Below are 288358 nucleotides of genomic sequence, written 5' to 3'. Positions count from 1 at the left end.
CTGGAATTCTTGCAGACAGGAATGTGTGCAAAACAAAGAAGGGCTTTGTGGAAAATCAGAAGGGTGGGGAATGCAGTTTTATAAATAACTACTTTTTTAGTCTTTAGGTACAAATGACCATCATCTTGGATTCACAGTCCGCCTCCCGTCCTCTCCTCATTCCTTCCTTCCCAGTGGCTGAAAAGACATCTGGAGAGCCACTTAACTCACGCAATGTATTTCACGCATAGTTCATTATTGTAAGTTTTATGTTTATTCCTCTGGAGTACTTATTGTTACGTAATGTTAAAGGTTGTGCATCATCTGTCAAATCATTTCTTCTCTGCTGTATTTACTGCATAGCTGGTTGCAAAAAAGGTTTGCGGCAAAATGGCAGAAGGTGTCCAACAGTTCAAGATCGTTTGTGTCAGTATCTCAGCGAGGAGGCTGGGAGGGACAGGCACATTCACACTTGTCGTGGTGTGTAAGGAAAATCTCATCGATGACCCACCGGACCCTTGCCCTGCGATGGCGCTGGAACAGAGTGGTCTCCGGGGCGTACTTGAGCACCTAGAAGAGACGGGGGACAATGAGCTAAGACAGTGCAGGACTTTCAGAATGTTTCCTGCGTGGCCATAAGCTATGTGGTCCCTGAGGTCTGAACCTCTGTTGTTAGTGATTGGTCACCATTTGAAAGCTTTGGGTGGAAGATTGGGAATCTGCCAGCCACTTTGGCCTCCAAAATAAAAGTGATTTTCTTGAAATTTGCTTCAGGGGTCACTTTTAACGTGTAAACTGAAAGGGAAGAGATTTTTTTTATGTAATTCCCATCAGCTGCAATGAGTAAACACTGGCTGTGATGAATATCGGGGCTTCCCAAGAGTCAAACAATGGGATAGCACACACAATTCTAAACTAAATCCTACTTGTCTGAAGTCTCATTGTAAGACATTACGGAGAGAAAGAGACAGTGGGACTCAAAAATGAAAGAGTGGAAGAACAAAGAGATGGCAGTACAAGAGAGAAAAGTGAGAATGTGTTATAGTAATGGGCAGGGGTGTGCAGAGACCTTTGGAGGGGCAGGTGCTCAACGTTATAAGGGGGCACATGGGACAAGAGTTTGAAACGCCTTAGCATAGCACTGCAGACTATTCATGAAAACATAAGAAGACATTTGCCTTAAGGACGTCAGGAATGGCAGTTTCTAGCAAAGTTGCGCACCATTTGCTTAGTTGTTAAATTGGAATGATAACAAACACACCGATTACTAATTTGTGCGCAAATTATACCGACAGTATTTTGTGGTCATATTTTAGCATTTTGTTTGCATGTTACGACTATATTGTGGCCAAAATGAAACTCCCATGTCATGCCTGGAGCTCTGCATATGTTAGTGGTTTTTAATCTCTAGAACTGTTTTTGTTTCCAATGAAACACAATTGAGAAATTGATTTTAGATGGTCCACCTCACATTCTCCATCCACGGCACAGCATTGCTTCTCTGTTCTCAAGTACTTTGTATTTATATAGATTTAGTTTTTTTACAGTGAAAAATTTGACACATTAAATTAGCGCCTTCTGCAGTACAGTACATAAAATATCTCAACAATACATTCATAACACTCCTGATCTCGACTGAATTTACCAAACCATTCTCATAAAAGGAACATTTGGTAAAATACAATGAAGTAAAATCACAACTGGCCAGATAATTAACTGTCCAATGATGACACAAGATGGAAAGGAAGTGAAAATGAACTGAACCATATTAAGATTTCCTCAGATTTTTAGTCAAATTGGACTACTTTCGGATTTCCTTAGTCGTCTTTCAAAGCAAACAAAGCCCTTTGTTTGCTTGCTTGCTTGTTTGTTTCAAAGCCCTTTGTGTTTTAAGCAAAACAAGACATTTATTACCTATTGATTGCCTATTTTCGGACATGTTTGGAATCAAACACTAACCCAGTCAATATCAACGAATGCCTGGTCTGCCCAGTTTGAAATCCTAAAGCTGACCAAAACCTTAAATCAAAACTTTGATCAACATATGAGGCTAGGATCAATAATTTTCCAAACAATGTTTCATAAACACCCCTGGCACTGGGATAAACTGAGAGTAGGAATTGGGACGAATGGTTTGATGATGGAAACGCACAAAGAAGAACAGATTTTAACATTGTGCAGAAAAGAATTAGAAAAGGAGAGAGATGAAGAGAGCAGGAAAAGCTGAGAGGTTAAGGTGAGTTTTGGGTTAGAGTGCAAAAAAAGTAGCAGTGTAATTGTAAAACTTTTCTAGTGTGTCGCTAATTAATTGCTGATTTGGGAACTATTGAGTACAACCAATCTGACTATTTGGATGTTTTCACTACTTTTAAACAAATTGCTAGAACATCCCTTTTTGTCTGTTAAGTTCTGTAGAGTTGGAAATGTCTCTAGTAACTTTGGTAACTTAGTTCACTTGGAATTAAATGGGCAAGTTAGAGTCTTCAATGAACCTACCACGCACGTGTTTGGAATGTGGGAGGAAGCCAGAATTCTGAAAGGGCTATACAAATAAAATAGTATTTAATTACGAGTTGTATTATTGTAAAAATAATGACGGCAAAATGAGTAAGAAGAAAATAGTGACTAACAAGTGAATGTCTCTCACGTCAAGTCCCTCCTGTTGTATTGAATGTGTGGGAGCCATGTCTTCATGATGTGCGACGCACCTCGTGTAGTTTGAGCGTGGTCTTGGAGGCCTGACAGGTGCAGCCGTTGTTCCAGTTATTAGTGCCGCAGCCACAGTTGCCGCCACAGCGCTTGACCAGCATGCACCGGGGGAAGAAGACGGCGTTGGTGGCCCTAAGCTCCTCACGCAGGTTTACGGAGTAGTTCCGAGGGGTGCAGCTGTACCGCTTGACATCATCGTAGAGGCGATTGAGGTCAACTGGACAGTGAGGGAGAACAGTGGGATGGAAGATGTGAATCTGAACACTTCACAGTTTATGCCCCCCCACCCCCGTCACTTTTTGTAAATTAACTGTAGTAGTCATCCACTGATGAATACTTGTCAGTAAGTCTTCTGACAAGAAGTCCGTAAGCTTTCGGATTTCGGAGAAGTCCTTTTTTTCGGCGTCATTTACTGTGTAGCTATTTTCTTTCGCCAGTGTGCTTTTTTTTTGCCTGGATCTCAAAAATGTGTGTGAGTAATGGCAATACAGTGGAACCTCGGTTCACAGATTTTATTCGCTCTAACTGAGGGTAATGTTTCGCACTGAAATGATGGAAATACAGTTTATGTCCAGAATACAATTATGCTTAGAATAATACAGCAAAGTGTAGAAATAAGTAACAAACACAAACATGACTCTCAGGTTTAGCTATTATTTATTTGCATTTACGCTTCCTAATAACACTATAGCTATCGATTTGCACTTTGTTTGAAGCCATACTGAGGGCTAATTTAGAGCAAAAAAAAAAAACAGATATCTGCAATGTGTGACGTACAGAGTCAGAGTCAAGGAAAAACTGAACCCTGCATAGCTCAAGATTGTTCGTTATCCAAAAATAGTGCAGAAATCGAGGTTATTTTTCTCCGGAAATATAGTTTTTCAACCGACTGCCAGGTCAAGCGTAAACCGAGGTTCCAATGTATGAGTAAAGAGAAAATCCCTGAAGGGGAGCAGCAAGTGGATGGATTTTTGACAGAATCTACTGAATACAGTCATTGTGTGCATAATCACTATTGTATTCACTTTTCTGCACAATTTCCATGGAAAATAATGGATAGTCAACATAGGAAAATAGAAAACCAGAGAACAATAAAGCGTGGCCTTGGACATCGTGCTTTAATTCAACATGACGGCAAACATACGATAGATTTGCAATATGCTTTTATGTAAAAGTGCTAATCTGCGGGAGAGCTAAAATGTATCTTCTGTGAAATAAGGTGACTCGAGGAGCACACGAGTACAACTGTTGTGGAATACAAAAGACAGAGGAGGATAAAAAGCAGCAATCAGGGCTAGATTGTCCTCCTGACAAAGCTGAAAGTAAGCAGGGTAATCATCACCCAAGGGTGGTGATTACACACATGGACTGTTTCTAACCATCGGTTGTGCATTTTGGTTGGTTGCAGTAGCAGTCTAATTATAAAACTCATTATCTTGAGCAAAAAACAAACAAACAAACAAACAAAAACAGCACCTTAGTCCACAATTGTTGTCTTGGCTGTGATGTCATAACACATACTGTACGTATCTTCACTAAACATTTAACATGCAGTATTTGCATTTTTGCCCAAAATATTTTTTGGAACATTAAAAACAGCTGTGCATGTAGAGCCCTAAATGCGCTCACTCTCTGCATCCCTGAATAAATGAAGTCCTATTCAATAGGTTGCGTCTATATGGAAGGGCTTGTTTTATGTTATTGTGACAAACAATAGCCATGTTTACAAAACTTGACATATTGCATAATATCCATTGGTCAGTATGGCTGTCAAAACCCATGATCATTACACATTTGTTCCTCATGTACAATGATAGATTTTTTTCTTAATAGAAATCAAGGTCAAGGACAAGTATTCTCTTTTTGCTTTGCAGCAGTCGTGTGAACAACCGCAGTATACTTTAGTCTAGGTTTCCTTTAGCGAGCTCGATATAACTAAAATCAACAATGGCAGGATGTAAACGCCCAATAGAAATTAGGTAAGAAAGCAGTTAGCGGATTGAGCAAAATTCATGGATTGAACTTCAGATATCTAGCATGAATAGTAGCCGATCACATTCTCCTTGTTTAGAATGAGCCCTTGCTCCAAACAAGTGATATTGAGATGAGTTAATTCAAGCAACAAAACAACAACAGAACTGTCATGGTCTGTGTTTTGGTTTGGGTTGTGTTTAGTTTTGTTCCATGTTTTCCTGTGTTCCATGTTTGTCGTGTGCTCATTAGGTTGTTGTGTCCACCTGTTCTCGTCTACTTTGTGTCGACCAATCAGCTCTCTCCAGCCACTCGTGTCTTGTCCAGGTGTTCCTCGTTGTCTCGTCAATCTGTTTGTATTTAGTTCCCTGGTTTCTTTCAGTTCTTGTCGGTTCATTGTCGTTGTCACGTGTCTTTGCCATGTCATAGTCGCCAGTTGTATTTATCATTGTGATTAAATATTATTATTTTGAGACTCCCGCACTACGGCCTTGCCTCCCTGCTTCCCTGCAATTGGGTCCACCATGTTCTTGCCTTGTGTTCCTCGCCTTCGCCCTAACCACGTACGTGACAAGAACAATATACAAAACAGCACAATAGCGATTTGCTACCAATCCGCTATTAATGTGACACTGGCTCACATTCACTCATTTCCTCTTTGAATTTGGCAGCTCAGACATAAATAAGCTGTACTTAAAACTGCCTTGTAAACATTTGTGCACTGTATTTGTCTCACAGTGATAAAAATATGTTTTGCACATGGACTATTGTGTGGGAGAGAAGAGGCTGACAGGCCTGAGCAAAGCATAATGCTATAGATAATAAATAAGCAATTGTTGACACAAAGAAAAATGTCTGCCATGGAGGTTCCTCTTTATGACAAAAATCATGTCAAGACAACAATGAGTACAAAAAAAAGGCAAAGGAATATCACTGTTAGGTTTACCAATCTATTTCAGGGGTGTCAAACTCATTTTTGTCACGGGCCACATCGTAATTATGACTTACCTCAGAGGGCCGCTACAACTGTGAACCCATATAAATGAAAGATTACCTCCTATCCTGTAATTACATACAGTATACACATCACATTGATGAACAGCCAATTTTGAAATCAGAAGTCTATAAAAAAACGTTTTTCCACTATTACATTTCTTTTCAAAGGGGGATTGGTAACAAAAAAATGCTTGCAAATATCTCAATGGTATTACACCAGAACACAATGAGCAATTTGGATTTGCTTTCGCGGGCCACATAAAATGATGTGGCGGGCCGGATCTGGCCCCCGGGCCACCAGTTTGACACCAGTGTATTAGCTTATATTTAAAAAATACAGAAATAAGCTTTCCCATTTACAAAAATACTGTATACTGATGAACTGGACCAGAGGCCAAATTCTTCACAATGTAATTCCAAATTAGGAGGCCTTCCCATAACCTTCCCATTTTTATCCTTAAATTTAAAGGGGACAAATTATGGAAATTTTACAAAGTTATATTAGCCATTCATTTATTCATTTGCAGTCCGGACACAGCGGGGTACAGTATCAGAAGTCCCATAATACCATAAAAAGTCACTCGATTTAATTGTCGCTTTTTAAAAAAATAGGCAGGTTGGAAACTGTACTCAGCATTTGAGGGATTTCTACCAGAGTGTGACAAGTAGATTTTAAGTGTGGTTTAGAATATCTTTATCGTTGCCAATATACTGTACTGTATAATGTTGTCACACCAACAAGGGTACAAGCTCATTTCAATTAGGTTATTTTATTGTTAGGTTATAGCAGCAATTTCTTTTCTTGGTGTTTACAGCTTGTAGAGTAGGCTATATTTATTGGTTTAGCTTCTTTAGCTTCTGACCTGTCAGTTAACATGCAGTATGCCTACTGCTGTTGATTTCTATTTTTCTAATTGCCAAGGAAACAAAAGTATGATTAGTTAGCAATTACAATATGTATTATTGTGCTTGTAGGTAGGTTACTTGGATTTAAAACTCATGCAATTGTAATTATGATCTGACTTGGTGTCTTTAAGGGAACAAAGGAGGAATGTGAGCTAGTGAGGATGTGTGTTTTAATGAAAACAAAGCGAAGCTGCTGACTGCGGCACATTTCTGCTCCGCTGCACACGCTGAATTTCCAACTAGAGTGAGGTGGTGTGTCGTATCAGCGACCTGCAGCCACTACTACCTCTGAGGAACTGCAACATGGGACAATCATCATCTAACAGCACATACACAGGCCTTGATAATTATGGATTTGCTGTCGAGCTCAAATATTTACCAGAGAACACCGAGAGTGAAATTATGGCAGGAATACTGTATATGGTTGGAGAGATGTGATCAAAATGAATAATATTTGCTACCAGCCTGTAGATTTCTTTGAGTGAAGTGACGACAGTATGTGCCAAATTTACTCTGACATATCTGCTGCTGTATTTTCTGTTCGTCATGAGGAAAGATATATTGCCTCAGTGATCACTTGTTGTTATCGTAGGCCTCACAGCGTGATGAATCTATACAGACTAAATAACAGTAAAGAGGAAACTCCAAATTTGAGCAGACTAGAAATTGTAGAGTTATGAAATCAACTTTTTGGAAAATATTTGCCTGAACTTCCCAAAATCAATAGAGGGCTAAACAATTATCATGAAATGAAAGCTACTGCCACAAAGCGTGGCAACGAAGCATGTCTCTGTCTGGACTGCTTAACACAATATGGTTAAAGTGATGCTAAGTCAACTTAAAAAATAGACGAACAAATAGTACGCCTCATAGTCCACTATTTGTCCTGTGTAAAGAAACAGTAAACAGTCCCTCGGTGCATGTACTGCATAACAGATTGTCATTAAAGTGGTCTTATTTTAAATTTGGCTTCGCTCTTGTTTTGTTTTACAAAACAATAGTTAGCGTTTGTTTTACAAAACAAGAGCGAAGCCAATATATATATATATATATATATATATATATATATTGTGTAATTTTATTTCATTATGCCTTTCAACTAGAATTTGTCCAATACAGTCGAGACGAGTGTTTCTCCTATTAGGGTTTCCTTTACCAATAACAGCTTTAATAAAAGCAGTTAATAAATGTATAACTCTGCAATGAGTCTACAAGCACAACCACTAATCATAACCTGTAAGACATTTAACCCCACGAATGGAAATACGAATTGCTCACTGATGGGTGTCGATCAGTGGTCTTATATGGACTGTATAACATACCTTTATTGTGCCTGCTTCCCAGATGATAAGCCCGGGATCTATAATGAATGTGTGTTTGCGTGTAGATGCTGTCCAGGTCCTGTTTCCAAGTGTCTGGGTTCAACGATCTGAGAAGCTGTTCCACAGTGTCAAAGGCAGCAATGGTTCGATCCAGGTCATCTAATGAGAGAGGAACCTCTGTGACTGCCGCCGGCCCAAAAGGACTGCTATCCTAAGAATCAAAGTCAAAAGACTAAATTATTCCAACAAATTTATTCACTAAGTCAATTAATAATTTGTGTATTCAATGTTTTATGCAAAAAAATGACTGCGACAACCCAAAGATTACACGACAAAACCAAATAATGCAGGACATTTGTATTTTACTGCACTGTTTTTTAAATGTATTTTTTTATCCACGTGTATGAAATAAAGCGTGTTTATCTGTCTCGTCAACTGTAACAGTTCTCAATATTATCTTGACGCACATTGACTATAACAAGATCCCTAGATCAGTTTGAATACTTAAACTGGGACAAAACTTTGCACATGTATCCCTATGTAGTAGTGATAATAACACATTGTGTATACGTCCACACACAGGCATTCCATGCAGAAAATGTGCCATACACAACAACGCACGCTAACTATTATGATTTCACATCAATGACCACAAAGTGCTTACACAGAGACATACAGAAATTGCTGGGATTACAAGCACTTCCAAAAAAACATGAGTCTAAAAAAGCATGACATTTTACATCTCAAGCCCCATGTACAACATACACAGTACGGCGTATGCATGAATCGACTGTGTGCATGTAACATGGGGCTGTGCCTTGGTCCATGCATTATGGGTATTATGTCATCATTATTAGTATGACCATAAACATTTCGTTGCGCTTAAGAATAGCCATACAATGTGGTGGGGGTTGGATGGATGACATATTATATGTTTTAAACCGCATGGTTTGCGCTAACACAGATTTGATGATAAAACAAGAGGTAGGGATTATTTATTTATAAATTATAATACTGAAAATAAAATGAAGGCAATGACACTTTTTCAAATGGACGGAATTAAATTCATGTGTTGCTGACCAGCACCTTCTCTGCTTTACAATTCTAATTACATTCCAATGCAAATGTCCATGAAATTTTATACTCAGGAGTTAAAACCATTCATACAACCTGTGCATGACTCACCGACATGGTGACAGCCTCCCAGTTGGTTTGGGATGCCGGCAAAGGGGTATCAGGCTAGAGGGAAGGAAAGCAGTAATGACTGATCAATTGATTGCTCAAGGTGCTCATTAGTTATTTATCTTCAATACTTTGGGGTGAATCTCTTTACACCCTATTGCAGACATACTCAAATGCAAATCTGAAAGGGCCACAAAAAATTATTCCAATGAGTCAAAAATCCATTTAGTGAGGTTTGGACAGACCATATGCCATAATACTGTACTAATACATAAAACAACAACAAAAAGACAAAATAAAATAAAATGGAGCCCAAAATTCAAATAAGTAGTTGAATAAAGCAAAATATGTCCCTGTCATAAATCTAAAACAAATAGATCAGGAGGTGGTTAGGATTTTTCTTTTTAATGTAAAATATATATTGAGGCTTCACACTTCACATGTGTGTGTGAGAGAGACTTAGCGATGAATGTACAGCAAATTTCATTATTAAAATCATGTAAACCACTCTAATAACGCATTCTGATGCAAGAGGTAATGGCTAATGCTAACAAGGCACTTACAGCATACTTGTGTGCCGCTACTCACTTTGTCATTGACTGACGCACACAGCCGGACAAAACTTGCAATCGGGTACGCACACTCTAAATTCCACCAACTGAGTTGTATCCTCTTCCCCTTTAAGCTCCCATGACGTCACTGCCCATGCAAAAAGACCCATGAACTGGACCACTTGAAGAACAAATACACAAATTAACACGAAAATAACAAATACTTTGCGCACCTGAATTATAGAAATGGACATATTTTCATTAACAATGAAAGACTTTGGCGCATTTTCTACAGTATCTTTGGCATGGAGACAAGTCCTGCTCTACACATGCTGACCTAACCAAAACACATAATAAAGGAAAATATTTGTCATCGTGGCGGGCGCCCACCTTGTGCGCCACCAGCCTCATATTCACAACGAATGGGCTGCTGTGCTGTGCGAAGGGTGGCTCACGGACATACTACTACTCTGAGAATGCCGATCTTGTCTGATCTTGGAAAGGGTCGTAACAGTTCGTGGCCAGCGTTGAATACCCTTGTTCTATTCTATTCTTTGTCACGCACATGTATATTTACAATCCACACAAAAGAATTATATGCGCATGGATGTAAGGAGTAAGTGGTCGGATTGACCGTGTTGGGCTCCCGACCCGTTTGGGACTTCACTTCCTTGCTCAAGGGCTCTATGATAGTCTTCAATTACAATGCCAGTCGTCACAGACAGTCTTTCTGCTTGAAATACAAGGTAGTGTCAGGGAACAGTGAAATGTGACCATGCAGTGCAGCGCCTGACTGTGGCTCCGATTTGCTTGCTAAATTCCTTTTTATTAGTTTGACCAACTAAATAAATGAATGTCAAGGCACTCCATCCCTGATTTTCAAGAAATGTGGCAAACAAATGGGTCCCTATTTGTCCCTTCCGCTAACAACACCCTCGGGCTAACGTGTTGTGGAGCTATTGCATGGCCTCTAAACACATGGACATGTCCTGTCACTACAACCAAGTAGCACAGAGGAGGCATCTTAATCTGATGACCCAACCACCTCACCTCGATTCTGTGCTTCAATTGGATATCTATGCTGTACACCTTACCCTGCAGCTTAACCTGCCCACATAGGAAACCCATTTCTGGTGTTTAATGCCTTATATTTCAATTTTCTTCTTTTCCTTTCAGGTTGTCCCGTTAGCGGGCGCCTCAGCGTGTCATCCTTTTCCATGTAAGCTATCTCCTGCATCCTCCTCTCGAACAGCAACTGCCCTCATGTCTTCCCTCACTACATCTATAAATCTTCTATTTGGTCTTCCTCGAGCTCTCTTGCCTAGCAGCTCCATCCTTACTACCCTTCTACCAATATACTCCCTCTCTCCCCTCTGGACATATCCAAACCATTCAAGTCTGCTCCCTCTAACTTTGTCTCCAAAACATCTAACCTTAGCTGTCCCTCTGATGAGCTCATTTCTAATCCTAGAGCAAACCTCAACATCTTCATTTCCGCCACCTGCAGCTCTGCTTCCTGTTGTCTCTTCAGTGCCACTGTCTCTAATCCGTACATCATGGCTGGCCTCACCACTGTTTTATAAACTTTGCCCTTCATCCTAGCAGAGACTCTTCTGTCACATAACACACCTGACACCTTCCTCCACCCGTTCCAACCTGCTTGGACCCGTTTCTTCACTTCCTTGCCTGTTGGCGCTAAGTATTTAAAGTCCTCCACCCTCGCTATGTCTTCTCCCTGTAGCCTCACTCTCCCGCCCCCCACCCCTCTCATTCATGCACATATGTTCTGCTTTACTTCTTCACTCCTATCCTTTCTAGTGTATGGCTCCACCTTTCTAACCGTTTTTACACCTGCTCGCTGCTTGCACTGCAGATCACAATGTCATCTGCAAACATCATGGTCCACTGGGATTCCAGTCAAACCTCATCTGTCAGCCTATCCATCACCACTGCAAACAGGAATGGGCTCAGGGCTGATCCCTGATTGAGTCCCACCTCCACCTTAAATTCCTCTGTCACACCTACAGCAGATCTCACCACTGTTCTGCTGCTCTCATACATGTGCTGTACTATTCTAACATACGGTATTTTCATGACCATAAGGTGCACTTAAAAGTCTTAAATTTTCTCCAAAATGGACGGGGCGCCTTATAATGTGACACGCCATATGTGTACACAGAGTTCCAAAATCTGTAAATGTTGTGTGACTTTGATGAGCGCTCCGCTTGACTGACTGGGAGCATTTCCTGCCGACACGCTGCTTATATAGAGGAAAGGCGGACGTGACTGAGGACAGCATGCGGACGTTAAAGGGGGAAGGGTGCGCGTGACAGAGGACGCTAAAGGCACGCCCCCAGTAGGTATATATTGGGCACCAGCACACTTTTCCTTCATTCTCAGGCATCTTCTCACCAGCTAGAATTCTGTTGAACCTGGTAAAACTCCACAACCACCCTCCTAGATGGTTCCATACCTCCACAGAAATGTCATCAGGACCAACTTCCTTTTCATTTTTCATCCTCTTTAAAGGTCAGATGACAAATATGTTATGGGGTCAGTTAAAATTCAAATTTTCATTGTTTATATGTTATATATAACTTCCAGCAAGTTTTCAACTGTAGTTTAGCTAAAAATGAGGTTTTTATTACACATATTGAGCCCTCCCCGAACATACCCGAAGCTCAAGACACCGGCGTGTGGTTACTCTATCCACCACAAGGGCTACCGGAAGTGACGTTGCAAATGACAAACACAGCGCGCTACACACTATACGCAATGGTGAGCAACGTGTTGGAATATGTGGAGGAGGAGGATTTCGACATACAGGAGCACCCAACTGTCAAACCGTACGTGTTTGAGCCGATCAGGAGGTCGGAACCTGACAGTGACGACAACGAGCAGCCAAGTAGCAGCTGTACAACAGAAAAAGAGAGTGGCCACTTGGTCGATGTGACGGTATGGCAAAAGCTTCTTTTTTTATACAGTCATGGCTAGAAATAATGGCACCCCAAGGGTGCCAATATTTTTTAGCACAACTCTACATATTATGTATTCATATATTTTTCAGTGACACGGCACAAGCTTTTACATATTATGCAGTATTCCTATATATTGTGTGCCCCTCGCTCGAGTAGCTTTATAACATGCCGCACAGAAAGTCTTTGCCGTGTCTGTTGGCTAGTCATATAGGCAAAAGTACAGACGACAGTACTGAAAAGTACTTGGTGGGTCTTTTTTTCCTCCTGCCCAGTGCATAATAATCATACTAGAGTCGTAGGTTTATCCAAGGAAATCCTCACCCTCTTGTCTGCGCCGCTTCGCTGCTGCACCGTGGCGGCTGCGAGATTTAGTTCTCTTGCTGGTGGTTGAGGTCCCGATGGCCTTAGGAAAAATAGTTGCCATGGCAGCTGGTTTCAGCCTCTGCTTAACTACACCTGTCTATCCAATGCTTTCTGCTAAATGTTACTCAAAACAAGGGGATGACTCTACTTAGCTGTAAAACAGTAAAACAGTACAATCTTGGGCCTAGTGAAGTTTGATGATGTCAGTAGACAGTGTCATTGGCAAAAAATAGTGATCAAGGAGGTATCTGAGGAAGGTCATAGCTTGCATTGTTGTCAATGAAAATATATCAGAATGACTGAAAAGTTATGTAGCAGGTGGTCCACCATTCATCGACACCCTTTGAGGGGGATGTAAATACAAAGATAATATGAGTCGAGATTTTAAGTGTGACCTTTTGTTGTTGAACCTGAGTTTCAAACTTTCATCTTTCTCCTATTTTCAAAAGGCTGATATCATTGGAAAACGTGCTAAACACAGAAACAGACAACATAATAATGATGAACTGATTAACTTAAAGTAATTTATAAAAAGCTAAGGTTTTCCGAAATCGTCACGAGTCGAACAGCGTTTGCAGTTGGCGGTGTGGTTTTATTTGGCTCTCAAACATGCATACAAAAAACAAATTAACAGTTCAGAATAAACACAAACTCAATAAATCTACTTGCTCTAAAGAGAAATTACGGAGTCGTGAGTAAAACTAGGACACGTGGTCTGTGTCATTAGGAGTGGTAAAGTAAATAATGCGTGGTTTTAGTGTATGTTTGATAAATTAAAGTTGAAGAATTTCAAGGTGGCCCTTGCATCTGTTGATTTTTTTTTTTTGGGAGCGGCCCTTTGTGCATCCCTGACTTAGAGAAAGTGGTAAAATGACTTTAATGTGACAAGTATAAAATTTGTCAGGCAAAGACCAATTCAATCCATTTCAGGCCCTCACACATAAAATCACATTTGCTATGATCTGCTTCTTAAGTCTTTATAGCATCTCTGGTGCAGATGGGGAAAGAGCACCTATGACACACCAAAGTCATTTTGTTATTGTGTACATCTGCAAATGTTAACATGAAAGTCTGTTTTAGTATGAAAAAAAATTGTTGAACAAATTCTGGCATGTGGCTTTTTAATGATTGTGTTCATACATGCATCTCGACCAGCTGCATAATTGAGGTCAGAGGCTTTCCTGTAAGAGTGTGCACGCGTGCATCATCTCCTTTTAAGGTTAAATGCATCATGCCATGCACATCTGGTCTACTTCGACAGCTTTTACGAACATTGGTCACAAATATCAAACGGATTGTGGGAAATGTTGGAGTACACAACATTTCCTTTTATACAAACCCCATCACCTGACCCTCAGATGATCGAACCTTCCCTCTTTTTTCCATGTAGTTTGATTGTATGATGTATGAAACAATATTGGCCACTGAAAAAAATATCAGCAAGTACAACGTTATTGCTGGTGGAGAGAGGGCACTCACTTATTTACAGAAGCAGTCGAGTGTGTGTGTGTGTGTGTGTGTGGGGGGGGGGGGGGGGGTTGGGGCACCAGAGAGCTGCCCTTTACAACCTCCATTTGGGACAGTCGGACAGTGAGACAGCAGAGGATAAAGTGTGTCGAAGACGGCCACGAAGGCCCCGGCATTTCACTGTCGACGTCAACCTCACAAAGCCAGTTATCAAGAGGACACTGACGTGAGAAAAAAGACACTCGACCCTCCTAAACCGACTTATTGCCGTCTGTTATTATTTTAGTTGTGTTCATGACACAAACATTGGGATACAATGTGGTGGTTGTCTATTTGACCATTTCAGCTACTTTTTTAAAATCCCGTGATGGAGCTGCCAAAAAGTTGTGACATAGTTTTTTTCTCCACGTCTTTGTGTTGTTCTCCTTTACAACTTATCGTCCTTCCAAGCCCACCATCCAATTATAGCCAATGTAAAGCTGATTATTGATTTTATAAGTGTTACACATCCTGTAAAAACTGTGACAAAGCAATAACGGTACCATATATGTTTTTCTTTCCCAAGCTTTATGTTTCTAACTAAATCCAGTTCAGTCCATGATCTCTGACTACTTCTACACTGTCTCCTTCTGTTTGCCTCTCTCAGTGCAGTCATTTAAGTCTTTAGCTGACTTGCTGATATAATCTCAGACACCTGTTCTCTCTTTTCAGAGATGCATCCTCTCTCCTCCTCCTTCCCACTTGCTGCCTCCACATCTCCTCTTATCAGTGTGACAGCTCTGAAGAGAACAAATTAGACCTGCTAGCCACACAACTTCAGCCCCGCTGACGAGAATGTGTGTACACTATTACACAAACAAGAAATTGTACAAATGGGTACAATTCATCAACAGGGTGATTAGATGACAATTTGACAAGGAGAGCGAGACGATATGGAGAGCGGGAAAAGAGTATTTTTTTTCTTAAATGTGTGCAGAATTAGGTGCAACTATAGCGCTTTGCATGTAAAAATGCCAATGGAAGCGAAAATACCGGCACATACTGTATGTACAGTATGCTCTGCATAGCAGAGCCTTTTAGCACGGATAGTAATGACAGCCAGCTGTGACATCAAAATGAAAGCAAAGGATGTCCTACAAACGCACTATTTCTCTCTGCAACTTGGCCTTGCGTCGTACCATCCATCCATCCATCCATTTTCAACACGGGACGCTGGAGCCTATCCCAGCTGACTTCGGGCGAAAGGCGGACTACACCCTGAACTGGTCGCCAGTCAGTCGCAGGGCACATATAGACACGGACAACCATTCACACTCACATTCACACCGTCACTGAGTGGGAACTGAACCCACGCTGCCTGCACCAAAGTCAGGCGAGTGTACCACTACACCATCAGTGACTGCGTCGTACCATATGCTTTCCTTTTTTTTTTTGCAGATAATGATCAATGTTCAGCCCCATCTGTGACATAAAAGAAGCCAGACAGCATCTTAAAATGACTTTCTGTCTCTCTCTTGCTGTTTCTCTGCTCCTTTTCCCTTTGATTGCAAGATGAACATCAGAGGTCCTTTCTTTCTTCTTTCAGAGCTCTTCCTGACAAAACGATTAAGCTGATCGATCTCCTTATCTGCTCATTTGACAACCCATCCATCCATCCATTTTCTGAGCCGCTTCTCCTCACTAGGGTCGTGGGCGTCCTGGAGCTTATCCCAGCTGTCATCGGGCAGGAGGCGGGGTACACCCTGAACTGGTTGCCAGCCAATCGCAGGGCACATAGAAACAAACAACCATTCGCACTCACAGTCATGCCTGCAGGCAATTTAGAGTCTCCATTTCATGCATGTTTTTGGGATGTGGGAGGAAACCGAAGTGCCCGGAGAAAACCCACGCAGGCACGGGGAGAACATGCAAACTCCACACAGGCGGGGCCGGGGATTGTACCCAGGTCCTCAGAACTGCGAGGCTGACGCTCTAACCAGTCGTCCACCGTGCCGCCCATTTGACAACCATAAAGAGATTTTTTTTCTGTCGTAACCCCTAGAGTACCTTAGCTCCATCCATCCATCTAGCCATCCCTCGAGCCATCCATGTTTTATTGCTTATCCAGCTCAGGGTCATTGTGAAGCAGAAGCCCATCCCAACTCAGTGAGAGGTGCGGTACACATATACCGTGGATTGTTCAGCAACCGATCGCAGGACAGGAAAACGATCATTCTAGTACCCAAACCAGAACATGCAAACTCCCCCCAAGCAGAGATCCAAACCCAGAATCTTTTGCCTCTTCGATAGATGCGCTATCCACATGTTCCACCGGGATTTGCCAAGAAGATGGCGCCTACCAGTGTGGTCGACTCGGTAACGCGCTCTCTAGTATTGTCTTTGTTTTTGTGTTTTTCGTCCGTCTTTGGAGACCTTACACGACTCACTTACACAAGGGGAGACCTGCTAACCATCAAGGAGGCTACTCCGGACTTTCTGTCACCAACTTTCGAAAATCCGCTCAGTTTTTTCCCCGAGTTACTCACCGGAGCGGCGTCCGCGGTTTTCGGCGCATGGATGCGGAAGCGGCGCCACAGAGGAAAACGAGCCGGCATTCAGGTGAAACTCCGCAAGAGAGGACACAGATTGGCGTTCCCGTCGATCCACCTCGCGAATGTACGCTCCCTACCCAACAAAATGGACGAGCTTCATCTTCTGTTAAAGACCAGTAAAGACTTCGGACGTTCCGCGGCCATGTGCTTCACGGAGACCTGGCTTTGCGACGCTGTACCCGATGGCGCCGTCATGCTTCCCGGCTTCAACATTCATCGAGCGGACCGCGACATGGAATCATCGGGGAAAACGAAGGGCGGCGGGATATGCCTCCATACAAACGAAAAATGGTGTACGGACGTCACGGTGCTCAGCACACACTGCAGCCCGCATTTGGAGTCGCTGTTTTTGAACTGTAGACCATTTTACTCGCCACGTGAGTTTGCATCGTTTATACTGGCTGGAGTCTATATTACACCACAAGCTAACACGAACGCCGCATTGCTAACGCTCGCCGAACAAGTCAACGAAATTGAAAAAAAACACCCGGACTCACCCCTCATTATTCTCGGGGACTTTAACAAAGCTAAACTCAACCACGAACTCCCTAAATACAAGCAGCACATCGACTGTCCTACCAGGGAAAATAATACTTTAGACCACTGCTACACTACGGTAAAAAACGCATACCGTGCTATACCTCGTGCAGCCCTGGGCTTGTCTGATCACTGCTTAATTCACTTAATACCGACGTACAAGCAAGAACTTAAATGTGCGAAGCCAACAGTGAAAACAGTCAAAAAGTGGACCAATGAAGCCAAGATGGAACTTCAAAGCTGTTTAGACTGCACAGACTGGAGTGTCTTTGAAAATTCAGCTGGCAGACTGGATGAATATACGGACACTGTCACATCCTATATCAGTTGCTGTGAAGAGGTTTGTGTACCAACAAAATCATTTCGGACATTCAACAACAACAAGCCGTGGTTCACTGCTAAACTTAAGCAGCTTCGCCAAGCTAAGGAAGATGCATATCAGAGCAGGGACAGGGCCCTGTATAATCGCGCTAGAAACCAGCTGACTAAAGAAACTAACATTGCAAAGAGGATCTATGCAGCAAAGTTGGAAAAACAGTTTAGCGCGAACGACTCAAAATCAGTCTGGCATGCATTCCAATCGCTGACTAATTACAAGCGACGATCCCCCCAAGCTGAGAACAATAGCACACTAGGCAACGACTTGAATACCTTCTATTGCAGATTTGAAAAGGACAGTTTCACTTCACACACCCACCCGGCCGCACCCGCGACCACAACCACACCTCTGACTTCTGCGTTAACCATCCATGAACAGGATGTGAGACGCATCTTCAAACAACAGAAGATTAACAAAGCGGCAGGACCGGACCATGTGTCCCCATCCTGCCTCAAAGTCTGCGCGGACCAGCTCGCTCCAGTCTTCACTCAGATCTTTAACAGATCTTTGGAAATGTGCGAAGTTCCATCCTGTTTCAAACGCTCCATCATCATTCCAGTCCCCAAGAAACCTGCAATCTCTGGTCTGAATGACTACAGGCCTGTCGCTTTGACATCTGTGGTCATGAAGTCCTTTGAACGTCTCGTGCTGGACCAGGCGTCACAGGTCTGGACCAGGTGTCACAGGTCCCCTGCTGGACCCCCTGCAGTTTGCCTACCAAGCAAACAGGTCTGCGGATGATGCAGTCAACATGGGACTGCACTTCATCCTAGAACACCTCGACAGTGCAGGGACCTACGCGAGGATCCTGTTCGTGGACTTCAGCTCAGCGTTCAACACCATCATCCCTGAACTCCTTTCAACCAAGCTTCTCCAGCTCAGCGTCTCACCTGCCATCTGCCAGTGGATTTACAGCTTTCTGACGGGCAGGACACAGCAGGTCAGGCTGGGGGAGGCCACCTCATCCACACGCAGCATCAGCCCTGGGGCGCCCCAAGGTTGTGTCCTCTCTCCGCTGCTCTTCTCTCTCTACACGAACGACTGCACCTCAGCGAACCCGACTGTCAAGCTCCTGAAGTTTGCAGATGACACCACTGTCATCGGCCTCATCAAGGACGGTGACGAGTCTGCATATCGACAGGAAGCGGAGCGGCTGGAGCTGTGGTGCAGCCGACACAACCTGGAGCTGAACACGCTCAAGACTGTAGAGATGATCGTGGGCTTCAGGAGGCATCCTTCGCCACAGCTGCCCCTCACGTTGTCCAGCTGCCTTGTGTCAACCGTCGAGACCTTCAAGTTCCTGGGAATTACAGTCTCTCAGGACCTGAAGTGGGTGACCAACATCAACTCCATCCTCAAAAAGGCCCAGCAGAGGATGTACTTCCTGCGGCTTCTGAGTAAGCACGGCCTGCCACCGGAGCTGCTGAGACAGTTCTACACAGCGGTCATCGAATCAGTCCTGTGTCCTTCCATCACAGTCTGGTTTGGTGCTGCTACAAAAAAGGACAAACTCCGACTGCAACGGACAATCAAAACTGCTGAAAGGATTGTCGGTACCCCCCTACCCACCATTGAGGACTTGCACGCTGCCAGAACTAAGACAAGGGCGTGCAAAATCCTCTCGGACCGTCTGCACCCCGGTCACCAGCTCTTCCAGCTCCTTCCCTCAGGTAGGCGCTACCGATCAACGCAAACTAGAACTAGTAGACATTCCAACAGCTTCTTCCCTCTTGCGATCAACTTCTTAAACACCTAACCTATAATTCCATTACAACAAGCTGGAAATTTATTGACTTGAGTTCGTTGTCACATTTCTGTGGGGCCAATTATGTATTACTCGTGCACTCACTGTAGTTGTCTCGCCATGCTGCACTATTTGCATATACTGGCCACTCATGCCAGAGTAGCATCTGCTCCATTTGCACACTGATTGAGGAGTATCTGTAACATTTGCACAACCAACATTGTCCCAGATGATCGCACTACTCGTCACTTTAAACCGCATACACTCCTTGAAGTCTCAGCGCCCTTTGCACAATGGTCATTGCACCGGACTATTGCAATATTAGTCGTTCGAACTGCTCTAAGTGCTAGAGGACTCTGCATCTTTTTGCACAATTGTTTTTTGTCAATGTCTTTATGTCCCCAAAGTGTTCTGTAAATTGACTGTCTGTTGTACTAGAGCGGCTCCAACTACCGGAGACAAATTCCTTGTGTGTTTTGGATATACTTGGCAAATAAAGATGATTCTGATTCTGATTCTGATAATGAACCTGATGTTTTCTCCACTGAAGATGTTCTTATGTTAACCTGTTGGCTACCGTACATCTACACGACACCAATATAGGAAAAATGTGATTTATTTATTTATTTATTTTTTATTTTCATTTTGAAGGGACTAATTTTGCTGTTTGGGCTGCTTCAAAAATGAAAATAGTGTAATATGCAGCAAGGCCAATACCAAGCCTGATCAAGCTCATTATCTTGAGCAGCACAACAGCCTTGTTTGTGTTCCCTATTTTCCATCATTGTTCTTTCTACTGAGTTTTTTCGTTCAAGACAGGAACAATAAAGTATTTTTTTTTTCATTTTTAACTCAAACTGTCACAGAGTGTGTGAGTGTCAGCATGTGATTCGGAAGAGATGTTAATGGGTACTGCAGCAGAGAGTGAATGTCACTGTCACTGCACTCAAAGTCCATTTTGAGGCTACTGCTCCTCAGAGATCTATGAGGCCATCCGTGGCAAATCCAGATGGAAGGACCTTTACCCCTGTACGACTCTGGAGATAATTATTCAAAATTGGGCACTTGTGTGGCATATGGGCCCACTGGTTGAAGGGGCAGATTGTGACGCAGTGTGCCGTCAAAGTACTATTACATACGCAATCTAGCAGCCATGCCAGTGAACCTCTTTTGGGTCAGTGTTTTTTTTCCCCCCCAACCAAATTGAACTGATTCAAATCAATTCAAATTCAAATCTGGTTTGAGGTTACTTCACCACAGAGATCTGTATCTGTGTTCAATATAATTATGAGCAAAAAAAAATAAAAAATACTGTAAAGGACAACACAAGATGCAGTTCTGGCCAGCCAGGACAAAATTGCACAGCCTGTCAGTATCCTATCTAAAATATTCTTTCAGCAGTGTCAAGGAAGTTATTTTAAATGTGTGAAGAAAAAAAAAATAAAAAATTCTTGACACGAGTTTCATTAATGGATTCAATATGCAGTGGAACCTATTAAGTTGTACAGTTCAGAATTCATTGTCAAACGTACTGTAACAGTGGTTAACTTATTTTTCACCGTGGTACTGTATGCGAGTTATTATTTTGAAACATTGCCTGTACAGTTAATTAAGTTTTTATGACTGTTTTTTGACCCAGGTTTCAACCAGGAATGGAGTTTCACAATGTCCATTATTTCCCATGGGAAACATTGCTTTGAATGCCAAACAATGTCCAACAGCATCCTAGAACAGAATTGGCTTTGACTTGTGAGGTTCCACTGTAAACTTTGAAAGCTACCAACGTCTAGTTACGTGTGACAGCAACTAGATAGCAAGCAAATATTAGTTTGACTTTTACAAAGGGCCCTAAAGGATGCCAGTACTTGAGCAAGGCAGCAAACCCTCAGGAGGCTTGCTTGTCTTTCGCCTCCATACACTGACATCTCCTCGTTCATGCGTCTCAATGAGCTCCTCTTTGTTTTTTGTAGCAAAAACACTGAATCCGCATTCAATTTATCCTCAGGGAGGGCTAGTGAAGGGTTGTATACGTTGCAGATGATTTTTTTCTGATCATACATCACTTTTTTTTTTTTTAATTAACGTACGTCTATCTCTCTCTCCCCTGTAGAAAATCGAAGGAAACAGTGTGAAAGTAACAGATCTAGCCAGATGTGACAGTCGTAAGAGAACAACTCAGAAATCATTTGTGTCAGCTGAGTGTGTATGTCGGTGTGTGTGTGTGTGTGTGTTTGTGTCTCACCAGATATGAATAGTAGACTTTGAATCCTGGCTTTGCTACAAAGTAATCATCAGACTTAAAGGTGATTTTGAAGATGTTGGATTTGGAGTTGAGACTCGGCGGTGCTTTCTGGCCACACCAACGACCCCAAATTATTGTGCTGGACACTGATTGGTCCTCCACTTCAACAAAGTCATACCTGGGGTAAATAAAAGGCGGAAGACACCAACAATAACATCAGTAAGTATATGACACAATCTGAAAATCACATTCATGGCTCATGGCTGACAAAAGAAATTCATCAATTACAGTGATAGAATTGTTCAGCTCAAATTAAAGACAATTTTGAGTGAGACCCAAGAAATATTGCAAAATATTTCTGAGAATATTGGATATTATGTTGAACCTTGGCTATTATGTTGAATACAGATGTTAATTTTGGAAATAATGTGCTTACCATGATTTGAAAGTTGACTAGACTCTCTTTAATAAAACCTTGGATGACTCCATTAATTTGAATAATTTCTTTATGAACGTGCTTCAGTCAAAGAAAGGCAATCGATTCTACCCAACTCTTTGGGCATTCTTCAGTTTTTAGAGTGAAGATGCCAATTTTCAGTTTAATATCAATTCTGACCTTTCCTTCAGGCTGTGGAGAGTTGCAACATTCAAGCGTTTTAATTACTTGTTCAATTCCGTCCAAATAATTGGTGGATCCCCCTCTTCGTCAGCAGTAATTGTTTGTTCAATGTCTGTTAATGAGACACCTCAGGTGCTGGCTCACTGATTATATAGCAACATTGCCTCCATCTTTGTGTCACATCATCTGTTTTTAGCATCATTTGCCCTTCTTTGTCTTTCAACAGGTGAGAGTTTGGCTTGCATTCTATTGTACTTAGTTTGTACTGGATCTGTAGTTCCCTTCTGTATCATTGCTGTTATAAGATTTTCCATATATTGACGTATATTTATGCAGAATTCCTTAGCTACTTTAATCTTGTCTTTACATTGTCAATATAATTCAAAATGTCATGTTTATTGAATATTTAGTTTATGTTTTGTAAATGCAGTATTAGCGAAACAAGTATTGGCTGGAATTACAACTTTAATGGAATACAGCAGACATGTTGATAAAAGCACCAGTGGTTGTGAAATCTATCAAAAACACACATATTTAAAATGGAAGTTCTTTCTCCTTTCAAAGCTTTTTTCTCCTACGCCTACCCCCCCGCTGTTGCTCTCCCTTGTTTTTTTTGCAAAGTGCTTACAAAGGCAAGTGTGCTGCATATGGTTATTAAAAAGTTTAGCTCATTTTGTGAACTCTCAAGGACAAGCTTGTTTGCCAAAAAAAGTTAACTACTCTTTGTCTCCCTGCTATGGACATCCATCTGTGTTCTTTTTTTTTTTTTTTTGAACTCCAACAATTGATATTTTGCTCATCTGTTACCTGCACACATTGTTCTCTGCCTCCTCAAGGCCAAAGTGACCATCAAATTCCAAGTGTATCCTGCTTCCCGGCGGCGACACCAGTGTCCATGTCAACAGCAGATTGCGTGGGTATGAGTTGGGGAAACGTGGGCTATTGATGACTCCGCCCAGCGATGTAACGGTGATGTTGTCCCCTTTTCGGTACAAGTCTGTGGTGAGACATTTTGTTGTCCATTAGTTGACATACAAGTAAGCATTCAGTCATGTCGAAGCTGGGCAGAGTTCTTTCTATTCAAGAATTTTAATGTCATATGAACAGAAAAAAAAGGTGTGCCGGTGTTCACTTCACCAGTTTCCCTTCACACAACGCTAAAAACAAGATTTAAATTAAAAAAAGAAAAAAGAAGAACATATGGATATAAGAAGATATATATAAATGTCTAAGCAAACAAAGACATACATGTACATAAATATTGTATCTAGGCATTGAGTAGTAGATGAAGCCTTTATAAGTGCAGGAAACTTCGACGTTCAAGAAGGTTAACTCTTGTTAACAAGGTAAAAGCTAACCCAGCGTTGCAAGTTTTTTTTCATTTTTAACTCAAACTGTCACAGAGTGCGGGAGTTTCAGCATGTGATTCGGAAGAGATGTTAATGGGTACAGCAGCAGAGAGTGAAGGTCACTGTCACTGCACTCAAAGTCCATTTTGAGGCTACTGCTCCTCAGAGGTCTATGAGGCCATCCGTGGCAAGTAAATATAATACAATATTAGTATTAAAAATAAAAGTATTTCCTTGATGATTTGCTATTTATCTATTTAGTTAATTTCAAGTTGTTTCTATGTACTGTTAGCAATGTATATGTATACATATACAACATATATAATCCATCCATCCATTTTCTGAGCCACTTCTCCTCACTAGGGTCACGGGCGTGCTGGAGCCTATCCCAGCTGTCATCGGGCAGGAGGCAGGGCACACCCTGAACTGGTTGCCAGCCAATCACAGGGCACCATTCGCACTCACAGTCATGCCTACGGGCAATTTAGAGTCTCCAATTAATGCATGTTTTTTGGGATGTGGGAGGAAACCGGAGTGCGCGGAGAAAACCCACGCAGGCACGGGGAGAACATGCAAACTCCACACAGGTGGGGACGGGGATTGAACCCCGCACCTCAGAACTGTGAGGCTGACGCTCTAACCAGTCGGCCACCGTGCCGCCGCAACATATATAAGTGCTGTGAAAAGTATTGGCCCCTTTCTCAAATTCTTATATGTTTGCATAGTTTCCCCACTTTAATGTTGAAGGTCATAAAACAAATATAACCCCAGTGAACTTAAAATGCTGTTTTTAAATGATGATTTAATTTATTAAGGGGAAAAAAAACCTTTCAAAGTTACCTGGCCCTGTGTGAAAACGTACTGGCCCCCGAAACTTAATAACTGGTTGGGCCATCCTCAGCACCAACAACTGAAATCAAGCATTTTCTATAACTGGTAATTTGTCTTTCGCATCTCTGTGGAGATATTTTGGTCCACTCTTCATTATGGGATTGTTTGAATTCAGCAAAAATTGAGGGTTTTCGAGCATGAACGACCTTTTTAAGGTCATGTCACTGCATTTCAATCTGAAATAAGTCTGGACTTTGACTAGGCAACTCCAAAACCTTCATTTTGGTTTTTTTAAGCCATTCAGAGGTTTACTTTCTGGTGTGTTTTGGATCATTACCCTGCTGCAGAACCCAAGTGCGCTTCAACTTGAGATCATAAACTGATGCCTAAATATTGTCCTTCATGATTTTCTGATAAAGAGCAAAATTTATGGTTCCATCAATCACAGCAAGTTGTCCAAGTCCTGAAGGAGCTAAGCAGCCCAAGACCATCACACTGCCACCACCATGTTCGACTGTTGCTTTTATGTTCTTTTTCTGAAATTCTGTGCTACATTTACGCCAGATATAACACGACCCAAACCTTCCAAAAAGTTCAACTTTCATCTCGTCAGTCCATATAATATTCTTCCAAAAGTCTTGGGAATCATTCAGATTATGTTTTTGCAAAAATTAGAGGAGCCTTTATGTTCTTTTTGGTCAGCAGTGGTTTTCGCCTTAGACCTCTGCCATGGATGCCATTTTTGCCCAGTCTCTTCCTTACTGTTGTGTCATGGATGGAAGGACTTCTCATAGCTAAATCCAAGAAAGGTAATGCTAAAAATTTAACTTAAATACAGTGAAAGATATAGCCAAAGATATATATTTTACGACTACTACTACAACCACTAATCATGTTTACACTTGCAATCCTACGTACAAACAAATGTATGTGTACTGTATGTAACATACTATATGAAGTGTCCTGTCAACCTTGGTAGAGTCATTTGATTTGCACCTCACAGATGACTCATATTTATTTTCTCATATTTATTCTATCAAAACAATATTGTTCACCACTGCTATTTCCTACTGATATATGTATGCTAAGTTTATTGCTCTTGGTGCAGACAGCACTTTACTATTTGTTTCCCAAAAGAGGAGTGAGTCTGTATAATGCGGCTGCATAAGCAGATTTATACCTTTAATAAACAAGGAATACCGGTTGTACACGCATAAACGCACGCATGCACAGTCTGAAGGTCAAGCAGCATGCTGAAGTGGTCTGGCAGGGCTGGGTTTTTTTCTGGAGTTTTGTGGATTTTGTAAGAGGGAGCTGAATGTACAATCAAAGCAGCACGGTCTGCACCCCAGAATGTTGAAGCTTCGGCCTCCTTCTTCCGCCCAATAACTTCTACTTCTTTCCCATACATTTCCCTGTTAAGAGTTGTTTTATTTTCTTCGCTATGCTATTTCATTGATCAATTCACTCACCACTGCACCCAAAGAATGTTTGTGCCATTAATGACTAAATATCTAGATGCTCGTGTTTGCTTTCGCTTGTTCTTTTCACTCGGTTGAGCAAAAGTCTGACTCTATAGTTCTATTCACTCATAAGAATACTGAGCTGTAAGGAACTTTCACCATCTGAGGTTATTGAGGGACAGATCCCTATGTGTGTGTGTGTATGTGTGTGCGGGTTTTCATATTCACTCTTGACTGCTGCAATGCAGGTTGTAGCAGAATGCTGGCACGCTGAAGTGGACAACATACCGTAAATACAGCAGTGAAAAGCTCAAATTTAAGCCATTCTACATGTCAGGGCATTGAATCGATCACTACTGGACAGTTCTGGTTGTCTTAGAAGACCGTTGGCCTGTCATCCGAGCAGGCTTCATCAGTTCATACAACAAGGCTTCGTTAAGACAGACTAGCCTGAGTTGTTGTGGAGAAACTCAGCTATCTATGCTCCAAGGTGGAGGCACACAACAAAACCACAGATGGTATCATTCTTTTGGGATTGCAAAAAAGACTACTTTCCATCCACAAGAGTCATTAGGTGATTAATATTCCATTCAGTTGTATGAAACATAACAACTTGGTTAAGAGTGACAACGTGTATGGTGATACTTGAGTCTTACTGCTTTTCTGCATTGTTACAACTTTCGGCTGTCTTAACACTTAACACCAAGTTCCCAATTCCGATTTCATGCCTGTATCCGATTGTTTTGACTGTATATTTGCATGTACATTCCAAGTGACACATATCCGATATGACCGTGTATTATATTTTTATTGTAACATATCGTTTCCAAACCTTTTCATCTTATTTGTGTGCCTGGATGCAGGTGGGTTAATTCTCACTAATGAAGCTTGGCTCTCTCATCTCCATTGCTGGGGTGTGATGTTCTTCCTAGCACCGAGATCTATTTCTGATCACACTCTTATCAACAGCTCTGAAGAAAAGTCACCAAAAATGGGAGTGGTGAAGTTAATGTTAAAGTGAAGCTTTAACTAGTTTTTTTTTTGGTTTCTTCCCACCAGTATTGGTAGATGGTTTTAAATTTTGGGGGTTTATATGAATAAAATGTGCTCAGCAGCTCAATGGATGACTGTTAACTTTCGAGCCTCACAGCCAAAAGGTCTGGGTTCAAAACTGAGCTCTGGCATTTCTTTGTAGTATTTCTAGTTTTACTGCTTGACTTTAAATTGTTATGGGTCCTTGTCTCTTAACTGTTTGCTGACCACACGTCAAAGCAACTGACTAATAACTGATCGAGCAGTGACAGGCTGAGAAAGGTTCACCCCATTCCAAACATCCACATTATAAAGAGACATTGGATTATTTATGATTTTTCTTTATCCGAATCAGAATCAGAATCATCTTTATTTGCCAAGTATGTCCAAAACACACAAGGAATTTGTCTCCGGTAGTTGGAGCCGCTCTAGTACAACAAACAGTCAATTTACAGAACACTTTGGGGACATAAAGACATTGACAAAAAACAATTGTGCAAAAAGATGCAGAGTCCTCTAGCACTTAGAGCAGTTCGAACGACTAATATTGCAATAGTCCGGTGCAATGACCATTGTGCAAAGGGCGCTGAGACTTCAAGGAGTGTATGCGGTTTAAAGTGACGAGTAGTGCGATCATCTGGGACAATGTTGGTTGTGCAAATGTTACAGATTTGTTGTTTGTTGTTGTTATTTGTTGCACATGTCCTTGTCTTGTCCTCCACTGTGTTTCATCTGCTTGATTGTCTGTGTTTTCTTTGTATTTTGTTGTGTTATGTGGTATGTGTATGTCTAATTAGCTACATAACTGATGGTATTCGGAACACTGGATAGTTGACTAGATTGGATTTGATACAGTAGATTGAATTGTTTATACACAGACAATAGTTTAGGTTTTTCACTTGTGCAATGTGCGAAAGTCTTCTCTGATGAAAGTTCAATGCCAAATTTATGGCCTCCTCATACAGTATGAAACACTGTGGAAACTCTGCCTTCTGCACTGTGTATATGTGAATGTATGATGTGTTATACTATGGTAATGTGCGTGAGAATATACAATGGGTACATAACGGTATCTTGTTGTCCGCCTCACATGCCATTTTTAAAAACAATTCCTGTATCCACTATTGGTGCTTGAACTATGCAAATTTCCACATTGTGGGACAAATATACGTTATCTTATGTTATCTTATCCACTGTGTGGTACTGTGGGAGGTTGCGCACAGTGGGTTTCTGCCAGAGTAGAAATACTCATGCCAGAGTAGCATCTGCTCCATTGCACACTGATTGAGGAGTATCTGTAACATTTGCACAACCAACATTGTCCCAGATGATCGCACTACTCGTCACTTTAAACCGCATACACTCCTTGAAGTCTCAGCGCCCTTTGCACAATGGTCATTGCACCGGACTATTGCAATATTAGTCGTTCGAACTGCTCTAAGTGCTAGAGGACTCTGCATCTTTTTGCACAATTGTTTTTTGTCAATGTCTTTATGTCCCCAAAGTGTTCTGTAAATTGACTGTTTGTTGTACTAGAGCGGCTCCAACTACCGGAGACAAATTAAAGAGACAAATTCCTTGTGTGTTTTTGGACATACTTGGCAAATAAAGATGATTCTGATTCTGATTCTGATTCTGATTTGTTTGTCGCTCTACATTGTAAATTGCATATTATTGTCCTTGCATGAGATCGTGCGTTTCTACAAAAGTGCGGTTTGATGCGCAATACTGTGCTTGCAGATGCAGACAATTTCTACCAAGAGAGAAATAAATAACTAAGGCCATTTCCATCTGGCTAAATGATAGCTCAAGGGTTGTGTGTGTGCATTGATTAGCGAGGCCTGTGCTGGCTCGACTGTTTTGCCCCTCTCTCATGATATTTAAATATTCGACCTTGCTTCTTCAGTCAAGCTGACACAAGCGCAAAGGCAAGAAGGAGAAACATAGACACGCACCCTTGGGGGAACACACCAATGATGACACCTATAGCATAGGTGTCATCATTGGTCACCATCGGCTCCCTCCCAACAGCTCTTCTTCTCTTTCCTCTATGGTGAGAGGAAACAGAAGATGAAATGTTGTGTTCTTTCTCTTTCTACTCCCTTTTTGATTTGTATCATTCATGACATCTGTACCACTATCTGTGATTTGACTCCCAACATTTGAACATTTCTTAAGGATACAGAAAACACAGTGGGAAGGACTTGATCAAGCTTACGATTACATTAGAAAATACCATTTCATCAATGTCTTGCTTCTCTGATCTGATCTTGTTTTTTTGGTTTTTTTTTTTTTTTTTTCGACAGAGCTTGAAGCAGTTAACATTGACCAAAGCCATTTAGGAGAACAGACTGCATGCGCTGGAAAGGAACACAGCTTGAGGATGGTAGATTGAAGAAAATGTCTCTATAAATGTATCTCTCTCAGCAATGAAAGAATTCCAGAAGCAAAGTGAATGTTGAAAGAAATGTGTTGTGGGAGCGACCAGTGCATTAGGCAGGCTAGCAAACAATTAAATTGTTCAATTGTGACTCACTTGTGTATAAGGGTAGCTGAGGTGTGGATATGTATGATTTACAGAAATGCCAGGACTACTATAGACAGTACATATGATTATAGAAATGTGTATGTGCATCATGGCACTTGAGATGGACACTAGATACAGTAGCTCATGTATTTTCATTTCACTACATTTAATTTAAACTACTGAATTATTGAATGAATGAGAGTTCTGAAAGTGATTATTACAAGTTAATATTGTCGAAGTGAATGTTACAAGCAAATGTACAACAATTGAGACAAATGAGCAATGTAACCAGAACTGAGAGGCTGGCACTAACAATATGTTTGTGAGTAACTGATCAACAATTCTCAATATATTTCTTTCGTCATCAAAAATAACACATTAAATGCTTGTAACATGCACAAAAGCATATGATGTGCATATATTTTCTTTTATTTGATAACAGTAGAGCAACAAATATTAGGACACTTAGGGCCTGATTCACTAAAATCTCAAATAGTGGGTGTTAATTTGCATATTTGTTCTTACAGATTGCACATGCTGGTGGTGGGCATGTTGTGTGCGAGCTACTAAAGATTTTGCTCTTTCACTAAGATCCTATATAGTTAGCATCAAATTGCGTGTGCACTAATTCCAACTTGTTGCGTGTGCTGTTGGCAACAGGTGTGAAAGTGGTGGAGACCACCCTATTTAAAAAAGGGTTTTGTGCTAAAATGGTTTTCAGCATGGAACATTTGGGAGAGCACCGCAAGCACAAAATGAATTTTGAGGTAATGGAAATGGAAGTGTTAGTGGAAGAGGCAAAAATAAATATTACGTAAGAGAAAATACATTGATCGCTCCGATAATTTGGGGGAAGCCAACAACCTCATAAAAGCCATGTTTTGTTTGATTCGAGATTGCATGGCAAATGAATGTACATATTTGCCCATCCCATCTAAAATTGTTCAAATTTGAGACAGCATCCGCTGAGACATCCGCAAAATTGCTTCGGAAGAGGCCAGCACCAATTGCCATTGTGCACTGAAATGACTCAGATGCAAGGAAATGCAGAGTTGAAAGGGTTTGAGTTTGTTATAAATGATATGGCATGACTCCTTCTTGTGACTGGTTCCTGGATCATTCAGAAGTTCCAAAATTGCATTGCTGAACAGACGATACGAATCATAAGAAATGCCAAAAACTATTTAATGTGGTACACATACATCAGCCAAGGAAGGCTGCATTACATTTTTGTTAAGCTTAGGATAAAGGCGCAGAAAAAAAAAGTATCCAACCACCAGAATCATGAACCCATGAACCAGGAAGTAGCCTACTATTTGATGAACAGATGGAAAAACCTCTTTTCTTTTGTGTGAATTTTTTTAATTTGGCCTTGTTGCGGTCTGTCCTTTACTGAGTGACAATCAAGTGATACATTACAGCCATAATAGCAGTGCGGAAACAAATAATTTAAGAGTGGCCATATGTACAATAACATGCATTAATATATGCTCATATTTATTTTGTCCATACAAAAGAACACTATTATTGTAACAGACGTGTATTGTTGAAATGTGACAGAAGACAATGAAAGACATGAAAAGTTATGAATGCCATTATATAATATATGAAAGGGTGTGTGTGTGTGGGTCCATGTCATTGAGCGTTTTATTTTGAATTAGTCAGCAGACATTTGGATTAAAAATAGCCCTAATTTTTTTATTTGAAATGTAACTACTTCATATGCATTACTTGTGCATTTCTGCTCTGTAGTTTCATTGTCACGCGTGTTCAAGATTATACACAGTTTGGTATCAGTGTAAATGTATAACGTACTCACACATCTAACGTAATTTCTCGTGTATAATGTGCATTTTTCCCCCCCAAAGAAATATGATGATAAATCAATAGTGCACATTATACATCAGTATAGGGGAAAATTGAAAAAAAACTTTCACATTTTATGAATGTATGCCGCCATCTAGAGGTTATGAAAAGCTGTACACTTTCATTCCAATATACCACCGCCACCTAGAGGTTATGAGAAAGGTATACACTTTCATTCTAAAATGCCACCGCCACCTAGAGGTTATGAAAAAGGTGTAGCCTACTCTTTCATTCATATATGACAGTGGTACGTATGACTGCATATATGTACAGTTATGCTCATAAGTTTACATATCCTGGCAGAATTTGTGAATTTTTTATTTATTTTTTTATATGACTGATGACTGAACAACAACCATCATTAATTTCTTCATGGTTATGTTTTGTTTAATGAAAATGCTTTTCTGAAATGCTCGACAGTTTAATTTGAATCACATTTAATTTGAATCCCATTAACCGCTTTGGGGGTGCGATTTATACATGGGTGCGCATTATACATGAGAAATTATGGTATACCTGTATGTTTGAAATGCGGTTGCTAGCGTCGTTCAGCCACAGTGTCTCCACTGACCTGTCCACAATGCTCACTTAGCGAGAGTTTTTCCTCTGCATTATTCACTTAGTTTAGCCGAAGTGTTAAACAGGAACAGGTCAAAGCACAGTGCTAAGTACAGAAATGTTGAGATTCAATACAAGATATGTACAGCATTAACCTGTTTGCTTTAAAAAATAAAAAATGTCATGCTGAGAGCATTTGGATCTTATTTAGTTGTGATTAATATTGTGTAAATACTTTATTGGCTCTAATTGGATTGTGCAGTTGTACCAAATGAACTGCTACTTGAGAGAAATGCATAGTTTATTTTGGAGAGGATTACCAGAACTGCATTTTATTGTCATCTACTGGGCCTGAATGATTACCCTATGATTTTTTTTTTGATATTAGTTATAACAGCGGCATAGGAGTAAAAATGAAAAATAACAAAATTGAGAAATACAAAACAGGCAACGCATTTCCAAAAAATACTGGTCCGATATTAGGTTCACGCGTTAAAAAGATAATAACGTGAGCAGTGATAAATATAACAGTTATGACAAAGCAGATATTTTACGTATCAATAAATATAGAATCCAAATTGTATATAGTACATCGAGGTAATAACAGAAAAAAGGAAGAAGGAGGGCGCATCCGTTGAAGATTATACTACAACCCCAATTCCAATGATGTTGGGACGTTGTGTTAAACATAAATAAAAACATCATAGAATGATTTGCAAATCATGTTCAACCTATATTTAATTGAATACACTAAAAAGGCAAGATATGCTGAAACTGATAAACTTTATTGTTTTTAGCAAATAATCATGAACTTAGAATTTTATGGCTGCAACACGTTCCAAAAAAGCTGCCACAGGTGGGAAAAAAGACTGAGAAAGTTGAGGAATGCTCATCAAACACCTGTTTGGAACATTCCACAGGGGAACAGGCTAATTGGGAACAGGTGGGTGCCATAACTGGGTATAAAAGGAGCGTCCCTGAATTGCTCAGTCATTCACAAGCAAAGATGGGGAGAGGTTCAACTCTTTGTGAACAAGGGTGTGAGAAAATAGTCGAACAGTTTAAGGACAATGTTCCTCAATGTACAATTGCAAGGAATTAAGGGATTTCATCATCTACGGTCCATAATATCATCAAAAGGTTTAAAGAATCTGGAGAAATCACTGCATGTAAGTGGCAAGACCGAAAACCAACATTGAATGCCCGTGACCTTCGATCCCTCAGGCGGCACTGCATCAAAAACCGACATCAATGTGAAAAGGATATCACCACATGGGCTCAGGAACACTTCAGAAAACCAATGTCAGTAAATACAGTTCGGCGCTACATAAGAAAGTGCACCTTAAAACTCTATTATGCAAAGCAAAAGCCATTTATCAACAACACCCAGAAACGCCGCCGGCTTCTCTGGGCCGAGCTCATCTAAGATGGACTGATGCAAAGTGGAAAAGTGTTCTGTGGTCCAACGAGTCCACATTTAAAATTGTTTTGGGAAATATGTGGACATCGTGTCCTCCGGGCCAAAGAGGAAAAGAACCATCCGGACTGTTATGGACGCAAAGTTCAAAAGCCAGCATCTGTGATGGTACGGGCTGTGTTAGTGCCAATGGTATGGGTAACTTACACATCTGTTAAAGCTGAAAGGTACATACAGGTTTTGGAGAAACATATGCTGCCATCCAAGCAACATCTTTTTCACGGACGCCCCTGCTTATTTCAGCAAGACAATGCCAAACCACATTCTGCACGTGTTACAACAGCGTGGCTTCATAGTAAAAGAGTGCGGGTACTAGACTGCCCTGCCTGTAGTCCAGACCTGTCTCCCATTGAAAATGTCTGGCGCATTATGAAGCGTAAACTACGACAACGGAGAACCCGGACTGTTGAACAGCTGAAGCTGTACATCAAGCAAGAATGGGAAAGAATTCTACCTACAAAGCTTGAACAATGAGTGTCCTCAGTTCCCAAACGTTTATTGAATGTTGTTAATAGAAAAGGTGGTGTAACACAGTGGTAAACATGACCCTGTCCCAGCTTTTTTGGAACGTGTTGCAGCCATAAAATTCCAAGTTAATGATCATTTGCTAAAAACAATCAAGTTTATCAGTTTGAACATTAAATATCTTGTCTTTGTAGCGTATTTAATTAAATATAGGTTGAACATGATTTGCAAATAATTGTATTCTGTTTATATTTGTTTAACACAACGTCCCAACTTCATTTGTATTGGGTTGTACTTAAATTGTTGATTACCTTAAATAAATTGTTGTACACGGTATTCAATCAAATTAATGGTGCCTGGTTTAATCAAAGATTATTCATATAATGCTAATTAACCTGCGAACTGTTTCCTGAGAAGCTGTTGTAGAAGCCAAGTGGATGCTAATGCTATTCAAGGGACCACTGAGACTCACTCGGGAAGATATGAGGAGCTGATAAAATGCTCCTGAATCATTTAAATGCATTGAGTCACAGCTTTTTAGCAACAGCTCTCCTCTCCCTTTTGACATTGAAATGAACAAAAAACAACCGACAAGGAGTGACACAGCTTCAGAGACACGCACACACGCTCACCAAGCAGATTGTATCATTGCTTATTTATGAGTCTGAGACATGTTCTTTGGTGTGGCTTATCTAATGGTTTGCGCTCTCGTGGGTATTTGTGGACTTTATGTTATTCAGCAGTATACACGCTTCTATTAAGCACGAGTTTTTAAACTTTTTCTTTCACTTAGCACCTCTTATCTCTTATCTTCACACCTCCATCCCTCATCATCTTATTCACTCATCCAACTGACTGTCCTTCACCTCAGCCAGGTCGGATTCCACATCCTTTTTCTCAGTTTTATTTATTTTTTACCCTGTCTATCTGTCACTTTCTCAATTCTGTCGTGTCCTTATCCATCAGTGTGAGGCTGCAATTTGTGTTTGTTCATCATCTGATTGGAAAAGACGGCAGCTCGTTTGTCATGCAGCTCCTGAACTGTGCCAGGGCAAGCCTTCATAGGCAGTTTGCCAGTTAGCTGGGCATAGTTCAGCAGTTTCTGGGACTGCATTGATCTTGCTCGCAAAATACAGTATGTCCTTTGGCTGCAGTTCAAGTTTACTGCATATAACCTCTCAGGCTATTACTCAAAATATCACTGTCTGCTATATCTGGGTGAATGCTAGGGTTTAGATGATAATTTTTTTCTTGGTTTTAAGGAACAACCTTTATTATACTCGGTAGTACCATTTGCAGCAATTACAGTATTAGCTGGTGCAATATGACCCTATGGGCAAAACTCAGGGGTGCTTTGCAGCGATTTGATTTTGACAAAAACATCCTTGAAGTCTTTTCCCATTTTTGCTGGGGCCTCATTACCTCATCTGCCCCAGCGAAAAAAAGGAGAAAGTCGTCAGTAAATCTGTCTTTGAGTGTCCTGAGTCAACAGTCTTTTGATCCGTTATTGTTTGTCTAACTTCCTCTGTCTGTGTCACAGGACATCCCTTTTTCTGCCTGCAGGGAACACACACACACAGACACACAAACGCACACATGTACACACAAATGCAACAGTACTGCACAAATAAGAAAAGCCAAGAGGTATAATGCGGTAAATTCATAAATATCGGTAGCTGTTATGCAAGTACTGTATTTCCTTATTAAGCATTGATGTTTTATTCATTTAGGATACTAAATGTGAGGTGGTGTATACTTGACATTGTGAATGGGGCTAAGCAGCCCTAAAGTTCAGATCACTGCTAGTGATTGTTATCCGTACACACATGCTTACACATTCTTGCGACAAGAGAAAATGTAAGGGGACCAAAGGACAACATCTATTTGATTATATCAAGATGAATATGGTTTCTTGAAAAATGACCAGAAGCGAGAAACCGACAAAGAGAAGAAAATGTGGACATTTTATCAGTAATAGCCATCTCGCTATGTGTATTAAGTACATGTAGCTTATATGTTTATAAATATACAATATATAGACGAAGTTAGCCAGTCTTAATCTTAATTATTGAAGAATCAGGAGTTGGACTACATCCTTTATTTTCCCGGATGTTGTTGTTGTTCCAACATCTGGATGAATGGACAAAAGAAAATTCCAAAATCGTATGGAATGTCAAAGAGGGCAAGATGTTTGCTCTGTTGATAATGGTGTCATTATCATGACATCGCAACTCCTAAATACAACATGTTGATGGTGTTTGTAATGTAGCTCCAAAGCTGCAATGAATAATGCTGGGTGAGGCTCTGGGTGGGGCAATTTCAACAATTAATGTGTGCAGTTTGGGGATTTCTTCAGCTGCATCGTTAATTACCAGCCTTGACATTAGGCGGTATACCAACAAATGAGATTTGAGGAATCTCATACAGCTAAACCCAATAAGAAACATCTCAGTGTGATGCAATTTGGTTGTAACTGCAAACACATTAAAAAAGAATAAATGAAAGTCTCTCTTTGTTTTCAATCAAACTGAGCATTATTTCTTTGTAGTGGTTGAATATTTGTGATAGCTCATGTAAAGCATCTCAATAGATTGTATTACGGAGTGTATATGTGACATCACGTTATTCAGTACATTCCAGTCATTCTGTATTGGTAGGAAAGGTGACATGGGGGCGGGGGGGGGGGTTTAACACGGCCAAGTTGAAAATGATTTGAGTCGTCTAGTGTGAGTATGCCCTAACACTTAATAAACTAGTATCTGAATCCTGCTGACATTTACTGCAGTTTAAACAGTAGCGCTAAGGAGAACAATCAATAATTGTTCCACTGCACACAAACACACACACACACAAAGCTGACATAGAGGTAAATATGTTCACAGAATGGAACACCTAGACCATAAGTGTCAAACTGGTGGCCCTGGGGCCAGATCCGGCCCACCACATCATCTTATGTAGCCCGCAAAAGCAAATCAAAATTGGTCATAGTGTTCTGGCGTAAAACCATTTTTTTTGTTAACAATTCCCCTTTGAAAAGAAATGTAATAGTTGAAAAACATGTTTTTATAGGCTTCTGATTTCAAAACTGGTTATTCATCAATGTTTTCCGTATACTGTATGTAATTACAGGATATGAGGTAATATTTCATTTATACGGGTTGTGTTGGAAAATTTATGTCAGAAAAAGATTTGCCAAAACAGGGCTCACAGTCGTCATGGCTCTCCGAGGGAAGTCATAACTACGACAATTTGTTTTCTGAACATGTATGATGTTGTTTTTCATAACTGACAAATTTATATAAAATAAAAATAAATCTTTAAAACTTTACAAAAGCCCAGTGGGGCCCCCCATGCTTGAGTCCCTGGTATACCATTTTGATTCCCCCCCATTTTGACGCCCCTATGTGTGTGTGTGTAAACTACAGCTAGGGTAGCACACGTTTGTGCAACGTTTGTGTGTGTGTGCCCCATTCTCTCAGGGCAACTTGAATGATGTTTGCTCAATGCATCTTTGCGCTGTTACCGAGCAGATGCTTATGTTTTGACAGAAGTCCCACTCGCTGACTCACATCATAAGTGTGTGTGGGAGGGGGGTGTCAGTGGTCTGACAACCAGTATGTACAGTATCTGACCTCTCCACCACTGGGACCACTTGCAGAAATCTCAACAGTAGCACACATCAACATCTGCTCCTCCCCATCTTCAATTCTAGTTCTGCCTGTCTGTCATCATCTTTCATCCTTTTCCCCTTGACATCACACAACCACACTTTTCCTATGTCTTCCCACATTCCACTTCCTCCATCAGCCTGCATAGTCTATGTACACTCTGCTCGGGTCTGCACTTGCAACGCTCCCATTCTCCCTCTGCTGCACGCCAACTTCAGAGAGCGTTAACGATGAGATGAAACCAGGAGAAAGGAGGCTAATGAAGACCAGAGGAGACAGAGATAGAGAGGAGGGAGGCAGATGGAGGAATGCTGGGATACACAAGTGGGGAATGTGGGAAATATGTGGAGAAACGCTGACATTCGGAGAGGGGAAGATAAAAAGCATTTGACGGGGGAAAGAAAGAATCTCCTTCATTTGTGTCAGAGCATCATTGTCAAAAATAACAAAGACATAGAACTGACAGCACTAGAGGATTTTGTCAAGGTCCTCCTCTTGTGAAAGTGCACACACAGAAGACACACAGCATAAATACACAAAGTATTTATCTCTTTCCTTCAGCAGGGAGCAATCTCCTGGGGTGTGAGTGGCTTCTGCTCTCATTTTTCTGCAGTGTCACTTCTGGCATTTGTCATGTATCTCGCCCTCACTTAGCGCCGCTAGCAGAAACATGACGGAGTCATTCAATTCTTTCTGCTCCATTTTCAGGAGCCAATGAAACCATTTGGTTCCATTGTGCTTCTTGAGAAACCTCTACACACGTACATTCGACACGAGCCCTTTGAGTTTCTTTGGGTGGAGCTACAAATGGAGAGCTCTTTTCCAAAATACGATGAATACATGATTAAAAAAATAAAAACATTAAAATTGCCTTGTTACTCTATGATGTATCTCTATAATGTATATAATGTATCTCCTTGCTACTCTATAATGTATCTCTCTGCCAGTAAAATAAATAAATAATACATATAAAATGGTGACAGTGTGAAAAAAATAAATCAATCAATCAAAATTAAAAAAAATGGCAGATCTGGCTTTTCCAGAAAAAAATAAATAAATAAAACATCAACTCTGCCGTTATTGAGTTAAAAAAAAAAAAAAAAAAAAAAAAGTTACTGGTGGAAACGGGCTTCCTGCCGAGCAATTCTTTTTTTTTTTTTTTTTTTTTTTACTGGCGGGAATTGGTTTCCATACTCACCCTCTATGTCAAGGTTTTATATCAAGCAACAATGTCTGTGTGCCTGTTGAAAATGTGATGTAAAATGCATTTCCATTCCAAATAGGTACAAGCATATTTGGCAGAACGAAACAACTCAATTTCACCCAATCTGTGGTTGATCAACATAAATAAGCCAACATGGACGTCAACCTGAATTAGGGAGCTGTTTCATTTTGGTTTTAAAAACATAGTTCTGAGGACCCGGGTTCCATCCCCGGCCCCACCTGTGTGGAGTTTGCATGTTCTCCCCGTGCCTGCGTGAGTTTTCTCCGGACACTCCGGTTACCTCCCACATCCCAAAAACATGCGTTAATTGGAGACTCTAAATTGCCCATGGGTGTGAATGTGAGTGCGAATCGTTGTTTGTTTCTATGTGCCCTGCGATTGGCTGCCTCCTGTCCGATGACAGCTGCGACCCTCGTGAGGAGAAGCGGCTCAGAAAATGGATGGATGGATGGATACTTTTCCCAGCAAATAGCAAGTTATTTTTTTTCAACAGGCGACAGAAAACGTAGGTTCAGGTGGCAAATGGATTCCTGAGGTGTTGTGTGTGTGTGTGTTTCGGTTATTTTATTTTCTGCAAATATTGCACCTAAAGTAGTGATTTTGTACTTCATTCTCCTTCACCCACACCATTATATGGATTTTTTTGTATTTAGAGCAGGTTGTAATTTCATTGAAGCAGCTAGAGTGTATACTCAACAATAAACGCTCTGTTTTTGTTGCCTTGCTGCCCAGTAAAGTAATTGTTCCTGTCCTGCTCTATATGTAAAGTGCCATGAGACAGCTTTTGTTTTCTTGCACTACATAAATAACATTGACCTGATTTGACTACACCCATAAATGTGTTGCATTTTGATCATGTGGTTTGGCAAATGCAATAAGTTGTTACTATTGCAACAAACACACTGCATTGTTCTTTCATTTAAAAAGAAAGCAGAAAAGTATGCTGTGCATGTGGCAACATTAGCACTATTTTATGGTCACAAGTAACTGTAAAAAAATTATATTCTGGGGTACATTCTGTTCAACAATATAATACAATACCATCCATTTTCTGAGCCGGAGGTACACCCTGAACTGGTCGCCAGCCAATCGCAGGGCACATCAACAAACAACTATCCACATTCACATTCACACCTACGGGCAATTTAGATTTTCCAATCAACCTACCATGCAAGTTTTTGTGATGTGAGAGGAAACCGGAGTACCCGGAGAAAATCCACGCAGGCACGGGGAGAACATGCAAACTCCAACCAGGCGAGTTCCTCAGAACTGTGAGGTAGATGTGCCCATCCACCGTGCCGCCATTTTACAAATATTTCTTCGAATAAAGATTTGATTTATTGTTTTAGATTAATTGATATTGTTCAGAAAATCTGAATTTGCACATTCATATTTTATTTAGTTATTGTTATTTGATTTGACGTTACCCCTTAGTTACGCAGTACTTGAGTAGTTTTTTTTCACTGAGTACTTTCTTACTCTTGCTCAAGGAATTATTTGGAGGACTACTTTTTACTTGAGTCATTATTCTAAGCGGCACGGTGGCCGATTGGTTAGGTTGATTGAAGACTCTAAATTGCCCGTCGGTGTGAATGTGAGTGCGAATATTTGTTTGTTTGTACTTTATGTGCCCTGCGATTGGCTGGCGACCAGTTCAGGGTGTACCTCGCCGCTCGCCCGAAGATAGCTGGGATAGGCTCCAACACGCCCTAGTGTGGATAAGCGGTATGGAAAATGAAAGAATGGATGAATGAATCAATATTATTGTAGAGTAACAGTACTCTTACTTGAGCCAATATTTGGCTACTCTACCCACCGCTGCCAAATCGCCAAGTTGTCAACATTGACTGTGCTTTGTAAAGTAGCTCCTCTCTGTTCACAGTCCTGTCATTTGGGGAATCAGTGAACGAAAGCTAGCGACCTTATATGAATATTGAATTTAAGTCAATCGAATTTGGTTAAGTTCCTATTGAATATTTCATTAATATTTAGGAGGGAAATAAAGCAATAAAAGTACATTTACAGCACAGAGTGGATTACTTGTCATTTCTGTTCTGACTTGTTTGTAACATTTTCTTTTCTAGTTACTGAATAATGAATTGCAAATTAACATTTTTATTTCATTGTGATGCATCACAATAGTTTTTTTCTCCAGTCATTTTATTGAGACGTAATTGTTAAAATATCATGATTCATAATGTGATTCCCACTCCTAATATTCACATCATATAGCCTGCAACATTAGGAAGAGACATTTACCAAAACTATCAGTTTTTTTGTTCCTGTTTCTTGAACTAAATAGAAAGCTGAGATTGTCTGGAACTATCGAGTACGAAATCAAGTACAGCTTAATAGTAATAAGATGGTTCTCTTCTCGGCCAAATGGCTTCACCAAGGATTCCCCCCACCCTTTCCTTTCCCTCCTGCATTCCCCTCAAAGAACTTGTTCCACCTTGCCAGAGGGCTATCAGTGTAATTAACACACCAGCTGCAACTACAGTGGCGATTGTAATGAACCCGTTAGTCCTATGAAACAAAAACATTTGAAAGCCGTTTTGGAATCAAGTTGATGATTTACGGGATCCTTTTCTTTCTTTCTTTCTTTTTTTTTAATCAAGGAAAATATGGTCCATGATAGTGTGGTGGATCGCAATGCTGACTTTCATGCAGGCAGTGTGGGATTGATAGTGGCTCAATGACTGATTGTGTGAACGTGAGTCTGACTGACTGGCAACCAATCACTTGCCGTTGACCCTGAACAGGATACGAAGTAGAATAACCGAAAAAGCTGGCCATTGACGGTGGAGGCAAACCACGCAGGAAGGTGTGACTTCAACCGAAACACAAGTCCAAAGAATTCATGCCGATAATGAGTAAATGAATCTCAGCCGGAAGGGTGCTGTCTGTTCACCGTTACTTTTAACCAATAACTATCTAATATCAAACAACACTTCAACCAACACATACATACCAATAATTTGTATTAGCACAGCATCTTCAAATAAATATAACACACCAAAACTTTAGTCATTGTTACATATTTCCCTAGTAACGTTGAAACAGTTGACACCAAGCTTTAAGAATTAAACCTCTCATTGCTAATTAGACTGCAGCGTATACTTTAATATACAATATGCACAACATTGTGGGTTAAGATCGTATGTTGGGCTGTTTGCATGTTATGTTCCTCCTCTGTGCGCCATTTTCTCGCACAGTTTAAAAACATCTGTTATGTCCACTGAACACGCATAATTGCCCAAAGGTGTGAATGTGAATGGCTGTCTGAAATGCCTGGAACAGACCATTTTTTTTATACACTCTGTCCCTCATTTCTAACCCTAGTCGGCATTTCCTCAAGTAATCAAGTCATTCAATGATTTCCCTTTGCCATCCACCCATCCTTCTTTGCCGTATAGCGCCTTCTCCTTGCTTCTTTTGTCACCACACCATCTTGTCTTTCACCATCTTGGCTTATCGCCTTCTCAATGGCTTCTTGCAACTTCCCCATTCTGTCACTCTTCCCTTATAGCCTTAATCTTCTTTTTCCACATCCAATTCAGCTGTTCCACTCTGTTTTATGCATCTGATGTCAGTCAGGTGCTTTAGCCAAGACTCTACTTGAATAATTAAATGCTTCGTACCGCTTCACCTTTTCAGCTGATACACTGCTCTCACATCATCAACAACAATAAGAATACGTTTCAAGACGAATAAATATAATTAAGGATACACCGATATTACTTTTTTGGGACAGGGTACTTACATTTGAGTACTCACTCACCAATACCAAGAATGGATAGTTGGTAATACCATTACGTCTTTAAAAAACAATTTTAATCACATTTTCTTCAACGTACTGTAATTTTAAAGTTATGTGGTGTCTCATTCTCAACACTTGGGCCAAACCATTCAAAGGGCGGGCCCTCTGAGTTCAATAATTGGCTTAGATCTTTCTGTGTGGTTTTATGACGATGACAACGAAATTGACCAAATAATTTTGTTTTGATTTGTTTTGAAATCCAAACAAATCAGAGGTTGTCACCGATCAACTGTCACAATCTTTGTTGATTATCTGCAAGAAAGCATGTAGTTCCATTACCTGAAGAGTCCATTTCAACTTCAACAAGCCCCTATAATGGGCTAAAGAATATAATGTTTAGAATATCATTTGGATAATTCACTGCTACTTAAAATAATTATGAGTCAAGAGATGAAGGAGTCACTTTGGGGGGCAGGCAACTCTAGACTTTTAATCTGTGACTCTTCTGCTATGACTCATCATCCTTTTTCGTCATATCATAGCCGGTAGGTGAGGAAGGGAAAGGTACCTCACCTTTTTTACTGTCCATTTGGCTTGCTCTGAGTACCCGTTTTTTTTTTTTTTTTTTCATGCTGACAGGACAGAAAAGTGAGGGGACGAGTCCTTTGGCTTCTTCAACTTGGCATATCTCTTCTTAAACACCTTTCCTCTCCAACTCTTGTAATCCCTCTCTACACTTTCAGTGCTCGACTTCCACCCACTACCTCCACGTGACAGCAGCAGGAGTATTAAACACCAGCTTCTACTGCTGCCCTTTCAAAACCTCATCACACGCTTGCCTCTGTCTTGTTGCACAGAAACATGCACACACTCTCCTGTCAAGGCAGTCCAAAAGGTTACCACAATATTTCTTTTTGTAGGGGAGGAAAAAAATGATCTGCCAAACATGTTTAGGTGGGGCTGCTTTGGCTTGTCTTATTTGTGTGGAAAGTGTGTGTATGTGGCAAGTGTTTATTAGGGGATTCCTTAGAAGGGAGATCCTGTAATTGTGTTTGCTTATAAGTATGTCCACTTGGGTGGGAGGGTGTAAAGTAGTTCAATGTCCGGTGTCTTGTGACTCACCAATTCCAATAACCTTAATGACACTCCTCCCTGCTCCCACCCTTGGATTTCATACCGTTGAATGTGGAAACACTTTGCATCTGCTTTTGAAACAATGATGAGTTTGGCGCAAACACGTCATGTCTGTCCGATGGTGCCAAGAGAAAATAGCCCACAGAGCATAGGGACATTACACCATGGACCATTCGTCATATTCAATAGTACTGAGCAATAAAGTCAGAAGTTCTGATAACGTTTCTCATGTTCCTTGAGATGAGATCATGACATTGATTCAAGGGTCAAGAATTAATGTTAAAATCAACATTATCTCACTCTAAGCCATTGTAAAACACTTGTATTGTCGTTAGTGTCACACAACGTTAGAATATATATATATATATATATATATATATATATATATATATATATATATATATATATGCAGATTGGCCAAGAAAAGAAACAAGCCAAAATCATAGCAGTTACAAAATGGACCCTCACATGAGATTGTTTTGTCATATGCAAATATCTATTATGTGCTTTTATGCTTGGATGCCCTTGCGTGAGCATATTTTGATACTAGGCTTTGTTAGAAATGTGAGTGGTGGGTGGGTGTTGTTTATGTGTGTGTGTCTGTGTGTGTGTGGGTGGGGGGGAGTGGAGGTTCTGTCTGTGTGTGTGTGCATGTCCATATTATCAGTTATGGTCAGGGACCATGACGCACACTCTCTGATATTATGGCAAGAAAGTATGACAGCACACATGCTACAGCTGCATGTTTGGATGTACATACATTCAGCGGCATGCCTGTGCACTTTGCAATATAATAAAATATTGTGTTTGAATTAAATAAGACATTTTTGAGATTGTCAATTTGGAAGTTAACATAAATTGACTATTTGTACATTTATCTTTATTAGCTGAATGAGAGTCAGACTATTAAAAACAATCCTTATTATGATTAGGGGCCACACATGCAAACCACACAACAAAGGCTACCCGGAAGAACAACATTCTAAGACAATTCTTTACTTAATTATTCCTTCCTGCGACGAAAGAGCCAATCATGTTGCAGTGGGGCGTGTCCTCCCTAGAAACTATGTGGGAATCGTAATAACGCATCCAGTACACATGGACATGAGTAACCACTGACCAAATCATAAGCATCCAGTGTTTTTTTGTTGTTGCTTCGTTTCCAAATTTCTTCTGCTGCTTTACTTGGTGTTTTAACCTGGCTCACACAATGAATTACTTCATGTAACCTTGATTTCCAGAATAATCCACTATATGCGGAACATCACTTGACCAAACCTGGAAAACAGGTTAGCGGACCTCCTGTGTATGCTGCAACAACGAGCATAACTACGTGTTGATGACATGATGGTTTGAAGCTGAACGTAATGAAACTTCGTTTTCTTTATGGCTGGTGTCTTTGGTCAAAAGTTAAATACAGCTCTTTCATTTATTATACAGATATGTTATATGTAACCACAAATAAAGCCTACACATCGGGTATTGTCATCTTTGGTGGCTCTGTGGGGACATTTTGTGTTAAACAAAATATACTGAAGACGTTTAAAGTTCCTACGGGTGCTTTGTCGCGGTCTCCTGCTATAGGGTTCTGCCGTTTACCCGTGCCGGAAGGAAGTGGTTTGACCTAATTTGCTAAATGCAGAAGTTGGTTGTGCATATACCGGATTCCCCAATGTGTTTATAGGAGGGAAGGATGAGTACTAATACCAGGTATCGTATTGGTCCAATACCGGCCTTATTTCAAGGTATCGTGTACTCGCAATGGCTGCCGATACCTGCGACCGATACTTAAAAAAAAAAATCTGACATTGCGTAAATCTTCCTCGTCAGTAGTTGGCGCTACACTGTGGGAGATTGTTACATTAGCGAATCATCATGTGCATCAGAAAGGGAAAAAAAAGGTCAGTTCGCAATCATTTGTCATTCTGTTCATTGAAATTTTATGTCTCAAAAGTAATAGTGTTATCGGTACTTTGGATCAGTATCGGTAAGTACCATATTTTCACGACCATAAGGTCCGTATTAAAAGGCGCAGTCTCAGTTACGGGGTCTATTTCTGTATTTAACGCATACATAAGGAGCATTGTATTATTGGGCCCAGCCATGGTAAAACATACGGTAGCTTAAAACATACGGTGGCATGCATGCATGCTAAAACAATGTTTTTAAAAAGGCAGCGGGGGCAAAACTGAGTTCGGTTGTACTTTATTGAAGTATTTAACAATGTACTCACGTTATTTTTTGATCAATCCTCATCCACAAATCCATCAAAGTACTCATCTTCTGTATCCGAAATGAAGAGCTGGGCAAGTTCTCCATCAAACACGCCAGGTTCCCTCTCGTCATTGTCAGAGTCAGTCTCGTTGCCGTGCGGCTCCTCAGAAATTATGCCGGCTTTTACGAAAGCTCGAACAGCAGTGCAAGCAGACACGTTAGCCCAAGCATCCACAATCCATTCACAATTTGTGGCGTAAGTCGCCCGGCGCTGCCTCCTAGTAAAGCTGTGTTCGCCATCTGTCATCTATCGCTCCCACACCCTGTTTACACCGATGTCCAGCGGTTGGACTTCCTTCGTCAAGCCTCCAGGAATGATGGAAAGCTCCGAGTTATTGCACTCAGTCGAATGGTGACTGTAGAGACGCTTATCCCGGCTATTCTTTGCTCATTAATCCATTGCTCGACTCGGTCTTCCAGCTCGGGCCACCTCGCCTTGTTTCCACGGAAACTCAACTTCGTCTCCTTGACTTGGCGAAGCTCATTTTCCTGCTTACCTCCACTTGCGAACCATGGATTCGTTGATCTTGAATTCTCTCGCGGCTGCTCGATTCCCATGTTCCTCCGCGTAATTGATAGCTTGCAGTTTAAACTGTGCTTCGTAAGCGTGTTTCTTCGTAGGTGACATTTTCAGGGGTCCTTAGCCAAATCGATGTTGTTTTGCACAATGCACTATATACCTACTGGGGGCATGCCTTTAGCGTCCTTCTTCACGTGCAACCTTCCCCCTTTAACGTCCGCATGCTGTCCTCAGTCACGTCCGCCTTTCCTCTATATAAGCAGCGTGTTGGCAGGAAATGCTCCCAGTCAGTCAAGCGGAGCGCTCATCAAAGTCACACAACAACATTTACAGATTTTGGGAATCGGTGCACACATAAGGCGCATTATAAGGCGCCCCGTCCATTTTGGAGAAAATTTAAGACTTTTAAGTGCGCCTTATGGTCGTGAAAATACGGTACTGAAGACTGAATACTCATACTGGTATTGGTCTGAAAAAAACATCCCTAGTTTATTGACAAAAATATAACATCAGCCCCCAAAATTCGGATGTATGAGACATCACATTTGGCTGGAAAACGTAGTCTAGTTCAGTAGTTTTCACACTACTACTAGAAGTAATTGAATTGTCATACTTTTTAATCAATTTCTTTTGTTTTTATTTTTTTATTTTTTACATTTCTATTGTTACTTTTCATTTTTTTATTTTTTTTTCCTGGCCCAATGACTGACACAAGTCAGCACAGAAAATGAGTTGTTGTGTGAGTGAACTTGTTTTGTGGATGGTCTGGCTGTGCTCTTCTCCTACAACGACTTTAATCTTCAGCATCAGCAAGGTGCAGCTTGCATGCAAGAATTCATCCATAGGTAAGAACTATTCCACATATACAGTACCGTAATTTTTCAAGCTACCCTCACAATGTACATGTGCGCAATAGTCACCTTGCAGGTTCTGCAAAGTACCGTCGTATATTGCATTGAAAATCTGTCTTTTTAATACCATTTCTGTTTTCCCTGAGTGACTGTGAGCAGTGACTGATAACAAACCATTCTCCAAATGAGAGACAAAACGTGCTTGTCCATCCAGTTGTAGTTTGCTGTAAAATTTGACACATTAAAGAGTTAAACAACGAACATCAACTACCTCAATGCTAACATACAGTAATGCAAAAATCCATAGACATGCTTACGGAAATGTTTGTTAATGTTACGAAAAAAAATTTTTGTAAAAAAAAATCCATAGACATGCTTACGGAAATGTAAAAAATGCTTTACGGGAACTGTAAACCGAAACGGAGCAGCCTAAAGTGTTTTATACTTATCTTTATGTATGAGAACAATTAATGAGGACCTGGGAAACAACTGCTCGCCTGCATATTCAGGATGGAACAAATGCATCTCTCAACAGAGAGTGGTAGAAGGAGTTGGGCTACGGCTATTTTAAAGGGACGAATTTAAGCGGAGCACAACAATGTCTGTAGGGTTAACTAATGCATTCAAATATAGAATGCATATTATGTTCAAACATACTGTACCTGTATGTCAATGTAAAACAAGAGATTGATGAAAAACAAATGAGTAGTGTTAAGAATGTGGTAATGGCTTCACAGTACATACTACTGTGTAACTGGGCATATATATATAAATATATTTAATATCTTTGAACCTTTATTTGTCTAGATTGATTGAGAACAGAATCTCATTTGCATGTGAGTAAAACAAAGAGAAATATTTTTAAAAATCTAAAAAAACATTTTACTTTCATCTGGCAGGACTATTAACCTGCTGAATATTAAAGTACATTTAAATAGATATAGACCTTAGTATACCTCTGTGCTCAAACAAGCATAGTTCATTTTCTACTGAAGTTATTAAAACTGTCAAAACAATAAATCTGAGGGACAAAAAATTTAGTTTTTACTGGTTTTCACATGTCCATCCATCCATCCATTTTCTGTACCGCTTATCCTCAGTAGGGTCCCAGGCGTGCTGGAGCCTATCCCAGCTATTTTTGGCCGAGAGGCAGGGGTACACCCTGAACCAGTCAATCGCGGGGCAGATATAAACAAACAACCATTTGCACTCACATTCACATGTACGGGTTAGAATTTAGAGTCTTCAATTAATCTAGCATGCATGTTTTTGGGATGTGGGAGGAAACCGGAGTACCTGGCGAAAACCCACGCAGGCACGGGGAGAACATGCAAACTCCACACAGGCGAGGCTTGGATTTTAACCCCGGGCCTCAGAACTGTGAGGCAGATGTGCTATCCAGTCGTCCACCGTGCCGCCAGTTTTCACGTCTATGTTTTATTTTTTTCCTGTATTCTTTTTCAAAATACAATATACAGTGGGAGGAAAGAGTAAACGAACCCTTAGGAAAATGTGGTCTGACCTTCATCTAAATCACAAGGATAAACGGTCTGCTGAAACTAATGCCACACAAACAATTACAGTGGAACCTCGGTTTACGACCGACCCAGTTTACGAACGATTTTGTAAAAGAAAAATTACCTCAGATTACATGCTATTTTTGGTTTATAAACATTCTTGGCATGGCGGCGGAAGGCTCAGAACTTTGCGCTTTTTTATTCGCCCCGTAAAACATCATTGGCGCCCTTACACATTGACTGGCCATCAGGTTAGCAGTAGGTGGTTGTTGGCCGTAGGGAATGAGTACAGACCAACTGTCAATTCAGCACTTTGCAACGGCCATCCACAAAATGTAATTTGTACATGATGTGTTGTGAAACACGTGTTGACTGGCCTTATTTGGAATATTTTAAATGTTGCCCTTCAAACTGTTAGACATATTTAGACAAATAAATATCTGACAGTCCCTTGGGCCAACAGCAGCCCACTGTTAACATCAATGCCAGTCAAAGTGTACTTACTGTATTAATAGATTGTGACCTGGAAGACATATTTTTGTTGTTGTTTTACTTTTTTTCTCGAAGCTGAGCTGACATAAATCCAGAGAGGGGAACCAAAGCTAGGAATGACAAGGCACCAAGCAAGAAGACTGAATCAACATCTGTCCACTCATCAAGGAGCTTGGTGATTTCAAGTGGGATTTAACGCACACACACAAACACATTCGTTGTGATTTTTTTTTTTTTTTTTTTTTAGTTTACAGTTGTTAAAGTCACGAGTGTTAAGCTTGTCCAACGCTGGGTTAATTTATGTTCATGGGTCCCGTGCATCTGTGTCTGTGACATTGTTTACCCCCTTATAATAGCTCAGAGAGATGGCAGGGTAAACGTTGAAACAGATGGAAGAAGATGGGAGGATAAAGAAAGAAATGAAAACAAGGAAGTTCGAAGGAAGAGACTCTGCAGAGATGGAGTGATATGTAGTCAAGTGCAGACTGATAAGAGGAAAGCTACTGATAAAAGAGAGAATAGAATAGCTTGAAATCAGAAAAGGTACAACAGGACCCTTTATGAAACACATACAGTATTGAAAAAGAAGTTGGATTTGGTAAGCAAAGTCAGTTGCAGTTTTTGGTGATGCTTGCATAACTAAGATTCGACTTGTGTTTTTGTCATGCTTATTGCAACTCACACTAAAAATCACTACACTCTCGTTTTCTTCCCTGTGTTAGGCACATCTGAACAACTTTACTGTAAATTAACAGATATATACTCGATTTAAGACAACAATCTTACAAGACACTTCATTAGTAGGCAGGGAAATTGCTCACCACCTCACTATTCAAGTACAATTCAGACGGCTGGTGTTTGATTTGATTACCGTAATTGATGCTCCTTGAATGGATGCATTTTTTGTTTTACTTACTGTGTGACTGCTAACTATTTTTTTAAATAGTACAGTATTTGTAATGAGCCATTATATAAATAGACTGCATTGATAACAAAAGCATTGCGCTACAGTGCGTTCATGGCCCAGAAAGCTACGGAGCTTACATGACGTAACATCACTGAGATGTGCGGCGAGTACATCACCATTGTCAGAGCCACGGCCACAGACAGACCAAACTCGGATGAATGTCGACATATCGTTTAGCTGATTTGTGTTTTGCAACACACAATGCTGCCGGGGGCCTTAAATATGTATTCATTGTGCTAGCAAGAGGAGCTTTGAGGTGGGGCTGTGTGAAAAAAATAAATATTGCTCATTTTATGAAATTTCCAGTGAGTGTAAAGCTGGAAAGTATGGCAGGCCTAGGTTTGGTAGCTTGGATGGAGACCAAATGGTGAATGTTCATTGACAACAAAGTAATCCTATTTTTCAACAGCTAGCTGAAACATTAAACGACCAGTAAAAAAACTTTTAATATGATTAATTATTCTTGTACCAGCATTGTATAGCGTGTGGTGTTATTATGTCGTCCATAAATAGGCCTGTACAAGGTCTGTGAGAAAAGTTATAGGACTGCTGTCACAAAAGAATAAAACTCAAACTACAAACGAGATGTTTTCCCCTTCAATGTGGCGATCAACTGGCATGTCTACAAAGAGATCATGCGGCGTTTGCTTCATTCAGTGCGCGAGAGTTGTCTCGCAACTCAACTCGCGGCTGCTACACCATGACAAGACGCCTGCTCAAAAAGCCACGTGCATCGGGCAGTTCGTGGCCGAGAAGAACATTGCTGCGCTGGAGAAACCTCCTACCCGACCTTGCGCCGTGTAATTTTTTTCCCCCTCTTTTCCAAGCTCAAGGGGACCCGTTTTGAAGACGTTTATGACATCAAGATGATGACGGAGCTGCAGAGGATCCTGGGAGAATCCTTCCAGGAGTGCACAAAGGCGTGGCAAAGAAGGCTGGAATGTGCATTTCACGAAGGCGGATTACTTCAAAGTGGAAATTTGGCTTTGTGGCAAACTCTTAAATATGTCTGTCAAAGCGTAATTACAGAATGGATACTTTATTTTTCAATGGGCCTGGTGTAGGGTTAATGAGCATATTTAACAACCTCTTTGTTACATCTATCGAAGCTACTCTCAAGGCTGGAGTATAGCCTTGGCACAAGAAAATGTCAAAAAGCGAATTTTTAAAAAAAGCTCTATGCGATTCAATAAATGTGTCACTGGTTAAATGAGCATTTTTAAAACCATACTACACATGTGAGGTAAATTCTATGCAGCCGTCCACTTGGACTAGTGTGATGTTCGCTGTGTCTGAAGACAAAAACAAATGACTCTTTAACGACATCATCACAGGGACTTCCCAATACATGGAGGAGTGTGCATGATGTCGAGTACACACAACGAGACTTTTATTTCTTCTTTCATTCAGCTAATTAAATACAACTGTAGACAAAACAAAAGAGTTAAAGAACCTGATCCATGAATGTGAAACTCTTCTGAACACAGCAGTGCATTCCAAAAAGTATGAGCACCCCTTTACTGCTAGAGTTAAGCAAAAGTGGAATTTAAATTTGTAGAAATAACAATAAATATATCTGACTGGATGAATACAGATAGCAGGATACAATACATTTCCACTGACTTTTTTAAAGGCTGCGGAAAGGGGGAAGGACTAACTCATTACTCTTTGGAGATGCACTAGAGAAAGGTGCAGCACTTTATGCTGAAAAATGTCACTTGTTTAGCCGTGATTTATCCTGGTAACATAATAAGTGATGAGAAAAGGAATGAAGCTAAACAACGTCCGAATACAAAGCATATCAGTTGAAGGTAGTAAATACAGACACCACCTCTTAAAATATTACAGCTTTAACTCCTCACTGGATCTCACAAATGGTACGGTAATTTTCTCGCCACCATTTCACTTTCATATGAATGAATGAAATATTTCGGGGGCACAAATGAAAGGTGCGCTGACTGCAAGCTAGTATGTATTGTTTCAGTCATATTACATGCAACGTGTGAAGTAAAGCGCACAACGCAGTCTTCACATTGTTTACATTTTTGGAGAGCATTAGTCCTTTACCTCCTTACCTGCGAGAAATTCCATTATGCACAAAAGTAAATTAGAAAATGTGAAAATCCATAGCTCGAGGGCTTTTCCTAATGCATGACTAAGCAGAGAGCACTGAGTGCACAGGCCACGCGAATGCGTCCATGTTTCTTCATAAACATGCGAGAGTCTGAGGTGGAACAGGCCTGAGGGCTGTTGTCCAGGTTTGAATCTAAAACAGAGTTATTTTCATGTTTCCCTGCCAAAAGCAAGCCCGCAGCTATCAGTGTGCCTCTCTGTGTGTTTAATAAAAGGTACTACAGCGTAACTGTTGCCCGGGGGTGACATGAAAAATAAGCATGGTGTGCACCTGCAAGAAGTCCGAGTCAGAAGTTTGTTTGAGGTGACAAATGTGTCATTGACCTAATTTTCACTTAATATGTCTGTCTATCACTATTCCTCATGATTCCCCTCATTAAGTCTTGCAATGAGTCAGTCAATCAAACAATCAGAGTTTCAGAATATCCAATGGTCAATTATCATCATTCCTGATTGACAGATAGACACAAACATTTACCATACTGAAAAGTGAGTTGTCGTTCATAATACCTACAGTTACAGGAAATTGTGAATACTTCATTGTCAAAGCTGTAAAACTGCCGGAAAAATGAACAAAAAAAGTGTACCCAGCAAATTCAGGAAACATTGAGGTAGGTGTGGAAATACTAGTACACTTTTGTCCTCACTAGTAATACAATTCAGTGCACTAGTAGAATGACGAGGGCGCACTAGAAGAACGACTGAATAGCAAAACGCAATACACAATTAAACCTCACTAGTAAACTACTGTACTTCCCTAGTAACACTACTACACCCATCAAGTAGACATGTGTCATATTCTGGTAGCGTCCTTAACCTACTTATAGCACCAAAATGCACACTAGTAGTATCTGCCTCCCCAGTAACATGTCGTTGTTCTATGAGAATGGCAAAGTTACTAGTGGGCAGAAATACCACAGAGTATTGGATGGCAGTAGTGGAAAAGTCATTGTACTAGTGCGCTGAGAAGCTTACTGGTGAGGACAAAGCACATACTAGTACATGGATATCAAGGATATTGATGAAATGCTCAAATGGTTTTCCATAAATAGGTCAACAGTGAAGATGCGGATCCAACAGTCAGAAAAAAACATCATAATAGTAATAATCATAATAATGATGAAAGAAGTGATCTTACCATCTCTCCTGATGTTGCCCCTTATGACTTTGACCATGGAGACCTGAGCGCTCACCACTGCTCCTGCGCTCACCAAAACTAAAAGCACCACGCACGTGTGGAAAACTACTGGTCCACTCATGCCGACAAATAAACTCAGGGAAAAAAGACGATGAACTGCCTGAATCTCCACACTTTGCAGTCACCGAGAACTACTTGCTGAAAGGACATGCAAGGAAAGTTTCCATCCACTTGTTGCTCAGTGGCGCGCGCGCGCGAACGCACATGGACGTCCTGGTCCGAAAACGTTTTCAGGCTCGTCGGATGATGGACGCACACAAAGCATACGGATTAAGAGCAGGTGGAGTACAGTCCAGTTCCCGTCATGGTCACACATGCGAGCGAAGGCGCCGGACGTCTTATCACGCTCAAAGCAGTGAATTCAGTCCAGTCTCAGGGGGGAAATCTCCCGCATAGTTTACAGCGCCGTTGCAGCTTCTGTCCGTTTGTCTGCACGCAACCTGCGCGTCAAACTCGAGCCAACTTTCACTTGGTGCGCGCGCACAATTGCATCTTCAGCGTGGCATTGTTTTGTTGAGCGTCTGCACGGGATGTGCTGCTGGGCCGGGAAGTCCTTGACACTGAGGAATGACTCAATTCACTTCTCTCGCTCTGTCTATTTATATATCTGCACCACGATTTACTTGGGACTTTAAAAACAACAACAAAAAAACAATAATAATAATAATAATGTTGTGATTGTTATTGAAATAGAAGTCAGTGTATGGTGGGTAAAAAGAATATATCCAACATTCTTGCTATATGTCTTATCATCATCTACCTGCATTCTTGAGGTCATCAGAGGTGGCAAAGTTGGGTTGAAGTTGGGACATGTGCCGCTTTTCCTGGTTTTAAGACAGGTACTGTACATACAGTACATCATATCACTGGAAGGCAGCATATTATTTTGTGCAGGTCGAGCGCTCAGAGCCCAGTCGGGAGGGGGGGGGGGGTATGTTTCTTGTTTAAATGCTGTGTTTAAACAAAGTACTGTACGGTTTTACATATTTATTGTCTGTTTAAAATGTTTTTACAATATATATATATATATATATATATATATATATATATATATATATATATATATCCACCCCAAAGAATTAGCTAGAAATGGCCATCACGTGAGCTATGGTCCCTGCGTCACTCATGGATAGAATGGAGCTGTTGCTAAATCAGCACAGTATCAGGTTGACTCTCCCTCACTTCTATTGCAGACCTTCCAGGTCTGTGTACACTATTTCCGCACGTTGCACTTTCAAGAGTTCTTTTGAGTTGTGGGATGAACTTGCCAACTTGTGAGTTCTGCTGACCAAGCCAAAAAGACCCCCTATTACACAGCCATTGGCTAATGAATCATGCAGCACCTTTAAGAAATTAGAACCACTTAGGGGATTACAATATATCATTTATTAATAGAGAGAGGAAATGTATTGAGATTAAAAAGTGTGAAGAGCACCCCGTAGGGATTCAGATGCACATCTACCTGAGAAAATAATCGACAGGTGCCTCATTAAGATTACATGGATGTGTCAGAGCTTAAATCTTAAACACACGTTCACATTCATCACTTTTGATTTTTGGTTCCACTTTAATGTGAACCAAGCTAGCAATAGCATTAGCCACACATTATACTCTCTCTCTCTCTCTCTCTCTCTCTCTCTCTCTCTCTCGCTCTCTCTCTCTCTCTCTCTCTCTCTCCCTGACACATTATTAGGATTAGGAAGGTTAGGTTCTACTAAACCTAACCATACCAAACTTCTTTGTTTTTACTTCGTGCAAATGTGATACATGTTTGGGAAGGTCATTTCGTTACATCTGCGTAGCCTGCCCTTCCCGTGACGCAAGAGCCAATCATGTCGCAGTGGGGTGTGTCCTGCCTAGAAACTGTGTGGGAATCCTAATAATGCCTCTCTGACGCACACACTCTCTAATAAGAAATATCAGGAATGGTATCGACCAGGGGAAGCCCATCCCCTTCTCCGGTACGTGCGGCGCGAATGAATCAAATTCATGTTCGGTGTGTGCACAACTGCCGCGGTCTAACTCGGGCGAGTAAAGCAAAGTAAAAAGTACGCGTGATGTCAGGTGTGAAAGCAGCAGAACAAAACTAGATTAAAAAGCAGTTCATTTATAATGTTCCTACTCAGTGTAGGCATGGTTATTCAAAATGACCTTCAAAGTTCCAGCGTTACGCCATTATTGTCTCTCCTGTTTACCAAATTTATTTACTTAGTAGTAAAAGTACTACCGTCACGTTAACAAGTGTTAATACATTACCTACATGAGACAAGTTTTACATTTGTATCATTCTTTTGTCTTCTAGGAAAGTAATATGGCGATGACAGGCAGGTGGTAAGTGGGAGGTGGGGCAACGCCCTAGCGCCCACTATTGACCAGCTGCCACTGGTGTCGCCTGGCAGTTCACAGTCGCTGATTTAGACTGCTCAAGTTGCAGTTCCCTGGCTCCGCCCCTAGTCATCAATGTTACTAAAATCGTTACTCTCTGTTGACCCAGAAGTATAGGGGCTGGAAATAACAGTTGCGCACTTGCATGACAGGGACAGTCGCTCAGAACATGCTCACTTCAACATGACAAACAATATGTGTAGAAAGTTTACACTAACTTTCGACCAAAGGATCTCAGACACCTTTGAATAAGACACCTGGTAGCTGTTTTAAAATTGCCCAAAAAAAACAAACAACAACCCTCCATCCTTCAATGTCAGATGAGGAGGGATTAATTCTGGATGTACCAAACTTGAACGGCGTTTTTTATTTATTTATTTTCTTTTATATATTTTGCAGCAAGTTACAAAATGTGTAACAATTTCAAGGAAGAAGCATCACAAATTACCTTGATGAGATGTTGGCGGTCCATGATTATATTTCTTAGACTATTTACAGTACAAATGCAAATTTTCATAAGATCCAACAGGAGAAGTTGCAAATTCCTACCGATAGATTTTCATATGGTATTACCTAGTTGTTTATTAATGTGGTTGTAGTTTTGTAGTGTACTGAGTAGTGTTTCTAATATTTTGTCCTGAAACACATAAAATAAGAGGGTTTTAATCATTTGGGTTTCCAATTGTGGCATTTTGAGACTGCTAAAACCATTTTCAATTTTTTAAAACTTTAACAATAACTCCAGCAAAGCCACATTTAGAGGCAAGATATGCAGTGTATCTGCACCTTGAAACACAGCATGCATACACACAGAAATGGATTATGTTGCACAAATGTTTCGGGGATGTGGCTTGTGCTTGTTTTGATATTCATATTCAGGAGCGAATGCTTGAGGTTTATAAGTGACCCAAATTCCAGCAACCTACAGAAGAATTCTGTTTGAAGGAAAGAACAGCATGGGGTCGTATCATTCTATTATACACTCACCGGACACTTCATTAGGTACATTTTCGAAATCTAATGACATTCAAGAGCTATATATTTAAAATCTCTGGTTAAAAAAACAAAAAAACAAATTAAAAATTACAGTTACTTTAGTCAGCTGCATGAGCAAGTCAAAATATAGAAAAAAGAAAAACCTCTCACTTCTCTCAAAGTTTATACCCTCCTGCAAACATATTGTTGAAGCAATACCTCTTTAAGAGTTTTAATTATTACGACATACAGATGTTCAATCTCGTAAAGGTATTTGGAGGGGTTTAGGTCAAGTTCTTCAACAACAAACTCATCCAAGCATGTCTTTATAAACCTGGTTTTGTGCACTGGGGGGTTGGAACAGAACATTGCCTCCCCACACGGTTCACAAAGCATCAAATTACCAAAAATTGTTCCGATTCTTATTCTTGATTCTTATGTTTATAATCACAAATGTACATGATTGTCTATTTTCTTTCAGTTCTACTCAGTGACTTTGATTTAAGGGTAAATCATGCCTGTGCAGTACTCACAGTTATATATTCTTTATTTTCTTTGTAGAACAAGTAGTATTAGTGCTGCACTGATGAGCTCAGGAGTTGATGTCGCAATGAAATGTTTTTATGAATCCCGCTTGAGTTCAAGGCAAGACGCGTGTGGAGTTTGCATGTTCTTCCCGTGCTGGAGCCTATCCCAGCTATCTCCGGGCGAACACCCTGAACTGGTCGTGAACACCCTGAACTGGTCGCCAGCCAATCGCAGGGCACATATAAACAAAGAACCATTCGCACACACATTCACACCTACGGCCAATTTAGAGTCTTCAATCAACCTACCGTGCATGTTTTTGGGATGGGGGAGGAAACCGGAGTGCCCGGAGAAAAGCCACGGAGGCACGGGGAGAACATGCAAACTCCACACAGGCGGGGCCAGGATTTGAACCCGGGCCTCAGAACTGTGAGACAGATGTGGTAATCAGTCGTCCTCCGTGCCGCCCCTGCAATATTAATTAAACAAAACAAAAACATGCATGTTATGTTAATTGAAGACTCCAAACTGTGAGTGTGAATGGTTGTTTGTCAACATGCGTCCTGCATTTGGCCGGGAACCAGTCCAGGGTGTGAGCCACTTCTCCCCCAAAGTCAGCTGGGATAGGCTCCAGCTCACCTGTGACCTCAATGAGGCAAGCAATATAGAAAATGGATGGATGCAAATTAAATTTTGAAATAGGGCCACGTCTATCCTCACTTGACGTGTCTCACCCTATTACTTTCTGGGATTGCTGTAAATGAAAATGTCTATTATTTCAATTTATATTCCTGGATGTATAATGTATAAGTATATACCCTCATTTTAAGCAATTATTTGAATTGTGTTATTAAATTCAAGGTAAGATTTAGTCAGATGTCATAGATTGTGTGACCTCATTCTCATTTCAAAACTGCTTTAAACTTCCAGCCTCAATCTCAGCTGCAAAGTTAACTTTATTATTATTAATTTTTTTTTACTCTTCTTAGTTTGTTACGCGAACCCCTCACAGGCAGGTTACAGTTGGTGCGTGTGACAGTGTTTCCTCTAGGCGAGCTCCGCTGATAAATGGCGCTATCCTCAGTGGTCCATAACAGCGTTGGGTAACGATAAATACTTAGGGGAGGGTTGCTCAGGGTGCTGCTTGAGTAGTCACGTGCAGCAGCAAGAGGATGAGCTCCTAGTCTTCAGACTTGGCGGGTTGCTTGAGGGCTTGTTCCATCTGCTCTATAACAAGAGGGGACTTTCCCATGTAGGACATATTGCTTCCGTGTCTCACAATGCAAATAATGATGTGCTTGAAATTCTTCTGAGGCTGGCTTCATGCGCTGTGCTTGTATGAATGCGCAAAGGGGATTTTGAAGGTACGTGTTAGTGTCCTGACATGATTTGCTGAAATGTATTAAATCAGTTAAATATGAGATGACATGCACTGCTCAGAAGGATTGAATCTGTATATAACTGTGGACAAATTCGGTGAAACAGGCAGTGTTATGCAGGCTGTAGATAAACACAACACCATCATGTGTGATTGGATCTGTGCATACAGTCAATGTATTCTCACAAGACAACATTTACGCAGTACGTTCATCAAAAGAAGCATCACTTTGCTTGTGCGAGCGCCGCACATGCACCCACAGCGACGTGTTTACTTGTAATGTTGAGTCCTGCCACAACATCATTTAAAAATGACTTGCTGTCTTGCTGTGTTGAAATAATGATTTTTAAAAAACATGATGCATTTATCCATCCATTTTTCTTTAACGTATGGGGCGAAAGACACGTCCTGGACTGTTTTACAAAAACAGGATCATGGGAAAAAATCTAATTACTAAATGTGCAAAGTCACAGGCAATTAAGTATAAAATAAATACAAAAATTTAGTTAAGGCATACATTTGTATGTATAATTTATGCAAACGAATAAATAAATAAAATAAAAAATTCAAGTATCTTATGGTATGTCATTTTCTTACTGATAAAATTGTGAAATCCACTAAATTCTGGTGCACTCTGCACCTGTAGAAGTCTCATGCACAACTACACGCACACACACACACACACACGCACGCATACACACACACGCGCGGACACACACACACACACACACACACACACGCACACACACACACACGCACACAATCGTTATGCATATACACAACAGCTTTCTAACAGCTTTACAGATATTAAATTAAATGAAATTATTGCACACATTAGCTACCCTCAGTGCTTAACAGACACCCATAACCAATATGAATAGTACACAAACCCCGAAGCACAAGTCCTGCATGAATGACACAAACACAAAATACTGTAATCGGTGCACGTAAGAAGAACTCTCTGACAGAGCTGATAAGGTTTATTTTCATTAGCTCCTTATTATCTAGCATACAGCAGTCATAGAATGTGAAGTAAAATCCTTTATGGCCATAACAAGAATATTATTTCAAAAAGTATTTCAAAAACAACAAACACACAAGGAATTTGTCTCCGAACAAACACTTCAAACCATCATCATACTGTCATCATGCCAGACTTCAACTTATTATGCCGACTGGTTAGAGCGTCAGCCTCACAGTTCTGAGGACCCGGGTTCAATCCCCGGCCCCGCCTGTGTGGAGTTTGCATGTTCTCCCCGTGCCTGCGTGGGTTTTCTCCGGGCACTCCGGTTTCCTCCCACATCCCAAAAACATGCATTAATTGGAGACTCTAAATTGTCCGTAGGTGTGAACGTGAGTACAAACGGTTGTTTGTTTCTATGTGTCCTGCGATTGGCTGGCAACCAGTTCAGGGTGTACCCCGCCTCCTGCCCGATGACAGCTGGGACAGGCTCCAGCACGCCCGCAACCCTAGTGAGGAGAAGCGGCTCAGAAAATGGATGGATGGATGGATGTTTTTTTCTTTTACTTTGTTTTTCTTTGTTTCTTTGGCCCCACAAAGGGATGGCAACAGGAAAATTACCATAGAACTGAACATTGGATTCTTTATGATATAGGAAAGGGTTTGGATGCTCCGTTCAATATGAGAAATACATCCATCCATCCATTTTCTATACCGCTTATCCTCATTAGGGTTATGGCTGTGCTGGAGCCTGTACCAGTTGCAGGGTACATATGGACATCCACACTCACATTCACACCTGAGGACAATTTGGATTTTTCAATTAACCTAATATGCATGAACATGCAAACTCCACACAGGAAGGCCAGAGCCCGGATTTGATTCGACCTCTGAACTGTGAGGCGGATGTGCTAACCAGTTGGTTACCGTGTCAACACATGCACAGCAAGTCTTATTAATTCTCGATTAATTTCAACAATACCTATAAAACTAGCCAGCAGTATCGCTCTGCAAACACTGTCAGGCGTCTTCAAAGGGTGCAAGTAATGTTACTTTATTAATTCTTTTCATTATAAAGTAATCAATACAGCCTTTTATGTGGTTTGTGTGTTATCTAGTTATTAACAGCATCGAAAAGAATTTACAAAATATGGACTACATCCTTTTATTTTTATACTTTTTAATTTCCGAACATGATCTCGTATGCAACCTTTTAAAGACCTTTCTTGCATTATAGCTGTATTCGAATTAGGGTGCTTTTTTTAATGCCCTTTTTGGGGTCAGTGGATTATTTGATTTGTTTGTAAATAATGATTGTGTCCCCCGGGTTCGCTTTGTGTTCACATGATGAAAGATTCAAAATGTGCCAAAATGCATCACAAGAGCCGACGTGTCATTGCTCGTCTGTGCGTGTGTGTGGTCATGCATGAATGCGTGTGTGAGTGTGTGTTCCTGTGCAGGGTCATATTTCTCATTCCCTGCAGAAGAAACAGGCATAAGAAATGTCAAGTAGCTTCTATTGACCTATTAATCCTCATGCCTCACTGGTGGGGTCTTGTAGAGATTATTTTGTACATTACGTGACATGATAGCCCGATCTTTTTACTTTATGTGTGTGCATGACATGTGTAGCCTACATGTTTTTTTAATGCATGTAACATAGTAAATAAATAATACATAAATAATAATAATAATGTTTTTGCTCATTATCTTTTTATGGAATTGTTCACATTATGTCGTTCTTGCATTGTCTGGGGCTTCTCTATTATTGTTGTTTTTATATGATCATGACAGTAGTATCCTACTGTGTTTATATGTGTTGTGTACTACTCAATCTGTCAAAGCACTTTGTAAACGTGTATTTGAAGGTGGTTTATAAATAAAATTATTATTATTATTATTATTATTAGTAGTAGAAGTAGTATTGATGAGTGCAAAAAGAGCATCCAGACTGCAGTCACATCGGATGGATAACAGATTTATTTCCACATATGAAAGAGGCCTGGGTTGGATATTGATAAAATTGGAATTGTCCTGGGTGGCACGGTGAACGACTGGTTACGGCCCAGCCCCGCCTGTGTGGAGTTTGCATGTTCTCCCCGTGCCTGCGTGGGTTTTCTCCGGGTACTCCGGTTTCCTCCCACATCCCAAAAACATGCATGATAGGTTAATTGATGTCTCCAAATTGATATGTGTCTCTAAATGGCAGGAGGCTGGGTACACCCTGAACTGGGTGCACCCTGCCTCCTGCCCAATGATAGCTGGGATAGGCTCCAGCACTCCCGCGACCATTGTGAGGAGAAGCGGCTCAGAAAATGGTTGGATGGATGGATGGAATTGTACTGTTCACATTGACATGGAAAAAAAAACAGATACATGTCACAAAGGGCAAAACAATCTGAATTGACCTGCAGTGTAACATTTTTCACATGCATACCGTAAAAATATGCCTAATTACTAAATACAATAACAGTGGCGGCTGGTCAATAGAGGGCGTAAGGGTGCTACCCCACCGCTGCTGAGTCACCTTGAGGACAAACGTTTAATAATTCATGCATCCATTTTCTTCGGCTTATCCGAGGTTGGGTCACGGGGGCAGTAGCTTTAACAGGGACGCCCAGACTTTCCTCTCCCCAGCCACTTCATCCAACTCTTCTGGGGGGAGCCCGAGACGTTCTGAGGCCAGCTGGGAGACATAGTCTCTCCACCGTGTCCTGGGTCGTCCCCGGTGTCTCCTCCCGGTGGGACGTGCCCGGAACACCTCACCAGGGAGGCGTCCGGGAGACATCCGAATCAGATGCCCCAGCCACCTCATCTGGCTCCTCTCAATGTGGAGGAGCAGCGCCTCTACTCTGAACTCCTCCCGGATGACCGACTTCTCACCCTGCAGAGGAAACTACTTTATGCTGCTTGTATCCGGGATCTTGTTCTTTCAGGTCACGACCCACAGCTCGTGACCATAGGTGTGAGTAGGAACGTGGATCGACCGGTAAATTGAGAGCTTCGCTTTTCGGCTTAGCTCCTTCTTTACCACAACGGAGCGATACAAAGTCCGCATCACTGCAGACGCTGCACCGATCCGTCTGTCGATCTCCCGTTCCATTCTTCCCTCACTCGTGAACAAGACCCCAAGATACTTGAACTCCTTCCTCTACTTTGGGCAGGATCTCATCCCTGACCTGGAGATGGCAAGGCACCCTTTCCAACTAAGGACCATTAAATAATGTTGAATAATGAAAATGAAAATTCCCATGTATTTTTACAAACGTGTTTGTATTAAAATATTATATATTTAAATGTATTTAATTTTTGTCGGAAGACACCAGCCACAAAGAATTTTTTTTTTAGCAACTTCAGCTTCAAACCCTCATGTCATCAACCAGTAGTTATGCTCGTTGTCGCAGCACAACCAGGTAGTCAGCTAACCAGTTTCATTCCGCATATAGCTGATTGATTATTGATTCTATTCAGATTGAAGCACAAAACATTAGCCTGATGAAAGCATGGACATCAATGAAATTATATTCATATGTACATGTAATTTTCTCTTCAATGAACTGGGACTGTGCTGTTCCTTTGACTTGACTATCTTGAATTTTCCCCCAGTATGCTTCGGGTGTCTTATACTGTGTGTGCTTTTCCAAACCACGTCCCACAATATATATTTTTTTATTTACTGTAAGTTAGGTTATATTGATACTTAATTGTGTTAAATGGGCTAAATGTCACATTCTAATATAAAATTTGTTTGAATAAATACATACTGATTGAATATTTATTATTTTATATTCATGAGCAGTAAAATTAGTAAAAGTAGCAACTGTCTCATAGTCACAGCTTCGAATCTCAGTTCAAACTTGTGTGTGGAGTTGTCCCCATGCTTGCGTGGGTTTTCTTTCTACTCCAGCTCCCTTCCACATTCTAAAAACATGCTTGGGTTGATTAGAGACTAAATTGTGCATGTGTCTGTTTTTTCTTTATGCTCTGTGATTGACTGGTGACCAGTCCAGGGTGCACACTGCCCCAAAGTCAGCTGGGCTAGGTTCAGTCTATGAATTGTGATTTCCATCCATCCATCCATTTTCGATACTGCTTATTCTGTTCAGGGTCGCTGGTGAGCTGGGGCCTAGCCCATCTGACTCCGGGTGAAAGGCGGACTACACCCTGAACTGGTCCTCAGTCAATCTCAGGGCACATGCTTTGTAAAGTTAGATGACCATTCATGGTCACACCATGAGTGACCAGTGACCAGTATCACTCCAACATCAGTGACCGAATTGTGAATTCATTTATGATTTGAATACACACTTTCTAATACTAAGTGCTGAGGAGAGATGAAACTTTAAAAGTTTTACTCCAATTAAAATATTCAAAAGCAAAATCTGAATATTTAGATTTTACAGCTTTCATGTGGAAACAGGTCAGTGATGTAATCTTTATTTACTTAAACAAAATCCCCCCAAAATTCAGCTAGCTTGCCCTACTTTGTATTCATGAAGTTGATTTTTGTACATTAACACGTGGGCGCCGCTCATTTGCTCCTTTGAGTTATTGCCTTTACTGCCTTGTTTTGTCTTAGCTGCATTTGCCAATTTAAGGGATCAAATTGGTGAGCCGCTTCCCAAAAGCTTGCTTTTCTCACAACTGGGTCACTGCTACCCAAACTGATAAAAGAACACCAAACTCCACTATATTGAGTCAATGACAATCCCATGCTCTTCTATGTCTTTTTTAAAAGTGATGTAGAATGATCCCCAAAAGGAGCAGTGACTCTGATGACTTGTTTTGGCTGAAGCAGCAGAGCACCTGAGGAGGAATCATCTTTGAAAAACTCTACTGTGAGAAATTCCCCTCAAGAGCACTGTGATCTAACAGTTTCAACCGGTTCTTGCAAAAATAACATTTGGTTCTCCGGGGTGTTAATCTCCACAATTAAAACCGACTATCGTGTCCACAAAAAAATGCAATGCATTAATAAGTGCTGTGCTTATTCCATGTTGTGCACATTATGATCACACATCCATTTGAACCTCTTAAAGGTCCCATATTTTGGCTATTTAGACCTCCATGGAGTGACTCTCTAACATGGACTTACTATAAAAGTGTCAATTTCATTAAAAAAAAAAAAAACACTTTGGTTTTGTCATAGGATTGTCCAGAAAAGGCTCCCATTGACAGCTACTTCAGTTTGACCTAGTTTTGTATCCGCTTTGTCATCACCAAAACCAAAATATGGTTTTGGTGATGTGAGGATTCTGCCTTACGCCAGCAAAAGTGTGAACCCATGAAGATGGACTGTGAAAACAATAGTAATTTCCTGAAAAAAAGAATGATATATAAATGAGCGTCCAGCTCATTGTTGTTTAATGGTTGAAAGATCGCTAGTTTTTTTTTTCACACTCTTGTTAACAAGCCTGTGTGAAGTGGTTGTATTACAATTATTAGCTAATTATTCTTTTCCTGCTAACTTTTACTGTCCCCAAATGTTTAACAATGTTGAGATGGATCTTTGATGCTGATAGTTTAAAGAAAGTAAAGAAAGTATGTATTGCACCAGTTGCGGTTGTTACTGTTGTCTGACTCACTGCACTTTCAGGCACTCAAATAAATACAAAAGCACCCACTTCAACTCGCTTCATTTGTGTTTTATTTTACATCACAACTCTTATACTCACACTCATTGTCATATTAATGTTCTCTTGCCTACCTGCCTGATCTGCTGTTTTGTTTGTTTCCTTGGTGATTGTTGGTAAGCATAGCCTCCTGCATCTTGCCTGCTCTCCATGACAATCAACTGGATAGTTAAAGGTCAGATGACAAAGATGTTATGGGGTCAGTTAAAATTCATATTTGCATTGTTTACATGTTATGTAATACACACACGTAACTTCCAGCGAGTTTGCAAGCATAGTTTAATTAAAAATGAGGTTTTTATGACACATATTGAGTCCTCCCCGAACATACCCGAAGCTCAAGACACCGGGGTATGGTTCCTCTTTGCAATTGCCAAAGACAACGTGCTACACACTATATGCAATGGCGAGCAACGTGTTGGAATATGTGGAGGAGTAGGATTTCGACATACAGGAGCACCCAACTGAACTTGGCGTCGTCAAATCGTACATGTTTGAGCCGATCAGACAGTGACGACGACGAGCAGCCAAGTAGCAGCTGTACAACAGAAAAAGAGAGTGGCCACGGGCTCGATGTGACGGTATGTCAAAAGCATGTCTTTTTATACAGTCATGGCTTGACATAATACCACCCCAGGGGTGCCAATATTTTTTAGCACGACTATACGTATTATATATTCATACATGTTTCAGTGACACGACACAAACTTTTACATAGGATGCAGTATTCCTATATATTGTGTGCCCTTCGCTCGAGTAGCTTTATAACATGCCGCACAGAAAGTCTGTTGGCTTGCCATATAGGCAAAAGTACAGACGTCAGTACTGAAAACTACTGCGTGGGACTTTTTTTTCCAACTGCCCAGTGCATAGTAACCATAATAGAGTCGTAGGTATATACAAGGAAATGCTCACCTCTTGTCTACGCCGCTTCCCTGCTGCATGGTGGCAGCTACGAGATTCAGTTCTCTTGATGGCGGCGGAGGTCCCGATGTCCGTAGGAAAGATAGTTGGCACCGCAGCTGGTTTCAGTCGCTTCCTCTGTATCCAATGCTTTCTGCTAAGTCTTACTCAAAACATGCCGGTTCAAAGAATGGTTTGTAAAGGGGTTCTAGAGTTATTAAGAAACAAATTAAAATCTTTGTCCTCTGACCTTGAAGTGCAGAAGCAGAAAGAAGGTGCCGGATTATTAAACTGTTTACCACCATCAGATGTTGTTAGTTTTTTTTTTTATCAATGCCTGTTTTATGTACTTTGTTGGTCTAGTATCCAGCTGTTTGTGCTTGGAGTTTCTTCATCCATTTGATGTATGTAAGTACTTTCGTTGTTTCTGTTCTTTCGTGTCAAATTATTTTGTAGCAGTGATTCTGTTTGTAAAATTGTTTCGTTGGAGTCCGTCCACCTCTGAGTTTAGTTTCAAGGCCTCAAGGTATAGAACTGTGGGCCCAGAGTCCACTGAATCATGAGTCATATCTGGGTGGATTTCTGTATATTTCATGTTTCATTGCCAGAGAGAGGGGCCATGTGTGTCTGAGCTGGGGGGGAAAACGCACAGACGTGACTGAGTAAGAATGGGGATGTAATACATACAAAGGAATTGCAAACTCTCTGTGTGCCTGTCAAATGTATGTAGGCCTGCCTACATTCAACAAAGGACACTGCTGACTCAGTGGGGATGATCAAACATCAATTTGCACAGATTCTCTCTGTCTTTATCTCCTCCTCTTCTGTCTTTTCATTGATATCTTGTTCCTCATCCCCTTTTGTTGTTCAATCCCTCTCTATGCACACATTGTGTTTTTGGAAGCATGAAAAGCTTAGTGGGGCATAAGACAACATGTACAATTTAAAGTCCTGCTAAGTCAAAGAAAATCAAGGCCTTGTGTATGTTCACTTTTTTTGTTGTTCTTTATTTTGGTACGTTCCAAAGGAAATTTGCTTTATTGCCATGCATTAAGAACAACAATGTATTATTGGAATTATTTATTAGTCCACTGTGCCTTCAGAAACACCATAGATAACTTCAAAAATAAATACATGATTGCCCCAAAGATTCCAAACTTTCCAATGAATACTAATATATTTATTCAAAAATATGAGTCTGCCTGAAATTGTGACAAGCCAGTCATCTTTACTGCTTTCATATAGTACATGTATTGTATTTTCTAGTTGTAGCTCAGGCCTTTGTATCATAATGTAATAATCATTAAGTGAGCCTCATTGCACACATTCTCGCTGAAGATTGGCTTAATGACTGGTATTATTTGGTTTTGCCTCGTGCCAAGACAAACAAACCAGGGCACAGCTGTTAATGTTCATATACCAATTTATTATTGTCGAAATGTCAACATTTTTTGATAATTGTGAGTGTCGCTAGTTGTACTTGCCACAGTCACTTTAAAGGAGACCCCTGCAAAGTATCGTTGAATCCATGTGTATTTTATGTTATGTCAAAACAATGCTGTTTTGCATTGTAAAGTTGCTGGACTGTTTCCATTCCAATAAATTATTGAGGTTGAAGCTCTCAAACTCATCCAAGCACGCCCTTTATGGAGCTTATTTTGTACACTGCGCCACAGAATTGTCCATGTCTTGGAAATGTTAAGAATTAAGATTCATGAGGAATTAATGGCGCGAATCAAACCCTCATTGATTCATTAATTGATGGAGAGCTGTGGCTAATACGTTTGTCGGTACAGTGAACGTCTATTTGTCGGGTTTAGTTTCCTCCTCTATTTAATACCAATCCGCAGTGTGATTCCACTCTTTCTTTCTCAGCCTCCATTGGTCGTCCTCCTCCCTCACCATTGTTACATTTCATTCTCTGTGTCTTCCATCCTCCACTTCTTGGCTTTCTATGCCATCTCTTTCTATTCCTCTCTCCTCAAATCCTTGTTGGAGATTTGGCCCATTTAGTCACGGTTCACTTTTAATAAAGAGAAGACCAATTACGAAGGTGACTTTCTGTCCTGTAAATGATATCCTTGGTCTACTGTTTTCTATCCATCTATTGTCTACTACTTATCCTTTCCGCCAGGGTACATCCAGATTGTGTCAGAGTTTGCAGGTTTTTGTGGTGTTGGAGGTAGTGGACCCAAATACAGGGAAGCAGGTAGGGAAGGCGGTAATGCAGGAGTCTCAAACAAAAAAAATATTTATTTTGAAAAAAAAGGGCAAACAAGACAAGTTGAATAATTTAAAAAAATCATAAAGTAAAAAAAAAAAAAAAAAAAAGATTCAACAAGCAAACACAGGGAATGGACTCACTACAACGAGAAACATAAGACTTGGGGAATGTGACATAAACAACGGCAATGTTTGAACGCAAACTGACAGAAAACAGGTAACTAATTACACACAAACTGACAAGACAAAAAGGCACACCTGGACATGACACAGGTGGTTGGAGGGAGCTGATTGGCAGACACAAAGGACCGGGTTAAAGAGAACAGGTGCAACTGCAGACAACCATGCACAGTCACATTGACACCAATGAACAATTTCTTCAATTAACCAAACTTGCATTCATATGCAACATGCAGCATGTTTTTGGAATGTGGAAGGAAGCTAGAGCACCAGGCGAAAACCCACACAAACACCGAGAAGAAACAAGACCAGGGGCTGAGATAGCAACCCAGAACCTGTTCAACCTCCCCACATGCATCACAGTGTCGCCACACAAAGTTCTAAATGTAAAGGTCATTTCATGGGTTCACATTTGTCTTATTTCATGTGACAACATGCACTGTAGGTATTTTATTATGAGGTAGAAATTGGAGTTAAGCAATTAAATGATCGTTGTTGTTTTTTAGAGGTGTGTGTACGCCAATGTCAGTACCAGAGGGTATTTTTACGTTCCGAAATGTTTTGTCCATATTCACACAAATGGAGACTTAAAGGAAGAATTCTTATTAATCAGCTAAAAAGCCAATGCCGTTTCGAGAACAATGACTCATAGAATGTGGTGTGAAACCGGTATGTAGGAGGATCAGGACCAGTCAAAGCTCCATAACCTCTACATTTAAATGTAAAGTGTGAGCTGCATGTGTCTTGAATAGGCGTAGATATGCAATTTAACTTCTCATTTTGAAAAGAAAATTCACTGGCAGATGCTGATTCTGGCATCGAACAAAAAAAATGGATTGTATGAAAATAATCTTTCAATAAAGCAGCCGCGACATATTGCACAATGGTTTCCACAGGGCTTTTATTTTAACTTGTGCCCCAGGGGGTTATCAAAGCTGACAAGAGAGCCCACTTTCCCCCATGTGGTCTGACTCAAAAGATATTGCAGCTACAGTGAATAAGTAATAAAATCTTTGAATTATAATGCCTTTGAATAACACCTTCAGTTTAGTTTCATATCCACAAAGCCAAAATGATGAAAATTGTCATTGTCAGTGTCATTGTCGATATAATTACCAAGCAAACAGTACCAGTTATCTGACCATGCTCCCCTTTAGTAATTGACGCAATTTAAAGTCCTCATCATGTAATCATCTCGACCTTCCAAATGTGCTCAATGGATCAACGCTGGCTACTGGCAGCCTTCTTAAGCAGTAGCAATGATCAAGACAGAGCGATGAAGGTTGAAACGCCTCTGACACCTGCGTCTAATGGAATCCAAAACAAAAGATGTAATGATTGATTTTATATAAAGATAATAACACAAAGCTTTGATAGACAGGATCTATTATAGTATTAATGTAACAATTGTTTATTACTGTGATTGGAATTTGCCGTAACTTATAATTGCACAGCATCAAACTGGGAGCAGTTTCCAAAGTTTCGGCGCATGCAATTACTGCTGTGTCAATCAAAACTGAATATTATTATCATTATAAAGTTATATATATTTTTTGTATTTAGCTCTTGTAGTGGCTCTCTTTAGATTGCACAGGCGTATTAAACGTTGTGGTCATTGGGTGAATGAATGTACTTCCCTGCGATTCTGTCTACTTTCAAGTATTTTGCAATTATAATAGAGCAATAAAGGTCCAGGATGATGGTCAACTTCCCATTTGTTTGGCTACAACACAGGTTTCCCCATATAATGGAAATGTTACTAATTTATTCAAGGTTAAAACTGGCCAGCATACAACCTTTATTAAAAACACTGGCCAAGTTTCAAATAACATTTTGAGTCTTATACAATGCTCTAATGAGGTTCGCTGAAGTTTAGCGGGTTTTGATGCAATATGCTGATGACCTGCATGACATCATATAGAATGAAGATTTTATGCAACTTTTGAGGCATATTTTCTGAATTGTAGAATCATTGGGACATTTTAATTTTGAAGTTCCACAATAGGGTTTGAACCGACCAGTCGACTAGTCGATGAGTCAACCTTATTGCTCGACATTTTTAAAGCTTGAAGTCAACCAATCCCTAATCAGGTGTTTTTGGCATCTTGTCTTCGAATTGGCCACTGATGTTTATAATGTCCTTAAATCGTCCTCCATTGCATATTTTCTTAGATTATTCTTTTCTTTTTTTCTTTCGCTCAGTTCCTCTGACCCTGTGGTGTACAAATATATTGGAGGGAATTTTGCTTCGGACCTCTGCTGGAGATTTGTGAGCAAGTCTGTATATATTTGTGTATCGGATCCACTTTTGTGTGAAGATGAATTTTGTTTACGTTCATGCTGCTGTGCTTGCTTGCTGATATGCCCCATGAAGCCAATAAAGAACAGCTATTAGCAGCAGTGGATAAAACTTCTCTACACAAGCATTCAAACACACACACACACGCACACACACACACACACACACACACGCACGCACACACACGTGCGTACACACTCAAATTAAGTGCAACTCAAACTTACAACTCATTGTCGTCAGGGTTGTTCTTTCCTTGGATCTATCTTTCAGCCTTGACTCTGACACCGCATATCATTAAGAAACAGATGTGTCTCTGATTCACACTTAGTGTCTCCTTGATGAGCACACTTATTTGATATACTGACAACGATTTAGTTAAGGGTTTTTTTTTTCTCAAAGAATGGCAGAGTAATTAATCTGGAAGACTTGGTGTGCAAGTTCTCTCTCTTTGCCTTCAGTCAGAACCTGACACACAGGCCTGTCTGCCAATTGTGACTTGAATGACAAAGTTAGCATCTTCTCTCTCGAGTGTCGTTTTTCAGCATTGTGAAAATCCATCTATTAAGACACTAGCATGTTGTAGACTATCTTTCCAATAGCACAGTAGCTGTTGTATAAAAAGGGTACCAACTTCATATTATCCTCTAGGTTCCTCTATAAGTGTAACAGTCGTGTAATGATCTGCATTTTTGTTTACTTGGTTTTGATCAGATTTAGTTTTTCATGTTTTGTCAAGTTTTCCTGTGGCCCATGTTCATGTCTTGTCTGCTTGTTTGGTTTTAATGTCCACCTGTTCTTGTCAGCCCTGTACCTTGTATCAACCAATCAGCTCCCTCCAGCTGAAGGTGTCTTGCCCAGGTGTGCCTCGTTGTCTCGTCTACTTGTTTGTATTTACTTCCCTAGGTTTGTTCAAACTGTGTCAGTGTGTTTTGCCTTTTTTCCCCTAAAATGTCCCCCCAAAAATCCTTTATTGAGCTTTATCCTGCCTTACCTCCCTGTTTCCCTGTAATGAGTCCTCCACTTTTGCCATCATCACTCCGAAATCGTAACAGAATGAGCCAACCAAAAAAAGTGCACCCTGCAGAAACGGAAGCATTACACCAAACTATTGTAGTATATTTTAATAGTAACACAATCAGAGTTCCTTTGCACAGGACAAATGGTTGGAGACCTGTATTCACACCAACTATCTTTTCTTTGTAATTCTACATCAAAGAACGTCCTTTTCCTTTTGCATTATCGCAGCAAAGGGCCCCAAGGGGGCAGATTGACCAGACTAAGAGACGACAGCAGATGAGTAGGGATATTTCACGCACCCAAAGAGGCACCAGCAGGCGAGTGCGATTCCAAATATGGTCATGAGGAGCACCATCCTTCCGGGTGCACCCAGGGAGGCACTAAAGCCACTCCCAGAGAAGGAAAGCTTGATAAAGAGAGATCCAGGGTTTTTCGGGGGCTTTTCCGTCATTCTGGCAATGTAAGCAGCTGTTATGACACTAACGCCTGTTCAATAAATTGAATTAGCCCAAACGCCAAGTGTCTCGAAGTCTTCATTCATCCCATGCCCGACGGACGTCGGAGTTCTCCCGGGTGACCTCCGACTCGGAACCACAGGCGAAAAAAATCCACCACACTATACTGTATGTAAAGAAGAAAAGCAGATAGATTGGCGTCTGCAAGGATGAGAAATTATATCATCAACACTACATTATTGGTAAAAAAATAGTTTTTAATAGGTGAAGATTTAACTCTTTTGGATTTTACATTCACAGGAGCTTCAACTTTGATCTAGGTTGGATAAGGAGACAAATAAAATGAAAAAAAAAACAATCACCGTAAACTTGGATTAATGAGGGTGCACGCATGCTCATGCAGCATTTGGCTCTGATACCTGAAATCTAATTTGTTTGTCTTGTGTAAGCCTGTGAGAAAACTCATTCAGGCCTACATGTCGGAAATTTGGAGTAAAAAAAAAAAAAAAAAAAAAAAAAAAAAAAGGAATACTTCTTATTGCACTCAATCTGATAGGTACAATATCTCATTCTGAAATTAATGCCGTAGGCTTTCCAGTCATATGGGGTATAGACTTCTCTCAGAGGGGCCAATTTGAGAACAAAGTATTTAAGAATGTGGCAGATTAATTTAGCAGTGAGTAATACAGGGACCAGAGACTCAGAGCAATCAAATTGACTGACTAGCAGAACTCCCACAGAGTGGTGTTTGTTGAAATTGAACAAAGAGATGATGTGATAAAATGAAGGTGGCAAGAAACAAACTCAACTCAGAAATTACTGTCTTGTGGGATCAAATCGAATCAATCTAATGTTTCCTCTGCTGTGAGCCACTTCATGCACAAATGGAGTGAACTCAACATTATCATTATAACAAATGTCGCAACACTACGCAACAGGCTTATTCGGGTAAAAATTTAAATAAAAACTTCAGAGCTCCATGAGAGAGTAATTATTCAACAGAAGTGATCCAGGTGTTTGATGAGGGTGGAATGACCACAGGCTGTCAGTCTGGACAAAGCTAAGATATCTTTTTGAAATAAGGAGTAAATGAAGGAGAATTCAATGATAAGTTTAGCCAAGGAGGCAAATATTTCAATACTTGGAACAGTAATGCATGTACTGCATATGTGTGCGTATTGATATTAGTGTATACATATTACCTGTACGTCTGTAATATTTACATTGTCTATGGAATATTTGATAGTTGAACGTTATTGTAATGTATTTACAATACCTAAAGTTACCAGGTAAATTTGTTCCACGAGGACACATTTTTCAAGGCTGTGTAAGCCCCAGCCAAGTGAAAGCGCTGCCAAACAGCTAACAAATCAACAGGAGTAGCTTTGTAAAAATTTGCCATTCCTTTCACGCCAGCTTAAGAAATGACCAACAGTGTCAAATTTTTGAATATTGATTTACAAATGCTATACAAATTATATACAGTCCCTTTGACCAGGCTAGATAGATATCATGGCTAACAAGATATCGTATTCACTGTCTGCAATTCCAGCACCAAAACTTCCACTGATTTTTGTACGCAACATATTGTTATGGCAACATGAAGCCAAAATAATTACCACTTTTTCTGGTGATATCGCAATAATTGTTTGACGACCTCTGAACTTGAACGCTGAAAGACATTTTCTGCAACTCTTCTTGGCCTCTAGCTGTAAATTCCTTTGTCCAGATCCACGTTGTGTGAATACAGTTTCATGGTGCACTCCCTCAATGGGAATGCACGGTCTGCAACAATTGAAAAAGGTGTAGGTCTCTTATCACCTGGTGCAAGTTTTGGAGCAAGTAGTTTGGCTGTTTTGTTTCCAAGAGATTGATCCAATGCAAGACAATACAGCCGCTGAAGACAACTTCATCTGAAACAAGACCGCTGCAGCCAACAACAGCATCCAAAAATATGTAGTCTGTATCAATGAGGGCCATCGGAACAACACTTAAAATGTGCTTGTAATTGAAACAAACAGACCCTGAATTCTTTGGCAGTTTACGTGATTACCATTAAAAGTGTCAATGCGGTTTGGAAAATTTCACCGCGAATGAAACTGTTCAACGACAGCAAGCATTTAATTTGGAGTCCTTTGGCACCAGAAATATAAAAGGAAATATATTTGAGGCATTATGATGGATATGAAATGTACTGTAATGATTAACAACATAAATTATTGGGGATATTATTTCACTAGTATGAGCTCCATCTTTAAACCCAGTGACAAGATTGAAAATGCTCCTTTGTCATCATGGAAAAGTATCTGAGGCTTCATCCACCCTCATCGCTTTTTTTTTGGCTGTTTCCTCTCTTTGAATCTTCTGCCGACATACAAATATAGCTAGACTGGATAGGGAAATCAGCATCTCCCATGAAAGTCAATTTTGGGAAATGTGGTGCTATTTTTGTTTTTCATGATAACAACACTTGAGTCGCAATTGTTCTGTTGCGGCAATGTGCGTGGGTTGATCGCCTGATGTGTGGGGAGTCTCCAATTGTATTTTTTTGCACAATTGCCCAGTTCAGTCATTTTGGCTGCATCGCACGGACCTTGAATGAATTCTGACTTTGTTTCTGACCTGGTGACATACACAGAAACTATATTAATCATGGGTGACTTTAATATTAAACTAAACTGAATTGAACTCCCTTTCTGAACCTCTTTGCAGGGCATTTCAAACAGTACCAGTAATTGATACATTTGGTTTCAAGCAGTTAATATATTAACCGACCCATAATAATGGTCACGTCCTCCATTGTGATGCTTCTCCCCTATTGCTTCCTTTCTTTCTCATGTTCATCCGATTAATGACCTGACAGACAATTTTAATGTGGCTGTCTGTAACAACGTCAACAATTTAGCACCTTTAGGAATAAAAATGCGTACTAAGAAACACAGATGGGACCCACGCACTTAAGGAATCCTGTTGGAAGCTTGCGCATAAACGGGGTGCAACTAAACTTGGTCTTCCATCAGGCATAGTGTACTTAATTTAACTTAATGATTACATGGCCTCTAGCAATCTATTTAAACTATTTCCGTACGTATTCAGGGCGAATCACTCTGCTGAGACTCCTCACAAAGGTGGTTGATGATCTTTTACAAGTAATGGACACGGATACCTCATAGTAGTGTTACTTGACCTCAGCGCCACCTTTAAACACAATCATAATGTACTACAAGAGCCCCTTGAAAAGTGTATTGGTATTGAAAGTTTAGCACTCTCCTGATTTAGAACTATCACTCAGAGAGGACACACCATGTAATTTATGGTAATATGACTTCTCAAGTATTGTAAATACCTGCGGAGTCCCAGAGGGATCAGTACTCGGCTCTTTACTGTTCAGTATCTAGAGGCTGCCACTTGGAGATATGGGTAAATATGAAATTATCTTTCACAGTTTTGCTGATGATATTCAATGGTACATGAATTTAGAAATAACTAACTCACGCAATTGCTGTAACGTAGAAGCATGTCATGGTAAAATAAAAACAAAATGGATGTCATGTAACGTCTTACTTTTTAACCTTGGGAAAACTGAAATGCTGGTTATTAGTCCTGCCAGACAGGCACCACTCTGCACTTTGATAAAAGAAGCATTACACGAAGTCACTCAGCAAAAAATCTGGGAGTTATCTTGGACTCAATTTTCTGCCTTCAACTGCCTATTACGGACATTACTAGAATTATTAGTTTTCGTCTTTGCAATATTGCTAAGATACAGCCCATTGAATTCCATGAGTTTCACAGATACCCTAGTTTATGCATTTATTACATCTCATCTTGACGTTTTTCATGGGTAGCTTTCTCGGTATTCCCATATTTAATATCAAAAGCCTTCAGTTAGTGCAAAAATGCTGCAGCAAGACTAATACTATAAATTTTGATCATATTACCAGTATAAAGGCAACCTTGCACCGGCTCCCTGTCCACCTGAGATGTGAGTTTAAGGTCTTGCTATTTACCCATAAAATAATACACGGCACTTTTTTATCATACTGACTTAGCGGTACCTTGTGTTTCATCCCAAACCCGATATAATAAACTTGACATGACTCATTATTATATGAAGATTATGTTTCGGTTTTGTTCTGTTTAAAATGAAGTTCATTATCTTCCTGGGTTGCTTGGCATGTTTGTTTTCTCAGGGAACTCTTCATGCCGCATGTTGTTACCGCGCTTGCCTCAAAGTCAAGAGGATCCGCATAGGTTCTCTCTGTTTTGTTAGGGTCATCAATCCCTTTAAACTTTGAACGTGTACATTGCAGCAGTGTGTACTATTTGGTAAAATGACCATGAATCAGATAGGTTGAATAATAGCTGTGCATATGTACTTGTGTGTACTAATTGGTGTTATATATTGTTGCCTACAAGCCTGTAAAATACAGTAAGAGCAGCAGTAAAACAACCTAATAGCCCTCGTTGCTGGACAGAAGGCAAGAGTGGTGTAGTTAAAAATAAATAAAGAAAGAAAAGTCTTCATCTCACTAATAGAAGCAAAGACCAAATTGCACTGTGCATATAAATGAACCATAAGGAACACTCAAGCTTGGAATTTTTACAACATACTTGAACGAAAAAGACTTTACCAATGAAAATATTTGCTGCTTGACGACCAATAAATAACTAACTGTAGCTTAGAGCATTTTTTGCATCTGCGAATCAATAAAAACTGACGCCCGAGATACACTTTGACTCCTGCAGTTTGGGAAATGCTGACCTCAATGACATAGCTATCAAAAGTATTATTCAAACAAAACAGCAGAACAGACAGGGAGTGAACAGGAACATAATATTGACTTTCTGCATCGACAATGGCCACTCCAGTTTATGTTTACTGTGTTGTAAATAATCAGCAATCATGGATACTTGTTTACTCATATGTCCATGGATGTGCACGTCTGTAGTACGGCATTAGGTATTGTTTGTCTGTGTTTGTACCTCAGAGGTTCCCCTTGACATGCGGTCAGAAATTTGCCCTTGCAGCTCTTTTACAGAACAGCTGCCCTACCTCATCCCATTACTCACCAGACCTTTCTGTCTGTCTGTCTGTTTCACATAGCTCATCTGGTGACATTCACTCAGTCAAGCTCATGTGCTTGTGCTCTAATCTACAAATAAATCTACACGGACTTGCACCTGACCACCTCCCAGACATCATTACGCCACATAAGGCATGCATGACCTCTACATTCTCTACATTTTAATCTCATTCTTCCCAAATTCCAGCCTTAGGGACATTTTCTCCTTCATGACCCCTTTGCCACAATATAGACATGTCGGTTAAAGCGATATCTCATTTGACAAATCCCTTTTGACATGATTTCAGCATTATAAGACATATATCAAGGTACGTGTCTTGACAGCAACTCTTAGCCATTTGTCATTCATATCTAATATGTTAATGAATTTTATTGATGGCAGGATAACAACAGTCCAGTGTTAGTCAAACATTCTCCATTTACTGATTAGCACGAAAGACTAATGTATGTGTCTTAACTCTGACAAGTATGCTCCGGGTTCCTGACAAAACTGATGTCATTACACTTAGTTCAGTTTTATTCACTCTGCACGGAAAGTCAATTTGAAAACAGTAACTCAGACATTTCAACCATGACCACGATAGACTAATCAGGAGTATATAATAATTTGTCATAATGAAACCAATAAAATGTTGTTCCAGGTGAAAATGCACCTTCTTTTCATTGAACTTTTGCTGCCATATATAAATAGATAACTGGTGCTAAAGCAAATCACTAGTGGTATGTGCAATGATCAACATAGAGATTAAAAGCTCCATTGAAGCTGCCCGGTGTCCACGTTTTATCCATAGAAAGCCTTGACCGTACGTGAAAAAAGTGTCCAACCTTGACCAGAACGTGAAAACTGTGGGGGACGCCACAAAACGTACCGGGTCAGCAGGGAATGTACTGGCAATATGATTTTCAATTTTCAGCATCTTTCATCAAAGCCTTTTTAATCCAGTAGCCGTGGCTTTGCCTATGTACTTAAGTTTTTAATTAGGTATAGAATGGAGGTGAAACGTGATAATAGGGCATTTTTATATAGGATGAGAATGGAAGATAATGATAAAATGGCAGGAAAGCTAAGAGCTGAAGTGATGGAAGTGATAAGCTCCTTTCTCCCCTATGCTGCAAAAAAGTCCCTATCACTCACTCTTAAGTCCCTCTAGTTTTTATTATATCGAACACCACTTCCTGCTTCATGTTATGAGTACCCTCTTCTAAATCTCCATTTCCTGTCCTCTCACTCTTGCTGTTTCTGGCAAACTCTTCTCCACATCTACACTCTAACCTCTTCCGCTTTAGATTTTTAATGAGTCTAAATTTAGCTTGATAGGAGGGATGGTTTTTTTTTTCCGAAACCTTTTACCTTTAGCTGTATTCACCTGTCTCCTTGGACATTTCCTCTCATCTGCGCTGTGAAAGTGCTTGATGCATTAAGAAGAACTAAAATGAGCCGGACTTTCTGGTCTTCAAATGATAACACACCTTTTCCATTAGGTACCCTCCACATTTAGTGATTGTGTGAGATTTGGTGCCCGCATTGAGCACCAGTTCAACTACGGTGTGTGCTTTGTGAAATTTACATCATTCGTTACTTAGTTCATTTTCTACCACTTATCCCCTTCAGGGTCACAGGTGAGCAAAACACTTTTACATTTGACTCGAGAGGTACACTCTGGAGTGATCACTAATCATTGGCATTTCTAGCCCATTTTCTGTGCGTGCACTGCTCAAGCACCCCTAAATTGACCCCAGCACCTCTAACTGTTTAAGGGATTTTATTTTGTCACTACATGTTCTTTTCAAGCAAGCTAGAAAAGTGCAAAACCATACAGTACTGGGTTGAAACGTAATATTTTGACACTAGAAATACAGCTCCCCCCACTTGCCGCAAAAATTATTTGTTCCATCCAATTTCTCCCACCTCTCACTGACTGATCTGATCATGCTATCTGCACAGAGGTATAAGTACCTGGTTTGAACAAGGATATGTGGAACATTTCTTAACTTCTACCATGCACTCAATACCAACACACTATTACCATTACTATTCCTCATTTCTGCTGCATTTAATCGTAGCTCTCTATTCGTGTTGTTAGGTAGGAGTTAGTTTGTCGCAAGTTAGGGTGTTCTAGCTAGGACGCGTTTCAGGTAGGTCAGAGACAGCACCATTGTCCTCATTGCAAAAAAAGCCTGTCTGGAAATAAGCAAAAATTCCTCAAATTTTGTTACATTTTCATATTTTGAGCACACACAAAAAAATCTGCCAATGGTGTAGGCGAATGTTGTTTAGCTACAATTCTTAAAATTAACTAATCTAGCTCCTTTAAGACAGTAACAAGTTTTAAAACTAGAAAAAAAAAATATTACAAACAATATTTTTAAAAGAAATGTTTGCTTAAAATAAGTGATATAGTTTCATGATTCAAGAACATTTGACTTCATTTAAAAATGTACATCTCACGTATGAATTTAGTTTGCTTATTACAAGCAAGAAGTAAACGTTATGTAGGAAATGTTTGCTTAAAAGAAGTGGTATATTTTCATAATTAAAGAATTTTGTACTTCATTTAAGAAGCTAAATCTCACTTGTGAATTTTAATTAGTAAAAGAATGCTTACAGTTGGACATATTTTCTTCAAGCAAAATATTTTGTTTCTCCTTTGAGCTGGTGCCAAGAACTTGAACTGTTTTTTTTTCTTTAGCAAAATAAATTTAGAATAAAACAGTTTATTACAAAACTATACTATGCAATTTACACTTCAATCTGGGCTCTTGAAGATTCAAGATATGTGTAATATAATTGTGACTAGTCGAAATGACAGGTGCCGTTCTTGTGTATGATTTTCATCAGTGATATCTACAATTCAGTTGCAGTTATCTTTTAGTGAATTACAGATACCGTATCTGAAACTGGATTGTCGATATCTGTAACTCCAGTTTGCGTTATCTACAACATCATTTTAACTTGTCATAATTCCAGTTCAAGCTATTATGACTAGTCAGAGTTAAATCGCATGGGGTTTGTCATTACAGATATCTACACTTCATTTGCAGATATTTGTTATGTGAATTATGTGTACCTACAATTTGATTACGACGAGTCAGAATTCTAGTTTAACATTAATTCACCTAAATTCAAGCTATGTCCCTTTTCAGATATCTTTAATCAAGTTTTAACTAGGCGAAATGAAGGTGTAAATATCTGTAGATGGAGTTATGACTAGTAAGCGTGACTATTGAGGTATGTCAACCGGAGTTACACATATCTACAGTTCTGTTGCAGAAATTTGCAGCTGAATAGTAGATACCTGTAATGACAAACCCCATAAACGTTCATGTCAAAAGGGATGTCATTTATCATTGCAACTAAAAAAAAATTAAAAACAGAAAAATAATTAAAATAATATTTGAAAAATAATTGCAACCATTAACCCTCAACCTGTTACAAATATCTTTAATGAACATTCCAATTATTCAAATACATCTATAATTACGACTAATCAGATGTTGATATCATGATTATCAAACGTAGCTTTTAAATCTGCTTGCCATTAAATCTGCTTGCCATAAAAGTGATGTAATTTGTCCTAGGTGAAATAATGTTGCAGGTATCTAGAATGCCAGTTGTGGTCAGGAAGAATGTAGTTATGGATATCTCAAATGATAAGGCAAAACTGAATAACAGATATGGCCTTGCAGTAGGGACCACACACATTTGATGTGTGGTCCCAATGGAGGCTATGCTTTATGATGCACCAGAGGCCTGGTGCCATTATGCTTGATGATGCTGATTCAGTGCTTAGTGTCTGATGCTGCTTGTGCATTTTAGTGTGGCACGTAGGAGATGGAGCAGCTTTAGCTTGTTGACGTTCCTGCAGAAACCAATAACCAGTCTTGGAAAAGATGATCATTCTTGGTACAGATGGTCAGAGAGGTCTTTATCATGCATTTTTGTGCATGAGACACATCCATCTATTGAGAGTTCGGAGGTCAAACAAAGCATAATGGTTTGCAGAATTATGAATATTTGACCAGCAATTAAAGAGTGACCTTGCTCCAGAATTAGCATTATATAATGCTTACACACTGTATAATAAAGATGCTAATTCATAACGTTTCTCGCAACCTGTGATTGAAAGGCCCTGGGTTTGATTCCCCAGACGTGCATGGTGATATGGGTAGGGGAGGAAAAGAACAACTCCAAACCCATATCCACTACATTTAATTCTAAGATGTCTTTGAGCATGACAAGTAACACCTGCAGGTGCTGGAAAGCTGCCTACTGAATACTGGGTGGTGCGTGCATGCCGTGTTCACTACCAATCAGTCGATCAGCCAAAGTGCTTACCATTCTATGCACGGGAAGGAAATGTTTCCCATGGTGTCCACAATGAATGACACATAATACGAGGAGAAAGATATTACATTTATTGTTTGAAAATAATAATACATCTAAATACATAATAATCCCTCTAACTTTGTCTCCAAAACATTGAACCTTGGTTGTCCCTCTGATGAGCTCATTTCTAATTTTATCCAACCTGGTCACTCCTAGAGAGAACCTCAACATCTTCCTTTCCACCACCTCGAGCTCTGCTTCCTGTTGTCTCTTCAGTGCCACTGTCTCTAATCTGTACATCATGGCTGGCCTCACCACTGTTTTATAAACTTTGCCCTTCATCCTAGCAGAGATTCTTCTGTCACATAACACACCTGACACCTTCCTCCACCCGTTCCAACCTGCTTGGACCCGTTTCTTCACTTCCTGACCACACTCACCATTGCTCTGGACTGTTGACCCCAAGTATTTTAAAGTCCTCCACCCTCGCTATCTCTTCTCCCTGTAGCCTCACTCTTCCCCCACCAGCCCTCTCATTCATGCACATATATTCTGTCTTACTTCGGCTAGTCTTCATTACTCTGCTTTCCAGTGCATGCCTCCATCTTTCTAACTGTTCCACCTGCTCCCTGCTTTCACTGCAGATCACAATGTCATCTGCAAACATCATGGTCCACGGGGATTCCAGTCTAACCTCATCTGTCAGCCTATCCATCACCACTGCAAACAGGAAGGGGCTCAGGGCTGACCCCTGATGCAGTCCCACCTCCACCTTAAATTCATCTGTCACACCTACAGCACACCTCACCGCTGTTCTGCTGCCGTCGTACATGTCCTGTATTATTCTAACATGCTTCTCTGCCACTGCAGACTTCCGCATGCAGTACCACAGTTCTTCTATGGGTACTCTGTCATAGGAGGAGCTACACACAATGTAGCTCCTTCTGACCTTCTCTGTACTTTTCCATCAACATCCTCAAGGCAAATAATGCATCTGTGGTACTCTTTCTAGGCATGAAACCATACTGTTGCTCGCAAATACTCACTTCTGTCCTGAGTCTCGCCTCCACTACTCTTTCCCATAACTTCATTGTGTGGCTCATCAACTTTATTCCTCTATAGTTCCCACAGCTCTGCACATCACCCTTGTTCTTAAAAATGGGCACCAGCACACTTTTCCTCCATTTCTCAGGCATCTTCTCACACGCTAGAATTCTATTGAACAAGCTGGTCAAGCTCCACAGCCACCTCTGCTTCAATACCTCCACAGGAATGTCATCAGGACCAACTGCCTTTCCATTTTTCATCCTCTTTAATGCCTTTCTAACTTCCCCCTTACTAATCATTGCCACTTCCTGGTCCACCACACTTGCCTCTTCTACTCTCCCTTCTCTCTCATTTTCCTCATTCATCAACTCCTCGAAGTATTCTTTCCATCTAGCACACTACTGGCACCAGTCAACATATTTCCGTCTCTATCCTTAATCACCCTAACCTGCTGCACATCCTTCCCATCTCTATCTCTCTGTCTGGCCAACCTGTATAGATCCTTTTCTCCTTCTTTAGTGTCCAACCTGGCATACATGTCATCATATGCCTCTTGTTTGGCCTTTGCCACCTCTCAATGTATTCCTTTCGCCTCTCCTCGGTCCTCTCAGTGTCCCACTTCTTCTTAGCTAACCTTTTTCCTTGTATGATTTCCTGTACTGTGAGGTTCCACCACCAAGTCTCCTTCTCTCCTTTCCTGCCAGAAGATACACCAAGTACTCTCCTGCCTGCCTCTCTGATCACCTTGGCTGCAGTGGTCCAGTCTTCTGGAAGCCCCTCCTGTCCACCGAGATCCTGTCTAACCTCTTCTCGAAAAACTGCACAACACTCGTCCTGTCTCAGCTTCCACCACATGGTTCTCTGCTCTGCCTTTGTCTTCCTAATCTTCCTCCCCACAACCAGAGTTATCTTACACACCACCATCCTATGCTGTCTAGCCACACTCTCCCCTACCACTACATTACAGTCGGTAACCTCCTTCAGATTGCATCGTCTGCGCAAGATGTAATCAACCTGCGTGCTTCTACCGTCGCTCTTGTAGGTCACCCTATGTTCCTGCCTCTTCTGGAAAAAAGTGTTCACTACAGCCATTTGCCTCCTTTTTGCAAAGTCTACCACCATCTGTCCCTCCAAGTTCCTTTCCTGGATTCCGTACTTACCCATCACTTCTTCATCACCCCTATTTCCTTCTCCAACATGTCCATTACAATCTGCACCAATCACGACTCTCTCTCTGTCTGGGATGCTCAGAACTACTTTGTCTATCTCCTTCCAGAATTTATCTTTCACCTGTAGGTCACATCCTACCTGTGGGGCATAGCCACTAATCACATTATACATAAGACCCTCAATTTCAAGTTTCAGCCTCATCACTCAATCTGATACTTTTTTCACCTCCAAGACATTCTTAGCCAATTCTTCTTTTAAAATAACCCCGACTCCATTTCTCTTCCCATCTACACCATGGAAAAATAATTTAAACCCTGCCCCTAAACTTCTAGCCTTTCTACCTTTCCACCTGGTCTCCTGGACACACAATATATCAACCGTTCCCCTAATCATCATGTCAACCAAATCCTGAGATTTTCCTGTCATAGTCCCAACATTCAAAGTCCCCACATTCAGTTCTAGGATTTATTTTGTATAAATAAACTTGTTTCACAATCTCCTATTTTTGGAGTAATTTCCTCATTTTAAGTCTGTTCTGACTTCCTGTTCTTTCCTGTTCCCTGTGACTGTAAAAGTTAACAGGAATATGCCTCTGCAAATGGCATCTATCACTTTATTGAACAAAGAAAGAAAGATTGATTTGTTCTCAAAAGGTTTACATAGAGGTATTATAAATGTCACGGCTATTGCATTGCACTAGTTAACATGGGATCAATTCCCATTCAACATGCCTTTAAAAATAACCATGTGATTGACTGGCGACAAGTCGAGAGGGCAGTTTCTTCGTATTCTTAAGTTAGCTGCGTTATGCTGCAGTCTGTGCCGTGACCCTGAACAGGATAAGTGGTTAAAAAAAAAAAAAAGATGAATGTCACTGTGACCAATCGAGTGGCAATTGTACAACAACTAGCAAACTTGATGAGCCTGGCTCTTTGATAAAGTGGCCAGTTCACAGAGTTATAAACAAATATAACGACATTCAAGTCCAGGTTGAAAGTACTGACAGTATGTGACTTTGCTACACTCATCTAAAAAAGATTCAGTAATGGTTGGGGTTAATGTTTGATCTATAGTATATATAAATCTATACAAATTGGTCAGCTTAAAGTTCTCCTTTGAACAAGGACCACAGTTTTTAAATATTCCTCAGATCCATTAGACAAGCCATTAGTCCATATATCATTAGTGACCAGTGGCTAGTGATTTTCAATCAAAATTAAAAGAACAGAAAAGTTAATTTATATGTATAATATAAATTAGTAAATTAGTGCTTTGTTTTGGTCTCATTTTTAGCAACACTCATTCAAGATTGTTTTGGGCGTAGAAATGTCTTGTAAATTCAGTGTTAGGCAATCATGATGCAGCAGAAACCTGATGTTTTTCCCTTCAAGGCTGTTTGAATCAATCCCTATTTTTGATGACCTAATACCTCTGTTTATGCCTTTATATTGATGTTGTGATGAAGACAAACAGACCATTATTTGAGATAATGGAGTGAAAACACAGAGAAATCATGTCTACCTAAAAATAAGCTTAAACTGTCAGAATCAAACATTACTTCATTAATGCTGTTGTACTGTGTTTCATACGTAGACGGTCTTCCATTTAACATGACTCATGTTTCTCTGCGCACATGAAGGCAGGAAACAACTCGAAAAACAAGATCCTTCTGAAGATTTATCACAAAGGCATCAATGACCCATGAGAAAATGGCTTGACCCAGTCATGGAAAGTATTTGTACCTAAGATAGGGAAAAATACATTCACATACAAATGAAAGTGAGCTACAATGGCAGGAAACACACTGGCTGTGGAAAAGACGGTTGAAGCATAACAGGCGAAGAGGGACCAAACTGCTGAGGTAAGGAGAGACACATGACACAGATGCACGGACATACACAGAGCTTTTTTCAACTGGTAAAACCGTTACAAAGTGTTTCCAGGGGATCGACTGAATCACATTTTCAGGAGTGGATAATGTAAGGAAGCTTGTACTCAAGTAAGAGTACTGTTACTTTAGAATAATATTCTAAAGTAATGGAATCATCGGGGAAAACAAAGGGCGGCGGGATATGCCTCCATATCAACGAAAAATGGTGTACGGACGTCACTGTGCTCAACAGACACTGCAGCCCGCATTTGGAGTCGCTATTCTTGAAGTGTAAACCATTCTACTCACCACGTGAGTTCGCATCGTTCATACTGGCTGGAGTCTATATTACGCCTCAAGCTAACACGAACGCCGCATTGCTAACGCTCGCGGAACAAGTCAACGAAATTGAAAAAAAACACCCGGACTCACCCCTCATTATTCTCGGGGACTTTAACAAAGCTAAACTCAACCACGAACTCCCTAAATACAAGCAGCACATCGACTGTCCTACCAGGGAAAATAATACTTTAGACCACTGCTACACTACGGTAAAAAACGCATACCGTGCTATACCTCGTGCAGCCCTGGGCTCGTCTGATCACTGCTTAATTCACTTAATACCGACGTACAGGCAAGAACTTAAATGTGCGAAGCCTACAGTGAAAACAGTCAAAAAGTGGACCAATGAAGCCAAGATGGAACTTCAAAGCTGTTTAGACTGCACAGACTGGAGTGTCTTTGAAAATTCAGCTGGCAGCCTGGATGAATATACGGACACTGTCACATCCTATATCAGTTTCTGTGAAGAGGTTTGTGTACCAACAAAATCATTTCGCACATTGAACAACAACAAGACGTGGTTCACTGCTAAACTTAAGCAGCTTCGCCAGCTAAGGAGGACGCATATCAGAGCGGGGACAGGGCCCTGTATAATCGAGCTAGAAACCAGTTGACTAAAGAAATTAACATTGCAAAGAGGATCTATGCAGCAAAGTTGGAAAAACAGTTTAGCGCAAACGACTCTAAATCAGTCTGGCATGCATTCCAATGGCTGACTAATTACAAGCGACGATCCCCCCAAGCTGAGAACAATAGCACACTAGCCAACGACTTGAATACCTTCTACTACAGATTTGAAAAGGACAGTTTCACACCACACACCCACCCGGCCGCACCCGCGACCACAACCACACCTCTGACTTCTGCGTTAACCAGCCATGAACAGGATGTGAGACGCATCTTCAAACAACAGAAGATTAACAAAGCGGCAGGCCCGGACCATGTGTCCCCATCCTGCCTCAAAGTCTGCGCGGACCAGCTCGCTCCAGTCTTCACTCAGATCTTCAATAGATCTTTGGAAATGTGCGAAGTTCCATCCTGTTTCAAACGCTCCACCATCATTCCAGTCCCCAAGAAACCTGCAATCTCGGGTCTGAATGACTACAGGCCTGTCGCTTTGACATCTGTGGTCATGAAGTCCTTTGAACGTCTCGTGCTGGACCACCTCAAGAGTGTCACAGGTCCCCTGCTGGACCCCCTGCAGTTTGCCTACCAAGCGAACAGGTCTGCGGATGATGCAGTCAACATGGGACTGCACTTCATCCTAGAACACCTCGACAGTGCAGGGACCTACGCGAGGATCCTGTTTGTGGACTTCAGCTCAGCGTTCAACGCCATCATCCCTGAACTCCTTTCAACCAAGCTTCTCCAGCTCAGCGTCTCACCTGCCATCTGCCAGTGGATTTACAGCTTTCTGACAGGCAGGATACAGCAGGTCAGGCTGGTGGAGGCCACCTCATCCACACGTAGCATCAGCACTGGGGCGCCCCAAGGTTGTGTCCTCTCTCCGCTGCTCTTCTCTCTCTACACGAACGACTGCACCTCAGGGAACCCGACTGTCGAACTCCTGAAGTTTGCAGATGACACCACTGTCATTGGCCTCATCAAGGATGGTGACGAGTCTGCATATCGACAGGAAGCGGAGCGGCTGGAGCTGTGGTGCGGCCGACACAACCTGGAGCTGAACACGCTCAAGACGGTAGAGATGATCGTGGAATTCAGGAGGCATCCTTCGCCACAGCTGCCCCTCACGTTGTCCAGCTGCCTTGTGTTAACCGTCGAGACCTTCAAGTTCCTAGGAATTACAATCTCTCAGGACTCCTAGGAATTACAATCTCTCAGGACCTGAAGTGGGTGACCAACATCAACTCCGTCCTCAAAAAGGCCCAGCAGAGGATGTACTTCCTGCGGCTTCTGAGAAAAGCACGGCCTGCCACCGGAGCTGCTGAGACAGTTCTACACAGCGGTCATCGAATAAGTCCTGTGTTCTTCCATCACAGTCTGGTTTGGTGCTGCTACAAAAAAGGACAAACTCCGACTGCAACGGACAATCAAAACTGCTGAAAGGATTGTCGGTACCCCCCTACCCACCATTGACGACTTGCATGCTGCCAGAACTAAGACAAGGGCATGCAAAATTCTCTCGGACCCTCCGCACCCCGGTCACCAGCTCTTCCCTCAGGTAGGCGCTACCGATCAATGCAAACTAGAACTAGTAGACATTCCAACAGCTTCTTCCCTCTTGCGATCAACTTCTTAAACACCTAACCTATAATTCCATTACAACAAGCTGGAAATTTTTTGACTTGAGTTCGTTGTCACATTTCTGTGGGGCCAATTATGTATTACTCGTGCACTCACTGTAGTTGTCTCGCCATGCTGCACTATTTGCATATACTGGCCACTCATGCCAGAGTAGTATCTGCTCCATTTGCACACTGATTGAGGAGTATCTGTAACATTTGCACAACCAACATTGTCCCAGATGATCGCACTACTCGTCACTTTAAACCGCATACACTCCTTGAAGTCTCAGCGCCCTTTCCACAATGGTCATTGCACCGGACTATTGCATTAGTCATTCAAACTGCTCTAAGTGCTAGAGGACTCTGCATCTTTTTGCACAATTGTTTTTTGTCAATGTCGTTATGTCTCCAAAGTGTTCTGTAAATTGACTGCCTGTTGTACTAGAGCGGCTCCAACTACCAGAGACAAATTCCTTGTGTGTTTTGGACATACTTGGCAAATAAAGATGATTCTGATTCTGATTCTGATATGACTCAAGTAAATGTAAAACGTAGCCATCCAAATACGTAGATTTAGAAAGTACTCAATGAAAACACCCTGCACAGGATGGGTCCTTTGGACGAGTGATTTCTATTCAGTAACTCAGTAATTTGTTTGTATCTTCCACATTCCACATCTTCTAATTCCATTACTTCAATCTTCATTTTGCGCTTGTGGTGCTCTTCCTAATGTTTGATGGTGAAAAAACATCAGCACTACCCCAAAATTAAAACCCTCTTTTAAATCTGAATCTGATATGTAAGTCTCTACCAGTTTTAATTCTGTTGCCAACAGCGCATAAAATTAGTGAGAGTGAGTGATCACGCAATTTAGCCCCCGCTATTTGGGTAGTGGTAAATCAGGCAAATAGAAGCACACAACCATTCACACTCACATTTACACCTATGAACAATCTAGATGATTAAATCTATCAGTGTGAGAAACTCACACAAGGATTGGGAGAATGTGAACTCCACACACAAAGGCCTGAGTCAGCACAAACTTAACACCAGAATCTTCTAGCTTCAAAGCATCAGTGCAAATTAAACTCTTTGGGTTGGCTCTCTTCAGATTACCTAAGGTTGTAGGTGATGAGTGTGTAACCACATTATAACAGAATCAGAACACAAACAAAAGAGTACTACTAATCCAAACAAGCAGTAAAACTACAAAATACCAGTCGCTTCATCGCACATGTAGCTTCCAACTCATTGCAGTTTCTCCACGTTTTTAGCCCACTATGGAGATATTAATCTAATCTTTCACATAATTAAATTATACTTAATAGCATTCATTAGGATGCAGGAGTGACCTACTTTTCTTTTCTCTTCTTAATCCTCTGCAGTCATTCTCATGTTTTTCATGACTTCCTTTCCTGTTGGCTGAAAGGTAATGAAGGGTTATCACGTACAGAGCGGTGGTGTGGTGCAGTGTGTGCACGCACAGACACACACACACACGCACCTTTATCCAGGAAAGGGATGGGTTCCTTTAATAATATATCACTGTACTACAGCTATGTGTAAGCGTGCACGTGTGTGTGTGTATGTGTACGGTGAGGATGTTACCTGATGATTAAAAAAACTGCTGAACCGAAGCAAGCTGTTGAAAGGTGTTTCTGAGTGTAGGTTTATTGTATTAGTGATTAAGTTGTGGTGTTTTTGTGTGTAAGGACAGAGACATTTTTAGTCCAGGTTTGTCACTGATGTGATCCAATTTCAAAGCGTCTGTTTGAATGATCATGTCTTATGTTTCAACGCTCTATGATATCAGTCACAGTAATACAATATGTATTATATACTGCACTTATGATCTTGAGTTAAAATGAGTTATTGAGCTATGATGTCAGGTTGGGGGTGCTGAACGTGGGACAGACAGGAGTGATGAGACTGAAACAAATGATCTGTGCCAAGGACACAAAGGGAGAAAGATGGCCAGCTTGGAGCTGATGACAGAAAGCAGGGGCGGCAATGGTCCTGGTGAAAGGGAGATAAATGGTATAAGAAAGTTAATAACAAGCATTGTGGTTCCTCAACGCTGAGTGGTGTAGGGAGTAGATGTTAGGAGAAATGTGACGAGAGGGGAGACCGATTATTTATGAATTGCCTCAAAGCAATTATTTTTATTCATTCTCAAAAGAAATCAAATTAATGCACCTCCCAAATGTAGAAGCCTTTAAGTGGGGGGGGGGGGGAGTGCAACAATCTGCCGACCTGTACCTCCTCCACATGCCAACACTAAGGCATAAAAGAAGATTCAGTCAGAAAGACATTTGTGAGGTCAGAAGTCACTGGTGTTGGACAAGATGCTCTCGCTCACAAGCTTTGTTCTAGTTCAGCCCTAAGGTGTTTAATTAGGTTGAAGTCAAAGTTCTTCCTTACCAAACTTATCAAGCTTTATGGACTTTCCTTAATGGATTGGGCACAGCCATCCTGCAACACAATAGGGTCTCCCGCTGTTCCCACGTCATTGGAAAACAAAATACATAAAATGCTCTTGGTATGCTAACGTTAGATCACAAATCCATCCATCGGAGTCAGAGTTGTATTCTTCTCATGGTTCAAATGTTAGCCAGCCAGTGTCACCCACAGTGACGCTCAACTATGAGCTGTCCCAACTATGAGGAGAAAATGTTACAATTGCAGATCTTTCATATACAGTCCCATCTGGCATAAACATTGTTTCCACAAGGGCTTAAAATTGTATTTGAAATAAAAATTTGAGTTTTCAAGGTTTGAAAAATGTTGGAATTTCACATCTTATCCTTGAAAAATTACATCCACACGCTGTATAGTATTATTAATGTTTCCTTCCACCCTTCGATTGATTAGCGATCAGTCCATGCTATACTCCACCACCATGACTCAAATGAGGATATGTGGTATTATGAAATTACTGTTGTAATCATTATTGAAGCCGTTATATTGTTTGTGACATATTGGGAAACTCGTTTATAAGTTGTTTTGGTTGGGAGAAAGAAATGAAATATTTGGAGAAAAGAGAAAATGAGAAGGTGCTCTAGCTGTCACAATATAAATGGAGCAAAAGCTTGAGAACCCAAATGTAAGAGCTGAGAAGCATGAGATGGTCACAGAGGAACACCGTGTGATTTCTACAACATGCAATGCTACACAAACTGTAAGCTGTAACTCGTTTGACAACCTCCACTAAGCAAGTGGGAGCAGGCGACGATAAGGGAGGCAATTAGTGAGAGGGAGTGAAAGATCGAAAGTGACACTGGGGATGAGGGGCCGGGGTTGAAGGTATGGAGCAAACGCTTGAAACAGAGTGAAAAAGAAAATCAGGAAAACAGATGGAACAGGCGCTTATGCGTTAAACTCAAGGCCAGATCCGCCACATCATTTTATGTGGCCCGCGAAAGCGAATCATTTGTGTCAACGTCCGTAAAATCTGTACACACTCATTATAAACAGTCATCAGAATCAGAATCATCTTTATCTGCCAAGTATGTCCGAAAAAACACACAAGGAATTTGGCTCCCGTAGTTGGAGCCCTTTTTTGAAATTGGTAAAATGCTTTTTTTTTTTTTTTGCTAGTAAATCCTTTGCAAAATAGTGTGAATTATCATAAACAGTACTTTTATATAGTTGTGGTACACTGAGGCAATTGTGTTTAAATGTATGTCAACCATACGGTTGTGGTAATGCTCAAAATTAAGTGATTTTCCCAGGGGAAGATGTTTAGGAGCCCTCACTATAAGAACTGGACCCTCTGAGTCGAACAAATGATTAAATAAAAGTAACGCCTTTGTTTTTTCTTAAATTGACTTGTTTCGTCTGCTACTGCTTGTTGCTGACAAACATATTGTTCTTTACTTCATACTAAACTATGGCATGTGCTGTACCTCCTCAAAAAATGGTGCGACCAAATCATGTGCTGGTGCCAGTGCTACTAGTGCAAAGATTAGTGTAGTGCACTGAATAGGGTAATAAGGTACAGGTTAAAAAAAAAACACACGCACACAAAAAAAACCCAACAACCAAACATTTTCAATAAAAAATAACATCTTTCAATTTTCTATACGGCTTGTCCTTACTATGGTGGAGGGTGAGCATTTTGAATAAAAAATAATATCCATCAATTTTTCTTTAGCGCTTGTTCTCAGAGAGTTTGCCAGCCAAACGCTATGCACAGAGAAAAACAACCATTTCCACTAAAATGTAAACCTTTGGGCAATTTAGAGTATTCAATAAACCTAACATGCATGTTTTGGGAATTTGGGAGGAAACCAGAGCACTCGCAGTAAACCCATGCAAGCGCGGGGAGAACATGCAAGTTCTACAGAGCCAGAGAGATAGACAGCCAAGACTCAAGCCAAGACAATCAGAACCACTAGTCTACCATTCTACCTCCAAAAATGTGTATACTGTACACAAAAATAGTACTGTATAATACAAAGACACCATACATTTTAAAAAGACTTCATCAATTCAGTGTTCCGTTAAGTCACATGGCCTTCAGCTCTGAAATTGTTGTAAATTCAGCTTTTTAAGTCCATCACACTTATATTCTATCCATGCCATCCTTTCCTCTTTTGTGTGTTTATTTTTAAGACCTTTTTTCTTCTCTTTTATAAAGAGTATGTCCCCTCATTTTGCGTGTGGCAAGAAGCTGCTCAATGGCCACCCTGCTGCAATGCCTGAGCCCCTCGGGGTTAATGTCTGAGAGAGAGGGAGTGACTGCAGCAGTTACATAAAAGGATATTTAAAAAGAGCGCCTGCAATAGAAAGAGCTAAAGAGAAGACTGGACATTGTGCTCTGAAGATGAGGTTAAGACTACCAAGGAACATGGAGGGAATTGAGTGAGATATACACCACTGCTGTGCGCCGTAAAATACAAGACTTTCTAAATGATTTGGGGTGGGGGAAAAAAAACAAAAACAAAAATCAACTAATATGACAATTGAAGTATTCTTTAAAAAAAATGTATGTGAGAAATAAAAAATAAAAACAGGAGGAAGCGAGCAAGTCATAAAAGTCACGGTGACAAAAGGTTTGAATGGAAACAAGTAAATAAAGTGTTCTCTACCTATGTCTTCTGTTAATCTGGTTGTACTTATTGTTTGTTCATCATCTGGGAAATGCAAAGTATTTCTATGACATTTGTTCTCTAATCTTGTGTATACTTATTTCTCTTCTTGGCATCGTCCTTCCACTGTGGAATAATTTAAAAAGTTATTTCTCGTCAACATTTTGTTGTTGTTGTTGTGACATGCTACCTTGATTTCATAACTTTAGTTTGATTGCTCAATTTTTGTCAAGTCCGCTTTGGGCTGCAACATTCGGCCTTTACACCCCGCTACAGAAAGCAAAATGCCATAACAACAAAAAAACTAAACGTCCAGTTCAGCTCAAAACGTTAGTGAGGGATGCATGTTAGCTACTGTATGATTATAATTACATATAGAGAATACTTTGTCCTTAATTCACTTTGATAAATGTAGCCTTGGCCAGGGGTTAGTTTTGTCTAGTGGTACCCGTTGTTCATTAAGTGTTTTCGACCCTTAACTGCTTTATGTGGATCGGCAGCAGTAGCCAAATCAAAGCCCATCTCCTCCTCTGTTTTCCAGCTTAACTCCTCTCTGATGGTCCATAACCAGAAGCACGTTCTGCTTAGCTGTCAAGTTATTGCAAAATATATGCATCTTCCCCACTTGAAAGAGACTGTTTCATTGACAGACGATTTCATTTGGATTTTACTCAATGACCAAGCAACATTTTCCTTTGGTCACGTTTTATTTTAGCATTCAGTAGTTTGGCAGTGGCGGCACGGTGAGCGACTGGTTAGAGCGTCAGCCTCACAGTTCTGAGGACCCGGGTTCAATCCCCGGCCCCACCTGTGTGGAGTTGGCATGTTCTCCCCGTGCCTGTGTGGGTTTTCTCCGGGCACTCCGGTTTCCTCCCACATCCCAAAAACATGCATTAATTGGAGACTCTAAATTGCCCGTAGGCGTGACTGTGAGTGCAAATGGTTGTTTGTTTCTATGTGCCCTGCAATTGGATGGCAACCAGTTCAGGATGTACCTCGCCTCCTGCCCGATGATAGCTGGGATAGGCTCCAGCACACCCGTGACCTAGTGAGGAGAAGCGGCTCAGAAAATGGATGGATGGATGGATAGGTTGGCAGTACATCAAGAACTTTCATTCCTTACATTTGTCTCAAGCAATGAGGTGCTTTAAGTGCATTTTCATTTGCATTTAAATTGGATTTCGGATTTTGAGAAAAATCCACAAAAATGACAGGAGAAGATGTTATTGTAAGTAGTAGGACAAAGTAGTAAGAGAAAGATAATACACAAATTTGTAATTCTATGGTATAAAACTCCAGATTCTAGATTTGTTCATATTACACATTCATCCACAACAAATGTGGCTGTCAAAGTTGTTTTGACTTTTAAGTTTAACATTAACTCATTCACTGCCAGTCCTTCCCAGTTAACATGGAAATTTGACTTCTAAAGCCGTCAATGGCAGTGAATGTGTTAAACAATTAATTTATGTACATGTTCTTATTGTGGTTTAAAATGAATTATTTTACAAAAATATTTGATTATTTCTAATCGATTACTCAACCATGGAATAATTTTATTTTCACATACCATTTATTGTAACTCCCACCGTCATAAATGTAAAAATACAGTAGACCGCAACCAATAGACCGTTAGTTCAATACAGGCGACGCACAGTGCGGAAGTGTCTTACTTCGGGCTTGTGTAGATTATTCAGTCCTGCATTATGTGTTCCGTTGCAGCAGTACCTTTATAAAAGCGTCTTTGTCCCAGTCTGAACTCGTAGTGTTGTTTGTTTACTTCCCGTTTGCTTTCAGCTGTGAATGGGTATGTCACTTTTCATGCCCCGGGCAGGAATGCTGATTTCAAAGTATGTAGTTCAACTTGCTCCTCTTCTGCGTGTACATTAATTTACTCTTCTTTCCGTTCCTTACAGTAGAAACATATTGACTTGAAATTGAGTAATTAATTCAATAATTCTATTGAAGGTGTATTTTCACCCAACTTTTGGCCACCCCTCAGAGTCCATGCTGCATGTATATTAGCGTGTGCTTATCTCGACTAATGGGCGAGTCGGCCCTGACCGGGGGAAACTGCATTCTTCCACCCATTCTACCTTCATGTGGTAGCACGTTGCGCCGTTTCGTTGCAGTGATTGCTTTGTCCTTCTCTTACAAATGTAATCAATGGTGTTATTTTCTTGTGCGAGTGGCATTTTTTGCACCCGTATGTTCATGTTGTTGGCGAGTGTCTTGGGCCACTTCACGTGGCGTCACCTTTGCTTTTTTGCGTTTGCGTTTTCCATCCTGATAGGATGTCTACCGTGATGATCCCTCTTGCCACGAAGCTTGCACACTGGATCCTCTTTCAAGCCCCACTTGTGCAAGGTTGTTGGAATTGGTATTCGGTCATACACTGAGCAAAAAGGAGATGTGGATAGGTTTTGCTCTCTATCGCGCTCCCCATGTGATCTTCCTCGTGGGAGGTCTCATTTTGTCCAAGCTCCCTGGGTCGTTAATTCCATTCCCTTGCCCTTTGTCTTCTTTCTCTGGGTTCCGTACCTCTTCTTTGACCTTGGCTCTTTCTCCGTCCTTGACTCCTGCTTTCCCCACTGTTAGAAATGGGAGTTTCAAAGACCATGCTTCTCTGTGTATGGAACTGCAATTATGTCACATATAGTAGCTTCAATCTGATTTCTGCCCGTGCAACAGATGCGTCAGCTGTCAATTTGTGTCATGTCCTGATCTTGTGGCGATGCCTAAATGTCTGTCTCTATATGTCATGACAACTTTGCACTTGGCTACCTTAAATTCCTTCTCCACAAATGAATGGAAGTTGGAGCTTTTTATAAATTATAATCTCTGAGAAAGATACACACAATGATCATAGCTAGTTGATAGAAATTTGGAAATGGCAGATCAGAGATGCAGAGAAGACACTATTTTGAGGATTAAAAGCATGTAAGAGATGTAGTTATGAATGTTACTATTGAAGAAAACACTTATCAGCAGAAGAAGAGGAAGAATCATCATCTTTATTGTCATGAACATGCATACATGGTCACAAAATTTGCTCTCTGCATTTTACCCATCACAGTGAACACGGCCAACACACAAGAAATAGAGTCAATGTGATGCAATCTGCATTCTACGATTGTAGCCTATCAACATGTCTGGCTTGCATGTGCGCGCCCTCAGGCTAAAAACAGATTAGAAGTGGAGCAGTTGTGGAACAGTCTGTACTATTGCAGAGTAAACTATTTGAGTCTCATCAAAAATGACAAGGCAGAGAGGGGATGTATTTTATATGTCATTCACGGGACACAATTTCGGTTTCAATTTCACCAGTGTGACAGGCATAATTAATCTTGTCAATGCAGACCATTTCCCCACAAAACAGATACCCTTGCTGTTGGTGAAAAGTCGGAATCAGTATGTGCCTGCCAACTTCCGATTACACGATTGAAATGTATTTACTGCAATCAATATGAGGCAGTACAGTGAAAGAGTGGTCAGCAGTGCTGCCTCACACCAAGAGGGTTGCAAGTTTGAATCTGGAAACGAGCCTTTCTGTGTGGATGTTCTATGAATGTCCTCTAGGTTCGCCCCACAGTTCAAAAATATTTACAGTTAGGTCCAGTAGCATTTAAACAGGTGTAGAAGTAGCATTTATCTGGTGTAGAAAAAGCAAGAAAAGAGACACATTATGCAATTTTCCCCCCACAATTAATAACTAATGTCTGTGACATGCTTCCCGAGGAATAAAGAATTAAGGACAGAGTACCACTCTGTCCTAACAGCACTTCAAATCACTATTGGATGGCTGTCCTGTGTCATGCAAATGAGCACCGCTCACCTTGCTTTACTTCGACTGTGGGCTGTGCCAGTGCCCCGTGGCGGAGCTTTTTTAAGCCTTGTATCAATATTTTACTTTGGAATAAAAACATATAGTGAGAAGCACACTTGTAACGACAGTAAATACATCGATTGGAATTTCATTCATGGAGGCACAGCTTCATCACACCCAAACTACGTGATGTGCAGATCTGTGCATGTGGCGCATGCAGCAGACACATTGACCAACACAATTAATGTGATCTAAGAGCTGGACCATGATCCAAATGGTTGCTTTCAGACACATTTTCAGAAATAGACAGCTCACAAGAAATAATAGCCTGTACATTTATTATATTGAATATACTGTACTGAAAAATATATGGAATTGAATAATAAACCAAAATTCAACAATTACAAAGTCAGGTGTTCATAATATGTCTCCTTAAGGGTTTACCAGGGCTTTACTGGGGCTGCCTTCACCTTGTTTGTGGGTCTTACTGCTTTAATTGTTGTCATCTGACATGTTGCTGTGCTATTCAAAGCTTTCTGCTATGACTAAATTAGCGACTGGATAGTAGCTAAAGATTGAGTTCCTCCACTTTGTTTGAGACACCAAACGGGTCAAATTCACTTTTCCAGCCAGGGCTCAAAGCTAGTGAGATCGGTGGAAACATACAGTATGTATCTCTTTGTAATGGCAGATCGTAAGAAACAACTCGTTGTGTGCAGGTGTAGCTCATGCTAATTGCTGACGAGTCTTGTATGATGTCAAACACTGTAAAACAAGTTAACATATGCTACATAGTGATAGAGACACACGCTTGCAATATTTGGTCGATAAACAACCGATGTGAAGAAGCTTTTCAACAGCATCTATCGATTAGACCACAAATGTTCAGGAATTTTCACATTAATAACTCCCCACACGCCTCTCTTCTGTACATTACACAGATACAATTTACTCTGACACTGCTGTCACATTGATAATGAATGTAAGCGTGTGTGTGCGTGCGTGCCATGCGTGTGGTCGTGTGCTGTACATGCCCACTGATAAGATTTTGAGCCTTGTTTTCACAGATAAACGATCAAGTTGGAATCCCAACTCTGGGATTATCAACATCAACATAAAAACACCTACAATATTATGAGCCATTCCTGTTAATTCACTATCTGAATGTGAAATGATCACCCATCCTTACGTTAAAAATTAAAGGATGGGAATGGAAGTATAGGACATATTCGCAGATAAATAGAACCATTCCTTCCAGGTAGTTACATACTAATGTAAAGGCTTATGAATATTATATCACATATCTGCTAGTGGTCCTACGAACATACACAGTGTGCCTTAAAAAAAAAAAAAAAAAAAGAAGAAACCAGAATATTAATACTTTTTTACATATACTGTACATGTCCACTCTCACCCACTTAAAATGGAATTTCTGTGTTCTGGGATTTAGTCTAGTCTAGTTGGCTCTAGTGCTGATAGGATTAAATATGCAAGAATCACCTTGAAATACAAAGAACATGGTTAATGCATTAGAGTGCCAACCCATGACAATGTCTATGTTTAGCAGTACAGAAAGTGGATATGCAATGCACAGAAGTTCTCACTACAGATGCCTTTCTTTAGTAAATTATTGATAAATTATTGAAGTGTGTCCTATAATATTGTCTGTTCAAGAGTAGCATACACATAGTCTCGAACATGCATCATATTTATATGGCAATGTTCACTTTTAGTGATGGGACATTTTCATATGTGACAGGATTCAAATAACTACAATTAACTTATGCTCCATTTGTTCTGATCCGGACTGAATTATTACTCTAAGTGTTGGCAAAGAACATAGAAAAAAAAGACTGCTTGTTTAAGATAGATGATTTGTATTGACAACACCCGCCCTTGTGTGGGAGCAATCTCATATTGTCTAGTTTGTTTACACAGCAAATACTGTAACATAACAACCTCTAATTGCTAATAACTTGCTGGCATCTGATAACACATGCTACTGCAAATACAGTATCACAAAATACCCATAAAGCTATATCATTTCCCTTTAACATTTAACAGCAACAACACATTCATTGCGTCTGTTTGCATGATCATAAGGGACAAGTGGCCAATGTAACTGACACAGTTATGATATGTACTGTGATTGCATCAAAAGAGCATTTCATAACACTTATGGTCGAATGTTTATATATATAATCAATTAGTAAAAGAAAAAAAAATAAAGCCACGAACGAACAACACGACACCGTCCACTGGCTTGTTTCAAGTTTAAAATGTATTGCTCAACAATTGATATGTGAGTGTACATTATTAGTTGTATTGTCATCTAAAATTTAAGACAATGAGTATGTCAGTGTAAATCGGCATTGTCCTTTCTTAAAGTCCGTATATGGTTGTGGGTTGTTTGTAGAAACATTTGGCCGGGATTGGATTGGTCAAAATAAAGTGAGTGAAAGGTGGGAATAGTTGTGTCAGGTTTAGCATCATCTAATCTAGATTATTCAAACTGCTTCAATTTCAATGCTATCTATGTTTACACAATCCCACTGACATAAATCCTGAACAGTGTTGGGAAGTAGATTTTAAATATTTTATTCTTTATTGATGTATTCATTAAATTTGCATATCAGCACAGTTACTTCTGGGCATTGTTTTGGTCACAGGATTTATGTGACAATAAGAAATTGATCCATGAAGGCTTTAAACTCATGCTCTTTTAAGAAACAACTTGTTTTTGTGTTCCAATTTTCCTCATTAGTATTTCAATGTGTTGCCTTTTTTCTTGTTTTCAGCAGCGCATGAATACATTCTGATTTGAAACCTTTAGCTGAACTCTGCAATTGTATTTCCAACGGCAGTCTTTAGCAGCATTGACTTAGAAGAACCCCCCCCCCCCCCCCCTGCACTAGCTTTGGATGAAAGAAAAAAAAAAAAGGAATCTCATCTCACTCCCTAAGATCTTGTATACTACAAACAAAAAACAAGTGACCCAAAAATTATATTGCTGAATATGATCCTTTATCCCACAAGTGGAACAGCATCGCAACAAATAGTCCTGCCATTATATTATTGTACGTTTCCAATTCCAAAACTATAAGCATTCTAAATGTAGCTATACAGTAGTTATAATCTGTTATGATTGTGACAGTGATGTTTCACACTGAGAAGCATTGTAACCAATCAGTTTTTTTGTTTTTGTTTTTTAACATGAGCAAAATAGAGTAGACTGTCCAAATTATCTTGCAATATCAATGTTGTGAATAGTACAGGAAACAAAAAAATATAATTCATTATTGCACTTCACAGCTGAAATAAAATGTATCTTATATAGCAAAAACTAATTAATCTAATATGTTTTTAATGGGCCATCCATCAATCGATTTTCTATACTGTTTATCCTCATTAGGATCGCAGGTATCCCAGCTGATAATAGATGAATGGCCGGATGTACCCTACATTGGTTGCCAGGCAATTGACATTTTTTTTTGGTCATGCCACATTTTTGCTTGACCACTTATTGCATTTCGCCACATAGGGAAATGAAAAACATCGTCAAATGGCAGTTATGTCACAGTGTCTATTACGCTAGACTGAATGACAAACTCGAGGCTGATGACACTGTCCCCCTGGACAGACAGTTGGCAGGAAAAGGAAGTCCGACAGACACATACTAAAGGGAATTACCTCAAACTAGTAATTTTATGATTGAATGCCAGCTTTAATTCATATAAAATAGGAAAACTGCTGCTTACTTCACACTTACGAGCGTTATGTGCGTAACTCTGCTAGTTAAACCACAGGTAGCACAATTAGACACATGCAGTATGATTGAAATTACACCCCTATTAATATGCAGTACTGACCTTTGCAGTGTTTCCTTGTGTCTGTAAACTACATATTCTTAATTGATTCAGTGTTGTCTTGTTTGATGAACTGGACATATTTTCAAAGATTGTTTTGTTTTGTTTATTCTGCTTTCCTGTAAATGTGACTTTATGGAGGAAGCCTTGGAAATGTATAATCCTGGACACACATACTCATGTTCACGGGAACCAAGAGACAACCATCTCAGTCTTAATTGAAAGATGTAATCTTGTAAATGGAAGCTAGGAAACATCCAGAATGTGTGTGCGTGCATGCATTCCTGTGAGTAAGTCTCAAGCGATTCATTCAGAAACTATTCTGTCTGAATGAATTTTTAAAAAAACTTATAAACTTTTTTTTCCTCCCTTTCCCTCCCCCCTCAAATTCCCATATTGCACAACGTCTTTCCCGCTCTTCCAAGAGTCCACTTCCTATGTCTGTCGTGTCATTTGTGACATTTCCCATCACTGCCCCTCATACACGTGTACCATCAGTGTTGGGAATGTGTGAATGTGTGTTTGTGTGATCATTTTCAGTTCACACAAACTAGTTCAAAGTCAAGTTCACCCTTCCACAAATGAACGAGTTCAGTCCATAAGTCAAATTTTGTACAAAGTTCACCATTCCAAAAATGAACTAATTCATAGTCCTTTTTTCCCCTTAATGTTATGTTATGTTGCTGATGGGCTATTCCCCTTAAAATACTTGCATTTCAGTTTCCCATTGTTGCCACCCATTCAGTCCGCACTTGTAGCCAGCTGCAGCTTGCACCCTAAAATCTCAAATACATGAGGAAAAATGTGTTGTTTGAATGGTTTTTTTTAAAATGGCGAATTAAAACAACAACAGGACTTTTGTCCTGAATGTGCAAACAAAAACACGTAACGCAGTATGACAGGAACGATTGTGAAAGGACATTGATAACTTTGCATTCCTCGCAGATCTGGCTAACTATATTAACAAAATATTTCATTTGATCTATTCTTATATTACAAAACAAAATAAATTCCATATCATGACAGTGTGATTGTACAGAGTTTCATCTCAAGCATTCTGATATAAAGAATAATCTTCCCGTGGCCGCACTGAATCGGTTGCCAAATGCAGCGTTTATCTGCCGACATCTGAAGGCTCGTATGTAGCTTTCAGACGGGTTTGTCCTGAAAGTCCCTAACAAAACCTGGCACTCTTGAATCAAAATGAACTTTCATTCGAATTCGAAAAACGGTTTTTGACACCAGAATGAGCGCATTCTCATCCCTCCATCCATCCAATTTCTGAGCCGCTTCTCCTCACTAGGGTCGCGGGCGTGCTGGAGCCTATCCCAGCTGTCATCGGGCAGGAGGCGGGGTACACCCTGAACTGGTTGCCAGCCAATCGCAGGGCACATAGGAACAAACAACCATTCGCACTCACAGTCATGCCTACGGGCAATTTAGAGTCTCCAATTAATGCATGTTTTTGGGATGTGGGAGGAAACTGGAGTGCCCGGAGAAAACCCACGCAGGCACGGGGAGAACATGCAAACTCCACACAGCTCCTCAGAACTGTGAGGCTGACGCTCTAACCAGTCGACCACCGTGCCGCCAGCGCATTCTCAATTACGTTGAAATGAAATAAGTTCAGAACGAGTTCATGAACTTTTTCGTTCATTGAACTCATTCACGTACAACACTGTGTACCATCCCGGCCCTTCTTAATTCCCGTGGCTCAAATCTAACTCTTTTCTATTCCCATCCCTCTCTTCCATCACAATCGCTGTAATTTCTGCTCCCTCCATTCACCATGTTGCTAATAGTTAGCTGTGTGTGTCTCCTAGGACCTGCTCATGTGCTTTTGTGGAACTTTTCATGATCTCTTGTGCCCCAAATATATTTTGCAACATAGTAATAATTTATATTTTGTGGACTACGGTATTTGCATTGTGAAATTCTAACAAATGTACAGTTGATCCATTTTTCATTATAATAAACCAGGAACAATTTTGCCTTTGAGTGTCTTTACTACATGAATAAAAAAAATAATCCAAAGATCCCACAAAAGAACTGTAGTATCTGTGATATTATTTCTCCGTTTGACACATAATTTTTTTAGGTATTTTTTGGTGGTTGTACTTTCATAGTCGTATCAATCAAATTGATAAGTACAACCGTTGTGAAACTAAATTCTAGTGATTTTTTTTGTGTTTGTGGTTGATCTCATTAAAATATGTAGGTTATACCGATTGAACAGGCCTAATATCTTTGGTAAACAATGAAAAACATTGGCCTAAATATTTATATTTAAATGTCATAATTCTTTGTTTACCAACAAAATCAGAATCAGATCATCTTTATTTTGCCAAGTATGTCCAAAACAACACACAGGGAATTTGTCTCCGGTAGTTGGAGCTGCTCTAGTGCGACAGACAGACACTCAATTGACAGAGAATACTTTTGAGACATAAAGACATTGAGAAAAACAGTCGCTGAGCAATAAAAGGTTGCTAGTAATCTGGTAATGCCGGTACAATTTTTTTTTTTGTGACAATTCTGCAAAAAGATGCTGAGTCCACTAGTAATTAGAGCAGTTTGAATGACTAATATAGCAATGACCATTGTGCAAAGGGCACCGAGACGTCAAATGCCATGATTGATAGGAATACATGGTGAACCTATACAGTACATTTCATACAATACTGTCAAACGTTCAGTTGATTCTTTTCAATTTGACAGAATGAATTGAATCAGATGTCTGGCATGTTTTGATGAACTGAAGTGAAGGCCCATCAGGAGCTATACAATGTGTGAACACTGGGTGTGTTGATCTATTCATTTGATTCGCTCGTCGCTCTTATCACTCTTTGTGGCCAAATTACATTTCGATCTACTGAGGCTTGTGCTGGAGATTGGTGTCATCGCCTTGTCTGAAGCTTGTGCTTCATGTCAAGAACATTCAAGGAGATGATTGACGCATTCTTTTCACACAAACAATTGTTGCTCAAAACAGCAGAGTGTTTCTTTGAAGTGGCAACCGAACTATAATGATATGCTAGATCTCCTACCATATACTGTGCAGTCATACTTGGAAAGTACTTGCTCATTTACACACTGATGTTGCAGCACCAGCTCCTTTGGAGATTCAGTAAATTTCTCTAGAATATTTGATGTGGTCACAGGGGAGCTGGGAATGGAACACACAACCACCCCACCACTCAAGGCTTGGCTATAAAATGAGGCTCCAAAATCGTGAACAATAGAGGCGTCCTCCCAGCTGTTGCATGTTGTGGGCGTGTCCGCCGAATGCAGTGAAATCACGCCCCCGCTCGACCTTCACCTGTCACACATAAACATTCGTACGTACACATATGCCTGAACATTCTTGCATGTTCGAGCCATAAAAATATATCTGCTTCAAGACGCCGGTGGCCGAAATATATCCCACCGAGTCGTCGCCAGGCTTTTCCATGCCATTACGAGAGCTGAGAACTGTTAGCCTGTGACTAGCTCATGGGCTTCGTGGACCACCTTGCTCGGTGTGTTGGTCCACATAACAGAGACACTTCAGGGAAAGTTAACCATTTATTAAACACAGCAGTACACATTATTGAGCCTGTGGCTCACACTACAGATGTTTGTACATATACTCCCTGATAGTTATAAACCCACAATGCTTTGTGCATATTACGTATTACGGTAGTCCAAATAACACAAAATATGTAACACATTCAAATACGAATTTGAACAACGACACCAAGCTGTTCAGTAAATTGTGGCATCCAGGGAAGACACATTTTCCGGGTTGTGGGCATAGCTAGTAAGATAACTGCTCTCTGAATGCACTTTACACGGTCTTATCCGCTCCAATATTACATGGCAACAGAGGAGGATGACAGCATGTTAAAAGAGAGGAGAGCATCATAAAGGTGCAACAAAGTATGACACAAAGTGTAAAACCTGTGAGACATGGTGAAAATAACTGAATGTAGGTACTTGCTTAATTTTGACATCTGCACTTCCAACCACGTTCTCAATTGTTTATTTTTGACTCACCCTCTCTGAAAGTTTTTTTTTTTTTTTTCAGTTGAGTTACAGGAACAACTTATAGGTTAAATAATTGTGGAAAAAAAGTTTTAAATCATTTATCTTGGTATCATTTTTGTATATCACATAAACCTGCCATTTGAACAGGGGTGTGTAGACTTTCTCTCCACTGTAGCTTCCCCTCACCTCCTCTAGTAACTGGTGTATTACTGACTCTGTTGATTGTGTGAACAGAAATAATTATACATGTTTAAGTATCAGATGTCCATTCTTTTTGGAAGTTTGAGCTGAACTGTTTCAATTATTCTAATTTGTTCAAATCATACGGGAGTGACTTTTCTTATTTTAAGGGGGGAAAGTAAATGTATCAAAAATCTTAACTTAAGAAAGGATATTGTTACTAACTGAAAACCTTTTTTGCTTAAGAGAAGTGTAAAATGACCAACTTCGATATATGTACTAAATCAGAACAAAAAGTGATATTTATTTAAAATAAATGTATTAATCTTACACAGTAATCTGTTCATTTGTATTTAACATGCAAAACAAAATGGAAAAGAAAATTTGACTAGATTCAAGACAATAAATCTTGTTAGGCTGAAATAAAATAACGGGACACAAAGGCACAACCGTCTGTGTTGGCTCATGTTTTGGGTTTAGGTCTATTGTATTGTATCACCATTTACATATTTCTAACAAAAGCAGTACAGATGAACGTGGGCTCAATGTTTGACAAGCGATGGATCACGTTTGCTTTTCCACTAATATTAGTATTTTAATAAGTCATAAGAAAGTCTTAAGAAAGGGTAATGAAATAAGCAATATACAGTGTAGTAACCCCGCGACCCTAGTGAGGAGAAGCGGCTCAGAAAATGGATGGATGGATGGACAATGTAGTAACCTTTTATAAAATGTTACTAAGGTCAGCAGGATTTTAAAGTGTTTGTTTTAATGGTCATTCGATTTACGAGCTTACTGTGAGTTAGTGTTGTTCAGGTTTGAACACGATAAAGACAACAATTGTTCGTACACATTGCCACACTCCACGACAACGGCCGGCACATTTTCCTCCACCTCTTATTAAGTCTCTAAAGACTGCGGATTTATGTGTGAAGAACACGACATTAAATTGAAAAACAAAAAAAGTTCGATTCACCTGAGAGAACAGTCAGGTGGAGGAATGGGCACATAGAGGAGACATAGTGAGCAGAAACTCTGCGTTCACTCACATGGGATAAAAAGGAATAGTCCACAAAGAAATTTTGCGGGAAATCATTTTTGGTGTGCTAAAGAGAGAGAATGTGTGTTGTCTGCCTGAAAAATAACGAACATTTAAAGCTCAAACTTGGGGAGGGGGGGGAGTAAATATAAACATCAGATGGCATGTGAGCTTATTGAAAGAGTCCAGACAGAGCACAAGTGAAAGTTAGTGGGATCAAGCAAGAGACAGGGAAGGAGCGGAGGATACGGCTGCGTAAAGACGATTTCCAAATGGGGGGGGGGGTCATCTTCCGCTCAGCTGTGCATCTTGGCCGGCTGTGAAAAGCCGCTCTCTTCCTGTCAACACAGGAAGCCCACAGGGCGCGTTTGTACTTGACTGAGAAGGAGCGCCGAGCATTGAATAATTTAGTCAAATTATCGATTAATTGAAGCTTCCGGTTAGTATCTGATTGTCATTCAAGTCACTGTTATGTCTCTTTGCCTGTGTATTTTAAAACTCCTTTTGCCTATCAACATGATCAGCACCAGACCACAAGCCCAATAACAGGCACATTTATCTTGGTTAGATTGTTACACAGTCCAAATCAAGATAAATAAATGGCTAACGACTAACTTCTCGCAGTTGTTTCAGTTACTAGCAAAAGATTATTTTTGGAAAAGTACTTGAGCTTTTAGTCTGTTCTACTATTGGTCACACTTGGCGCTAATGTACTTGTAAAAAAAGAGATGGACTGCCTCTAGTCTCCAGTGCTGACTGGTCCCCTTCCAGGAAGATGCCTCTTCAAGGATAACAGTATTTCATTTCCACCTCACTTGCTTTTATAAGTGAGCAGATCATATCTTTTGGAGTGTCTAAAGTAGTTGTGCACAGATGCGGCTGCACTCACATTGGCCCACATTGCATATAATCATCTCAAGTCTAGATTTGTCCTAGTTACTTGGCAGTAATGCTGTTTGTCAAAGAATGATTCAACGAATTGCAGTTTTTCAGTACCTTATGGTACAGTATGGTATTTTATTTCCATCCATCCATCCATTTTCTTTCCCGCCCGGTGTGAGCTGGAGCATAATCCCTGCTGGCTTTGGGTGAGAGGTGTTGTTACACCCTAGACTGGTTGGACAAACAACCATTTACACACATTTACATTCACACCAACATGTCATTTAGAGTCTTCAATTACTTTTGGAATGTGGGAGGAAGACAAGGTACCCGGAGAAAACTCACACAAGAACAGGGAAGGTATGCAAACGCCACACAGGTAGACCAGAGACGAGATTTTTTTCAACTCAGTGAGGCAGATGTGCTAACCACTAGTCTATTGTACTACTGCCAGGACACGTTTCTGTCCAAATTGTCTTTCAATGTTATTGTTGTGTTATAAGTAAATAAATACAATTTCAATGATCTAGGAGGAAAACATAGCTGCTCAAGTACTTTTGATTTTTTTTTTTTTGCCATGCCACATATTTGCTTGACCACTTGTTGCATTTTGCCTCAAAAAAAAAAATGCACATGTGCCAGTGACATCCACTAGACAGAAAGACAAACTTGGGGCTGAGGGCAGAACTGGCAGATGTGCAAACCACTACTGCTTTGTGCTGCTGGTGTTATCAGTTTTTTTTAATGAAATCCTTTTCATTTTTTTCACCAGGACTTTGTCTATTAGAGTCTATTCACGCATTTCAAATGATTTGCACGTGGGATGATGTGTCACTACGTAAAAGCACACACAGTTGCGGCAATATTCTGCCTTCACAATTCTTCCTTTAAAAATCAATGGTGGTGGCTCTTCTGTTACACCTCTAATGCGGCTCATTTCCATGCACTCTCTTAAAAGAGGCAGCAGTGAGTGGCTGCAAAGTGAGTGAAGGGGCAACAACGAAATACAATGGCTCAGGATGGGTTACTAAGCGTAAAAAGGACATTATAGAGGACAAAATGAAGTCGCCCCTGAACCTGTAAGCAACCCTGGGACCAATAACAGATGTTGGGGAGAAAGAGAGCACAGGAGGGGGGGAGGTCATAGATTGGATGAATTAAATATAGGTGTGCAGAGGAAGCAGTCCTCACAAAGATCGAGGGACATCTGTCATTTTTGCTCTTTCTCTCAATCGATCTCTCTTTCGCTCGCTCTGATTTCCTTCATGCTGGGACTTTTCTCTTTAGATTTTACTGTTTGATGATTTGTAGGAGTGCTCTTTGCCACAATCCAATAATTTCTCACAGTGATGTTGCCAAGTATGTACAGAATATATATATATATATATATATATATATATATATATACTGTATCCTTATTGATTTTCCTTTTCAGCTGATCTGGCCCTGCTCGGGTTCTTCCTCGACTTACAGAAAGTGACAATGTTCAACGCTAACGCTTCAAGGCCACAGTTGATGAAGTTTCTACACTTCCTTTTCAAAGTACTAACCAGCGTTTTTTTTTTTTAATTATTATTATTATAACTGTTCACTCACCAGTCACAATTATATGTAAACCTGTATCTAAACAAAAACAAAAAAAACCCTGATTCTTCAAAGATAATAATACTCAGTTTTTATTGACACAATCAGAAACAAATCAATTTATGGTTATATTTATTATTGTCACTGCATGGCAGTTAAGAGCACAGTCCTGCGTTCTGAGAGGCGTTTCTACTATTTTGGCTTACTCAATCAGCGACATCACTCTATCCATTTGCTGTGCTGCTTATCCTCACTTGGGTCGCAGGTGACTTTGGGCGAGAGGCGCGGTACACTCGCAACTGGCCCGCCAAACATAGCATTTCGCTACACCAGAGTCCAAAGCGTCATGCTCTTGTTTGTCTCCATGCATGTCTGCCGTTTTGTTTTGTTACCCCGATCTCCTTGGTGAGTGTTAATGGGCGGAGATCCTTGTGCGATAACTGCTGACAATGATAATCAGCTGACTTTTTCGGTGCAGCAGAGGCGGAAACAAACCGTCGGATTATTGGATTGTTTTTCACCATTATCTATCTCATAGTTGTGTGTTATTGTTTGTTCATCGTGTGTTGTGAGTCTTGTATCTGTACTGTTTGTTCACCTGTTGATTCATGTAAGTACTTCTGTCATTTAAGCTTTCTAGTGTTTCTATTTTTGTGTTGTTTGGATTCTGTGAATATATGTCTGCTATTAGAATCTTCTCTCTGCAGTGTTTCTGTCCGCTTCTCGCGTTTCATTTTGTATTCTAATAGTTGTTTTTTCACTTTCACCTATTGTTGTTATTTTACTATATTTTTACTATATTTCCCCTATTGTTGTTATTTTACTATGAGTTATATATATACTATAATACTAACTTGTTAGTATTGTTCGTCACCTTTATTTTGCTCCCTTGGTTTAATAAATCCGGTTTTGACTTCTTCAATTTTGCTGAGTCTGCTTTGGGGTCAAAGATGATGCATTTATGCCAACCTGACAAAATTTTTATTGAATCGAAATAGTTCATGCAGAGTTTAAATTCATGCCTGAAATTTACACAAACCAATCATGTATTGCCATAACATTAACATTTACATACATGTAAATTAAAGAAGTGCACAATTTATATTAATTTCACTACTATAAACAAGAACATATAAACAATAAACAAGAGCTACTGCCCCCGCGACCCGACCTCGGATAAACTGTAGAAGATGGATGGATGGATGGATGGATGGATAAACAAGAAATGGACACTAAAACAGCTTCCAGCTCTTTACTTTGGCAGTCAGCGACCCAATAGAAACTGAACATGGGACACTTTTGGGCTCCAACATTAAGTTTGGCAAAGGCTGTTCTATTGTTTTGAGGTACAGGTAATCTGGATTTGGGTAGAGATTTAATTTAATAGTTCCCTTTTCGTCCAATTTATTCTTTTCTTTTCATCACATTCCTTTCTACAGCTCTGTAAGTAACCATTCTCTACCTTCAAAACTCCCTCTTCAACATTGTGCTCCATTGTTTTGTTCTCTACATTCTGTCTTTCTATTATATATATGTTTTCTCCTCAACGGTCTTCCGCCTCTTTAAGACAACCTCCTTATTTTTATTCAGATCACATTTTGTCTGTTTCATTCCCTCATTTACAATGTTGGTCTCATTGCGACTGCTCTTCTCCTCTGTACTATAATTTCTTTCTTTTCCATTTGCTTGCTTCCATCCTCATTTGTATAAATAGATTTTTATTTTGTATCTCGTCCCTTGCCTTTTACCACAACTACCATGACTCCACCCACCCCACAAAGGTCACAGTGGATTACTTGCCTCTACATTCACTTTGATGTTTTAATACTGCACTGCACGATTAAACATAACATAATGCTTTACTCACTGATAGGGCAAGGGTCCATATTAGGTAACATAAGCCAAAATGGATGGCACATGCTTAAATATAAGGTAGTACAATCGTGTCACTAAAGGTTTCAATGAAATATGTATTTATAATTATACAAATATTTTTAAAATAAAATAAAAAAAGGGGGACAGTTGTAATGGAGAAGCATTTCAGTGATAAGATTATGAGGAAAAAAAGGTAAAGTTTGTCATGTTTTCCAGGGGGAGAAAAAGCTGAAGTCTTGCAACAAGTCTAGTTTTATCGTGAATGCAAAAATTGAACGCACAAACTTAAGGTAGAGAGCTTAAATCTATTCAGTGGCAAAATATAATTGTTTGATTCAAACATGTCTGGTTAAATTTAACAATCCCAGGAAAGAGGTGATTTCTGTCTGTGTAGTGCTTTGCACATTAAATTACTGAATAAATATTGACACTTTCGTTGTTTGTGAAATTTAGACTACCACTTATAGAATATATAAGCAATAATCCTCAAAACAGGTTTATGCTCATAATACTACGGCTTTATTGATGCTATCCATCCATCCATTTTATGAGCCGCTTCTCCTCACTAGGGTCGCGGGCGTGCTGGAGCCTATCCCAGCTGTCATTGGGCAGGAGGCGGGGTACACCCTGAACTGGTTGCCAGCCAATCGCAGGGCACATAGGAACAAACAACCATTCGCACTCACATTCACACCTACTGGCAATTTAGAGTCTTCAATTAACCTACCATGCATGTTTTTGGGATGTGGGAGGAAACCGGAGAGCCCGGAGAAAACCCACGCAGGCACGGGGAGAACATGCAAACTCCACACAGGAGGGGCCAGGGATTGAACCCGGGTCCTCAGAACTGTGAGGCTGACGCTCTAACCAGTCGGCCACCGTGCCGCCTTTATTGATGCTAATTTGTATTATTTTTTTCTGCTCCAATTAAGATCGGATAATTGGAGCCATCCATCAATTTTCCAAACCAACTGACTTCATTTGGGTCACAGGTAACTGGAGCCTAAGCCAGTTGACTTCAGGCATAAGGTGGAGTAATAATAATAATAATAATAATAAAACATTTATATTATAGAGAACTTTTAAAGGGTACTCAAAGACACTTTACAAATAAAATAAAAATATAATTACTTGTACATTTAAAAAAAAAAAATTACACCTTGAAGTGGTCACCAGTCACTTCCATGTATTGTATATTGTTAAGTATAAGTTACAAAAATGTGATTTAACAAAATGAAACATTATGTAAATCAATAGCTTTCTGGGGTGAAATTGCATGAGTCCAATAAGGTTTTGTTGCATAAAAAAAAAAAAAAAAAAAAAAAGGAAAATATTCCCCCCAAAAAATGAGTCCTTCTGAGAATGCATTAGACCTATTGTGATATGCAGTCATGGCAATGCTTCTGTGCATTTTTCATATGGACACCGCAAATAATTCTCATTGTTCAGTTCTATTTACAAAAGGGAATCACCCAACTGACCTCCCTTAAGTGTGACATTCTCCTCCATCGAATGGACTTGGCGCTCATCGTGTAGTTTGGACAGTGAGCTTGGAAAGAAAACATTTGGGTTGTGGCTTCACATAAATTCCTCAGTGTGAAAAATCTTGGCCCTTTAATCCATTTCAATGTTGTAATCACGTGAAATGAACAATCTTGACATGCTGTGATGGATTCAACTTTAGCCAAGATGAACCAGGAGTGTAACACCAATATTACACACTCCTCCACTGCTTCAGTGTTCATCTTTGAAAGACAAACTGTTGTACTGCTGGTAGGTTGGCTGTGCAACAAAAATGACAAGTCTTATAGCATTTAAACGAATTTAAAGAATTTCCACAGTCGCTGCACATTGTATTTTGTGGTATTCACCGTCATTAATTTATGGTGTCATGTGTAAAATCTTGTGTGTTACTGTAACAAGGCTGGGGAATGTGTTCATGTGGTGTTGATAAACTGAGTATACACACACACTCACGCAAGCATGTAAATCCAGACAGCATACATCCACACGCTACTCCTTATCACCCTGCGTTATCACCGTGATCATTTATTAAATGTGGCTTCCGCCAGAACGAGTGAGACTAAGGAGTGCGCTCAGGGGAAGGAGGGATTGCTTTCTTAATTAAACGAGGAGGGAAAAAAAGCGACGCAACATCGCCACAGGCTGAGTTCCTTTGAAGAAAAAGAATTTCTCTCATTCAATGCATTCCCATGCTCTTCATCTCTCTCTCTCTGTCTCTCCCCCTCCGAGTTGGCACATATATACTGTGGCACACAGCAGCATCTCATGTCTCATTTACCTGTTTCACAAAACAAGAGTATGAAAACAAGCACAGCCCTTCAGCAAGCTATACAGGCGAGGCCTACAGTAAATGTAATGAAGCAGCGACCACTGCAAATCTTGGCTGAATCACTTATTTTCCCAGCACACAAACAATTACTTTCTCACTGTGTGCCAGCACAAAAAATAAACCAAAAAACACACCAACTTCTATCTTGGACTAAAAAAAAAAAAAAAAAAAAAAAAAAACACTTGGTGGCGCTTGATCTGATCGATGGATTAGAGTAAAAAAAACACATGAAATTTGGAAGTTAATCGCTTCTCAGGGCATTGTAGGATAATAGACAGAAAGAAATGGTTGAAGGACATAGGAGGGCAAAATGGACAGGCTATATTTCGACATACAGGTATTTACAATATGTAACCCCCCCCCCACACACTTTTTTCCCTCTCTCTATGATAACTGTTGTTTGCGAATGATCCACTGTTGGCAGGTGGGCATAAATTGGGAAAGGACACTTAAACTTACCCCATAACAAGTTAAAAAAAAAAAAAAAAAGCCTATTAATTAAATACAATTGATTCATAGCCTTAAACAAGACAAAAAGAAATCAATTAAAGTAAGGAAGTAATTTTAATCAAGCTACGTTCAATTGAACCAATCAATAATTTATTTTTCTGGCCACTAATTAGAATGACAAAAAGCCACTTGCCATAAATAAATAACAACAAATCCACACTGCTACTTACTTACTGCTCCGTTCATCCATGAGTTCACATTTGCGTTATGGCATACTTCTTTGAGTAAGGATTGACATGGAGATACACCAACAACTGTTTAAAAAATAATAATTTTAAAGACCATGTGAGAAGTCATAGCTTAAAGAGAAACAAGAGAACACATTAACTCACTCAGAATTCATGCCAAATGAAAATTTTGCTTAGCTTCTTCTATTTGTCTTCTACTAATCTTTCTTCTTCTTTGTATTTTCAGACACCATGCTGCCTCCAACAGGTCAGTCTTGGTACGATGCCTGATATCTGTTGGGGGAGGAGACTCACGATTGTTGCTGGAGATATTGCTATGCGCGCGGTGTGCTTTGTTTATCATCTTGAGTACACCACACACCGTGAAAGCACTATGAACACATGCCGATTTCGCTCACATTTGAAAGACTATGTTAAAACATAATAATAATAATCTATGTGTGTGCCCTGCTTTATAAATGTGCATGCGCAGCATACCTGTAGCTGTAGTCCGCAAAAACAAATGTAGTCCGCAAAAACAAAAACAAACAAAAAAAAACATTACTGTCCTGTGAAAATAGTCACTGTGGTCATCATTTAATTATTACTATTCTTTTGTCCATTCTAGGTATTTTTTGCCTTTTATAAGTCACTATCTGTCAAAACAAGGACAGAAAATACTGAATGAAATAAAGAGGTGTGAATTGTGTGAGACTAAAACTGTGTTTATTGGATTCCAGAGCCTGCTTGGAGCTCCACTGGCTTGGCTCCAGTACAGCACATCCTTTAGTTTATTCCCGATGGACAACATGTTAATTTAACAACAATTAAATACTCAAGTGAAGAACAAAGGCTTTTGAAAATGTACAAATTGGAGTGAAGCGATGTTAAAAAAAAAAACTGGGATAACCCTATTTCATCAAACTCTTTCATTCAGAGCCCGTTAAAAATGTCATTTTTCAGTAAGACATCTGGCCCATTTGTCTTTTCAGAAAACGCTCCCCAGAGCTTTAAGGCTGGAAATTGTGCCAGGACAAAAGCATCATTAGAGCAGCCACTTTTGTCACATGGTTGCCCCTCACCAACTACTCCTTGCTGATCCTGCAGGGAGAGATCAGTTGTGGCACGGCCAAAGGGGCCAAGATCGATTGTTCCATTAATTCAGACGCGAACTTCGGTGGAAGACCGAGTCCTCGGCCGTGATGCAAATGGGGCCTCTGCCGCCCAGCTCTCGAGATGCCAAGGATTAAACAGCAAGTCATTTGTCTTGTGACAGGCCCAGCTGTGGTGTGCTGCGGGAGCCACATCAGTGCCAGCAGGATCAATAAACTGATCTACCGGGCCGGAACCACCGTCAGCCTGAATCTGGAGAGTGAGTGAGAAACAGGAGCTCACTCAACCATATTAAGCATTTCAAAGGCACTCTTTCAGCTCTGCTTTCAACATGTGTGTACTATTCAATTCATGTGTGCACCTAATACCCCTTTTCATATAATACTGTGTGTGCACAGTATCGATATTTTTTATGTACAACTCAGTTGACTAATAATTTAAAAAAATATTTTCAAGAAAAGTAAAAATAAAAAACTGGGATAAACCCTTCATAACCATAATTAAATCACTCAAACATGTGTGAAAATGTGTTTTGGCATGATGAACCCAAGGTTGAACCTTGGCCATAATTCCAAAAGTTGTGTTTGGCAGAAACACAACACTGCTTATTACCAAAAGAACACCATACCTACTGTGAAGCATCATGCTTTGGGGATTTTTATTTTCAGCTGTAACTAGGGTTTTAGTCAACGTGGAGGGAATTATTAACAGTTCCAAAATAGCAGTCAGTGTTAGCACAAAACCTTCATTCTTCTGCTGGAAAGCAAAAAAAAAAAAGTCAGAAAATCCTACTAGAACGACTGAAGTGTTTGGGGGGGTGGGTCAAAGGCACTTTAAATGGTGGTAGGTGTGTACTGACTCCCATTTAACATGAGTTTGAATGTGATTTGTTCATTCTGAACACAGCCACATCTGCAGTGACAGTATAAGAGGGTATGCATACTTGTGCAACCCCTACATTTCAGTTGTTTATTTTTACTTCTCGAAAAGATGAAATCCATTTCAGTTGAGTTGTCAAACTATAGGTCACGTTAGTGATGGAAAATGTTTTGAAATTAATTATCTTGGGCTCGTTTTTTTTATATCGCAAAAACCTGGAATTGGAAAAGCGGTGTGTAAACTTTGTATATCGCCTATAGAGCAATAACCATTCACAGTGGCATTTTCACCTTTTTTCTAACCCATGCTGCCTGCATGACAGTCAGGTGAATGAACAACTACACTATCAATGAATTTTATATACAGTAGATATGTAAAAAAAAAAAAAATATATATATATATATATATATATAAAGCTACCAGAAATATGCCAATTGTTTTTTTCAGATTAAAGAAAAGTATGGGCCATTTCCTGTTTGTCTAATTTATTTATGAGGATAAATAGGTGCATCATTCATTCATATGCCCCCACACATAGTGCTGCTAGCAAAGGTCAGGAAAGATTATTGACGTCTCCCACAGCTCACCGTCGTCGCTCTGTCAGAGCGATTGAGAAGCCGAGATGACTGAAATGTCAGAAATGAAGATGCATGGCGAGTGATTCTGTAAAAAAAAGAAGAAATTGTGTTAACGTGAGAGAGAGTTCAACAAAAAGAGGATTCAGGTAAGAAAAAAAGAATTTAATAATGAGACGAGAGTGGAGGTGGGAGGGTGTGAAGAGACTGGAAGTGGACCACTGACTGATGGTTGGCATTTAGCTCCCCATTAGATCTAATTAAGCACAGTTGGATATGACCGCTATATATATATAGCGGCGGCCGACTGGTTAGAGCATCTGCCTCACAGTTCTGAGGACCGGGGTTCGATTCCCGGCCCCACCTGTGTGGAGTTTGCATGTTCTCCCCGTGCCTGTGTGGCTTTTCTCCGGGTACTCCGGTTTCCTCCCACATCCCAAAAACATGCACGCTAGGTTCATTGAAGACTCTGAATTGCCCGTAGGTGTGAATGCGAGTTTGAATGTTTGTTTATGTGTGCCCTGCGATTGGCAGGCAACCAGTTCAGGGTGTACCCCGCCTCTTGCCCGAAGATAGCTGGGATAGGCTCCAGCACTCCCGCGACCCTTGTGAGTATAAGCGGCTCAGAAAATGGATGGAGGGATACTGTATAGCGATAGATAGATTGTGGATAATGATCTCACTCCTCACCTGAAAGCTTTGATGAGGATTTGATATCACATCACCAAACTCATAAACAGTCTTCTAATAGGAAAGGAATGGAGAACAACACCCCTGTTACATTTGTACTAAATTCAAAATAATAACAAATAAAACACAGGAGTGGGTCTACTTTGACTGGCTGCAGAGGTTATGAAACAAATAAGACAAATAAAACATTTCAAATTACTCTGCGACATAGTTTGCTCCAGGGCAACAAACAACCACTTCGTTATAACGATGATTTAAAAAAAAAAAGAAAAAAAAAGGTTGTGATTAAAGCAAAGCAAAGCAAATTTATTTATATAGCGCATTTCATAGACACAGTAACTCAATGTGCTTTACATGCTTAAACGCATTTAAAAACAAAGAAGAAACACACATTATTAGATCATATTTCATTATTGTGTATTATTTTGTATTTTATTATATATTATCATTTATTTATTTATTGTTTTCATTGATTTCTTGATTAGGCATTGCCAGGACATTCTTTCTATATTGGTTTTTCCTCGATGGTACCATGCTTACATAAAAATTCTCATATTTAGGATTTGGCATGATAACAGTAATTGCTACATTTGTTCTTTGATTGACTTTGCATCCGTTGAGGATACTCTTACATGCTCCTATATAGCTTGATAAAAGTGAGTGGAAGAACAATAAAAGGAGAAAAAAGAAAATAATATTTTGTATGGCCAACATCGTTATTATCATCCTGATTATGAAAAAAAAGTGGACACACAATAGCATTGCAATATTTTCTCTTCACATTCACACATTTGTAGAGTATTTACTGTATGTCATTGTTCTCGAAGAGTATAAAAATGTTGAAATTGTAGTGAAGATAAAGTGTAAGGCTGTAGCAGCAAGCTAAAAAATGTCATTTGTTCTAGCTGCTGCAGATTGTGTATGTTATATATAAATAATTTCACCGCTATTTGATGGGAAATGCCTGCAGTATATCACATTTCACACGTCACATGTTTCTCCCCCCAAAAAATAAACACAGTTTTACAGTGAAGGATTTCACATCAATTCAGCAACAAGGATTATTAACCAATACATTACTCTCACAAAGATAACATCATGTCCTCAAAATATTGTATTGATATTTTCAATCACAATTGTCATTTATTTATTGAACAACTTAGCTCAAAACATATTCACAAGCGAAGGTTGTCAACACAAGGTTTATTAAACAAAAAGAGAAAGCAGCACTTGTCTTTACTTTGTTGTGAGCTTTTGTTCATCTTTAAGTGGATGAGGGAAGTGTGGTCTGAGGCAGAAGTATGTGTTCTAACACTAAATGGCGTTACGCATAAGCACGGAATTTTAAAACACGTACGAATTTTTAACCAAACACTGTAAAAAGTACATGCAGGAGAACACAGCGACTCCTGTGTTAAAAAAAGCCAAAATCCCAAAGTGGATGTAAGAGAAAATCATTGGACACTACTCATATGATTTAGACCAATTATATCTGAATCAAATGTATTTGCGGAACCTCTCTGCCTGCAATTGCTGTACTAAAATCTGCATGTATTTCTAGTTGTCCCCAATGAACTTCTTTGGCGTGATCCCATGTAGAGAATGTAGTGACCCTGAAGGCAAATAATGACTGAAATGGGCTGGTTGCCAAAATGATTCGATGCCACCCTGGTTCCCTGTTGGATAATGATTACACTGTTATACAGTGCTTCCACCTTGGCACGTTGGCTAAACACTCAGCCTGGGCTCCAGCAATGTACACTTAGTTGAGACTGTTTGACAAATCGTAGACAGCAGCATCTCCACAGGCTAGCAGATGGCTGTGCGCTGCCTTGATAACATAAGGCTAATGGGCACATGCACGCACACACACACTCTATGCTTACCTAACATCCAACAATGCCATGGGGTGGAGGTGGGTTACTCTATGGTTTTCAAGCAGGAAGATTATGCCATCCATCCATCAGGGTTAAAGGTGAGCTTGAGCCTGACCCAGCTGACTTTGGCCTGGTCACCAGCCAATCGCAGGTACCCTGGATGATATTTGCCAGTTAAGGTGTCTGAAAGGTACAGCATACGCATCATGATCCTCTGGAAGGGATCATTTGGGTCATCAGCTGACTGACTTTGTGTTAGGAAAAGCAGGCTTGAGATCAGGGATTGGCTGAACAAACTCTCTGCTCTGTTTTTGTGTCAACTTCTCACCAAGCCTGCCAGGCAGAGTCCAACATCTGTGAGCTCAGATGTTTGGTAATGATATAGTAATGGTGCTGGAAGGGGACAAGCACAGACCTCTGCCTGGATCCATCTTTATGTCGACGTCCCCCCCGCTCTTTAATATTGTGACAATCATATGGTCTCTCTCCCACACAACTCAAGTTTGCTTTTGTCATTGAAAGGTCTCTGGACGGTAAACAAAAAGACTGATATTGCGATATATATCATTATCTTTCACATTATACAGTACAACAGACTGATATTGTAGCTGTCCAATATGAGGTATTCGTCCTCAAGTTTGATTAACATTTTGCAGCAATAAAAACATGTTGCGTTATAATATCGAACACCAACTGTTTTGATTAAGTATCTCCGTTGATAGATGGACATGTCTGTCAAACGTACTTGTATTTGTTGCGTGCTTTCTATTTATTGTTACAAGCATGCCCAAACTGATGAGCTGTGTCAAGAAATCCTACAAACACAAGATGAAGTTTGACAATGACAAGTCAAAACAATTTCACCAAAACATTTTGACTGTGGCGGCACGGTGGACGACTGGTTAGAGCGTCAGCCTCACAGTTCTGAGGAGCGGTGTTTAATTCCCCGGCCCCGCCTGTGTGGAGTTTGCATGTTCTCCCCGTGCCTGCGTGGGTTTTCTCCGGCCACTCCGGTTTCCTCCCACATCCCAAAAACATGCATTAATTGGAGACTTTAAATTGCCCTTAGGCATGACTGTGAGTGCGAGTGGTTGTTTGTTTCTATGTGCCCTGCGATTGGCTGGCTACCAGTTCAGGGTGTACCCCGCCTCCTGCCCGATGACAGCTGGGATAGGCTCCAGCACGCCCGCGACCCTAGTGAGGAGAAGCGGCTCAGAAAATGGATGGATGGATGGATTTTGACTGTTGTCTACGATTGGCTGGCGATCAGACCAGGGTGTACCCTGCCTCACACCCGAAATCAGGCCGAGATAGGTTCCAGCACTCCTGTGACCCGAATGAGGAGAAGCAGTATAGAAGATGGATGAATGGATTTAGATTGCTGTTGTGATAGTAATTAATATGCTGAGATTTCCAGATATTTACAACCCAGTTAATATTTTTTTGTTCATATTGTCAGGGGTAAAAAAAATTTTTTTTATCAAATCTGAAACATCTGAAAAAATCTGAAACAAGTTTAGATTTATATTAATTTGTGATAATGTTATTAATTTTATTATTGCTACATTTTAAGTTGCAATGTATAAACATTTAAAGTTGTGTAAATTTGTACCATAGCGCTTCTAGATATCTATTCTTTTTCTTACATCAATACCAACATTACACTATATTGATATCAATGGGATACCATAATTAACAAATGATGATGGATGCTCTTAAACTCCTGCCTAGGTTACATAAAATTGTGCTTTAAACATTTTTACATTTAAAAAATGTATTTGACAGTCAACCATCTAAATTATTGCAGAGCACCTGAATTGGCAGTCTATCAAGATGGTGTAGGTGGCAGTGGTCAGGTGTGTTGATAACTAATGAAAACCGGGCCAATGAGACACAATCATTTCAGAAAATGTGCACTGTATGTGAATAAACCCATAAATGCAGCATATTATGCACATGTAATCATTTAATTGATGATTCAGGCCCTGGGCCTCTTTTTCTGTGACACCGATAAAACTTGGCCATCTTTGAATATGATAACATTTGTAATTTTCTAGAATTGTTTTAAATAATGATAGCAGGGCATATGTTTCAGCTCCATAAAATCATCAAGGGTCACCTTTGATGCAAAATGAGGTCAATCATCCGGCAGAAAAGAAAGACAGTTGTTGGTGCACTGCTGGTGGCAGCACTGTGGCCGACGAAGTGCTTATTTCTGGGTATTTACATTCTACATTGAACATATGCTTTTGAGGCAGCACAGTGGGCGACTGGTAATCACATCCGCTTCACAGTTCTGAGGTTGTGGGTTCAAATGCAGGCTCTGGCCTTCCTGTGTGGAGTTTGCATTTGTTCTCACCACGCCTCAGAGTACTGTGGTTTCCTCCCACAATCCAAAAACATGCATCCTAGGTTAATTGAAGAGTAGTTAGCTGAGTTATAGAGTTTGGGTTAATGAAGAAGTGAAATATTGAACGTGCATCCTAGGTTGGAGTTGCCTTTTATTTGGAAAATAACATTATATTGTCAGGCATGCACCAGCATTTGCTTTTACAGCTATTACTTTGGGTGTAAACACCACTTACACAAATAGCCTCTTAATAAAAGCTGCCAGCTGACTTTATAGCATAATAACCCAGAGTGTTAAAACTGTTATGGTCGGTTTGGTTTGCATCCTTTGTTTCCTCAAAAGAAGACGAAATATTGATGTCGCACTTTCCTTAAAAAAAAAGAGAGAGATCAGTGCCAAGATATTCCTTTTTGTTCATGTAGTTGTCGTATTTTTATCATCAGTGCCTCTGAAAGGTACTCAGAACATGTAAGAATCCATCCATCCATCCGTTTTCTGAGCCGCTTCTCCTCACTAGGGTCGCCGGCGTGCTGGAGCCTATCCCAGCTGTCATCGGGCAGGAGGCGGGGTACACCCTGAACTGGTTGCCAGACATGTAAGAATGTGTAATTAAAATATGATATACATGTTTTTAAAGGCTATTTTTGAACAATACATTCTTTTTGTTGTTGTTAATATCTATTAAAGTGGGTCACAACTTTGCGACATTTGGAGAATGTGACAATTGGAAACCAGTGGTTTAAAGCGACCATTTGTCAAGTCATACTGTACACTCATCTGAATAATAAAACAAAATTGTATTCATCCAATACTATTATTCCATTTATTGCACACATAAGTATAACAACATAGCGAGATATATAGTCCTGTGGTAGAGATATGATTGAAAGCAGGCAGGTGTTCATGAATACTCAACATAGGGGAGATCCACATGTCTGCTTTTTCTAACTAATAAACATGTGCACGTGTGTGGACAGGAAGTATTTAATGGAGTCTATTACAGCATGTCCATGTTTTCACGCCAACCATCATAAATCAAAGCCACCCTCGAGGTTCTTAACATTGTGCAGGCTGTAGTCGGAGTCATTCACAACAACGTTGAAGGTTATTTGTGCCAAAATTGTGACTCAGGGTTGATTCAAAGGTTTTGTCTTTGAGGAATAGAATGAGTTCCTGAAATGTGTGAAAGTGTCCTATTTTTTTGTGTAAGTCCTTGAGCTCCTTGTATTACAGCGTGTATTGCATTGTGTATAAAAGAACACTATGTGTGCGCTTTGTTACGATGAACACTAATGCATTTTTATTTGCTGACTCACAAGTACATTAAGTGTGAAAGTCACCTTTAAAAATAAATGCAAGCACTGCATCTAAATGCTCCAGTACGAGGTGATTTAAAAAGGGGAATGAAGATACTAACCTCATGAACTACGAATAGATGTTTTTATCATATGAAATATTATTTTTTCCTTTTGCTTGAGTCCAAGATGATAGATTTTAGGCTTTCCATATGAATGATGATGATGATGAATCTAAATCCAAACTGTCAGTGAGAGGACACTTCATTAGGTACACCTGTCGTGCACAATCTGCATCAAGATAGCTGCTTCAATAAACTCAGTTTTAATTAAACTTTGATTAACTACATGAATTTTTAGATGCCTTTCTAATCTTCTGGTCTAATCTAATCTTCTGTTCAAAAGTCTTCAGTCACCATTACAATTTTTGTGTTATGGTATATGATATAATGACCACTGCAGGTCCAAGTGTCCAATTCCAATTTAAATGCATTTGTGATTTTTTAGTCATTTTACATGTACAGTACCATTCAAGTGACACACATCCAATATGGCTGTGCATACACGAACAGAAAATATGAAAACATCCGTATGCACAGAAAGAGGCAAGACGGAAGAGTGACAACACAGAACCAAACAATCATACATGAATAATACAAGTGGCCTGGGCTGACTCTTGCCTCCATTGATTTAAAAGAGGGTTACCACCACATCTCTCGACTGACTATTTTCTTATTCCATGATGGACATAATCTATGTACCATACATATTTAAACTCATTCACTGCCAGCAAAATGGATATTTGACTTCTATAGCCGTCAATGGCAGTGAATAATAGTCTATGCTTTCACTGTGTTTTCAACTTACAGTAGGTGTTTTTTAAATGTCTTTGAGTTGTTTGGACAGACAAGTATGTACACATTACAGAAGGGGTGTGTTTTAATGATGTCAAATTGGCATTGACATGGTTTATCTGATCTATCCATTTACACTCCATTTGCTTTGGCAGATACACAACACACAGTATTGGATTTTTATCCACATATGGAAGAGGCCTTATTTGAATGTTAGGATACGATATCTCCTTCCATATGCTTTTTTTTCCTGCATGTTTTTGGAATGACAGAGGAAACAATAGTATCAACACCCACGCAATCATGGGGAGAATATGCTTTCAGGGAGGACCCGAGTGCAGCAACAATATTGGACAACAGGTGGTGGAAGGGTCGATGCTGGTCAGGGAACAGATCTGAGAGCTGAATCTGGAGAGTGCAGAAACAATGACGAACAATAAGGGTAAGAGGACAGAGGTTTATTGCACAACAGAAGAACCATGCAATGCAAATCCAGCCCTAGAGTGAATGCATGTAAAGCAAAGACCAAGGTCAAACTTTTGGCAAAAATCTGCTCGTTAGTTAGCAGGCTACTTACTGCAGATCCTGATTTATGGAGGATGACAGCTCCATGATGGTTCTGGGGGTGGACTCTTCCATTGAAGTCATTGTAAAATAGTCACACATTTATCCAGATCCTTACCAAAATGAAATCAATTTCATATTTTATGGAGAATGCTTTTATGTACTGTGTTACTATGTCCAAAGGATTGCTGAAAAAAGTCATTAAACCGCACAGCAACTGCTTTTCCTACTGCTATAAGTTTACTCATAATACTATGTACGAAACAATCTATTGTAAAAGACAACTACTTCATACTAGTGCAATCATTGAATTACAAGCTACAGTACTTTACGGTGGTCTCTGTCTGTAATTTAGCCTGACGTTAATTCTTACTGCCAGTCATACAGATGCTGCACGCTGCCACTTTGTTGCTGAATCAAACCACAATAGCATTTATTTACAAGTCACACTCTATCAACACTCAATGCCCTAATTTGATAGGTCCGCCAGAGACTGAGAGGACTTCAGGACTCTAATGAAAGTGCTTGTTCAGTTCATCATGTTCCAAAAAGCCTTCCAAAACTCTTTGAAGGTTTGTGAAACTACAGTATGTGATGCGTGGGATTAGACTGCTGCAATCTGAGCTGCTTTGGGATTTTAAGATTAATAGAAAACCCACATGAACACTTATTAATGTTTTCAACAGATAAAGATGATTTTCCTTTGGTAGTAAATTTTATGTTTCCATAAACTTTCATATTAAAGTACAATGAAAACTTGTCTTCAACCACCCAAATTTATCCGTAATCAGAGTTCAAGTGAATTTCTATTTTGAATGTTTTTTATTCAGATGGAAATGACAAGAACGTAACCTAATTGAGTTAGTTTTTATCTTTTACCTCCAAGAACTCCAAAAAGGGTGGGTACGCTGAACTGCTGTTTGGTGCATAGGCACAAACAACAGTTAGGACCCGTCCCCCCACCCGAAGGCGGAGGGAGGCTACCCTCTCGTCCACCGGGGTAAAACCCAACGTACAGGCGCCGAGCCGGGGAGCAATCAGTATACCCACACCTGCTCGGCGCCTCTCACCGTGGGCAACTCCAGAGTGGAAGAAAGTCTAACCCCTCTCGAGAGGACTGGTACCAGAGCCCAAGCTGTGCGTGGAGGCGAGTCCGACTATATCTTGTCGGAACTTCTCGACCTCACACACCAGCTCAGGCTGCTTCCCTGCCAGAGAGGTGACAGTCCACGTCCCGAGAGCCAGCTTCTGTAGCCAGGGATCGGATCGCCAAGGTCCCCGCCTTCGGCCACCGCCACTGTTTTTTTGTTTTTTTTTAATTATTATTATTACTACTTTCATAAAGCCCTCAACTGCAAATAACTTGTTGTAAACCATGAGAAAAACTGCAATCCAACAATCAAATGACAAAATCACCTTAATATCTCAAGAGCTGAACAACTGCTGGCCTATGTTATAAATGCACTTTTCACCAGCTGCTATTGACTCTCATTGATTCTCGTAGCTTACTTAGAGTAATGCAATGAGTCCCCAGCTGCAACCTCACACTGCTGCACCATCGCTTGATTTGTATCTGCTAAGGTTCTTTTTCTCTTTCCAATAGCCTCTGGAGTTGTGAGGAGGCAGGGACGTGAACAATAGACAGAAAATATAGTCATTAGCAAACAAGAAAGGGTGCAGAAAGGAGTAAAATAAATGTTCTGCAGCAGGAATAAATGAAAAGATATAATTTTGCTTGGCGCAGTCTTTCAAAGGCTTTAGTGGGCGAAAAAAAAAGATAATGGTGATGACGAGACAAGAAAGGGTCACTGGAAACATGGACATTACTTAAATGATGGATTGTGGGAAATGCAGAAAAAGATATGTGGATGAATGGAAATACAGTTAAGTGGATAAGTCACAGGGCAGATGGCTCAAGTGGATGATAAGGCAGAGGTGATATGGAGACGGTTGTAAACGGAGAGGTGGGGAACGGGGAGGACATTTAGATTGATGAGTCATCACACAGGCGGGAAAGAGAAGCATGGATGTAAAGATGGATGAAAAACCACAGATGAAAGTGGAGGGCGAGAGGGTTATTTTTGTCACCTTTCAAGCAGGAGGGGTAACAAGTCGGCTGGATGACACAATTAGCTTTAGAAGACTAAGTCATCTTTAATATTCTTAGGATGGGGGCAGACATTGGGTTTCAAATTTTTACATATCTGCTTGTTGCAAACAATTACAAAAGCATAGGAAACAAAGGTATTCTCTGTGTTAATGTGTTGCTCTTGTGTACAAATGAAGACCAAAAGTTATGAGCACGAGGAATAGGGAGGATGGGAGATAGAGAGCGAGAGAGATGATAGACAAAGGGAGAAGAAGCAAGTGGAATGGATTCTGCACACTGACAATGCCACTATTCTCTTCATGCGAGAATGGCACAAAGCAGCCAAGTCAGCGTCGTCTGTCGCCTGCTTAATGCTGCGTAAATAAATTATTTGTGGAAGAAAAGAAATATTGAGACAAACCTCAAACTCCATTAACTAATCAATCAGGTCACAAAAGAGCTTAAGTCGTCATCTCACCAAGGCATTTTGGATTTAAATCTATGTTAGGTGACAGCATGTTTGTGTCCCAGTACACAAAGCAAAGTCCATAAAGACGAGCTTGGAAGAACGTTTATCGCTCGAGAGCATATATGTCAAACTTAGGCCCGGGGGCCAAATTATATTTGGCCCACAAGACCATATTAAATGTGTATTAGAGCTGGCCCGCCAGTATATAGCACATGCGTCAGTAATATTACAAATCCCAGAATGCTTTGCTAGTGTGTTGGCCCATCAGTCTAGACCCGCGAGCGCCCCTTTCCTTTCTGTTGCAGTCATTAGCAACTATGCTACCAGTCTCCTTGAGCAAATTTACACTGCCCCTTCCCAAAAATGGCCAAACAAAAGAAGGAAAACGTTTAACTTCCAAGACAGGTGGGCGGCAGATTGTCTGTTCACTAAAGTAAAAGACAGTTTGACATGTGTGGAGCAACGTGGCTGTAACAAAGAATATAACATAATTGAAGTATTTGGAAACAGATTCAGGAATTTTTACAAATGTAACCAGTGTGACAGTGAAATAAATACTTGGATACTTGACGACTGGTTAGAGCGTCAGCCTCACAGTTCTGAGGACCCGGGTTCAATCCCCGGTCCCGCCTGTGTGGAGTTTGCATGTTCTCCCCGTGCCTGCGTGGGGTTGCTCCGGGCACTCCGGTTTCCTCCCACATCCCAAAAACATGCATTAATTGGAGACTCTAAATTACCCGTAGGTGTGACTGTGAGTGCGAATGGTTGTTTGTTTGTATGTGCCCTGCTATTGGCTGGCAACCAGTTCAGGGTGTACCCCGCCTCCTGCCCAATGACAGCTGGGATAGGCTCCAGCACGCCCGCGACCCTAGTGAGGAGAAGCGGCTCAGATAATGGATGGATGAATTAATTTTTTTTAATGCCCTTTATCAACTCCTAGCCAGGGACTGTTAATAGTTTAAAGTTTGGATTTTTATTGAAGGACATTGTTTATTTTTGGGTTTTTTGTTGTTGTTGGCCTTTGAAAAAAATATTTACATAAAAAAGAAAAATAGTTGGAGATAAATAGATGATAGAGATACAGAAGAATTCATGTTATCTATTTAAATACAAAACAACAAACATGAATTTCTATTTTGAATGTTTTTTCTTCAGCTGGAAATGACAAGAACATAACCTAATTGAGTTAGTTTTTATCTTAAGAGCTACTGTACCTAGTTAGTTTTTTTTTTCATCCATCCATCCATCCATCCATTTTCTACCGCTTATCTGAGGTCGGGTCGCGGGGGCAGTAGCTTTAGTAGGGACGCCCAGACTTCTCTCTCCCCAGCCACTTCATCCATCTCTTCCGGGGGGATCCGAGGCGTTCCCAGGCCAGCCGAAGGATGTAGTCTCTCCAGCGTGTCCTGGGTCGTTCCCGGGGTCTCCTCTCGGTGGGACGTGCCCGGAACACCTCCGAATCAGATGCCCCAGCCACCTCATCTGGCTCCTCGCAATGTGGAGGAGCAGCACCTCTACTCTGAGATCCTCCCGGATGACCGAGCTTCTCACCCCATCTCTAAGGGAGAACCTGGACACCCTGCGCAGGAAATTCATGTTATCGATTTAAATACAAAACAACAAACATGATGTCTTTTATCGCAAATTTGATTTCTCGTGTTTATAATATTCAAGTTTTTTTATTCCAGATTCAGTGTTTAAGCAAAATTTAAGTTTGTTGTCAATTTTAAACTTTAACGCTACATTTCTGCAGAAAAGGGAAACGTGCACATCGCAGTGATTTTTCATTAAATATTGAGTTTGACGTCGACGTTGTCCCAATTTTTTATTTTGGCACACCGTGAATTTGAGTTTCACACCCCTGCTCTAGAGTGATAAACACCGTCATATTTTCTTCCATACCTGTAGGCATTCCAATATTCCAGTAGTATATAGTATACGTGTGAGTCCAAATAAACAAACATATTCTCACAGAGGCAGCACGGTGAATGACTGGCTAGCACATCTGCCACACATTTCTTAGGGCTGGGGTTCAAATCCGGCCTCACCTGTGTGGAGTTCGCATGTATTGCCTGCATGGATTTTCCCCGGGTAATCCACTTTCCTCCCACATCCCGAAAACATGCATGGTAGATTAACTGAAAACTCTATATTGCCCGTAGGTGGGAATTGTTGTTTATTTGTATGTACCCTGCAATTTGCTGGCGACCAGTTCAAAGTGTACCCCGCCTCTCGCTCAGAGTCGGCACCCAAGGTTTCAGGCTAGCGTCTGTGACAAGGACTTGAAGGTTTGGAAATGATGAGCACAGATGAGCAACAACAGAGGTGCTGCTGTGGTCCATCTATCCATTTTCTATACTGCTTATCTTGTTCAGGGTCACAGGGAGCCAGAGTCGATCCCAGCTGACTTTGAGTGAAAGTCTGACGACACTCAGGACTGGATTCCAGTCAATCAGAGAGCACACACATTCACATCATTACTAAGTTGGAACTGAACCCATGCTGTCTGGCGAGTGAACCCCTCACTAGTCCATTAGTGACATGCTGCTGTGATTTTAATGTAATCTAGAAGTGTTGGCCTTTGTGGCAAGCTAGAATTAGATGAAAAATACAAGTAGGTACATATTAAGAACAAGATGGAGCTACATAAACACCAGAATTTTACTTTACTATTTGATCTGTTAAATAACTAAATATTGTTAGCGAAAAATAAATACATAAAAAATAAATAAAACAAGCTAGCAGTAAAGCCTAGCTGTTAGGCTGCACAGTGAGCAAAACGCTCCACCAAAGAATACTCAAATGAAAAGTAACACTTTTGACTCCACTACTATTGTGTTGATTTACACTCAATAGGGTTTGAGTCACAGCACAAAGCAAAACATCAGGGTGTCAATTACCACAGCCTGTAAGACAGTGCTGACGGGTCTTTATTACCAAGGTGCTATATTGACTCTGAACCACATAATCGACTTGGTCGACTTGGTCAATCTGCCAGGCCAGGAGAATGAATTCCTGGGAGGCAATCATCCTGGATTGCATTCAAACAGCCTGGCTACACGGTAGAGATATAATATATGTATACTGTATATACAGCAAACACAAGAGAGCAACATTATATTGTAAATTTAGGACATTATCCATATTGATACATAATAGCAGAAACTATGTAGGCTATGATAATAAAATGTCCTTATTAGAATATGGTGTTTAGTGCAGTAATTACTAGAATCCGTTATTTGTGTTGTTTTATTTTAAAAGAGCAGTTCTGTTACATATTTTTGAGTGATCCCCATTGAAAACAACAAAAACCCTTGCTCGTTTTAGAGACCTGCTGGCTTAAATAAAACTATTTTTGCCAAAACCTTTTTGAAATTCTATGCATTACAAATGCGTCCCTGGGTCATGATCAATTTGCAGCATTTCGAAAGCTATGAAAAATCATCACTGTCACAAAAATAGAGAAGTGGCTCTTGTACCCAATCACTGAATGCATTCGGAATGTTTGTAAAGGAGTTGTGATTGTTTGTTAAATGGTTTTCAGCACCTTTCTGTATGTGCACGTATTCACTGAGGCATTATGAAAACAATGACATTGACAAGCACTTATCAAGTATTCATTTATAAGTAATGCAAGTGAGAACCATGGACTCTTGCTGGGTATGTGGAAATTAATGAGCACTTTCCATCACCACATCACTTTAGTAAAATGATTTGTTTTTTGTTGATGATAAAATAGTTAGGCCATCATAGCTGTGGTTCAGTCAGATGATGTGTCATTTTTGAAAATGATTTATTATTGTATTTTAAAGGGGCGGCACGGTGAAGGACTGGTTAGAGCGTCTGCCTCACAGTTCTGAGGACCAGGGTTCAATCCCCGGCCCCGCCTGTGTGGAGTTTGCATGTTCTCCCTGTGCCTGTGTGGGTTTTCTCCGGGCACTCCGGTTTCCTCCCACATCCCAAAAACATGCATTGTTGCATTAACATAGGTTAATTGAAGTCTCTAAATTGCCCCTAGGTGGGAACATGAGTGCGGATGGTTGTTTGTTTGTATGTGCCCTGCGATTGGCTGGCAACCAGTCCAGGGTGTACCCCGCCTCCTGCCCGATGATAGCTGGGATAGGCTCCAGCACTCCCGCGACCCTTGTGAGGATAAGTGGCTCAGAAAATGGATGGATGGATGGATATATTTTAAAGGTCATACAACCCCTTCTGCGATGATTTGTTTGGATTACAAAAGGGACATTTCCAATAGGAAATAATGCACATTTAATTAATGGCTTCCAGTGTCCAACTGCATGCAGAAAGTATAGTCATGTCCTGCAAGATTCGCTGAAATCATAACATTTCAAAACATACATTTTGAAGTACAGACACGTGGTGTTTTAAATTCTTAATTTTTCCATCAGTTCGAACCTAGGACAAGGCATGATTTCATAATGGTAATAATACAAAATGTATTAATTAATTTCGGTATTATCTTGGTATACTTTGTATATGTTTTTTTTATTATTATTATTGGTTATCCATCCATTTTCTTTACCACTTGCCCTCCCTAGGCTCGCAAAGTGAGCTGTAGCCTACCCCAGCTGACTTTGGGCAAGAGGTGACGTGCACCCTGGTCTGGTCACCAGCCAATCACAGTGCACATACTCTATAGACAAACAAATCTCACACTCACATACAAACCTATTGACAATTTAGATTCTCCAATTAACTAATATGCATTTTTTTTTACCTGGGAGGAAGCCAGGGTACTTGGAGAAAACCCACACAAACACACAGAGAACGTGCAAACTCCACGCAGATTCAAGGAGCCAAGATTCAAACCCATGATTTCTCGACTGCTGTGATGCCGACGTGCTAACCAGAGATCCGCATCATTATAAGGGAAATCTAATTAGCACATATAATCTAATTGATTGATTTGCGAGTGTTTAGTAGAATACATGCAGACTCTCAGACACAGTGGGAGAGCAGTGAGCAACCACTCTTCCGAATCCTGCATCCAACCTGATGCACAGTTGGCTATCAGCACCATGGACAGCTTATGTCAGTTACAAAAGAGTGTGGGAACAGTGCAGGACATTACTAGCCTCCATCCATCCATCCATTTTCTGAGCCGCTTATCCTCACTCGGGTCGCGGGCGTGCTGGAGCCTATCCCAGCTGTCATCGGGCAGGAGGCAGGGTACACCCTGAACTGGTTGCCAGCCAATTGCAGGGCACATACAAACAGACAACCATTCGCACTCACAGTCACACCTACGGGCAATTTAGAGTCTCCAATTTATGCATGTTTTTGGGATGTGGGAGGAAACCGGAGTGCCCGGAGAAAACCCACGCAGGCACGGGGAGAACATGCAAACTCCACACAGTCAGTGCTGGGGATTGAACCCGGGTCCTCAGAACTGTGAGGCTGACGCTCTAACCAGTCATCCACCGTGCCGCCCATTACTAGCCTACAAAACAAAACAAAATGTGCACACATGCACCATCCATCCATCCATTTTCTTGACCGATTATCCTCACTCGGGTCGCCGGCTGCTATCCCAGCTATCTTCGGGCGCGAGGCGGGGTACACCCTGAAGCGGTCGCCAGCCAATCGCAGGGCACATAGAAACAAACAACCATTCGCACTCACCATTCACACCTAATTTAAAGTCTTCAATCAACCTACCCAATCAACCCAAGAAAATCCATGCAGGCACGGGGAGAACATGCAAACTCCACACAGGCGGGGCCGGGATTTGAACCCTGGTCCTCAGAACTGTGAGGCAGACGCTCTAACCAGTCCTTCATGTGCTAACCGTGCCGCCGCACATGCACCAATGTCTTTAAAATGAATGCAACTGGTTGGGCTGTCTGTTTGAGGCTGTCATATGGGAGAATATTGATATACACATGGGCACTGTAGAGGAAGAAAAGATGATGTTTGTATGTTGTTGTTTTTGTAAACATAGTATTTATTTCCAGGTGTATCGCTCTCGAAAGGGCAGCTCGTGAAACAGTGGCACATGTGCCTCACAGTTAGTCCGTCACGTGAGTCCAAATAGTTGTTTGTGTAGAATGTAAGCGATTGCCTGACGACCAGTCCACGATGTACCTCTTGCCCAAATTCAGCTGGCATATGTGAGCTCCAGGTCAGCCACGTCCCTAATAAGGCCAAGCGCTACAGAAAATAGATGGGTCTGGAAAACATCTGCAACGTCAGGAGCTAAAGTGGTCAGTCGGAACAGTAATTACACTTGTACATTTGGATGTCATCCAGTAAAAGACCTGCTTTACAATTCTGCCCTGACAAAGATAATAGTTGCCAGTTTTGATGATTCCACTGCTTTATACTGAGAGATGTGTCTTTTACATTCCCTGTTTAGTTAAAACCGCAGTCAAAAGAATATATATATATATATATATATATATATATATATATATATATATATATATATATATATATATATAGAAAAGCACCTTATTGACACCGCGTCAAATGATGTCACTTTAGTCTGTTTTTCAGTGGCCATATATTTGCGCTCGTCCTGCTTGGCATATACATTGCGGCTGCAGTGCAAAACCTAAACTGAACTAAACCTGGGAAACACAGAATAGTTTGGGCCAATGCGTCAGGATGGATTGCGTTTGACGCAGGAGAAATCGTTCATTTGCAACTTCTTAAGGGAAACAAACGAACGTGTCCTTTCTTCTTTGACATGCGCAGCGACGATAAACTAGATAAGACATTTGGCGTCAGTGTGTGATAAATGCCCGAAGATTACGCGTGTGGGGAAAGTGCGTAAACGTGGCGCATGTAATCCACGCCTCCCCCTACGAGCACTGAATCAATAGTGTAGAGGGATGGAGAAAGTATATGATGTAGAGGGATGTGGAAAGAGAGAGAGCGAGAATGTGTGTGTGAGACTGAAAGAGAGAGAGAGAGAGAGAGAGAGGGGGGGGGGGGGCGGGTCGCGCATGTCCAGTTGCTCCATGCAGTCTGGTCTCCAAACTCGCCAATCTTGCAACGACTTTCCCCACTCCTTCTTCCTATAGCGCCTCTGTCTTTCCATGTGAACCGCACACACATCTCTCTCCTCTCCTGAGCGGACTGTGCATGCACGGGGGGAATATGCGCGAGAAGCCCATCATGGAATAGGAACACTACCTTGGACAAAATATACTCTAGACGGGGAAAACCTTCCTCTCTCTTTTTTTTCCTGACGTCTTTCCCCTCCTTCATCTCTGTCAATGTATCGCAACACTTTTTGAGGGGACTCAAGTGAAGAAATGATGAGGATTAATATTTTCACTTGGCACTTTTGGGGCTTGTGTTCCGTCTTCTGGGGGTTGGCGACGGGAGCGTTCCCCAGCTCAGTGCAAATTGGTGAGCTTTTTTTTTTTTTTTTTTTTAAATCATTAGCTACAGATGTGGATTGTGAAAGTCTCCAAGAAAAAGCAGCAACAAATATATTATATATATATATATATATATATATATATATATATATATATATATATATATATATATATATATATATATATATATATATAAAAGAAACAAAATCATTGCATGGAAACATTTTGGTCCATTTTCTTTACTTTAACTCATTCATAAATGGTCTTCAAATACATTCAGTGTTTGATTTTGTCTGTGTGTGAATATTTTAAAAGCTTTTTCAGTCTTTATCTTTCTTCAGACACTGCAGTATTCCCTCTCTCTCTCCTGCCTTCTCGCTCTCTTTTGCTGTCTCTGCCTCTTTCCCCCTTCTTGTGAAAGAAAAACCTTCCTTTTGAAGCACTTTAACAAAAAAAAAGTCATAAAGTTTGCAAAATAGAGATCGCTACTGCAAACGAACCCACGTGCATGCGAGCTTGCACGGCGCGCACACGCCACAGGCACGCAGTCAAATGTGTGATAATGAATTCACTGCATCACTCCTTGTAGGGGGCAGTTGGGAGGTCCTATAATGAGATTCATCTCCTTGAATCTGTCTACCTATAGCTGCCAATAAACTTAATATGCTAAATATTTTTTTGCAAACTGGCATCGACATGCACGTCTGAATACAAACAGCACATAAATGTCCAATGTGGTATGGAGTGTTCTCACACAGCCAAGGGTGCCATAAATAGGGCGGCTGGTAGATGATTATTGAGGGTCATAACTTACAGGGGACCTTTAATCACAGAGTATTACATGGTTCATGCTGCTTCATATAATGCCTTTTTGTATCGAACTGCCATTGCATTGCACGCCCACGCAAATGGCATGTATACAAACGGCAGTTCACGTGTGGAATTTCATGCAGACACTGTTGGTAGGAGGTAAAGCTGCTGTACACACATACATGACCTTCCTGTTTGCCCGTCTTGTCGTTCACTTGAAGAGTTGGATACATACGTCTGCAGTGTAATTTCACAGAAAGCTTTGCTCTGCGTTTGACTTGGCAAACATTACTTTTATCTGAGGGAACTGATTTCTACAATGATTCAGATTGTTTGATGGCCGCTGTTCACATATATATGAAGGAAATACATCTGACATCCACCACACATATCCGCAAAACCCGATCAAATTCAACATAATCGCGTTAGACGGGCAGACTACCTACTAAACAAGAGCAAAAGTTTCGACTAACTTTCTGCAACCAAATTGTCAAAGGACATACCTTCATTGTACCGGTACGCCCCCTTGTCGCATAGCGGTCTGCCAAATTGGCAAGCACGCACAGTGAGCCTTGCGCTTGCACGAAAATCAAGTTACGGCAGTTTCTGCGCTCAGTATAAATAAAGCCCTCTGTCTTAACCTTTTCGACAAGTTACAATGCGTATGCTGGACAAAAGTGACATGTACTGTGTGCTTCTTGCTTCACCTCTGATGGAGAATCTTCTCTTCTCATGTTATTCCCCATGTTTTCGAATGAGTCTGGCAAAAGCCACGATAAGACAAAGAAAAAGGTAAGAGTCATTTGATGCTGGGTTAACAGAGATTTCTTGAAGTAGACAAGAGATTTGGTGCAATATGCTGACATCTTCCATGATGTCAATGCATGACGGTCATCCATCTTTTTGAGTAAGCCCAGGACAGAGCAAAACACATAGATTTTGCCCTGTGATGCTCATTGAATGGAGGTTGCGTGAGGTTTTTCATGATATGCTCATGTTCCACACATTATCAAATGCGGCATCAATCTTTTGGAATAAGTGCTGCAAAAAAGCCGCAAAAAGTTAAAGAAAAAGCAAAACATATGCCCAGTATCATTTCATGTTTACTAGCTCAGACCTCCTGGCATTAGCTGGCATCTCGGTTTGAACTGTGAAATTGTGTGCCTTGCACTTGACAGGCGTACCTTTTCCAGAATATTTTTGTCAAATTTTAAATTGTACAGGTACGATTTAAGGTACGTTTGATTTTCAAGGTTCCACTACTACTGAGCGCCGTCCAAAAGCGACTACAATTCAGAAACAGAACATTTCCAAACACCAATAGTATCTGCTCACTTTTTGATTTACAATAATTAAAATCATATCAAGTTGTCATATTTCTTGCCGCTCCACAGATCTGTTTTCTGTGAACATGTGAGTTCCCTGTCTTGTTTTAATGATCGTGCTTGATCATTTTGAGTTAATTATCTGATACACACATCGAAAGAAAAAAGCGGGATGAACAACTAGTGTGACAAAGACACACTCACACAAAGGTAGCTGGCACCTTGTCATAATAATGGCTCCGTTCATTATGCGCTGTCTCCCGACTCCTCCCTTGTCATCTTTTCTCTTCCCCTCCCATCTCTTTCACTCTTTTACTGTGAAAAAAGAAACTCAATCACTTTGTTTCCAAACAGTTAAGCCCATGAAGCATTGAATAAATGTTAGGGGTTGATTTAAATACAGTGAAAATATACAGTGCATTGACAAAAGTATTGAGACACAATGATTTATTAATTGATCAGTGTAGTGGTAGGACGAGCAATGTGACAAGTAGCCGTCATGAAATTTTCTAAAAAAAAAACAAAAACAAAAAAAAACATGGAATAAGCCCTTCAAACAACTGTAAAAAACATCCATAACCAATAAATTCAAGGGGGTAAAATGGATTACTCAAGTACATGACTTATTTGACTGTCCAGACTGGTCTTCTCACGAATAATATTTTATTTGACCGACTTAAGTGGCATTTTTAGGGCAAGTTATGCCATTTGAAATGTCACGATAATTTTTACTTGATTTGACTTTGAGAAGCCCTCTGAATTTCAGCCCGTGCAAGCTTATTGGTGGATATTTTTAACTGAAACTTGTCAGCCAACTGGAGAAGGGGTTCCCCGAGTAGCATGGTGAAACAGAACGGCCAAAGAAATATGTTGAGAAATAATGAAGTTATACTGTTTAGTACGAAATAGAAGGTTTTTTTTATTTATTTTTAACCAGAATTTCTATAGGCGATAGCACACAAAAAACCTTCCCCAAAAAGGTCTTTTTTTTCTGACACAAAAAACTCACTTTCTCCTCAACCCATCATCCCAATTGGCCCCATTAGTTGGTCCTGAATCTATGTGGGAACAGTTTATGGAGGCCTCATTTTTGTTTCAACATTACAAAGGAGTATAAGGGCCACAGTGAACAGAAAAAAAGAATGTACTAAGACAAAATCGTAATCTTACAAGAATACACTGTGGTGGCTGTGGCTCAGTCAGTAGAGTGGGTTGTCCAGTGACCAAAGGGTTGACGGTTAGAATCCTGGCTCCGACTGTCCGCTGTCCCCACCACCACTGCCTTATGGTTGCTTCGGGAGAAACAAAGGCTAGGGGGGCCAAACCCGACAGAAAATAAAACAAGAGTGGACCCCTACAGGCGGTTGATCAAGCAACGTGACTCCTTGCGGCAATTCTGCAGCTGCCTTTGGAGTCTGCCAGCCAGGCCGAGAAGAGGGGTCCTGGCCACCGGGCACAACATGACTTCCATAATATTCATCCAGGGCTGCATCTGGAGAGGTCTGCCAGCCAGGCCGAGAAGAGGGGTCCTGGCCACCGGGCACAACATGACTTCCATAATATTCATCCAGGCCTGCATCTGGAGAGGTCACTCCAGTGCCACTGTTCCAGCCCAATGTGGCAGTCCCTCCCGTGTTGCCTCGTGCATATATATATATATATATATATTATATAAAACTTTTTTTTTTAAATACACTCACAATAACTAACATTGCTGGTTGATGACTGAGAACATTTGTGCATATTTCTCCAGAACAGACACAATTGTTGACAAGAACATCTACATTGTTCAAATTTATGCAGGTAACAGAATGCTCGGCTGATATTCGTCAGTCACTTCCCCTCAGAAAATTACAACTTTATTCGCCTGTGCAGCACAGCCAGCGATATAGGCAAATGCTACGAGTGCCATGGCCTCCAGGGGCTACCACAAAATCTGGGGTCAAAAAAAAAAAAATCACCTTCAATGTTGTTATATAAAAAAATTATGACTCTTTAGTCTTGAAATGGAAAAGCTAAAATAGATGAAAATGTAAAGCAATGCAAAGGCTAATCTATTGATGCGACCCCAGAGAACTTTGCAAACATGTCACAACTACCTCAACTGTTCGAAGCTCAGGGGAGACACAACAAGAAAACAAATGGGGGGGTTTAAGAGGACAAAGAAATAGGTAAAGCTTGAGGAAAAAAACTGACGTATCTCATCAGTTATACTGCATCAGTCATTTAGTAGAATATACTGTTAGAATCGTATCTAGCTGCTTTGCGATTAGCCTCATCATGGTATGCTAATGAGTAAATAACCAGTTTTATATTTCTGTAGCAGGGGTCTCCATGCATGTAGAAATGGAGATTGTCACTTTCATCATCTTTATGAAAGATGTCGTTACATTTTTATGCCAGCAGAATCCACAGATATCTCAATATGATTTGTGTTAAAGTGTGTTGACAGAGAGGCTAGTCAAAAGGATTTGAGAGAAGTGGATGAATATGTGTTCTACAACAACACTGTTTCTTGAATTTAACACAAAAGAAAAAGTGACTTGATTCTCTTAAGAATATGACTTTAATCTGGTAACATTTGGCCTGCAAAGACTCTTTCGTACATCTTGACTGTGCCCCAGCGCACATAGCATGGTCCATAAAGGCATGCTTGGATGAGTTTGGTGTGGAAGAATTTGACTGGCGCCTGACCTCCAGCCCATCAAACACCTTTAGGATGTACTGGAACAAAGATTGTGAGTCATGGTCTCTCATCCAACAGCAGAGACCTCACAAATGTCCTTTTGGATGGACTCAAATTCTTCGGAGAAAGAGGTGAAAATTTCATGGCACCATTTATACGCCTTGTTAATGTAACTGCCTGGTTTGCCAATACTTTTGTCCATGTCTTACTTTACAATGTACAATTTATTGATTTTGGTTTTTTTGGTTGTTATTCTATCTAGCCTGCAAGGTCCCATCTTCTTATACCAGGGTGTTTGGACATAGCGTCCAAGTCAGCTATGTTTGTTTATTTTGTGTTTCTGTGTGCATGTGTAAATTCCCCTATTGAATTTGTACTAACGATACAAGTCATATTTTATTCATTTTCACTTCATTAGCATAGTTGCTGGAGTTAGATTATCATGTCTCTGGCTTAGTTAATAAAAGGAGTTCCTCTGGGACTTCTTGTGAATTTGTACAACCCCAATTCCAATGAAGTTGGGACGTTGTGTTAAACATAAATAAAAACAGAATACAATGATTTGCAAATGATGTTCAACATATATTTAATTGAATACACTACAAAGACAAGATAGTTAATGTTCAAACTGATAAACTTTATTGTTTTTCGCAAATAATCATTAACTTATAATTTTATGGCTGGAACATGTTCCAAAAAAGCTGGGACATGTGGCAAAAAAGACTGAGAAAGTTGAGGAATAATCATCAAACACCTGTTTGGAACATCCCACAGGTGAACAGGCTAATTGGGAACAGGTGGGTGCCATGATTGGGTATAAAAGGAGCTTCCCTGAATTCCTCAGTCATTCACAAGCAAAGATAGGGCAAGGTTCACCTCAAGTGCATGAGAAAATAGTCGAGCAGGACAATGTTCCTCAACGTACAATTTCAAGGAATTGAGGGATTTCATTATCTAGGGTCCATAATATCAAATGGTTCAGATAATCTCGAGAAATCTCTACATGTAAACGGCAAGGCCGAAAACCAACATTGAATGCCCGTGACCTTCGATTCCTCAGGCGGCACTGCATCAAAAACCGACATCAATGTTTAAAGGATATCACCACATGGGCTCAGGAACACTTCAGAAAACCAATGTCAGTAAATACAGTTTGGTGCTACAGCCGTAAGTGCAACTTGAAACTCTACTATGCCAAGCAAAAGCCATTTATCAACAACACCCAGAAACGCCGCCGGCTTCTCTGGGCCCGAGCTCATCTAAGATGGACTGAAGTGGAAAAGTGTTCTGTGGTCCGACGAGTCCACATTTCAAATTTTTGGAAATTGTGGACGTCGTGTCCTCCGGGCCAAAGAGGAAAAGAACCATCCGGACTGTTATGGACGCAAAGTTCAAAAGCCAGCATCTGTGATGGTATGGGGCTGTGTTAGTGCCAATCGCATGGGTAACTTACACATCTGTGAATGTACCATTAATGCTGAAAGGTACATACATGTTTTGGAGAAGCATATGCTGCCATCCAAGCAACGTCTTTTTCATGGATGCCCCTGCTTATTTCAGCAAGACAATGCCAAACTACACTCTGCATGTGTTACAACAGCGTGGCTTCGTAGTAAAAGAGTGCGGGTACTAGGCTAGCCTGCCTGCAGTCCAGACCTGTCTCCCATTGAAAATGTGTGGCGCATTATGAAGCTTAAAATACTGTTGAACAGTTGAAGCTGTACATCAATACAGAATGGGAAAGAATTCCACCTATAAAGCTTCAACAATTCGTGTCCTCAGTTCCCAAACGTTTATTGAATGTTGTTAAAAGAAAAGGTCATGTAACACAGTGGTAAACATGACCCTGTCCCAGCATTTTTGGAACGTGTTGCAGCCAAAAAAACTCTAAGTTAATGATTATTTGCTATAAACAATAAATTATATCATTTTGAACATTAAATATCTTGTCTTTGTAGTGTATTCAATTAAAAATAGGTTGAACATGATTTGCAAATCATTGTATTTTGTTTTTATTTATGTTCAACACAACGTCCCAACTTCATTGGAATTGGGGTTGTAAAAGGTTTTCTTTGCATTTTATCAATGAAATGTGCAGCACTGGATTTTCTTTCATGGTTATGTGTGTGTGTTGAAAGACAAATACATTTTTTTTTTTTTTTTTTTTTTTTTTTAACAAATGGTAACGATGATCTTAGTTTTCTTCTCTCTCTCTCACACTCCCTCAATTTTTGTTATCTGCCCTCCCTCCTTTCTTGGCACACATTCGTCTCTTTCTCCTCTTCATCACCTTGTCCTTTGTCTCCCTCCCTAGGCGGCTTGTTCATTAGGAATACTGATCAGGAGTACACAGCGTTTCGACTAGCTATCTTCCTTCACAACACCAGCCCTAATGCTACGGAAGCCCCCTTCAACCTGGTCCCACATGTCGACAATATAGAGACAGCCAACAGCTTTGCTGTCACCAATGCATGTAAGTATCTACACTGTATGGCTTCTCTATAATCTTTATTGTATTTTTTGCTGAGTAATGCTCAATATTTGGAACCTGAGTAGTTTAAATGTTATTTTAAAAGTATTTTTTTTGTTTTTGGAGTTCTTATATTTAATATGGTGGAGTGAAGTGTATAAGTACTTATATTGTCTTATTTTAAAGGTAATTTACTTGCTGCTGGCCCCTAAAAACTGTTACAAAACAATAATTGAATCTAAATGTACATTTGATTAAAAAATAAATTTATTGGATAGTGTGGCAAGTTCACTGTCATTCAAAACAGCCTAGTTTCACTGATTGTGCTCCATGAATTGTGCCTGGCAACAATTGGCCCTGCAGAAGTAATAATAATCGAGATTTAAGTGTCTGATAGATTTTATTTCACTAGTAACATTTAATCACAAATCTTGACTGTTTTTGTAGTTTGTGTGATTCATAACATTAATCTGAAGAAGAAAAAAACACTACAGACAGCAATAGAGAATACAGAAGCCTATATATGTTGTCGGTTACCCGCCGGTCTGTCCTCTTAAAGAATCCAATTACTCTACTTGTATTACTGTATGTATGTATATATATATATGTATATATGCAATATATAATATAATATATGCACTATTACTGTAGTGCTTGTATGGTCTTCAGTAAATAGCAAGAATGCAAGCAAAGTTATGCAAAAACTATGGACTCAATTCCACAAAACTTTGTAGACAGGTGGAACATGAGCCCAGACATAAAAAAAATAAATAAAGAAAGAAAAACAACAACAAAAACCTAACATTTTGTTACAAATCTGCATAGAGATGGAGTCCAGCATTGTGATGGTTCTTGTGTGATGACTCTGTCAGTTTGACCATGGTGTTATTTTTCATATATCCTGAATGCAAGCATCCATATTGTGTACGTCTTTTCAAGATCGTTTTGTTGCTATGCTATTGATGGGATGTTGAATGTGCTTGTGTGCTTGTGTTTGTCCCAAGTGCATTGATGCTACCACTACAGCATTACCAAATGCTGTATCTTTGTACCAACATACAAGAAGTCTGTGTGTAGTGGCAGAAAAATGGCTCCTGTGTATTGATTTCCTCCCTCATTATTTGAAGCTAATCTTTTAATATCATCTTTTGACCGGGTGCTTAAATGAATCTTGACTCGGAGACACAGTTTGGTGTGCTTGTATTGGCGTGTCAACAATTTCTCGGGGTCAGGTCTCTCGGTATGGCAGATGTGCGTGTGCTTTCCACTGTCTAAAAAGCAAGAGCTGATGACTGTTTACTCTTGTGCGAATGTCACTTTTCTTGTGAAAGAACTGCGATGGGGGTCCTGTTGTTTGAGCACGTTTGCTACATTTGTCTTTACCAAGAAAAAAAAGATGTCTAAGTAGTAGTAGTACAAATAATAGAAGGCAGAGTGTGATATTTAGATATTTTTGAAATTACAAATGTGATGAAAGGCAATTTTTAAGAGATACTTTTCCTTAAAATGTGGGTTTAGGTTTATGACGATCGAAGTGAGTGTTCAAATGTTAAGATATATGCACACCTAAAAAAAAACTGCTTCAAAGTCTGAAAAAAATATTACCAACTAGGCTTAAAATCGTGCTGTGATATGAATACTACCACTCTAGACAAAAATATGTACACACACAATACAAGTTGTATGAATGTATAAATCTGTACTGTGTCCTGCCCAATTATTTGATTTGACTAAATTTGCCGTTTGTGTCGTACTCATGACATGAATGTACTGTACGAGTCAAACCAGCCAATAACATTTTGAAAATTAATCGTCCATTTATTTCCTCTATCCCACAAAAATGCCTTATCTAGTATCAGCTCCCTGCGAGGACATGCGGGTGGGAACGAACACAGTGAATAAATATCAAATTGCATCCCTTTGTGTAATGAGTAGCATTAATTGCATTGCAGTTGCATTAAATGAGTGTAAAGCGTTCTGAGAGAACAAAACAAATCCAACAGTCATTTTATGATCCATGTGTGCAGTACCGTGACAGTCCATGAATAAAATAACTAGCAATCTATTTTGGTGTTATAATGACAAATGACTGAAGCTGCAGAAACATTTTATACGGTTCAAGCAAACATATATCTATGGCTGCCAAAAAAAATTTTTTTCAAATTTAATAAGCATATTTAATAAAAAAAAATAAAATAAAAACATTTAGTTCTGTTGGCTTGTTTCAGTATTTTTCATTTCTCTGCTCTGCTGAGGGGGCTTGAAAGATAACACTGAATAGGTGGGGTCAGAACATTTAAATGTATGTAGTCAGAGGAGAAATTAAAAGTTAAAGAATATGAATAATATTGTCTCACTCTCTTTGCGAATGTATCTACAGGGACAAATTGATTTATTGTGACTTTTAAGAAGAAGAACTTCATATTATTATTAGTGTCAATTCTATAAAACTCAATGTCAATCTTTTACAGGGCTGAAACTGTCTCCCTTAAGAGAAAATCACTATTCCACATCATCAAGCAAAATGCAGAGGATGCCTCTCTTCATTTCTCCAAAAATCCAATTTTTGTGCAGACTTTTAACACAGAAAATAACCTGAAATATCAGTCTAACGAGGAAACTTCACTCCCTGAGGCATAAGTATATATTAGCACTGAGCAAAAGTGGATGAAAATGGTATTGAGCAGAAAAAAACGAACCAGTATCACCTTTGACATTTACCTCAAGCTTCTTAGAATTGGATCTCAAATAAAACCTATGCTCATAGGCCGCTTTATTTGGTACAGCCAAATGTTCTCTCTGATTGCGAACTGATCATTAAATGGATGGACATGGTCAGCAACACTACAACTTACAGTGTGACTAAAGGCCGCCACGCACCAAGCGATGCGGCTGAATTCAACTTGACTCCCGTTGCAGCGTGCGGGGTTCCGCAACTATTTTCATGAGTGGCCGATCAGTCGATCACTGGTTTTCCGGCGATTTAAAATTTGACTCGCTGGTGCACGGCATCGCAACGTCGTAGACTACAGCCAACGAAAATGCACATCAGCTTTCACTCATGCTAAAAATACATTTATGCGTTTAAAGCGAGCTGGAGACAAAACAGCCGCCCCGCCACTCCCAAGCCATACAAATATAGTATATAAATTACTATTACTTGTTTTACAACAATACCTAAGTACATTTAAATTTTATTTTTATTATTGTGTTTTTTTTAACCTTAACTATTGCTCTATCTTGTTATGGTTTAATAAAAGTGATAAAATATGATATAATGTATGTGCAGCATCAAAAGCCTATACAGGCTCTCTGTTCAGGGTGTCCATATCCAACTGCATTGTTCAACTACATCGCACAGTGTTTCCAAGGGCCGGACATCACAACTATCAAGTCTGAACTATTGATACAAGGCAGGATATGATCACCATGTTGCAGATTAAATGGACACTCATCAGATCAGGCGTCACGTAACAAGCTTGTGGGAATTGTAGTATCAATTTCCTGTTCTTTTGTTCAACAGAGCGATAGCAGCTTTCGTCTAAGCCCATCTTCTATTTCACTCCCAGTTCTAACGAGCTGTTATTTGCTTCATCGTCACTTTTGTATCATTTCCAACCAGTCGATTCAGTCTCTCCTTTGATCTCTACAACTAATAAGGTATTTTTCCCGGAGAACCGCTGCTCACTGGAGGGATTGCTTTTATTTATTTATTTATTTATTAAGACCAATTCTACACAAATAATTAGCCTCTTGCTGGCGTGTGTACGCTGCGGCCGACTTGCAGGAGCAGAGCCCTGAGTGTGGAAAAAAAACATTTCAACTCATGGCTCCTTAACTCGCTAGCTCATTAGCTCGCAGGCTAGCTCGTTAGCTCACAGGATATCTCGCTGGCTAGCAAACACAATAAACAGTTAACTTTCTCTTAAGTGTCTCTGTTGTGCGAATCTACGTGCTGCACATGAAGCAAGGTCCACTTGGTCCACTCTTGCCGGAGCCAACTCCGGCAAGAGTGGACCAGTCCCCCGGTGTTCCATGAGCCCACTAGCGGAAATGACACAGCCATCCAATTCTGTCGGCTCACTGTGTGATTTAAAGGGGGTTGAATTGCTTTGTGTTTACCAATCTATCCATTTTCGATACCGCTTATCCTGGCAAGCCCAGCTACCTTTGGTACACTCTCTACACTCATTTCCATGCAGTCACAGGACAAACAACCATTCAGAATCACGTTCACACCTATGGACAATTTAGAGTAGTCAACCTAAGAAACATGTTCTGGGAATGTGGGAGGAAGCTAGAGTACCTGGGGAAAACCTACACAAGCACATGGAGAACAGGCATACAGTACACCACACAGTAAGGCCAGAGCCGGGTTTCAAACCCTCAACCTCACAACCGTGAGACAGATGTGCCAACCACTCAGTCACTGTTTTTTTTTTTATGTTTTCCTAAATTTACTCAGCATTGTGTGCTGTCTTTCATGTTTTTTTTTTATTTTCTGGCGCTTGTGTTGTCAGCGGTTCTCTCAGACAGACACACACATACACACAAACATACACGATTGCTGCCAGTTGGCCATAAGGGGAGGAGTGTCTGTAAAGTGGAGCTCTTCTAAGTGAAGAGTCTCACACTCAACAAGCAGAAACACTTCTTGTCTCTTGGTTCCAAGTCTCTCATCCTCTTCCTCCTCCTCACTTTTGTCCTCCCCTTTTCCACCTCATTTCTTTCCCTTTTTATACTCGTTTAGTCCTCATCACGTTTAGCCGCCTCTCCCTGAGCACGGGCGTGGTGAATGGATCTCTAAATTAATCCATGGCTCTTGTGCCGGGTGGTGAGCAATGCCTCTGAATTAGAATAGGGAATTCTCTCACTGACCTTGGCCAGTTCCTCTTTTCTAGTATTCAGGGAGCGTGAAGAGATCATTTTAAATAAATCACATTTCCTACTTGCATTGTCACATAGATATACTGTATATCCTCTGCTTCTGACTATCTTTTCCACTTATTTACTGTTTGTAGATGTATTCATACGGTATGTAGTATGTATTTGTTGTAGTATTTTAGTGTGACATATGTGTCCTGCCATTGGCTGGCGACCAGCCTCTCGCCGAAAGTCAGCTGGAAAGTCAACTCACCCATGACCCTAATGAGGACAAGACTATAAAGAAAATGGCTGGATTCATGCACGGTATACAACTAAATCAGAATAATCTTTATTTGCCAAGTATGTCCAAAAAACACACAAGGAATTTGTCTCCTGTAGTTGGAGCCGCTCTAGTACGACAACAGACAAAGAACACTTTTGAGACATAAAGACATTGACAAAAACAGTCATTGAGCAATAAAGGGTTGCTAGTTAACTGGTAATGCCGGTACTTTATTTTTTTATAAATAAAGTACGGAGGGTCCAAGAGGATTTTGCACGCCCTTGTCTTAGTTCTGGCAGCGTGCAAGTCCTCAATGGTGGGTAGGGGGGTACCGACAATGCTTTCAGCAGTTTTGATTGTCCGTTGCAGTCGGAGTTTGTCCTTTTTTGTAGCAGCACCAAACCAGACTGTGATGGAAGAACACAGGACTGATTCGATGACCGCTGTGTAGAACTGTCTCAGCAGCTCCGGTGGCAGGCCGTGCTTTCTCAGAAGCCGCAGGAAGTACATCCTCTGCTGGGCCTTTTTGAGGATGGAGTTGATGTTGGTCACCCACTTCAGGTCCTGAGAGACTGTAATTCCCAGGAACTTGAAGGTCTCGACGGTTGACACAAGGCAGCTGGACAACGTGAGGGGCAGCTGTGGCGAAGGATGCCTCCTGAAGCCCACGATCATCTCTACAGTCTTGAGCGTGTTCAGCTGCAGGTTGTGTCGGCCGCACCACAGCTCCAGCCGCTCCGTTTCCTGTCGATATGCAGAGTCGTCACCGTCCTTGATAAGGCCGATGACAGTGGTGTCATCTGCAAACTTCAGGAGTTTGACAGTCGGGTTCGCTGAGGTGCAGTCGTTCGTGTAGAGAGAGAAGAGCGTTTGAAACAGGATGGAACTTCGCACAGTTCCAGAGATCTATTGAAGATCTGAGTGAAGACTGGAGCGAGTGTTGGATCTCCATTCTAGAAAATAATACCTTTTTGGAATGTGTGTGTGTCTCACATGGAATGTATGTGTGCAAACGTGTTGAGACGCAGTAGTATAATCAAGTGAGAGCGTTAATAATGTACGAGTGGAGAAAAAAGGGATCAGTTTGGACGGAAAGCAATGAGGTGAATTAGGGACAGAGGAGAAAGAGCCGAAGAGGATTTGCAACAAGGAAGTGCTTATGTGTGGTTTATTCAACCATGGATGCACTGAACTTTGGTAGACGTAATCCTTAATACGGTCGGGGATTCTTCGATTTTCACTCATTTGTGGTTCAAAACTAAGATTATAAATATTCTATTCTGGGTTAGAGTTAGGTGTGCATGTGAATCGACAAGACAGTTGTGCGATGTGACAATTACAGAATTAACTTGTACAGTACTGATGTGCCCATGATTTATTCTGTTGTTACTATTTTGTTTTTTGTGAAAAGAGGGAAAAGGATGAACAAAACATGTGACTATTAGCTTCGGTTTTCTATATTCCCTATCAACTATGTGCTTTATTTTAACACAGCTACTACTGTACATTGATGCATTGACAAACTATCACTGACACAATTAACAATTCACACAATTACATTCTTCACTTTTCTGCAAAGATGATCTACAAGATGTTGGAGATTTCTGTTCGATTTTTGCCAATTCCCGAAGGAGGCCATTTGTGAGGTCAGGCCTCACTGATGTTGGACCTGAAAAAGGGCTTCACAGCCCACAATCTCTGGTTTAGTTCAACCCAAAGGTGTGTTTGAGGTTAAATTCTTCTAGACCAAACTCCTCCAAGAATGTTTTTATGGACCTTTTTTGTGCACTGGGATACAGTTATGCCATAAGAGAAAACAGACATCGCCAAACTGTTCCCACAAATTTAGATCCATACTAACATCCATCTTCATATGATAATGAATTAAGATTCACTGTAAAATAGGTAATCTAGAATAATTCATCATTAAGAAGTGTGTCAATACAGGTTTGTGTATGTGATGTACAACATTGGAATTTAGCCTTCTGTAAAATCACTTACAGTAAATGTCTGTCTATTATACTCCACTTGGCTCGCTTTGTTTGCTTTGCTATATATTAGCTTTAAAGGGTGAAAAGGTGGCACTTTGAGTCTTAGAGAGCATGATTCCTGCTCTCACACTGGACAAAAAAAAATCCAGTCACCAGGGAAAAACAACCCTAGAAATGTCTTAGGTACATGTCATCATATTATTCCATTTCATTTAAATTAAATCATTTTTGCTCACCTTATAGTGAGCCTATGAAGTACTAATGGTAGCCTGTGTATTTTTAAAGCTATGTCATGCCTGGCTGTGTGATTGACTGGCAACCAGTCGAGGATGTAGTCTGTCTTTCGCCCATTGACAGCTGGCATAAGCTCTGGCTTCCCACGACCCTGAACAGGATAAGAGGTCTAGAAAATGGATGGACGGACGTCATTTCTAAATCCTTACCATATATTTGCAACACACCATTTTTAGTATTCCAACTCAGCCCTGTCATCTGTGTACATGATGTCAGACACTCTATAAATGCACTGTACAATTATCTTTATTTTTATTTATTATTTTCTGTCTTAATAGAATGAAATAATATCTGAAAACCAGGCAGAGCAAGGAGATTTATTTTGTAGCAAACATGCTTTTCATCATGTTACTTACATAGAGAAGTGGCTGGTTGAATGAGTTAGCAAATACTTAATGAGTTTCCTGTCATCAGGATATTTTGTCAAATTTAGCGTGGCCACGATTAATTCGTTTCACAGTTACAGTTTGAGAGCACCACTAGTTTCACTGAAAGTCTTCAGTTTAAAGGTTACATAACATGTTTAAAATGTTATGTTCTTGCAAAACAGTGGTTGGCATTGTCACAGTGAGCGGTGCAGCAATATTCTCCAGATAATCACAGTTGATATGCATTTGTACCTACTGTATATCTTGTACATCTTTAGTCCATTCGGTCATCCATTGTCTATATTGCTTTTGCTGTTCAAGGTCAAGGGAAATAGAGTCCATACCTGGCCACATCTGAGTTGGGGTACACTCTGGATTGATCAACTGTCAATAACAGCACTGACATGTATGACTGTATAAAGACAGGCAACTATTCATTCTCACATTCACAAAAACTTTTGAGTTTTATGGGGGATATCTCTTTTGTGTATTCCCTGCGCTGTTTTTTTTGTTTTCATTTTTGTATTTTTTTTTACTCCCACTTTACACTTTACTTTCCGCCTTGTTATAAATTCTCTTGACTATCACCATTATTCATCATCCTAAACTGTAAGCTAGTTTACTTGCATCAACAATCATGAGCTGCTTCGCATGGTAATTTAGGGTGTGCGTGTGATAGGTGGGCTATGGAGCTAATCAACAGGAAAACATTTCCAAGACGACCATGATCAAGTCAGTTTTTTTTCATTCAGAATATTTTTTAGCGTGTGCCGTTGTGAGACACATTCCTTCATGCTAAAATGTGTTAGCACTTGTTAGTGCATCCATTCAGCCATCCATTTTCTATACCACTTATCCTCTGTAGGGCCATGGGTGAGCTGGAGTCTATTTTAGCTTTTTCATAGGGTACACCCATTGGTCACTCGCCAACTGCTGGTTACTAGCCTACTGGAACAAATATATGGACAAATGACCTTTCATAAATGCATATAAACAAAACACACTCACATTCGCACCTTTTGACAATTTGGAGTCTTTTATTAACCTATTATTCACGTTTGTGTAATGTGTGAGAAAGCTGGAGTACTCTGAGAAAACCCAGGAACGTACAGGGCACGGAAACTCCAAACGGGAAGATGAGATTCAAACCCAGAAGCTCTCAACTGTGACGGAGACGTGTTGAACCACTGCCTACAATGCTGCCCGCATCCTAAGCAATAATCATGAAGAAATGCATAACAACAAGACAAAATAACCTCCAAAGAAATGCAGTATTATAGGGTCGAGAAGTGTCTCTCCATGGTCTGAGGAATTTAACAACTCAACATCAGTCTAACATGACAGCAGCAGCCAAACTAAAAATTATGGAACAACAAAAGACTTACAGCAATTTCTAATCAATGAAGTCAGTCACCCTCTCTGCTTAGCACAAAATGTTTAGTACGCAAACACACACGCGCACACACACATACACACACACACACACACACACACACTGTATCTCAACAAGGTGTCAGTGAGAAATTCACCTCATTCTTTTAATTAGTGATAACAACTCCACACTTAATGGCGTTCTCTGTTATTTGTATGCACGCATATGCAAGGTGGCTCACTGGCGGTGTGTTAAGTGTTCCCTGAAGAATCACTTTGCCAAATCAAGTTATTGCAGCCTAAGCACAATTGAGCAACCAGGAAGTAATATTATTAGAACAAATATTGTGCTGCAGAGAAGCTGTACATTTGCTCCAGTTTATCTGATTTCAATTAGCAGTCCAATGAAAAAAAGTCTGTTGACTCAACTTTTTCATTATCATCTACTGCCAGGGAATGATGCAAAACATTCACAGTGAAAAAGTTGTTTGATAGTAAGTAATGAAATGCAAAGAGGATACGAAGCTGTATTACACTATCTGCATTTTAAGCTAGTTTCAGTGAAATCTGGAGGCAAGTGCCCAATTCTGATGAGGTGCCACCGAACACATGAAGCAACCATCAAAATACACATTAAAAACTCCAACACTAGAGGCCTGATTCCAATCTGAGGATATCCGATTTCATGCGCTTTTTATTTTTTTCTTCTTTACAGGTGCCATGACACATACTATGCCTGTAGGATTGTGGCACTCGGAATAAATTGCATGCCTCTCAAGTTAGAGAGACCACACTTGGATGGTCTGGACACATCCAGAGGAGACCTCGTACATACACTGATTGAAGGATGCTGAGGTTGGAAATGCCAAGCAACCGAGCTTGAACCAGACCAAAGAGAAGATTGATAGATGTTGTGACGGAAGGCAAGAGGGCAGGTTGGTGTCAGAGAGGAGGATGTAGATGATAGGATGGAAAAGGATGACGCGCTGTGACAATCCCTAACCGGACAAGCTAAAAGGAAAAAAAGAAGACTTGATGTTGGTAGTTATGACAAACAGTGGTACCCAAAAATTTGAATGCCCAAAGTATCATAATTGGAATTTGACCATATATTTTTTTTAGCTATAGCAAGTACAGTCTCAAATCTTTAAACATGCATATTTTGGTTTATTTTCTTTGTTTTTGTGGATTTTCGTGACCCATTTTAGGTGATCAATCAAATAGTTTGGTCATATAATCGACAGATCTTTGTGAGAATTATTTTGCTTTTGACACAGCTATTTGTCAGCATGCATACTGTGCTGCTAATTAGAGCAGTAACAGTACTCGTAGACTTGCAATAGTGGACTCAGTCCAGAGAATGAAAGACAAGATTGATGATGGGATGATGTTTTGCACTGATATCACATATTGAGTATAAGATTGTAAAATTAATCTATAATGGCTAAAAAGCTTTGTAGCAGCTTTGAGGAAATTATTCTGGTGCTTACAGCTGCACAGAAACTGAATGACATTTTTGTTTGTCAGGCTTCATTCCGGTGGCACGGTGGCCGACTGGTTAGAGCGTCAGCCTCATGGTTCTGAGGACCCGGGTTCAATCCCTGGCCCCGCCTGTGTGGAGTTTGCATGTTCTCTCCATACCTGCGTGGGTTTTCTCCGGGCACTCCGGCTTCCTCCCACATCCCAAAAACATGCATTAATTGAAGACTCTAAATTGCCCATAGGTGTGACTGTGCGTGCAAATGGTTGTTAGTTTGTATGTGCCCTGCGATTGGCTGGCAACCAGTTCAGGGTGTACCCTGCCTCCTGCCCGATGACAGCTGGGATAGGCTCCAGCACACCCGCGACCCTAGTTAGGAGAAGCGGCTCAGAAAATGGATGGATGAAGGCTTCATTCCTTGTGGCAAGAAAAGAAGTAGAATGATGATGAGTCTTAATGCAGTGTTTTACAGACTCCCAAGCCTGAAGCTTCTTGATGAAATCCTCCCACAACACTCAGTAAAGACCTGTCTGGGTCAACCCAATGAAACTTTTCATTAGCTTGTTTTGGTCAGGTGGGGGACATCTTGCAGACAGGGGGAGGAGGTGGAGAGTTATTGAGTAAATGCTGAGAATGAGCTCAATAATACCACTATGCTATATCTATATGTTTGCCAACTACAAGAGCTGATAGTTTGATGATCACTTGTGAAATATTGGTCTTTTCGTGCAAAACATAAAGGTGAGATAAAGGACAAAAAAGCAAATATACCATGGCATGAACATTTTCATTCATTTGTGTAGCACAATGGAACACAATGCAATCCAAGATGATGGTCGACCAATCCGATTTTTTGGGTATAGGAAATATGTAAAGTAGTGCTTTGAGATATGGGTGACCTGACTTTTTCGAGATACAAGCCATCGTTTTTGTGAGCAAAAATTTGAGATACGAGCGCCATATGGTGGCATTAAACTCAACTCACTTCACAAGCACCAGTTTAGCAAATAGTGAACAATTCTTCAAAAAGAAAGATTTAAGAGAGTCTTTTTAGCCTAAAGCTAACAAATACAATGGTGCAATACACCAAAGACAGGCTAATGGATAGCAACACTAACCCTTTAAGCAACAAATATTTAGACAGAAACGGTGGCTCAAAACATGTGGACAGACAATATGACAATACTCACAGGCATATATTCTTCATCCTGTGTGAAAAATGACAAACATTACTGCAGCTTACTGAGTCAGTTGTTTAACTCTTATTTGTGTGTGTCTCTGTCTGTATTGTACTGCTCCCAAGTTGCCAAGGCGCACACATCATAAGGAGCAGCACAATGTCCATTGAATTGAAACAAAAAACGTGGCAAAAACTGCTTCACGTTTTTCATTCTATTTACCGTAATTTCTAATGTATAATCCAAATTTCTCCCCCATAAAATTGTCAAAAGTCAATAGTGCGCATTATATATAGGTATAGAGGAAAATGGGAATAAATGTATTCTGCCATCGAGAGGTTATGCAAAAGCTATACACTTTCATTCCAATATGCCACCGCCACCTAGAGGTTATGAGAAAGGTGAACACTTTTATTTTAATATGCCACCGTCACCTAGTGGTTATGAAAAAGGTGTTGCCTCCACTTTCATTCCAATATGACAGAGGTACGTGTGACTGCATAATATGAATTTATGTGCTCATAAATTTACATACTCTGTCAGAATTTGTGAACTATTTATTTAGTTATTTATTATTATTTTTTAAATGGGACTGATGACTGAAGAACAACCATCATTCATTTCTTCACGGTTATGTGTTGTTTAATGATAATGCTTTTCTGAACTGCTTGACAGTTTAATTTGAATCGCATTAAAATAAAATTAAATGTGTTTCGCCTGGCCCTTCATGTTTTCTTTAAAGAATTGTACCCATCTTACAAATTCTGCCTGGGTAATCAATCATATGCGCACAACTGTGTTTTCTCATTTACTAAATAAAAGTAGGGCTGTGAATTTCAAAATAAGACCAAGTAATTAAAGTAAAAGTATTACGTGTTCAAATAAAGTGTTTAAGAATAATTATTTGAAAAAAATAACAAAATACAGATAATACTTCATGTTTTTATCGTATGGGTAGAAGCAAAATCATGCATTATAAAAATGCATTACACATAGGTTCAAGGGTTTTCCAGAATTTTGAGGTCAACTTTGGGGGTGCGTATTATACATGGGTGCGCATTACACACGAGAATTTACAGTAGTTATGTCATTACTGTAGGGTTTTCTATATCAACCCTATGATCCAGTGCTACCTTTCTTATATATAAAAAAAAAACACATTACAAAAATTGTTGTTGCTGGATCATAACATTTCAATGGCATTTCCATTAATTTCAAAGAAATACAATTTGAGATATGAGTGTTTTAAGTTACGAGCTTGGTCACAGAATGCATAAAACTCATATCTCAAGGCACCACTGTATTGGAAGCTGAAATAATGTGTCACCATCATAAAACTTTATTAAATATAGTTTTCTTGAAGGTCACACAAGTGTCACAGACACAAGGGGCATTGTCATCGTTTTTCCTAGTAGGGGAAGAATTCTAGTCCTGTAGTAGGGGATGAATTCTAGTCCTGTACAATGCTATCGTCTTGCCTGTTGGTCCAAGGTTTGGTTGTAGCAACGAGCAGTAACGAGTGAATAATGTCATTATAGCACGCACCCACAGAGAATATGTTCCCTCCAGGTAATCTGACTTCATTGGAATAAGAAGCAGACTGGGTCTCTCGGACCCATAACTGTACACATAGACAGACGCACAGTTTCCTGTACCATCGGTAAAGTCTCTTCATGAAATATATTTCCCAGTGGGCAAGCTAGCATAAATGTAAACATGATAATGTATACAATTATTATTATTATTTTTTACACAGTCGCTTTTGCAAGATGAAAAACATAAGAGATGACAGTAGATTTTAAGTGTTACACGCTGGTTCAGTCTGAACACAGGTTTAGACCGAATGGAGTCATGTTCACTATAATGGCCTACAAAATCTTTTTGTTGTCCCTCACTCACGCATCTCGCTGCTCTTGTTTTCATTTGCATTTACTGCACTTCTTCTTGTCGCTTTTATTCCTCCCAGTTTGTGTTTTGACGCTGTGAGGCATAAACGTTCACGCGCATGTAATCGCAAACACAAGTGTTGCATATTTCAGCATTTTACCGCTTTTCGTTCTCATCTTTTATTGTATCCGGTTTTGATAAAGTAGTTGCAGTTCTGAAACACATTTCTGGTCGACAGAGCACTCACATTACAATACAATTACATTCATATATGATATGGAAAATTATTCCATGTAAGGTGACAATCTACTCACAAGGAACAGATCAGAGCTTTGATTTGCTCAAGGACACTTAAAGTCCAGACTCTTTTGTTGTTCTCTAGCTCTGTCTTATTCACACTGGATTCATTCACTGATTGCATTGAACAAGAAAATGCATCCTTGTGATCAAACATGATGTCAGTAAGCAATGTACAATCAGCAGCCACTATACTGTACAGTATATTGTCAGAAGAAGCATACAAATTTCACCTCTGCATATACAGTTTGTGTGCGCGTGTGTGTGTGTGTGTGTGTGTGTGCGCGTGTGTGTGTGGAAAGCTTTCCAGACCAAATCTTGGGTCCTTTGTCTACGGGTCCCGACTCCCAGTAAATAAACAATTAAACCCACTACAGCAGCTGTATCAAAAAGATTCACCCGTTCAAATCAGAATCAGAATCATCTTTATTTACCAAGTATGTCCAAAAAACACACAAGGAATTTGTCTCCGGTAATTGCAGCCGCTCTCGTACGACAACAGACAGAGAACACTTTTGAGACATAAAGACATTGACAAAAACAGTCATTGAGCAATAAAGGGTTGCTAGTTAACTGGTAATGCCGGTACTTTTTTTTTTGTTTTTTTTTTGGACAATTGTGCAAAAGATGCAGAGTCCTCTAGCACTTAGAGCAGTTCAAATGACGAATATTACAATAGTCCGGTGCAATGACCATTGTGCAAAGGGCGCCGAGACTTCAAGCGAGTAGTACGACAATGTTTATTGTGCAAATGTTGCAGATACTCCTCAGTCAGTGTGTAAATGGAGCAGATGCTACTCTGGCATGAGTGGCCAGTATTGGTCAACAACAGATATGCAAATAGTGCAGCGTGGCAAGACTACTACAGTGAGTGCACGAGCAATATATAATTGAGACAAGAAATGAGACAACAAACTCAAGACAAAAAATTGCCAGCATGTTGCAATGGAATTGTAGGTTAGGTGTTTAAGAAGTTAATCGCAAGAGGGAAGAAGCTGTTGGAATGTCTCCTAGTTCTAGTTTGGATTGATCGGTAGCACCTACCTGAGGGAAGGAGCTGGAATAGCTGGTGACCGGGATGTGGAGGGTCCAAGAGAATTTTGCACGCTCTTGTCTTAGTTCTGGCAGCGTGCAAGTCCTCAAGGGTGGGTAGGGGGGTACCGACAATCCTTTCAGCAGTTTTGATTGTCCGTTGCAGTCGGAGTTTGTCCTTTTTTGTAGCAGCACCAAACCAGACTGTGATGGAAGAACACAGGACTTATTCGATGACCGCTGTGTAGAACTGTCTCAGCAGCTCCGGTGGCAGGCCGTGCTTTCTCAGAAGCCGCAGGAAGTACATCCTCTGCTGGGCCTTTTTTAGGACGGAGTTAATGTTGATCGCCCACTTCCGGTCCTGAGAGACTGTAATTCCCAGGAACTTGAAGGTCTCGACGGTTGACACAATCTTTTGTTGTTTGAAGATGCGTCTCAAATCCTGTTCGCGGATGGTTAACGCAGAAGTCGGTGGTGTGATAGTGGTCGGTGGTGCGGCCGGGTGGGTGTGTGGAGTGAAACTGTCCTTTTCAAATCTGCAGTAGAAGGTATTCAAGTCGTTGGGTAGTGTGCTATTGTTCTCATCTTGGGAGGATCGTCGCTTGTAATTTGTCAGTGATTGGAATGCATGCCAGACTGATTTAGAGTCGTTAGCGCTAAACTGTTTTTCCAACTTTGCTGCACAGTTCCTCTTTGCAATGTTAATTTCTTTAGTCAGCTGGTTTCTAGCTCGATTATAGAGGGCCCTGTCCCCGCTCTGATATGCGTCCTCCTTAGCTTGGCGAAGCTGCTTAAGTTTGGCAGTGAACCACGGCTTGTTGTTGAATGTGCGAAATTACTTTGTTGGTACACACACATCTTCACAGAAACTGATATAGAATGTGACAGTGTCTGTATATTCATCCAGGCTGCCAGCTGAATTTTCAAAGACACTCCAGTCTGTGCAGTCTAAACAGCTTTGAAGTTCCATCTTTTCTTCATTGGTTCACTTTTTCACTGTTTTCACTGTAGGCTTCGCGCATTTAAGTTCTTGCCTGTACGTCGGTATTAAGTGAATTAAGCAGTGATCAGACGAGCCCAGCGGTGCACGAAGTTTGGCACGGTATGCGTTTTTTAGCGTAGTATAGCAGTGGTCTAAAATGTTATTTTCCCTGGTAGGACAGTCGATGTGCTGCTTGTGTTTGGGGAGTTTGTGGTTGAGTTTAGCTTTGTTAAAGTCCCCGAGCTATTGTTTGGAGTGTGCTTTGTGTTAATATAGCTCTATTGGCGCTCAATGGAGTAGGTTTGTGGAATGTGTTCCTAATGAAGTGTCTGTGTGTTTGTAACCCATAGATTTATGATGTGGATGAAAGTAAGGGCATTAGTTAATATTGATAAGTGCCACATGGAACCACACATTTCGAGATGAAAAGCATGACCTTTACCACATGCACACACAGGTGCACACACCACACGCACACACAGGTGCACGCAACCCCCCCCCCCCCCTCCCCCCACCACCACACATATACACAAAACCTAAATTGCTATGCAAAACAGCTTAGGAACCTATTTATAGTTCATATACCATAAATATGCAGGGGGACATAGTTGATGCTTTGTTGTATCATTAAAGTCTCGTAACGCAGTTGTACTTACTGTTCACGTTCTGTTTTCAGGACATGCACAGGCATACAAGTACACCCCACAACACTTCAATGTGTATGCATTGATAGCATGACAACACAACCCTCAAAGCCAGAGTCAGCCTTTAAGCAATGCATCCCTAATGGCCCATTGCTATTCCGCAGGGGTAATAGATTCTTTGGTAACCACCAGGTAATTCATCATACTTACAAACACAGCGAGACAGAGTAGGAAGCAAAAAGCTAATAAATCTATCAGAGAAGGGCCAGCGCTCTTATGACGAGAGGAATGCTTTCATGGAAATAGAAAGAAAACAATTAATTATGCAATCTCTGGTGATTACCACAGGGGGCAGATGCCCGGAGAGGCAGGAGGAGAATGAGTGCACATGAGCACAGATGCATGCACTTGTCTTCTTATGTGTATGTGAGACAGGGAGATGGCTGCTGAGTGGCTCTGGACATGTTTGTGTGTTTGATTATAGGTCAGCGTCTGTTGGACAGCATTGGTATTTATCTCTTTAAACCCGTTGTTTCACCCGTCTGTGTTTGTGCGTTTGCAATTTGCCTACTCACACTCTAACCTCTTCTCGCTGTGGAAGTAGAGTGTGTCCAAGAGTGTGTGTACGGACACGGACACGGACACGCACACACACACACACACACACACACACACACACACCCATGTGATTGCACGTGCCATAATCAATTGGGCCCTTCAGACAGTGATGGATGGACACTCCCTTGCTTCTATTTTTACCCTTGAGCTTAGTTTGTGTCTGTCTTCTTTATCTTAACAAGAAACACACTCTTGTATCAAAACACATACTGTAGCAGCCTTGCCTGATCTATCTCGGGGATATTTATTATTGTATGCATTCCTGATACATCTGAATAATTGATGTGTTGTGTGTGTTTTTTTGCCTCGGCGGTAGCCCAGTGGGTTTCGCCTAGCCTCCTTGAAGCAGCAGTAAGGCAAAGCAACACGTTACAAATGGCGGCCCCATGAGGAGACTCCAAGCTCTTTTTCTAATCTTTCTGAAATGTGTCAAGGCAAAACAAGATCAAATATGAAAATAAGTACAGTCAACTCTCCTCAATATGTCTCATTGGGCCTCTACTTTAACTTGATTTGTTATCTCGGGAGAAAAAAAAGAGAGAGACAAAAATGAATGGCGACACCTGGTTCAGTTGATGAATTGTGGAGAATCATATTCATATGCTAAAAATTCTGAGCACATTGTCCACAAGCAAACATACATACAGCTGCAGCATCACATACTGTGTGAAACAAACTGTTTTTGAGGCACAGGCGGTATTGCATTTATGTTGCTATATTTGAACTAAGTACTCTATTATTACACATTTTTCTAGCTTGTTTAATAAGGAAATACATGTTTTTTAAACTCAAATTTTAGGGGTGGTGAGAGTCAATTCAGGGATGCTTGAGCACACCCAAAAGTGGACTGGAAAGACCTATGCAACTCTCAATGGCAGGGTATATCCAATCTATCAGATTACACTGCAGTCACATTAGCTGATGTCTGATCTTTATCTACATATGAACCAGCCCCGATTGGAATTTTGTCCTTTGAACCATGTAGTGTACAAACAGATTAAGTCAAAGATTCTTGTGATCAAACAGTTCAAATGTTGTTCTGGCATGCTTAAAGACACCTTTCACAGAGTAGAGCAGCCTTGCAGAGATTGAGCCACATTTTTACTCAAATGTATTCTGCAGTCAAAATGTATGGCTCAAACTGTCCTACATTCCAGTACCCCTTCATTGGGGTGCTGGTTGCAGAAATACGGTATGTTTTGCTTAAGTAGAGTGGCGTTACAAAAACTGCATTGATTGGTCAACAGAGAATTTCTGAAGCAATGCAATTTAATAGTGTAACAAGAAGAAATACATTTGCTTGCTTAACACGAGAGGTATCCAGGCCCGTCCACCAATATTACATATGATGAAAGAAAATTATTGTATGAATGTAATGGCAGTACAGAGTTCCTGTCCTCCTTTCTATAAGCCAGTACACCATCAGTAAAATTTTGAAGTTATTATTTTAGGATTACTGTGCATTGTATTAAGCAACCCTTGTGTCTGCCTACCAAATAGTTGCCGGGGTATTAAAGTCCAGTATCTCCAACATTGCCTGCATCAGCCCTCCACTTCGAGAGGTTTTACGTTGGTAAATGAAAAGTAGCTGAGCATCCACATTACCGCTTGGCAGTGTGGAAATAGTTCAAAACAAGGTCAAATTTCATCCCATCTGGGGCCCTTTTAGTTGGAGGAGTCACTAGAGGCTGCTCACTAAATGGGTTCACCAAGTGCCTAAAGGAGCCCACTGCTGTTGTTTTTCATGCAGCCTCTAATTTTCTCCAACTGACACAGAGGTCACTGATTAGGGTAGTCTATGTTTACAAAAAAATAAAATTAAATAAAAAAATCAGCATGTCTGGCAGCAAATGCTCTTCCTAATGATATTGTATTTCAAGAAGCCCTCCTTTAGCAGCAATTACACAGTATTAAGCAGGCCCGCCACTCCAAAAAGCTTCTTTGCAAGTAGTCAGAAATAAGAAAGAAATACATGGTCATATTGTACTTGTACTACACTTGTACTACACTTCATTAGATAAGACCAGCCTTGGGGAGTAACTAAGTACATGTAACTAGATTAAGTAATTCAATAACAGAATGTAGGTAATTGTTATCCATTACATTATTGGGAGAAAATGTGTACTTAAATTGCAGTTGCTTTTAGAAATTTCCATGATTACAATTTTAGTTACATTTGAAAAATAGCCGCAAAAGATTGGACTTTTTCATAGCTTCCTCCTTCTGAAACTGATGTTTGTGATTGGCCCTCTCTGGTCATGGGACATTCTGCTGTAGTCTCAAACATGACATATTTTTCCAAATATGACCTCAAAGCACCACCTTGTGGTGCAATGTTTTAGTTGGTATGAGAGTTTGAAAAGGTTAGACCCATAATTAAACTTTTGAACACATAAAAGAACATTGACAATTTGTGGTGACAGCCTTGTAACTCATTTTCACAACTTTTTTCACCTTTAATATAACAAATAACCTTAGAAGTAGAAATAATCAACCGATAAAATGTGGTTGTTTACGTGTGTACATGCTCTCATAACTAGGGATGTGGCTGTGTTCAGAATTAAGCTCATTTAGAAGCACTGACTGGACAATTGACAATTGTCATTATATTAAAGGTCACGTTTCAGATACTATGGTCTCAATTTTAATAACATAGTGCAGACAGCTTTATCACAGAGCCGACAAAAGATGACATTTTAATGGTGACACTTCAATAAACTCATTCAGTATTATGCAAATAAAAATTACATTCACACATAGCTAGTCGCAATTTTTACTGTACTTACTAATAGTGGAATGCACTTTTGTAAAAAAAATAATAATAAAAATTATCGTTGTGATCGTAATGCAAACTGATCCGATATGGCACCTGGCATCTCCTAGCGCCGATTCTTTCGTCATGCCCGCAGACTTCATTGACAACATAATCCTTGAATCCAAATTTGATTATCTTTGGAGCTCTTTCCATCGTTGTTCATGCAGTTGCGTACGTCACAATGGCAAGTGCGCAACATTGCAGACTGTGTCGCCAAGTTGGCGCGAATGACCCCCCCAAAACGTTTCTCTCTTTCAAAAAAAGGAAAACTGTCTAAATTAAAATGCAGATTTACACCTTTAAACGAGATGACTTGTCAAGTCATGTAATTCAAGTCAAGTCAAGTTTCCCTTCCTTGGTTTAGGTCAAAACAAGCAAGACACACTTTGCATTACTAATTTCTGGAAAGATTGCAGTTACATAAACATTGCATCTTTATTGACTCGCGATCATCTATTCAGTTACCTGGTGAGAAAGTTAATCCTCGATCCATTTGAACTCTTAGTGTTGTCTGATTGATATTGTGTTGTGTACAGCATTTTCTAACAGGGATGATTGTGTTTTTGAGAGAGTGACAGAGTCTCTTTCAAAGATCATCCAGCAGACTGATGACAAGGTGGAGATTATTATAGTGTCCTATCATAGCCGTGATACAGGGATTTGGAATTATACACACAGTTAAATTCTATCTGACTCACACACTCAATCACACACTTATTGACACACACGCTGTCTAGTTCCTTCACCCATCCTCCCACACGCGCTCTCGCACACACACTCCCGCACACATGGTCACACGCCGGAGGGAATGATGGGATGATAGTACAGATGGCTTACTAGAGTAATATTCTCCATATGGGAAGGTAATATCATCAGAACAGTCGTCTGGGGAGAGAGTGTGGCTGATTAGATCTGGAGAGGAGAGATGTTGCATGATTCGACTGGACTGCTTTTAGTCGTATAGAATAGGTTTGGATTGTTGGTGAAGTTGGAGTTTAAAAAAAAAAAGTAAAAGAGAGAAAGTGTCCCATGTTTGACTTTAGAGGTTCTATTGCAGTCTGCATAATAGTCACTATATACATGCCAATCAGGTATACACTAATTGGTTCAAGTGACAGACACAACATGATTACCTGTTGGTGTCTACCGCTTAAAGGGAGTTAGCAGTTTAAAAAAAATAATAATAAAAAAAAAAAAAACTTTTTGTCATTTATTTTAAAACTGTCTGTATGACCAGACAGTAGACTATTATTTAAATGATTTTTTGAAAAATCACATCTCTTCGGCACCACAATGTCCATCTGGACGGCTGCACTGGAATTCAGCATCAGCAAAAGATTCAGCAGATGCTTTGGAGAATGACAAAGCTTGACCGACTTCAGGTTGTTCAAAGGCTTCAAGCGGAGGATTATGTCGCTCAACAACCCGACGTCGGTGCAGCCCGAGTGTTCGGTGCCAGGCCATAATTTTGCAACGCTGCTGCAATATCATTTGGAAGAAAGGAAAGAATGAAATGAAAGGAAAATAAAATGGTGACGAAAAGTGCAAAGCCTAAGATGTCAAATGCTGACTGCCTTACATCTGTCTAAATAATACCTGAAACAAAAAAAGAAGGTGCATAGTGACTTTTGGGACACCATGTAAATTGTCTATACGTGTGAATGTGAGTGTAAAACTCAGCAATTGGCTGGCAACAATTCCAGGGTGTGTCCCGCCTCTCACCCAGTCAGCTGGGATAGGCTCCAGCTCACCTGTGACCCTACTGCGGACAGGCAGTGTAGAAAATGGAAACATGGATAAAGAGAAACATTACAAACCAAGACAGGTGGTCGCAAATATACAGTATAACCCTTGTACCGTTTTCATACTGAGCCAACCAATAAATATCAATCACCAGCTAAACAAATAATATGATATCTTTTTGAGTCATATCCAGTAACATCAGTCTATAATTCATTTTAACGGTACACCACTGGGTAAATATTGCAGGCTCGTTTTTAATGATGATGTTTATTTCATAAAAAAAAATAAAGTAGCATTACCATTTGTACGCTTCAGGTAGCGTTTGCTGTGGATTTTACGTAGATACAAAGCTTCCAGCTGAGAGAAAATGGAAGATTGGAGAAACGATACTGGATAAACACAGTACACTAACCACACATTAAGCTGGGAAGCATGTCTTTTTTTATTAATTCTCCCAGCATGGGGTATTGTCTTCCTTTCTTTGTATAGAGAGAATGCGGTGTGCAATGGATAATAGTTATGTGTTCCTGCGTGTCTGTCTCCAACCATGTGTCAAAGAATTTGTTATCATCCTGCATCTGTTGACATAGTATTATGGATGGATTTGTGGATGCAATTATCTGCTGTTTGTTTGTGATTGTTTGTATGCAGAAATCGCAGCCCCAAGAGCGACATAAAATATGTCATAATGGAGCCAAAGTCTTTGAAATATGGCCAAGCATATGAACGTGCATGTGATCTTTTTATTTATAAGCTTGGTGATGAACACGCTAACATTTGTAAGTTATACACATTCTGATAAACATTTAAAAAACGGCAATGTAATATGTAACTATGAGTCAATCATCCAAACAGTTGGGGAGGTGAGAAGTTTGAAAGATCAGGAAGACTTCAGTAAAGTGAAGTACTACTACTTTTCTTTCTTTATGAATTTTTGCTATTGTGAATTCATGCAGCTGACATTCATTCGCTTGTGGCTTTTCTGCACAGCCTCCGCTGTCATTTTTTCCACTGGTCTGAGCAAACCAATAAAACATTGAGTGCCGTGTTCAAGGACATCTCAAAAGTGGCTGTTATATAGGGAAGTTGAGTTGGAGCATGACTGATTGCAACCCTCCAACCCACTCTCATACTAGCTGCCCTCTGCAGTCACGATCTGGTCTAATGTTGGTCTTATAATGTGCCGCTACCGTTTCTGGCTTTACTTGACATTTAAATATGCTGTAAAAGTTAATTCACAAATGTAACTGTAATATTGCTGGCGTCGTGCCGAAACGTCCCATGTTGAAATTTGGTCAGTTTTCATAATTTCTTTCACAAAACAATTATATTGGTCAGTCCCCACACAGTACTCTCTTACTCTCTTTGACAGTGCAATCTTAATGGCTCAACAAATATGCTGTTCTTTTTGAGTTCTTAAAAAGTGATGGTTTTCGCCCAACGCCAACGAACGATATTAGGAGCGAATGTGGTTTGCAGTGGTGAAGAACATTATAATGAAATCATATTTTGACCTTTAACCTAATTACAAACATATCAGTTTGATGCCGTGTAGTTCCGTGGAGGGAAGTAACTAAGGAAACTTTATTACTGTACTTGAGTAGATTTTTCAGGTGTCTGTACTTTACTTGAGTATTTATTTTTTCTGACGAATTTTACATTGCACTCCCTACATTTAAAAAAAGAAAATCTGTACTTTCTACTTATTGCTTTGTCAAAATAGCCTTGTTACTTTTTTCAAGCTCCACGGTTGACGACACGACGTAAAAAATACGATAAAGTCAAACGCGTTTCTGGTCTTGCTTGGTTGAGATTTGGGATACTTGTAAAGCAGAAAAAGTACGAACAGCTGAGACAATGGGGAACCTGTACCAGAAAGCATTAACGATGACCGTAACAGATTTGGAGAAGCAAGATTTGCCCCATCCATGCCTTTAGTTGAGAGAATTGTTCAGTGCTGTGTGCTACAAGAATGATTCATGCCGAATGTGTTGTGTTTTGTGCCAGCCTGAAGACCAACAGCTTCAGGTGTCTAATCTGAAAAAAAACACATAAAATTGTCCTTTTTTTTTTTACAGTTTTAATCATTACCTAATTTAGGATTTTTATTTATTTGTATTTTTTTTAATTTTAAGTTCACGACGTTAGAAAAGCTACAGGAACAGGATGCTTTGATATCATAAAGGCCGTGCCAATGCTAGCAAGCAAAGCTAAACACAAGTGATATAACGATTTTTTTTTCTTCATTAAGTACAAGCACTTATTATAGTTAATAAAAGACGAACTATTTTTTTTTAGAAGTTATAATACAAGTCTTACAAAATATTATCTAGTAAATTGTCTAACATTTACTGTACTTACGTTTCAAAAGTACCTTTCTGATATTAAGTAATAGAAGTATTTAGTATAAAATTTTGAATATATTTTCATTTATTAAAATTTTACTTCTTTGGTCTACTTCTGCGTAACGGTGGAGGAATGCTTAGCACATCCGCCTCACAGTTTTGAGGTTGGTAGTTGGAATCTGGGCTTCCTGACGACCTACGTGTCATCATCATGACCTTCCCCTGCTGGTATCACTACCACCTCAGTACACCTAGCCTAACGCGGTTCAGGCATTACGTCAGCAAACAATTTCGTCTGATTTCATTTTGTAGTAACGACCTACGAAAATGGTTAGGGGAAATGTCTCGGTGTAAGGGTATTTATTTAATTTAGGAAATGCAGGGAGTAACAGGAAAGCTTACCAGAAATATAACCAAGTCAAGTACAAATACATGAAAATTTTATGGGTCTGTGGGATCAGGATAGAATAACCAGTACATGTGTTTTTATTTACTCTTGCAAGTCGGCAAACTGAGGGGATTGCATTTTCATATGGAATTGCACCTGACAGCATTAGTTGGGAAGAATTAATTGGAACGTGATTAGCATGCATCAGCAGTGGCTGACTCTGTGCTTAGGGGCAAGTACAGACTGTTCAATGTGCTGCTGCCCTGCAGCGTTTGCGTGTGCGTGTGCGTGTGTGTAGATTCCCATGGGCGCAGAAAGTAACTCCACTCGCGGGAGCGGAGAGTGGAGGAGTGTGGACCAACTTTGATGAATATCGGAAAACTATGACAGGAGAGCTCTTGCCTTCTCACAGAAATTCTACTGCAGGTCCCTTGTCAAACCCCGAGATCACCAACTAAACTTGAGTGTAAGTATGGTTGTTGTGTGAACTCTTGGGCACAAGCAACTATTGCTTTTCTCAGATGAAACACACAATATTGGACTGCGAGATGATCGACAGAAAAGCAATGACATGCCTATGATGTCTAGAGCATACCTGTATACTGTATGTATGGCTCTTTCTCAATTCATTTCTGGTTTGGGCATTTCTGCTCAGTGACAACATCTCTCGGTATTCACACGTAGTTACGTATAAACTGCAATGCCTAGTTATTTCCTTTTCACTTCTATTATACATAATTATTACCTAGTTATCAAGTCAATATGCTCTCAGTGGCCACTACCTTTAGGTACAACTAAAATAGATTCAGTGAGATCCAATATGAGCATTGTATTAAAAAAAAGGATGCCTTTAAAAGGATAATAATGCTCAGTGTCATGGAATAATAAAGTAAGAATGTTTAGTACAGTAGGCCCCTGCTATTTAAGGAGGATAGGAACTGACCCCTGCCGCCATAGTAATTTGCCCCACCCCTAAAAATGTTCCGAATCAAACTGTAAGTATACCACAAGTTATGATCCCGAAGACTCTCCGTTACCAGGCTAAACTTAGTTCCTGCCTGTTCCTATTTTTACTAAAACAGAAGGGCAGAGCTCTTTCACTTAACTCCGGTATATTCCGACAGAATAATAAAGCATAAACACAGGCAGAACCTTGTCACTGAAGGATATTTGGAATCTTGCTCAAGAACAAGTACACAAGCCTTGGTGATCAAACCACCATTTGTGCATTCACAACTGCCTCTGCCTCACAGCAGTCACAGCAGCCTCTGTCTTCCGTTGAGCAGAACTGAATTTGAGGTGACTAAATCAAAACATGTCAAAAGAAATTGAATTGTATAGAAGAACAAGCATTGGGTTAAGAGGTCAAAGGATAGTACACATTGCATTGGACAGAACAATAAGAAGAGTGGAAAAATAAGGACTTAACGGATGAGTCGAGGAATGAGACCGCAGGTTAAATGAGTGTTGGGATGTCATTCCCTCTGTTAAATTACTTGCCTGTGTATCTAGCGCATTCAATCACTGTGGATCTACTCAGCTGAAAGGGATTGCACACAAACACCATTTTTAATACAATTAGGAAATACCTTTTGAAAATATAAAAAACGGCTGCATGCATATTCACACGACACGCCCAAACAGGAGAGCATCAGGTTTTGATGTATGGATACATCGCATAACTTACAAGTTTTGACGAAAGATGACTGTTTTACGGAGGAAGTGGAAGCAGTGACCTTGAGTCTCTCTGATTTACGTCTTTGGTTTTCAGTGAGCCGAGTGCGATAAACTGATAAGCTATTTTGTTTGCCATGAAAGGGGCACCAGCTGCAACACCACCTCTGGCAATGGACACTATCCAAGCCCACACTGCTGCATTCAAATCTGAAATTAGTTGAAAAGCGGCCAAATTTGCACCGCCTCTGTTTGCTTGTTTGTCACGCATTCATCAAAAAAGACACTGATACATATTTTATAGTCTCTACTGTTCTTTTACATTATGCTCATGTCATGCATTATTATAAGCACAAACCCATGAGATGTTGCGGAGGGGGAAAAAAAAAAAGGCTTGCTGTGCCCAGAGGCGGTCAGGCAATATGGATTTGACAAGATGATAATACTTAAAGGTTTATGCAAGATGACAAAACTGCTAGCTAAATGAAAAAGCATGCCACAGGAGAGGCGCGCATGCCAAGTCTACCAAGTCCGTGTGAATGTGTGATTGTCCCTTCGGAGGAAGACCAAACCTAACTACCTACACATAGTGTATGAGTCTACTGGGCAACCTACTCTCTTTACTCCCCATCTATCTGCCTGCAGTGATGAATGGTTTTGATATCAGCAGGGCATGTGTGTGTGATGAATGACCGTTCATACAGGAAAGGCCTGCTAGGCCTGAGCTGTTAGTAGCACTTAAAGTTGACTGGGTTACAAGAATAAAAGCTTCTGTGTCAAATTAGAGTTTTTGGTCTCAGTTTCACACACCCACGCACGCATGCACGGATCTTGAAACCATTTTTCCTATGATAATGATGAAATTAAAACCATTCTCAACTAACATTTTAACCACCATATAGCCATACAAGTGTAAAAATATCAATTAATTGTCAAATGTAAAAACAATAAAACACCACTGAACACAAACACACACAAGCCATGTATAAGGTAAAGGTCTTCAGGGTATGACAACATTGTCCTTCCACCTGCTCTCTCATTTAGCTTTATCTCTATGGCTGCAGACCTCATTGATGAAGCAGAGTTGCAGCACAAGGTTCATAGGGAATGTGTGCATATGTTCGCATCTGTTAAAGTGCTGTCATGCAGATGTCACAGCAGTTTTGCCACAAGGTTCTTTTTGTCAACGTCAGTATTAAAAGATTTAGAACATACCCCATTGAACATGTGTCCTGGTGACATTTTAAAGAGACAGAGCGCCTTGGTCTTGTTTGCACGTTTTGCTTGTTATTCTTAATCAATATTCATTGTTGACGAATTAAGAGAACTCCCACCAAGTAACTGGTGAAAGGTAAAGACTGCATCACTGATATGCTGTGTTTTACAGCATCACACAGCAGGATATTAAAAGCGGAAGAATTGATTTTTGTAAAAGGTCAATTTCAAAGTCTGCCATTTGCCATTTGTTATTTCTGAAGATAACCATATTTTCTGCGACACCCATCTTGTTTGGAACATATTTTTGACCAAAAATAGACAGGTTGCCTTTTGTGAACGCATTTGTCAAAACAAGGCTTACAACAAAGGGCAGTTCAGAGTCACATGGCTATAGCAATGTTTTAGATTACTGGAGGGATAAAGGACAGCATACAAATTCTCCACAAAGTATTTCTGTACACCAGAGGGACTTTTTCCAATCTGCATTCTTGTCACTACCCACAATTAAAATATCACCGGAACAAGACATCGTGCTATCCCAAGGGTCATTTAGTACGGTTCAGTTGGGTGAGACAACCTTTTTTGCGTTTCCATTTTCAAAGTGTGACGGGTACCAAAACAGATGTGCTCCGTTTGATGTGCGTCCTACGTCTGAGATGCACACAAATTAGCTGGGATGCATAAAGTACGAGCAATCTGCATCTTCAGATGCAGAGCTATGGCTTAGTACTCTGGCATGGTGGTAGAAATCCGGCACATGATTTTTTTTTTTGGGACGAGACAGGACTCTAGAGTGTGACTAATTTGGTCGCATATGCGCTCTGATTTCTGAATGGCGCAGCAAAAATCAGAGGGTGCGTACAGGTGCCCAGTAATTAGAGCAAGAAAAAAACATTTCCGTGAATTGAAAGCAGATTCACGGTGGGTTTCATCATCGTGGTCCCTAGACCAATCAGAGATAGTGCAGAGCAGGGACCCTCCGTCTGATTGGCCATGTGCGTGTCCGTGGGCGTGCGTGCATTCGTTTGAAATGTGGGCGCTCGCGTACTGAAAGCTAAGTTTTCTGACGGCGAGCCCATTTCTGCAGTTACAAAAAAATTGAGTGACATACAGTCAGTGGAATTAGTTTCAAAGCCTACAGACACCTCGACAATGTAGGAACATTTTGGATACAAGCCAGATGAACGCAGCCATCCCGCTAACACCAACAAGCTGGTATGTCGAATTTGTATGAAGTCGCAACAAATAAAAAACGATTTAAAACCTCAAAGTGACAAAATCCATTTTAAACAACCATCCGACCCAATTTCTTCAGCTGGGAACAGAAACACAGTGGGACATTTCCCGTTTCCCATCAGCTTGCAATTTTGGAACCCTTTGCCCAACAATGCAACTACAAATGTCAATTTGGTGCACGTATGCTCACATTATGTACAATATAGTGTTGCTATTGTAAGAGATGTAGGCATTGTAGCGATTATGTATGAAATAAGAATTGTGATTAATTTAGGATAAAGTAATAAGCCGGGGACGACGTTGTTTAATTTAATTGTTAAAAATCAAATTAATGTCTCGAAAAGAGCACCACGTCAATTTTTTCAAGTTTAACTTTAGGCGAAATGACGTCAAACCTTTTAAAATCTCATGATCTGTAGGTTGCTACACTCTACGTACGACATTTTGAGTCCTAGGTTACAGAGGTTTACTTAAATTCAGAACACACACAAAATACGACCACGAGTGGAATTTTATGGTATATTTAATGGAACACACAACTGCAACTACAAAAAGAAAATAACACTAAGGATAAACGAAAGAAAGAAAATAAGGCGTACGAAAATGGAAATTAGGACATGGTGTGTGGTCGCTGGGCTAAACTAAATATAATTTAATGCATTGAGTCAGAGCGAGAGAATGCAAAGTTGGGATTTCGTATGAAGCTCGTCATTTCCCCACAATTATTACGCACTGATGTTGTACATCATAGTAAGGATTGCAGTGTCGACTCACGAACGCTGATCAGCTGGTCTTTGGGGTGGTCTTCCTCCGGACCTCAGGCGGGAAAGAAGCAGGTTCGGTTGAAGAAAAACCAGATGCACAAAACTGGTGGCGAGCCAAGCTCTAGCCCTCACAGTTCTGAGGACCCGGTTTCAATCCCCGGCCCCGCCTGTGTGGAGTTTGCATGTTCTCCCCGTGCCTGCGTGGGTTTTCTCCGGGCACTCCGGTTTCCTCCCACATCCCAAAAACATGCATAAATTGGAGACTCTAAGTTGCCCGTAGGTGTGAATGTGAGTGCGAATGGTTGTTTGTTTGTATGTGCCCTGCGATTGGCTGGCAACCAGTTCAGGGTGTACCCTGCCTCCTGCCCGATGACAGCTGGGATAGGTTGCAGCACGCCCGTGACCCTAGTGAGGAGAAGCGGCTCAGAAAATGGATGGATGGATAGAAAAACTGTACTCCAGAGTAAGTTGTTAACATAAGTTACTTATAAAATAATTGATTTTGTCCTTGTCCTTAGGAAAATTAACGTAACCTAAAATATTACTTAAAAAATAGCATGCACAGTATTTATATGTCATGTCTTGGCATGACCATGAGAATTAATTCATTGTATTTCCATTATTTCTTTTAATTTGAATATCTAAAATTGAAAAAACTTGAAGGTCAATAAGCCTGCTGGACTCGATCTGCTTAGTATTTTATTAAAATCAAAACTTTTGCAATAACCATATCCTTTTCTATGTTTAACTGTCCCTCAGTCTACACTGGGGAAAGGGCCATATTTCAGCAACTATTAGCATATTCACTAACTGCGACAACACTCGACTATAAAGATAGCTGCCCTCATATCTTTGGCCCTCATTTTCCCAAATCAGTACTTTTATTCTTAGACTGTGTATTCATGTTGCCGGCGGGAGCTTGCCTGCAGAAGAAGGTGGCAGTACAGAAAGCTTGCAGGAACGGGTGCAGGGGGGTGGAAAGATATAATCAAAATGAATAAAGAAGTGAACAGGCAGTTTTACCCAAGAGCTTTTTCTCTAGCTGTCCCTCACCTCCATGACCTCAAATTCAGCCCTGCATTTGTATACACGTACCAAAGGAGAGACCAATTCGGAGTGACCTTTGAGGCAACAATTCTGCTGGTGTATGGTTGTGTTTGCGTGTTTAGAAATTAAGGAGTATTCGCCAATAGTTTCAGTCCCATAATTCACTTCCTGGGCTGTAGTTTTGCCCTTTTTATTGTTTTGATCTCTGGGGGCTTCTGAAAGTTCCATTGGTGGGTGCTATTTCATTAGTAGCAAAGATCAGAAATAACCTTGAATTCATCAGTTTCCAGTAAACAGCGTTGTACCTTAACAAGTTCATGAACTAGTTCATATATTGGGAAAACATGAACTGAACTTAGTTCATTTCTGCCTGATTAACGTTATTGAGAATGTGTTCTTTCTGACGTCTGTGAACGGTTTCCGAATGAATGTTCATTTTCATTCAAGAGTAATTACTTGTTCATTAAGTGCCAGGTAACTTTGAATAGTTTTTTCCTTAACAAATGAAATCACCATTTAAAAACAGCATTTTAAGGTTACTTGGGTTATATTTGTCTGATATTTACATTTGTTTGATGATCTTAGACATTAAAGTCGGGAAACTATCCAACAATATAAGAATTTTAAATCCACAAAGATAGCTTTTTGTAGTGTCTATTGTGCAGTGCCACAGAACTAACACAGTTCTTCCTGTGTGTGATTTAGTAAGTGACTGGAGTGATAACTACCTCACAAGATCCCGACCCAGTGTGCTGCGATGCTGAGCCACAAAGATGCCAGTGTCAGAGCTCCTTTTCAGGAATGTCTATGCATCACTTTCTCTTTCACAAAGAATAAGTAGGGCCTCCGTGTTCTTTGTGCTGGTGGCAAACAGTGATTGTGGAGAAACAAGCAGCTAAGGTAGACAAAAGAGATACAGAACGTTGGATGGCCTAAAATACACTCCATGTAAAACAACAAATAAACCTTCACTCCCTGTTTATGAAGACATTGCTTCTCACTGACCAAGTAACTTTGCTCCATTCATGAAGATTAAATATGAAATCCATAAGGTCGCTGAACTCCTCGGCTTGCTTATTGATTGCCACACTTTTACTGTATATTTTCTGCATAGTGCTGCTGATGCGAACACTTGTATAAGTGATTATTGTGTGATTAAATATGCATTGGAGTACCTGATTCTTTGTGACTCCATGTTGTGCAGGAAAAACTATTTCAAATCTGTGTGTTAAGCTACTCATATAGGCCACTATTAAACAACAAACCTTGGTCTGGGGCTGGGTGGGTGGGTGGTTGAGTGGGGTTGATGGGTGATGATGACATTAAGTTAGAATAGAATCCAGGCTGCCTTGACTGAAGTCAGGAGAGTGAATCCCTACACTATCAGTTATAATATGTGTTGCTACAGATTGGTCCGATCATGATCATCATGCTCACTGGTTATTAAATAATATCATTAACCTACAAAGGAATACTTGGGCAACACTGAAAAGAAAAACATGGAAAATCTCGACACTTCTGAGAGCTTATTGAAACTATCAAACTATAATAACTAATACTCATTGCTACTCAAGCACTATACAGCTAACAACTACGCCAATAAAATCTCTGAGTGGCGGAGTGCTCACAATCCTTCCTTATTAAATGCTAAATAAAATAAGGCTACCAAGAAAATCAGGCCACCAAGAGGTATGGATTACTTCAGAAAATGTCCAGGGAAAGCTTTATTGCAACACACTCTGATAATAATACTGTCAGAGATGGAAGTGTGTGGGCGCAGAGTGCCAGATGTTTTAGCATAATAATTTTAAGCTTCTATTGCATCACTGGAGGACTCTGACTTTGCACAATGTGCATCATATCAGTCTTAATTTCAATGCTAATTACAATCTACAGTTTGTAGATGGCATTACTGCCGTTTTAACTTTTGCTACATTTTTATTTCCCCTGCGGTTGACTGGCACATTGTCCAGTATGGAAGGATGGATGGATGTATCGTGTATTTTCCCAAGCATAGTTTATACATTTGTGCTCTTGGGTGTGGTACTCAGCTGTGTAAGATTATTTTATTTTTTTTCCCTCCCCAGATTCCTCTTAAGACAGTTGACTAGGGACCGGAAAGTTGATGGGTTAAGGTTTACTGATTGACTGTACTTGTTAGCTTTGGATAGAACATGCTAGATTGATGAGAAAATTGTGTTTTCACAGGGATTGTACCATTGGAGTATTTGAAACCAAACATCAATGTTCAGGGTTGTTAAAAAAGGTAAATATGTGTGACCAATACCCGAACAAAATGGGAAGGATTCATTTCATTTCTCAAACATTGCAAGAAATACATATAATTTATTACAGTATATCTGTGGGCAGCACGGTGACAGAGGGGTTTGCACGTCTCCCTCACAGTTAAGCTCTGGGTTCGAATATCACTTGTGGCCTTTCTGTGTGGCCATTCCAAAATGTTCGGTTCAGTGAAGACTCTTTCTTGTCCATTGGTATGAATGTGAGCGTGAGTGCACCAGCTCCTCGCCCAAAGTCAGCTGTGATAGCCTCCAGCTCAACCGCACACCTATTGAGCACAAGCGCGATAGGAAATAGATGAATATTACTACTCAAAATTACTATTATATACTTGCTGCACAAATGCACTTTTGGTATGCACTTGACTTTCATGCAGTCATCTGTTTACTCACGTGAAATATACAGAAATTTCCCAGATATTGCTTTGTAATTTAAATTGTGCAGTAAATTTTGACCCTGGGGAAGTTGGCTTTTGTGGGTTTTGTCTGTTGATAAATTGTAGTAGCAGGTACAGTAAATAATTATTCGGTTTATCTATGAGTCCTTGCTGTTGAATAAAATTTAATTAGTCACCTGAAAAAATAAATACTGAGCTGTTAAACATGGCTTCCTGAATAAACAAAAAAAGGGGACTGCACTGCAGAGCAACAGCTGCAGAAGCAGAGATAGCTGCAAAGTACATTTCAAGGCTGACTATACTGTATGTCCCATGGAATAGAGACTTATACAATGAGAAAGACAAATGAAGGCGTAAAGTCATAACAAAGCAGGCAAAGACATGGCAACAAGAGAGGTGTAAAATTAATGAATGCTAGTCTTGAGAGAACCAGTGAGATCCCAGGAGACCTATTGTGTTTAACGTGTGCTGATGCACCACCAATAGTCCTCTCCTGTCATTAAAGCTCAAGGGGCAAGTTTGCTGCATGTTTTACGGCCATGAGGCCCCTGTCTGGCACATTGCAGTCTTACGCTGGTTTAAAGGCTTGTGCTGCGAGCAAGACAATGGTGATTTGTATCAGAGGAGGGACCATGAGGGAAACAAAAACGGGATTGCAGCATCAGTGAGCAAAGACAGGTGAGATGTGTACATTTTGGGCAGCTGTGGTTATTAAAATGTCTTTTCAAAATGTTTTATTTTTTCCTTTTGGGTGAAGTCAAAGAAACATATGAGCAGTGTGGAAAAATATAATTAAAAACTCCATCTAGGCGAGTAGTTTTTGTAAAATTTCCATAAAATGGCATAATCTGGTTTGGGAGCAGTAGTCAAGAGAAAGACTCACTTTTATTTGGTTCAAATGCTCTGCCAATTCATCAAAGAGCAAGAAAATGTAATTTTCCGCAACAACGCTACCAAAGAAGTGCTATTGTATGTGGATCGTCGTTTGCACACAAAGAGTGTGAGGACATCATTTTTCTCCACAGAGAAGCATCTTTTATCAGCCAACAGCCTTTATGAATGAATGGCAGGCATTTTCCTTTTCTGTCAAATATGAATATTCTCACAACCAGCCTGTCTGCTGGCTCTTTGCTTGCTGATATGAGGTTTGAAGGGAGTTTGGATAAGTAAAATCTCTGAGTCCGAGGTCCACGTGTTCAGAGGCGAAGGCACCAAGCCATTCTAGCCAGTCTGTAGGCTGAAAAAAAGTCCATCCATCCATTTTCTGAGCCGCTTCTCCTCACTAGGGTCGCGGGCGTGCTGGAGCTTATCCCAGCTGTCATCGGGCAGGAGGCGGGGTACACCCTGAACTGGTTGCCAGCCAATCGCAGGGCACATAGAAACAAACAACCATTCGCACTCACAGTCATGCCTACGGGCAATTTAGAGTCTCCAATTAATGCATGTTTTTGGGATGTGGGAGGAAACCAGAGTGGCCAGAGAAAACCCAAGCAGGCACGGGGAGAACATGCAAACTCCACACAGGCGGGGCTGGGGATTGAACCCGGGTCCTCAGAACTGTGAGGCTGACGCTCTAACCAGTCGTCCACCTGTGCCGCCCTGCAAAAAAGTCATTCCTGTAAAATGTAGAATAACCCAGGAACAGGGGAATAATTCATGCATGACTGTAGCTGGACCGTTTTGAACTCAAAGCAACAGAATTAGTTTTGGCCTTTTGTTTACAACAGCCCTTTTGTAGTAGGTAAAAATAAAAACTTTTAAAAGTAGTCTAAACGTGGAAGTTTTATAAAATGACTATGCTATCATTCCTGTGTTTTGGAAGCACTTGCACATACTGTATGCTCGTATGTCATATTCATTCATGAACGTTCAGAACACTGGGCTGTTGTGTGTCTGTCACTGAAGATAATGAGCTTAATAAGACAACTCTAGCGAAATATGCATTTATTGTGACCTCCCGAGAGACATTACCCATAAATGTAATTTTCAACCCAAAAAGTTGAAAATTACATCGAATAACTAAAATACATCTGCCTGTTACTAGCCGTTATCCAATTACAGTGTTTGCAATTTCGTGGTACATTGTTGTCTTTACGTGAAACTTGAAACTTGATGTTCTACGTGAAACTTGAACTTGAAAACGCAAAACTGTGAATGAAATCGCTCACATACAGTAAGTACATTATACAACCCCAATTCCAATGAAGTTGGGATGTTGTGTTAAACATAAATAAAAACAGAATACAATGATTTACAAATCATGTTCATCCTGTATTTAATTGAATACACTACAAAGACAAGATATTTAATGTTCAAACTGATCAACTATTGTTTTTAGCAAATAATCATGAAGTTATAATTTTATGGCTGTAACACGTTCCAAAAAAGCTGGGACAGGGTCTGGACTGCAGACCGGCCAGTCTAGTACCCGCATTCTTTTACTACGAAGCCAGGCTGTAACACGTGCAGAATGCAATTGTCTTGCTGAAATAAGCAGGGGCGTCCATGAAAAAGATGTTGCAACTTTCTCAGTCTTTTTTGCCACCTGTCCCAGCTTTTTTGGAATGTGTTACAGCCATAAAATTCTAAGTTAATGATCATTTGCTAAAAACAATAAAGTTTATCAGTTTCTTTGTAGTGTATTCAATTAAATATAGGTTGAACATGATTTGCAAATCATTGTATTCTGTTTTTATTTATGTTTAACACAACGTCCCAACTTGATTGGAATTGGGGGTGTACTATGATGTCAAACTAAAGAAAAACATAAAATACGTAACATACTGTACTTAATTTAGAGGACACTATGACTCAGCTTGCACTGAATAACTCATTCCGAGTTCTCTAAATTGGCGACATTTAGCTCATGTCATAATCAAAGACTAAATCCCCGCCTTATCGTCTGCTGGGTGCAGAGGTTTCAGCTTTGTCTAATTGCCACAAGGCGGAGCGTCAAAGCTGCATGTCCCTCACTGTTTACCCCCACTGAGGCTTAGAGCTGATAATGGAATTACTCTGAGTCCCAGGAGGAGGGAGTGAAGGAAGAGTAAAGACGAGGAAAGCGTGCAGCAACATTCATGGTGCAAACAGAGACAGAGAAAGTGAGAGAGAGATAGACCGATACAGAGAGACAGAGACAGAGAGGATGGATGGAACATCTGACAGATGTGAGAAGAAAAGAAAGATGAAGTACCCAGTGATAGCCGCTTGTTGCCAAAAGCAAAGTCTGCAGACTCACTGTTTACTCTAAAGTGATGTATCATAAGGTGGGGACTGAGTTATGATGCTGGATGCAGCTCAAGTTCAAAGCTCAGACCATAAAAACATAAGCACAAAAAAAACACATTCTGTGACTTTCCTCAGTGAATTCTTGAAAAATGATGTAGTACCTGCTCGTATTTTTCTCTCTGGTTGCAAAGCCACAATGTACAGCATCTTCAAGCATCAAACACAAAATATCATTTTGATAAATCCACACGCACTCGCTAGAAATTGAAGTGTCGGAGAGATTGGATTGAATGTTGAAAGATGGCTCAGTTCTGAACAGTGAGGTTCAGTGTGACATCGTTGATTCATTTTTCAGTTCAAAGCCAAACAAATATAAACCAAGTGGTTTATATTTGTTTTTTTATTTGACTGTAACCTCCCAAACCTTTCTGATAGTTATACTTTATTCAGAAATATATATATATTTAGAAAGACTGACCTTCCCCTAAATATATGCAAGACAATGGATTATACTCTCTGGCCGCATTGTATGTCAACAGATTTTGAATTAAAAAAAAGAAAACAAAAACGTTTTGAATTTCTTGTTGGAACGCCTGTTTATTTCCCCTTTAATGATGCCTTTTTTAAAAGGATTATTCAATTGTGTAGTGAACGGCACAACTGAGTGTGCTTGCGTGCACCCATACTGTATGAAATGTGCCAAGTCTTCACTGCCTGTTCCAGACAGCCTATTCTGCCGTTGCGATTGACTCTCGTTGACTCTCATGTTTGGATACTTATTAATCAGTTTAAATAAATATAAACTTGGTACACCTGCATGTTTTAATGGTATGCCATACTGTATGCTGCATGAATGGGGTTTTAGAAGCATAGCCAGATGTAATTACATGTAAAGGAACAATATTTTTCATAGTTATGTATGATTTTTGTATACTTTCACAAATAATGTCAATTTTTGTGCTTCTTAAGTGTTTCTAATTATTCTTCCTCCATTCTCAACTCGCTCCCAGTCTGTTCTCAGTATTCAAGGGGTGTCTTCACCATATTCGGTCTTTATGACAAACGCTCAGTCAACACACTGACATCATTCTGTGGGGCCCTGCACATCAGCCTGGTGACACCCAGCTTCCCCACCGAAGGAGAAGCCCAGTTCACCCTGCAACTGCGACCATCCATCAGAGGGGCTTTGCTGTCCCTTTTGGACCACTACGACTGGAGCCGATTTGTCTTTCTCTACGATACGGACAGAGGTAAAAAGAGAAGCCACACACACACAGAATGCAAACAAATACAGCACTGTGACAACGTCCTCGGCCATCATTAGATTCATAGAACCAAAGATGTGCAGGAGAGTCCTTGCATTACACTGACCAATAAAAAGATCTGCAATGAATCTGCAATTCGTGAACCGTGATACATTGAGGGATTACTGTATTTTATATTGAGTACTGTGCTGTTTTAGGCCACCGTTAGATTAATCTTTTCATCAATTCTATAATGACCATTTACTAGAATATCAGTTGAGTGCAGACCACAGACTTGGTTTGTGGAGGAGGAGGAACAGACTGATTCTCAGGGGTGGACTGTTTCATTGATTCAATAGTGACTTAGATGGTCAAAATAAATACATTATGTCAAATACAACAATAGTGAAAAGAGTTCAAAGAACTTCAAAGCCAGTGGTGGCATAAAGCTTTTGGATGGTATCGTATTTAGAAAAAAAAATACAATCCTTTGCTGGGTTGGTTCTTTAATTCGATATATCATTTATTAATTCTTTTATCAATTCTCTTTCATCAAGTTTAGCTAGTGCATGTTGTCAAGATGAAACAACGACAGACTAGGCTCATTATTTGCACTGACACTCATAGGGCCTGATTTACTAACCTCCCAAATAGCAAGCGTTAAATTGCATTCACTCTAATAGACTGCACGTTCTGTTTGCAGGCGTGTCATGTGTGCTCTACTATGATTGCGATCTTTTACTAAAAACCCAAGCCGTGGGTGCTAAATTCCATGTTCATTCACTTAACAGATTGCAAACGCAGTTGCGAGAGGTGTAAAAGTGAAGAAGAGGGTTTTGCGCTTCAGGTAGCTTTGATCGTTTTCACCATGGAAATTTTGGGAGAGCATGGCATTATGGAGTTTGAAAGAAGGACATAACACACAAACAACACAAATTATTGAGTTACAGAAACCAAATCTGTCGCCTCGATAATTTGGGAAAGCCAGCAACTGCATAAATCCCATGTTTCGATCAATTTAACCCATCCCAAGTGCGTGTAACTTGACTGTAACTGCCCATCCTATGGAATATTGCAATTAAAAACTGGGACAGTACATGAGTTTTGTCATCAATAATAAGGCCTCCTTTTTGTGACTGGTTCCAAGTGAGTCATTCGATTATTCAGAGCTCCAAAATTGCATTGCTGAATAAACGATTTGTCGCGCTAATGTTTGTTTTTGTTTATTGAAAATTTTTTACACAAGCAGAAAAGTTCCCCCCAACTGCCTCTCATGCCTGTGCTACACTGTATAAAATGATACGGGAACGGATGTTGACTCCCACTCCCTCCCATTCCCACTGAGGTTGATCCCACTCCCTCCCAATACCGAGTGTTAAAGAAAATCCTGCCAAATCCCAACTATTTAAAAAAAAAAAAAAATCCTGCCCATTTTTTTGAAAAAGATAATTCCCATTCCCACAGAGATTGATCCTCATCCTGAGCCAAAATTTTACAGAATTCCCCAGAATTTTTTGTTTTTACTCCCAGCTTTGATAAATCACGTTGCACATGCTAAAATTAATCTATTTACATATGCTCCACCCAGAACATGCAAAACAAACTTTGCTACAATTTTGCCTGTTTGTCGGACATAATCCTGGGTGTGCCCGGTTAATAGATCAGATTCTACATCTGTTTGCAATCAAGTTTTCACCTGTTTAGCGCAAACCTTTCATCAATCAGGCTCATAGTGGTCACCTGGCCATAATTAAACCATCGCATCATGCACATAGGCAAAGCATTAGCTTTTTTTCTCCGAAAAAACTAGAGCAATTCCCAAACACAGAGGAAATAAAGGTCAGATGTGATCCACTGTCCCATGGTATGGAGGCAAGTTGAGGCTGTCTCGATTCGTATCCTGGGTGATGACAGATGAAAGTGAAGAGAGGCGGAACACAAGAGTCAGTCAAGTTGGCTACGCAGCCAGAAAGAGAGGAAGCATAAAGGACAGGTGTAAAATGAGGGGAGCAGGGGACAAACAAGTTGATAGGAAAGAGACAGGTATGGTACTTTGTCAGAAACGCAAGGAGGCGGGGGTAGGAGAGATGCAAGAAAAGAGGGTAACAAATAGGATCACAAGCATCTATTGATATCCAGTGGCATGCAGCAGGAGTTGGAGGAGATTATATTGAGAAAAAGAGGGGGAAATGAAGGAGAAATGCAGCAAAGGATGGATGTGTAGACTTTTGGCCGTGCTCACTTGGCCAAGGAAGGGGACCTCGTTATAGGCTCCCATTATGCTCTGCTGCTGGTAATGTGCTGGAAAATGGGCAGCAACACTGTGTTCTGTTTCACACTCACTACTGTATTAGACTCACCACTGTGCTCCACACACACATAAATATGTATATGTTTACTATACAGTATATACATATATACACACACTGGACTTCGTTTGGTGCAGCACAATCTAATTATGAGCCAACACTGGCCTGTCTTTTTAAAGATAACTCTAAATATATCGTCGTAAACAAGCACAACTCTATAAAAGTTGTGCCCTTTTAATATTATGACTATGCCTGTCACGATAAAAAGATTTCTAAGACGATATAATATACTCAACAATATATATATTATTGAATATATTTTATTTTTTGCTTTTAAATCATTCTTTTCTTGTTTCTCTATTAAATTGCTATTTTTTATTCAGTGATATAGGATCACCATGGGTCTGAAATAAAGAATTAAGAGCAGCAAAACAAGCCTGGTTTACATGGAGCCTTTTTTTATGATAATCATCGGTTTAGAAGCCCAAACCGAATGAAAATGCGCCATATAAACTCCTCAATTGGAATAAACAGGCCGAATCCGAATGGAATTTCATTTGGCTTCACAGGGGTGGACTATTCCTTTTGCCAAACTGATCAGAAGTAAATTTGCACCATGTATACCATCATTCAGAATACAGCTGGGAAAAGCTGTCTGCGCATTCTTTGTCTCGATGTAAATGCACAGTGACATCATCCTTTACACGCACAGCGTAAATATGGCGGCCCGTATGCGACGGAATTGTCTTTTTTTTAACTACTTTGAAATTGTTTTTAATCAAGCGTTTTTTTTTTTTTTTTTTTAAATAAACGGACCTCCATCTTGATTAATGACGTGACGTTCACGACGACTTGCTTATGTCTCACGGCTGTTCCTATTAAATGTACTGCACATGTGTACACCCGATCAGAATAGATCAAGTCACATGTAAAGAGTTGACCAGAGATCTTCAAACAGAATGATTTAAATCGGAATGAAGAAAAAGTCTCCATGTAAACCCGGCTTCTGTGTGGTCGGTCCGCTGAAGATGAGCCCTTCACCTGTCAATGAAGTATACGTTGACGCTCGCTGTAGCCAACTACTGCCTGAATAACACGTGCCGCTGAGGTTATGCTCTACAAACAGTTAACGTTCCCGTGTTAATGTCAATTGGGGACTAACACACACAACAACGCAGAGCGAAGCGCTGATGTTTTAAATTACATTGCCGCGGCTGAGCAAGCTGTTAAGCTCAAATCGGTTGTTAGTTAGCTCACAGTCTAGCTTGTTAGCTCGCAAGCTAGTGAGCTAGCTCAACAAATGGTTAACTTTCCCTTAAGTATCTCTGTTGTGTGAATCTACGTGCTGCACAAAGAGCAAGGCTGTGGAGTATTGGAAGGAGTCAACACCGGCAAGAGTGGGCTCACCACAAGAAGTCCGGAGTCGAGTCCGGAAAAACTATCGTTGTCCATTTTATTTAGTGAACCATAAGTCGATATAGTAATTATCGTGATTATGACTTAATTGTGACTATTGTGAAGCATTGTTGCCCAAAATGTTAGAAACACATTTCAAGATGTTGCAGGGCACAACTGCAGATGACAACTGCTAATGTAATTTATTATACATATTGATAAATTAATACTTGTTTGACAACATCAATCTCACAGGATTGACTTTACACACAGTAAACATTAACACATGCTACACTCTTATCAATGTGTAAAGGAATTAAATAATACAAATATATGATATCATTTATGTCATTAATATTATATATGTATATAATAATATAATATGATAATGCAAAAGATGTTTCTACATATTGCTGTGAGATATTGCTGTACAAAATGGACAAAATGTTATAGCCCAATAACCATACTGTATATATCCTGATAGTATTTTTTAAGTATTATTCCGTAAAATTACATGAAAATTAATGGCCATTTTCTCTGATATTTTATCCATTTATTTATAAAACCAAATTTACATACAAAAACAAGTGTATGCAAAATAAAAATACCATTCACGATATCTGGTAAATTGTAAATGGACTGCACTTACAGTATATAGAGCTTTATCTACACCATCACAGTGCCTAAAGCGCTTTACAAAGCCTCACATTCACTCATTCACACACACATTCATACACCAATGGGCGACTGCTGCCATGCAAGGCGCTGCCAGGCCCACAGGGAGCAAATTAGGGTTCAGTGTCTTGCCCAAGGACACTTGCAGACAGTTGGAGCCGGGATTCAAACCAGCTACCCTTCAGTCACTGGACAACCCGCTCGACCTACTGAGCCACAGCCGCCCAGGTAGGTACGTATAACCAGTTTTGAAGGAATGTACACTGTTTACACTGTTATGTGCACTAATATAGTGTAATGTACAATGTACATCCGTGCTACTCAGGTAGTGCTGTAAACGAGTATTTGTAGTTGATGTAGTACCATTGCCACAGTTGCATTAACCTTAATTCATTTTTCATTCAATGATAGTGTAGCGTGTGTAAAGTCAATATTCTATTCAATTCTACCTTCTACCATGTGTGACGCTGGTCATCTGGCGTGGTCCTGCCCGAGACTCGCAGCCACGTTACCAGTGTTACCAGTGTCCCCAGAGTTGCGAGGTGAGTGCGCTAAAGGAATTCTGGGCTGCTAACCCGCAGGTTGCAACAACTCTTAAAGCTCTTGAGGAGTGAGGTTTCACTGGCATACTTTGAACAGAATTAACTTTAATATGCACACCACACAAACTCTGTTTATCAAACTCATCTAACAAATGAACAGTGTAACAATAACAGTCACCCAGCTCTTGATTTACGCTCAATCCAACTGTTACACGAATGGAGGGTTGTTGGATCATGCCTGAAGAGTGAGGCACAAGGATGACATCTCGGTTGCTACATTAATGTAGCAACTGAGCTAACACAATACCCCACGCATCAAAATAATGATATAAATGATAGAGAGTTATATCTTATGGTCGCGCTATGCTGGAAAGGTTCAGAAGCAAAATACACTTCCTGCGTGTGCTAGTCAGCACTCAATTTCGACCTAAGAGGAATCAAAAAGCAGAATCGTCAAGCAAGCGAACAAACGATTTCTAGGAAATGAATTATTGGTAACTGGTTCTCAAATGTAAGCAGTTTTTGATTCCCTTCCGTATAAATGGTTGTTTTTTTTCTCAAGGGCACATTTTCTTCCTCTGAACTCAAAGCAGTTACAGACATGGAGTCCACAGAACAAATGCTATATCTCAAAATATGTGAATTGTTTGAACTTTTCTTACTTTACTGTAATTAAATTCAGAGTGTACCACATTGTGTTTACTGAATTGCAGCAGAAACAAAAAAACTCTCTTGAAAACCAGGGTTCTATTTTCATGAACAGCGTGAATCCTGGGCAGCAGACGGCGCAGCTCTACGCCAGAAGTGAGTCAGACCAATGTTGGTAATTTGGTAAACCAGCGCAGGCCGGCAGATCTAAGAGTAGTTGGGCTGCACCACTGTGAGAGTGTTTACAGCCGACTTCAGTCGCCGCCAATCGCAGCGGCTCCTCTCATTCCCTTTATAAATGTCTGACAGTCTTGATGTAGATAATGGCACCATTCTTTGTGTGTAAGAGGACAATGCGCAATCACAGCAATGCGTGCGTGAGTAGTAGAGCATTGTCAATGTTCTGGCCATGGTGTGGCAACAGACAATGTGAGCCTTATTAAATGCAGAATGAGTAGTATCTCAGTATCTGTTTGCCTGCGCTCCAATCAAATTCACCAAAGTCGCGTCAGACGAGCCATCTACCTTGCACTAGGACTTAGACGTGTTCTGAGCAGTCATAGGTTTAGATCGACTTTCTGCCACCAAATTGTCACTCCATCAGGCGCATCTCCAAGGACACTGGTCTGCCAAATTGGTAAAAATGTGCAGCCCTGCGCTTGCGTAAAAATCTGAATCCACCAGCATTTGGGCACCGCCACAGATGCGCTGTCTACGAAAAAAGGAACACCTAGTGTTGACTCATAGTCAAATAGTGTGTGGTACATCATTAGTGATGTACTTGATGCGTTGGACAAGAGAGGATTGTTGCTAGGAATGCAACGTTAAGTGCTTTACCCTCCTCATTGGAAGACAAGACATTAGGATATTGCTTCAGTAAATGAGATGGGCTGATGAGTCTGCTGGATTTTAATGCACACCTGCAAGCACTTTGCTGATATTGCCCATATGCGCACACACTGAGGTAATTGTGATAAAATCAAACGTTTTCTGAACACTGGTGGGAATATTAAGCATTAAAAAATTTTTGTAAAATCGGCAAATCATAATTGCTCAACATCTCAAGCAGCTCTTACATTGTTCATGCTCCTATTTTCCCTTCTCTGTTTTCTCACTTGCCTAGGTTATGCCATCCTGCAGGCAATCATGGAGAGAGCAGGTCAAAACGGCTGGCAGGTAAGCAGACAAACACACACACACAAAACCCTAGAAATGGACCAAAATAAACACATCATGCAGCATGCATAAAAAGTGGTTCTGCACTCTGTATTGGTTCTACAATATTATTATCAGATTACATGCCATTTGTTTCTGCCTAATTTGGATATAATTTTAATTTAGGTGAGTGCGATCTGTGTGGAGAGTTTCAACGAGGCTGGATATCGTCGACTTTTAGAAGACCTGGACCGACGTCAAGAAAGGAAGTTTGTCATTGACTTGGAGCCAGAGCGACTACTGAGCATGCTAGAACAGGTACTGTCAATGTACTACAATGTACTATTTACACAAAGCAGACAATAATGTTCTTGAGTCAATATACTGCTTTATACTGCGACTCCAGGATTTTTTTTCCCATTAGGTTCTATTCAGCCAACCATTTTCTATACCACTTCTACTTCTACTCCATGTTAGTACAGTCAGTGGTGCCTTGAGCAGCGATCCGTGTGTAAGTGGAGCATTGTCACTGCTCTTGGCCAGTGTGGCAACAGCAATGTCCAATAAAAAAACGATTTGGAGATATTATACAATTGAACCCAATCGAAAAGCCCTTAACACATAATAAAAAGCTTTAAAAATTGACAACACAGTAAACTGTCACAAGAAAATGATTAATTACAGTCATTAATGGAGGAATGGCACGTTTCCATTTTGATATTTCCATTGTATCACTATTGTCTGCCAGCTGTCAACTTCAAGCAACTTCTGACAGCATGCCTTATATGAATGAAACAAAACAGAAATTTCCCCCATGTAATTAATGGAGAAATATGAACTTAAATAGCAACTGAACATCACAGGTTTATTCACAGGGAGCATTGTTCGTCCCATCTGAATGGGTTAGACCTGTAAACATGCACCAGTGCTGGTGGAAGGGGAGGGTCATCATTGTTAGACATTGATGCTGCCTGACCTTGATTTAAAACAAGTTCTACTAAGATAATTTTTATTTTTTCTACTTTAGTAGGTGTAATGCATGTGTGGTTGTTGGGGTCATGTTCCTTTCCTTGGCTTGTGAGGGATGAAAAAGTTGCATATAGAATTTACAGGACTTGAAACCTGCGTGTGTATGCACATGCGTGAGTGTGTGCGCACGTGTCACTAAATAAAATTGACACAAATCTGAAACAGAGCTCTGACATATAAGGGGCCGTTAGGGAAATTATTCAGAATTAGCTCTCACACTTACTATTCAAATGCTTTCACACATACACACAAACTACTGAAAGGCTCTCATAAGGACTACTCAAACACTCTCATACACACGAGTCTTGCTCTCATTAACACTAGTTAAATGCTCTCATTTACACTACTCAAATGCTCTCATCGACACTAGTCAAATGCGTTCACGCGAGCACGTCAATCACATTCTCGCACACATCACTGGCATTCACGAGTTCATGTCAATCATGCTCACATGTGAATAGTGTAAATCTTTTATTAGGTAGTTAAATTCAAGAAGTGAAATTATAGAGATGAACTGCACACACTCAGAGTGAAGTATTTCATATTTAAAATATGTATTATTTTGATGATAGTAGCACATGGCAAATAAAAACAAAATTCCCCATATTGAGAAACTAAAATAGAACGTCAAACGAAATACTCAATTAATTCAAGAAATAAAGTGATTTTTAATGTAGAAATTAGGCTGGAATTTGCCCTCTGAAAAAAAAGTGTTTAATCACTCTCTGAGTACTGAAGAAAAACTTTTCAACTATATTCTAATTTATTGAGATGTACCATTGTTAGATATATTTTAGAAGTTATCATTTATTTGCTTAGCTTGTATTAGTATTTTGCATTAGTAGCTTGCATTAGTATTATGGACAATATTTAGATAGAAAGATGTCTCGCCTTCAAGAAGATGACTCAGCAACATTTGATGGAAGGGCGCCTTGACCAAGGACGTGATCGGATGTGGTCGGGGACGGGACAGGTGTCGTCTGGTCCTATGTTTTGTGTTGTGTCTTAATGCTTAGAACATTATGTCTTGTAGAACCCTCCTATTTTCAAATAAATGTTGGAGCGACGGGGGAGATTGTTTAGAGCGTGTTGAGAGGCTGTAACCTGAACAATCTCCCATGCGCCCTCCTCATGAGTAAAATGACCAACGTCTTCATTCCTTTTGTGTTTATTCATTATAATGTTTGGTAAGATAAATCCAACAACCATCTATCCATTTTCTGAGCCGCTTCTCCTCACTAGGGTCGCGGGCGTGCTGGAGCCTATCCCAGCTATCATTGGGCAGGAGGAGGTGTACCCTGAACTGGTTGCCAGTCAATCGCAGGACACATACAAACAAACAACCATCCGCACTCACATTCACACCTACGGGCAATTTAGAGTCTCCAATTAATGCATGTTTTTGGGATGTGGGAGTTAACCGGAGTGCCCGGAGAAAACCCACGCAGGCACGGGGAGAGCATGCAAACTCCACACAGGCGGGGCCAGGGGATTGAACCCGGGTCCTCAGAACTGTGAGGCTGACGCTCTAACCAGTCGTCCACCGTGCCGCCCACTCACATTTACACCTACGGGCAATTTAGAGTCTTCAATTAACCGAGCATGCATGTTTTGGGGATGTGGGAGGAAACCGGAGTGCCTGGAGAAAACCCATGCAGGCACGGGGAGAACATACAAACTCCGCACAGGCGGGGCCGGGGATTGAACCCCAGTCCTCAGAACTGTGAGGCGGACGCTCTAACCAGTCGTCCACCGTGCCGTCTGAGATGTACCTATATTTAAAAAACTCATAAAATATTCGACTCTGACCGTGTGTAGTCTGGAGTGCATATCGATGGCACGAGTTTCACTACGACAATTAATTTCCTTCATTCGCTTTGGGCACCTCATTAGGTACACCGGCGCAGGGGAGTTTAAACCCAACTATCTGGCCATCCTGCCTGCAACGAACCGTATAGGTTTCAGATTGTAACGCAGCGGTGTTGAAAGTCTGCCTTGAGTCCAGGCATAAACACACATCCACTGCGCTTTAGCCCGAAAGGCACAGTTATTCGGCAGCATCCGCGACAGAATAATGGCGTCTCGCTCTTGACAGACGAGCCAGCCTAGCCCTACGTCATACACGACATGGCTTCTTATTGGCCAACCATTACGTCATATCCTACAGCACTTACACATTAAAAGCAGCCATTTTAAATCAATGAGGAAAAGCGTTATTGTAACACAATAATCAACAAGTATACGACATATATATATTACAAATATATATGTATGTACTACACAGTATAAGGCTATGTAACGCTACTGTTTAAGTTAGTACTATTGTACTTTATGGCTGTTGGTCAATGCCATATTTTATTTTGAAACCACTTCCTTTTCAACTCATATAAATACACGCTCACATAAACATGTCAAATGTTTGCACATATACACCTCAAACACACTCGCATAAACATGTCAATTCTATTCACATACCATCCTCAAATCCATTCATAAAATATACTATATATATATACTATATAGATAATATAGTTATACTTTTCAGAGGGCAAATTCCACTATTTCTTGAATTAATTCACTATTTCGTTTGACGTTATATTTTAGTTTCTCAATATGGGGAATTTTTTTATTTGCTATCATCAATCATCAAAATAATACATATTTTAAATATGAAATACTTCACCCTGACTGTGTGCAGTGTGCAGTTCTTCTCTATAATTTCAGTTTTTGAAGTGAACTCCTTAATAAAAGATTTACACTATTCACGTGTGAGCATGATTGACACAACTCGTGAATGCCAGTGATGTGTGCGAGAATGTGATTGACATGCTCGCGTGAACACATTTGAGTAGTGTTGATGAGCGCAAGACACGGTGCGTATGAGAGCATTTGACTACTGTAAATGAGAGCATTTGAGTAGTGTAAATGAGAGCATTTGAGTAGTGTAATGAGAGCATTTGAGGAGTGTCAATGAGAGCATTTGAGTTGTTTGTGTGTTTGTGAAAGCATTTGAATAGTAAGTGTGAGAGCTAATCCTGAATAATGTCCCTAATGCCCCCTCATACTGACACATGCATTCACCCTTAATATACGTCGCTATCAAGGATACATCTTGTACTGTACATGTGAATCGTGTTATAAGGAAATAAATACATACACAGTAGCATTTAAATGGGCGTACCCATCGGACTACAAACACGAATATCCCTGTTCCAGACAGACAGACTGCTTTTTAATTAGACTCTGTGGTGAGTGAACGGACAGCCAGAGATACACACAAACACACATTAGTGTTTACAACAGACACAAACTCGTGTCACAATGGCCTCTGCGGTGTCTGTGTTGGCTAGCGTCCCTGCTCAGAGACACACTGCTGTTTGTCAGGCCCTGCCAGCTGCACCGTGTGCGAGTGTGTATGTGCGTGCGTGTGTGTGCGTGCGTACATGTGTGTGTGTGTGTGCATGCGTGCGTGCGTGTAGGTGCTTATATGTGAGGGTGGTAGAAAGAACGATCTTTTAATTATAAAGTAATAAATTGGCCTTGTCATGTTATCGCACATATTTTTTGCGTTAAAAAAAGGAACTAGTAAAACATTTATAGATAAATGTATATATATATATATATATATATATATAGACAATGCATGATAAGCACATAACTTGAAGAACTTTGAGCACAGTATCATCATTCAAGTTTCCTGCAGCTTTGATGCTGGGCCCGCGTTGTTTCTCTCAGCACAATTATAATGTTCAAGAGCATGAATGTCAAGCTAAAACAGTGCATTCATTTCATGGAGTGTACTTGCATTTATACAGTCAACTACTGACTTGGCATGCAGATTACATAATAGTTAATCCACTTTTCAACATAAAAATGTTTATGTTCTTAGTGAGACAATTGTCATATAAACATGGCCTGAGATCAATCTGGAATCAGGGTGCTCAATGTGATGCTCTATTTTCTTGAAATGAAATGATATACTTTTTACTTGCTGAAAAATAAACAATCTTAATTAGCAGTCATGTTAGAATAGAATACTGCATTACTTGTTTGGAGGGTTGTATCCAAATAATACGTTTCAAAAATGAAACAGTTTAGTACAATGTTAAACAACTGACTGTATTTTCTCAACCAATGTGATTTTGCCTATCATTGTCAACCAAGCATTTCATAATTTTAATGTGTTGCACTTTGTCAATCTTTCTTAAGGCAGTCAGTGTGGGGAAACACGTAAAAGGCTACCACTACATCATAGCAAACCTGGTAAGACATATTGAGCTATTTGCTGCTGTTACACTTGTTTTGCAATTGCCAGATATGAAACAAAAAAAAAACGTAATTTGAATGGCATTGTTATCTTAGTCTTCCAATGTCAATAATATGCTGCATTTTGTCACTTGGTTCAGCAAGTTACAGATGTAGCTATCAGACTTAGAATAGTCTTAGCAATGCCTGGTCTTTAATCTCTCAGTCATTCCCGCTGGGGCCGTGAGGAAGAGGGCTGGAAGACGAGGTCAAGTAGGGGTTAAATAAAGCTCTTAGCGCTTTTAGCAATTACTTTTCATCAGTCCAGGATCAGGCTCACATGTTTCTACCTTGTACGCTCCCTCGTTCCTAAATGAATCACTCTACATGGCCATTCTATTACAGAGGGTTACTCTGCATGAAATTTTATGAAGCAGCAGAAGCTGCACCATATTGATTAGGGGATAAATAGTGTCGATAATCTCTGCGAGTATATTAAGTATATTTAGCTAGCACAAGCTCTCTTATATTCCTCATAATAGGGAATGGATCATAATATATATATGTGTGTGTGTGTATATTGTTTTTAATTCTCCTTCCTTACAGGGGTTTAAGGATATTTCTCTGGAAAGGTTCATGCATGGTGGTGCCAATGTGACTGGTTTCCAGCTAGTGGACTTCAGCAAGCCAATAGTCATTAAACTAATGCAGCGTTGGAACAAACTAGATCAGAGAGAATATCCTGGATCAGAGAGCCCACCCAAGGTAAGAGCTATCTCAACCCCTAAGAAATAGAGATTAGACTACTATACTGTAGCAGTAAGATATTACTAAGAGTTATGAAACAAAGCTTTGTCTTGGCAAGCTTGTTTCTTTAAAAAAAATATATATATCTGATATTTTAAAATAAATAAATAAAAAAAATCCATAGAATTATTGGTTGGGAAAACATCCACTTTATGGCCAAGTTTTGGTACCGGTACACCTGAAGAAAGATATAAATGCCATCCCCCATTTAGCGGCCCTAACAGCATCCATCCACTCTTCTAGGAAATCTTTGTACAAGATGTTAGACTGTTGACTTTTTGTCCATTCAGCCATAACGTTTGTGAGGTCACTGATGTTAGAACTGAGTGGTTGTAAGCTTACAATTCTCCTGAATGCCTTTGTAAGATGAAGACTGACGACTCACAGGCAACTAATGAGTTTTAGTCAACCCTTGATTGATTAATCAATTGTTAGAGAAATATACCTATACTTTTGTTGCTATATTGTATCAACACCTACATTGCTGTAATTATTTTTCATCATAAGCCAGGTCCTTTAAAGGTTATCACCTGCATTGGCTGCGTTAGTGCAAGTTCTTATCCAAACATCGTAGGTGAAGCAATGTACTACTTGATCCAACAAGAAATCAGTGTCAGCATGGAGGTTTCATTGCAGATTTTCTCTGTGTACCTTATCGCTTCCTTTACTCTTCCTAGCTTTCGCTCCCTCTTTGTCTTGGGATTTACATGCAATTGCAGAGTCAGATCCCTCATATGTAACAATATATGTACAGTATGTATTCCACAATCTACCTCCCACCTTTGTATTTGCACTCATCTGTTTACTCTCCACACAGTAGTCCTCCACTCTCGCTACTTTTTTCAAAGTGTCTTTCCTTCCTTTCCAGACCTTCATTGATCTGTGAATTTTAACTACAGCCAGCTCTGGTTTTTATTTCCATATATTAACTGGAAATTTGCCCACCTATCCACATAATATATGTTCAAATCCTAATGAATGGATATATTTTTCCCAGTCTGGCTGGCATACAAACTGTTTTCTAGTCATTCTGAACATAAACACACACTCACGCACACACAATGCAGTGGGTCTAATGAGATGATACAGTATATTTGACTTTAGTCCATTCTGATGGTGATATTCTTTACTTTTAGCATGTCATTGTTCACCCAAACGTCAGTGTTAATTGGCTCAGCATCAGCATTCTCAGATTCAGCGGATTAATCCTTATTAGCCGCATTAATTTTCCTCTACAGTTTACACAACATTTAGTATCTTAATGAAGCCATCTTTATGCATGCAGTATGATGAATAGACACAGTCAGCATGTGAAGAGATACACAAAATAAACACAACTGCTGGTATTCTGTGTATATTTAGTTTGTGTCATCCACCATGCAATTGGTACACCACTAAAGCAAATGCCATTATTCATGGATAATTTTTATAATACTTTGAAAACACATTTCTACTACTACAGCGGTGCCTTCCGATACGAGTGACCAGACTTAGTTTATCGAGACACTGTACGAGCCATTGTTCAACCAATCTTTTTGCTTTGACTTGCAAGCAGAGACTTGAAATACGAACACTTTATGGTGGCAGTGAACTCAACTCAACACACTTTCCAATAAGGAGCAGTTTTGCAAACAGTGAAAAATTCATCAAAAGTTTACTGTCAAGCTAAACACCTTGTGTATTTAAAACAGCCAAACTGCCTGAGGAACGGCCCTGCCATCTTAATGCAAATGCTATTTAGCATCTATATTGCAGTGCTTTAACTCTTTAAAGCCACCCCAAAAGTCATCAAAACATGTCTTGTAAATTTGACAGACCACATAGAAGAGGATTGTTAACAAGGTGGACACATTTGAAGGGATAACAAAATCGCAAAGAATGTGAAATCAGGCTTCAAAATGGTCAAGAATTGAGACATTCTTGCAGCTTCCAGATGTTGCAGGCCTGTCGCTGCATGCTCTGAAAATCCCTCCTCCCCAGAACTTTCAGCTGTCAATCAAATATGTGTCTTTAATCACGCCTCCTAACCCGCAAAAGGAGAATTCCCAGCTACGCACATTGTACACGTTCTCACGGGCCGCAGAGAAACTCTCTGTGGTGGCCAAACAGTCTCTGAGCCCCGCGCCTGGACAATTGTCCATCCTTTGCCGCTGTTGAAATTCAGTGGGCCATTTATCGCACTGCTGTGGTCGCCGGAGGGTGCACCATATACACACCCGACAATGTCGCGGTCGTCAACTGTGAAGCTGACGGACCCGACGCCGTTGCGCCGGACCTCCAGCGGCTCTTCTAGCAGCTGGCGGGCTGGCAAGCGGCTGCCGGGGTGGCGGATTTCGCCACTGCCTCACAATGCGACACAATGGGGTCAGATGCAAAGACATTGTAGCCCAAGTAACACAAAACACATAACACTTCAGGGAAGGTGTATTTTTGCATGCTACACTGTTAGTAATGAGTCACGTTATTATGGAAAACAATTTGGCAATTCCGCCGAATGGCCACTGTATGGAGTAAGGGTACTTGCTGTTATATAGTGGGGGAGGACCTCGTGCCAGAAAGTATACGCCCCAGCCTGCTTTCATCACCAGGCTAGTTTTTAGCCCCGCCCAAAAGAAATCCAGCCATCTGAGATGGTGTAAAAGCATTTCAAGCTATAACTCAACAATTCAGTACTATATTGTTGTCAGTCTTTCATTTCAGCACTTTTCTTCAAACATATTAAATGTATCGAGACTTTAAGCAACGGATTCAAAGTTCTTAAGAACTTAACAGTGAAGAATTTAAACATTTTTGTGAATCCCACTAGAGTTTAAGGCAAGCCATGCCCCACTGCAATATGCTTTGCTGCAGCCAAGTGGCAAAGACTACCTAGAACACAGTGGGATTCATAATAAGGTCGCAATGAACAGCATATCTATCTTATACTTCCCCCAGGTGGCTAAGGCAGGCACACCAGACGGAGCCGCATTTAATTGATGCAGTGTGACAAAAACTGTTTCTTTTTATTCTGTTTAATTATTTCCATCCATCCATTTTCTGTACCGCTTTTCCTCACTCGGGTCTCGAGCATGCTCGAGCAGAGTCTTCAGTTAACCTACCATGCATGTTTTTGGGATGTGGGAGGAAACTGGAGTGCCCGGAGAAAACCCACACAGGCACGGGAAGAACATGTAAACTCCACACAGGCGAGGCCGGATTTGAACCCAGGCCCTCAGAACTGTGAGGCAGGTGTGCTAATCAGTCGGCCAATGCACTGCCGCCCACAATACAACAATTTCATTTTATTTCTTTATTTTAGGAAAGCTGGTACGAATTAATGGCATTTCTATTCATTTCAATGGGAAAAGATTATTTGCGATACGAGTGTTTTGAGTTACAACCATGGTCACAGAACAAATTCAACTCACTATCTCAAGGCACCACTGAACTCAATGTCAAATCAAAATCAAATGCATTTATTTATCACTTTTCATACATTAAAATGCAACACAAAGTTACAGAAATTTACAGAAATTCAAAACTGACAAAAAATAAGCATACAAGAAGTCTACCCCCATTTAAACGCAAAAAACCTGCACATACACGCGCAAAAAGCACACATTGTTTAATAGTGTACATACATTGCAAGGCAATGACGATCCAGGTGAGGAAAGACAAACCTCACACTTGTAACTCCAAAAGAAAACAACCTAATGTTTTATATTGTGGGTTCTGGAAATAATTACAAATCATACTAAAACAGACTTTGTTGGAATATATTAATTCAGGGCTGGATCCTTTAGTTAGTGAAACCTAAGAGCAAGGCATAAAATTAACACATAGATTTGATTCAAACCTACCTACTTGAGTATATCTGTACATTCTGAGAGTCATGTGAGCTTTTTTGGAACATGTTGCAGGCATCAAATTCAAAATGAGAGAGTATTTACAACAACAACAAAAAAACAATGTTCATCAATTTGAACATTAAATATCTTTTCTTTGTAGTATATTCAATTGAAGATAGGTTGAAAAAGATTTGCAAATCATAGTTTTCATTTACGTTTTACACAATGTCCCAACTACATTGGAATTGGGGGTTGTATAATTAGAATGTTAACTCTTAATATCCCTTTCACATTGGGTTGGTGCCCATCGTCCACCATCGACAGCTTAATTTCAGCTGTCGCGCCAGTTTTTGGTGATGTAGTTCTGGGTTGGCTCCGTGTCAGTGTAAAGCCAAATTGGCATTCGAAGGTGCACAAGTTGAAACCAAACTTTGCACTTGCATTTGTTTATAGTGTAAGGGGTGTGCTCTCCTCTGGATACTTCTCAGGGTTAAGTCTCCAAGCAGAGTTCAACCTTTATCTGCTTTGAGTGTGTTGTTTTGAAGGTGTTGTGGTTCAGGTACTTATAGGTGCAGGGACTGTGGCGAGGTTAGGCCTCAGCTGTGGAGGATTATGCAAAATCAGATCACTTAGCCTTCGGCCAGTCAAGCAGTATTTTGGTTTAATAATGTGCCCTGTGAAATGCACTGTAACGGAAATTGCCCCTTTTACATAGAAAGTAGATTTTGAGCTAACTGCTTTCAGCCATCAATCAAAACGTCTTTACACTGTAATTCTCTACTGAGGTGCTCCGAAATGAATTCTGATGTGCCTTAAGATTTTCTTAAAATTTAATAAAAATTATCAGTGGCCTGGTGAAGTAATATACTGACATCAGGTAGAATAATTTCAATACCATATGCCTGTGCAAGTAAAGGGTTTTTTTGAACAAGGATTTTAAAATTATTTTCCCACAAAATTATTTATGCATGATTAAAAGACATTACATGAGTGTTTGCCCATTAAGAGAAAATTTGATGTCTTGATCAATACATGGCCATGCCAAAAATAGTTGCTATTTCACATTTGCAATAGACTGCATCATAGCTGATTTCATAAATTCATGTCCCTGAGCATTATAGAAGATGGATGGATGTCCAAATCTTATTTTGTCCATTTCAGTTTCTGATCTCATTTGAGATGACAGATCAATGGATGCAGTTTGTGTTTTTTGAAAGTGCAATTAAACCTGCCACTGCTGTTCTACAGGCCAGGCAGAATTCAGAAATGATTTAGTGTCATTTAAATTAGGCTTTTCAAAAGTGACATGAAGATAAAAAGTGTTTAAGCAAACCACCCTTTATTACTGTTATTACAGGAATCATTTTATATAAATCTTTGAGTGAATGGTGCGATGCATTCGTTTGGCCATTATGTACAACATTGAATGCACCACATACATGTTTTATAGAGATTAGTTTCCAGGTGAAAGGTGACACATACTTCCTTTCTCTTATGCAAAATGTATCGGCCTGTCCCTTATTGCTATAAATATTGACGCAACCTTCATTATGTTTTACTTTTGATGCTCCAGATTATTGACGTGCATAACAAGAAATTTCCTTCTCGACAAATTAGGCATCATTTGTTAGTCTGAAACACTAGAGTTTAACATTCCCCCTTCTGATGACCAAACCATAATGAGTAACTACAAATTACATGTAATATGGAATTTTTAAAAACTGTCTGATTTAAAAAGCAATAATCATGTACCAAACTGTGCTGTGTTGTATTATTGAAAAACACATTTTATTGCTCATGAAAATAAATAGAACTTAACAGAAGTTTATTTTAGTCTCTCACAGCCCATTTAGGCAGCTGAATATCCGCGCCTGAAAGATTTGCAACCTCTGGTGGTTGCTGCCAAGTTATGAAATCCTTCATTCCAGCAAAGGCTGATGTTAAACTGACCAATGCCATAGTGCAGGTGGAGCCGGTCTACCCAAGCGCAAAAAATAATGAGGCACAACATGTAAAAAAAATATCCATCCACACTCAATACCACTTATCCTGTTCAGGGTCACAGGGCACTGGAGCCTATACCAGCTGTCTTCGGGCAAAAGGAGGACTACACCCTGAACTGGTCGCCAACCAGTCGCACGGCACATAGAGACAGACAACCATTCACACCATCCCTGAGAGAGGAACTGAAGTCACACTGCCCGCACCAAAGTCAGGCGAATGTACCACTACACCCTCAATAACCTTTCCAAAAATGTAACATATAAATATATATAGTAGCTTTGGTACAAGTTGTGGTCAAAAAAACTGCTGGAATCATGGGCCGAGCCGTCCTCACTGACTTTTGCATTATGTGGATGTAAATCATCAATCAATCATGTGATAATGCAATACCACAAACACAAATAATGTGGCTTGTTGCATATGCTTAGGCTGACTTATTATGGCTCACTTCAGCATCCGTCGAACACAAATACTGAGTCTGGTGTTATCAGTCCTGGATGGTGGACCCGCTACATGTCCTTGGTTTAGAGCATTCATTCCCAAACTCAACCCACAGCTTGACTATTACAGTCAACATTTTGAAACAGCCCACATTAAGCTATGTATGTAGTAATTATGATGTGATCAATTTGAAAGATAAATAATTCACATTGTTGCCCTGCGATTGGCTGGGGACCAGTTCAGGGTGTACCCCGCCTCTCGCCCAAAGATAGCTAGGATAGGCTCCAGCATGCCCGTGACCCTAGTGACGATAAGCGGTACAGGGTGTTGGGTGTAGAATTTTGAGGGTGAAAATGAATTTAATCTATTTAGGAATAAGGCTGTGCCGTAATAAAATGTGTCAAATGTGAAGTTCTGTGAATACTTTCCGGATGCTCTGTATATTTGGCTGGATCAGGTTGGTTCAGCTTCTTTATTTATATGTGGGATGCCAGATCAGATTAGAGGTTAAAATGTAGAGCGGGAATTTATTTCGCTTATTGGGAGGGCCAGCTCTAACTCGCTTGTATTTATTTGTAAATTAAGCAGAAAACGTAATAAATGAAATCATATTGTATGTCATTTAACAAATGTTTTGTACTGTTTTGATGACTAAATTTAGATACATCTAAAAGTAGGCCTAGTTTTAGATTCTATGCTTGTCATGTCAACATAGCCATACACCAAAAGGCTTCTTCCATCTCAGATTGAGAAATGAAATAAAGATAACTTGGTTCAGCAGCCTCCTGCAAGTACTCTTGAAGGGATACAAATCAAGGCGATAACTTGGTTCAGCAGCCTCCTGCAAGTACTCTTGAAGGGATACAAATCAAGGCGATAACTTGGTTCAGCAGCCTCCTGCAAGTACTCTTGAAGGGATACAAATCAAGGCATGTCAGCAAGGAGAATCCTACGAGTTTAGGTGTGGCACACATCCTCTGACTTTGTCATTTCGTGTCTATCTATCCTATCGTCGTGCCTCCAGTTGTTTCTGCTGTGAAGTGAAGGCTGCCTGCTGTGTGTTTGAGTGGCCCCACCTGAGTCTCTGCGTGACGCATGGCAGGTGGTGCTGCAGCTGCATGAGTGTGATGATGCTGCCGGCTGGGTCATGAGTTACTTTTAATGAATTTGTCAAAAGACACCAATACTTTTCAAATTGATCTGATATTAAACATTTGAGTTTCAAATCTCATTTCATTGCAAGTTAATGTAGTCATACCTTAAATATACATACAGTATTTCACCATTAAAAGGAATTTAACGACATGACATTACTGAACTGGTTTTGCAGTACAGTATAGTAAACAGTATAATATATACACCTCAAGTGAGTGTATTTGAAAACAATATTTCTGTCTTGTCCTGTTAGTTGATGATTGTGGTAATATACCAGTCAATGTGATGAGTTACTGTAATTTCTCGTGTAAAATGGGCATTTTTTTCCCCAAAAAAATTGTCAAAAGTCAATAGTGCGCATTATACATAGGTATAGGTATATAACATTTCCACGACCAACATTGTTCCAGATTATCACACTACTTGTCACTTTAAACCGCATACACTCCTTGAAGTCTCAGCGCCCTTTGCAAAATGGTCATTGCACCGGACGTATTGCAATATCAGTCATTTGAACTGCTCTAAGTGCTAGAGGACTCTGCATCTTTTTGCACAATTGTCAAAAAAAAAAAGTACCGGCATTACCAGATAACTAGCAAACCTTTACTGCTCAGTGACTGTTTTTTTTTTTTTGTCAATGTCTTTCTGTCTCCAAAGTGTTCTGTAAATTGACTGTCTGTTGTCGTACTAGAGCGGCTCCAACTACCGCAGACAAATTCCTTGTATGTTTTTGGACATACTTGGCAAATAAAGATGATTCTGATTCTGTTAGGGCAAATTGAAAAAAAACTTTTACATTTAATAAATGTATGCCACCATCTAGTGGTTATAAAAAAGCTGTACACTTTCATTCCAAAACGCCCCCCACCGAGGTTATGAGAAAGGTTTACACTTTCATTCTAATATGCCACCGCCACTTAGTGGTTATAAAAAAAGTGTAGCCTACACTTTCATTCCAATATGACAGGGGTACGTATCACTGCATATATGTACAGTTGTGCTCATAAGTTTAGATACCCTGGCAGAATTGTTTTTGTTTTTTTAAATATGACTGATGACTGAACAACAACCATCACTAATTTCTTGATGGTTATGTTTTGTGTAATGATAATGCTTTTCTGAAATGCTTGACCGTTTAATTTGAATCCCATTAAAATAAAATTTAATGTATTTCACCTGGTCCTTCATGTTTTCTTTAAAGAATTGTACTCATCTTACAAATTCTGCCTGGGTAATCAAATATATGAGCAGAACTGTGTGTTTTCTAATTTCCTAAATAAAAGTAGGGCTATTAATTTCAAAATAAGAGCAAGTAAATGAAAAAAAGTATTACGTGTTCAAGTGCTTAGCTTCAGAATAATTCTTTGGGGGAAAAAAACCTAATATAATACAGATCATACTTCATGTTTCGATCATATGGGTAGAAGCAAAATCATGCATTGTAAAAATGCATTATACATAGGTAGAAGGGTTTTCCAGAATATCCTGTAAATTGTGCGCTCATCTGGGTTAAAATACACTGGGTTTTTATTTGTAGTTTTGTTGTTGTAATGATTACTGTCAACAATTAACTTTTATATATTTATCACCATGGTGTATGCACTGCGAGGTAGTGTTATGCCTCTTGACCACACTATCCAAGACTTGCCCGAGACCAAAACCCGCCAAGACAAGACCAAGACTCTTAGGAGTCGAGACTGAGACCAAGAACAAGCACGACACAAGCCGAGACCAAGTCAAGACAAAGACTGAGACAAGCCGAGACCATGACAAAACCAGACCCATAAAAATAAATTTTTAAAAAAAATGGTTGAACAGTTAAACAGCATTTGCTCTATAATTGTTTTAAATGTTCTTATAACTATATTTGCCAGCCCAAAACACAGTGTCTGCAACTCTTTTAAAGCACAACATGCCAAAATCTAAAATCTTAACTTTTTTTTCAACTAAATTCTTGCAAAAAAAATATCCTAAAAACCCTCTCAACTGGTGCTTTGTCTGTTGTTTTTTGTTCCAAAAGACAAGTGCATTGTCAGTGTCAGAATCCTAGACGGCATCAAAGTATTTGCTTATCTGAGTTCAAATGCTTCAGTACTGTCCTGAGCTGCAATTTTCTTGAGCCAAGTGCTTCTCCTTATTATCACATTAATGATGTTAAAGAATAGCAGATCATTGCTCGTCTGGTCTCAACCAGTCTTGAGGGAAAATCTCAAGGCCGGCCAGTCTGAGATCAAGACATCCATTCATCCATCCATTTTCTGAGCCGCTTATCCTCACAAGGGTCGCGGGAGTGCTGGAGCCAATCCCAGCTATCATCGGCCAGGAGGCGGGGCACACCCTGAACTGGTTGCCAGCCAATCGCAGGGCACATATAAACAAACAACCATTCGCACTCACATTCACACCTACGGGCAATTTAGAGTCTTCAATTAACCTACCAATGCATGTTTTTGGGATGTGGGAGGAAACCGGAGTACCCGGAGAAAACCCACGCAGGCACAGGGAGAACATGCAAACTCCACACAGGCAGGGTCGGGGATTGAACCCCGGACCTCAGAACTGTGAGGCAGACGCTCTAACCAGTCGTCCACCGTGCCGCCCGAGATCAAGACGAGAAAAGACAATGTTGAGACCAAGACCGGTCTTGAGTGTTAAAATATTAATTCAATGTCCACAAGGAATTATAATACATGGGTTTCCCTCATTTTTTCTCCTTCAATCTTCAGTATACTTCATCCTTAACATATGACGGTGTGCTCGTGATGGCTGAAGCCTTCCGCACTCTTCGTCGTCAGAAAATTGATATAAGTCGACGGGGAAATGCTGGAGACTGCTTGGCCAATCCCGCTGCTCCCTGGAATCAAGGGATAGATATGGAACGAGCACTCAAACAGGTACTTATTTAAGTTTATTCCCCCCCCCCCCAACCCCCCCTGCTTATACTGTTTCTTCAGTGTTGTTTCAAAAAGTGAATTCATTATATGAGCCATCCGTAAAGACAACACTGACATCATCACACCGAGAACCTTTCAAACATTTCTTTTGACTTGTACTTTCTTTTGGTAACCTTACCTATGAGTATTACATAGTGCAATTCTACACATTGTAATGTCTACTTTGACTTTTCAACAAGTTTGAGCATTTTATGCCATTGTTTTTCTAAATCCAGGTACGCATTCAGGGCCTTACTGGCAATATCCAGTTTGATCACTTTGGTCGGAGAATCAATTATACCATGGATGTGTTTGAACTGAGGAGCAATGGACCACGCAAGGTAGGCTTTTCTAACGGTAATCAGATAAACACTTAAGAATGATATAGTTCCCTGAAAACACAGCCTGACAGTGTAAGATGACATGTGTTTTTGGAGGAGAGAGAGAGTAGCAAAAGCTGCCTGAAAACTTGAGAAATGTTGATGTATCCTCCAACAAAAATCCAAATACAAAAGCTGCCAAGCAGGAAACACAAGGTCACACTTAGTAAAGGAGCTAACAAAAACAGCAGGAACAGAGGAACTAATGTCTAAAAGTACTACTATTTTTCATGGGCCTTTGTATGTGTTTTTATTTCTCTGGTGTCATAAACTCTGGCATTTAAAAAAAAATTCTGGAAAAACATTAATCCTTAACTGTTACTGTTATTCATAGGTCTGAAAAGGTCCAGGATAGGCAACAAAACCAACACTGGCAAATCCATCCATCCATCCATTCTCCGTACCGCTTATCCTCCTCTATCCCGTCTGACTTTTGGCAAGAGGCAAATCAAGGGACAAGAAGGTCAAAATGTACTGTATTATGTTACAGTGCCCATTTTGGTCGATGTCAAGGTGTGCTGTCGGAGAGTAGTCGTTGATACTGTATGTCACAGTACACGGAAGATATAAAAAAGAAATCAAACATGCTCAACTTTTCATTTTGGCATCATTGGGCTATCGTAGGGCCAAATCAGTCGGTCGCAGATTATGTCACACTACAAGAAGATTTTGTCATTCCTTGCAAAATATGTCGGGCACGATCTGGGAAACTTCTAGCTAATATCCAGTTGGGCCAGTATCAGGGCTATAATCCTGTAGTCTGATCTAGGCATTAGGTGTAAATGTCAGTGGGAATGGTTGTTTGTTTATATGTGCCCTGCGATTGGCTAGTGACCAGTTCATTGGAGGCATGCATGGATGGATGGACAGACAATTGAACATTAATAAATTAACATACATATTCCCTTTGGGATTAACATACCATGAAAAAAGGTGCTGCTTCCATGCATACCGGTAAGTAACCTTTGTCCCTGAAAATGTAAATAAAATCCTGCATACAGTTTCTAGGACTCAATATACAGTACATGCCAGGTAGGTTGCCTTCTTTGAATTAAAAAAAATAATAAAAATCCAAATTTTTGGATTTTGGGGAAAAAAAGACTATCTACGACATAAGGCTTTCGGCATGACCTTTTACATGTTAAAATGTCACACCCTACACTGAAAACACTCTCTAATGGGACACTTTTGGCTATTTACAGAAGTTAGATACACCTCTTATTCAGCCGAGGAAAGTTTATTTCATGCTGAAGTCATCTTTGTTGAACTTCCATATGCTCTTATTGTGAAGTCACACCACCAGAAGTATTTGGGTAAAAAGTGATAAACTGACAAATAAAACATACTGTACTACAAAACAGAATCCGAGTGAAGTGTGTAATTCATTTGGATAAGCTATAAAACAGATTTTATGTAGTTAATCACAACAGCTGCAATGACCTTTGACTTGGATCAGTATCAAAGTAGATTAAAGACTGCTTTAGCAATCATTTATAAATAGTCACCATGTCTTTGACAATGTTCAGTGTGATCAACTCAGTGACTGGCCTTTCACCAAGCTCCTCCTGTCATACAGAAAACAATGTGAAAATGATTACGCTCATGACTTCTTTTTCATAGCAGGAGTTTCCCCTCCCAAGTCGCGCACTGAGCAACAACATTTGCTGCAGCGTGTCTCCATTTCAAATGCTGAAATAATTTGGTCATGCGACTCGCTCTATTTTCAAAACCCTTTAAACAGACTGTGCGACAAACTGTTTTTGCTCATTGTCTGACGCTGCAAACCCGAACCAAGTCCAAAGGACGAATTGATGCCAATTTAGTAAAGTAGCTCCTTCCTGTTCACCGCCAAGTCAAAAATCTATTTTGTCGATTTTTGGAACAAAGAATCGGTGTGACAGAGAACAAAAACACTGGAGTCAAAGTAAAATGTTATTTCATTTATCATGATACAAAAAAACAGTACATTTAGACCTCTAAAAATGTAATGAACACGCACAAAAAATACATTTACACCTCTAAAAATTATTATTATTAATAATACGATTTAGTTTTTTCTTCTAATGTTTTTACAAGTGTTTACAGCTACCAATATATCTAACAATGTTACTTCAGGGTTTGCAACATATACTTTTATTTGTGGCAGGCTGGCACAATAAAATTTGGGCCACCGCAAATAGATTTCGGCTTGGCTGCGGTGTGCTCCTTTTGTGTGTCTGCTAATGATCCATACCGCCAATTTCCTTTCTGATACAATAGTGAAAATACAGTCCCTCAAATTTCGGCATCGACATTTAAGACAGTATCGATCCTTCACCCATCCTTGTGACGCTGCTCCAGCTGTGTCTCCTCACAGTACACTCAGTGCTGTTTTTATTAGTATTTGTGCGTATTTTCACTTAAAAACATGATTCCATGTTGGGCAAAGCTTGCGTACAGTGATCAGGCTCGTCTGAGTTTAGGATGCAAACCAAAGCTGCAGAACCCCCCACCCCCTCCCTTTGTTAGTTAGTCCATTTACTGGCATTAGTTTATGGGCGGATGTGCCACATGCAATATGGCAAACACGCTACCACGAGGAAAGCTCTATGTATAAGTCAATGCTAAAATTGCGATCTCCGTGAATATATTTTTTAGATCCCGCTCTCTGTATTGTCTAATACTTTATTGTTTTCTCTTTTCACTTAAATGCATAAATGACATGAAGTTTAGTTAATCTTTGATCCGCTATTAGAGAGGTAATGTGAAGCTAACCTAGCTAGCTTACCTGCATCAAACTGATGAAGGTACACCGTCGTCAAAGTTGTGTCTTTTATACTTGAGCTGCAAACCTTGCATTGTGCTCTTGTTTTTTGCCCGTTTTCATCCAAAAGATAATCCGTGAATCCAAATGTAATCGTTCTTGTAGTTTTTGCCAGATTGGTGGCATGCATGATACAAACAAAGAACTTTTTTTTTCAAAGGGCACATTATATTGACAGGATGACTTGTCAAGTCATGTAGTTCAAGTCCAAGTCGAGTCTCATGAATGCCAAGTCTAAGTCAAGTGGAGTCTTTCATACGTTGTAGCCGAGCAAGTCGCAAGTCATAAAATCAATGAGTCGACTCGAGTCCAAGTCACATGACTTGAGTCCCCCACCTCTGGACAGAGATGTAGTGAAGGAACACCCCAGTCGACGTTACCTGAGGTTCTTTGGCTGTGTGCATTTGGGAGCAGCTCAACACACTTAACCTTGGCGTGCAAAAATGTAAAAAGTAAAACTGAAGTCATTCATCATCGTGTGATAAGGCTCCTACTACTAATATTTCCTTACTGAAGGAAACATGTATTCTTACAATAAACAAAAAAATAAAACAGCATCTCATTTCAGTTTCTTCAACAGTGGAGTACGTTTTATTGAAAGTTCTTGGCTCACACTCAATATCCTCAATTCCAGTGGGAAATTTGTGGCTGGACTCACAACTGTTGGTTGGCTTTTACTTTGCATTCTTTCTATTCTTATTAGTTTTATTAGCGTTTGTCTCTCGTCTTTATTGTAATATTGTTTTTGGTTAAATTGAGCTATAAAAACAGACTAATTTAATTATTTCTTCTTTGTCACTCCTCTCCCTCACTTGTTCGGAACAGATTGGTTACTGGAATGACATCGACAAACTTGTCCTTGGTCCAGAATGAAAATTCCTTGTCCAATGACAGCTCAGCGATGGAGAACAGGACTGTAATTGTGACAACTATCATGGTAATGTTTCAACGGACTGCTTTACTTTCTGCATAATTAAGGAGCTATTTTTAAGGGGTAGGCTGCTGACCTTCCAGCTAGGATTTTTATTACTGAATCAAACCAAATCCTTATGATATCTATAATTTCCTTAATGTAACACTAAATACAATGGTACACCGTAATAGCAATGGAATATCTGCTAAAATGGCTGGATTTACACTGCGAGTGCCTAATTCCAATTTACAGCCCATGTCAGATTTTTCACACAATCAAATATCAACTGTATTTTCATCCACTGAACACATAAAAACAACCTGTATACACAGATGTCCAAAATGCAAATAAACAATGGCACATGTTTCAACACAGGGCAGCGGCAACACAGAAGTGAACATTCATCCATCCATCCGTCCATCCATGTATCCATCCAAATGATACATAAAAGTAAAAAGGTTGTATTCGGTTTTGTTGACCTGAAATGATTCTTCCCCCCAGATGGTTTCAGTCGGGGTAACCTCAGCATTACTCGGGCCACTGTCTGCAATTACATTCCTTAGATAAGGATACTCCTATAATATATACTGTGCCATATTGCTATGGCTGTTTACAGCTATAGCAATACAGTTTAAAGTTTATTAATGGGTTTACATGTGTTGTTTGGGCAGAGTAGGTGTGGTTGGTCACCAATCGATGTGTTTGGATCACACACTCATTTGACAGGGTCTCTCTGAATTGTTAACTTAAACTGTAATCACATTGGCAGGTGGCTATCAGATTTTTGGCCTGATTTTAATGTGAAGATATCCAATTTCGGGTTTGTTTGTTTTTTTCTTTATGCTGCCATAGTCCATCGCAATTGTGTCACTTGAACTATGTGGTGTAAATCCAGCCTAATAGAGGGAGAAGAGAGTGAGTGTCCTGCGGCAAATTTGTATTCGTGCCTCAGAAAACTCCAAACAAGTTTAAGCAAGGCCTCGGAGCGTGGCCACAAGGGAGTGACACTTGATTATAGTGTCTCATTAATAGGCAACTCTAAAACTGACCTTGGATCACCATGAGATGTGACCAGCTCAGTCTGGTCTATTCTAATGACATTCACATGCCAGCCCACTGCCAATTAAATAATCATGGCACAGTGTCAATTCGAGACAAAGTATGGCTGCATGAGTTTGCGTAAGTGATTTGACATCATCCATTTGTGGCCCATTTGTGATGGCCACCCCTTTTCCTCTAAATGCGTTCCGTTCAATTTGGCAGGCAAACTGATGCAAGGGAATGTGACTCCAAAGTCTCACTTCAGCACACAGGATCTCTCTCTTGTATGACAGATGATAGAGCTGATGCACGTTCTGTCATACAGTCTCATATAACATACAGAAACATGTTGCCTTTATAGAGATGCTTTTTACGTTTTGATTGACACTGTCAGAAATGTAATAGCCTAGCAATGTTTATTGTTGTAGTAATATTGAATTGCACTGGATTATAATGAGCGGTGTCCAAAATTTTGGTGACCTTATTTAGTGACACGAGAGGGGCATTACATACAGCTCTTGAATTTGTTTCAATAGAATAGGCATGTGAACTTACAAAATTGTCTGGTGAGTGTGAATTGTTAACTTATCATTTGTCCCAGTCTTTTAAAACGTGGGGACAGTGCATGACTGTAGAAGTGTCTTCGATGTGTCTTCCCATTTTCTCCCCTGACTCCATCTGCCCCACTGTTTCTCTCGTCACGCCTCCTTCATACCTCTCTGTGGATGGACACCTCAGCAGACGTTGGCTAACATTAGCTCAGCCACCTCCTCCTCTTTGCAGCCTCTGATGAAGAAGAAGCCTCTGCTGCGACACTGAAGACACTTCCAACTCAGCTGAGTCCCTGTCCTTTGGAGAAAGACACAAAGACTGATCATCTCTTAATCTCTGCATTCAAACGTGTATTTTATTTAGTTTTTTCCAGTGGCATGTGTGTGGCCATTGATTTTTGAGAAACCTCCTACCGATCCATTTTCGCAATACAGCTATTTATGACTATATAAACCCAATACCCAGTAGTTTATGCAGTACACACACACACACACACACACACATTCATTCATCTTCCATTTCGCTTCTCCTTACTAGGGTCGCGGGCGTGCTGGAGCCCATCCCAGCTATCTTCGGGCGAGAGGCAGGGTACACCCTGAACTGGTCGGCAGCCAATCGCAGGACACATACAAACAAACAACCATCCACACTCACATTCACACCTACGGGCAATTTAGAGTCTTCAATTAATGCATATTTTTGGGATGTGGGAGGAAACCGGAGTGCCCAGAGAAAACCCACGCAGGCACGGGGAGAACATGCAAACTCCACACAGGCGGGGCCGGGATTTGAACCCTGGTCCTCAGAACTGTGAGGAGATATGTTAACCAGTCGTCCACCGTGCCCCACACACACACACACACTGGGTACGGAAAGTTTTTAGACCCACTTAAATGTTTCACTCTTTGTTATATTGCAGCCATTTGTTAAAATAATTTAAGTTGGTTTTTTTCCCTCAATGTACACACAGCACCCCACACTGACAGAAAAAATAATTATTATTGAAATTCTTGCTGATTTATTAAAAAAGAAAAACTGAAATATCACACAGCCATAAGTATTTAGACCCTTTGCTGTGACACTGATATATTTAACTCGGGTGTTGTCCATTTCTTCCGATCATCCTTAAAATGGTTCTACACCTTCATTGGAGTCCAACTGTGTTTGATTATACTGACTGGATTTGATTAGGAAAGCCACACCCCTGTCTATATAAGACCTTACAGCTCACAGGTCATGTCAGAGCAAATGAGAATCATGAGGTCAAAGGAACTGCCTGAAGAGCTCAGAGACAGAATTGTGGCAAGGCACAGATCGGGCCAAGGTTACAAAAAAAATTCTGCTGCACTTAAGGATCTTAAGAACACAGTGGCCTCCATAATTCTGAAATGGGAGACGTTCGGGAGGATCAAAACCCTTCCTGGAGCTGGCCGTCCGGCCAAACTGAGCAATCGGGGGAGAAGAGCTTTGGTGAGAGAGGTAAAGAAGAACCCAAAGATCACTGTGGCTGAGCTCCAAGATGGAGTCGGGAGATGGGAGAAAGTTCTAGAAAGTCAACCATCACTGCACCCCTCCACCAGTCGGGGCTTTATGGCAGAGTGGCCCGATGGAAGCCTCTCCTCAGTGCAAGACAAATGAAAGCCTGGATGGAGTTTGGAAAAAAAAATAATAATTTTAATTTAAAAAACACCTGAAGGACTCCAAGATGGTGAGAAATAAGAAAGAAATTGTTGGCGTCTAAATGGCATGTGTGGAGAAAACCAGGTGGTGGCAGCATCATGCTGTGGGGGTGTTTTTCAGCTGCAGGGACAGGGAGATTGGTTCCAATCAAAAGAAAAGATGAATGTTGCCAGCAGGGATATCCTGGACGAAAACCTTCTCCGGAGTGCTCTGAACCTCAGACTGGGCCGAAGGGTCACCTTAAAAAAAAAAGACAATGACCCTAAGCACACAGCTAAAATACCGAATGAGTGGCTTCATAACAACTCTGTGACTGTTTTTGAATGGCCCAGCCAGAGCCCTGACTTAAACCCAATTGAGCATCTCTGGAAAGACCTGAAAATGGCTGCCCATCAACATTCACCATCCAGCCTGACAGAACTGGAGGGGATCTGCAAGGATGAATGGCAGAGGATCCCCAAATCCAGGTGTGAAAAAACTGTTCCATCATTCCCAAAAGAGACTCATGGCTGTATTAGCTCAAAAGGGTGCTTCTACGAAATACTGAGCATAGGGTCTGAATACGTATGGCTGTGGGATATTTCAGTTTTTCTTTTTTAATAAATCTGCAAACATTTCAACAATTCCGTTTTTTTCTGTCAATATGGGGTGCTATGTGTACATTAATGTGGAAAAAAATTAACTTGAATGATTTTAGCAAATGGCTGCAATATCAAAAAAGAGTGAAATATTTAAGGGGGTCTGAAAACTTTCCGTACCCACTGTGTGTGTGTGTATATATATATATATATATATATATATATATATATATATATATATATATATATATATATATATACACATCCATCTATCCATTTTCTGAGTCGCTTCTCCTCACTAGGGTCGCGGGCGTGCTGGAGCCTATTCCAACATTCTAACATAAATAAAAACAGAATACAGTGATTTGCAAATCATGTTCGACTTATATTTAATTGAATACACTACAAAGACAGGATATTTAATGTTCAAATTGATAAACTTTATTGTTTTTAGCAAATATTCATTAACTTAGAATTTTATGGCTGCAACACGTTCCAAAAAAGCTGGGACAGATGCTGGCTTTTGATCTTTGCGTCGATAACAGTCCAGATGGTTCTTCTTCTCTTTGGTCCGGAAGACACGACGTCCACAATTTCCAAAAACAATTTGAAATGTGGACTCGTCGGACCACAGAACACTTTTCCACTTTGCATCACTTCATCTTAGATGAGCTCGGGCCCAGAGAAGCCGGCGGCGTTTCAGGGTGTTGTTGATAAATGGCTTTTGCCTTTGCATAGTAGAGTTTCAAGTTGCACTTACGGATGTAGCGCCGAACTGTACTTACTGTACAGTTCCTGAGCCCATGTGCTGATATCCTTTACACATTGATGTCACTTTGTGATGCAGTGGCGCCTGAGGGATCGAAGGTCACGGGCATTCAATGTTGGTTTTCGGCCTTGCCGCTTACATGCAGTGATTTCTCCAGATTCTCTGAACCTTTTGATGATATCATGGACCGTAGATGATGAAATCCCTAAATTCCTTGCAATTGTACATTGATGAACATTGTCCTGAAACTGTTTCCGCCTGGGAACCGCATTAACTGATTTCACAAGGAACTCTTGTGGGATGGAAGACATAACTTCTCATATTTGCCCTTCAAGTTCTTCCAAAGTCGTTGGTTTGGTAGAATAGAATTGCTCCTTTAATCAGGTAACATACACAAAAACATTTAGAAAAATATAACAACATATGAATAAATATTTTAAAAAAGGGAGTTACTTTTCAATCACCCTGTATATACACGCACACACAGTATTACAGTACTGTGCAAATGTGATAGGCAAATATGAGCTTTGTTCTGTTTGTTTTTTTTCTTCCAAAAAGTATGAGTGACACATTTAAGATTTTGTTGAGTTCTGGATAAAGGTGAAGATGCAGGCTTTTTTTTACCATCTGAGTCAGTATGGCAAGAGGTAGTCTGCTGGCTAACAGGCAGATGTACAAGGGAATACAAATATGACGCTCCATATTTTTTTCACTTTGTTAACAGAGTATCTTTGGCACAGGTGTGGGCTCTACATTACATTACACTACATTACATTCTCAGTATCAGACCATTATAGCAAACAACAAACGAAATGAAGACTTTTGCACAGTACTATATACAGTACAATGGTGAGACATTTTGGTGAGATTCCATACCTTGGCAATGCCATAGAAAATGAAATTTAAAAAAAACATGGCCAAAATAAAAACACATCTTTGGAAAATGGTATCAATTAAGGAAAACAAACATTTTCGTACGGGGAGAGTTACAAATGTCAAAGAGGTATTTCTTCAGGATCTGATGAAGATTGCACATTTTCAGCAATTTAACGACTATTTAACAAGTTTCGATGCTAGCTTACATTTACCTGCATTAGCCAGTTTTTGGACATCCAACTAAGCAAACTGTCTGTAATGTGTCTCACTGCCACAATGGCCAATAATATTGTAGTGGTTACTGATGTGGCAACGTGGAACTGAATCTCGTTTATGTTTACGTTAATATCTCATCTGCACCATATCTCACCTCGGAAGATATTAGTGTGTGTGCATGCATGCAGTGCGTTGTGGTGCAGAAATACATGGGTCCAGATATACACTTCACTCACCCTGGAAATATAAACTAATATTTGATCACAACCATATTATTACTAACTAGAGAAATCTTACTTTGATTGTGCAGTTTGTCATTTTGTCGAGACTCATTATTAGTTTGGTTTACTGCTTCGTGACAGAGAGCCTGCTGTATGGTAGCTTTCAACAACAATAGGTACTCGAGGGTTACATAACACCATACGACTGTTGGTGGCTGGGTTACCAAATAAGCCATTTATCCCCCCACATACAGTACTGTTTGAAGGTTCATTTACAGTGTGTTTCGCCGGCTTTCTCCTGGAAGTCTAACGAAACCTGGCACTCTATTGAATGAAAATGAAAAGCCAGACGCCAGAATGAGCGTGTTCACAAAGCGTTCATCAGGCAGAAATACAGTACGTTCAGTTCATGTTCGCCAAAAATATGAACGAGTTCATGAACTTTTATCGATTAAACCCGTTTAGGTACAACATTGCATGAATGGTTGTTTGTCTATATTGTACTGTGTCCGGTGATTGACAGGCAACCAGTCCTGGGTGTACCAGGCCAAATCAGTTCACTTGTGAACCTCATGAAGACAAGCGTTATAGAAAATGGATGGACTGATATTTTAAATGATTGGCCAGAAGTCACCAAATTTGGTGGAAGATCAGGAACCTGCCGACCACTTTGGCCTTTAAAATAAAATGTCTAGTTTAACCTCTGGCATATACTTTATTTTTCCTCTCATCAGGTCAAATGACTGTGACTGTAATTGACAAAGTATGGATGCACATAAAGTCTCATCATTTCTTAACTTGACAGAGGCCTTACCTTGTCCTTCTTAATCGGTGAACTCCATCATTTTTATAAATCTACTCAGTCATGCCTGCAGAGGTCAACTTCCTCCAGTGTATTTTACTTCTTCCAAGAGGAAGTATGAAGGTCAATCCAATAAACCAAGGCCCAAATTCCTTCTGCTTACTGAATTTAACAATAAATACATAATAATTTATTGAAACGTTACTTCAACAAAGTCCTCAACTTAAGTTTTTCACCTAAAATTATTTTCAAACAACTGAAACTGACTTATGGTCCCATTTACATTTAACTTAAGGCTTCTTTGTACTTGCGCGGACGGCGGCCACACCGACGTCACTGCGGATGTCCCACGCGTAGTTTGCCTTTATACTCGAGCGCAAACCACGCACGCAGTTCTGAAAATGTACTGCAGTTCACCTCCTAGTCGGGGGTGTCGCTACGGCTGGTATTGGACAGGACACCACATGGTGGAGTTTCCTCTGCATTTTTTTTGTCCATTACCGGTTGCCGTTTTTACTTTCCTGTAGTAAGAAGGAACAAAGCAACAACAATGGTGACCGTGGAACAGTATCTGCTAGAACAAATGGACCTAGATGACCAGATGATACGTTTAATTATGCTGCAAATCGATCAAGAAGGCGGCGGCGAAGATGGTATGTAGAACCAAGGGGCACGCTGAGTACATCATCACAGCATGTGACTAAAACGGACCAATCACGAGAGATATCTACGTGGCGTTCGACGCGCAGCAACAATTTTTGCCGTGTGCACGTCAAGCTACGCAGAGGGGCCGCGCGGGCCAATTCGTCGGTCACGTGATGCAATGCGGGCGTTGTCGACCGCGGGAGTATAAAGAGGCCTTAACACTACCTGGAAAAGTGCACTGCAATAGTGATCAATTGTTAAGTCGCGTGGCATTTTCTATTGTGCTGAGCTTGCAGTTGTCGTTTGTATGACAAATACAATATATATATATAATGTTATATATATATAAATATATATATATATATATATATATAATGTATTATATATCCATCCATCCATTTTCTGAGCCGTTTATCCTCACTAGGGTCGCGGGCATGCTGGAGCCTATCCCAGCTGTCATCGGGCAGGAGGCGGGGTACACCCTGAACTGGTTGCCAACCAATCGCAGGGCACATACAAACAGACAACCATTCACACTCACATGCACACCTACGGGCAATTTAGAGTATCCAATTATTGCATGTTTTTGGGATGTGGGAGGAAACCGGAGTGCCCGGAGAAAACCCACGCAGGCACGGGCAGAACATGCAAACTCCACACGGACGGGGATTGAACCCGGGTCCTCAGAACTGTGAGGCTGACGCTCTAAGCAGTCGTCCACCGTGCCGCCTGTATTTTTTATTTTTTATATATATATATATATATATATGTCTTATTAATGCTGTTTCCTGCCCTTGGTTTTACGGCTCATAAAAATGGTTTTCTGTGTTTAAAATTTAATATTTGTTAACATTTGATGAAACAATGAAATTCTGCTTGATTGTACAACAAAAAACAGTTGGATTACTGCAATAACATTTTGCGCTTTGTTGAAGGACGTTCAGAAAAGCACATTCACACAAGGGTTTGTAAGAAATTGTACAAAAGAACTACCATACCACTGCTACACTACGGTAAAAAACGCATACCGTGCTATACCTCGTGCAGCCCTGGGCTCGTCTGATCACTGCTTAATTCACTTAATACCGACGTACAAGCAAGAACTTAAATGTGCGAAGCCTACAGTGAAAACAGTCAAAAAGTGGACCAATGAAGCAAAGATGGAACTTCAAAGCTGTTTAGACTCCACAGACTGGAGTGTCTTTGAAAATTCAGCTGGCAGCCTGGATGAATATACGGACACTGTCACATCCTATATCAGTTTCTGTGAAGAGGTTTGTGTACCAACAAAATCATTTCGGACATTCAACAACAACAAGCCGTGGTTCACTGCTAAACTTAAGCAGCTTCACCAAGCTAAGGAAGACGCATATCAGAGCGGGGACAGGGCCCTGTATAATCGAGCTAGAAACCAGCTGACTAAAGAAATTAACATTGCAAAGATGCAGGTTTTTGCTGCATTAACTATGCAGCAAAGTTGGAAAAACAGTTTAGCTCGAACAACTCAAAATCAGTCTGGCGTGCATTCCAATCGCTGACTAATTACAAGCGACGATCCCCCCAAGCTGAGAACAATAGCACACTAGCCAACGACTTGAATACCTTCTATTGCAGATTTGAAAAGGACAGTTTCACTCCACACACCCACCCGGCCGCACCCCCGACCACAACCACACCTCTGACTTCTGCGTTAACCATCCATGAACAGGATGTGAGACGCATCTTCAAACAACAGAAGATTAACAAAGCGACAGGACCGGACCATGTGTCCCCATCCTGCCTCAAAGTCTGCGCGGACCAGCTCGCTCCAGTCTTCACTCAGATCTTTAACAGATCTTTGGAAATGTGCGAAGTTCCATCCTGTTTCAAACGCTCCACCATCATTCCAGTCCCCAAGAAACCTGCAATCTCTGGTCTGAATGACTACAGGCCTGTCGCTTTGACATCTGTGGTCATGAAGTCCTTTGAACGTCTCGTGCTGGACCACCTCAAGAGTGTCACAGGTCCCCTGCTGGACCCCCTGCAGTTTGCCTACCAAGCGAACAGGTCTGCGGATGATGCAGTCAACATGGGACTGCACTTCATCCTAGAACACCTCGACCTACGCAAGGATCCTGTTCGTGGACTTCAGCTCAGCGTTCAACACCATCATCCCTGAACTCCTTTCAACCAAGCTTCTCCAGCTCAGCGTCTCACCTGCCATCTGCCAGTGGATTTACAGGTTTCTGACGGGCAGGACACAGCAGGTCAGGCTGGAGGAGGCCACCTCATCCACACGCAGCATCAGCACTGGGGCGCCCCAAGGTTGTGTCCTCTCTCCGCTGCTCTTCTCTCTCTACACGAACGACTGCACCTCAGCGAACCCGACTGTCAAGCTCCTGAAGTTTGCAGATGACACCACTGTCATCGGCCTCATCAAGGACGGTGACGAGTCTGCATATCGACAGGAAGCGGAGCGGCTGGAGCTGTGGTGCGGCCGACACAACCTGGAGCTGACCACGCTCAAGACGGTAGAGATGATCGTGGACTTCAGGAGGCATCCTTCACCACAGCTGCCCCTCACGTTGTCCAGCTGCCTTGTGTCAACCGTCGAGACCTTCAAGTTCCTGGGAATTACAATCTCTCAGGACCTGAAGTGGGCGAACAACATCAACTCCGTCCTCAAAAAGGCCCAGCAGAGGATGTACTTCCTGCGGCTTCTGAGAAAGCACGGCCTGCCATCGGAGCTGCTGAGACAGTTCTACACAGCGGTCATCGAATCAGTCCTGTGTTCTTCCATCACAGTCTGGTTTGGTGCTGCTACAAAAAAGGACAAACTCCGACTGTAACGGACAATCAAAACTGCTGAAAGGATTGTCGGTACCCCCCTACCCACCATTGACGACTTGCATGCTGCCAGAACTAAGACAAGGGCGTGCAAAATCCTCTCGGACCGTCTGCACCCCGGTCACCAGCTCTTCCAGCTCCTTCCCTCAGGTAGGCGCTACCGATCAACGCAAACTAGAACTAGTAGACATTCCAACAGCTTCTTCCCTCTTGCGATCAACTTCTTAAACACCTAACCTATATTCCATGACAACAAGCTGGCAATTTTTTGACTTGAGTTCGTTGTCACATTTCTGTGGGGCCAATTATGTATGACTCGTGCACTCACTGTAGTTGTCTCGCCATGCTGCACTATTTGCATATACTGGCCACTCATGCCAGAGTAGCATCTGCTCCATTTGCACACTGATTGAGGAGTATCTGTAACATTTGCACAACCAACATTGTCCCAGATGATCGCACTACTCGTCACTATAAACCGCATACACTCCTTGAAGTCTCAGCGCCCTTTGCACAATGGTCATTGCACCGGACTATTGCAATATTAGTCGTTCGAACTGCTCTAAGTGCTAGAGGACTCTGCATCTTTTTGCACAATTGTTTTATGTCAATGTCTTGATGTCCCCAAAGTGTTCTGTAAATTGACTGTCTGTTGTACTAGAGCGGCTCCAACTACCGGAGACAAATTCCTTGTGTGTTTTGGACATACTTGGCAAATAAAGATGATTCTGATTCTGATTCTGATTCTGACGTTCAATCCATGTGCAAGCATAAGGGTGTCCACACGTGCACCTGTCACGAGGACACCCTAGGTCGCAGTTCGATGATCGACTTTGTGGTCGTGTCATCGGACTTGCGGCCGCATGTCTTGGACACTCGGAGAGGGGCGCAGCTGTCAACTGATCACCACCTGGTGGTGAGTTGGCTCCGACGGTGGGGGAAGATGCCGGTCAACGTGGCAGGCCCAAACGTATTGTGAGGGTCTGCTGGGAACGTCTGGCGGAATCCCCTGTCAGAAGGAGTTTCAACTCAGAACAGAACTTTTCTCATGTTCCGGGGGAGGTGAGGGACATCGAGTCCGAGTGGACCATGTTCCGCGCCTCCATTGCTGAGGCGGCCGACCGGAGTTGTGGCCGTAAGGTGGTCGGTGCCTGTCGTGGCGGCAATCCCCGAACCCGTTGGTGGACACCAATGGTGAGGGATGCCGTCAAGCTGAAAAAGGAGTCCTATCGGGCCTTTTTGGCCTGTGGGACTCCTGAGGCAGCTGATGGGTACCGGCTGGCCAAGCGGAATGCAGCTTTGGTGGTCGCTGAAGCAAAAACTCGGGCATGGGAGGAGTTCGGTGAGGCCATGGAGAAAGACTTCCAGACGGCTTCGAGGAAATTCTGGTCCACCATCCGACGTCTCAGGAGGGGAACGCAGTGCACCATCAACACTGTATAGTGGGGATGGGGCACTGCTGACCTTGACTCGGGACGTTGTGAGCCGGTGGGGAGAATACTTCGAAGACCTCCTCAATTCCACCGACACGCCTTCCCATGAGGGAGAAGAGTCTGGGTTCTCTGAGGTGGGCTCTCTTATCTCTGGGGTTGAGGTCACCGAGGTGGTTAAAAAGCTCCTCGGTGGCAGGGCCCCGGGGGTGGATGAGATTCGCCCGGAGTTCCTCAAGGCTCTGGATGTTGTGGGGCTGTCCTGGTTGACACGCCTCTGCAACATCGCGTGGACATCGGGGACAGTGCCTCTGGATTGGCAGACTGGGGTGGTGGTCCCCCTTTTTAAGAAGGGGGACCGGAGGGTGTGTTCCAACTACAGGGGGATCACACTCCTCAGCCTCCCTGGTAAGGTCTATTCAGGGGTGCTGCAGAGGAGGGTCCGTCGGGAAGTTGAATCCCAGATTCAGGAGGAGCAGTGTGGTTTTCGTCCTGGCCGTGGAACAGTGGACCAGCTCTACACCCTTGGCAGGGTCCTCGAGGGTGCATGGGAGTTCGCTCAACCAGTCTACATGTGTTTTGTGGACTTGGAGAAGGCGTTCGACCGTGTCCCTCGGGTGGTCCTGTGGAGGGTGCTTCGGGAGTATGGGGTACCGAACCCCCTGATACGGGTTTTTCGGTCCCTGTACGATCGGAGTCAGAGTTTGGTCCGCATATCCGGCAGTAAGTCGGACTCGTTTCCAGTGAGGGTTGGACTCAGCCAAGGCTGCCCTTTGTCACCGATTCTGTTCATAACTTTTATGGACAGAATTTCTAGGCGCAGCCGAGGCGTAGAGGGGGTCCGGTTTGGTGGCCTCAGTATTGCATCTCTGCTTTTTGCAGAAGATGTGGTTCTGTTGGGTTCATCAAGCCGTGACCTCCAACTCTCACTGGAGGAGTTCGCAGCCGAGTGTGAAGCGGCTGGGATGAGAATCAGCACCTCCAAATCTGAGACCATGGTCCTCAGTCGGAAAAGGGTGGTGTGCCCTCTCCAGGTCGGGGATGAGATCCTGCCCCAAGTGGAGGAGTTCAAGTATCTTGGGGTCTTATTCACGAGTGAGGGAAGAATGGAACGGGAGATCGACAGGCAGATCGGTGCAGCGTCTGCAGTGATGCGGACTTTGTATCGATCCGTTGTGGCAAAGAAGGAGCTAAGCCGAAAGGCGAAGCTCTCGATTTACCGGTCGATCTACGTTCCTACCCTCACCAATGGTCACGAGCTGTGGGTCGTGACCGAAAGAACGAGATCCCGGATACAAGCGGCCGAAATGAGTTTCCTCCGCAGGGTGTCCGGGCTCTCCCTTAGAGATAGGGTGAGAAGCTCGGTTATCCGGCAGGATCTCAGAGTAGAGCCGTTACTCCTTCACATCGAGAGTTGCCAGATGAGGTGACTGGGGCATCTGATTCGGATGCCTCCCGGACGCCTCCCCGGTGAGGTGTTCTGGGCACGTCCCACCGGGCGGAGACCCCGGGGACGACCCAGGACACGCTGGAGAAACTACGTCTCTCGGCTGGCCTGGGAACGCCTCGGGATCCCCCCAGAAGAGCTGGATGAAGTGGCTGGGGAAAGGGAAGTCTGGGGGTCCCTGCTAAAGCTACTGCCCCCGCGACCCGACCTCGGATAAGCGGTAGAAGATGGATGGATGGATGGATGAAGGGAGCATGTGAAAAATTGGAACATTGTCGAGGGCCATGCCAGCATGATAAGCTCAATCGGGTTCCATATTAATTTTAAAGTATTTCTAGAAAGCAGCAAATTCATTGTTTTAATAAGCTGCTACTTGCATAGATATTGTGTATGTTCAAAAAATGTTTAAAAAAACTCTTTTAAGCATACAAAATAACATATCACTACTTGATCAACATTCACGAAAAAGCATATCATCTATTTATGTAGATTTTTATAGTCCGTTGACATTTGTACACATCATGTTAACTCTTCCTAGTTTGGTATCCCAAAATCAGCATCAGGACAAATCCCCCTTTCCCTCCACCATGCAGGAAATATAGTAAGAATGTTGCTAACACGAAGAACACTGTTGACATTGACGCTACTTGCTTTTTTTTTTTTTAAAGGGGCTGGAAAAGTTGCTCTTACTCGCTTGTACTGCCCACACGTGTACATCCAAATAAAATCATCTATCCATTCATTTAACATACCGCTTATCCTTACAAGGGTCGCCGGTGTCCTGGAGCCTATCCCAGCTATCTCAGGGCGAGACGCGGCGTACAACCTGAACTGGTCGCCAGCCAATCACAGTGCACATATAAACAAACAACCATTCACACTAGCATTCACACCAAGGAGCAATTAAGAGTCTTCAATTAACCTACCATGCATGTTTTTGGGATGTGGGAGGAAACCGGAGTACCCGGAGAACACCCACCACGCAGGGACAGGGAGAACATGCAGACTCCACACAGGCGAGGTCGTTTTTGAACCTCAGAACTGTGAGTCGGATGTGCTAACCAGTCGTCCACCATGCCGCCCCCAAACAAAAGCAATTCTTTCACCAGTTGGAAGTCGGTTGCACTGACCGCTGAGCTAAAAGCCTGGGCCGTTAACTCAGCAGCCAGCACCGTCTTTTGAGGATTCCAGGGAATGAGGCTTGACTAATGCGCATTCACACAGTACAAACTGGCATCCATCCATTACAACAGCACATTTTAAGGTTTTTTATTTTTTATTTTTTTTATTTATTTTTTTTTTTTATTTGCGGGCCAGTCAGAGGCTGCGGATGGGCTCGATGTGGCCCATGGGCCGTACTTTGCCGAGTGAGCCATTAAGTGGCTAAGTAGCTAGCGAGTGGCATTTGGAGTCTCTTCTGCTTTTCGGTATTCACTTATCACTTCTTCTTCCACTTGGCTAACAGCAGTCAACTCCTGGCTCAACATTGCAACATGTCCAGGTGGCATGGCACCAAAATACTAAACACTCAACACTCCACTCGGCCTGACTGCCAGTTAGCTTACTTTACATAACTACTACTGTAATTAGTTCTTTTATTAACAACCCTTTTCTTGCGTGACACAACTCGTGATGACTGTTCAACCCAAGAAGTATACAACTTTTAAGGCATTTCCCCAAAAATTTGGTCCAAATTCTTAATTGCACAGCCTTGAAGGTTCAACAAATTTGGAGGTTCCACTGTATAATGTCAAGCTAAACTTTTACACAACAATATAATGAATGAGTCAGCATGAGTCCCGCAGCAACATAGTCATTTTCCTGCTAAAAATCTTTTTGACATTTTTTATGAGAACCGGCTGCTTTCTCAGTGAAAAAGATCATGTTAACCTGGCCCTTTGGTCGAGAGAAGCAGTTGACTTGACCAAGCAACACAATGACTGAGGAGCTAAATGTTTTGCTCTTTTTATGTCTAAATAGCTCAGAGACAATCATGCTGACTCACTTGGCCAATACATCAGTGAGTGCATGATTATGAGCTATAATTTGACTAATTGAGGAATGAATGGACTGATTATCCATCTGACAGACTGAAATAGGCTGTGACCGCTTGGCTCGGCCCTCTGGCTGTCGCAATGGATGGCTCAGTCTAGCGTTTTGTAATGCTGAACTGATTGTTGACTGAATGACTGGTCACTTCAATGCCCCCGATGAGCTAACTGTCTCAAACAGCAGTCTTAAGTGTCTCTTTGGCACTGCTCGGGAACCTTTTATGCCATATCAGCCCCAAACCATTTGGTACTACAAAACTCTTCTTCAACCCACCAACCTTTTTGTACTTAATAGCCATTTAGATGATTTGCTGTCACTCGTTTTGTTGTTCTCCCTTCTCCTTTTGTATTTTTTTCTCACTCTCGCTTTCACACATTCCTGTTTAATTAAATTCTCCATGTGCCACTCACTGTTTGAACTCCTATCTGGGCCTTCAAATTTCCATCTCTGGATTTCCAGGCTGGATTTACACTACCAGGGTTAAGTGAGGTTATTCAAGTAAGGGTTTTTTTTTTCATTTTTTTTTTCCCCCTTTTTGGGCATTTCGGGGTAAAGACAAAAAAAAATTGAATTATGTATCCTCAGATTTGAGTCCAGCCTCTCTTAAATGTAGTTGCAGATAGATCACAATGCAATTGATCAGATGCAGTGTATTCCTGTCCGTGTTAGCCTGACACCATTTAATATACACATTGAGTACAGATAAATGTCTACCTAAACTACACACACATGTTGACTAAAGTGCACACACACACACACACACACACACTTGGCAAATCAAGCATTAATTCAAGCACTATTAAATATATTCTTAATATGATACATTACAGCTGCATAGATCTATAAATGGGACATTTAAACATGCATTTAAGCCTGTGGGTACATAATATTTAAATAATATTATAATATTAAAACATTAAATATGTAATATTTAATGTTTGTCAACAAAAATGGGAATCAGAATTTGCCACTGTGTTAATCCAGACTTAAACTGCCAATACATCACTTTTTCTTGTTCAGATTCACATACTGGTTTTGGCACTAATTTTCTCTTCTTTCGCCCAGTCTTGACATCCATTCCTCACCCCGATACAACACAAAGAAGCATGATATTGTCCCTAAGTTGCAAAGAAACACACGCGCACACACACACATTACCTTCACACTGAGACAAAGGCATCTGGGGCTAACTGATTAAGGAGACTTTGAAGTGAAAATGTTCCCACCGTTCTGCGTGTATGAGAGCTATGTGTTGCTTCCATCATATTAGCTTCACAGAGTGGGCTGATCACATTTTAAGCACTCAACCTTCTAACACGATGAACTGGACGGTAATTTGAAAAGGAGACTTGGGGAGTGATTAATCATTCATTCATTCTTCTTCCAGTTCCGCTTATCCTCACTATGGTCGCAGGCGTGCTGGAGCCTATCCCAGCTATCTCCGGGTGAGAGACGGGGTACACCCTGAAATGGTTGCCACCCAATCGCAGGGCACATTTAAACAAACAACCATTCGCGCACTCATTCATACATACGGGAAATTCAGAGTCTTGAATTAACCTACACTGCATGTTTTTCGGATCTGGGAGGAAACCGGAGTACCCAAAGGAAACCCAGGCAGGCAGGGGGAGAACAAGCAAACTCCACACAGGCGGGGCTGGGATTCGAACCACAGTCCTCAGTTCTGTGAGGCAGATGTGCTAACCAGTCATGCCGCCAGAGAGTGGTTAATTTTTCTTTATTAGCACAAATAAAGTTATTCAATTGGAGGAGAGTAAATCATGGCAAGCTCATTGGATTGCATAGCATATTCATAGAAATATTGTTTTTTAATAGAAATTAAGTGGCATTTCATCTCATGCTAACTTCTATATACCTTATAGAATCTGAAACCAGTCTGTGTATTGCTGTGCTTTAATTACATCCTTGATATAATCACCCAATATGTTTAGGATACTCTTTTTTCCTTTATCATTGTTAAAATTTCAAATGGAAAAAAAATAAGAATTTATGTGATGGTGATGAATAATATTAATTTGAAGTAAACAGCAAATGAGATAAAACTGTGGATGACTACAATATGCTGTCAAGCTCTCATTTGGGTGATATTCCCAGTCAGTGAGCATCTTAAATTGCTGTGTTGATCTATTAGAGGATGCACGTCTCGTGTTCATTAATTTTATGATTCATGTTGGGTCGATGGAATGAGCGCCCAGGGACCTGGAAATGTTTCTGCTAATGTCACTAAAGGAAGAAGGTTTTTGTGTGCTCTGACACAATGGGGCAATATATTCATGTGATTGTTATATTAAAGCTTATTAAAGTGTACAATGAAATATCAAAACTAAACTAAGAACACATTGTAGTTACCTTTGGCGTAGACAACCTCCATAGGCACTATATGTGGACAAAATTCTCCACTATCTCTCTATGTAAAGATCTTGGGTAATGAAAAATGGAACACTGAAGATACAAAAAAAACAGTTCAGGTATGTGCATGCTACAAGTATTGGGACCAGGGCTGGACTGGCACAAAATAAAAATTGGCCCTGGCATTTTTTGCTTAGACGAGCCCCTCATAATTAGACAGACTAGTAATTTATGTAATGTATGTATTCCCCGAAGGAATGTATTTTACAATTTTTCCGGACCCAACTGTAGTTATTATGGCAAGGTGTACATGGTGTGGACTCGAGTCACATGACTTGGACTCAAGGCCGACTCGAGTCATGAATTTGGTGACTTTAGACTCGACAACATGTTAAAGGACTTGCAATTTGACTTGGAATTGAATAGCAATGACTCGTGACTTGACTTGGACTTGAACCCATTGGCTTGAAAAGACCAAAGCACTGAGAAACCATTGTAGCTTTCTCCTTCTATATAGCTCTGTGCGAAACTTACTATTTTACTACAGCAAAATATGATAACATAAGGCTGAATATCTTATTGATATTATTTATATCTCATTGACTCATTATTAGGAACAGTGGACGACTAGTTAGCACATCCGCCTCACAGTTCTGAGGACCGGGGTTCCCGCCTGTGTGGAGTTTGCATGTTCTCCCAGTGCCTGCATGGGTTTTCTCCGGGTACTCCAGTAACGTGTATGTGTTCACTGTGATGGGTTAAATGCAGAGAACAAATTCCGGGTGCATGCATGCATGTTCATGACAATAAAAGGTGATTCTTCTTCTTCTTTTTCTTCCTCCCACATCCCAAAAACATGCAGGGTAGGTTAATTGAAGACTCTGAATTGCCCTTAGGTGTGAATGTGTGTGCGAATGGTTGTTTGTTTATATGTGCCCTGCGATTGGCTGGCGACCAGTTCGGGGTGTACCCCGCCTCTCGCCCGAAGACTCAATTTAGGGCAAATACTTTAAACTTGGTCCCACCTCTGATATATGTTATGCAGTATGTATCTTCTATTGCAAGGGTGTCGAACTCATTTTTGTCAAACTCATTTTTTTATTTTCTGAACTTCCCTGACGTAGCAGCTCAGGATTCAGGTTAAATGGTTCTCCCTCCCTTAAAAAGTTACAACATGCATTTTTATCAGGCAAAAACAGGGCTGCTTTATGAACTCATGCAAAGTAACTACTGTATGGCTTAAAAGCATTTGACACAGTCTTATTCTTATTTAATGTGGGCATGTCTTTTGCTAAAATAGTTTTACATATGTTTTACACTTTTGTAATGTTTAAATTACAAACCTTTTACTTCTCATTTCACTTATTTGAGTGTTTTTTAAAACCTTTTTAATTGCAGCATAAAGAGTTGGGACGAATTAAAACCATTAGGCAGTCTTTCAAAACACCATTAACCTAAATATCTAAAATATTATGATGTAACCTAAACTGGACACTTGCTCCTCATCCAACACTTCTCAGCCTTGCCAATATGTGAAAAACGAGTAGACATGTAAGGTGAGTAAGTGACACCAACGTCAGCGCATGCACACAAAGCAGAACATTCCATTGAAAAACCTAATAAAGTACGGATAATGCTTCATGTTTTGAGCATGGATACCAACAAATCGATGATGCGTATTATACATAGGTAGAAGGAAATTCCTGATTTGGGGAGGGCGATTTCGGGGTTGAGTGTCATACTCGAGAGTGTATTACACATGAGAAATTACGGTAATAGTCAACTAAGGGATCTTATTCCATGCTTTTGTCCATGTAGTGTATAAATTCTTATTTTACCCTCCAATCATACTGTGATGAGTAAAATACTGTAATACATATTTTATATGTATGTATAAACTATTATTATGCTTTAGTAAACGCTTGCCTGTCTCTGACCTTACCAATTGTAATGCAATTTCAATAAATTAAGTTGTTTCTTACATATTTCATTGCACTGCTTGCTCATTAGAACATATCAAGGCTAAACTTCAATCAAATTGAAAAAGCCTACTTGATAAACTTAGGGGAGATTTGTGTTTGATTAAACGGGGCTCAATGGCATTTTAACAGGCCTGGTTCAGTTGGATTACAAGGCCAGTAGCCTTAGGCGTAATACAATAACTCACCACGGCTAATGGATATGCCGTCACTCCGCGTGTGTGTGCGTGATTTGTAATTCTTAAAAGGTACCCACCAAACCATTAAACTCACGCTTCGCTTTTATCTTGCAAACTGTACGCTCAAAAGTAATCTCGGCTCTAACAACGTGCCTTCAAAGCAGCAGTGTTCTTTCCTTGCATGTATTTCGCTTCTGTTGAAAATCTCTCCGAGCAACAGTGCAGCAGTGAGACAGGTTCATGCCCCAGTGGAGGCACGTCAAGGCAAATAAAGATGAAACATAAGGCACAACATAGTTTTCCCATACAAAGCGTTCAGATACTGTATATGTGGAAATAACTGATGTAATTGTTTATCCTCCGTTTCATCATATGACTTACTCTTAAGAGGTGTTTCCTTGAAAGAAACAAAATGTTTTCATCTCATCGGTTTGCCTCTTGTACAACCCCAATACCAGTGAAGTTGGGATGTTGTGTTAAACATAAATAAAAACAGAATACAATGATTTGCAAATAATTTCAACCTATATTTAATTGAATACGCTACAAAGACAAGATAAATAAAATGGACTCACGCAAAGCGGAAAAGTGTTCTGTGGTCCGACGAGTCCACATTTCAAATTGTTTTTGGAAATTGTGGACGTCGTGTCCTCCGGGCCAACGACGAAAAGAACCATCCGGACTGTTATGGACACAAAGTTCAAAAGCCAGCATCTGTGATGGTATGGGGCTGTGTTAGTGCCAATGGCATGGGTGACTTACACATCTGTGAAGGCACCATTAATGCTGAAAGGTACATACAGGTTTGGGAGAAACGTATGCTGCCATCCAAGCAACATCTTTTTCATGGACACCCCTGCTTATTTCAGCAAGACAATGCCAAACCACATTCTGCACGTGTTACAACAGTTTGGCTTCGTGGTAAAAGAGTGTGGGTACGAGACTGGCCAGCCTGCAGTCCAGGCCTGTCTCCCATTGAAAATGTGTGGCGCATTATGAAGCGTAAAATACGACAATGGAGATCCTGGACTGTTGAACAGCTACATCGAGCAAGAATGGGAAAGAATTCCAGTGGTAACACAGTGGTAAACATGACCCTGTCCCAGCTTTCTTGGAACGTGTTGCAGCCGTAAAATTCTAAGTTAAGGATTATTTGCTAAAAAGAATAAAGTTTATCTGTTTGAAGATTAAATATCTTGTCTTTGTAGTGTATTCAATTAAATATAGGTTGAACATGATTTGCAAATCATTTTATTCTGTTTTTATTTATGTTTAACAAAAAGTCCCAACTTCGTTGGAATTGGGATTGTACTACCTGTACTCTTGACTCGATTAATTTTTTATATATGTTACAGCTACAAACTTTTAGATGCCCTGTATTAAATGTTATCTTGTGAAGATTGTCAATTTCTAAAAAGTATATAAATAAATATAAATATTAGGGTCTGTATGTAGCACACACAGTCAATCAAATGTGATTTATCCTTTAACAGTTGTCGATGTCATTATGTTGAAATAAATATCCACGATACTATTACTATCTGTTTTCCCACTTGAACATATTTTTCTCATTTGTTTTCCTGCCCACCCCCACCCCCACCTACCCTCTTTTGGGCATTATAAGTGCAATTACCAACCTCCAAACAGTGTATTTCTCACCTTATACTGCTTTTATAGGAGGGCCCCTATGTGATGCTGAAGAAGAACTGGGAGCTATATGAAGGCAATGACCAGTATGAGGGTTACTGTGTGGATCTAGCCTCAGAGATCGCCAAACACATTGGAATCAAATACAAGATCTCCATTGTGCCTGATGGGAAATACGGAGCCAGAGATCCAGAGACAAAGATATGGAATGGGATGGTGGGAGAGCTAGTTTATGGGGTAAGGCTGGATGGATGTTATTTATATTAGTACAGTAATGTGTAAAAGTCTTAGCATTTTTAAACCTACAAATCAATTGCCTATCATGACCAAATATAATTCTATTTTTCATTGTCATATAATAAAAAAAACATGATACCTTGGATAGGATTTAGGGTGACCCCGATTTTTTTTTTTTTTCACGAATAGTGCAACCATGTTTTCACAGTACTTTATTTGTACAATGTCACGCTATTCTCAAGAATGCTTGAAATTTTAACAGCTGGGACAGAAGGTCAGATCAGTTAAACATTGACTCTCAATCATGTTAAAACATGCGTTATGTCTATATGACTTTAAATGACACCTGAACAAACCCAATATGTGCAGTGTTTGTTTATCAGACACAATACGATTTGCAAATGTTTTCTATTATTTTGATACGTAACTACCTTGATACAATAATTTATGTATGCTGTGGTAATGATTCAGTTCGAAATTACATGCGAGTTTTCATGCAAATCTGTACACAAGTATTCAAAATGGTATTCAGTGTGCTACAACAACCACACACAGATGCTAAAAAAATAGATAAAACTTAATAATAATGTCTGCACAGTAGACACTGCAGTTACATTTGGACAGTAGCTTATCCTACCTACCCTTGTGACCCCACCTGGGGCTCTGACACGTATATAAGCTTATCCGAAGCTTTGCATACAGGTTTCCATCAGCCAAGTTTGGTCTGGAAGGTTCACTAATTCCTAAATAATTTGGCATCGTGAACAAGTATGCTGTTGACACCGTGCACATTCTGAGAGCTCAAATTGAGAAGACAATGTCAGTCATCACTTTGAGAAAGTGTGAAAGTAAACAGTGTTGCTAAGCGACAGCGGAAATAATTGGCCTGCAAAATTCCTGATGGAAGGTAACACAGAGGACACAAAACGTTGACTAATCAGGTTTGATTTGTTCTGAGTGCTCAGTGTACTCCCAGATGAGGCATCAAAGGGCACACACATTTAAGAACTTCATCTTCTCATCCACTTTTTTATCTGTGTGTCATAATGGTTTCGGCACACTTGTGCTCTTGCTCATACTTGCTCTGTACTGTTTACACATCACTACTACATTATTCTAATCGATCTTCAAACCACTGTAAACGCACTCCCTCTTTGCACATGTTGCTGGGTCAACATATGCACGGATTCAGCTGCTCATTTTCTCCTGCCTTGCCCATTCAATTGTCCTTGCTCTTTCCATGATCATCATCATTTTACTCTTCTTTCTGCATAAACGGAGACGACAGATAAAAGCACTTGTCTGGAAATCAACTGACTTAAAATACAAAAGAAAACCAGTCCCCTTTTTTCTTTGCAGAAAGCGGAAATTGCTGTGGCCCCACTTACCATCACTCTGGTTAGAGAAGAGGTGATCGACTTCTCAAAGCCTTTCATGTCTCTGGGAATCTCCATCATGATTAAGAAGCCTCAGAAGTCCAAACCAGGTGTTTTCTCTTTCCTGGACCCGTTGGCCTATGAAATTTGGATGTGCATCGTGTTTGCTTACATCGGAGTCAGCGTGGTGTTGTTTTTGGTGAGTTTTGGGCATGGGGAAGTTGTGTTGGATTGTATGGCTGCCACTGAGTGAGCGGATGTATAGTTAGATGTTTGTGTTTTTAGTTATGAAGACTATAAAAAAAACTGCTGAAATTCTGCGAAACGTTTCGGAAGGTTGGCACATATGCCAAGCACAATCTTATTTCCATTCTGGATAGATGAATTATTTGTTTACACTACTCACAAAAAGTGAGGGATATCCATCTTTCGGGTAAAATTTCAGGATAACCCTAAAATGCACTATAACCTTAGGTGAACCTCAGTTGACCTTCTCTAAACGTTTGAGTAAACACATACAACTGTTCAATATTTCACAATATTTTATAACAAGTAGCTGGCAAAATTCACAGCAGGTGATTGATCCATGAATCAGCAAATAAATCTCTTGGTTCAGTTATAATTATTGTTTAAACAGTCCTCTTCATCCTGCTGTTCACATTTTGACATTATGAGACCATGTAATTGTGGACGTCTGGTCGGGTAAAGGGTAAAATGCATTATCACAAGCTTAGCTGGAAATGGGTATATTATTACTGAAATGTTATAAATAATGCACAAGATTGAAGAAAAACACAATACTTTACTGTACTGACTGTGTCTACTGTGTGACTTTTGTAACATGTCAATCCCAGCACTGTTCACAATAAAGTCAATTTTAATGTCGACTGCCTTGTTCTCGTCGGACTGCATGCTGGTAATTGGAGAAACCGCCGCTCTACTGAATGTTATTGTGGATTCCCTATATTGTGCACTATTGATATTAAAGACGTTTTCCTGTGTGGTCTCAGGTGAGTCGCTTCAGTCCATACGAGTGGCATGCTGAGGAGCCAGAGGAGGGCACCACAGAGCAGGGCCCCAACGACCAACCTCCAAATGAGTTTGGCATCTTCAACTCCCTCTGGTTTTCACTGGGGGCCTTCATGCAACAAGGCTGTGACATCTCACCGCGGTGAGTGTAGAAGATGTGGTGCGTGGTGCTGAGTGTGTGTGCGTTTGCGCATGTGGGCGAATACCCCTCCTGGTACCGCCACAGCGTCCTCTGCTAAAAATACACGTTTAATTTAGAAAAAAGCTGCATCTAGCTCCACATCTAGCTCCACGTAATGTGTGTGTTAGACACACATTATGGAGCACTTGTGTGCGTTTCGGATGTAGTGATAGATCGGATGTAGTGTAGTGATAGACTGTTTACAATGCCGAGCACTTTTCTCACTTTAACACTGACCTGGGCTGTTGCTCCGTGACACTGTGTGAATATGTGTAAATAAACACACACCATAAAAGTGAAATATGGAAGTCTAAAAGTAAACATGGGCACACTGTCCCTCGTCCTTGTCTATATGGGTGAGCATTGGTGGGAGATTTCACAGTTTGCTCGGTGTCCATAAATGTTTAAAGAACGACTGAAGAGGCAGAGTCCAGCTGTATTTTTAGAATATTTATATGAATATAGCATTCTATTATTAATAACCTCAGAATGCAGTTTATTGAAATATTCATGGACGTCATCCTGGAGACCTTTGGAGAACAAATCTGAGGAAAGATGGCGCAGCGGGGAGCACTTGACGACAGATCAAATGATAGAAAAGAATAAGAGACAGTGACAGGTTAAATGTCTGCTAATCCTTCATTGGGATTCATTTTGGTGAGTTTATAAAACTTATTTTGCAACAAATAGCGGTAATTTTAGCTAACAGCTCCAAAATCATGTTTACGTAACTGCTGTTTAATGTCGCAGTGGGTTCACTGGCACGGTTTTTACGCCGGACCCCTTGCTGACATAACCCAACCCATGTTTTCATCCGGACATGGGACCAGCAGTGGTTGGGTATTTGGGCAGTGACCAGGAATAGAACATGCAAGCTGCACAAAATGCATCAGCATTTACCACTACACTACCACTGCAGAGAAAACCCATAAAGATGAACATAATTGTTTTTGGTTTTTTTTGCCTGAAGACAAAAAAAGCCCTTCTTCACTCAACACTTAGTGCCGCACTAAAACAAACCCTAAAAAACAAACTACTCTTGAAAGGCCTTCTGTCTTTGAAAATATTTTCACCTTAAGGACTTTTTCTTTCTTCTCTTCTGTGCTTTCACACCTGGTTTAACAGCCAGAGCAACTTTTCACATTTGGGGTATTGAACAAAAGTTGGCTGCGCTATGACCCTTCCAGCCTTCTCTTATGCTCTCATCCTCAATTTTGTTCATGGTCTCTCATCCCTCGCTCACCAACAGCTGTCTTCTCCCCTCCATCCCACTTTATGCAAATGACAGGCCAATTCTAACCACAATGCTAAAAAACACTCATGCCATCTGCATACATCTGCATTCACATACTCAAACGTGAAGTGCAACTGACAACACAGAGAACACTTCACACACCAGCTGCAAACACGCACACACACACAGAATTGCTTTTGTGCAATTGCACAACAATCCACACACACATACACAAAATACCTCTCCAGTCCCTTAGCCCGAGTGTGCGTGTCTGTGTGTGCAGCTGTCCTTGCGATAATGGGATACTTAACATGACGCTGGTGTTCATCATTGAAATCGTCTGGCCTTGTCACATCCAATACAGCACAACTGCAATAATGACCAGGATTACTGCGGTCATATATTTTATAATCTTTTTTTAATCTTACAAAGAGAAAAATGTTGCATATCTACTTTTTTTATTTTCTATACCTGAGATATATTGTTTTAAAGAATAAGAAAATACAACTGAAATTATCTTTGTGTGTAGACGCAGGACTAGAGCTGGGCAATTAATCGATTACATCGATTAGTTCGAGTTTATTTGGCAGGATGTTTTTTTATTTTTTTTTTGTGGCATCTGTAGTTCAAAGCGCTGCACTTGCACTGCGTGCACGGACAAGATGGCTGCAAACAGAGGGGAGCTAGTTTACAAAAGCACAGTCATTGTTGCCGAATTAGAGACTTTGACATCATAGTTAGCAACTTTTCTGAGCCCTATAGTGACAATTTATTAAAAAAAAAAATAATAAATAAAAAAAAAAAAGACTGGCCACTTTAATGCATGCTTAGAAGCGCAAACATTTTGCAAAACAGATAACATACAGAATTATTTTCACATAGTGTTCCATATGACAAGAAAGAATCCCCTTGTTGCAAAAGCAGCGATTTACTGTATAAACATGTTAGGAACATTTGACCTGAGATATGAATATGTGCTACGAAGCCGTAGCACATATTTTTCCAAGGTCACCTGTACAACTCCTCATAAGAAAATACCTTGAGGGAGCTGAAGGTTGTCTGGTGTTACTCTTCAGTCCATGCAGTTTGCAATTTTATTATTGTAACTTTATTAACAACAAGTTGGTGTTGTTGTTGCTGTTGTCGCTTTCGGTTTGTCCCATTAGGGGCGTCGCATGATTTTTTTGGGGGGCACAGTTTGTAGTGCCGCATGCCTCTCCTGACCCAACAAACTCATTTTTATCCAGGTTTGGGACTAGCAGTGACTCTGGATTGTGGCACTGGTCGGGAATCAAACCCACGCTGTCTGCATAAAAAGCATGAGCGTGTACCACTCCACAACCAGTGCAAAATGTTGAACATTTAAAATGTTAATTTGACAAGGTTTTGTGTGTTTACATGTTGTCATTTTCTCAAGAGGATAAACTTATCCGTACTGTTACATTATCTGGAAAGAAAAAATATTTATTTCTATTATTTCTTTGGGAGTGGATGCAAGTTAATGCTTGGGGGAGAAAATTGTGGTAAAAAAAAAAACAAGTTTCAAAGCTTGTTTGGTATCAGGAGAAATACAGCAAATCCCAGAAGGGGGGAACAACCAAAGAGCAAAACTTATTTTAAATATTGTAACGTCATTTGCTTTTCCTAGAAGCGAAGAGAGCAACAATCAAAATTAGTAATAGGATTCTTGTGAGGGAAAAAAAGGCTATAATGCCCAACCCTAAAAGCAATATTCAATTAAAAGTTAAAGAGGTTTAATTCGGGAAATTGTTTTAAGATGAGTTCTGGAACATCATGGTGTAAGAAGATGTATCAGCATCTATATGTCATCACCAATTACTACAAATACTTCTGTCGTATTCTATAGTTATAATTAGGATATCACAAATCTAAACTAATATTAAAGCTTTAAAAGTTTTCATCTGCTCTACAACTGTTAAAAAAAGGACTGTTTACCCTGAACTTTTTGCCTACTCTGTCTCCTCACCGCTTGCCTGCCTCACACACACCCACTCTCTCCACTTGCAAAGCTGCTTTGAGTAATAATTGACTGGCTAGGTTTTGTCATGTGGGTGGTGTTACAATCCATGTAATTAGTCTGTGTGTACTCTAATGATTCAAACTTCTGCCAGAAAGCTGTGCAGGTGAACTGTAAATCCCCAAAAGTTCCACTCGTTAATTTTAAGACTTCATCAAAATAATCTAATGGGCCTGGATCTGGGTTCAGGTCATTGTATGCCTATTGAGATTAGAACAACTTGATTCAGTCAGGTCTGGTTTTTTTTTTTTTTTTTTTTTTTTTATGAAATCCAAAGGTAAGTTTAATAAACATCTGACCTTGGAAAACATTACTTGCAACGTTTCAAACAACATAACTCACAACTGCCCACTTAGCTTCCATCGTTGCTAAGCGACAGGAGCAGTGCAAAAACTAAAGGGTGCTGGACTGTTTGTCATGAACTTCCTGACAGAATGTCTAATGTTAACAATTTGCTGACTTCACCTTGAGTAACTTTACTGTTTTGTTCTGCCTCAACTGCGAGACTATATACACGATTGTCACGCCCTTATGTCTCTAAGTGCAGGCATATGCATGTACGGTACACTAAGATTTACGAGGCCTGACTTACTGCTTGGCGGCACGGTGACCTACTGGTTAGCACATCTGCCTCACAGTTCTGAGGACTGGGGTTCAAATCCTGGCCCCGCCTGTGTGGAGTTTGTATGTTCTCCCCGTGTCTGCGTGGGTTTTCTCCGGGCACTCCGGTTTCCTCCCACGTCCCAAAAACATGCATGGTAGGTTGATTGAAGACTCTAAATTGCCCGTAAGTGTGAATGTGTGCGCGAATGGTTGTTTGTTTATATGTGCCCTGCGATTGGCTGGCGACCAGTGCAGGGTGTACCCCGCCTCTCACAGGAATAGGCGGGGATAGACTCCAGCACGACCGCAACCCTTGTGAGGATAAAGCAATACAGAAAATGGATGGGTGGATGGATGGACTTACTGCAAGGTGCTAAGGTATTTGTAAAATGACATTTTGTTTGTTTGATTTTGGGAAAATACACCACCACAATCATTTTGAAATCCAGCCAATTATTTAGTGTCCCTTTATTTTCAGTTGCGCAAAAGTGTATGCACAATTCACCTAAAAGTATAAATAGTCATCATGTTTAATAATTGGATAAAACGTCTGGAGTCCACAGGACATCACCAAATTTATTACCCGGAGATGGATGCCAATTGTATGCCATAGAATTTGGTGAAAACCTAATTAATTTTCTGAGATCATGAAGGCTCATTAAAATGAAAATGAGAATACTTGTAAATTAAAAAGTCAAAAGTAGCCCAGTCATAAATTCAATACAAATTTGAACAGATACATGTGATACTGTCCAAACCTATGTCTTGACCCCTGCATAAAATATTGAAACCTGTTGAACAGTATTTGTATTTGCTGTGAATATACACACAAAGAAAAACAAAACATGACCTAGCACATGACATCTTTGCTGTATAGGGCAGGTGCATCCATTGCATGATAGCAACCTAGAGTATATCCCCACCAACACACTGGATCCACTGTCAAGCTGATGTACACAAGGGTCAGAGGGAGCGCATGAGACCTTTTTCCAAGTTTGGAACCTCTGCCATAAATGTTTGCCGCTCATATTTTCCTAGGTTTTTTCCTCTCCATCCCCATGCAACACTAATTTGGCATGTCATTGGAGATCAGCATATTGAGGTTGACGCTTATGGTGGAGCTAGAAATAAAGGTAAAAGAACTCCCAAGGAAGACGTTTTCATTGCTTGAATGCAAACATTTTAGCATTAATTCTTATTTAATAAAATGCCTTGTGACCTATTTGCTCACCTTTTGTTGTGTATTCTCAAATGCAGCACTTTTTCTTTCTTGTAACCTTCATGAGCATCTTTCGGGAAACATCATATGACACTTACTGTTTGAATGTGTGTGTGTGTGCGCAGGTGTGTGCGTGCATTAGTGTGAGCGAGAGTCAGTGTGTGTTGTGTATTGAGTTGCCATGATTGGTATGCGGCGTGTGTCCCTCGCTCCCTGCTACTGCAGTCATCTCTGCAGTCTGAGTGTTACACTCACTTCTATTCAGGTCTTTTACTCTCACTCTATAGCCTCCACTGTATATACTTATCTATCTTCAGGAAAGATCTCTCCTTTCCAATTTTACATTCCATCCCATCCAATCTCTCCATAGGATTTCCTTATCGTCCTTCTTCGGATCTTTTCAAGGCCGCTCATGCTGATCCTCACTGTCTGATCCACGATTTAATTAATAAACTTTCCATGACAGGGACCGTCTGTGTGGTGGCATGTCTGCATGCCCCTGCACCCTTGTGTTTACATACACAGTGGTGAGTGGCAGGACACTTGAAAGCATTAACACACAATAACCCACATTGTCAGAGTGACCTTTACACCACGCACCTGTCATCTTTAGGTCCAGACTTTAGGGTTTAATGTCACTGATTGGGAAGGTCACTACAGAAAAGGTGCAGAGTAAGGGAAAACGATGATGGACAGTTGGGTGATGGGACTGAAATTCGTAGCATAAATGGCAGGAAAGGGATGCTGATGAGGAGGAGGGTTGAGAAAGAGTGCAGCAGAGTGAAGTAAACTGATCAGCAGAAAACATCTCAGAGGAATTGGATGCCTTTGTCAATAAACATCTGAAATTATAGCTCTTGTCTGTGCTCGCTGCCGGCTGTGGGTACATCCACAGTTCAGTGTGTGTGTATGTGTGTGTGTGTGTGTGTGTGTGTGTGTGCGCGTGTGTGTGTGTGTGTGTGTGTGTGTGTGCATGTGCGTGTGTGTAACGTATTGAGTAAATGGCCCCGGGTGGCCTGAATACTTAATGATTGTAACAGATCCATCTAATGGAATAATGAACCAACTACAGTGGTGCACTGAAGCTTACCAACTCGCAAGGTCACAAATTAAAATCCACTTGTACAGACGCTATGTCACTGCAATTCACTATTAATAGTTTTTGGGAGGTCCTCTAAATAGCCATCACACAGTTAACTGCAACCCATTTCTAACTGTATCCATCTGTCTTAACTTCACCATCTTGTTGGTAAGAGAGCTATCATTTGTGAGATGGTCTGAAGCTTTAGTTTGTATTGTGAAGGATTTAGTGACCATAACACACCAGAAGGTTTGTTTCATAAATAAATTTGGTAATTTGATGAATGTCCTTTCTGTCATGTTGATAAGGGTGCAAGAAGTAGACCAGTAGACCACATTGTGAAAGCTTGGCAAGGAGCTAGCATAACCTGTTGTTGAGGAAAATGATACAAATATGTTCATTTAAAAAAGAAAAAAACATTTTGTGGTGTTCTTTGCGCTATTAATGGAGAAATATTGTTCCATTCTTATAAAAAATGCTACTAAGGCAAGATCCACCTTAAGGTCCACGACACACTGAGTGACAGGAACAAATGGGACTAAGCTGATGCACGGTGTGCGGGTTCTTCAAGTAATTTTCATGAATGGCTGCTTTACTACGATTCAAAATTTGAATAGCATTGTGTTGCAAGGTCGCACAAGAATGCCATGTTGTATCACATGATCTTTCACAACAAAAATGTTTTCAGTTAACAAGCTAGATTCAGCAGGGATTCACGAAAACATACAATACGTACGTGTGGCTAAAAAGTAGGGATGTCCTGATCACATTTTTTTGCACTCGAGTCAGTCACTTGATTTTGAGTGTCTGCCAATACAGAGTCCTGATCCGATATCTCCGCAATGCATTTAGAAGAAAAAACCTAAACCTAAACCTTGAGTTGAAGCTGTTATAGCTGCAAAGTGTAGACCGACACCAGTTTGCAATCTGTGCATGCTGTAGAAATTATTTAGCTTTTTATTTCTACCATTGTCTAAGAAACCCCTTTCTATTGGGTGAGTTTGGAGGCCATGCTGATCCAATAGGTCATTTTTGAATGTGTTTGGGTGGTTGAATGTGTCTTTATGTCTTATCTCCATTTATCTTTTTTCACTTATTGCTTCTGTGCAGTCGGCGGCACGGTGGCCGACTGGTTAGAGCAGTCAGCCTCACAGTTCTGAGGACCCGGGTTCTATCCCCGGCCCCGCCTGTGTGGAGTTTGCATGTTCTCCCCGTGCCTGCGTGGGTTTTCTCCGGGCACTCCGGTTTCCTCCCACATCCCAAAAACATGCATTAATTGGAGACTCTAAATTGCCCGTAGGTGTGACTGTGCGTGCAAATGGTTGTTTGTTTCTATGTGCCCTGCGATTCGCTGGCAACCAGTTCAGGGTGTCATATCGGTGGAGCTAAAGAGCACAATCTTGAAAAATACTGTACATTACATACAGAAAGTAATACATCTCTGTTGGCTGTTGGAAAACAATATGGAAAAAGACAAAATGGAAGACATGGCCATGCATCCAATCCATACATTTAAATTGTTTAGTTCCGCACAGTGAGTAAAAATACTGTTGCGTTTCATCCAAAGAAACAATGTTCCCTTGAAAAGGGTCATACAGGAAAATACAGTATGTGTGTCAGACTGAAAAAAAGAAACAGTGTGCCATTAATCTTTTACACACACGATTTGGAAAAGCCATCTGTTGGCTATCATGGATGATACATGACGCGCCATAGAATGACTTGCCTGTTGCATACCAACACGCACATTCATGCCGTCAGATAAATGTGTTCAAACTCGTGTCACATGAGGAATCAAGGACATCACTTACACATACACACACACTTCGTCACATGCATGCACGTGTATACTTCGTCACAGCTGTATCTGAATGAAGCACAGTCCATCGACCTCCAGGAGGTAAACATCATCTCTGGTGCAAGGCCAAATGCTGTTTAATAACCACCTCTTTTTTCCATGTTCTCCTCCTCTGTGCCAACACACACAAAGAAGCCAAAAGCAACACATATGTTGCTAGACAAGTCATTCATACATTTTCCTAAAGAACTTTTTTCTTCTTTTTTAACACCTCCCAAGATAGAAAAAGCATTTGAAAAATTCAGATTGTAAATTCTAATTATCCATTTGAGATTGAAGTGGTGACCCATTGAGATGGATTTTTGGAGTCAAACGTTTTCTGGTCTTTAGAGGACTTGGCAAGTAAAGATATTTCTGCAGGTCTGTGGTGGCTGAGTCATCTTCAGAAGCTGTCAGGCCTTTTACATAACTCTGACAAAATCACAGATTCATTCATGAAGCTTCATTCGCATGTTGACCGTGACAGTATGGCTCTTTCATTTAAGGATTCTTTTGCTTTTCACAATTGCAGTCAGTCTTGCCAATTTAGTCATTTGGTTGACCTTAGCAACTTTTCCAACTGCACTAGCGACTATTTGTGTTACAAAAGGAAGTTTCATCTTTTTTTTTTTTGTCCTGTTCTGCTGTTAGCTCAAGCAGAATGGAGGATCTGTATCCCTTTTATGCAGGAACAGTTTTACTGTGTTACAGTGGAGTTTTTAAGCTTCCGCTGTGGTTTCTTAGTGTTATAATTGATGTTTATTGAGAATCAGAGTCGATCAGTCGAACAGAACAAAGTTTCTAGAGGGGAGAGAGAAACGAAGACAAAAGACAAAGCACTCATTCTAAACAGGATGAGGAAAGTAAATCATTACATATCTACAATAATGAAACATTAGATATGAGTTTTGTATGCGGCTGTAGTGCTACACGCTGTGTGGGAAGGACAGGACAAGATAGAACAGGACAAGGACAAGAGAAGAAGCATGTAGGACAAGGGTCGTGAACCCGGCTGTACAACTGAAGTGTGGTGGGATTGACGATGTCAATTATAAAAGTCTATAGGACAAGAGTCTGAGTGAGGGGATACCCAAGCAATTCGCATATTCGTGAGTTATTTGTCGCAATTAGGGAGTGGCCCACACCCAGAGAAAGAGTCCCAGGGGTGTGTGCCTGCAGACACATGCAAGTGAATTGACACCGTTTTGCATGCAGAACTGACAGAAGTGTCCTGTAATTGCTGTGGCTACACCGCGGAGGCTGAGGACCCCACCCAATCAATCGAGGGGTGGGATCGTGCATCCAAGTCGCAAAATATGTTGCTGCGGTCGCCTTGCCTCACCTGTGCAACTCTACATGAGAAAAGACTGTGAGAGAGCTGGAGGATGTGTGGTGGTATTCTTAGACAAAAATATATGGACCAACCTGGCCATGCAGTTTGCAGATTCAGTTTTTTTTATTTTTTATTTTTGTTTTAGAGATATATTTTTTAAATGTCAATGATGTTTTTGACAATATATATAAAATAAAATGTCTTCATTTTATACAAGGAAGCACTTATTTCACATTTTCTGTAAAGAAAAAAAAAAGGATTTATGTGGAAATGCAAGTTAAGCTAAATTTGCTCTGATTGTCATTTTTTATTAAGTGAAGGGGGAAAATTATTAAAATCAGAAATCCTTTTTTTTTTGTGAGCAAAATTTTAGATTTAATTTCAAGTCCATACCAACCCGCCATATGTGAAAGCCATCCATATAAAGTTTTTATACATATCGCACAGCACTACTTGGGCCATTGTCAAAATTGTGTTCGAATTTAGGTCATCATACATATATAATTTAAAGTTCATTTAATTCTTCATATTGAAAATATTACCGTATTTTCACGACCATAGGGCGCCTTATTATGCGTTCCAAAATCTGTAAATGTTGTTTGACTTTATTGAGCGCTCCGCTTGACTGAATGGTAGCATTTCCTGCACGCTGCTTATAAGGCGGACGTGACTGAGGACAGCATGCGGACGTAAAGGGGGATGGCTGCGCGTGACAGAGGAGGCTAAAGACACGCCCCCAGTAGGTATATAGTAATGGTATGTGCATCGGTTTGGCTAAGGACCCCCGAAAATGGCACCTACGAAGAGACACGCTTACGAAGCACAGTTTAAACTGCAAGCTAGTTGTTACGCGGAGGAACATGGGAATTGAGCAACCGCAGCTGCGAGAGGATTCAAGATCCACGAATCCATGGTTCGCAAGTGGAGGAAGCAGGAAAACGAGCTTCGCCAAGTCAAGAAGACGAAGCTGAGTTTCCGCGGATAAAAAAGAAAAACAAAACACGGAAACAAGGCAAGGTGGATTAATGAGCAAAGAACAGCCGGGAGAAGCGTCTCTACAGTCACCATTCGACTGAGTGCAATAACTCGGATCTTGCCATCATTTCGGGAGGCTTGAAGAACTGCTGGACATCCGTGTAAACAGGGTGTTGCGAGCGCCGTGGGAACCATGGATGACAGATGGCGAAAACAGCTTTACTAAGACTAGGATGCAGCGCCGGGCGAGTTATGCCACAATTTGTGAATGGATTGTGGATGCTTGGGCTAACGTGTCTGCTTGCACTGTTGTTCGAGCCCGCATCATTTCTGAGGAGCCGCACGGCAACGAGACTGACTCCGGACAAGTACGAGAGGGAACCTGGCGTGTTTGATGGAGAACTTGCCTAGCTGTTCATTTCGGATACAGAACATGAGGACTTTGATGGATTTGTGGATGAGGATTGATAAAAAAAAATAACGAGTACATTGTTAAATACTTCAATAAAGTACAACCGAACTCAGTTTTGCTCCCGCTGCATTTTTAAAAACATTGTTTTAGCGTGCATGCATGCTACCATATGTTTCAAGATAGCATATGTTTTACCATGCCTGCACCCAATAATACGGTGCGCCTTATGTGTGTGTTAAATACAGAAATAGATCCCGTAACTGAGACTGCGCTTTTTAATACGGTGCGCCTTATGGTCGTGAAAATACGGTGGGTTTGTTTGGAGAAAGCGTTCCTGAGTTAATCAAAATGTTCCTGACAAAATATTAAGAATGTTCTGAGCGGTGATGATAGGGGTTGGAAACTCTGCTATTTATATACCTATATTTCTCCCACCATTAAAAAATTTTTTTTTTTTTTCAAACAGATATTACCATACTTACTAAATAAGTGGGTGAAATAGAAACAACAAATTTACCCAACGGATTCAATTTGAACTTGACCCTCTCAAAGTTTTTGGGTGGAAACTTTAAAAGAGGCTAAACTTTCAAATAAATGACATTAATTGAATCATTTTGGTGCCTGTTTCCTTGTTTTGTCCTTCCATGGAGACAAATGCACAGAGAAAAGACAGCTTGTAAAGGGTGCATGTTTTACAGAGAGTTTTTATGCGCACAATTCCAAGGCCTTTAAATTAAAAGAACTTTTGTTTGTTCAGTTTTCACGTCTCCTTCTCTCCACTTACGCCGTAAAAACAATTTCATGCAAACAGAGAATTGCCACTTACGTTGATGTGCTTGCTCTCAGTTGCGAGATAGAGAGTAAACAGAGGAAGAGAAAAGAGAGGGTGTGTGGGTTAGAAGGGAGCTGAGATTACAGTCTTTGTTATTGTGCATACGGAACTGGTTCTGGAGGTTTACTTGGTAATATTGGTGTGCCATCAGTCATGCATGCAATATTGGTGAAAATAAAAAAAATAATAATAAGTAATCCTGTCTGCTTTTTTCCTCTGCTTATCCCCATCACTCTTGTTTTCATGTATTTTTTTTTATCCCCTTAACCTATACACTTCTGTGGTCCATCTCCCTGCAAACATCCATCTCAAATCCCGTTCTTGATCTCTTCCTTCTCTTGCGCCCGTCCTCTTCTTCCTCACCCTTCCCACTCATTTCCTTTGCGCCACGCTCCTTTTCTCTCTCTCCCTCCTCCGCCTCCATCTGTCTTCTCTCCAGGTCTCTGTCTGGACGTATTGTGGGAGGTGTGTGGTGGTTCTTTACCCTGATCATCATCTCATCTTACACAGCCAACCTCGCTGCCTTCCTGACTGTGGAGAGGATGGTTTCCCCCTATTGAGAGTGCAGAAGACTTGGCCAAACAGACAGAGATAGCCTATGGGACACTGGATTCAGGTTCTACCAAGGAGTTCTTCAGGGTACGGCCTTAATGCCCTTGATCATTTGCATTACAACACCCAATTTGATATGATATTTTAGAGACGTAAAATGTGTTATCTTGTGTCCAACGTATTCATCAACAAATAAGCAACACTGTGGCATCAATTCTTCTCTCTGCCATAATCTATCAAATTGAGTCTTTGTTTTCTTACCATGATATTTAGACCAGTCCACAAATGGCAGCCTGGCTAACTACATACTACAGTACTCCAAACAAAAGTATAAAGGCTCCTTTATACTCGCGCGGGCAGCGACCGCGCTGACGTACGTCACTGCAGCTATCCCGTGCGCTCTTTGCCTTTATAATCTAGCGCAATCCACGCGCGCTGTTTTGAGAATGTGCTGCAGTTCTCCTCCAAGTCGGGGGTGTTGCCACGGCTGGTATTGGCAAGGACACCACAGGGTGGAGTTTTCTCTGCATTCTATGGCCAATTCTGTTTTTACAACGAACAAAGCAACAATGGCGACCGTGGAACAGTGGTTGCTTGAACAAATGGACCAAAATGACCAGATGATGCGTTTAACTATATTGCAAAATCGATCAAGAAGGCGGCGGCTTAGGTTGATGCAACCAAGGGGAACGCTGAGCACGTCATCACAGCCAGTGTCCCTAAAACAGACCAATCACGGGAGATAACCTCCACGCCATTCTGCGCGCGGCAGCAATTTGTGCCGTGTGCGCCTCAAGTACCGCGGCCCTAAGCGTCGGTCACGTGATGCAATGCGGGCAAAGAGGCCTTAAGAAATGAAAACTCGGCTACGTGATGACGTGAAGCAAGACTTGATTGAAAACACACTATTCAACAGCATTATTGGAGAAAGCAGCAGCAGTAGCCATGGTAAAAGAAAGCAGGTTTCAGACTTCGCAGTGTCATACACAAAGTTAAGCAGAAGAAGTCAGCTTCAACTGTCGGCAGGACGACGACAAATGAGTGTGTAAACTGATTTATTCCACTTCAGGTGGGTGGCGAAGAAAATATTTATGGCCTTTTCCAGAACTTTCCGTGGAAAAAAAAAACATCTTTGTAGAAATGACATTAAAGTGTTCCTAGGTTAGAGTGACAGTATTCAAATGGTTGCTCAAGTGTTAATGGAACCGTTTGCTTCTTTCTGGGGATCGACAAACTACTGTGACCTGATTTACTACTGGTCTTATCTATAAAACCATGTATGCCTCAAATTGCGGAGGGAACTGCAAGAAAGTACCATGAGTGCTCCCGGGAAAATAAAAATCCTTTTATTTTCTCAATCTGGCGCGCCCAGGAGGAAGGAACAAGACGAAACTGCGATGACTGATTTCTCCAACAATTACAGCAGCATGATTCAACCTGAAAACTAAATGCCAAGCTCTATATCTGGAGGATCCGCCGCACGTCCTCATTTCAAAGACTTCCAGTTTGAGATCCTACTTCAAAAACACTTCTCTCTAAAAACCTCGTCAGATAAACGAGTGACCATAACAACCACATTTTATCCATTTTTAGTTAGTGTAAATGGCCACCTAACCTGTAGACATGAGAAAGGGAACAGGAAATAGCAATGTGGTGAGACAGCTGAGACAACTTTTAACATGAAGTTGCAAAAGGCTCCGTCATACAAATGTGATCAAGAACACTTAGAACTTTACTAAGTGGAGTATTGATGAGAGTGGACAAGTCATGGTCGAGAGTATACTCTCTATAGAGGCATGAAGTGGCTGAGAAAAGCGCAAGATTAGTTTCACTCATTCACTGCTTACTGGTAAGGCTAACAATTGTAGCGTCTCGAGGGGAAACACTAAATGTGCTCTGTCACATGTAGTCATGCTCTGCAGAAGTATTCCAAAGAGTCTTGTGCTCATTGTGTGTGTTTATACACCAAATAACAGATTTGAAAGATATGAGCTTTAGTGAGGGTGTTGGGTGGCAGACAGTTTGTGCTTGTGTGAACAGCTCTGGCATCATCAACATAACGAGCAGGCTGAAATCTGTGGAGGGTGAAAAAGCAATTTACTCCCCCACAGCTGAGGGGGATTCACCACCACCATTAATTATCTGTGTCGGTTTGTGTGACTACATGTGTGAGTATGAATGAGCACCCATAAGCATATTCATAGACCTATGGATGCATGTGAGTGTATGTGCGTGAGCCCGATCCCCTCCTGTGAGCACATTTGTGTGTCGCTGGATAATTAAATGTGTTTTTCAAAGTGAAGGTGAATTCCAGCATCCATTTCCATTTCCTCCTTCACCGCCTCACTCATTGTTCAAGAATCTGGAAAGAGTCGCATCATATTGTCGCACATCTTCCCCCTCCAAGCTGCAGTATATTTGCACAGTCATCATTGCCGCATCATCCTCACATCCACACAGACAGGCCAAAATATTATAATCACTTATACATCTGTAATAAGATCCAATTAGAACACTGCATCAAATCTTTGGCTACTTTTGGATACTCTTTAATCATTTTGACATAATAAACATACTGGAAATATATATACACTGTATATACTATACCTTGGAAAAAAGCTGTTTGATATAATAAAAACGTATTGACTCAGCTTGAAGATGAGGATGGCAGAAGACGTGTGGGTGTTAAAGAGTTGTTAGCGTGAAGGTTGAGTCTATGATGGACTTTGGAGGGCAGACAAAAATGAAAATGAGAGAAAGGAAGGTGAGAGGAGCGAGCGGATCTGCTGGTGCTCTTGGATGTGAGGGACATTATTATGGGATAGGTGACCGTCATGCACAAGCTGCAGACAAACACACACTTCATTGAATGCAGGGTCACCAGAGGAGCCTCGTCGAGAATAACACTATCAGGGGAAGATAAGTGGCTTGTGCAACATGACTCCCGTGCTTGCTGTATCCATGAGTATGCAGGTGGTCTGTACACACAATTGTGGTCATCATCACTGGCGATCACTCGAAGCAAGAATGACTGTCCTCCTGTTGGTGGGTCTGGTCATCTGTGGGTCTCATGGTAACTGAAAAGGCAGATCCTTGATGCAGTCTCTGTTGCAATGGCAACGTATGTACGTGATTTTGAAGGCGGTTATTGGGCCTGTCTATCGTAGCCGGTGTCGATTGACTGTTGTGGTCATGCTGCCAATGTTGGTTTCCTTCAAAAGACTGATGTTGGTGCACCTATCTTCCCATTTTATCCGTAGGATCTTGCAAAAACATTGCGAGTGCTACTGCTCCAAGGCTTTTTAGGTGTCTGGTATAAGTGCTCCAGCTCTCAGCCCCATACAGCCGAATGGGCAGAACTATCCATTGATATACCATAAGTTTGGTCTTGATTTGGATGTCATGATTCTCAAAAATGCTTCCTGAACCTGGTAAAAGCTGCACTGGAATCAAACATGCTATGTGATTTCTGCATCAATGACAGCACTTGTGAAGAGAAGACTGCCAGAGTAGGCAAAAAGATCCACATATTCTTGTGGGTTGTTGTCCACGTAGCTCGTGAAGGACTGGAGGGGTGTGTTAGGAGCTGGTTGTGAGAGATCTATGTTTTTTTTTATGTTGATGTCAAGTCCCAGGAGTCGGGAAGCTCTGACAAAAGCATCCATGAAGTCTTGAAGGTCCGCTTCAGTGTAATCAACTGATGTGTTGTGATCAGTGTATTGGAGCTCCATGATGGAGGATGTGAGCACAACTGTGGTAACACGTGAATGAACACACGCAACATATACTTGTACATTCCCTTGGACACACATTAGGTAAACATGCAAAGTCTAATATGAGCCAACAGAAAAGTTACCGTAAAAATGTGGCCTTTACGAAAACAATAATGTTCAGTTCTGTTTCTTAAAAAAAAGTAAAAGTAGAAATGTACTGGTTCTTGCTGAGAGATGTTTTTATTACATATACCCTCTCATGTAGCTAAAGGGTAACTAAATGATTAAAAACACCTCTCAGTGATTGTACTTCCTAATGCTTAAGTTAAAATGGAATTAATCATGCTTTAATGCTGCCAAAAAAAAACAAACAGGCCAGTGCTTTTTTTTCTTTTATGTTGGCAGCTATGACCAGCAATAATCGTGATGCGGTGGACGTGGGAGATGCATGTCTATGAGTCCAATATATCACTAAGTTTGAATACATTTACTGACAAGTTCAAGAATGTTCTAGAAAGAAAGGCTCCTTAGATGAAGCACTATTGTGTTTAAAATTGTAACTTTCAATCTTCTGTTATGAAATCAAATTGTTCCTTTCCAAAAACATCAGGCAAGAGAACAAAACTCGCTATATAATAAAATGATCAATTGTCGTCGACATGGATTCATTTTTGCTATGTTTTCCCGCCCCTCTTCTACCCAGAGGTCCAAAATAGCTGTATATGAGAAGATGTGGTCATATATGAAGTCGGCCGAGCCGACCGTCTTCACCAAAACCACTGCGGAAGGCGTGGCGAGGGTGCGCAAGTCCAAGGGGAAGTACGCCTTCCTCCTGGAGTCCACCATGAACGAGTACACAGAGCAGCGCAAGCCTTGTGACACCATGAAAGTCGGGGGGAACCTGGACTCCAAAGGATATGGAATTGCTACACCCAAAGGCTCACAGTTAAGGTAGGTGGAGTAGTGTAACAATAGGAAACAGTAACAACAGTGATACTGTGCTATTGCTGCGATATTCCACCTACCCTGCTGTGCCTTTTATAAAAATATTGCTGTCATTGCTGTCCGGTGAAAACTTCTCAAACAAGAATTAATAAATAATTGATTTTTTCACCCCCACACTGATGCCAGAGAACACCCTCATCAGTCAATGCGACAAATTTGAAAAAATGCCCCTTTTTCCACCCAAAAAAAAAAAGGTTTTCACCCACCAGCAACTAGAGTGAGGTTTAAATGTGTAGACATCATCATATCTCCTCATGATCACCTTGAGTCCTAATTTCTTAGTTTGTCTCATTGTGTGTTTCTCTTTGTCACTTCTATTTTTGCCATTGTTATGTCCTGTGTCATTTTATGTTGCTCCTCCATTACACTTGTTTTTTTCACAGGGCCACCTTGCAGGTAACACTGTCCATGTGTCTGCTGTCTTGTGTCCGTGTAACTTCCATGCTAAGGCATTATAGTGATGATGATGATGATGATGATTACGATGATGAAGTAGACAGGTGAATGAACTGTGAGGAGGGGCAAAAACCTCAGGCTTCAGCCACTGCATCTACACCCAAAAGGGGAAATTATAGGAAACAGCAATAAAAGGAACTGACCAGAGGGGCCTTGCTAATGGGGGACTTAAACTTGATCAAACACAAACCTTTAACCCTTGTTTCCTGGAAGTCTGGATAACGTTCTGCAAAGATTGACTTAGGGAATTCAAGCCACAAACGTGTAGTTGTTTTTCCTTCAGGAGACATTAGTTTATTTGGCACATATTTTTGCAGTGCTTTCCAAATGTGATATGTGTCTGCTGGGGGGGGGGGGGGGGGGGGGGGAAGAGTCAGAAAATTTAATTTCTCTCTCACTATTTTTTTTTTTTTTGGCAACTGGTACATAAAGCAAAGCAAATTGCCTGTCCTATAACTTTCCCCATGAGTGGTGCAAAGGAGTCCCTCAAATCCCAGCAGCTAGGGTTTATCGCCCTTTGCTTATAATCATATATTTTTTTATGAGGTGACAGACACAGTGAGCGTGTAGTCTTCTCTCCCAGGATTATCATAAATTGTCTCTTACTTTTCTCAATCAACCCAAACATGAACTAGCAGGTGAAAACATCTCTGGGAGTGTGAATGTGAGGCTGCCTCTCCTCATAGTGTCTGTCTGTCATGTTGGTGAGGAAGAATGTCATCCGATGATTATAATCACTGTATTTTGAAGTCTAGTTTTAAATAATGATATGTGACTGCTTATAAACTGTTTTTCATTTCTCTAATCATCTAATCGTAGCTTGTAGATTAGACCACCCCAGAGAACACTGTCTTGATCAATATCTCTGAACTCTCTTTACTTGTGCAGTTTTCCCCTCCAAATGAACACAAACGACACAATCATTAATAAGAAATAATAGAAATACATTTACATATACTAACTCCACACAGAAAGGCTCGAGATGAGGTGTGAACTCAGAACCTTTGACTGTGAGGCAGACCTAGTACCCTCATGCCCCACCACAGAGAAAAAAAAGCAATGATGATTTTAAGGGCCCGTGACTGACAGGCCCAAGAAAATAGTATTTTTAGTTTGCAGCATTGAGCTAATGGGGTTTTTTTCAAGGGGCTCCCAAATCAGATGAGAATTGCAAATATATGGTCGAGTGCTGAGAGGAAGCAAAAATACGACACAACCAGCATGATGGTAACATGGCCTTAAGGGAATATTTATATGATCGACCAATAAAAACCAAAAACGTTTCAATCTTTTTAAAAGTTTTTCGTACATGTAATAATGCTGTCAAAATTATTCTTGTTCACCGGCAAAAAAAAAAATTTGTGAAAATATACTGTTTGCATGCCAGACCAATAAGGGGCAATGACACTGTGCATGCGCAACAACCTTTGCAGACATAAACAGGTTGAGAATTTGACATACACTGGAACCTCGATAAAACGGACCCCGATATAACAGATAGCAGATAAAACAGACTGTCGGGACCAAACAGTGTGTCCAATAATTGTTTCCATTTGTCACTGAAACCGCCGTTGACAAAGTCTGTTAAATCCAGATTTGGCCACTGTTGAGTACTGGCGCTGTGACGCAATACAGGCAGAGACGGGGAGACACGTGTTTCCGGGTCGTAGATATCCAATATGACTAGATCCAACTAACAGACGTGCCTATGTGGTGGCCATGTTGAATGTGGCAACATTTCCACATAGCTGCCATGATGGCAGGAGCTTATCTATATAGTAGTATCTAGTACAGTGCTCTGCGCGCAGAGAGAGCTCACATGGCTGGCTGCAGTGTTAACGCAAAGAGGAATTCAACACACAAGTCTGGAACATGTTATTTTTGGTACAGTAACAGTTTTTTTTTTTTTTTGTCAAGCCGTTCATCTATGGCAACAGATTTGGAACTAGGCAGCACTTATTCTTCGCGGCTCATGAAAGCGACTCGCCTACGACGAGTTCGTCGACAATGTCTTTGTAAAGCACACCAGTGGTAAGTTCGGATAAATTTTGAAACTTTGCAAACATTTCCAAGCTTTTTTAAAATGTATTTATTTGCAATAACTTTGTACTGTACTGGACATTTGAGGCTACGAAAAAAGTACAAAACATTACTTTTGCACTACGAGTAATATGGGTGTATATGGCCACAAAAAAAAAAAAGAAAAAAAACTGCTTCAATGTATCGGTCAATAGGCTGTTAGTCAGTTTGATCGTCAGACAAGTCATGTAGTTAAATGTACACTTTACTGGACAAACGTTATCAGCAGAAACTTTACAACAGCGCTGTGATCCCTCATTATTGTTTTGGTTCCTCACCTATGCTCCGACTGGACACTTAACACGCAAGCAAATACCTTTAGACACTACTATGTCAAGTACTAAGAGATAATAACAAAACCTTCCCCTTTGAGACCCTATTCAAATCCAAAATACAGCCCAGTGTCCCTGAATTTTGTTTAGAGGTCACAATCCCTTCAGGGGTGTGAGCAGGAGGAAAGTGGATATACACACACACACACGCAGGCACGCACACACACGCACACAGGTAGTGAAGCAGCAGGAGGGGACAAAAGCTCCATCAGCAGGCTCCAGCCCTGGTTAACACTGTACAGCAGCAATCTGGATCTCAGTGTGACACCGCTTGCACAGATACAGTTCACCCAGATAGCATTTGCATAAAATATATTTGTTGGGAGAGAGTAAAAGAGATTAAGGAAGAGAGTTTTTTCTGAGGTGCTTCCCATTTTCTTTCCAACCCCTCTTAGTTGTCCTCCCTTTGCTCCAGTGTCCCTCACCTTTTTCTCCCTGGCACTGGTGCCCATCCAGCTTGTCTGTCTTTCCTTCCATCCTTTGCTCTGACCAAATTATCTTATGTCCCCCCCACCCCCTCCTCCTTTTTTTACTTTAAGAAATGCGGTCAACCTGGCCGTGCTAAAGCTCAACGAGCAGGGCCTGTTGGACAAATTGAAAAACAAGTGGTGGTATGACAAAGGAGAATGTGGCAGCGGGGGAGGGGATTCCAAGGTTAGCCCTCTCTGTCTGCCCCCTCCCACCCTGAGGGAACGGGGGCCAATCACCGGCTGGGGAGCCTGCGATGGCCCCCATCCTGGGAGAGTAATGCAAGCATCTGCCCTGGTGAAGAGTGTAGGCAAAGGGCAAAAGTGATGCACCAAAACCTCCTGAGACACCTTCTGCTTCGGATGTAGACTCAAGGTTGCAGCTGTTGTCAACCGTGTACACCTTTCTCCACATGTAAAGGTTCAGTTCTTTGACACAGATACAACACTTGAGCTTATCAAAAGATAGACATTTCTTTACAAATACAGTTTATCAGATGACTGTACCAACACATATTTGAAACTTCTTTCTAAAAGTAAAAAGCAAGGTGATGAGGAGGTTCTGTGCTGAATCGAACTGTACAAATACTGTCAAGGCAGGAATGTTCGCCCCCTAGTGGTGCTCTGGGGAGAGCTCCAGACAACAAATGAGAAGGAAGTGGAAGTAACGCAGATTTTTTAACGGATAGGCTAAATTGACATATCTGCTGCTGCAGTTAAAATGAACCTTGAAGCATATCATAGATGATATCTGCAAAATTGTTTCGCTCAGAAGTTGATTTTCCACTCATTGGAGGAATAATTAAAAGCAGCACAGTGAAATTAAAGGATAAAATATCCAATTGGTTTGTGTTTAGTATTTCAAAATATTTTAAATAAATTTTGTGACAAGAATATTCCCTGACCACTTTTGAATTTTGCTGAAATATTGCATTTTCGTGCCTTATATGCCACCTAAAAAGGAGCTATAATATATTACTTTCCCAGACAGATCCCAATCAGATCAAATTATAGCCAGAGAAATGAGAAAATACTAATAAAAAACTGAATTGTGGTTCACAATTATAGTGAAACGTGGTGTTACAATAATACAAAGTCGCAACAGCAAAATGCACTCCAATCTTTGTTTTGGTGTGAAAACTTTAAAATGGGAGGGGGAGTACTCGGAGAACAATTATAGTATTAATATCATGTCATTACTGTATAAAGGTACAACAGTAAAATGGTACTCTTATATTTATCATGGTGAGAAATGTTGAATTATCAATTATTTCACTGAGCCCAGTTGCGCAGTGTTAAATTATTTGCGCAAGCCAAAGGCAATGCCTACCAGATTTGAAACTTATTGCTGAATGCCACCATGGAGTAAAAAGACTTGCAAGGAAAAGTGCGCACTGTCAGAGGTTCCGGTCTCTCCCAGCCGTAGCACAGAGCTGCCTATGCCTATTGGCTCAATATTCCTGACTCGACAGTCTTTGCATGGGTTTTCCTAAAGTACCAGCTGGGGTAGTATGGTTGCATTACGTGAAGTGACAAAGGTGGGTCCCACTCATATGTCTGTAGCGCCACTCCCCCCCAGCCCCTCCTCAATGAGCATACACACATGTACTCAGTGGGATCCATGCTAGGTCACTTGGTCTCACCTGATGAAGTACTTGTTAACAATGTGACTGAGTTGTGCAATGCATATGTGAAAAGACTTTAATAACATAAAATAACATGACCTATGATGTTATTTATGTTATTTTTACACGCAAAGAACCCCGGTAAACCTTGCCGTTTTGAAACTGAGCGAAGCGGGCGTCTTAGACAAACTGAAAAACAAATGGTGGTATGACAAGGGAGAATGTGGACCCAAGGACTCTGGAAGTAAGGTCAGTCTCACGCTGCTACAGCCCAGAATGCTAGCCTGAAACTTTCATCCTCAACATGCTCCAGATTACTGCAACTACTGTCCTAGCAACACCTCTGTTTGCTTTATTACCCCCCCCCCCCAAAAAAAAAAAACAAATATATATATATATATATATATATATATATATACTGCTCTACATCAGGGGAATTTCGAATATCATTGTATATGATGATGAAGTACATTTAGCTAAAAGCGTCAAACATCTCAAAACAGATTATCGCTTTCTGTTCAGTTTCTGTAGCAATCTGTGGCAAACTCATTCTCATTACACTTAGCATCAGAAATCTAATGTTGACCAAGCACTATCAATTACTATATCATTCGACTATGGTCACATTCATGTCTCATTGTCACATTTGAAAAGGTAACACTTAACACAGGTTATTTTTTGTATAAACAAACTAAATTGTGTGCTAATGTTCATTTTAAAGTGATACAAATCCATGTCTATTCAGTCAAGAATACCCAAGAGCCCTATTTTCAAATGTTTGTCCATTTGCTCTCCAAAACATGTCGTACAAACGAACAACAGTTGTTCTTTTTTTGTACAAATGGTGTATTGTAAACAACCGATATGAAGTCCTTGGTTTTAACAATTGTTTTAATATCACCACCAGCCCTAACTGTTTGTTTTCTGGTGGAAATTTGGGGAAAAATATTGAGCCACAGGATAGAATATGAACATATCATTACAACAAGAAGTTCATACCAAGGATCACATTACAATTAGCTAAAGCCTAACGATGCAAAGTGCTCTGAACATTTTGGAAGTGCAGTGAAATGTCTTCATTGCTAAGGTAAAGGCCGGCTGTCATCCATTTAAAAGGGCGCTAATTTAGCTGCTCTGACACAATGACAACGTTGGATATGTACACACATGTAGAACTGGTTTGAGCAGTAAAAGTAGCAACTGTAATTGTAGATGCTGAATGTAGTTAGAAATGTTGCTGATTAGGCAAATGACAAATGCAGAATCATTCCAGATGCATGAGATGTTTATGGCTTGTTAATTGACTGGAAATGGATCACAATTGAATGTGTCTAAACCCCTGTACCCTCTTGTCTCTCTTCTCCTCGTCCCCGTTACTTTTTCTTCTCTTTTATTTTCTGTAACCATTTTTTTCTTTTTTTTTTTTTTTTTACCTTCCTTTCACTCTTAATATCCATCGACAACATCCCCCATTGGCTTCGAACTCACCCCCTTCCCCAACACAACTCCCCCTCCCGCTCTCCACAGGACAAGTCGTCTCAGGCCCTGAGTCTGTCAAACGTGGCCGGGGTCTTCTACATCCTCGTGGGCGGCCTGGGCCTCGCCATGCTTGTGGCGTTGGTCGAGTTCTGCTACAAGTCACGGGCCGAAGCCAAGCGCATGAAGGTGGACCTTAGTCCCCCCCACTGCCCCAGCCCCTCCCCCAGCACCCAGAATCTAGCCACTTATAGGGAGGGGTACAACGTGTACGGCTCCGAGGGGGTCAAGATCTAGGGGTAGGATTTAGAGGCTGCCGTCTAGGTGGGGTCATGATGGTGGTGGTGGTCATTATGGTGGTGCTGTAGTTTGTTATTGATGTTCATGCCAGAGGCTGTCATTGCGGAACCGTGTTCTTCACGTGGTCATGAATACATACGGTCAAGCATTGTGGAACCAATGTTGATTTTGTTTCTTTTGGGATATTTGTTTATCATTGGCCTAAAATTTAAAGTACTTTTCATTTGCTATCCGTCTGCTAGATTTGGTTCCACAGTCTTTGGCTGCAAAATAATGATGAAAATGATGATGACATGACAGTGATAGTGATGCTCATAGCTAATGACAACTGCATTATACTCTTAGCTAATAATTAACAAAACAATGGAGCAGGGATGCACAACTCCAGCCACACATTATTATGTAAAAACAACACTTGTAGACCATTGTGGTACACTGGGGCAAGGAACCATATTAAAGCTGAAATTGACTCTACCCACCTCCATTGGAGGCAGTAAAAACTGTGATTTCTCCCAACCAACCAGTGAAGAAATATATGTATATAATTAGATTACGCAAGTCACCCTCACATTCCCCCCCCCCCCCCTCCCATTCACAGCTACAGACAATTTGGTGTCTTTAATTAACCTCACGTGCATTTTTATGGAACGTGGGAGGACACGGGAGAAAATCCACGCAAGCACCAGGAGACCATGCAAATGCCATACAGCATAGTCTCGACTTTGAGACTATGTATCGTTTCTTTACACAACATGTTTAAGGTTTTCAAACAGTCTTGACTGTTTCACGCAGATTTTGCAATTAAAATATGACAGCTTCCAGCTACAAATTAATTATCTTCAGTGTAGACACCAGCTTTCATTAGTTATTTTCTCACTTTCAGCACTAATGTGATAGAAATCACACCAAGGAAGCCCATGTGAGATATTCATCACGTTTTAAACAACTCCACACACTCCACGAGCATCACCACACTATGTTAAAATTTGAAGGTACATTAGACCAATGATGATGGCAATGTTGCACAATATGACAACATACATTTGCTTACATACACAAACTCATTTTATGTATGGAAAGTGTAGCTGTGCATCCCTGTTGTTGGTGAACAAACTGTGCTTTCACTTCATAATCCAGCCCCGACAACTTTAAAACTGCCCAGTGTCACTGCAGGGGGATAGATGATCAACATACACTTCATGCAGCACAGCTACTTAATGATATTAAAAATGGTTTAAAAATGTAAAACAAAAACAATTCAAGAAAGATTGAAGAAGTAAAATATACACGCTGATTTAAGTGCACAAATTAAGCCGACCTCATTTGGGCTGTGGTAGAGGTCCCATATTTTGGCTATTGAGACCTCCATAGAGTGACTCTCTAACATGGATTTTTCTAACATTTCATTTAAAAAAAAAAAACATTGGTGTTGTCATACTAGTGTCCAGAAAAAGCCCCTCTGACAGCTACTTCCGTTTAACTCACTTTTGTATCTGCTTCGTCCATATTTGTCGAAGACCGCTCCCTATCCTCTGATTGGTTGCCTCCATGTAGAAGGCCCAACCCTCACTACTTGTGAGGTCGAACATTTTTGTTATGTTTACAGTGCTGGCTTGGGGGTGGAGAGGGAAGCGGAGATCCTCGCTAGTGAAGTAGATAAGCTCAAGAAATTGGAGAGACCTGATTTTAGGCCTCTCATCAGAAAAACGTCTGGAGCTCAGGAATGATGTGGACGTGGATGATTTTTAATTGATATTTCACATGTTAATGAGGCACCATAGAACCAAGACTAGAAAAAAGTTGGTTTGGTAAAATATGGGCCCTTTAAACACACAGCTTGTGTAGAAACATCATGGAGTAGCCTGTCCATGTGAAGTGTACCCCCACCCCCCACCCCCACACACTCTGAGCAGTATCGTCACTTACTCCCTCTCTATAAATCGGAATCCTTGAAATCAAATTTCACTTTCCTGTTTTCCTTTGTCTTTCTCAAATTCTCACCTTCCAAAGATTATCCCCTTTTATATTACCCCCTGCCCAGTTTTGGAATCACTTAAAGGCGCCCCTGTCAAACTCCCCCCACCTCACCCAAAACTGCACGGTCACCATAAAATGCAGATGTCTTCTATCCAAATTTTCCTTCTGTGTTTGTCTATTTGTTGCCTGCTTTTACCTTTTGCCTTTGGTTAACAATGTGAGCATTTTGACGCAGTGATGGCCCTTCGGTGTAATCCATGGTTTGGGGGTGCATTCACACCAGGAATTCCAACATTGATTTGATATATTTTCCCCCCAAAATTGCTGAATGACAGCTCAATACTTTTCAAATACAAATTCATAATCAATTATTGGTACACATCATTCAACATGTTTGATTTCAAACATCTATAAAGCTTTCTATGACAACATTTATTGGAAAAGCTTCAATCACAGTCAATGTTGAGCATTAAATATATTAAATCATGCCAACAATCAACCACCTTCTTAAAATGATTAATAAACGTTTATTTTTTTTATGCAAGTCAACTGAAAATGAACCTCTGTTGGTGGCTCATTAGCACAGTCAACGTGATTGGGCTGCTTTATTACGTTTGTGTCGCCACAGAATTCCATTTTGTTACCTCAGTGTCCTCACAAATTATTATAAATAATTATGGTGTCTTGGAGCATAGTTTTTGCACTGACGTTCTAAAACCAACTGTCACAAACTAAGGCGAGCGAACCCGGTTAGAGCTGAGCCGAGGCAACCTAATGTGACTGCACCTTCACAACGTTATACTTACTTGCATACTTGTGTGTGTACCAAGTAAAATGTGTGAAGACCCATGCATGAATATGTCAAAGGCATGCATGCGTGTGTTTAAAGAAATGGGTGCACTTGTGGTACGGTTTTGATGTACAGAAGGTATTTTTTCACACATAATTTTGACCAACCTCTTTCCTGTCCTTCCTAATTTAGCTGTCTTTTTCTGAAGCCATGCGAAACAAGGCCCGTCTGTCCATCACAGGAAGTGTGGGGGAGAACGGCCGTGTTCTAACGCCGGACTGCCCCAAAGCCGTGCACACTGGCCACGCCACCCTCCGACACCCTGGCCTTGCAGTGGTCTCCTCCGGACTGCCCTGAAAACCAAAAAAGATCCGCTGTGCCTTAGTGACACACCAACATGCAGACTCTGACATTGAAGGATCACATCCATATTCATGATTTCTTTCCTCAGATGACATCTTTTCCTGCTGCCTCTGACTTGTTTTACTTGAGAACGTGAAATAGTGGAAATAGGAAAGCGTGTACTGAACATTGCTATAGTTGGCTGCGGAAAACTTTTTTGTTTTGTTTTGTTTTGGAGGATTCATCCAGACAAAGTGATAGAAAAGCCAACACATACTAAAACGCTGAGCTGTAACTACCATCAAGATGATGAAGAAAAACCTCCTACCGTGTCGTCACTGGACAGTCAACACCACTCCTCAACAACGCCTTACAATGAAAAACATTTATGTTGATCATATTGTCACGGCTATCGTCATCTTGCCTGCAAAGTGCCAGGTGTATCCTCTTCTTAGAAGACCACAAAACTGTAAGCCTGATCTTTTTGGACAAGCAGACTTTGCCATTGAAATTTAAGAATGAAAGTCTAAGCTTTCTTCCATCTCATGCAGAATGGGTTCTAGCCCCAGACAGCAGGGCAGACAGTCACTATGGAACAGACAAAACCTCCACATTGCTGTATGGGTGGCCTACGCGGGCCATAGAATACACATGGGTTTGTAACATATCAGTCGTCTTTCACCAATAGCTTAATGACCTAGAAATACGAATTAAGTGATGAGTATTTTTTTTGCTGCAAAACAATGTTGAGGGTTCAGTTGTATGTACAGAGATGAGAAGAAAAAGTAAAACACGGAAATGGGCTCATAAGACTCAAGAGCGGGACCTTATGGATGTTTGCAAATGACCAAAGTAAATATAAATTTGATCCACAAACTTTAAATGTAGTTGTCAATTTATAACCAATTTTTGTTCTGACCAATCAGTCGCAAGCCCTTTTGGCCTAGTGGCTTCGGGAAAGTAGAGCGTGATGACCAAAACTCGACAATCTTCCGTACAGTGGCTTAGCGGCCAATGAAATAATGTGTGTCCAATTCAGTGTCTACAGTCTTTGGAGAACCTAGCCTCTTACGTCTATGTGAAGTATTCAGAGGCATAGAGACCCTTGTTGAATAGTGGCTACATGTTGCCATTACAACTGTCAAGTAATTTAACAGAAGGTTTGATGTTAAAGTAAAACTTAAAATATTCCTTTCCTTCTTCCCCTCAAGTTTGTGCCACCTGAAAATAGAATCTTCAGGTATGGGTGGTCACAAAGGATAATAGCAACGTGTCCTCCAAAAATAGGGAAAAGCCTGAATTTGGTCTGCATTTGAAGAAGCCTTCAAATTATGCGTATTTTAACATGAGGGGCTTTCAAATGCAGGATCCTGAATTGTGACACAGATAAAAAGCCAGAAAGCTAAGTTCAAGGAAGACCGCGAATCGGTAAACACTGTGGTAAAACTGAACAGTTAGAAGTTGCGATGGTTGTGAATGGACTCACAATAGAATGCTAAAGTGCGCCATATCTATCAATATGTCAGAATGTCATGCTAGTTAAAAGGACAAATCAATCTTTGCACATTTGCAAACAACTGAAGGTCCCAATGTCGTCGCCCAGGTTGCAAACCAGTCATCTATAATATGAAAGCTTTGTTTAATCTGAATCATGTCAACATGTCGTCCACATCTTTTTCTCTCGGGTAATAAAAAGGCAGTTCAAAGCGTTATGAAAACATCAGATCAGAAAGCTTGCTTTTTAAAGCTGTTGTAAATAACGTGTAGCGAAACTCACATTGTCTTTTTTAAACATGTTAGATAATTCATTGCAATAATGGGTACAAACTAAAATTGCAACTACTTGTAATTAAAATCAAACCACTTTTTATAAATCTACACATTATAGATGTAAATATATATATATATATATATATATATATATATATACACACACACACACATACACAAATATACATATATATATATATATACAAAAACAAATATATATGTCTATAGAGAATATGGTTCAGATTGTCAGAGGCCATGGCGTACATGCTATTAAGTGGCTTTTTTTGAGGGGGGGGGGGGGCCCGACAATATCAATAATAAGCCACAGTCTTTGTATGTCACACTCAACACTGAACCCCCATCTGGCACCCCCACATACAAACATACAGATAAAGAAACACAGGGTCAATGATCTCCCCGGCACAGCAAAATGCGTTTTAATGATATTATCTATTAGTTCCTCGTGGTTCTGCACCGTTTCCAAATGTTTTTACGCCAAAATGAGATGTTGGTCACAGGCCCCTGAAGAGCGAAAGCTCCAAGTTTCAACAGTAAGATCAATGAGAGCTCAGAGAGAATGAGCCACAGTGACAAGTCTGCGGTGTTTGGGGCATTTAGCATTTGTGTTCATCTAATGTTGCCTCAAAGCGGCTGCAAACGTGAACCCAAGACAAGCTCACACTGGAGGACGGGCTGGTCCACTGTAGGAGTGTTTACAGCAAGCTTCATTCGTCGCCAGTAAAAGCGGCTCCTCTCATTCCCTTGAAACATGGCGCACACACGGTCTCGCATGGAGACGCGTCTGTGCGGAAGAGGACGATGCAATCCGGGCATAAGTGGAGAGTTATCGCTGCTCTAGCCATGGTGTGGCAACAAACAATGTGAGAAGGTACCCCTATTAAATACAGAATGAGCTGGAGATAACAACTGGTGACTTAAACATGTGAGCGGAGCGGAGTGTCCCTCTACCTGTGCCTGATCAAATTCACCAAAATATGCCAGTAATGATATGAGGTCTGAGCAGGCCTAAATTTAGTTGGACTTGCTGCCACCATATTGGCATGCCGACAGGCGCTTGTCCATGGACACTTCCTCTGCTGGGCTGGAACGCCCAGCTTGGCACAGACGGGGGAATGGTAAACACCGACTGGGCTTGCATTTGCGCCCTGCCATAGATGCGCTGTCTACGAAAATAGAGCCCTAACACTCAAATGATTTGAAATCGATGAAAGTTACAACAAAATACAGCATCTTTTGATAAAATGTAGTACTTTCAGTTGATATATATTATATGATATTGAATGATTTCCAAATGTACTGTATACTTACGATCACATTGGGTGATGCCATACTAAACTCTCTGCAAAAGTCCACTGTCCCATCTTTCAACTTTTCCTGACCCTGCTGTTGCATCACTCCCCACACAACACTTTTTAAAAGTGACAAATAACTCCATTAGCACCAAATAACAGCATACAAGTGTATTGATATTTTGAGGCAATCTGAGTTTCTTGTGCCTCGTTGCTCTCGTGCCTGCATATCGTCAACATTTAAGATTTCAATTAAAAACTGGCTTTCACATGGCTAACTTGTATGTCACAGTGTAGGAAGGAGTCCTGCATCAAAGACGTGAGCAGAATTCAGTGAGGCACAGATGAAATTGATTCGAATAAAGCATCGTTTGTCTTCAGCTTGGAATTGTACTGTATGAATGCGAGAAAGATGGACTTTTACAATAGATATTACACAATATATATTGATATTATATTTAAAAAAGCTAATTCATTTCATGCTTCAACTACAAAAAAAGGTGTCTGCTGGGCTGACAACATGTCAGGAGGAGTTTCTTTAGTTTTTGCCTTTACATGTATTTTTTTCTCGTAAACATTAAAGCTGAACATTCTTTTTGTGTGTTTATATGCTGCACTGCAATCAGCCTGCGGGGACACGTTAACACACCACAGAAGGGATATTACTGAGCGCAGTGGATTGACACTTCAAACAAAAGCAGCTTGCTCTGTACCAGATTTCCTGTATAAGTAACACTTTTTGAAGCACCACAAAAAAACAACCAAGTCAAATGAAAAAAAGCAAATACAGTATAATATTTTATTGAATCGTTATAGACTGAATTTAAGAGCAATGTGTGTGTAGTATGTGAGCGGGAGGTGAACCCAAATACAGGCAAGAAGCAGCAAGCACACAACAACTGACGAAAAATGTCAAATCAAAGACAAGGACAACTCGGGTGTGACTTACAACACGGAAGGACGACTAATTCATGAGTTATGTATCGACGAGCACTGATTTTAAAGATAATCTACTACTGTATATTAGGGAACAGTGACATAAGAATGCACAACGAAGTCAGCTCAAGTTGCTTTTTCAGGCTTCTGATCGGCCAAAATCCACTTGAGAGCTGACAAATGTTTCCGAGTGGATGTTTTTTAAACCCTGTTCTGCATTGATCTCAAAGCTATCAGTGATTCATCCATCCATCCATAGACGAAAGATACACATTTACCTACCTACGTGTGAACACATTCAAATGCATGAGTTAAAGGACCTACAGCACACACATGGCGCTCAAGAAAATGAAACCGGCAGTCATTTCCATATCGGTCAGTTTTGGAGCAATCGGTAAATAACTAATTGCCGTGGGACCGCCAATTTATCGTCGCAAAAATCGATAAGTCGCCATGTATTAGTGTGATGTCAGTGACAGAACTGGAGACCAAATTCGCTGCATAGCCGGTGTGGACAAAGTAAGGTACTATATTATAAAGCGGCAGTACTTACTCATATTTTACATATCAATAATGTGCAGTAATATCCATTACATAACTTGTTAACAGTCTTCAATAAAGATACATTTTACATGTTCTGTAGTCATTCACTGTCAGAATAGATGGGCCTGAATTAGTAGCCCCATATGCTGGTTGCTGCCAGGTAGCTAAATATCTTCATCATGGACACACCTTTTCCTTTTCTCCTCATGCAGCCATGCATCATTTGCCGATAAAATCTTAAATCCAATGCTTCGTGACCTCAACATCGCCACTTAAATCTGATGACCTTGCTGATTACTTTCAGACAACATTCGCAGAATGCTATCTTGTAATAATGTCAAACCCTTAAAGTATTGCTTGCACATCGATCTAACTAAGGTCGGGCTGTCGGGCGGACTCCTCGCAACTCCAAAATGACAACTTTTAAATAAATAAGTACGCCATCTTGCTTGAGTTTCCAAACACCGCTTTGTTCGAGTTGTTCTCATACTTTATATTGCTGTCAGACACTGTTGCACTCTCACATCAACACAACAGCACCACAAAATTGGGTTCAATCACTAATTTAATAAGCTACAACAATACGCTAATACATGGTGCTGTCAATGATGAAAATTGTACGAACACTGCTGGCTGGTGTTTGCTGTGTCGACAGCTATGCCCAACAAAGTCTGCCGTCAACAAAAAGCCTTGACCTTTACCAAAAAATAAATGAAAAATGCCTGTGTTAAGACAAGACAAAGACATGACTGGTTCCTTCATTATTCTGCAAAAAAAAGATGGATTTAAAACACAATAGTCTTCGATAAGGATAACGTTTTTTTTTTGTTTTTTTTAATTCACGTGCCAGAATAGCTGGACCTGAATCAGCAGTGCCATCTGCTGCTTGTTGCCAAGTCGCTAAATATATTCATCATGGACACACCTTTTCCTTTTTTTCCCTCAAGCAGTCGTGCATTATTTGCTCTTTAAATGTTACATCCAATATTTGCTATCTCTGTTTTCACCTTGGCTGTCATTGGCAAATGTGTGTGCAATCAATAGGCTTTTTCAAGTCTTAATGGGATTCAATGAAGTAAATAAAAATATAGTGTTTATTTAATTGACAATATAGTTTAAAATGATGGAATTTAGTTCACTGCAGCTTGGCTCAGGGGGGTAGAATAAGTGGTATAAATATAAATATTCAGTTAGCTTTTAATTTAATTTGACCTTTGTGAATCGACATGAGCTCGGGAGCGTTCACCGGGAAGAAATGGCAAAAGTTCGCCTTGATTACACAACATGGATTTGACACTACTTTTAACTGTTTCAAAGGTTAACTAGAGGTTAAGTGATTGATTACACGGTAAAAATTAAGAACAAACCTTATTTACTTTCCACCACTATCTGCTAGAAATTAACCTTTCAATTACTGTACTGTAATGCTAACTGTTTTTTCTCATTGATGTCAAGGAGTGGCTATTTTTAAATGAACGGGGACATTTACAACATTTTTACTAGCAAGTGAAAGCATCACTCGTCGGTGCTCAGTTTCGGTGTCTCCTATTGGACAGTCGGCCGAGGACATTTCATGACGCCAGCAGAAGGGGCCCAGCACATCTCATGACGTCATCAGAGGGGGTCCCTGTCCTTTTCCGGGTATGTGTGGCGTGTGTCACCAAAATGTAAACAAAGTGCCCACCGTTTGGATTTACGTTACAATACCATTCAAACTTGAGACACTTTGCTCCGCTGGAGCATATCGGCGATATCTCCATTATTATTCCCAAGCAGCGCATGTAAAACTCTCGTGCGCGCGATGCTAACGTTCGCAAGCTGACCGCTTGTGACATCAACAACTTCTGCGAGAAGAGCCTAGTTCGCGACGTCAGAGGCCGCAGGCGAGCAGATGGGTTCTGTTCGCTGGGCTTTTCGCTGCGGGTCGTGGACGCCTGGCAGGGATGACTGGCTGTTTGCTGCTCGCTGTGTTCAGCCGGAGGAGAAAGACCGAATAGGAAAGTTTGTGTTCGCTAACGATGCCAAATCAGCCATGGTGAGCGTGTGCTGAACTCATTGGGCGAACGCCTTCATCGGTGTGTTTCACATGTCGAATAAACGCGTTTATGTGTCAGGCTGGTAGGTTGCTGCTGAGGAGGTTCGTGTGCGAGAGGATGCACATTCCGTGGGAACTGATCCGCCTGGAACGATCTCCGAGAGGGAAGCCTTACCTGGCTGCACCGCTTGACGTTCGTGACGATTGCTTTCATCCAGTATATTATAAATGGGATGTCATTCATTTGTGTTGCAGTTGTTTGACTTTGTGGTGGTGGTAAATAGAATGCATATCGTCAAATGACTACCTCTGTGACAGTGGGAGGTCAGCTTAGGTGGAAAAATGCTCACATTCTGTACTTAGAAGAAGTAAGTACTGTAGACTCTAGTAAAACTAGAATTACTGATTAGCACCTTTACTCAAAAGGGAACTAAACCCCAATTTGTTTTGGCATTATGGCCCTGTGCTGTCGACCGCAACGCTCTCATGCTTGCGTTGCGAACGTCATGCGACCAAACCTGGAAACCAGGTAGCGTACACCCCGTGTATACTGCTTTAATTATTAGCAAGAACTACGGTTTGATTACATGATGGTTACAACCCAAACTTGCTAATATTTTATTTGGTTACGTGACATTCGCAATGCAAACGCAATTGGAGTTACGACCATATTAGCGAGGTTATTAATTTCGGTTGACAGCTGAGGGCGATATTGCCAAACATGGTGGCCCCCTGAGGACCCTGAATACTAAAGTTTGCCCAAGATCAACAGCTCCTCTAGGTCCATACACACTTTTAATTCATCACTGTTGTCATTAGAGGCACACGTAAACAGAGAAAGAAGGGATTCACACATCAACCTGTTCTATTTGTATGTATCCAGGTCAGACCCGAGTCGCCGACCTGTAGCTTCAACATCTCCCACCAAGGGGACTATGCGGTGCTGGCTGCTGAGAAGGGTTTGCAAGTCGGAGTTGACATCATGAAGATGTCCATGCCGGGTAAGTGATGAAGCCAGCGGTCAAATTTCAATTAGTGTTCATAGCTGTTCATAATTTGATGTCAGCTTTTGATTTTGTGCTGCAAAATCATCTAAAAGGGCTGTCAAACTCACTTTTTCTGCGGCCGCATCGTAGTTATGGTTTCCCTTAGAGGGCCTCTATGACTGTGAAAGCCATATGAATATAGAGTCACATCAGCAAATTATTACATATACAGTACTCTAAATAATTCCCGCTACACTTGAATGATTTATCCTGTGTATTCTTAACAACAAACAGAATTTTAAATCAGAGGTCATGGAAAGTTGCGGCCTGCAAATATTTACGCATACAACCATTGTTCAATTTATGTTAAGCCAAAATGAAAAGAATAAACCCATTTCGTAAGTAACATGAAGTAGAAACACTTTATTGCTTGAATGGGCTAGGTAGATTGATACGGCGGGGTGGATCTGGCCTTTCGTTTGATACCTGTGAGCTAAAGTTTCGTTTCCAGACCATAGTACCAAGCCTGATAACAGTTATTGTTACTGCAGGTAGTTGTGTCTTCAAAATTGGTCACTGGGTGTCACCGTTGTACCATTGAGGAAAAAATACAAGGCAAATCTGTGTGAGAAACAGCTCGAGCGAGACTTCACACGTCTCAATTCATTTTTGTCATCCCCCCCCCAACCCCTGCCTCCCTGTCATTTTCCTTTCACACATCATCCTTCCTTCCCGCCGTCTCTTCCTCTGTTCAGGTAGCAGCACTGTGCCCGAGTTTTTCCGCATCATGACTCGTCAATTCACGCCATACGAATGGCGCGTCATCTTGTCAGCTGGCTCCGAGCAGCAGCAGCTCTCCATGTTCTACCGCCACTGGGTAACCACGGCGACCATACAACCTAGTTGTCACATTGCATCGCTGCTGTGTCCTGCAGGTGGTGTTCAGTCTGTGTTTGTGAGGGGAGGGGGGGAGCATAACATTGGCACTCGATCCTCCCTCTCTCTCATTCTCACACAGATGGAACAGCAATGGTAAGCAAAGCTGTGAGATTGAGAGGGTGGCACAGAGACGTCAAGCTCTGATATCATCCTCACACCTTTGACTAATGGCAGAGCTCTGTGGTTGGCATAGCAATTAGCCCTGTAATTCTGTTGTGGCTCATTGTCTATGGAGAAGGGTTGGTTTTGGTTCAACATACATACACACACAAAACCACATTTACAGAAACAATACATCTTTTGGATATATGCTGTTTCACCTATGCATGTGTATAGATTCCATTTTTTGTCCCGATCTGCATAATGTACTGTTAATCGTTGTCATCACTGATTTTATTTTTTTCTATGTTTATGCTTCCAATTTTTAATCCCTCAAAGAGAAATTAACACATTCACTGCCATTGACGGCTTTAGAAGTCAAATATTCATGTTAACTGGGAAGGCTGGCATTGAATGAGTTTGAAGTATACATTCTGCTGTATTTGTTTTTGTTAGTTTTGCTGAGCACCCTCATGCAGACATGCAAGAAGAGATGTCAGATCACAGTGATGGGATGCAGACATTTAGCAATCATCTTGCTGCAACTTTCATTGAGCTGACTGGATTTGTTTTCCCTTTCTTCTCAAGGCCCTGAAGGAGAGTTTCATCAAGGCCATTGGCACAGGACTGGGCTTCAATCTGCAAAGATTGGAGTTTCATTTGTCCTCTGAAGCTCTCACACATGCCCGTGTGCTCTGCCAGACCAGAATGCACATGGATGAAGAGTACGACGAGGATTGGCTTTTTGAAGTCAGTGAGTGAATGTGTGTCTGCGTGTTGTAATTTAATCCTTATTGACATATGTATTGACTTTTGAATTTTTTTAATTACAAAATGAACCACTTTCACGTAATGACTGTGACTGCATATTTCCCGTATTCAGAGGCATTTAAAAAAAAAAAAAAAAAAAAAAAAACTAAGAGCTGACATGTTGCATATCAGGATGTGATGCTGACAATTCATTCAAGTATTTGCTTTTGGCAGGTCATAACTCAGCATCTTTTTAGTATTTACCAGAATTTTGTACAAAAAGTAATGCAATAAAAATTCTATGCTAGGGTTTGCTATGGTAATATATGCTGTTATGTGTGATGTGGAGGAGTGAGGAGAAAATGGGGAAGTCAGGTGGACTCAAATGGAGGAGACAACCACAATATAGTGATGAATTGACAAGGACTGACTAGAAACCTGAGAATTAATGCCGTGTCCAAGAAAACTGGAAAGACTGAAATTCCCGATCGCTTTAGTGTCAAAGGTGAACTGGAGCCTATCCTAGCTGACTTTGGGGTAGAGGCGTGGTACACCCTGGACTGGTTGCTAGTCAATCACAGGGCACATGAGGCCTTATTCTCCTGTGTACGTAAATCAAATCTGTTTTTTTTTTTTTTTTACGTACCTTCCTGCCAGGTACGCAATCTGTGCCTCATCATTTCACACAGTTTCCTGCTAAATTGTTATTAGATTCATACCAGCACCCTCTGTTTATATCACTTAATGTTTAGAACTTGAACAGTATTTATTGTACAAGCAAGGTGAAGTCTGATTGTCACAACATAGCGAAGTATCAACCGGTTAGCACAGTGTTTCCAATGGATGTAAAGGCAGGTCAACGAACATACAATATCACCTGCACCTCAGTGGGTTTCTTAATGGAAGCGTCCACTGTGTGAATCCCAGGTGGTCTCACACAGCTGCAATTGAGAGCAAAGTCCAACGAGATGAGAGGTGCTCGATCAAAGCAGAGAAAACGTCAGTTTCGATTGTTCTTCTCTCCTGTTTTTTTTGTGTTCCTTGTTTCTTTTCTCATCATCTGCCCTCACTTCCCTTTGATGTCCTACTTCCAATATTGCCTTCTCTTATGTTATCTTTTGCCCTCTGCTCACTCCTTGCCTACATGCACACTGGCAGAGGAATAAGCATGTGACCGGTAAAAGGTTGCGAGCGGTCTAAAAAGAGCACAAAAGGGTCTCTTTCCTTGCGGCCTTTCCCTCGAGAGCTACTCAAAGCTTAATGCAGTTCTAGTGTCGAGGTTTTCTCAGAAGGGATTTCGTCGCCGCTCACTCGCATTGTTCGATAATAGTGGTGTGTCCCATTTTTCAACCAATACATTTTTGGGCAAAGTCATATACATGTAGTTACAACATATGCGTTGATTTATTTTCTGCTAATAGCAATTTTGTAATACAATTACACTACTGTACTTCCATGACAAACATGTTGTCTGGACTTGTGACCTTTGACCCAGTGGCGTCGCGAGGCTGATTTGTGTGTACGTGTGTGTGTGTGTGTGTGTGTGTGCGTGCGTGCGTGCGTGCAGGAGTGTTTACTTGACTCCGATCATCATGCTGCTGTAGCACTGGGACCAGTGAAGAAGTTACACTCTACAGTAAGTACATATGCATTTTCTCTGTCAAATCATTGTTTTGTCTATTGTCTATTAGTCATAATGTGGTGCACATAACTGCTATTTTTCCCTTTCAGAATACTACCTCAAGTCTTCCTCCACCCACTGCTTTCACACTGCTGTCGTTCAATGACCTCACGGCGTCAGCCTCACCTCTTACAGAGGAAGACCCCGCCTACTGGGAAAGCTTCAAAATGAAGGCTGAAGCACCTTTGAGACAGAGAGACACACAGTCCAGTCCCAATTCACTTTGACGCATTCTCTGAAGCCCAGAGAGCAATACTGTTGCCTCACTTGAGCAAGTAGTGTTCCCCCGCTACATTGAGGGAATTCACAGTATGGCCAGAACATGAAAAGTCCTATTTAAAAAAAAAAAACACACACACATTCAAACACAGAAACAAATGTGAAGCAGCCATGGTAACCACAAATACTCAACTAGTGTGCTGCCATAAAGACTTATGTGGTGGTCCATCGAAAATCTGCCTCAAAACGTTCAACAAATGTCAAAACGTTACACTTGTTTGTAGTCCTCCTCATAAAACTCTAAAGAAAAACATAACCTCCAATCTCATTTCTGATCAACCAAATGGTGTCACTATAATTTATGCTCTTAAACATAATTTATGATCTTAATGTGTTGTATATAATGCAAATAAAGATGCTCTATTTAAAAGGGTAAGATAACATTGACCTTTTCTTCTTTGACAGTACATATTCTCTAGATTGTGTCCAATTTTGAAGTTCTTTCAATACAGATGAATATTCATTGTCAGTTTGTCACTAAAGGATATTGTCATTTCTTGAGTTTTGAAGGGTGTTGTGTTGCTATATTCCATCCAGCCGTCCATTTTCTACCGCTTATCCGGGTCAGGTCGCGGGGGCAGTAGCTTTAGCAGGGACGCCCAGACTTCCCTCTCCCCAACCACTTCATCCAGCTCTTACAGGGGGATCCCGAGGCGTTCCCAGGCCAGCCGAAGGACGTCTCTCCAGCGTGTCCTGGGTCGTCCCCGGGGTCTCCTCCCGGTGGGACGTGCCCGGAACACCTCACCAGGGAGGCGTCCGGGAAGCATCCGAATCAGATGCCACAGCCACCTCATCTGGCTCCTCTCGATGTGGAGGAGCAGCGGCTCTACTCTTAGATCCTCCCAGATGACGAGCTTCTCACCCTATTTCCAAGGGAGAGCCCGGACACCCTGCGGAGAAAACTCATTTCGGCCACTTGTATCCGGGATCTTGTTCTTTCGGTCACGACCCACAGCTTGTGACCATAGGTGAGGGTAGGAACATAGATCGACTGATAAATTGAGAGCTTCGCCTTTCGGCTGAGCTCCTTCTCCACCACAACGGACCGATACAAAGTCCGCATCACTGCAGACGCTGCACCGATCCGCCTGTCGATCTCCCGTTCCATTCTTCCCTCGTGAACAAGACCCCAAGATACGTGAACTCCTCCACTTGGGGCAGGATCTCATCCCCGACCTGGAAAGGGCATGCCACCCTTTTCCGACTGAGGACTATGGTCTCAGATTTGGAGGTGCTGATTCTCATCGCTATATTCATCAAACACTTTATTAAGGACACCTTACTAGTGCCTGCTTGAGCGTCTTCAGAATTGCTTTTATTATGCATGCAATTGAGTACAGTTATGCACTGCCATGATCAAGAAACCACTGACATTAATTCATTTTTATGATATTGTGCAAGGTATCGTTGAAGAAGCATGTGAGGGTGCGACACTGCTCATTATGGGATGGACTTCAGCAATAATATTCAGATGTTGAAACAACGCTTAATTGCAATAAGGGGCCCAAAACGTGACTAAGCATGTCCATGGCACCAATGGACCTCATCACCACCAGCTTGATTCTTCGTTCATGATTTCATGGATTGTAAATTCTGACCTTACCACAATGTCACTGCTGAAATGGAGACTTTGTATCCTGGTCTTGGCTGAAAAGAGCAGCATGTAGTGTGGCGTTGTGTTGCTTTAGCCCTTCTTTAAGGTGCAACAAATAGTGACTTCAGATGTGCTTTTCTTCAGACCTCAGTGGTGGCGAGACACTGCTTGAGTCACGGGTGCTTTTTCGCAGCTCCAACCAATCTAGTCATTCTCCTTTGATTTCTGCCACCAATGATGCATTTTTGCTCAGATTATTGAAACCTACTGAATATTCTCTCTGTAAGAGAGCGGAAGAGTTGAGTGTGAAAATTCCAAACTGCTGCTCATTATGTGCTCTTAAGTTTTTTTCTGACTCCACTGGCAATTTGTTTTTTAACTTATTTTAAGTAAATATGAGCTTGAAACAAGTAAAAGCTTTCTCAAAACTAGTTACTTTTTTTACTTTTTATGTGACGAGTCTTATTTTACTTAGTTTTGATTAGAAATAAGACATTCTTGGTAAAACTTGGAGTTTTTGCAGTGTACTGTACTCACCTCACACACAGGACCCTGACACTTGTCTTTCAGCCTTTGAACACTCAATACTGCAAAAACATGTTACAATTAGGACATAGTTAAAAAAATAAATAAAAAAAAAAGACAATTCAAAGCGATGATTAATTAATTAGTGCTCTTTCTCAGTTCTCTCAGTCGAGGGTTATGTAGGAGATAAGGAGTTACTGCCGAGCGGACAAGGAGATGCTAACCATCTACTCAGATGTTCTCAAAGCTTAGAATAATTTGATAAATGTTGCTCAAACAAGAATGTACTCCTTGTGTTTTCCTGCTCCCCTTTTCTACTGGAACACTTGAAACACTTCCAAAGCTTCACACTAGCACATTTGAATAAGATCCAATACAAGAGTTATAGCAAATCTAAGTTTCAGTTCTGGTTCTAGGGTTCAATCACAGTTCCCTTCTTTACCATCACTGGTACACTTCCAGTATGTGATGGCATCACATGCAAAATCACTAAAAATCCAACGAAAAAACAAGCCACTTTTAGCAACTTTAGATTCTCACTGAGTCAAAGAATCTGGAGATTTTCTTGACATCTTGCGTGGTGTCCCTCACAATGATGCTTTGGTCTCTGTGTTTTGCTTGACTATTGTGGCACATTTTCCCAAGACAACAGGGACATGCAATTTCTGATGGAGTGTCTTGACCTATTGATCGCAATGAGGTGTCCACATAGATTGATGGATGTCTCCTATAAGTGAGACAAAGCTTATGATCTCAGTGTTCCGCCACAGTACATGTTCATAAGATTGTAGATTTTTAGCCATCGTTTTTCTATGGCTTTGGGGGCACCTTCAGTGTAGGACGTACCACGTTGTGCTTGGCGGCACTGAGGTACTGGGAGAAATGCAGCGTAACTACTAAAAAGAAGAAGAGGTAGAGAAGGTCCCCAACTCAATTCCAATAATAATCATTGTTCCCACAGTGAAGAGAGAATATGCCTGTAATTATTGGTGATTGCTCTGTTTGTATGTGTTGCTGCTCCATGTGAGTTAAAGTATAAGTTGTTTTAAGGTCTATACCGTAATTTCTTGAGTATAATGCGCACCCATGTATAATACACACCCCCAAAGTTGACCTCAAAATTCTGGAAAACCCTTCTACCTATGTATAATGCATTTGTATAGCAAATGGGTAGAAGCATGATTTTGCTTCTAGCCATATGATTAAAACATGTATTATCTCTATTTTGTTAGTTTTTTTTTCAAATAATTATTCTGTAATTAAGCACTCCATTTGAACACGTAATCCTTTTTTTTTATTTAATTGCTATTATTTTGAAATTCACAGCCCTACTTTTATTTAGTAAATTAGAAAACACACAGTTGTGCTCATATGTTTGATTAACCCGGCAGAATTTGTACAATTCTTGAAAGAAAACGTGAAGGGCCAGGCAAAACACATTTAATTTTATTTTAATGGAATTCAAATTAAACGGTCAAGCATTTCAGAAAAGCATTATCATTCAATAAAACATCCATCCATTTTCTGAACCGCTTCTCCTCACTAGGGTCGCGGGCGTGCTGGAGCCTATCCCAGCTATCATCGGGCAGGAGGCGGGGTACACCCTGAACTGGTTGCCAGCCAATCGCAGGGCACATATAAACAAACAACCATTCGCACTCACATTCACACCAAGTCTCCAATTAATGCATGTTTTTGGGATGTGGGAGGAAACCGGAGTGCCCGGAGAAAACCCACGCAGGCACGGGGAGAACATGCAAACTCCACACAGGCGGGACCGGGGATTGAACCCCGCTCCTCAGAACTGTGAGGTTGACGCTCTAACCAGTCGTCCACCGTACTGCCTCAACAAAACATAACCATAAAAAAATAATGATGGTTGTTGTTCCGTCATCAGTCATATTTAAAAATATATATATATATATATATTTCACAAATTCTGCCAGGGTATGTAAATTTATGAGCACAACTGTACATATATGCAGTCATACGTACCCCTGTCATCCATCCATCCATTTTCTGAGCCGCTTCTCCTCACGAGGGTTAGGGCGTGCTGGAGCCTATCCTAGCTATCATCGGGCAGGAGGCGGGGTACACCCTGAAGTGGTTGCCAGCCAATCACACGGTACAAACAAACAAACAACCATTCCCACTCACGGTCACACCTACGGGCAATTTAGAGTTGTCAATCAACCTACCATGCATGTTTTTGGGATGTGGGAGGAAACCGGAGTTCCCGGAGAAAACCCACGCAAGCACGGGGAGAACATGTAAACTCCACACAGGCGGGGCCTGGGATTGAACCCCGGTCCTCAGAACTGTGAAGCAGACGCTCTAACCAGTCGTCCATCGTGCCGCTACCCCTGTCATATTGGAATGAAAGTGTCGGCTACACTTTTTTATAACCACTAGGTGGCGGTGGCATTTTGGAATGAAAGTGTGTTGCTTTTTCATAACCACTAGATGGCGGCATACATTTATAAAATGTGAATGTTTTTTTCCATTTGCCCCTATACTTTATGTATAATGCGCACTATTGACTTTTGACCATTTTGGGGGGATTGCACATTATACACGAGAAATTACAGTAATTACTGTACCATCTATGCTAATTTCTGTTAACCTGGAAATGGCATTTCACATTGTATGTTAGCATGAACTAGTGAACTATCGTCAGAGGAAGTTATATAGTTTGGTTGAACATTTTGGTGTTTAAATATGCAATGTTCTCTTCTTTTTGTTTTATGCCTCATATGTGGAGAACTCTGTGATTGGCTGGCAACCAGTTCAGGGTGTACCCCGCCTCCTGCCCGATGATAGCTGGGATAGGCTCCAGCACGCCTGCGACCCTAGTGAGGAGAAGCGGTTCAGAAAATGGATGGATGGATGGATGTGGAGAACTGAAGTTTTTTTATTTGGTCTCTATATCGTGGATTTTCATCTCTTGTTGGTGGGTCTGGAACGTACGTGTTCCCCTGATGAATGGAGGTTCACTGTAGCCCCTGTCACTTTTTAAGGTGTGTTGCTGCTGCAAAATCGAGTTCATCTCCGCTGCTGCCGTGGACCACAATTACCCAGGATGGCCCTGAAACCTTCCGAACACTCCACAGGAGAAAAGATCCAAGACTGTATTGAAATGGGGATTACAACCAAGGCCTAGAAATAATTTATGCCTGCAGACAGAGAGAATTGTGTTTTTATTTATATATGTGTACGAGTAGCTAAGTATGTAAATGCAATCCTTTTGACTGCCATGAAAGAAATAGCGCTTGAATACACACACACACACACACACACACACACAGTCATTGCCTCCAGCTGGCCTGAATTAGTTTGCCTTTCGGCCATTTTAAATCTTGCAGCGAGGTCAGGGTGGAGTGACACTAGCGAGAGAGCATATTTAGTAGCCTCAGGTTTACAAAGCTTATCAGACCAGAGGAATCTTTTTTTTCCCTATATGATGACAAGAGTTAATTGGAGGGAAGAAAATTCCACCCCAGGGTAGAAGGACAACATTATGTGCTCTTTGATACATTGTTAATGTTCTTTAAGCTTCATAACAGGGATCATTGATACAATAAGACGTCTATTCACGTTGTGCAACAGCACCAACTTCAGGTCCAGGGACATGCACACATTGAGTCCAAGAGGTGCTCAAGCAACCTGCCCATTTGCCCTGAATGAAAGAAGTGCCCTTTTTGCTGTATTCCTTTTATTTTCTTAATTTATCAAGATTTAAAAAAATAAATAAATACATTCTCTGTCCTCAATTCCCCCCTTGTGTTTTGATATCTCAGGGGCATTAATTTGAGTAATTGGGGGAATTGTACATATGCTACCACCTTAATTTACTTCTGGGGTTAATCAGGGACACTTTCAATGGTGGCAGGTGTGTGCTGACCCCCATTTAACAGGAATTTGAATGTGATTGCTTAATTCTGAACATAAATCACATCCCGTATTTATACGAGGGTGTGTGCACTTGTGAGACCACGTTATCTCAGTTGTGTTTTTTTTAACTTACCCTCTCTACATGTATGTATGAATAATTTTGGTGATGGGTTCCCCTTTTTTGGGGCTTGAGCACATGCCTGTAAAAATGTCTGTCCACGTGCCTGTTCAGGTCGCTTCCTAATTGGCTGTTTCACGTTTAACATGTACGATTGTCAGCACCGACCATTTTCCGAGCAGATCGGGAAGGAGAAATCCCATTGAACACACCCCGCACCTCAAAATAATCGCTCAGGATAATCTTTCAGAGACATCCAATTATTTATTCAACCTTTATTTAACCAAGTGAGGCAATTGTCAACACGGCAAAAAAAGGCAAGATAAAAGCAGTAAAGCAATAAAATTACCCCCAAAAAAGTACAAATACTAAAAAACAAAAAACTGCACTATATGATGTACACAACATAAAACAAACCAAAAACACTAACATAAAAAAACACATAGAATCACAAATAACCAGACAAAATCTTCTCCAATCAAAATCAGGCCTATGCTTACTTGATTTGTAAGGGGAATCAGGCTTAAATTAGTGGACATACTCAGTGGACAATTAGGGAGAAGGTAAAAAATCAATGTGAAACTAATCCCATTGAGTCATACCGTATATTAAAGCGCTATCATGCACATCCTGTAATTATTCTGCCATTATCCATCCATCCATCCATCCGTTTTCTGAACCGCTTAGCCTCACTAGCATTTCATTAATAGCATCATTTTAGATGGGACCTAACGGACAATAGTCAATTCATTATGGGATGAATACATAACTTTAAGGAAACGCTAACTTTCAATTTATTAATACTTTGAGTGTGTAATGCCGTTCAATGTAAAGTAAAACCAATATACATACCAGTGCAGCTATTTTAAGGTTAACAGGTGTTTGTTTCCCTTCCATATTTCCATGATCAATTTTGGCCCAGTTCCATTTAGTGCACTGTGGACAATCACAGTGGGCTTGAGTGCGCTGTACTAAAGCCTGGGTCAGTGAAATGGAACACAGGCATTTGTCAAGGTATTCATTTCATCTGTGTTTACCCCACAATGACACAGCCTATTGATTAACCGTGGCGTGAGGAGCAGGTTTAGTTTCATCTGTTTAGCTGGAAAACACAAATATATTAGGTTTCCTTAATGGAAACCTAATATATTTGCTGCGTCTTTCATAAAGTACGATGCAGACGGGTTTTTTTTTCTTGGTAAATGTCCACTGAGCGGACTGCAAAATGGATTTAACGGACTTTTACTCCTGCTCAATGATGCAAAATTTCTACTTTCTGTCATTTTTCCATCCTCATAATAAAACAGCGGTTCCCAACATAACACAATTAGAAGTCAAAACATCCACTATGCAACTTCACTTCCTTATTCAGGCCTACTCTTCCTCTGTGTGTATGTGCATGTGTGTGCTATCAGCCATCACTATTTGTTTCTCCTCCTTCTGAAATATGCTTTGTAGTGATTAGAAAGTCACGCCACATTTGGCACAATCAAAACACGCTCACGTGCACACACACTAGTTTATTAGTATTATAAACTCATAAATATAGCCACATGTGAACACTATTTCCACTTAACAAATACCGTATTTTTGTAAATGGAAAATAATGCTGTACAATTCAATCAAAAGTAAGTTACACAAACTTAAGTAGTGTATGTGTCCAATTTCTTCATTTTGTTTACGATGCATCATATTGTATATAATATTATCTATCTTGTGCCACAGTAAACATTAACAATAAAAATAAAAAATAAAATACCAATTGAATTCCCCGCATTGGGCTGGATTTCAGCGCGTCACTCTGACATTTTTAGTAGTTAAGTTCAAAACAAAAATGTTATAAGTCAAGTGGAGTTGACAGCTACGACCTCATGGCCACAAACATTTTAGGAACCAACATTTTAGGCCCAGGATAAAGCTTGAATTTTTTTTTTTAAAAAGATGTGCTGTCTGTCACTAGAGACTGAGTCATATAATACCTAGTGTATACACACATAAGCAAACATTTTGGAACAGTTCCATTAAAGAAAGAGACAATGGTCACTGTAATAACTTGAAACTGACAAACAGTAATAACTTTTACTAAAAATGAATGCATGAAAATCAGGCATAGTTTTGTGGTATAACATCTTTTTTTTTTTTTTTTTTTTTTTAACTGATCAAACGGGCCTAGACAGAAATGATGATACCCTTAACTTGATATTTTGTTCCACAATCTTTGGAGGTAATCACTACAATCAAACGACATCTGTAACGCTCACTGAGACTTGTGCATCTGTCAAAATCTATTTTGGCCCACTCCTCGGATGCTAACTGCCAACTGTCTCAATTTTGAAGGGTTCTTTGTCCAGACTGCATGTTTTAGCTTCCTCGACAAATGTTCAATAGGGTTTAGATCCAATGTTCTCATGATTTGTTCCAATCTCGCCCTGCGGCTGAGACCAAGCGTTCTGACGTTGGGCAGCACATTTTGCTCCAGAATACCATCTTGAGACACCGTGGCAGTATATGCAGCAGTAGATGCAGTAAAGGAGCCCCAGAATATAACCGAGCCTCATCCATGTTTCACAGTAGGGACAGTATTCTTTTCTTTGTACACACAGCACAGACAAAATTGTTGGCCTCTTTCTGAATCTGCCAGAATGTATATTGCCAAGCGACAAAGCCTCTAGAGGTTTTGGCCAAGTCACCTCAACTCTATGTTGACAGATGAAAAAATGGAGGCTATAGTCAAACATCCATCCATCCATCCATTCATTTTCTGAGCCGCTTCTCCTCACTAGGGTCGCGGGCGTGCTGGAGCCTATCCCAGTTATCGTCGGGCAGGAGGCGGGGTACACCTTGAACTGGTTGCCAGCCTATCGCAGGGCACATACAAACAAACAACCATTTGCACTCACATTCACACCGACGGGCAATTTAGAGTCTCCAATTCATGCATGTTTTTGGGGTGTGGGAGGAAACCGGAGTGCCCGGAGAAAACCCACGCAGGCACGGGGAGAACATGCAAACTCCACACAGGCGGGGCCGGGGATTGGTCCTCAGAACTGTGAGGCTGACGCTCTAACCAGTCGTCCACCGTGCCACCTAGTCAAACATGGAGATGGCTTTTTTTAAATGTTTTTTTTAATCAATCAAAAGCAAGCTGAAAAGGTAAAAAGAAAAAAAAAAGTAAGATTTGACATTTGCTCCAACCCATGTGCAACACAAAGAACCCTTAAGACAAACACATGCACCGCTTGATGCAAACCATGGCCCTGTTTTCCATGTGAAACTGTGGCATCGACATCCAGTTGTCATGGTCTGTGTTTTGGTTTGGGTTGTTTAGTTTTGTTCCATGTTTTCCTGTGTTCCATGTTTGTCGTGTGCTCATTAAGTTGTTGTGTCCACCTGTTCTCGTCTGCTTTGTGTCGACCAATCAGCTCTCTCCAGCCACTCATGTCTTGTCCAGGTGTTCCTCGTTGTCTCGTCTATCTGTTTGTATTTAGTTCCCTGGTTTCTTTCAGTTGTTGTCGGTTCATTGTCGTTGTCACATGTCTCTGCCATGTCATAGTCGTCAGTTGTCTTTATCATTGTGGTATGTCATTGTCAGGTGTCATTTTCCCGTTTCTATTCCACGTCTTACTCACAGGTCATAGTTTGTTTCCAGTTTTAGATATTCTAGTGTTTCTTTGTTACTTTGATTTGAGTGGTATCTGTTGTGGGACTTTGTTCAGTTTTCTATTTTCTAAGATTAAATATTATTTTGAGACTCCCGCACTCCTGCCTTGCCTTCCTGCTTCCCTGCAATTGGGTCCACCATGTTCTTACCTTGCGTTACTCGCCCTAACCACGTTCGTGACACCAGCCAGCTGCACTAATGCAAAAGAAAAAAAAATTATGTGTGTGTGATAGAGAGCACGTGTGTATGTGCGTGCATGTGCACCGAGGTAATCCATCGGAAAGACAGGATGGAGGGAAAGGACAAAAATGGGGAGCCACACATGAGCCAAATTCTTTGAGGATTAGGCGCAAAAAGGCGGCACGGTGGCCGACTGGTTAGAGCAGTCGAGCTCCTGCAATTTTTCCCCCATTTTGTTTTGTCAAAATGTTGTCCCTTTTTGTATTTTTTTTCCCCCTTCTTTTTTTTTTTTCTTTTTTGGGGGTAACCAATCCCAAAATGCTTCTTGGTGATTTATCCATGTTTTTTTTCAAGAATTCTGGTGGGTTTAAAAATAGGTTTTTATTTCGTTGCAATTATAATGGCCGTCAATTATCGGTGGATTTTCGCTATTCGCAGCCCGACCCGGTGCAAATCCCTCGTGAATAGTGGGGGCCCACTCTATTACCAATTGGGGATAGGTGATCACATTATTGGATGCTGGCATCATGTAGATGGAGGTATTTGAAGTTTTGTACGGGAACCTTATGAGTGATGTGCAATTGCGGTAGAAGCATAGGTTAATCAAATGCAAAATTGAAATTGATAGCACGAAGAGAACAAGCAAGAGCGTGGCTTCTCCCGTGACGGGTCGTCTGACCCAGCGTCAGTCCTCACCTACTCTTAATCAAAGTCGCTGCTGCACATTCAAATGGTTCATTAGTGCAGAAATACACCAAGTCAATGGTCACAGCTTCCCAGCATCCGTTCACCTTTATGCACACACACAAACGTTCATCTTTGTCCTAACACTTGACATCATGGAGACACAACCCGTATTAAGGATAAAGATGATGATAAGACGTCACAGCTGAAACAAGAGCCCCTCTTCAGGTTAGACGAAGGACACAGGGGGGAAATTGGGCTTCCTTGGAGGAGGTCAGCACTCTATTGCTGTCGAGCAGACAACTCTTTGTATTAAAAGTGGGCGCCCAGGAGCCCATCAGCAAGATCACTTTAGAACTAAGCAGTAGTCAAGCACAAAATCTTTGTTGAAACAGAGGGTCCTATGCAACCACACTGTACAGTTTTAATTTGGAGCTAAAACATTTATTTTTGATAGATTTACACCTGCTCAGCGAGAGAAGGTTAGAAATGCCCAACCACTGTTCCGTGGTACAACTATGTGCCGCTGGAAATTATCCAATGTCTCTTAATTTGTCCAACAACTATTATTCATTTAGTACAAAAAAATATATATCTTTGTTCATTTATGTATGTCAGTGACGTAAAGTTGTAAGCAGAACAACCTGTTGTCATTCATACAACAGAATAATGCAGTAGCTTTGTGGTCAACTAAACAGGCCCAGATATCACACCGATTCAGTAAAGTTGTGTTAAATTGGTTACTTCAATTCAGTGCTTTTTGTCAAGGTTTAGTATGGTGGTGTGCTGTGAGATTTTTCAAATGCAAAACACTGTTTTGTATGTGCCTTCACTCTATAAAGGTTGGGAAACACCTGTCTTTAAGCACATTTTTTACATATCCTTCGCACAATTTGAGTCCCGCGCGGGCAATAAATTTAAATGGCAAAGATAGCGTTTCTAGTTTGCTTCTTGACTACTGTTGAGGTGCCCTTGAGCAACCCCTAGCTCACGACGTACTGTATATGGCATGCAAAAAAATATAGATAACGTATACAATGTATTTGTTGATATATAATCCACTTGAGGGATTATATATATTTTTTAAAAAAATACATTAAATTTAAAATTCAATTTAAAAAAAAAAAAAAAAGTATTGGGACGTACCTATTATTCAATGCATTAATCCAGAGCTTGAAGGATCCAAACATTTTAAACACCGTACTAAACTAAAGGCAAGAGCTACTGCACATAATTACATAAAGTAGAAAAAATATCCTGTGTATCTTGTGCAATATTAGAGCAAATTCTTAGATGTGCAGGATGCACACACAAACAGCTTACCTCCCCCGCTCAAACATCAATACACACACTGATCTATTATTAAATGGCTCTCTATTGCTGTGCACACATTGATTTGCTTTGACCAAATGGATGTCTTGTGGGAGTTAATGCAACACCTCAGGGAGTGAAACATTCACTTAGGAAAGATGAGCTACTGTTACTTCAGTTTAGTGAGCATCTAAAAGATTAACCCTTGTGCTTTTTCTTTGGCTAGAGTAACAGTGAGGTGGAATCAGAAATTGAACGTATCGTGACATAGGTGGACAAAGTAGTGAACTCATCTCTGTCCTGGCTGTTCAGTACAATCTGACTGGAGGGACAATCAAATAAAAGAGGCAGTTAACATGTTACTGAAAACTTGGTTTAATGGCAGCAGTTTCCAATGAACTAATGAATTCATTTTCCATTACTATCCGCAGGAAAACAAACTAAATCAGACGGGTTTGGCAGAACCGAAGCTCACTATCTCACTATACTTGACTTTGGCCCGAGTCCGTTTACTGCACTTCAACCATCTCGGTGGACCTGTGTAAACTATATGAGGAACAGACTCAACTAAATGTAGTAGTTAGTTGCCATCAGAGAGGTTATTCATTTCAACTGATGACATGTCAGAAATGTTGCTTTAAATGTGGTCTGGCCTTGTGCGAGACATGATCCAATTTCACTTAATTTTGTTAATCTATCAATGCCAGCGATGGATAGTGCAGGCAGAACAATTCAATGCTCTTCCATTACAAGGCAGGAGGTACAATAAACATGGCTCTTCCTGTTGCCATTTATACAACAGAATATGGCTTAAATCAGCATTGTGTTCAACTGAACAGGCCCAAATTTCATGAAGTAAATTTGTAAATGAATTGACAATATCTTATCATTATTTCAGTATTCATATTTTTTTTGTCACATTTATGTTCGGTGGTGTGCCTTGGGATTTTTCTCATGTAAAACGGGTGCCTTGGCTCAATGCAGGTTTGAGACACTGACCTAGTGGTGAGCATGTCTGCCTCACAGCTTTGAGGTTTGCAGATAGAATCTCTGCTCCTGCTGCCCTGTGTGGAGTTTAAATGTTCTCCCTGTGCCTGCGTGGGTTTTCTACAATTAGTGGGTGATCAGTCCTGGGTGGGCCCAAACTCAGCTGGGATAGGCTCCAGATCACCCCATCAACCTAATGAGGACAAGAGCTATCGATAACGAATGAATGGATGTATCTGGTGTTCGAAAGGGTTCTTGTTGCTTTCGAAGTTCAAATAGTTTTGTCTTTTTGTACTCAAACTCGCAACTCATGTCAAGTCTCAGTTTGTTGTCAGATATCACACATCACATAATGCCACAAAGTTTACTCATTTGAAAGGTTCACAAGTAGTTTAAGACCTTGAAACTTTATATCCAAGCTTTTGAACCAACTCAGGCACACGGAGAACATTCTACACAAGGACGTAATGGGAAATATTAATACCGATATTGTCTCTGTGGCTCTCATCAGGAAGGCTGTCTACTATTGTAATTGGAAGCGAATTTTTCTCACTGCTTTGTGTCAGGCCAGCGCTTAGGAAAACATGGACAAGATGGCAGTGTGTTTATGCAGGCAACCGTTCTTTATGTAGGACAAACGTTTCGCAGCCTGCAAACACACAAAGCACATTCCTCGATTTACTTACAAATAAAGGTTCAAAAAGTATCAAAACACCAATACATTCCCATCACTTTCTTCTCACACACAGACACACACACACACAAGCAAAGTGCCGTTAGATTGTTTTTGCAGCTGAAGGAGGAAGACGAATAGAGCGAGTTCACAAAGATCAGAAGTCAAACAGGCCAGGGGAATGTTTAAATTGGAAGTTTACAATCTTGTGCGGCATGAGAGCCTCGCGTATGTGTGTGCGTCTGTGTGAGGGGATGAGTTTGTGCAGAGGGAGCGATAAAGAGGATGGGACCAGAATAAATACAAGGCTGAACATTCCGATCCATCCATTTTCTGTACCACTTATCCTCACAATAGGGGTGCGGGTGATCCATTCTGATTTTGGGCGAATGGCGGGGTACACCCTGGACTGTTTTGACCCTCTATTGCATGGGGTTTCAAACTCATTTTTGTCGCGTGCCACATCATAGTTATGGTTTCCCCCAGAGGGCCGTTATGACCGTGGAACCATATAAATGTCAATTAGAGGTACAACAATGAATCGATTAATTGAGAACTAATCGGTTGTAAAATTAATCAACAGGTATTTTGATAATCAATTAATCGTTTATAGATTCTGTTTAACTTAAAATTGTTCCAATCCTCAGCCTCAGCCTCTCAACAGTAAATATTCTCCGGTTTCTGCAGTCCTCCATGAAAGCCGACTGATTTGATCATTGAGTTGCATCAAAATAGCACATTCGCAAACATCTGCTGTTACTTTGGAAAACAGTGGTCAGCATTTTTGCCGATTTTCTTATGCATGTTATGGACCAAACCAGGATTTGAATCAGAATCAATTTATGTTGGTGCATTTTCTGCACTGTTAATTTCAAATAATGTCCTGTTTTTGGATTAAGGGAAGGAAATGAAAGTGTTTTTTTTTTTTTAAATATGAACTCGACGCACAGGATTTGCTTTTGCGGGCAACATAAAATGATGTGGCGAGCCAGATCTGGCCCCCGATTCTGTGACATCGCCTTGAGAGAGTGTTACTAATAAATCTTTGTGACATGGAGACGATTGCCTCAGCATACATGTCATTCAGACCCTCTCCGCAAACAAGAAAAAGGCTAGAGTGCAAGCATAAACACATCACATGCTCACTGTTTGCACTAATAATAGATTAATCTCATAATAAATGTAGCATGATTAGATTATAGAGCAATACGATTCTAAACGAGTATCTAATGGGAGTGTTGTAATGAAGTTAAAGGATGTTCCAGGAAGTGTGAGGGGACGTACACGCGCGCGCGCACACACACACACACACACACACACACACACACACACACACGCACGCACACACACACACACACACACAAAGAGAGAGTTTCGTCAGATGCTTGTCTGCAGTGAGTGCACAAAGGTTTGAAGGAGCCATGTTTCCTGCTGTTATCATTTACATAACAGAGTTCGCATGCAAATGAGAAGCGAGTCATGAGCTCTCACACATACAGTGCACTGGGCACATTTGCTGCAAACTGCTGCAAATGTCACACAAAATAAGTCTGCCGTCTGTCGCTCAGGACAGATTGTAAAGCCGAACCCAAATGCAGCGGCGATGCTTGCGGTGTGTTTTGGGTAATCCTGCAGTTCAAAACATTTGCCCCAGAGATATCATATTCTGATCTGAGATTACTCAGGATTTTTTCATGGGAGACCTCTAGGAAAAAGAGGCAAAAAAAAATAAATTAAAAAAAACACGTTCGCTTCAACTGTTAAAATGACTAAAAAGGCAACTTCACCTGTATTCAGACCAAAAAAAAAACTTGAAAAGGGAATGTTTTTCATGAGATGTCAAGCACACACAGACTCACACACTTAAAAATCCTGCAAAGGGCGTCCTGCTCACACAGTCCAGCAAGGTCCCCTCCACAAGCTTTTAATTTGTATGGATCCGCTCTAATCCCTAATCCTGCTCATCTCATTTCCACCCAGGCAACCCTGATGGAAAATATTAGCGCCGGAGAGGACATGTAGATTATCGCTCGTCTGACATCAAATCGCTTGCCGTAGCAGTTTGGGCAACGTCGTTTCCACCGAGAGATCGTCGCGAGAACTGATGGAAACAGCAAACCAAGCAAGCAACACCCAAAAACTACATGGAGAAAGTGATCAATTCAGGTGCTGAGATGAGGCCTCATCTTGGAGAAGACAAATGTAATGCAGCTTGCTGAGCGATGGGAGTGATGAATGAGAGGAGCGTGGTGGGAGATTGATTTATTGAAGACCAACGAACGAGACGCGTGCATGAGTGCATGCGTGTGCAGACACGCCCTGCTATCTTGCGTATATGCTCGTATATAACCGAACCTCTGTCAACTAGAAGACAGATGGAGGGCTATCATTCATTTAGGGGTATCAAACACGTCACAGTTAAGGTTTCCTGCAAGGGGCCGGCTATAACAGTGAAACCACAGAAATGTATACAGTATAGAAAATGATTATAAAATGATGATAGCGGTTGTGGGGAAGATTAATAAGAGTCTGGGGAGGTTCCTACAGCTTTAAATATGCAAAAATAATCCAGAAAGATATGTGGTTGTAACTTCGTGGATTTTTCTTATTGCGGGATGATAAATGAGGGATTACTGTAATCGCATGCTGTGTAACATCCATCCATCCATCCATTTTCTGAGCCGCTTCTCCTCACTAGGGTCGCGGGCGTGCTGGAGCCTATCCCAGCTGTCATCGGGCAGGAGGCGGGGTACACCCCGAACTGGTTGCCAGCCAATAGCAGGGCACATACAAACAAACAACCATTCGCACTCACAGTCATGCCTACGGGCAATTTAGAGTCTCCAATTCATGCATGTTTTTGGGATGTGGGAGGAAACCGGAGTGCCCGGAGAAAACCCACGCAGGCACGGCGAGAACATGCAAACTCCACACAGGCGGGGCCGGGGATTGAACCCGGGTCCTCAGAACTGTGAGGCTGACGCTCTAACCAGTCGGCCACCGTGCCGCATGCTGTGTAACAGTATGCCAAAAATCACTTTTCTTTACATACCTTAGAACAAAATTCAAAACAAACTGTTTTGTGGAAATGGAAATAGATTTAAAATGAAACATCAACAGCTTGATACTTTTCTTTTATTGAAAGTGCAACATGAAACGTTTGGCTGTGTTCAGAATCACTTCTAATCCACCAAATAGTGAGGTCACTATTATGTATTGTTGTTCAAATGTGCAGTGAGTATCGCATATGCCACAGATATGAATAGGTAAATACAACATGCCCCTTTTGAGTACCTGGAGAAAACCCACTCAAGCACAGGAGGGACAACATGCAAACTCCGCACAGGAAAGCTGAAGCCAAGATTCAAACACGGAACCTCAGAATTATTATTTACAAGGAGAATATTCTTTACTTCCATTCTATTGAATTTTCAGTCAGCTCGGAGAAGTCACATGATTCTACCTTAGTAAATTTGTGACCAAATATGGTTCTCACTCATGGATTGAACTGAATCCAATTCCCGTCTTAATAGTTCATCTTTCAGATAGATATTTTAGACGGACGGCTGAACTTACCGATATTGTGAGCCAGGTCTTCTCTCCAACATCAGTGACCTCTGAACTTCCACGTTTCCCACGAACAGAATGTCTTCCCAGATGGGTGGAAGCCTCTGAATATGAGTTACAGAGTATTCAATCAGACTGAGCTTAAAACAATATGTTGCTCAAAGTGAAGTCATCATTTTGTATCATGACAGTGTTGATTTGACTCAGTGCCGAACGTTCAGCAGATAATTAGGTAATGGAAAGTATGACCAAGCCTAATTTACAAACGTTTGTATTTGACTTATTTTTCTAGTCAACGACAGAAATGTTTGCAGTTTCAAGCACAGCCTGACGTTCTTCGGCGATCACACGTCGCACCCAGAGATCACAGGAGCGTCTTCCTCTCCGCATGCAGCCACGAGTAACGACTGCATAAGTCGTGGCCACGCGGAGTGCGCCCACACACACAATCAGTATGCACGCACATCATACACACACCACTCGGAACGCAGTCAAGACGTTTCTCCTGTCAGCACAACCATTATTCAGCCCTGCTTCATTTGGCTAATATGACAGGCACCGTGTGTAAATTACATGACCTTTGTTCACCCATTTATACCTGAGTGTGTGTGTGTGTGTGTGTGTAATTACCATCAGCACATTAGTGCGTGCGATGTTATGCCGCAACTCATCATCACTGGCCTGTGCAGTGGAGACCATTCATGTAAAATATTCAAACCTCACATTGCCAATTAGTCTAATGGGGATGTATTTTCATAAAAGAGTTCAGGGGGCTTAAATAAAGGGATGCACGATACAACAAGTGCAAACGAGCAATGAACACCAATGCCACGCAACGATTACATTTCGCATTTGTTTTGGAATTGGTGCAGTTGCGTAGTACTAAGCGAAGCAAAGAGTTTCTCGGTTTGAATTAGCCTCCGACCTTCTCTGTGGAGAGTTTACACGTATTCATGTGCTTAAATGGGTTCACTACAGGTATATTTCTTTCGTTTTTTACTTGCTTTTAGGTTCATTAAGAGTTTCTGATTGGTAAAATCCTGTGTGTCCCTCTCTTTTTTTTTGTTCAAATGGTTGTTGAGGAATTACCTATCCAAGATGTTTTTTGAGATCACCGAAGTGTATGACAAGAGGTGGGGATCTTATAACCGGGTTCAAATGGCATGATGGCAGCGCTCTTAATTTACAAGTTAGTTGCCATAACGATGTAGCACAGGTTATGTCGGACATGCACTCCACTTTGCGGCCAAGAGGGTGTAACAAGCAGCACTTTGGGGAACTTTTGGGAGACGTTGCCTCTTCTCTTTTCCTGTGCAGTAAAGGTCAAAGGTTGTTTTTAAAGTAATCAAGTAAAAGTACAGCAACTCCATCTGACTGTCATCTTGCACCTATGTGAACTGATGACGAGGTTCCTACTCAAGCACATTTCTAAATACATTTGCCTTTTCACTTCCACATTCACTTCATGTAACACATTCATGGTTACGGTTATCTTTCAATGGATTTCTCTACAGGCTGGTGACCAATGTTCAAAATTCTCCATAAGTGTGAATGTGAGTGTGAATGATTATCTGCCTGTACTTTGTTTACACTACATTGAAAATGTAAAAAAATATTTCAAATGCTGTTTTGGAAACTTGTTTACACAAGATTTCGGAGCCTAAAAATAAAAATACTTGGAAGCAGGTCTCAAGAGGGAATGTTTTGGAAAACGTTTATCATTACTGTTTCTGTCTAAATCTTGGAAACAAGTGATAGTGAAAGTCACTCGACAGTTTTTAGCTAAACTATGGTTGAACATTTGCTGGAAGTTACGTGTATGTACAACCCCAATTCCAATGAAGTCGGGACGTTGTTAAAACATAAATAAAAACGGAATACAGTGATTTGCAAATCATGTTCAACCTCTATTTAATTGAATACACTACAAAGACAAGATATTTAATGTTCAAACTGATGAACTTTATTGTTTTTAGCAAATAATCATTAACTTGGAATTTTATGGCTGCAACCCGTTCCAAAAAAGCTGGGACAGGTGCCAAAAAAGACGTGAGAAAGTTGAGGAATGCTCATCAAATATCCCACAGGTGAACAGGCTAATTGGGAACAGATGGGTGCCCTGATTGGGTATAAAAGGAGCTTCCCTGAATTTATCAGTCATTCACAAGCAAAGATGGGGTGAGGTTCACCTCTTTGTGAACAAGTACGTGAGAAAATAGTCAAACAGTTTAAGGACAATGTTTCATCATCTATGGTCCATATCATCATCAAAAGGTTCAGAGAATCTGCAGAAATCACTGCATGTAAGCGGCAAGGCCGAAAACCAACATTGAATGCCCGTGACCTAAGTTAATGATTATTTGCTAAAAACAATCAAGTTGATCAGTTTGAACATTACAAATCTTGTCTTTGTA

The 288358-nt window shown here is 40.7% G+C and overlaps 3 protein-coding genes across 3 annotated transcripts in view; 2 read left to right on the top strand and 1 right to left on the bottom strand.

The window, feature by feature from the left end:
* Positions 1-54312, bottom strand: part of pdgfd (platelet derived growth factor d) — a 56292-nt gene extending 1980 nt beyond the window's left edge. Inside the window, exons 1-7 of the mRNA XM_061681562.1 lie at positions 53784-54312; positions 23344-23533; positions 21918-22095; positions 9069-9122; positions 7884-8094; positions 2688-2905; positions 1-549 (exon numbers count right to left, since the gene is read on the bottom strand). The exon at positions 1-549 is cut by the window's left edge and continues 1980 nt beyond it. Coding sequence (XP_061537546.1) covers positions 415-549; positions 2688-2905; positions 7884-8094; positions 9069-9122; positions 21918-22095; positions 23344-23533; positions 53784-53904 — 1107 coding nt within the window. The 5' untranslated portion in view covers positions 53905-54312 and the 3' untranslated portion in view covers positions 1-414. The remainder of the gene's footprint in view (positions 550-2687; positions 2906-7883; positions 8095-9068; positions 9123-21917; positions 22096-23343; positions 23534-53783) is intronic.
* Positions 54313-134034: 79722 nt separating this feature from the next.
* gria4a (glutamate receptor, ionotropic, AMPA 4a) lies at positions 134035-261032 on the top strand. Its single transcript, XM_061680801.1, is given in 20 exon segments — positions 134035-134399; positions 141507-141665; positions 179120-179359; positions 186046-186098; positions 186264-186395; positions 191316-191369; positions 191958-192116; positions 202312-202479; positions 202755-202859; positions 206527-206559; positions 206561-206638; positions 227955-228161; positions 229521-229736; positions 230548-230708; positions 242751-242862; positions 242864-242950; positions 247280-247527; positions 252675-252789; positions 254068-254205; positions 257276-261032. Coding segments are annotated over 20 exon segments (2727 nt in total). The 5' UTR covers positions 134035-134302; the 3' UTR covers positions 257441-261032.
* Positions 261033-263599: 2567 nt separating this feature from the next.
* On the top strand, positions 263600-269129 carry aasdhppt (aminoadipate-semialdehyde dehydrogenase-phosphopantetheinyl transferase). Its single transcript, XM_061681571.1, has 7 exons — positions 263600-264019; positions 264099-264212; positions 264903-265020; positions 265761-265882; positions 266632-266793; positions 268361-268429; positions 268525-269129. The coding sequence occupies exons 1-7, from the start codon at positions 263876-263878 to the stop codon at positions 268699-268701; spliced, it is 906 nt and encodes a 301-aa protein (XP_061537555.1). The 5' UTR covers positions 263600-263875; the 3' UTR covers positions 268702-269129.
* The last annotated feature ends 19229 nt before the right edge of the window (positions 269130-288358 follow it).

The sequence above is a fragment of the Phycodurus eques genome, chromosome 7 (assembly GCF_024500275.1).
Source record: "Phycodurus eques isolate BA_2022a chromosome 7, UOR_Pequ_1.1, whole genome shotgun sequence".
NCBI classification, from domain to species: domain Eukaryota; kingdom Metazoa; phylum Chordata; class Actinopteri; order Syngnathiformes; family Syngnathidae; genus Phycodurus; species Phycodurus eques.
The sequence above is the reverse complement of the archived record's forward strand: the minus strand, read 5'-3'. Positions and strand labels throughout refer to the sequence as shown.

Coding starts and splice junctions, on each gene's coding strand:
- aasdhppt (XM_061681571.1), top strand. CDS start 263,876: ATGGGTTCTGTTCGCTGGGCTTTTCGCTGCGGGTCGTGGACGCCTGGC. Junction 265,021..265,760: donor CATGAAGATGTCCATGCCGG/GTAAGTGATGAA, acceptor TCCTCTGTTCAG/GTAGCAGCACTGTGCCCGAG. Junction 268,430..268,524: donor TGAAGAAGTTACACTCTACA/GTAAGTACATAT, acceptor TTTCCCTTTCAG/AATACTACCTCAAGTCTTCC.